The sequence below is a fragment of the Rhinatrema bivittatum genome, chromosome 6, assembly GCF_901001135.1.
Source record: "Rhinatrema bivittatum chromosome 6, aRhiBiv1.1, whole genome shotgun sequence".
In the NCBI taxonomy this organism is placed as follows: domain Eukaryota; kingdom Metazoa; phylum Chordata; class Amphibia; order Gymnophiona; family Rhinatrematidae; genus Rhinatrema; species Rhinatrema bivittatum.
Window position 1 is genome coordinate 295696597 of NC_042620.1, and position 242661 is coordinate 295939257.

The 242661-nt window shown below is 46.9% G+C and overlaps 3 protein-coding genes across 9 annotated transcripts; 2 read left to right on the forward strand and 1 right to left on the reverse strand.

The window, feature by feature from the left end:
- The first annotated feature begins 6201 nt into the window (after positions 1–6201).
- On the forward strand, positions 6202–29234 carry NOX1 (NADPH oxidase 1). Its single transcript, XM_029607389.1, has 13 exons — positions 6202–6333; positions 10389–10484; positions 16952–17062; positions 17257–17341; positions 18160–18314; positions 18459–18640; positions 19775–19907; positions 20978–21070; positions 21526–21761; positions 24484–24646; positions 25705–25851; positions 27177–27301; positions 27999–29234. The coding sequence occupies exons 1-13, from the start codon at positions 6289–6291 to the stop codon at positions 28123–28125; spliced, it is 1698 nt and encodes a 565-aa protein (XP_029463249.1). The 5' UTR covers positions 6202–6288; the 3' UTR covers positions 28126–29234.
- A 13041-nt stretch (positions 29235–42275) lies between these two features.
- Positions 42276–143691, reverse strand: CSTF2 (cleavage stimulation factor subunit 2). Of its 4 annotated transcripts, none has more exons than XM_029607391.1 (15): positions 143595–143691; positions 127444–127522; positions 126971–127140; positions 98982–99118; positions 97478–97597; positions 97258–97377; positions 79091–79199; positions 71983–72045; positions 67555–67614; positions 66829–66967; positions 66353–66654; positions 65240–65388; positions 61121–61198; positions 60711–60836; positions 42276–42539 (listed from the first exon to the last, which is right to left on the reverse strand). In XM_029607391.1, the coding sequence occupies exons 1-14, from the start codon at positions 143650–143652 to the stop codon at positions 60714–60716; spliced, it is 1707 nt and encodes a 568-aa protein (XP_029463251.1). In that variant the 5' UTR covers positions 143653–143691; the 3' UTR covers positions 42276–42539; positions 60711–60713. The 4 variants fall into 4 exon arrangements, with proteins under 4 accessions (XP_029463251.1, XP_029463250.1, XP_029463254.1 ...); XM_029607390.1 differs by having other exon boundaries at positions 66353–66657; XM_029607394.1 differs by lacking the exon at positions 67555–67614.
- Positions 143692–143745: 54 nt separating this feature from the next.
- On the forward strand, positions 143746–205097 carry TRMT12 (tRNA methyltransferase 12 homolog). Of its 4 annotated transcripts, none has more exons than XM_029607395.1 (8): positions 143746–144072; positions 159975–160080; positions 167257–167425; positions 169841–170039; positions 170123–170273; positions 187691–187800; positions 202387–202544; positions 204346–205097. In XM_029607395.1, the coding sequence occupies exons 2-8, from the start codon at positions 159989–159991 to the stop codon at positions 204793–204795; spliced, it is 1329 nt and encodes a 442-aa protein (XP_029463255.1). In that variant the 5' UTR covers positions 143746–144072; positions 159975–159988; the 3' UTR covers positions 204796–205097. The 4 variants fall into 4 exon arrangements, with proteins under 4 accessions (XP_029463255.1, XP_029463257.1, XP_029463256.1 ...); XM_029607397.1 differs by having other exon boundaries at positions 159975–160065; XM_029607396.1 differs by lacking the exon at positions 143746–144072 and adding an exon at positions 159169–159653.
- Positions 205098–242661: the final 37564 nt, after the last annotated feature.

Sequence of the window (242661 nt, forward strand, 5' to 3'; positions counted from 1 at the left end):
GGAGTGCTTCCGCAGCCAGGGTAGCCCCAAAATGACCAGATGCATGGACTTTTCCAAGATGAGGAACGAGATTTCTTCCACATGCAGGAGACCCGTGCATAGCGTGAGAGGCTTGGTACAAGTGGAGATAGTCCCTGGAAGAGGGGTCCCATGAATGGAAGACACACGGATGGGAGATCTTTGGGGTTGGACCCCAATCTGAAGTTGTTGGACTAAATCCCTGAGGATAAAATTCCCTCCGGCTCCGGAGTCAATCAAAGCCAGTGTATCAAAGTTCCCTTCGGGAAGGAGTATGGTCACTGGAACAGTACACGGGGAGGCAGAAGTGGTGTTACCTAGGATTAGCTCCCCGACTATCCCTAGGTCTGGGCGTTTCCTGGACGCTCGCCACACCGAGCAAGGAACTCGGCTGTAAGTGTCTGAAATTCTACAGCATACTCAGAAAGAGGCCGGTTACCCTGGCGTAGCTGAAGTAATTCTGAGGCAGCCGTAGGCCCACGGAAGGGCTCATCGAAGATCCGTCAGAAGGTGGTGACAAATTGCACCAGGTTAGCTAGGCGGGAGTCCTGATGCTCCCGTAGTGAAGAGGCCCATGCCAGGGGTTTCCCATCCAACAATGAAATAATGTAGCTAGTCTTGATCCGATCCATGGGAAACTGGGCTGGCAGAAGATTGAACCAAATGAAACATTGATTAAGGAATCCTAGGCATAATTTTGCATCCTCAGAGTACCGTGAGGGTGCTGGCAATTGTATGGGCGTGGTCGGTCCGACATCGGTCACAGCTACAGATACCGGGGAACTGGGTGTGGTGGCTCCGTCAATCCAGTCAGCTAATCTCTGCACAGTCGTCATCAGGGAGTCAATGCAGATTTGTTGTTGTTGCAACCTCTGTGCAATACCTGGAATGGCTTTCAAGCCCATGACATCCGCCGGGTCCATGGCCTTGCAAACTGTTAGGAATATGGACCCTTAGGCTGGCTGAGACAGATGGTGTTGCACTGTGGGGAGCCCACAGTGGATGTTGCAGCCAGGAGGCGGCACTGAAGGGGTTGTCCTGAGAAGGCTTCATCACTGGAAGCCCAAGGTCCCCCCAGGAAAAGCCCGTAGGGATCCGGGCCTCTTGGACTTAAGTGCGATCCTCTGCGACTGAGGACCAGAAGAGAAGCCCGAAGAGGTAGTCCAATGAAGCGGCCCAGCCCAGGAGGTCTGAAGAGACTTCACCCTTGGAAGCCCATGGTGCCGCTGGGACTTAGGCAAAACCTCCAGGCGAGTGAAGAACAGGATACCTGTGGAAGAGGAGAGGGCTGAAGCCGGAGTCCAGGGATGAGCAAAGGTCGGAAGCCGGGAGACAGATGCCGAAGACAAAGCCAGGGACGGAAGCTGAAGCCGGAGTCAGTGGACGAAGCAGGGTCGGAAGCCAGAAGTCAGAAGCTGAAGACGATCAGGGATCCAGATGCAGCAACTAGATATGATCTCCTGGTTCAGCCCCATCTGTGAGCTGCCATGCAGCCAAGAATGTAGGCAAGAGGCTTTGCACAGTACTCCCTTTCTTCATACACTAAAGTGTGCTAAAGCAAGAGCCAGAGCCATCACCTCAGCCTCCCCTGACTTAAGGAATAAGCTGTCACAGGAATTATTCTATGTTTAGAAATGACTTACAAACCTGTTTTGCCTGGCATGGGTTGTGTGTGGGCTCAGTGGCACCTTAAATATTGATAATACCTTTGTTTATTACATTTTCTTACTGAAGAATGGTTTAGGTTTTATCTCAATGTGGCAGATTTGTCTGATTGTAAGCTTTTTTTTTTTTAATTTATTCAATTATAACATTTACAAATAAATGATCAAGTATCTCAGCTAAAAGCAAAATGTACATTTTCTCACTCTCTAAATTGTTTCTAATAGCAACACCTGGTCTAGCCCACGTCCAGGGGACGTTGAGGTATGAAATTCAAACGTGCGTCTATACATTTTTTTTACAATCCTATCCTTGCCTTAGGCAATCTAGATTTATCCTGAAGAAAATGCTCTAAGTGCGAGGGGGTCTAGAAAAACAAATTTATTGGTTTGGTACGTTATCTGGAATTTACACGGAAATTTGAGGAAAAAAGTTCTTCCCATATCTCGAACTGCTTGCTTCATAGAAAGAAAAAGTTTTCGCCGTGCCTGCGTTGCACGGGAAACATCAGGAAAAAAACCTGTATCTTTTGGCCACAAAAGACTTAAGTTCTTAATTTGGAAATATTTAGTAAAGAATAGGTCTTTATCCTTTTTCCCTAATTATTAGCCAGCCATGAGTAAAGAACTAGGGAGGAGGAAAAGGGAGGCCATACCCAGAGCGCTGTATGCTGTGAAGGTGCTACTCCTAGAGGAATTCTGAGCCAGGGCACAACACAGAGGGCTGGATTTTTTAAGTTCGCAAAAAAATCCGGTGGTCACAGGGGGCAGGGAGGCGGTCCTGCGCTAGCCGGCAGCGATCGCACCACCACGGTGCGATCGCTGCCGGCATTGCGCCGAATAACTACACCATAAAAGGTGTAGTTATTGGGCGCAAAATTGGTAGCGAAAAGGCTCCTTACCTTTTCACTGTCTGCGCCGTCCTCGCAGAGTTAGTCCCGGTGATGCCCCGACTCCTCCTCTTCCGGGGCCAACTCCGCCCCGATGTAGGTAGTGCAGGCATGCGCTACCTTCGCTAGCGCAAGCCTGCGATAGCCTTAGAAAATAAGGCCCAGAGTTTGTGCAGAATTCCCCTCCTGCACTGAATTCTTCTATTGACCTTGCAGAATTCTTCAAGGAGACTTAACCCATTACCTCCCAAATTTTTAAAGAAGCTGTCCTCCAAATAGGACACTGGAACATAATGGGGTAGATTTTCAAAGGGTTACGCGCGTAACCCCTGGAAACCTACCCCTGTCTGCACCGAGCTTATTTTGCATAGGTTCGGCGGCACGCGCAAGCCCCGGGACGTGCGTATGTCCCGGGCCTTTCCAAAATGGGCGGTCCGGGGGCGGTCCCGAGTGCTCCGGCAGGCTTAACTCCTGAAAAAAAGGTAGTGGGGAATTTAGTTAGGGCTGGGGGGTGGGTTAGATAGGGGAAGGGAGGGAAAGGTGGGGGGGATCGAAAAAAAAAGTTCTCTCCAAGGCCGCTCCGATGGAACGGGGAAAACCATCGGGGATCCCCTTGGACTTGGCGTGCTCAGGGTTCACAAGGGTGCATTCCCTTGCACGCGCCGACCCCAGATTTTATAACATGCGTGCGGCAGCATATGCATGTTATAAAATCGGGTGTACATTTGTGCACGCTGGGTAGCGCGCAGAAATGTACCCCGCGCGCGTAAGATTTAAAATCTGCCCCAATGAGTTTGGGGGCCAGAAGAAGCTGCAGCATCTGCCCTCATGGCTAGAAGGAGGACGTGGACTGCATCGGTGTGAGCTCCGTGGCCGGAATGAAGAAACTGCAGAAGAAGGTACAGGCTTGCTTTAGGTGGCAGACAAGGGAGGCTGCAAGAGCAAGGTCAGGCCTGTGCAGCGAAATGGAGGAGGAAGCAGAGGGGGGTGAAACCTGGGAGGCAGAACTGGCAAGTAGGCTTGGAGGGGGGGGGGGGGTGGAAGAAATAGAGTGGGGATCATGCTAGATAGTGAGGACAGAAAGAGAACTGGGGTTAGGGGTGCAGAAAATTTGAACTGGAGGTCTTGCTGAAAGTTAGGGAGAGAGAGAGAGAGAGAGAAGTGCTGGGAGGGAGTCAAGCCTGGTGGGCTGCAGTGAGAGAAAGCTAGGAGGTGGAACCTGGGTGGGGCAGACAGAGAGAAAAAGCTGGGGTGAGGGAACCATCTGAACCAAGAGGAAGCAAAGGGATGGGGGAGGGGCAGAGAGAGTGAGAGAAAGCCGGGTGGGGGAGTCAAGCCTGAAGAGAAGAGAAAGAGACAGCTGGTGGTTCTAGTGATGGGGAAGAGAGAACAGGGGTGTTGGGCCTGGGGGGAGAGAGTTGAGGGAGGGGGAGACCCTGGGGAAAGGAGAGGAAGAGATCAAGGGGGAGAGGGGGAGAGAAAGAGATCAAACCTGGGAGAGGTTCAAGATGAAGTGGGGAGAGACACACACCTGGAAAGGGGGGAGCCTGGGGTGAGATAGATGGGGTGGGCAAGGCAGCCTTAGGAGGGAATGAGCAAGCTGGAGGAGGGGAGGGATGAGCCAGAGGATGGAGAAAACCAGGGACTAGGATGATGGGGGGATTTGTTTTTAAAGAAAGATGACAAATTCTGCATCTTTGATTAATCATTTTTCTGTATTGCTTTTTCATTAGTTATTACTCAGAGTGATTATATTGCCTTATTGGGACAAATAAAGCTGGAGAATTGTTCAGAAGTTTTCTTTTTGTGTGTGTACAGAATCCCCCTGGGAGTATGGAGGTGGGGAGGGAAATCACTATTTACAGGGATCTGGAAGGTTACAAGAGTTTATTATTTGCTGTGGGAGCTTGCACTTATAAGAGGGCACGATTAGCCCACTTTGCATAAGTCAGTGAGGTGGTGACACGGGATATGGGCTGATCTGCCAGCCTCTTTCAGTGTGCATGGAAGCTTAGAAAGCTAAGGCCATGGGATGGAAATGGGAGATTTGCCCCTGCATAATATGGAAGGGAAAGAGACGCTTGCCATTGCTGCTCGCTTTCTCTTTGCCTTTCCTAAGACTGAATAAAGGAGCACATTCATTATATTCCAAGAGGCCCGTGGTCTCGTGCTGTCCGAGGGATGTGCCATGTACAGCGCCGTGGAATTCGATGGGGCACCCTAGGGTGAGCAGAGGTGTGGGAGGGACAAGAAGAGGCCTGCATCTCCCAGCTGGGACGGCTGCCCGCAGCTGGAGGGCATTAATTCCTGCAGTATTCACATGGCAAGGGTTTGGCATTATCATTTCAAAACAGCTATGGGGGGGCGGAGGTGAGGAGTAAAGCTGGGACCCCTGGAGATCTTCACGCAGTCTCTGTGCCGGGGGTACAAATTGGAAAGAACAAGTAGAACAAATCACAAGAGACAAGGGTTGGTGTAGTGAGTTTATCGGTCTTCAAGAATCTCCTCCCGATAGAGCTGCAGAGTCCTGGTAAAGCAACTGGACTTGGAGCTGCTCTGCGAAGCCTGTGTCTTGCCGGACGAGAAGTCTCCTGGCCATTTTTTTTTGCACTTTATCTGCACCTACTCGTTAACTGAAGTCAAATCGGCCTTCTCCTCACGGGCAATATCTTTGTTCCCACGAACTTCCAAGCCCTCACTTCTTATGCCTGGAAAAGGAACCTTGTCAGCCTCTGTTGCCCAAAGCCAGGTCTTTGCACTAGCGCGGATGAGCACATCTCGCGATTAGCCATTGCGCAGCCCCGGGTCTGCTTGCTGCATGCACTGACAGAGGGCCCAGGTATTGCTGCACAATAGCCAATACATATTATTAAGGAAAATCTTTCCAAACATGTTTTCTTCCGAAATATGCCCAAACTGCCTCCCTATAGTTGTTCACTTACTAACTCCCAGAATGCGGCAGACTTTGGTTCACCCTATTCTGAACGTTTATGCCAAAGGAGTACAATACGGAGGAAGGGGTTTCTCTAGTAAGAAAGTATTAGCACCTTATGCTAATTTTCAAAGAAGAACTACCTGAGGTGGTTGCTGTCTTTTTGAAAGATAGCGCAAAGCGTGTCTGCTAAAAGCGCGCATCCTTCTAGAAAATATCACATACGTGTGCTATGTTCCTTTCCGACCTCAACATGCTCCCGGGAATGCCTCTTCACTATTAGCTAAAAGTCTTCCTGTGGTGGACGTCCGTGACTGCTTTTAGCTGGTCAATTTTCAGAAAAGGTCGTTCTAGGTGCGCAATCTGTTTTAACCCAGATTGCTCGGAAAATGGTCCTGGTTAGGTTTAATCTGGCTCTGGTTGAGGCTCCCCCCCATCCCCCCATCAGGCCCTGATGGGCTCAAGACGATATCCAAGGAAACTCAGTTGATAAAAAAGGAAAAAAGATGACTTGAATGTGCTGCTTACTTCCTGAAAGTCAGACTGCGGGAATTCACCTGTTCAGGCTGCAGGGTTGGGCAGGACTGCGCTGAGATCAGTACCGCACAGGTTATTTAAAGCGGGTGCAGAAAGAAAGAGAGAGAGGGAGGGCGAGGCTTCTCCAAATCCATGCAGGATATAAACCGGACGAAGTGAGAAGAAGCACAAGGAGTTACAGAGATAAAAGGCATTTATTGCAGCAAGGGACAGGCCGGCGGTAAGAGAGGAGCACGTTGCAGCTGTCCCCATGGGAAACTGGCTGGTGAATCACTGGTTCTCGGCTGTGGTGCTGGTAAGAAAGCTTGATTTACTCATCCTCATCTGCTGGGGAAATGTGAGGCGAGACAGACAGAGGCCCAGCAAATACTACTAGTACAGGACAAAACCGCTGCCAGCCACAGCCAGGGCATAGGATAGGATGCCAAACTGGTCTGACCCTGTTTGGCACTTCTGATAGTCATTACATTTGACTTTTAGAAGATTGTAGCAGTTTGGTGCAAAAAAAAAAAAAAATCCACATAGGATAAAATCCGGACACCTGAGAGATCAGTTCCAGAACAGCCACATTACAAAAAGCAAAAAAAAAAAAAAAAAAAAGCTCGTTTTAGACAAGATCAGAGAAGCATGCTTTCAAAATGATTGTGTTAACTGTAGTAATTGAGAATCATCTTGTGTTTCATCCTTGGGGTGATTAGACTATGCTAAGGCGAAGAGATGTCCAGTCTTCTTGTGTATGGTGTTTATGCTGCTTGGTTATAGATCATTGGTTTTCCTGGCTGCTTGGACTCTTGCCATTCTCTGATGGTCTTCCACCCAAGTACTAGCTGAGTTCAACCCTGATTTGACAAGTACTTACAGGCAGTGCAACCAGAGAACAGATCCAGTGCTCGCTAAATGCTCAGTAACAGGCAGGGATCCCTCCTGAAGTCAGCTTGGACAGCTCCCTGCTGGTTGCAAGCAGGAAACCTCAAGTCTTGCTGAAAGAGTGCAGCAGCTTCCTGCTTTCTCTTGAGCTGGCATCTCGGGCGCTTTGAGCACCAGAGCTGTAAAATGCAGAAACCAAGCACTGTCCCAGCGGCACTTTCAATTTGCAGCCTCAGGAGCGAGTCACTTCGTTTGTCTGCTCTTTCCTAAATCCATCTATCTAAAACCATCTGTGTACACAGCACTTCACAAGGTAATTCACTGGGAAACTCGATTCCTAAACAAAGGAATGTCCAACATAAGCCCCAGCACAGGAGAGTTAAGTGCTTTGCTCAAGGTCACACAGTGAGTGGTCAAGACAACATCAGAAGAACTGCCTGACTTACTTAGACCAAAAGTCCCGCTAGCCAAATGTTTCACAGTCCTCTCCTGGAGGCACACCTATCCAGCAGGATTTTCAGGATTGTCACAATGAAAATGCACGAGGTAGATTTGCATATAGGGAGTCTCCAAGGTATGCAAATTCTGTCTCATGCCTATTCATTAACGATATCTTGAAAACCCCGACTAGTTGGGTGTGCCTCCAGGAAACACTGCCGAGTCTAGCCCAACATCCTGTGCATAAGAAATAGGCTTATGTGTAGAGCTGGCCATCTCTCCAGTCTCTAGCCGTCATGGTTTAGAGATCCCCTAAAACCCACAGGGTCGTCCCTATGCCATACACTTATCAAATCCCTTTTTTTTGCCTCTGAGTTCCACAGGTGCACATTGTGCTCTGTCTGTGTGAAGAAGGACTCGCTTTGTGTTTGCTTTTAAACCTGCAAGCTGAGATCTCTAGGTCCTGTGCTTCCCCACCGAGGGCCCTAGCCTATTCAGTTAAGAAAAGAAACAAATTATCCCAGAATTTGAAAAGGAATTAAGACTTTTTTTTTTTTTTTACCCAAGCCTTTGATTTTTAGGGGCTGTTTTGTATGTCTTTCTACCTGTTTTCTGCTATTGTTGATTATATTTAACCTGTATTTTATAAATGTGGTTGACCCGCTGTATTGGAATGACCTCCGTAATCGAATAAATCAGTCAAATTTACTTCAGTTTAGGAAATTATTAAAACATACCTTCCCTCAATCTCTTGTTTACTGACTACACCAGTTAGGCTAGGTTTGGGTGCTTGTCACTGTGGTTTTCTTACTGTCAAGATTCCAGGTTTTGATTTTTTTTTTTTAAATCTAGGCATTACTTGGCGTACCTGCTATGGTCGGTCTTTCTATCTCATTCAAGGCATGCAGATTAGTGCCTAATGGCTGTAGTGGTTTCATGTATTTTATTGATTTACTTTTATTTGTTTTTCATTTTACTTGTTTTATTGAGAATGTTTTTATTATTTGATCTTGTCTATATTTGTTTTATATGTTAGTAACATTGTAACCCACTTAGAATTATAGATTAGCAGGCTATAACTCTTTTAAATAAATAATTGGTATTTTATAACTTTTGTTTTTATTTTTATTTTGTAGTTGTGTTAGCTTTATTGAAATTGGTTTTATTGCAATTATCATAATGATATTTATTGCATTTTTATTTAACTTGTATTAATGCTTTTTAAATTGTACACCATTTTGATATATGATTAAGGGATTGCAGCATATCAAATTAATGAACTAAACTAAATAAAACTAATAATTAGACTAATGGAATACATTAGTACAGTATGGCTTGCCAAAGCACTGGGGAATACAGTTTGCATGAAAGGAGCCACTTTGTTTAACATTATCTTCCCTCCTTTTTTGGAGTCAGACCACTGACATTTTTCCAAGTGAATTTTCAGGTTGTCAGAAAAGATGTAGCTTTGTCAGTGAGTAAATAAAGATTAGGAAAAGAAGGTTATTTCTGTTGCGATGATTACCAGCTCAGACCATGACAGATTTAGGCCTGGATTCTCTAAGGTCACAGACCTTAGAGAATCCGGCGGTAACGGGGGGGGGGGGGGGGGGGGGGGGGGGTGAAGCGAGAGGGCGGGCCTGTGAAAGCTGGCAGCGATAAGGGTCCTTACCTTTCGCCGTCAGCGATGTCTTCGCGGCATCGGCCCTGGTACCACCCCAACTCCTCCCCTACCGTTGCAGACTCCACCCTGACTTAGATATCACACGCGAAAAGTCCCTTTTTTGCATGCGATACCTTTGGAAAATTACCCCCTTTAGGTGTTTGGTGCTGCTCAGCCCCCACTCCCACCCCCCTCCATTCTAGAAGGCAGGGTATGGTCTGGAGGGGGAACCTGTGGAAGCGTCCGTGCTGATACCGCCAAGCCTTGTGCAGACTACTAAGGGCTGCGAGACTCTGCTTCCCTCAATGGGATGCATCATTGCGATGTCTACAAGGGCAAGTGATGTGGTGCTGTGACCCAGATCCACTGCAGCATTTTGCACTTTGCCCCTCTAGGCACAAACGTACCGGTAATTAGTTCTATGTGAAAATCCAGGCCCACACCGAGGATTTCATCGTGCCCAGAGCAAACATTTATAGCAACGCTTGCACGGAATGGAAATAATGTGCATACTGAATGCTTTAATGAATGTAAAATCATGAGCAATGTCTGAGAGTCTAGATCCAGAAGGACCGATCTCTGTTTTACAGTACTATCATGACCTTTTTTTTCCTAATGGGTGGGGTTTAGTTCATCTGGTTTTTTTTTTTTAACAGCTTCTTTATTAGAAAAGCAGATATGATACACGTTACCAGCTTATTGCCTTAGCAAACATTTGAATACATTTTTTAACTCTTCCCCCATACAGTCCCCTCAATGCATCAACATTAACAAAGAAACTCAGCTTATACATACCAGTATCGCACACAACATTTAGTCTTCACTGATTTTTTCGCTTATTTCATCTTTAAAAATGTATTCATCTTCCTGATACATAAACTCTTGATGGAGGGTAGAGGCGCTTTGGCAGAAAAATGAAGGGATCCTGCATCTTTAATGATAGATGTGGTTACCGAGAGTCTGGCACACAATGTAAATGCGTATTTGATCCACACGCATAAATGGAAGACTGTATGGGCAGTTCTTAAGGAGCACTTTAAGCTTGACAAAAGAGGCAAGGTTGGTTGAGCACTGATAAAATCAGGTTCTATTCATTCTTTGTTGACCACCACATAAGGAGGTTGGGGAACTGCAGGGTTAAAGCTGCTGAGTGGTTTGGATGGAACAGAAAATGAATTTGACAGATGCCAGAAACATTCCTTGGGGGGCTTACCTAGTTATATAGTGTTGTGTATTAAATGAAAGATGTGGTTTATTGAGCTTTGCTGTTATTATTGTTATTTTACATAGAAAACAATAAAGCAAATTTCACAAATGCATTATTACCGGCATTATTTTTACTGCCACTTTATCTTCCATATTCTCTATCTGTTTTTTCCCAGGCGGCCTGGTTGGGAGTGAATATCTTCCTGTTTGTCTACTTTTTCCGTCTGTATCAGGAAGGGGAGCAGTATGCCTACACCAGAGAGATGCTTGGGGTGAGTATGAGAGCACAGATCTGTCACTGTCCTTCCAAGCAAGGAAGAAAAGCTCAGAGCAGCTGGACCTCCCCAAACTCTGATGCAGCCAGCAGACTCCGCAAACAAACCCAAAAATCAACAGTTCAGCTGCTAGTTCTATTCTGTGCTTTTCCCGGAGGTTTCCTTCGATTCAGAATTGACCTTTCTTGGGCTACAGTGCCAAAAGCCTTCATTCACAAATACCAGGGGAGTTTGCTCCCATTTTATATCCACCTCGCATTGCAGTGACAATGCTCAGCTGGGGGGGGGGGGGCGGGGGCCATGCATTACAGCACCTTCCAAACCACTTAGGAGTTGTTTTCTACGATGACCGAGATTCCCTGCCTCTGCAGCATTGCCAGTCCCAGGCCCAAGCACAGTCTCAGTGAACAGAAGATCTGACCCCCAGTGATTGCTAGTAGGGGTGTGCATTCGTTTTTGATGTATTGGCAATCCGCAACGTATATGTCCCTATTCGTTGTATTCGTGGGGTCACGAAACGTATGGCAACCCCCCACGAATACAACGTATCTAACGAATAAAACCCCCCCTCCTGACCCCCCCAAGACTTACCAAAAGTCCTTGGTGGCCCAGCGGGGGTCCTGGAGCGATCTCCTGCACTCGGGCCGTTGGCTGCCAGTATTCAAAATGGCGCCGATAGCCTTTGCCCTTACTATGTCACAGGGGCCGACCAATGACACTGGTAGTCTTGGGGGGGACTCCTGACCTGTCACATGGTAGGAGCACAAGATGGCGCCGGCCGTCCATTGCTCCTACCATGTCACATGGGCCAACTAATGGCACCGGTAGCCCCTGTGACATAGTGAGGGCAAAGGCTATCGGCGCCATTTTGAATACCGGCAACTGACAGCCCGAGTGCAGGAGATCGTGCCAGGACCCCCGCTGGACCACCAGGGACTTTTGGTGAGTCTTGGGAGGGTCAGGAGGGTGGGGGGTTGTAGTTAATTAAATTTAAAGGGATGGGTTTTTTGGGGGGAAACGAATACATACGTATCTAATGAACAGATCGGGGATGCAACGGATTTGGGTCCCCACGAATATGAATACCGAATGGGATGAATCCGTCCCTGCTGCACATCCCTAATTGCTAATAAACTACCATCTACCCTACCCCTGTGGCATTCTGGGGTGATTTCGCTTTAGGAGACTGCAGGAACATTGCTGTGGGGGGCGGTGATCCTCCATACCCCATCCTTTCCCACTGTTCAGAACCAAACTGCAAAGCTGTCAAATAATTTATGGCCAGCCCTGGCTTTGCTTTTTTTTTTTCACCCACTCCTGGTGCATCCTGACACCTGGAGTGCTTATTTCAAATGGAAGATGCAAATCTACAAACGCCACAGTGCACTGGGATGTCAGGTCAAAAGCTATTTCAACAGAATGCTCTCTCGGGACTCTAAGGCAAAAAGCACAGAAGAAATGTCCTAAATATGTTTTTTTGCAATTTTATTTTTATTTGAATATATCATTTAAATAAAGCATAAACTTTGTGTGGAAATACAAACGAAAAAGCAAAGAAACCATGATCAACAAATAATATAGCATCCAGGTTTGCTAATCCATTGTATTTGTAAGGAAATGGGAGAAAATGAAAAGAAAAATATGAATGGAATTTATATTTCCAAGGAAAACCTTAAACCCAAGATACAATTAAGGTTCCAAATGCACATATTTTAAAATGGGCTGTGTTGGGGAAATATTTTTCTGTGATGGTTTTTCACTTTGCACTGTAATCACTTTACCCTTGAGCTTTTCAGGGGTCAATGAGGACTATGGTGTAGTCTGAAACTCAGAGCTAGCACTTGGATGATGACCCCCATAATTTGTTATATAGAATATGATAGGCCCTACCCTATAATTATCATGGCATAAAACTCCCCTCTATGGACCTCATTTTCCAAGCCGCTCGCACGCAATAAGGGACCTTTCGCACGCGAAAAGTCCCTTATCGCGTGCGATACCAGGATGGGGGCGGAGTCGGCCCCGGAAGAGGAGGAGTCGGGGCGTCACCGGGGCCGACCCTGCGCCGACGCCGCGGACAGCGAAAAGGTAAATGCCTTTTCGCGTCCGCTTTCGCTCCCAATAGCTCCACCTCCTATGGTGGCGCTATTGGGTGCGAAACCGGCAGCGATCGCACCGCGACGGTGCGATCGCTGCCGGCTAGCGCGGGCCCGCCCCCCGATTCGGCCCCCCCGCCCCTCATCTTCTAAAGTATCGCAGGCCTGCGATACTTTAGAAGATGAGGCCCTATGTTATGTAATCTCACAGATATTCCATGAAAAGGTGATAGAGAAGGGCACAGATAAAAGCCATTTACCCAATTAATTAATTAATTTAGATACCATCCTTGTCTCCACTGGGAGGCTGTTCCATGCCATTCTTCTGTAAAGAAATATTTCCTTAGATTACTTCTCATTCAACCCCCTTTCACCGTTATCCCATGATCCTTCATGCTAGAGCCTCCTTTCCATTGAAAGAGGCTCACCTCTTGTACATTCATGCCTTGCAGGTCTTTAAATACCTCTATCCATATGTTCCCTAACCTACCTTTCCTCTAGGGTTATCACAGATGGAACTGAGAGGCAGGGTTATCAGGATAAGGCAAAAGAAGTTTATTTCTTCTTCCCACAGATAATGTATTGTGGGTTCCTGCAGGTGAAAGTCTCTGAGAGAACTGGAGTAGGCAAACAAACTATGGGAGCCCAAAACTGTTGTGAATAATCTGGGATATATGTATTGTGAAATATATATATACAAAAAATCAGGCAATATGTGGAACTAACTAGGGCTAATCATATACACCAAAAAAATTCGAACAGGAGAAGGAAAAAAGCACATAAAAAATTATACAAAATCAAAATAGAAAATAAGCATTTAATACAATCCTTTATTCAAATATAGCCACAGCTAAATAAAATAAACACACACATCTTTTAATTTTCACATAGAATTCTTATACATATCCCTTACAAAACATTGGACACATTATTCTCCACGCATAACTATATTGCATATAGATCTAACAAAGGTAGACCCTCTGATCTAAACTGCTACTAATCTATAGCTATCATGAATCTGGACAAGCCAGTATAGAAAACATAGTATTAAATCAAATGAATACAGAATGTAAAATCACACTTAATGATAACATCCTAACAAAGCATCACTTATACTCATGAATGTGACAAAAATAATACTTAAAGAATGATGTTCCTATGGGTGTTATGCTGTGATATCCTAATTTTTGTAGTATTAAATGCTTATTTGCTATTTTGATTTTGTATAATTTTTATGTGCTTTTTTCCTTCTCCTGTTGGAGTTTTTTTGGTGTATATATATATATATATATATATATATATATATATATCTATACATATATATATATATACTGTATTAACAATCCCAAGCAAGAAATAGGATACCCTCGTGCTCATTTATGAGAATAAGCACACATAACATACACAAGACAGAGAGAAAACAGCAGTAATAATTAACACAATAGCTATAATACAGGCAAGCACTATTCGCTAGTAGTCACTTCTCTCCTTGAGAAGACCTACGTCTGGTCGTCTACTGGTTAGAGCAGCTGCTGAGAACCAGGAAAGCCAGAATTCAAATCTCACTGATGCTCCTTGTGACCTTGGACAAGTCATTTCACCCTCCATTGTCTCAGGTACAAACTTACCCTGAGATTCATCATTCCATGTGAACAAAAAGGGGGGTGAAAGTGTGCAGCCGGCCGCATTGTGGCGATGCGGTTTCGCCTATCGCTGTGCATCTGCGCCGCACACTATCACCCCCCCCCCCCTCCCAGCGCCATGGGGAAAAGGGGTTATTTCCTGCAGCGCTGCCGGCGATAGCGTGTAAAACATTATCACCCGCAGCACTGCCGGGCCATAACCCTGCCCATACTCCTCCCCTTCCCCTGCTTTAAATAGTACCGCTGCGTTGCGGCCAGTATCGCGTGCGTTAGGGCCTCATCGATAATGGCACATCACAGTTTAATAAATGACCCTGTAAGAGCTTATTTGGTAAGCATTTTTTCCTCATAAACAGAATGGGAAGAAAGCCCTTAGATTGTAAGCCCTCTAGGGACTTGGAAGTACCTACTGTACCTAAATGTTATTTGCCTTGAGCTACCAATGAGAACGTGCAAGAAAAAAATAAAATAAATCCAGGCTGCCTCAGATTTTGTAATTCACTGAATTCCAGCAGGGGCACTAACCTCTGTTCTAGCAGTGATTCCATGAAGTTACTCACCACAGAGGTCAAAACTAACCAGCCAGTAGTTCCCAGACTACTTCTTCCACTTTTGCGAGGAGAAACACAGAAACATGATGGTAGAGAAAGACCATACAGTCTATCTAATCTGCCCATCCACGTTAAGTATTCAGTTTTCCAATCCCTTCCACATTCCCTGTCTCCAGTGCTCTGGAATTACTTTCGACTCTAAAGAAGCATTGAAAAGGTCGGCCAGCAAAGCTGCTAGAACTTCTCTAGGCTCCCTTGGTATCCTCAGGACTATCTTATCTGTCTCCATCACTTTATCTACTTTTAGTTTAGTTAGCCCCTCCGGAGCACAGCCATCTGAAAATCATTTGAAGTTTACCTCAATTCCAATCCTATTTGGGTCCATTTTTAATGGTCCTACTCCTAGCCCTGGCATCAGAAAACAGAAATATTTCTTAAGCCATTCTGCTCTACTTCTGTTGGCTATCTGTAGACCTTCTCCATCATCTTCCCTGGTGAACACTGAATAAAAGTATCTGTTCAGCATACAGCATCTACATTTTCTGGTCACACTCCATTTCTCCTTTCCAGCTCTGTCTTACAATCCCACCTCTGCACATTCACTGACATTCTCAAAGAAGGTTTTTCCACCTTGACTTATGTCCTTGGCTATTTTTTCTTCTGCTCCTACCTTTGCAATCTCTCCTTCCCTGCTTCCCTCAGCTTTCTCTCTCCTCCTCCTCCGACTGAGCTACCTTCTATCTTTTTGCCTTTTCTTTTCCCATCATTAAAACCATACTGATCTCCCTTTCCTCTTACTTGTATAAAATAAGGATGTGTTGCCCTCTCACTGTAACACTTTTAATTTAGCCCACTGCTCTGTCCCACCTTTCCAGTGCCTCCTTCAGGTACTCATCAAGTCTCAGATCCGGACCTTTGTGTGACCTCTCTCTGCCTGTGCTCTTATACTTAACTAAACTGTCTGATGATCGCTTGAGCTCAAACAAGAACCTATACTGATTATTACTGAATTTTCTTTTCTGATCCCTCAGTGATCTCTGTTGCCTGCACCCCTCCCCAGATGCACTGTCCGGGTGACACTGATGACATTTGTTGGCCCCAGGGTTGCCTTCTCTGCGGCACACCCTCAGGACAGTTGGTTGGCTGCCAGGACCTGCCACTATAGTTGCAGCTGCCTTCCCTCCCTCCCCAGGCCTGTGCTTGCAACCTCCAAGTCACACTCAGACCCAACAAAACCTGTATGGGGAGGGGATCCAGACCTGGATCCCTGCACCACAGGACCAGCCCCTGATTTATTGAATTGTGTTCGCTGAATAGCTACAGGAACTATTTACAAGTGTTTTATTATTGGTGCTGCTTTTGTATTAGTTGAACATTCCTACCATCCGTTGCTGTTTTATTGACTCTTTCTGTGATGGTAATAACCCTCTTTCTTTGCTAGTTGATATGGGAATACCCCAGCCTGACATAGATCTACTTTTTGGGATCCTCTGGGTACTTGTGACCCAGACGGAGACAGGATGCTGGTTTCGATGGACCTTGGTCTAACACAGCATGGCACTTCTTATGTTCTAGGCATTACCGTGCAAAGGTTCTCAGAGAGGGTCACAAACAGGTCTGGTTTTCAGGATGCTCAATATGTATACTCATCAGATGTATCTGTATACATATGGTCTAAGAGCAAGGCTAATTTGCATAGCTTGGTCACTCAGAAAACCAGATCTGTTTGTGGCCCTCAAAAACCAAAGCTAGAAAGCCCTCGCCTTAGAGCCTTCATGTTTGTTTATTTTATTTATTTATTTGTACAATTTTTATATACCGTTGCACAGTAATATTCCATCGCTACGGTTTACATGAGATAAACATAAAATTGATACAAAAAATATTAAAAACTCAACTCATATTATTAAAATTAACTTAATACAGTTATAAAATCTTAAAATTACTCCTAAAAACACAAATTCAAAACTAACATATCAAACTAAAATATATGGATCTCAATGTCATTATTTGTTGTCAGATCTCGTCTGCCTGACAAAACAGCCATGTTTTTAATTCTTTCCTGAACCTCTTTCTGTCTTGCTGAAGCCTCAGTTTGGTGGTAACTGATTCCACTTGTATCTTCCATGTAAGCTGCTGCTAAACTCTGGGTTTTCGTCCTGTTCTTTCCTCAGTCGGCCCTGGCCTGGGCTCGCGCTTCTGCCGCCTGCCTGAATTTTAACTGCCTGCTGATCCTGTTGCCAGTTTGCCGGAATCTTCTCTCCTTCCTCCGTGGCACCTGCTCGGTGAGTTACCAGGCACACGGCAGACATCTTAAGTCCCAAGTGGGACTTCTTAGGCCTTGTTGAACCCATGGGATGAGGGAAAGTCTGTCTCTCGGAGGGCTTTGCTGACAGAGCTGAATGCAGCCTCTATGAGCCTGAGATGCATTTCTCAAAACCTGCTGGTGCCCCCTTACCATTTCCTTTTATCTCCGTAGTGCTGCCGCCGCACCATGAGGAAACAGCTGGACAGCAATCTCACCTTCCACAAACTACTGGGGTACACCATCGCTCTCCTTACAGGTACTGTCTGCGGCAGGGCTCTGCCTATCACTTCAAAGAGTGCCCCATCCCACAACTCAGCAAAAATGAGCGGGACTGGCAAGATTTCCATCATGATGGGGGCGGAAACCCTTTGCTTTCCACAATAAATATTCTCTGGCCTTAGTGGTTAATTAATGGCTTCACTCACTGGCTAGTCAGGCACAGAAACTCATTTCAAAGTTGATAGCGCATCTGTGTTCAAATTTGCCTCCAAATCAGTCACAAGTGCACATTCACTCCAAATTCATTTGTGCTTCTGTTCGGACTAGGAGGAGATTGTAGAGCTCCACATTAGTTCTGGAGTCACTAATCCAGCTGGCGAGGTAATTTCACTCCTGGATTATTTACATTAGGAGTAACTAATTCTAGAATAACTGTCTATGTATCGATTTTTGCATTAAAAATAATCACACCAGAAAACCAGTCCCTGGTTAATCCAGGAGTAAATAGAACAGGAAGTGAAACCAGGGGTAAGTAATCCGCAGCAGAAGGGTTTATTTGTGTCACCACTATGTGGCCTAGGTTCAGTACAGTTGTTGGGTCTCCCTGACCTATGAGGTCAGGGTTCAGCATGCTTCACATTTCCCACAACTGGCCTACTATGGGGGAGAATAGCTGAGTACCTGCTTTTTAACCCAAGCAATCTGGTTTGAACTGGTTAGATTAGATGGCTGCTCTTTTATTTATTTATCATTTATATTCTGCTGATCGATAATGACATCTCAGCAGAGGACAACATTATTGCATAAGATAAAGAAGTACAGCTGTTGGTTTCACTCTCTCTCTCCATTGTTTAGCTGTTCATACCATTGCGCACTTGTTTAACCTTGAACGGTATAACAACAGCCGCCTGCAGAAAGAGGACGAGAGCTTGTTGGGGAAGCTCTCCAGCATTGGCATTGAAGATGACTCCTGGTTAAACCCCATCCACTCAAACCTGGACACCTCAGTAGTAAGTCACTCACACTCAGAGCAGGAGACCAGTGAAGCTTGCTGCTCTCACGGCCTATTTGTGTTCATTTCAGGCTTTATTTTTCTCTCTGTTTGAAAATCTGAGAAGTGGTTCGTTTATTCTCTTCATGTGTTCTCACCGTAGAGTCCCACATACGTAGCCTTCACCACCATTGCTGGCATCACCGGTGTGGTCATCACTCTGGCTCTGATCCTCATGATCACCTCGTCGACAGAGTTCATTCGCAGATGCTATTTTGAGGTGTTCTGGTACACGCATCACCTTTTCATCATCTTCTTCGCAGGCCTCCTGATCCATGGAGCTGGGTAAAGTCTAATTTTCAGAGCATTCTTGTCCTTTACACTAGCCTTCTCAGGTAGATAACAGCCCTGTACATGCATCAATTCACATGCACACTCATGCCTACACACACGTTTACTATGTGCTAGCTCTCCTAAGTAGGACACTGATCAACATACCTCATGCCCATGCTTTCAAGACAGGCATCACATCTACAACACAAACAGATCAGCAGCCTGCATGCCCAGACAGGAAAGAAAGACCATACATATTTTATTTTATTTATTTATTAAAAATTTTTTATATACCGACATTCATCCAGGATATCACATCGGTTCACAGTGTAACGCAAACAGACGCCAGGCATGGCGCTTTACATTGAACAAATAAAACATGTTAACATGGGATTAAAAGAGGGTGTGAGATAACATGGGATAATTTGCATTAAGTAATAAACAGGAATTGCAATTATATAAATATGTACAAAATGGAGACACTAAGAGATATGAAATTTAGGGATGCTAGGAAGAGAGAGGGGAATGGCGAGCAGAGGGGGGAGAATGAAGGGAGGAGGGGGGAGAAAGGTAGGATAGGGGCGAGGTGAGGGGAGAGAGGGACAGTAGAGGGGGCAGTGGGGAGGAAGGGGGGGGCAGTGGAGAGGAAGGGGGGAAATTAGGTGTATGCTTTGGCAAAGAGCCAGGTCTTGAGCTTCCGCTTGAAAGATTTAAGGCATTCCTCTTGCCGTAATTCAACTGGCATTGTGTTCCAAAGGGTCGGCCCGGCGATCGATAGTGCACATATACACACGGCTTTCACAGGTTAGATGTAGAATACTCTTCCAGTCTTTTTACACTTCACTTAAGACAAGCTCTAATAGCATTACAGGCAAAGTGGCAAATTGCTATCAGATTCTATGTAAACCCTGCAGAGATAAGGGCAGATTGTGCAACTTGATTTATACTTTACCTTCCTGAGCTTAGTGGTTTTCATCTGGTCTGGGAATGAAAGGTGAGGAGGGGAAACAGAGAGGGCAGAAGCAGAGGAGGAGTGGAATGGAAGAGAAGAGAACAAGAGGAAGGAGAGGAGAGTTGGGCACGAGAAGAAAAAGGGAACTGTAATTCAAATAACCTGACAAGCTGAGTTTTTTCTCTGTGCTTCAGGCGCATAGTGCGTGGACAGACCGGAGATAGCATGAGAAGCAATGATTACCACAAATGTAAGGATTCCTTTAAGAGCTGGGATGATGACGACAGTGATTGTAAAGAGCCAGAGTTTGCCGGGAACCCACCTGCTGTAAGAATCCTTGTACTTTTAACGACTATTGCCTAGTTTGTATTTTATTTGGTTATTAGCTGTAGGAATAACATAGTCTGAGCATCTGAAATTCCACCAGCTAGGAGTTGCTGCCACAATTACGGGCCTATCGACTGTTCACAATGTTAGACACCACAAAAATGATGGGCTCTCCTCGCTTCCAAATATCAAAGGGAGAAGACTGAGACCTGCAATATACTGTATAGAGATATAGATAGATATAAGAATGAATCAAAAATCAGCAAATCAATGTTTCGGCACCTTAAGTTGGGCCACACCATTGGTCTGGTGATGTCATCATTTATTCTTTCGGTTTTAGGAGTTTTATTATTAGCTATGTGTAGACAGGTATGACGCCAATGAACAGGGCGCCGATATCTATGTTCTTAATTAAGGTATAATGCAATGATGAAGAGGGGGATTCTATAATCCCCCTTGGTTTTTCCCACCTTGACTTATGTCCTCGGCTATTTTGCCTCTGCTCCTGCCTTTGTAGTCCTACCTTCCCTCCTTCTCGCAGCTCTCTCAGATAGTCCTCTCTTTCCTCTTCCTTCTGAGATGCCTTCAGCATGTGCTGTAGCTGGCCCTGTAGTTGAACTTTTCCAGCAATGGAAAGCATTCTTGGCATGGCTTTCTCAGACTCAAGACCTCTCCGTGCATCAGGCATGCCATAGGGCATTTAGGAGATGGCACCAGTAAGAAAAAAAGCATAGTGTGCTCTGAGCTCAGGAAAAGGAGGAAGATCCCCTACAATTCTGTTTGTCTGGGTCTGAAATCCAGCCAGCTACACAAGCTGTGGAGTGTTTTCCTATCCCGCTGGCCTCCCTCCACTGGCGCATCTGTGCTGGAATAGTCAGAATCCTTGAGCATTTATTTCCGGAGACCTGCCACATCCTAACTGACCTGGAGTTACCACTTTTATGAATAGTGCCCTTCTCCAGCCCTTTGGGACCAGCACTGAACTACCTGGTATTGACTTCTCAAGGTACATTGCACCCTCAGGGGCTCTCATGACCGCATACAAATTTACTTATGCTTTTTCTCCACAGACATGGAAATGGATCTTGGCCCCCATCATTCTTTACATCTTTGAGCGACTGATTCGTTTTTTTCGCTCTCAACAGAGGGTCGTCATTACAAAAGTAAGGGCTCTACTGGTTTTGCTGTGTGGTTAAAAAGTCTCGTGTTCCGCGCATTCAGTCTTCTGCATTTCAAGGGGCAGCTCCTTCCCCCGCATTCAGTCCTAGTTCCAAGCCTCTCAGCAGGATTTCTCCCAGAGAATGCGGGGGTCGCAGACATCGTTTGCGGAGGCTCTCTCAGCTGAACACTGGTGACTTTCCGCTTCCTCCAGCAAAGAGTTCATAAAAAAGGGAGCAGTGCTGTGCAGGAGAGGTGACAGTGGAATAGCTTTCCCCTTCTCTAGATTTATACTCCAAGCCTAGAGCAGCCTAGCACTGGTAGGGTGGGAGCTCACGGTGACTCTGTTCTCTAATCTCCCAGCAGACGTCATGGCCAGGAGTCACTGAAGGGAACGGTGTCACTGCACTAACTGTTTGAAGCTCCTATCTGTATGTGTCTCTCTCTCTCTCTCCTTCAGGCTGTTATCCACCCATCAAAGGTTTTGGAGATGCAGATGCAGAAGAAGGGCTTCAGCATGGAAGTGGGACAGTACGTCTTTATCAACTGCCCCTCCATCTCCCGCCTGGAGTGGCACCCTTTCACTCTCACCTCTGCCCCAGAGGAAGACTTTTTCTCAGTCCACATCCGCTCATCAGGGGACTGGACAGAGAAACTAATCGATGCATTTCAGCAACAAAAGCCAAATACTCCCAAGTAAGTTGGGGGAATTTAGAAACTAAATAATTCTTAAAGGTCACTGGAGGTTAATTTGGAAAGGCCCTGGGTGCCCTTTACAGGGATAAAAATAGATTTAACCTCCCTACATCAGCCATATCAGGTTACGTAGAGATTTGGCCACTGGAAATGATGTGCGAACTTCTGTAGCATATATACTTGTGGCCACCTAGGAGAAAGGTGTTCTAGGGGGATGTGTAATTGGAAATTATATGCATATTTAAAAAAGAAAATGTCCCATGTAACTGGGCATGCTTTATGTCATCATCATGTGGTGTACTTTTATCCATATAATGAGCCAGCACTCAAACACCATGTCCATGGGTATCTTGTGTTGGAAAATCAGCTGGGTTTGTGCGGGCTGAAACATACACAGTATATTTACATTGTCAGTTAAGCCCCTATGAGCTTTTGATACAAAACAACAAGTAAATATGAACATGCATGTAAAACAGAGGAAAAAACATCTGCTGCCACTGAACTGACATTAGGACTGTGCCACAGCTGTCACCCACCTGGTCCCGGTTGCTTTTAGAGTAGTTTTGCACATTCAGAGTCATCTATCACCTTTAGAGAATGTTTCAAGTACAGTGCTTTGTTTTAAAAAGTGATGGATTCCTTTCTAGCTATTACAACTCTTTTTTTTTTTTTAAATTAAAACTATGAATATGGAGCTACTCGTAGTCTGGAGCTTATCTGCAGCTTTCAGTGTGCACCTCTCCTCCCTACAACAGGTGTCGTACCCTGCAGATTCTTCTGTCTGATTCAGACTAAGATGTGACATTTGAGAAATTAATGTGACATCAAAGTTCTTCTCCATAAACACAGAATGGGGATTACAGCCTTATTGAAGCAGGCCAGTACAGAACTACATGATCTAGGTGTGACTTTTAGAAAGTTCTGTAGCCAAAGCTTTCATTCTAGAAAAAAAGTAGTGTTAATTTCCATGAAAAGTCATAAAATGCTTCATTGCAAGATGAAAAAAGTGGAGGAGTGGACAAGCTATTCAAATCTTCACTTTTTCAATAAATTAGTGATTTTCTGTGCTGAAAAGTATGGCCCGTGACCTGAACATAGAGGCTAGTGGAGGGGTCAGCAACCTTGGACACCCCTGAAAACATTTGGCTCAATACCTTGTCATCTACTGCTTAGGATCAGAAAGCACTGCCTTAAGGGGGCATCAGCCTGGTCCTGACCCTGCCCTGAGTCAGTAGCACACACTGTCCCCTTCAAGGTCTTCTCCATTTCCAGCAACTGGAATACGATAAGGCTGCAGATGGGCTCCCATGCCAGGACTAGCAAGAGGTACGTTTCCAGAGCCTGTACATCAGCCTGTTTCAGTGCTGCCTTCAGTCCCACAGAAGCAGATAGGAAGGTGGACAGAAAAGAGAGAGAGAGATCCTGCTAGGAAACCCTCCCAGCCCGAGAGACACAGGTAGTGTGAGAGTGAGCACAGCGATAGATTTAGATTTTTATTACCCCTAGGCACTTTTGGTGCCCTCCTTCCTAGGAAGGTTGGACATGAGATGGGTCAAGAGCCCATGGTAATGTTTCAGCAGCCCGACCCTCCGCCAAGCAGGGAAAACTGTAGAGACGGTGGTGGGCAGGATGATACCACCATGAACCTCCGCAGTCCCGTGCAGACTGCAGAACTCTGCTTCCCTCAATGAGACCTGTACCATCTTAACAGGGCGGATAATGGGGAGCCGTGGACCAGGTTTGCCACACTTCACAATTCATGGAACTCCGCTGCTCCCCAAATGTTGCCATCCTCTGCGAGGCTAGGCCAGTGCTGAGGGAGAGAGACACAGATGGTGAGAAAGCAAAAGCTGCGAGAGACACAGGGTAAGAGAAAAAGTGTGTGTGCATGCGTGCGTGAGAGAGACCCTAAACCTCTCCCTTCTCTGCAGCCACCCTGCCCCTGTTTGTTGGTCTCGCATTCCAATATTAGATGTTATGGGGGGGGGTTTCCACTCTGCTCCAACATGTTGCTGACCTCTGCACTAGTGCTTTACTCCTGATTGCACATTCTTGGGTCCCTAATCCTGAAGTCCCAGGCATCAACAGTGCAGAGAGTGAAGGGAAGGCATTGCAAAAAAGACATGCTGCTTTCTAAAGGGAAGTAACAGCACTATTTGTCAGCCGGGAGGCCGTCTGCAAAGTGAAGAGCAACAAATTCACCAGTAACCCCGCCACTCTGTCTTTCCTTCCTGAAGATCTGACAACCTGTCTAGGCAGAAAGTAATGAGAATGAGGCTGGGCCCTGGGTGATCAGATTGCCTTCTCTTCCAGTTTTGGATGCTTCCTTGCTCACCCAAAAGCCTTTTGCTGTTTGCAGTCCCGTTTTCAACAAGGGGGGAAAGCAGTATTTCCGATTGCCACCAGCTTTGGGACCGTGGTTGGAGAATCAGAACTGACCCAATAATGAACTATTGCTGAACGTGAGAAACGTTCAGCCTCAGTAGATAACATCTGCACCAAAGCACGGCGCGCGACACCCTCCTAACGCCGCCTGTATTTCAGCTCAGGGGTGTCTGCTGACCTTTTGCCTGCAGAAGATAGAAATGCTGGACATGCTAGGCATAACACGTCTTGGGAGCTAGGGAAAAGGGCAAAAGGACTGAGTGACTAATTGAAGGAAAGAAAAGTTCAACCCGACCTACCTTTCTCTGACCCATTAATCCTTTCTTTTGCCTGGCAGGATTGCAGTGGATGGCCCCTTTGGCACGGCCAGTGAAGATGTTTTCCAGTACGAGGTCAGCATGTTAGTTGGAGCAGGGATTGGGGTTACCCCCTTTGCCTCCATCCTTAAATCCCTCTGGTATAAGTTCCAACATGCCGACCAGAGCCTCAAAACAAAAAAGGTAACAGCAATGAATTTGCTACAGATGTGAACCCCCTCTGCATCCTTTGCTGTCACGATATATAGTGCCTGCCACTTCCTCTCACGTCCCTGCCCTGGAGATAGAAATATGAAGGGCACTCTAACCCTGCGACTAACTTGGGCATAAAGCTGATTCGTTATATGTGCGATTTCTTCTGTTCTTCTGTTTATCTCTCTGTACATCATAGGATTATGCATCAGAGAGTCTTGCAATGTGTCCCGTCTTCCTTTTACTTCCAGATAACTACTTAGGTGATGGCACGGTTCTCGATCACATGCTAACTTTAAAGCGATATACCCATGCAGGCAATAGGGTCCTTTTTTGCACCATGCTTTTTAACTAGGTTAATCCACTCAGTCAGGTGGGGCCTCTAAAGGCCAGCACGCTGCTAGTACAGTGTTCAAGTTGCAAGGCAGATCAGTCACAGAAGTTTTCCTGGTATCACATCACAAAAACAGGTCAATCTGCAATGTGTATGGTGCATTTACGAACTGGCACAGAGCAAGTGCCAATTTTCAGAAAGATGGTGCTTGTCCCCCCGCTATTCTCATGCACTGGTTTTATACCTTAGCCACTGTTCACAAAGGTCATTTTTCTCATCAGTTAGAAGCCATAGCCTCTTGGTTTCCAAGTTTTCTTATTCAGAACTCCATTTTACACTATTAAAAAAAAAAAATTCAATGATTTAAAACGTCCAAATCGAAAGATGGTAGTTTTTATAGCTTTTAATGCCAAAGTGTTCAGTATAATATAGACATTTCTGCTCGCTGCCCTGCTTTACACTCTTGGTTTCTCCTGGCTGTGGCACGCTCTGCCATGACTCACAGTTTGAGAGGAGCTGCAGTTTCTCACCTTTGGATTCTCTCTAGAATTTTTATGCGCTCCAGTCCTTATTGACCATTACACAACACACTCTCTGGGCAGTGATCGCTTCCACGCAACATTTTCAGCCATCCTTTCCCTGCTTGCAGTCATTATTTTGTTTCATTGGCAGTATATCCAGCTTACTTCAGTTATGTCTCTCCTTTTTTGCACAGATTTATTTCTACTGGATCTGTAGGGAAACGGGAGCATTTGCTTGGTTTGCTGACCTGCTCGCCTCTTTAGAACAGGAGATGTCATCATCGGGAAAAGCCACTTTCCTGAACTACAGACTCTTCCTTACCAGCTGGGACAGTAACATTGTGAGTCATTGATTCTGAACCAGGATCTCTTCAACAGGATCCCATGTTACTGATGGGAATAATAAGGGAAGATTTAAACAGGAGAGAGAAGAAATAATGATGATAGGGAAGATGGGTCATGAACTTAAGGATCCTTTTTGGAAATGGGCTTTTAATCTGTTCACAGATCTGAGCACAAACCTCCAAAGATCTACTTTGGCACCTATCCTACAGGCCGATACAGTACAGTGCGCTCCGGCGGAGCGGAGCACACTGTTAACCCGCGATTGGACGCGTGTTATCGACACGCTAGCTTTACCCCTTATTCAGTAAGGGGTAATAGCATGTCGAAAACGCGTGTCCAACCCCCCTGAACCTAATAGCGCCATCAACATGCAAATGCATGTTGATGGCCCTATTAGGTATTCCTGCGCGATTCAGTAAGTAAAATGTGCAGCCAAGCCGCACATTTTACTTTAAGAAATTAGCGCCTACCCAAAGATAGGCGTTAATTTCTGCCGGCGCTGGGGAAGTGCACAGAAAAGCAATAAAAACTGCTTTTCTGTGCACCCTCCGACTTAATATCATGGCTCGCGGGTTGAAAACCGGACGCTCAATTTTGCCAGTGTCCGGTTTCCGAACTTGTGGCTGTCAGCGGGCTCGAGAACCGACACCAGCAAAATTGAGCGTCGGCTGTCAAACCCGCTGACGGCCACCACTCCTGTCCAAAAAATAGGCGCTAGGGACGCGCTAGTGTCCCTAGTGCCTCTTTTTACCGCCAGCCCTAATTTAAATAAATTAAATTACTGTATCGAGCGCACAGGAGAGTGTCCTGTGCGCGCGCTGGGAGAGCGAGCGCTCGCCCGCTCTCCCGCGATTATTACTGTATCGGCCTACTATACGTTTTCCGGGGAGGCTGATGTTCATGGAGATAGTAACGAATGGATGAAACCAGCTTCCATTGTCAGTAGCAGTCTGGTTGGCTGCTGTTGTTACTCATCCATTCACTTGAAAAAAGCTACAAGTGAATGAAAGCAATATCCAGCAAAAGGGTTTTTTTTTTAATTAGAGTCCCTTTCTTAACCTTGTTGAAAGCTCAGTGGAATTTTTTTTTTTCAGGAAAATTGGTTTGTGCAGCCTTATAATCATGTGAGAGATAGAAATTGCCCTACAATCATGGAATAGGGTTTACTGTCAATGGCATATGTCACATAGCAGCATCAAGGAAGTAATAAGTGGAAGTATTCCCGATGTCTGCAGAATACAAACTAGGTTGCCAGCCAGGGTTTGGTACATGAATGCTTTGACTATCCATGTAGTTTAACCTATTATCTCCCTCATTCTAGGCGGGCCATGCAGTAATTAACTTTGACAATGCTATGGATGCAGTCACTGGTCTGAAACAGAAAACCTGCTATGGAAGACCCATCTGGAACAATGAGTTCTCTAAGGTGGCAGAAGAAAATCCTAGGTGAGTCTGAAGATCATCACTGTTCTAAAAAGAAAATGTAAGATGGTCATTGCACTGGATTATGAAAGAAAATTACATATTCACTTTCTTTCCATGTGCTTATTTCTGTTCAATCTTTGGCTGAAAAAAATACTTTCTGGTTTGCTTTTGGCTGCTATGAAAGGCAGCCAGGAAATCAGGGTAAAATGAACCCTTGTAGTACAGACATTGCCAGGGAAGTGGGGACCGCACCAGTGGTGTGGGCAGGGGGGGGCCCCCGGCATTTTCCTCTTGTTTCTTTGGCCTTCCAGCTCAAGTGGAACCAGCCTCTAGTCTAGCGCAGTCATTCACAAATATCTGGGGATTCGTTTCCTCTCTGACACCCTACTCCACCATCAGAACAGTCCTTGGCCAGGGACCACAAACCTCAGCTCCCGCCAAAATCTGGCTAATGTGGACCTTAGTGTGGTCACTAGGTGTCGCTGTTGAGCAACAGGTGAGGCACCCTTTCCCCACCCCAAGGTCATGTGAATTGCTGTGTCTAAGGCATCCCCAGCTTTGGCCAGGCTGAGGAGCAGAGTATTGACTTGGGATTGAAACCAGATCCTCTGTAAGGCAGTGTGCAGCATTTCCGACTGGGGCCAGCCCTGTCCTAGTATAGAGTAGGCAAGTTTGTAATGGTTTCTTTAGCAGTAATTAATGTTTGTGGTTTTAACAGGTCAGTGGTGGGTGTTTTCCTCTGTGGTCCACAAGCATTGGCTGAAACCCTGCAGAAGTGCTGTCAGCAATACTCCAGTATTGACCCAAGGAAAGTCCAGTTCTACTTCAACAAGGAAAACTTTTGAGCAAGGAGAATGGCAGGCAGCCAGAATCCAAGGCAGTGCTGCTTTGCATTGTTTTCTTTTTACATTTCCAGTGCAAGCAGCGCATGAATGGATTTCACATGAATTGCCTACAGTCAGTAGGAATTTGATGTAGTTCCCTAGGCACCACAGAGAGCACTTTCAGCAGACTAGGGAGTTTCCCCCCAGGGAAGGAGATTCCACTTGGCATTGTGATTACTATTGCCAAGCTGACACTCATTACTTGAAATTCACCCCAGAATCAGAAACAGGCTCCGTTTTGGATGGACTGGCTACGTTATCTGCCATGTTTGTCTCTGGAGACTGCAAAAGGATCCCTCCCTCTTCTAAGCAACAGATGATAGTGAAAAGGAAGTTCTTCTGGATTTCACAGTTTTGCTAAGGGCCAAAGCATATGTTGCACAAACAGCCACTGCTCTTTTTTCTCTCATTGTTCTTGCTGAAGCCCGGCAGAACCATGGGGAGATGACGCCAGGCATAAACAGATAACGCTGCCACCTGACTTTCCTCCATCCGTCAGAACCAGGGAAGCACAAACTGAATTGCAAAGCATTTTCCAGGCACTGGCCGACCTACCCTGATCCAAATTTTCCAGACTGCCTGGCACAGAAGCACCATCTGAAGAGCATAACGGGAATGCTCTGGTTTGCTCCAGCCCGAACAGTACCCGGACGTACTGTGCTGCAGTTTCCAGAGGAAAGAGCCTGAAGCTAACCAGAAGGACATTTTTATGACTGTTCTGACCAAAAGTAGACCAAGGCAGGCTGGCAACGTTATGGGGCACCGTTTAGGAACTGACAATGGCTAGTTGTCTTGGCCCAAATTGGACCTGGTATTCTTTAGTGTTTACTTCCCACCACATTTCTTGTGTTAAACCTCATGGTTGCCCAGATTTGAAGAGATAATCACTGTTTCAAATCAGAGTTAGTTCATTTGCTATCGCTGCCATGCAGTGACTGTACTGACCTGACAGACACATGCACATTGCTCTTCAATGCTATTTAAAAATGGAATTTATGTTGTAAATACCGTGTAACAAGAATACATTTAAAAGTCTTTATGTTATCTATTATTAAAATTAAGCTTTTTATTTTTCACTTCTTTTAAGCAGAGCTTGCAATTTTTTCTGTTCCTACATACTTTGGGAACTGTCTAAAACGGATCCATGTTTTGTCCCCATTTTAAACAGGACCCATTACCAGAGCTTCTGATATTAGATGTTTACAAAACATAACCTTGTGTTTATTTTCCAACAAATAAGTTTTGGGTTTGTTTTTTTTAGAATGCTAAAAATTGTTTATTGGTGTTTTTTGCATTGTGAGTACATTTATTGGATAATTTTCCCTGTTATTTCAAAATACTCTGCTTACAATGTTTTTTATATGGGATGTTTTCTGCTCCTCCATGTCCAGGGTGCTTGGGGCCCTGTGCTCAGTTGCTCTGATGCTCCCCCTCCATCTTCCTCTCAGCTGCTTGGGCCCCCACTGTGCATTTCTGGTGCTCTGACACTCCCCCCACAAGAGCAGCCAGGAAAGGAGTACGGGAAACACACAAGCATAGCACTATCAGTAGCAGCAACCTCAAATCATTGGAAGAGCAGCTGACAGTAAAAAGGTCTAGAAAAGGAGTAGCAAGGAGGCACTGAAGAAGTGAGATTGTGGTGTTTTTCAGTTAAAAACTAAGGGCTGGATTTTCTTTCTTCGCACGCCTTCCTGAATCGCGCGGTAACAGGGAGCAGGCCTGCGAAAGCCGGCAGCGATCGCACCACCGCGGTGTTATCCCTACCGGCTTTCGCACCAAATAGCGCCATTGTAAAAGGTGGTGCTATTGGGCACACTACTGGCAGCGATAAGGGGTCTCACCTTATCGCCGCCAGAGAAGTTTCCGCAGCATCCACCCCGACGACGCCTCGACTCTTCCTCTTCCGGTGCCCATGCCGCCCCGACTCCGCCCTGACCTAGTTATCGCACGCGAAAAGTCCCCTTTCACGTGCGATAGGGTTAGAAAATAACCCCCTAAATTGGCAATTTTCATGTCAGTAGGATGGATTATCTGTTTAAACCAAGACTCAGAAGTTCTACCAATTATAGACAAAGCTTCTGCCGTCATCCAGAGGATAACTGACTGCCTTTGCTAAAGTGATAGTGCTTTAGGACGGGATCCTCAAGAGCCACACTCCAATCTAGATTGCCAAAGTGAATATGCAAGACATCGATTTGCAGGCACTGCCTCCATTGTATATTCACTTGTAGACATCTGGCCCTCCAGGACTGAGTCTGGGGACCACTAATTTAAGTATCTGCATGGTTTCAGGGCATTCTTGAAACTTTCAGCAGCACATAAGACAATCGGGCATATCTTATTAACTATCGCAGTACTCCTCAGGTTTGCAGATCGTTGCCTTTTTCAGCAGGCCCCTAGTCATCTCATTTCCGGGATGTGAACGCTTTCTTTTTTTTTTTTTTTAATCCAAAATTTTTATTATATCTATATGAGCAATACAAATTGATCACCACCACCCATTCCCATCTTCAATCATTGACTGAAAATGCAGAGATACAAAATATTTTTGGTTGATGAGTAGACAATACTTAATGACCAACAATCCAGAAAAACCATATAAAAAAATCCCCTCCCTCCCTCCTGTCCTACAAATACATTGGGTTCAAGGAAAACACAAAATCAAGTATGATATCACAGCCGCCATAGACAATCACGAGGACACAAAGTAAAATGTCTTGATAAATTAACTAAGGATAGCGCGATTTAAATATAAGGCATACATAAATACATATGTGACTGGTCATAAGCTGAGAAGGATTAAACAAAGAATCTAGATAATAAGTGGCAAGAATCAATGAATATAGAAGGGTCTCAGTTGAAGTAAATATTGTTAGGGTTAGATTTCCAGGTTGAATAACCCCCCCCATATCGATTCATATTTCTGTTTTCTATGATTCTTAATGGCTGTTAACTTGCAAACACTTCTAAAAGTTGCACTACAACTGTGATGCTTGGGGCATTCGGTCGCTTCCAACAAAATGCAATTTCACAACGTGCAACCAACCCAAGTACATTTGTTGCATTAATAACTGAGTGGTTTTAATGTAACTTTCATTAGGAATATTTAAGAGCACTTGTCTCAGGTCCAGTATCACTGATTCTTTTGTAATGTCAGTGATCAGTAAGGCAATGACCTTCTAGAAAATATTACCCCATGTTTCTACCACATGTGAAAAAGTTACCCTCTACTTTCTATACTAATACTGGTTTCAAATAATCATTTTGTTCCAGTGCCCTCTTTTCATGTGCCTGATATTGGGTTACACCTCTTCCTGCTTAGTGCACCATGATGTCACTAATTGTAACCAACTTCATGTGTAATATTTCGGAAACTAAATGGAACAGTGTGTCAGTAGCTCCCAAACCAGTCCTCGGGGGCCTTCAGCTGGTCTTTTTCTTTCCTCATAATGAATATGCATCAAATATATTTGCACGGGCTCCACTGCATGCAAATTTCTGTCAGGCATATTCCCTCTGGATATCTGGAAAAGTCCCAGATTTTGAACCCCTGCTCCCTATCATTCTCTAACTTTGGAGGCAAGTTAGATAACAGGAGGTCAACAAATGCATGAGAAACCTAAGCTGGTAAGGATTTCATTTTTTTTTTTACTTTGAAGTTTGTGAGCTCTCACATTTAAATACTTTACCATTTTGGATCATTCCATAGAACTCCACTTTTATTATGATGGATTATGATAAAGGAATTAGCTAATCCAATGTTCTTCTTTAGGTAGAAGGGTCTTGTGCACAAAGATACGACATAAAAAAGGACAACAGATTTCTCCCTCCCCCCAGCAAGATAACAAAACAATGCTGGGGGATATTTTCATTCTTTTTCTCAACAATCTATGAAGTTCAGATGATCCTGAGAACTGTTTACTCTTACGTGCATGACCTCACTGATGTTTTTCAATATCTGAAATATCAAACTTTTGTTTGTCTCTCTCACATACAAAAGAAAGATATATGATCACTCTCAACTGTAAGAGTTTCTCACATTCAGTCAAACCCCATTACCCAGCACCAACCAACCAGAAAGCTAAACTATGGCACGCAGCAGTGTTTTTTACTGCATGACTGCCTCAAGGTGGGGACTCCTATGGGGCAGTAAGCAAGCATGCACGTTCCTTTACGACCCTGCAACAGCACCCTGAGCGCTGGGGAAGGAAGATTGCTGGGACTGCTGCCAAGAAGGTTTAAACAGACAGCATGGGGGAGTGGGAGGAAGAACACGCTCACATAACCAGCCTATTTGATTAACTAGTATGGACTATTCTTCATGCCTGCCAGATAATGGGACTGTTACTGCAGTTATTAAAAAAAAAAAAAAAAGTAATCAGAAGAAATGTTCCTTCTAGGGTGTGGATCTCCACACACTGCAAACTCAGGAAGTAGATTCTGCAGCATCCTGCTGTTACCACGCACCAATCCTTGAGTGCCACAAACAGGCCAGGTTTTCTGGATATCCACAATGAATATGCATGAGATACATTTACATACAATGGAGGCAGTGCATGCAGATCTTTCTCATGCATATTCACACAATAAAGCTCTGGAATTTGTTGCCAGGGGATGTGGTTAGTGCAGTTAGTGTAGCTGGGTTCAAAAAAGGTTTGGATATGTTCTTGGAGGAGAAGTCCATTACCTTCTATTAATCAAGTTTACTTAGGGAATAGCCACCACTGCTATTAATTGCATCAGTAGATTGGGTTCTTCTTAGTGTTTGGGTAATTGCCAGGTTCTTGTGGCCTGGTTTTGGCCTCTGTTGGAAACAGGATGTTGGTCTTGATGGACCCTTGGTCTGACCCAGCATGGCAATTTCTTATGTTCTTATATCCTTAAACCTGGCCTGTTTGTGGCACTCGAGGACTGGAGTTCGCCATCACTACGGGTCTAGGATGACGTTCTACTGCTGCTGAACTATCTCTACCCTCTATGCTAGCACCACAAGCATTTTCAAACTTGCAGGCCAGCACTTCCTGACAGCTAATCTTGTGCGTGATTCAGAGTGCTTGGCACCAGCAGGACATGTGCCTGTCACTCAGGTTAGCCATGCAGTGGAAACCACCACACCGAGCTCTATCAGAATCACTGCATCGAGCAGCAGCGGTGCAGATGCTGATGTAGTGTGTCAAAGCTTAAACTCCATGTGCAAACACGCTGTGTATAGAGGGCACTGGTGCGCCATGTGCCAATAGTGCCAGAGCAGCGTGTGTCAACAGATTTGTATTTCTTCAGTGCAGATGGATCTGGTGGGTCTACGAGCTTGCAACGTAATGCCTTTATGTTGCTCCATGGTGAGATCGCACCTTGAATACTGGGTGCAATTCTGGTCACCACATCTCAAAAAGGATATAGCTGCACTGGAGAAAGTGCAGAGAAGGGCAACCAAAATGATAAGGGGCATGGAACAGCTGCCCTATGAGGAAATGCTAAGGAAGTTAGGGCTATTCATTTTGGAGAAGAGATGACTGAGGGGGGATATGACAGAAGTCTACAAAATCATGAAAGGACTTGAACAAATTAATGTAAATCGGTTATTTACTTTCTCAGATAATAGAAGGACCACGGGGCATTCCATGAAGTTAGAAAGTAGCTCATATAAAACAAATCAAAGAAAATTATTTTTCACTCAGAGCATAGTTAAGCTCTGAATTCATTGCCAGATGATGTGGTTACAGCAGTTAGTGTAATTGGGTTTAAAAAAGGTTTGGATAAGTTCCTAGAGAAATAATCCATAAACAGCTGTTACGGGAATTAATAAGCAAGAGTAGCTTCTGATTTATTTAATGTTTGGGTACTTTCCAAGTTCTTATGGCCTGGATTGGCCACTGACCCAGTATGGCATATCTTATGTTCTAATGCTCACAATAGCTACTCCCCCCCTGAAAAAAATTAAGCGGGAACATTGACCAGAAGTATCAGCAATGGCAGGTATTACTCTAGGTTTCGCAGTCCTTCTCGCGCAAAACATCTGTATCTGAAAAAAGTCTTTGATGAGCGATTTTGAATCAATGACATTATAAGCAGAAATTTAGTAAAGATGTGAGACTGATCCAAGAAACTAGACCAATGAGCTTGACATCTGTGCTGTGTAAAACTGTGCCAGATATTGTTAACAAAATTGCTAGTCATATGGATAAATATGGCTTAATGAGGAAGAGCTGCATGGATTTAGCAAAAGGAAGTTGTGCCTTACTAATCTACTAAAATTCTCTGAAGGTGTAAATACGTTTGTGGATAAAAGTCAGCTGGTCAAAGTAGTGTACCTGGATTTCAGAAGCCATTCGACCTGTCCCTCATGAGAAAGAGATGGGATAGGAGGTAATGTTATTGTGAACTGGTAACTGGTTAAAGAATAGGAAACAGTTTTCCCAGAAGAAAGGGGTAAATAATGGGACCAGTGTTTAATCTATTTATTAATGATCTAGAAAAGGGAGCAATGTGTGAGGTGATCAAAATGCAAATGACACTAAATTATTCAAAGTAGTTAAAGCATGAGTTATGTGTGGTTGTCATGATATTTGATGTGCAGCGTGTTTCTGGACACACTAGTGAGGTCACAGAAGGTGCGTCACAGATCCAGCAGAAGGCTGCTCTTTCCTCATCAATCTGGACAAGAGTTGACTGATTTCTCCTTTATTGGGTGGGCAGCGGGTTTCATAATTGCCCTGGAATTCACTCCAGAATCATTAATCTCCTGAGAGAGCAGCAGACAAGAGCGAGCCACCAGAATGCAACAGGAAGCTATTTGTAAGGTTATTGCCACCACTTCAAAGGCTTGCTTAAGGATGGCCTCAATTCTCCTATCATGAACGTCCTTCAAGGCCGCTCCTCCCTCCACGGAAATAGTCATCCACTTAGAGAAGGCATAGACAATGGCATCCAATTTCAGAAAACGCAAATGCTTTCTCACCATCAGATCCAGGGGGTATAGGCCTTCCAATGTTTGATCCCCTTTGAAATTTGCCTGTGGAGTGCCCCTTTCAAGATCAATCAATTCTTGAATGACTTCCATAACAGGGAAAAAGCAAGAGGCTTTACACAAGGAAAACAAAATGGGATTCTTCTTTGGCTCAGCCATGGAATCTGCTCCAGGTACATTCAGCATCTTCAATGCTTGGGAAAATCAGGATCTGCCTCATCATCAGTGCCATCTGGTTTCCTGTCGGGAAAACCCGCTAACCAAGGCAAGCTTTGGTGCTTAAACATAGGAGTGGAAGAGGGAGGGGCCACCAGCTGAGGGTCCAACCTGACAGGGAGAGTTAAAGCCAAGGATTGTGCCTGCAGAAAGGATTGCAATCCTTGAAAAAACTCTACCCAAGAAAAGGCAGAAGAATCCAGGCCAAAACCAGAAGGCACTGGAGCGAGGTCCACTGAACTGCCATCTCCTGCGGAGGAACCAGTCAAGGGAATACCAAGGTCTGGTGAACCTCCAGATAAATCCTAAGCTAGACCATCATCAGGCTAGGAAGACCCAGGCGTAGCAAAATCAGAGGAAGACAATTCTCCCTGAGCCTCTAAGCAGCGCTGATAGGGTAGAGGTCATTCCCAGCTGCGATGCCTGAATATGTTAGGGAAAGGCGCTTAGGTTTCTTGTTCAGTGGCACCACTGGTCACAGACAACAAAGAAAGTGTGTCCAGCTGGCTCGCGTTGGAAAATTTAAAGCGCACAAATTTCATGCGCACAAAAATGAGGTGCTCCCAAGCGCCGTAAAACAAACACACACACAAATTGTGCTCCAACATCTGGGTGCATTAAAAATGTGCACACAAAAGATGCACCCAACTCGAATGCAGAGCTGGACGCATTGCGCACGCCGACGTTCTGATAGAGGGCACTTGAACATGCACAGAAGCACGTGAAAACGCTGCCGCAGCCTACCACAATGCACATGGGAAACGTCTAACAGTGGGGCCTAGCCCACCTGGGCTGCTCAACTCACCAGGTTGCCCACTTCCCCTAACCCCCACGGGAGCGGGAACGAACATCACACCAAGCACAGAGACCAGAGGAAGTCCTGCAAAACCCCTTTACACTGTCTCTGCCTCACTGGAGCTCAGCTTTATAGAAACATAGAAATGACGGCAGAAGAAGACCAAGCGGCCCATCCAGTCTGCCCAGCAAGTTTTGCACTTTTTTTTTCTCATACTTATCTGTTACTCTTGGCTCTTAGTAACCTTTTGATTCTATTTCCCTTCCACCCCCACCATTAATGTAGAGAGCAGTGTTGGAGCTATATCTAAGTGAAATATCTAGCTTAATTAGTTAGGGGTAGTAACCGCCACAATAAGCAAGCTATACCAATGCTTATTTGTTTTTACCCAGACTAAATAATTCAGACCTGTTGGTTGTTGTCTGTATATAGATCCACTTTTCTTCATTCCCACTGCTGTTGAAGCAGAGAGTTATGCTGAATATGCATTGAAAGTGACGTATCAGACTTTCTCCCCTGCCGTTGAATCAGAGAGCTATGCTGGATATGCATTGAAAGTTAACTATGAAACTTTCTCCCCTGCCGTTGACACTCCACTGTCCAGCCCTTCCATCAGAAAAAGAATGAGCTGAATTAGCACTTCCCTTTGCAACCACTGAGAACACGCGGGCCATCCCCCTTTAGGGGAGGGCCTGGTAGCAAAAACAGAGGCTGGATCAGGGTACAGCTAGAGGGGGTGGTGGGGGTGGTGGTGGTCCGGGGCTCCCGGAACCACTCTGAGTCCAACGGGAGCCTGGCCACCCGGAATAGCAGGGAGCTGTGTAGCAGATACCCGAGGGAGTATAATCATCCTGAAGGCTAGCTAAATAGGAAGTGTATTAAAGTCTCAATATTGCACTGGGAAAACGAAATATAGACGTCCCGAGGAGGGAGGGAGGGAGGAGGGGAAGGTTAGAGCACCCCTCCAGAGAAAGAACGGCTTAGAGTCAGTGGGAAAACTTCAAAGATGGACTCACTGTATTCGTCCTGCCCGAGTGTGAAGAGAAAAAAACCTCCCCCAAAGAAAAAAATGGCCGCCACTTCCGCGGTCTTTCGGACAGGGAATGGCCTAGCCACGCGCTGGAAAAAAAACCCGACCCAGGCCTTATGACTCGGTGCTCCCGCGGAGGGAGCTGTCCCAAGTGGCCAGGGACCGAAGCAGAGCCCATCGCGGAAGAGCCACAAACAGGTTCCCTGAGCAGCCAGAAAACAGCACGGCACATCAAGGGGAGCCACTGCGGAGGGGTTAGCTGGGCCGGCCTGCAGGAGGAAGCGCATGCAGGGGAAGGACCCTGATGTAACCCCGAAGAAACAAAGCAGGGAAGAAAGATCCACTTCGGTGTGCAAAGTAAATGTTGCCTTTTTTTTTTTTGAACAGTTGCAGGGGGATTAGTCTTCCCTGCAGAGGGCGCTGAGATTGCTCAGGGTCAGAAAGACGGCTGGTAGTTTGAGAGCAATCGCAGGGGAAAGAATCTTCCCTGCTGTGAGACCCAAAACACCAGCTGCTCCGGGTCAGATTAATGGCTGCTAGTCTTTGAGCATTTGCAGGGGAATGAATAGTCCCTGCTAGGGAGATATCGGCTGCTCAAGGTTAGAGTACTGTTATATTTTTGAGCAGGTGCAGAAAGTCTGGCTCCTCTCCCTCCAGCAGCCCCGAAACGGGAGCTGCACTATTTCTCAAAATGTCTGCCATTCCCGCAGGTTACAGAGTCGGGAACGGCCTGGCCATATGTAAAAAAAAAAATCCGCCCCGGGTCGCCGACTTGAACGCTGCTGTGGAGGGGCCCTCCCCACCCGGCAGGCACCCGGGGCAAAGCCCATCGCGGGAGGGCTGTGTGACAGGCTCCCCGCTGGCTGAATATAGATTGCAACACGGCAGAATGAAGCAGAGGCCAGTTGAGCTGCTTTTCCCCGGGGAGCAAATGCAGGCGATCGAACCCTGCATGTCCCCTTCACTTTACCCAAGAGCCAAGGTAAAGATGCTGCTGCCTTTTGACAAATATTTAATCTAGCTCTTTTATCATTTTATATATATATATATATATATTTTATTTTTTTTTGTAAAAGCAGGGGAATGAACGTCCCTGACAGCGCACCCGGGGAATTAACACATCCCGGGGCCAAGGCAGCTATGCAGGGGGAGTGACTGGACCACCAGTATCGCCCCCAACACATAGGTCACCGGGAAGGGAGCCTAGGCTGAGTGAAATCAAGGGGCAAGCCCCCCTAGGCCCTCCAAGAGCGAAGGAGACAGAGCTGTCTCCTTAAAAACAGATTTCTGAACATTTTTTTTTTTTTGAAAGACAAAAGAAAGATAATACTTGCTTGATCTTGCCAAGAAAGAAAGAAAAAGGACCCCACAGGGTAATGGCAAGCTAAGAAGGAAAGAGAACCGCAGGGTGAGCTGCCTGCATCTGCTGGAGACAGACAAATACTGAAGGGCTGCAGGGTAGGCTCTGTCCTGCTATAGGATACCCTTTCAGTTTTGGTCTGTCTCCATCTGCTGGACAGGAGGCTCATAAGAACATGCCATACTGGGTTAGACCAAGGGTCCATCAAGCCCAGCATCCTGTTTCCAACAGTGGCCAATCCAGGCCATAAGAATCTGGCAAGTACCCAAAAACTAAGTCTATTCCCGAGGAGGGAGGGAGGGAGGTCTGGACTGATCCGGGTACGTACAGGGAACTGGGATTTTTTAATTCCTTTTCTAAAATTCTCATAGGGAGATGCACATCCACATCTGCTGGAGAAAGATGGCTGCAGTCACTGCAGGAGTATATATACTGTGACGTCAGCTTGCTCCGTCCCCATCTACTGGCAAAGGGAGCATAACCCAGTGGTCCCGAGTCCATCTATCTACACCAGGGGTCAGGAACCTTTTTGGCTGAGAGAGCCATAAACGCCACATATTTTAAAATGTAATTCCATGAGAGCCATACAATATGTTTAAAACTAAATACAAGTAAATGTGTGCATTTTATGTAAGATCCCACTTTTAATGTACAATAAGTCTCTGAAAATATTACACCAGGCCTTAAGATACCAATACATCTCCTATTAGGAAAACGGACCAAGTCAGGCTGCTATAGAGTCCTACACAGAAACAACACGCCAGCAGAAAACCTCACCTGAATCACGTGCTGTCCCTCACCTAACATAGAATAAAGAGACCAAAACGCATAACAAGAAGCATGCAGAAAAAACTGAATTGGAAACTGCAACAAGCCAGAGTCTCTGTATGCAGTGTAACAAAGGAAAAAAGAAACATCACCCATCCTTATAAAACAAATCAAGAAATATAAAATCATCAGCAGTAAAACTGTACTAACAAAAAGAACATATTTCGAAACAGCTGATGAGAGGAATATCCAATAATTAAAACTCATATAAAACATTTCCAGATACCAACAAAATATTTCAAAATAGCAGACACAAATATCCAGTAATGAAAAATAATGATACAAAAATTTTTTTGCTCTGCATACCTGGGAACGTTTGATATCCAGGTATCCTGAGATTGTTCTGAATTAGCAGGAGGTGGGGTGGTTTGCTTGGAACTTTCTCCTCTCTCAGTCACATACCAGCGCTCTCTCTCACACTGGCTCTCAATGACACACCTATACACACATGCTCTCAGTACTCACATATACACATGTTTTTTCTCACTCACTTATATAGGCTCTTAATTACACATTTACACACATGCTGTCTATCTTTTCACGCTTACACACACACACACAGGCTTTCAATCACATAAATACATGCTGTCTTTTTCTCTCACACACAGACTCTCATTCACATGCTTACAAACATGTCCTCTCTTTCTCTCATTTACACACAGGCTCTCAATCACATACTCACATGCTCCCTCACCTAAATCAGCTCTCAATCACACACAGACACACATGGTCTCTCTCTCTCATTTAAACACAGGCTCTCAATCACATACTCACATGCTCCATCACCTAAACCAGCTGTCAATCAGACACAGACACACATACACACAGGCTCTTAATCATACATACACATGATCTCTCTCACACACAAAGGATCTCAATCATACACACATACTCTTTCACACAAACAGGTTTTCAATCACAAACTTACACATACAGGTTCCCAATGGTAAACTTACATTCATGCTCTCTCTCTCACAGGCAGGCTCTCAATCACAGACATACTCTCTTTCACATACACAGGCTCTCAATCATTCACATACATGCAATCTCACTCACACACACAGGATCTCAAACACATACGCTTGCTCGCTCATTCACTCTCTCTCTCCCCCCCACCCGCACCCCAGGAACTCGCGGCAGCAGCAGCCTCCTCCCAACACTAACCTCCTTCATTTTCAGCCCTCGCGGAGGCGGAGTCCCATCGGCCGCGGTTGAAACTCTTCATTTTCCTCCGAGCCGCGCTGCAGTCTTCTTCCCACAAGCGTGGCCTCTTCTTCTCGCGCAGGCACCCGATGCTCACCACTTCCTCTTCCGGGCCGCGGGAAGAAGAGAGCACGCCGGTGCCGCTCAGCACCGGCGTGCTCTCTTCTTCCCGCGGCCCGGAAGAGGAAGTGGTGAGCATCGGGTGCCTGTGCGGGAAGACTCCCGCGCAGGCACCCGATGACTCCAGCGCTGGCACCCGGCTGACTCCAGTCGTGCCGCTGCCGGCGTGCTCTCTTCTCCTCCTCCCCCCCCCCCCCCCGCGGCCCGGAAGAGGAAGTGGAGAGCATCGGGTGCCTGCGCGGGAAGAAGAGACCACACTAGCGTGGTCTCTTCTTCCGCGCAGGCACCCGATGCTCACCACTTCCTCTTCCGGGCCGCGGGGGGGGGGAGGAGGAGAAGAGAGCACGCCGGTGCCACTGACTCCAGCTGTCCCGCCGCGTTCCGCCCGGGCTGACAGCATTTTAAGCCCGGGCGGCGGAGGACCGGGGAGCAGCTGGGTCAGCGGGGAACCGCGAAGTGTGGCGACACTTGTCTGCGAGCCAGATGCAGCCCTCAAAAGAGCCATATCTGGCTCGCGAGCCATGGGTTCCCGACCCCTGATCTACACGCTAGGAAACTTTTCTTTTTTTTATAGCATTGAAAAATGCTGTTCGGGGAGTTGATGAAGCAGCGAGGCATCTAAATAATTGAAAAATTAAGTACTGAAAATATTAATGAGGAAAAATGTAAAGAGAGATAGGATACACATCTGTGCTGATGCTCAGATGAAAAAAGACTGTGGGGGCTTAGAAGCAATGCCTGTGCAAGAATTCCTGCACATGCTCAATTGAACAAATGCTTTATCAGCTTAGACAGAAGGGTCCTTTGAGCCCTGTCAGATGATGTTACCCATCCGTCATAGCTAAGAGAAAGTTAATTACCCTGCTTTACTAGTTCCAACATATTGCTTACTGGCCCTTCTTATAGTCTTCTCCACCTAATGTCTGCTGTCTCTCCTCTTTGTTGTATATTTTTTTCAGCTGAATATTACTACAGCTGGGATGTTCTGTTCAGCTACAGAACAGAACAAACAATGAACGCACAGGCCTGATTTATGGAAGGATTTATCTTACTTTATGCCTTTTATAGATCAAGGCTAGAAAACATAAAAATCTTTATTAAAAAACCCCATTAATATTCTTGCCAGATCAAAGCAGGATGCACTGAAAAGTAGGAAGATTTATTTTAAAGTACCACCACTGGTAAATTTTTTTAATTCAGTTAGTAGTTAAACAAAATCTACTATTTTTGTTCTGAATTCTATTTCATTTCTGTGGAGAAACAACGTTAACTTTTTTTGAAGGCTTTTCCTACTTAGTCATTCCCAAGACTGTGAATCTAGGTAAATCTGGGGCAACATAGAACTTCCCACAGACATCACACCAATACCCAGAAAGCATGGATACAACATAAGCAGTAAAAAAGAGGCTTATTGAAGGAGAGGGTTTTGAAAGCAGAGCATATGATGGACATCATATCTTTTATTAAAGAAAAAAATAGTGAAAAAAATAAATATTAGGATAAAAATCAAAGAGAGCTCAGAATACCAGCAAGAGAAATCAAAGTTATGAAACAAAGAAGTTGATATTCTGATGTCACAAAATACAAGAACTAAAAAAAAGTTTGAAATTTTATTCCTAACCACTATGAAAACATCAACCAAATCTGAGAAACAAGGGACACAAACACTGAATGACAAGTATTTGCACAGTGTGAGAAATGGTGGGCCCTGGTGAGTGGAGAAGGGACTGAACTGATGGCAGAGCCAAGAAAGATGATCACAAGTCTTCTCTACTGGCAGGTTGGCTCCGGCTGGATTTCAGTGGGAAGAGCTTCTTTATCTTCCCCCTCAAGCTTCCACAATTATTCTATGTACCTGCAATAACGAAAATAGCCAGGGAAAATCAGAATTGGAGAAAACATTTTCCAAAACAAAGTAAAAAAAAAAAGAAATAGCAATTTTTTTTGTTTAATGGGAAAGCATCCAGAACCTCTTCTCTAAATAAGAGTCCGCGTGAATAACAGTCCTTGAATGGTATGACAATTAAGAGGTGGAATCACCTAAACAAATTTGTGGTAAATGCTCCAAGTGATTAAGAGCAAATGGCTAGAAGCAACCTTCGAGGCTCATGCACATGATCTCAGTGAGGCTGTAGCACAGCTGGAAGACTGGATAAGAACGGAGACAGATGCAATATGCTTTGATAGAGTATTCCCCAAAGTCTGAGGAGCATCACTGCAGCTTCTAAGACTGATACTAATTTTTTCTTCTGTTAACCAAATTACTAATAACCCAAGAAAACTTGAGCTGGCTGTTGATACCCTATAAAAAATCCCTAGAACTAACTAACCCCTAGATGCAATCAAAAAGCAGAACTGCAGCAAAATCAGTAAGCATGCGCAAAGAAGTGGGAACTGTGGAGAACAATGGAGAACAAAAAGCTGGAAAACATAAGAAGAGTACTCAAGGCAATTTCTCCAAATTTGAAAAGGAGACCTGCAGACCAGAGAGACAAAGGAGAAATTTGTTCTTACCTGATAATTTCATTTCCTTGAGTCTAGCCAGACCAGTCCAGATGCAAAGGTTATGCTCACCAACCAGCAGATGGAGACAGAGGCTGGCTGATGTCACTCCCTACAGACTTCTGTGCGGACCTCAGCTTACCAGCATCCTGTAACAAGCTAAGAAACAAATTCATGAGCTCCATTCTCCCCCCACCAAGGAGGCTTCCAGGAGAATTTAGAAAAAAGAAGAACTGTGGAACAGAGATTTCATATACAAAGTGAAAATCTGAAACTTAGCACTAAACAATATGCTACTAAAATTTCTTCTTTCTGAAATACACATTAGCAGATAATCTTATCTGGCTGAACAGGGAGGGTCATGTACTGGTCTGGCTGGACTTAAGGAAAATAAATTATCAGGTAATAACAAATTTCTCCTTTTTAATCCAGCCAGACCAGTCCAGATGCATGGGATGTACCAAGACTACTTAAGTGGGCAGGATACTGCCAGACCTGTACTCAAGAAGCCTCTTTTTTGGCCCGAACATCCAGCCGATAATACTTTGAAAAGGACTGTAAGAAAAACCAGGTTGCTGCTTTACAAATTTCCACCAGAAAACTACCTACGAAGCCACTTGCGCTCTAGGAGAGTGTGCCCTCATTATCCCAGGACAAGCAGGATGATAGTCCTCACATATGGGTGTCATCATCAGATGGAGCCCCGATACGGAAAACTTCTGTCAAAAGTTTCTAGAAACCTTTGGCTGGCACACTGAGCATGACCAATATGCCATGATATTCTCAGCCACAGGGGTCGCCCTTCAGTCTCTTTTTTTCCACCTTGCTGTAAGCATAGCAGATTAGGAGCTCTGGGAAGTTTTCCCTCACTTTTTTCCTCAGGGAAGAAAATATTTTCAGTCACAAAATAATTGTCATTGGGTCTCCCTTCGACATAGTATCGGTGAGTACATTTTTTGAATCATTTTTCGGTCGATTCCGGTCACCCTCACTAGTGGTATCCGCTGGTCATCGACCGTTACTCGGCCTAACTTTCTATCATGGCCTCCGGATTCAAGAAATGTCCAGATTGTAACCGGACTATGTTGATTACCGACCACCACAATGTTTGTGTTTTGTGCCTGGGATCAGGCCACGATGTCTGGGCTTGTTCAACTTGTGCCCAGATGACACCAAAGGGCAGGCGTGCCCGATTGGACAAGATGGGGGAGTTGTTTAAGAAAACCCCATCATCATCGTCGACATAGTCTCAAAGGAAAATATCTCCCTCGGTCGCAAAACATCGAGGCGAAAAGAGGACCGGTGACCATCCGTCACTGACTCCATCGGTGTCCTCCATAGCGTCTTCCTTGGCATCTAAGGAACATCAAGAAAAAAGACGCCATCGACATCGTTCCACTGACCCATCGGATGGAACGGCTCAGCCATCGACATTGAGGGACATCGAGCCAATGCCGAAGCGAGCCCAGGTCCTGGAACCAACATGCCCTACTGAACCCGAGGAACCGAGGTGCTCTCCACCGGGCTCGGTGTTAGAGACTGGGCCACCACGCTCAGTCGTGAAAGTGCCAGTAGCGCCAGTCTTACCTAACCCCGGTGACAGTGGACCCAGTCCCGGTTTCCAGGGAAGAGGTGACTACCATGGTCTAACAGGCCATTGTCGAGGCTTTTCGAAACTTCCAGCCTCCTTCCGTACCACCGGTACAGACACCGACCCCGGCATAGACATCGGATCCGTCGATATTTCAGCCTTTGCCGAACAAAATCGATGCCTTAATCGGTATGTTTCCTCCAGCGGCACAGACGCCGCCGGTACCTCCGGTGCAACCATCGACTCCATCGATGCCGGTGCATCCACTGGTGACTCCTTCCATTCCGATCCCAGGTTCATCAGAGGAAGACGACAGGGACTCGTATTCCGTCCCAGGCCCATCGGGCCTTCACAGTCATCGAATACCGGCAAAACCATCGATGCCAGTAATAGATCCCTCGATGCCAATGCATCCCGGTCCATCGGGTAATACCAGACATCGGTTCCCATCGATGCCTTCATTACCTCCTATGCTGCCAAAGCAGATTCCATCAAAATCTGCTTTTAAGACAAAGCATCATCTACAACCAGATGATCCTGAATCACCTTATCATCCTCAATATACTCCCTGGAAGGTTGTGGATACTGATACGGAGTCAGAAGAATTACAGTCTGAGCCTTCTCCACCAGAAGAGAGAAGAAAGTCCCCTCCTGAAGACTTGTCCTTTACAAACTTCGGGCGGACACAATTCCTTTCGAATTACTGACGGAGGAGGACACAAGACACAAGGCCCTAGAAGTCCTTCAATTCGTTGATGCACCAAAGGAGGTAATGGCAATACCAATCCATGAAGTCCTGTTAGAACTCCAGCAAAGGATGTGGGAACATCCATGTTCATCAGCACAAGCTGTAAATAGAAGAACAGTTGCCACATACCTGGTGCAACATGCCCCAGGTTTCCAAAAGCCCCAACTGCCTCATCACTCTGTAGTCGTTGAATCGGCTCAGAAAAAAGCCAGGAAACAGAAGCCACACTCTTCTGTCCCACCAGGAAAAGAAGAGAAGTTCTTAGATACCTTAGGAAGAAAGGTTTTTCAGGGATCCATGCTGGTATCTCGTATTGCGGCGTACCAGCTTTATATGACACAGTACCAAAGAAACTTGTGGAAGCAAGTTTAAGGTATTGCCGATGATCTCCCTCAGCAACAACTGGCTTTGAACACACTAATTGCAAAGGGCTTGAATCTGACAAACACGAGGTACGCCTATCAGCATCAGCAATTAATGCAAGGAGATGGGCTCGGCTTAAGGCCTCGGACCTCAGACAAGAAGTCCAGGAAAGACTGGCAGATCTCCCTTGAACTGGAGAGAATCTCTTCGGAGAAAAGATTCAGGTTACCGTTTCTCAGTTAAAAGATCACCATGAGACACTCCGCCAACTCTCCAAACTACCATCGGATCAGCCATCCTCCCTAAGAAGATCAACTAGAAGGTACACCAGGAGACCCTTCTATAGACCTAGAAGATATTACCCACCTGCTTCTTCAACGCGTTCATACTGCTACATACGAGACTGAAGGGAGACCCCTGTGGCTGAGAATATCATGGCATGCTGGGCATGCTCAGTGGGCTCAGTGTGCCAGCCAAAAGTTTCTAGAAACTTTTGACAGACGTTTTCCGTATCAGGGCTCCATCTGATGATGTCACCCATATGTGAGGACTATCATCCTGCTGTCCTGGGATAACACAAGGTAAGCAATTTTGCTTACTCCTGGGCAAAGAAAACCTTTTTTCTATGTAGGCCACTCCAAATCACACCCTTTATCCAATGAAGACTTGGAAGCAGTTCCACCCTTTCCTTGTTCCTCAGTATAGAACAAACAGATGACCAGAATTTATGTAACCATTTGTGACTTTCAATTAATGCAAGAGATTTTCCCTTACATCCAAATGATGAAGCTGAGCTTATTCCTCACTGTAAGAATCTACAGAAGGAAAGAAGACACCCCATCTGGCTTAGGTGAAAAGGCAAAACTACTTTCAGAAGAAAGGAAGAGATTGTGTGAATCTTTACCACTTTGTTTGTAAACACCAAAAAGGGTTCTCTGCATGAAAGAGCCTGCAATTCAGAAATCCACCTAGTAGAACATATGGCTACAAATAAAAACAGTCTTATGCATGAGATTAACTGAAACCTCCTTCAAAGGCTCAGAGGTCCTGCCAGATAGGTTGAAATCAAATTCAAATTCGAAGAAGGAACTGGATCCCTTACAGGAGTCTTATGTGCTTTATTCCCCTGAGAAAAAGTGACATCGGAATGAGAGAACAGAGGTGTACCCAACAAATATCCCCTAAAATATGCTACTGCAACTACCTGTACCTGCAAAGGAGTTCAGAGCCAAACATTTATCTAAACCTTCCTGCAAGAAGAAGCAGTTTGCTTACCGTAAACGGTGTTTGCTGTAGATAGGATGAATTAGCCATGCTGTTTGGGTGACGTCATCTTGGTGGCGCCCGGTGAACATTCAAGTCTCCAAGTTAAATTTTTTGATCTGCTGCTCCTGCGCAGCACTTCCCGTGTGAAGCACAAGCCCAGTCTCCTCAGTTTGTTAGAAAGCTAGATAGAAAAAGATAGATGGAATCTGGAGAAGGAGACGTGTCCAGGGAGGAGGGAGGGTACCGCATGGCTAATTCATCCTGCTATCTACAGAAAACACCGTTTACAGTAAGCAAACTGCTTCTTTTCTGTCCATAAGCAGGCTGAATTAGCTGTTTGGGAGTCCCAAGCTTAAAGAAAGAATACCTTTATAGTGAGGATGGCTTTTTTTTTTTTTTTTTACCTCTTCGTGGACATGTTTTTTTCGGTAAGTACATTTGATAATACTGATTTCCCTAGAACGCTGTCTGAAGCTGACAGTTGGTTGAGACAGTAATGTGCAGTAGAAGTGTATATTGATGACCAAGTAGCTGCTTTACAGATGTCTTCTATGGAGACATTACTCAGATGTGCCACAGAGGATGCTGTAGCTCGCACCTGGTGAGCAGTGACTGGAGTAGATGTTTGATTTGCTGAGGAATGACAGAATTGGATATAATTTGTGATCCAGTTGGAGATTGTTCTTTTTGAAACTGCTACTCCTTACGAGTTGGGGTTGAATGAGATCAACAGTTGTGAAGCTTGGCGGTGAGGTTGAGCTCTTTGTTTGTAGTAAGCTAAAGCTCTTTTACAGTCCAAAGTATGGAGGATAGATTCCCTCTTGTTTTTATGAGGTTTAGGGAAGAAGATAGGTAAGGAGATGTCTTGATTAATGTGAAAGGCTGAAACTACCTTAGGTAGAAACTTGGGATGAGTGCTCAGAATTACTTTGTTGTGGTCAAATGGTAGGTAGAGGAAAAAAGTTAACTAATCCTTGCAGTTCACTGACTCTTCAGGTCGAGGTGATTGCTATCAGAAAAACCACCTTTCAAGTGAGATATTTGAGATGGACAGAATTTAGTGTTCGAAAGGGGCTCTCATTAGAGCTGATAAAACCACATTCAAATTCCAAGGTACTGGAGGTTTGCGATTTGGAGAATGTAGATTTAGAAGTCCCTTCATAAAGCATGAGACCAACGGGTGGGAAGCTATTGAGAAACTTTTGATTCTTTTGTGATAAGCAGCAATAGCACTTAGATGAACCCTAATTGATGATGATGTTAATCCTGTTTTAGGTCGATGTAGTAAGTTGGAAAGGATTTCTGAGGGTTCAGAGGAGAAAGGGCTGTTTTGAATTTGGCACCAGTTAAGCATATCTTCTCCATTTAAAAGGGTAATTACATCTGGTTGATGGTTTTCTAGCTGCTATTATAATTTCTTTGATATTTGGAGGAAGTATTAATGATTGTAAAGCTTCCCGTTCAACATCCAAGCTGTGAGATGGAGGAAGAGTGTAGAAGAGATCCTTCTTCCTGAATCAGGAGATCTGGGTTTTGACCTAGATCTAACAGTTTAGTCTCTGACTACTGAACTAGATAAGCAAACCAAGGTTGACTCGGCCATGCTAGAACTATGAGAATCATATGGGCTCCATCTCTTATTTTCTGTACTATATTTGAGATGAGTGGAATTGGAGGAAACGCATAAAGTAGACCTGTCAACCATGACATTAGGAAGGCATCCTGTGTTGTCCTGAGATGGCTTGGGTGTATGGAACAAAATTAAGGAACTTTCCGGTTTTGTTCTGTGGCAAAGAGATCTATCCATGGTTGACTCCAATGAAGAAAGATTTTGTTTGTTACAGATGGGTTGAGAGACCATTCATTAGAGTGAAACAGTCTGCTGAGAAGGTCGGCTAAGGTGTTTGCTATGCCTGTAAGTATATGGCTCTCACGGTTATTGAGTTGTTGAGGGCCCATTCCCAGATTCACACTGCTTCCCTGCAAAGAATCCAGGAACCTGGCCCTCCTTCCTTGTTTTATATAAACATGGCCACTTGATTGTCCATGTGAATCATGACAGTATGTCCTTGCAGAAGATGTGTAAAGGTCATTAGGGCATATCTCATGGCTCTGGGTTCCAAAATATATATTTGGTAAAGAAGTTCATTTTTCGACCATTGACCCTGAGTTTTATAATGGAGTAAATGAGCTCCCCAACCTTGTGTTGAAGCATCTGTGGTTAATATGAAATTGTGGGTTGGATCCTGAAGAGGTGATCCCCATGGTTAGCACTTCCGGATTCAGCCACCAAAGAATGTTTTTATTCATGGAGTTGATATGGTTATCTGAGAAGACATTGGTTGAAGATATTGTGACCATTGAAGACGGTGCATGTGAAGATGAGTGTGAGGTACTACATGGATAGCTGCTGCCATGTGACAGAGTAATACTAACAGTTGATGAGCCGTGATCCTTGAATTGAGGAGCAAGTCCTTGCAGAAGTGGTGAAGACGATAGATCCTTTCTTGGGGCAAGAAGGCTCAAGATAGGATCGAGTTTATTTTGGCTCCTATAAATTGTAAGACTTGAGTCGGTTTGAGTACCGATTTTTCATAGTTTATGAGGAAACCCAAGGACTCCAGGCAGGAGACTGTGGATTCTAGATGCTGACAGAAAGACATCGGGTTGGGAGATACTATCAGCCAATTGTCGAGGTAGGGGAAAAAGTGAATCCCCTGATGCCTTAGGTGAGCTACAGCCACTGCTAGACACTTGGTGAAGACTCTGGGAGCCGAGGGTAGACCAAAGGATAGAACTTTGTATTGGTAGTGTATGGAGTTGACCTGGAAGCAGAGGAATCGCCAACAGGAGGGGTTTATTGGGATGTGTGTGTGTAAGCATCCTTGAAATCTAAAGAGCACATCCAATCATTCTTCTGTATGAAAGGGAGTACCAAGCTTAAGGGATGTCATCTTGAATTTCTCTTTCTGAATACACTTGCTTAGGGAGTGTAGATTCAGGATTGGACGGGGAACCCCTGAGCATCTGGGAATGAGGAAGTATTGTGAAGAAGAGATTGTATTTATTGTTTCAGTAGAGATGACTGAAGAATTCTTGAACCGGGTTACATGATGTGGAAGAGACAGGTGGAAAAGGAAATTCAGTTGGTAACCCTCATGAACAATGTGAAGGACCCACTGGTCTGTGGTGATGTGATTCCATTGTGTGGCAAAGGATATTATTTTGCCTCCTACTGGAAGAGGCTGTGGCTCGGCCTTTTTCAAAAAGACAATGGGGTTTTCTGAACCGAGGGTTGGGATGGTTTTTGTTGTTTCCTCTCTCTCTAACAGTTTCTGGACAGAGCTGGTTGAGCCTGAGTACGAGCTTGTTGGAAAGATTGATACTGTTGCTGCCTGTAAGGTAGAAATTATTTGAACGGTTTCCTTTGGTTATAATATGATTTCCTGTATTGTTGATAATGGCACCTAGACATGTTAGTGGCGTAAATCACTGAAAGTGACTGAATAGCCACATTCTGTTCTTTTAATTGTGCTACAGAATCTTTGAGGTTTTCACCATACAAATTGTCTGGGAGACATGGAAGGTTGGCCAGTTTTTCGTGTACATCTTCTCTTATCGAACTAGAGCGAAACCAGGCCATTTGACACGCTGCTGTAGCAGTAGCAGATGTTCATGAGGATGTTTCGAAAGATTCATATACTGCTCTAAGGAGATGTCTTAGGCCCTCTAATAGGTCGTAGAATAGTTGAGGTTGACCTGCTTCAGACAGTAAAAATGGTTTTAGAAGCTGTAAGGTCTTATAAAAGTATTTCACTATAAAATTGGTGCTATTGAATGCTTGAAGTTAGCATAGCACTTTGAAAGGTTTTCTTGGCATAGTCATCCAGGATTTCATGTTCTTTAACTGGAGGACTAGAAGTGTGTAGTTTTGATTTTTTGGCCCTTTTCATGGCAGATTCTACTACAACTGATTGGTGAGGAAGTTGGACAACACCATATGTAGCTATCTTCTGAAGTCTGAATTTTAAGTCTAATTTTCTGGATACTGGAAGAATTGATGTTATGGACGTGGACCCTTGGACCGGCTAGAGTACTGGATGGATCCGCTGAAGGAAGGCCTACAGCGGGACTCGTAGCCGGAAGGTGAAACAGGACCAGGAGACTGGACAGGACATTTACCTATACCAGCTCTCGTTCCCCGTAGGTTGAGCCCTTGGGTACCGGGGCCAGCAGGTCTTAGGCGAGGGTTTCCTGGCAACGAAGAATCCAAAGAACAGTCCGGGTTGAGGCAGGCAGAAGCGTGGGAGAGACAGAGACAGTCCAGAGGTCATAGCAAGCGACAGTGTTGCGAGACGGAGAACCAGGCCAGATGTCGGGGCAGGCTGAAGACAAGCGAAGCCGGAGAACGAGCCAGGGGTCAGGACAGGCAGCAGACAGAGAGAGTACCAGAAGCCAAGCCGAAGTCAAAACCAGGGAATCAAGCCGAAACAGGAGCTGGACCAGGAGCGGAGCAGAGGCAGGAAAACGGAGACAGGAACGGAACTGGAACAGGAACACAGAGTCAGGAACGGAGCTGGAACACAGGAACTGGAGAACGCAGGGACAGCAACTAGTTACTCAGAGAATCGACATGTTGCCAAGGCAGAGAACACAGATCCAAGCTGGGCTTAAATAGCCCGGGCGTCTGACATCTTCGGAGGCCGAGCCGAGGTTTCCCGCCACGGCCCCTTTAAATTCCGGCCTGATGCGAGCACGCCTACGGGGCAGAGCCAGGAGCAGGAAGTTGGCGGCGGCTCCCTCATGGGGAGAACGCCATGGGAAGGCCCTACCGCGGCCCGGGGCCGCATGGAGAAGGCCACGGTGAGAAGCGAAGAGGGGACCCTGTCGTTCCTGAGACAGGAAAATTGGGCATCGGAATGGCAGATCAAATTTAATGTGGATAAGTGCAAGGTGATGCATATAGGGAAAAATAACCCATGCTATAGTTACACAATGTTAGGTTCCATATTAGGTGCTACCACCCAAGAAAGATATCTAGGCGTCATAGTGGATAACACATTGAAATCGTCGGTTCAGTGTGCTGCGGCAGTCAAAAAAGCAAACAAAATGTTGGGAATTATTAGAAAGGGAATGCTGAATAAAACGGAAAATGTCATAATGCCTTTGTATCGCTCCATGGTGAGACCGCACCTTGAATATTGTGCACAATTCTGGTCGCCGTATCTCAAAAAAGATATAGTTGCGATAGAGAAGGTACAGAGAAGGGCGACCAAAATGATAAGGGGAATGGAACAGCTCCCCTAAAAGAAAAGACTAAAGAGGTTAGGACTTTTTAGCTTGGAAAAGAGATGGCTGAGGGGGGATATGATAGTGGTGTTTAAAATCATGAGAGGTCTAGAACAGGTAGATGTGAATCGGTTATTTACTCTTTCAGATAATAGAAAGACTAAAGGGCACTCCATGAAGTTAGCATGTGGCACATTTAAAACTAATCGGAGAAAGTTCTTTTTCACTCAATGCACAATTAAACTGGAATTTGTTGCCAGAGGATGTGGTTAGTGCAGTTAGTGTAACTTGTTTAAAAAAGGATGGGATAAGTTCTTGGAGGAGAAGTCCATTACCTGCTATTAATTAAGTTGACTTAGAAAATAGCCACTGCTATTACTAGCAACAGTAACATGGAATAGACTTAGTTTTTGGGTACTTGCCAGGTTCTTATGGCCTGGATTAGCCACTGTTGGAAACAGGATGCTGGGCTTGATGGACCCTTGGTCTGACCCAGTATGGCATGGTCTTATGTTCTTATTGATTGAGGAGTTTCCCACATTTTGGATAGGACTGAGTCTAGTAGTTTATGAGATGGGAGAGCTGATGGCTCTGTTGGAATATCTAGTATTTTTAGTAAGTCAAACACCTCCTGACATGGGTCAGGAATTTATGAATCTCTACTCCCAGAAGATTGCCCATCTTTTCCACAAATTTTGAATGTGAGATCGTCCGGAGGAGATGAGTGGTCCGGAGGTTCCTCTGGGAGGATCAGAGGGGATTCCTGTTGTCTGAGGAATGGTCTTTTGGGGTTAATCTCATAGAGAACCTTGTTGATTGGTCTGTGGAGAGCAAGGGATTGAATGTGGATGGGATTCCATGGTTGGCAATTTTTGCTCCTCAGGGGAAGAAACCGCAGACTGTGGATCTGTATCACCCTGTGAACCAGGACATGGAGGTGAATCCCGAGGCTGTGACATAGAGAATAAATCTTTAATATTGAAGGAGATCTTGTCTATCGCTTTTTGAGATCTAGTGGCCTGTGTGTCAGGTTTCTTATGGTGATGTTTTTTGTGAGGTATCATAAGGTGTTTTCCAGATTCTTGTTCTTGGTCAGGTACAACCTTTGAGTGTGAATGAGTTGATGTTCCAGACCTTACAGACTGGGTGTCCATTGATGACGCTGATCTTGAGCTAATCTGTATAGGAGGTGGTGACACCCAAGGAGGCTGAGAAAAGATATCCTGAAAGGGTTGGACGAGAGTATTGGAGATTTGTGTGATCCGTTATCCCCTTTAAGAATTTACTCGAGTAGTATGATGTTTTTTGGAGAGAACAGCAGGTTTAAATGTACTAGTTTGCGTTGAAACACCTGACTTGGACGGTTTCGGCTTTGTAGATGTGTCATGCATCGATGGATGCATTGATGCAGAGTGGCACTCCCATGTGTCATGCAGCAATGAACACCTCGTTGCATTATGCGCCAATGAGCGAGTTGTAGCATCCTGCATTGATGAACACTTTGGTGCATCGTGCGCAGATGAGTGCATCAGCGCTTCATACGTGGATGAGTGTGAATCGGCGCGTTTTGTGACGCATTCCGATGTTTTGCGTGGTGCGATGATGATGCACTCGATGGACTTTTTTCGGTTCTGGGTCTTTTAGGTGCTGAAGCAACCTGTATCAATTGAGGGGTCTGGTATTTCTTGCCCCTTGGTTCCTCAGATGAAGCTCGTCTGGACAATTCTTTAATTTTTGATTTAGATCCTGGGGAGAATTGAACCAAGCGTCTTGGAGAAGGTGCACAACTCCCAGACGAGGAGGCACCTTCTCTTTCACAAAGTGCAACAATCTTTGCCACTCTGTCTCCTAGCTCAAGGAGACATGCGGTCACAGTCCTTACATTTGGCCTGGTCATGGTCTGGACCTAGGCAAATTTAACAATAATTGTGGTAGTCCGTGACGGACATTATGTGTCCACACTGACAATATCTGAACCCCAGTTTCTTTGGGGTGGACATTGTAGCACTGAAAAGTGCTGTTTGGGGTATTGCAGACGCGGTTAAAAAGAGACGCAGGACAGTTAGAGACTGTCCGTGCCTGAGTGTGGAAAAAAATGAACTGAAGAGACCGGGCTCACGCTTTGCATGGGAAGTGCCACACAAGCGCAGCAGATCAAAAACTTTGATTTGGAGACTCGAATGTCTGTTGAGTGCCGCCGAGATGACGTCACCCAAACAGCATGGCTAATTCAGCCTGCTTATCGACGAAAAACTGTAAGACACACAGCACCAAAGTCTTTTCTGCCAGAACCTCCTTATCAGCACACAAATTTTAAAAGATGCACCAGACTCACATATGCCAAAGTAGTAGAGCTTTTCCTAGAATGCAAGAGAGTTTGAACCACTTTTTGAGAACAACCTTTCTTAATCAACTGAGACCTCTCAAGACAAAATTGAGCAGGATCTTTGTGTACCATTGGACCCTGGACCTGCAAGCCCATGTTCTAAGGCAAAAATAATGAATTCCTGTCTACCAACCTGACTAGATTAACATACCAAGGACGCTGAAGCCAGTTGGGAGTCACCAGATCCCGACGACTGAAAATCTTCTGAATGACCCTGTTCACCAGAGGCCATGGGAAAAACACATAAAGCAGACCCTCCTAGGGCTAGGTTTGAACTAGGACATCCAATCCTGATGACTCCCTTCTTTCTTCTTCTTGAAAAGTTTTCAACCTTGCATTTTTGTTATAAACCATCAAATCCATCACTGCCTCTCCCCATCAGGTTACCATCTGTGAAAAAGGAAAATTGGTTCTTACCTGCTAATTTTCGTTCCTAAAATACCACGGGATCAGTCCAGATGAGTGCATTTATGCATCCCTACCAGCAGATGGAGGCAGAGAACAAAGCTTTGAGGCACTGCTACATAACTGAGAGTGCCACCTGCAGTCCCTCAGTATTTCTGTCTCCAGAAGATAGTAGATGGTATAGTTAGGAAGAAGATTCGGCTCCCTGAGATGTTAGGTTCCTTCGTAGGCCATCCCTTGGGTGGAGCAGGGTAAGCGGGGTGTTGGTAACCCTTGGCTTGACTTGGCCCTTCTTGGTAGGGGAGGGGGGGGGCGAGTTGACAGCCAGGAGTCCTGGTTCCCTCACCCCCTCTGGGCCCTTCACTCCCTCAGTCTCCTCAGTTTGTGGCCTCCAGAAGCAGGGAAGTTCTTCTGTTCTCTTCCTTTTTCTTTCCTGACAGATCAGGTATGTCTCTTTAAAAAAAAAAAAAAAAAAAAAAAGATTCAAAAGCAAGGGAAGAGGAAAGGCAAGGCTGAGGCAGCGCTAAGTGCTGTGTTTCTCTGCCGGGAGACAGGCAGGAGGGAATGGGCTGAAGTGCCTTTGCTTGTCGGGGCCAGGTGCTGAGTCCATCAGCACCAGGACAGTATTGGGGGAACGCTCTGCATCAGCAGCTGCTATTTTTAGGCCCGACAGTGTGTGCAGGTCTGACTGAGCTAGCATGCCAGCTCCTGCACAGCGCAACAAAGTTTGTCACGGCTGTGGTTTGAGGCGGATTTGCCTCGATTCAGCCTTGTTTTGTCGCAGTTCTACCTTGGGGGGGGGGGGGGTCCGGGACCTGCCCTGACTTGCCGGTTTGGAGGCTTTTTGATTGGGCACTACCTGGACACCTTGCCCGTTGGAGGACCATGAGAACTAGAACTCGCGGTGCCCTGCTGTGAGGGGAACCTTGGAACTTTACCACCTGCCCTGACTTGCCGGTTTGGAGGCTTCTTGATCAGGCACTACCTAGACACTTCTCCGTTTCTCTTCGGTATGAGGAAATACCTTGAATAGAACCCTCGGCCTTGCTGAGGGTGAGGAATGAACTCTACAGCTCCTGCTGTGAAAAGGGTGGAGAGTTCTGTCCAAAGTATGACCTGCTGGGTGGACAAACCCCAAGACTGACATGGGGGAGAGTTCTCTGGAAGCAGTCTGAAATTGAGCCAGTACTCCTGGCGGACAATGGTAAGGACCCATTGGTCTGACCGGTCCTCCAGGGTGGGCCAAGTCGATAAGACTGTCTCCTACTGGGGGTATGTTTTGCTGACTTGCGCTCCCTCACCGCCAGTCAAAAGCCTGTGGCCAAGGCTTGCTGGGGTGCTGGCTGAGGCCTAGGTGCCTGTTGCTGATGCGAGCGGCCCTTGGAGCTAGTATGCAGTGTGCGAGCTCGAGAAGCTGGGAGATAATATTTCCTCTGCCTGTAAAAGGAATTCCTGGAGCTTGGCCGGGAAGATTTCCTGACAGAGGAAGGAGCATCTGAAGCACTAGCGGACAGCTGTTGAAGGGTCTCATGGTGGACCTTCAACTGAGCCACCACATCTCTAACCTTATCCCCAAAGAGGTTGTCACCTGTGCATGGGAGGTCAGCCAGCTTTTCCTGCACCTCTGGGAGGTCAGAAACCTGGAGCCAGGCCATTCTGTGGGCACTGATGCCCATGGTGGCTACTCAGGCTGTGGTCAAATATGTCGTAGGTGGACCTCACCTCATGTTTGCCAGCCTCTAACCCTTGCAGAACAATAGCCGAGAGCGACTCCTGCTGCGGCAAGCTCTCCATGATGTCCTGGACCTGTTTCCAGAGGTTCTGGTTATATTGGGTCATATACAGCTGTTAGGTGGCTATACTGGCGATGAGCCTAGTGCCCTGAAAAATCTTTCTGCCCAGAGCATCCAGCTCCCTATGTTCTCTCCCAGGAGTGGCAGAGGCATGAGTGTGGGAGCGTTTAGCCTTTTTGAGGGTGGACACTACAACCACCAACTGGTGGGGGAGGTGCCGCCTTTCAAATCCAAGGCCTGCTGTACCAGATAGCTGGCATCCACCTTCCTATTGACTGGAGAGATGGAGATCGGGTATTCCCACATCCGAAGAAGGTGGTCCTTAAAGATGTCGTGGATGGGAACTGCCACAATTTCCTTGAGAGTGTCAACAAACTGGAGCACTTCCAGCATCTTATGCCACGCATCTTCCTCTGAAAGAAGTTGGAAGGGGATAGCCTTGGCCATGGCCCTGACAAACCCTGCAAAAGCAAGATAATCTGGGTGGGACCGACACCTTTCCTCCGGCGGGGAAGGCTCAGAGAGGTCATCCGAAAATTTGGAGGAAGACTCTGAGGAATCGCCCCCCCCCACGGGTCATAAGGGCCTTGCTCCTCACTGAGGCCATCACGGGGTTGTTGCGGGTGATGCTCATGGAGGATCCTATCCCTTGGGTCCCAACAGCTTTGGAGGCACCGAGGGCCCTGTGGGAATCGATGATTCTCCTGGTAATGGGGGAACCAAGGGTCACGGGAGGCCAAAGGGCCCGGGCAAAGGTTCAGGGAATGGAGGCCTCGGGAATGCGACACTGGCCGAATCTTCCTCCTCGGAAAAATCCAATGATAGGGATCGCTCCCAAGGGAGTTATCATTGGCCACTGGGAAACTGAAGATCTCTCAGGTACTGGTTGCATTGGAGGGCGCTGAGGAGGACATCCAGACGCTCAAGCAGAGGTGCTAGAATATATGGTGGAGGCTCCAGCACAGGGGCCGGTGGTAGGGGAGGCTCGACGCTCCGCAGAGCTCTGAGAACTGCAGACTGCACCCTGCGGTCCAACTCCTCCTAAAAGTCCAGTGAGGCAGGACTGAGGGAGTGGGGACGAGGTGTCACCGGCTCTTCCTCAGTTCTCCAAGGTGGCTCAGTGCCGGGTACTACCGGATATATCAGAGGATTGGGCCTCTGAGGGACGGAGTTGCTTCGGTGGTGGTATGGCAGCCGCCAGTACCACACTGGAACAGGAGCCGCATGCCAACGGCAACCAGTGTCGATGCTTGCGGGATCTCCCATGGTGCTCGGCCCCATCTTTCCCTGGCGCCAAGGAGGCAGAGGATCCCAATGTCCTGGAAATTGGTGAGATCATGGAGGACCGATCACCGTTCCCTCAATCTTTCAAAGAAGAGGATAGAGGAGTGGTGAGAGGGAGCGTATCAAGGGGCTCCCCTTAACCCCCCAGTGTCGATGACTCCGCGGGTGTCAAAGTTTTCCGTGCCGGGCTCCATCGGATGATGTCACCCACATGTGAGGACTACCATCCTGCTTGACCTAGGAAAACAGTAGAAACTGCTCCAGGGTTATGCTTAACCGAGGGAGTATGCAACTTTAGATGTGGAGCTGCCCACCCACGTCTAAAATATTTCTTCTTCACCTGGCCTTAGCTCACAGTACAGATGCTCACCTACCATCAGCTGAAGAGAGAGAATACTGGCAGGCTCAGGCCTACAGGGATACCAGTAAACCTGGTAGTCTCTGTTTCCACTTGCTGGTTGGTGAGCATAACCCATGCATCTGGACTGGTCTAGCTGGTTTACAGAAAGATGTCAATTCTAACCTTGGGACAGTGCTATGGACAGTAAGAAAGTAGGAGCTTTAAGACTATTGCTTGAGTTAACTACTGGGTCTCCAGAGCATTTCTTTTCCCTCCCTTTTTCCTGCTACTTCAGGAAAATTTGTTCTACTGGATGGAAAAGATCTTGAAAATAACTAGACACTAGGCATGCTAACAAAATAAGGAAGTAATTAAGGGGCTGGAAGGAAGAAGTCCCAGATTTTATCAGGTATATCTCAACCACCCAGGCATGATTATGGCTTTTCCCCTAGATAGATAGATATCTATTTTGGGAGAGAGTACATAATAAATATATTGCGTTGGCTGTTGTTTCACTCAGGAAGTGAGACAATGGTCAACCCACGGGTTTCTTGGATCATTAACTAGATTGCTAACACTTCCAGCATAAGGAAGTTAATAAGGGTGTAGCTGGGAAACAAGGCACAAAATTAATGGTGCTCCTCCATTTTTAGCAACATTTTTAAACTAATATTATTCCTGTTTAATTATTGGTCTCTATTGGGACTTTCCAATTTCTGCTAAGGTGGGCAAACTATACATCCAATACTGGATTTCAAGTGTTTGTTTCCTACCACTAAGAATACTGTAATTAAAGAAACAAAAATCTCTCAAAGATGTGGCATAACGTTCCTCCAACACTGGCTACAGGAAAGGAAGGCAAGTATAAAGGTGAGGGTACTTGGTTATGAAGGCAAGTGAATGAGGTAAGGCTATGTGATGACGATAGTACACAGGAATTATTAAAAGGTGAGGATACCAGGGAGGGGGAAAAAATGCATAAATGTGAGATTATGGGGGACAGAGACAAAATAAGTTTATGGGAGCTGGGAAGCGATGAATAAAAGCAAACTTAAAGGGGAGGGGGATACAGAAAAATGTAGTTACAGGAAAAAGGAAGGTGCCTAAAGGCGAGGTTACAGGATGGCGATACATTTGGGTGAGGTTACAAGGTGGATGGGGTCATACTGATGTATGAAAGTAAGGTCATAAGGTGTAGAAAGATGAGGCTAATCACATGAATTAGCCAAAATAATTAAATTAAAAAAAAAAAAGAAACTTGAAACCTGGCATCTGATGCCACAGCTATTACAGAAACCTGCTTACATGCCCTTCCATCTGTAGCCAAGCCCACAAAGTAGTTATTAATTTAAACAGTAAGCCAGCTCCCCACAATCTCTGCATTCTCCCAACAATGACTCACTCGAGTTCAGTTTATAAAGCTCTCTGGGAACAGGGCCACAAAGGCTAATGGCATGTTCGACCGGACTTTTCTGTACCTGGGAAGCTGCCATACTCTGGCTCAGAGGCATTCACTCCCAGCCCAGGTTTTCAGGAAATCCCTAATGAATATGATGCATACTGCTCCCATTTTATCCAAATCTCTCATGCATATTCATTAAGGATATTATGAAACCCCAACCTGTTTTCGGCCCTCAAGGACAGGGAGTGAATACCTCTGGGTTCTAGCTGCTACATAATTCAATAGGCAGATTCCCAGTGCCCCGGCACAGAGGAAACTCTGACCTGTCAACATCACGAAGAAGAGTTTCAAGATGCTGGATTACTGTATTGCCTCAAACAAGAAAAGCATGATTTGTGACTTACAGAAATGTTCTTCTTCATACCCAAACTGCACTGCCACCAGCTTTCAGCCACAGTAGGTCTCCTTACCTGGGACTTCAGCTGCAAGTTCCAGCTGGCTTTGGTCACATGCGGCTCCCAGCTGACTGGCTAAGACAAACGTTTCATTTTTTCAAAAGAATACAGCACCTCTGCACTCCCAACAGATGTACCACAGCTTTGTACAAGGCCAGTCAAATTGTCTCCGCTCTCATTTTATTCCTTCTCGGACTCTCACCTGTCACGGTGCACCTGTAGATTTCTGTATTTGTTCCTTCAGGATAAGGATGCTCTGCCTTTGCTCAGGAGGCAGCATGGCAATCTGATCCGGAGTAAGTTGCAAGACCTGCATGATTAGGGCAGCCTGCAGGCACAGACAAAGACAGCGAAAATGCAATTAGAAAAACACTTCTGTGGAAGGTCTGGGCTGGCTCAGCCACCCAAAATATCTACCCTAAACACAGAGGAGCTCTCAAATATTAAAGTGTTGTCATAGTGATATGGTGTCTGCCAAACCTTAGCAATCATACACTTAAGAGTGTGTGTCAAGGGTACACTGCATACCCAGACGTGAAATCCTTTGCACAGGTGCCACAAAGGCAGGCCCTTTTATAGAAGGAGGAATCTCTTCCTCTCCCCCCCATTCACCTTCTCATGGTCCTGAGGGGTGACTTGGTTCTGTCCAGGACTGAAGCCCCCTTGACCTCCCCCTTGCATCCCAGGAACCTGCAAACAGACAGAAAAGTGAGGCAACCCTTTGATTCTCCTCTCAAAAACACAATACAGCTAACTTGGCATCTCCATTCAGAATCTGTGCGGACATAAAAACTTCATTCTTTCCCATACATGTCCTCTGTAAATTCCACACAAACCAACAAACTTGGGATTTTCAATGTCACGAAATTATGCTGCAACACAATTTGCATCCATACCTAACCAAGCTAGATGGGAATACTCTGCACCAACAAGTCAACAAACTTGGATTTTAAATGTCACAAAATTACGCTGGAACACAATTTGCATCCATACCTAACCAAGCTAGATGGGAATTCTCTGCACCAGTAGAAAACTTAATGAAACATAGAAACAAATGATGATGTCAGAGTTGCCTTTGTTACTAAAGCAAAGTTGCTTAACAGTAAAGGTGATTTCTGAAGAGAGCAGTTCACCACACAAGTAGGTCACATGACTGCATTTGGTGCCAAACAGAATCTTCTAGAGAATTTTAACATGTGTTGAGTTCTTTTTGTTGATGGATTTTACTGCTTGTATGGGTTGTTTTGTTTTTTTTAAATTATTATATATGTAAGTTTGTGGTTCATTTATACAATTTTAATTTACAAAAAATTAAAAGAAATAATGAAAATGTGACTGAAAATTTATTTTAATCACATACTGGTTTGCAATAAACATACTATCTTGAACAATCTGTGTGTCATTTATAATCCACACAAATTTGCTGACTTTTTAGGGGATCGAATACTTTTGCAAGCCATTGTATATGGAAAAATTAGTGAAAATAGTAAAAAGACAAAAAAAAAAAAAAAGAAAAAATGTTGGATAGGATTGGATGGAGTTTTTCTCAATTCCTTAAAATGTTTAGGTAGGACAACTTTCTGAAAGATTTTCAGCCATTATCATTGTGGTCTGTGTTTGTCCGGTGTGCGTGGTTTATGAGATATGAGATGTGGTCTGTTTGCCTATGCCTGAGTGTGATGGGTCTAAACTTCTTTGTGTGACTGTACATCTGTTTTTCTGTCTGGGGTGTTTTTTTGTCCAGGTGTGGTATGGCTATGTCTCTGTGCCTCTCTGTTGGGTTTCTGTATCTCTGTGGAGAATCTGTGTCTGGGTATGGGGTGTCTCTATCTGTATGAGGTAAATGTTTTTCTCTCTCTGTCTGGGTACCGGATATCTGCCTCTCTGTGTCCATGTGTGTATACTGTATGTGTGAGTTTCTTCCTTTCAGTAATTTGAAGAGAAACAAAATGGGGCTTTGAGCCACTGGCTGGCAGTGTGACTGCCTGGTGAAAATTACATACATACATACATATATATATATATATATACATATACACGCATGCATACATACATATATATACACACACATACAAACACACATCTTGGGGGAGTCACAACCAATTGCATGAATGCAAGGGGAGCTGTGGCTCAAAATTGTGCTCACTCTTGCTCTAAGAGATTGAAACATCTGACATAAATTTGGAATAAAATGTTGATGAATGAAGGAGCCGAGGGAGAGAATTAAAAAAAAAAAAAAGCCTAATAAACAGACTAACTGAAAGAGATCAAGGCATCTCAAGTTGGTCATAGTATTATTCTATGGTGATCAAAACGAACCGCAGCACGGACGTATCTTAAAGAACAAGTGGCTCATAAACTCTTGATGGCTCCATGCACTTAATGGTGCCTCATACGTTTATGCCGCAGGTCAGCGTGTGCCGTCTCCGCTCAAGACAAACAGTAAGCAAACGTCCGTGCTGCGGTTCGCTTTGATCACCCATAGAATAATTACAAATTTGCTTCAAATTTAACAAGTTATTTGCAAGCCCCTGAGGCAGCCACTAGGATGTGGCGAAACTCGGCCTGAGTCGGGCGATTTTGTTTTCATACGTCTCCAGCCATTAAAGATATTGAAAAAGACATCCTTTGGCATCTACTTTCCTACGTTTGCTCACTGCGATGATGTTTTGTGGGACAGTTGGAGGAGCCCTCAGTACAACCGGCACAGATCCCACCCGTTAAGCCGCAATCGAGCAGAGCGGCACCATGGGCCATCACTGAGGGGAGAAGTTTCCCCATGCAGGGAGATCCAGAAACTACCTTAAACTCTTTAAAAAAAAAAAAAAAAAAAGCAGCCCCCCTCACAATACCAGCCCCTCTTACCACCAATTGGGAGGAGGAAGTCGCCCGCACAGCCGTGCTGTGTCCCGCTGCCTTACTGAATCAATCACCTTTTTTTTTTCCCCAATAAAACTTTACCTCACTGAGACACAGAGCCTGTTAAAAAAAAAAAAAAAAAAAGGACAAGTCTCATGAACAGGTGAACAAAACCCTGTTGGAGCCTGCAGCCGCCTCGTGAAGGGGAGGGATCTGGACAACAAGATTTACACCCCACGGGCGCACAGACGAGCACACCACAAGGGCACCAACCCCTGGCTCGTCCGCCTCAACCGGACAGGGTAGAACCTACTAGGAAGAAACCACCGGGAGGAAGGCTCAAAAGAAAAAAATTATTCAAAACTGCAGAACTGCAGGTTTTGCACCCTCTGCCATTTGCTGGAGACAGAGAAATATTGAGGAACTACAGGTAGCACAGAGGTTTATGAAGCAGTATCAGTGAAACTTTCTCTGTCTCCATCTGCTGGCAGGGATGCATAAACCCAGGAGTCTGGACTGATCCGGGCACGTACATTCTGTTTGCAGTTGGGAAAGAACTTAAAACTGGTCTGTTTCATGGAAACAATGAGGAAAACTGACAAAGGGAAATCACACAAAAATATTATCTAAAGATAGCTGCAGAGAGAAAATAAATTCAGCCGCATGGACTACTGGCAAAGCCACAACAAAAAAAATAAATAAATAAAAGTATCAACTTAGATGGATGATGAAGAAAAAGCAAACGAAATGGCAAAAAGCCCATGAGAAACTACAGAGAATTTTAGGAAGAGCCTGAAGAAAAACAGGCTAGAGAAAATAGAAACCATGTCTGACAGTCGTACATGTGATGACAAAGATCAAATGGTCCATCCAGTCTGCCCAGCAAGTAGCTAATGGTAGTAACTGCTGTATTCCATAGGTTACCCCAATGCCTTCTATTAAGGGTAGTAGCTGCAGAAAAAGTATACCTAAAGTTGACATAGCTTACCTGTTTTCTTCATTTACCAACCTTAAGCCTTTAGGGATCTGCAATGTTTATCCCATGTCCTTTTAAATTAATTTACTGTTCTTTTCCTCATCATTTCTTTTGGGAGGGCATTCCATTCACCCTCTCTGTGAAGAAATATTGCCTGGTGTTGGTTATGAGTCCTTTCCTCCCTCCCCTCCCCCCCAGAGTTTCATATCGTGACCCTAAGTTGTATAGTTTCCTTTCCAATGAAAAGTTCCTGGGAGAGAAATCCATAAACTGCTATTAATCATGTTGACTTAGGGAATAGCCACTGCTTATTACGGACAACAGTAGCATGGGATCTATTTAATGTTTGGCTACTTGCCAAGTACCTGTAATCCTGATTGGCCACTGTTGGAAACGGGATGCTGGGCTTGATGGACCCTCGGTCTGACCCAGTAAGGCAACTTTTTACGTTCTTACCTTTCAGGTATCTGAAGGTCTGTATCATATCTCCCCTGCACCTTCTCTCTGCCAGGGTGTACATATTTAGAACCTTCAGCCTCTCCTCGTGGGTCTTTTGAAACAGACCCCATACCATTTTGGTCACTTTCCTCTGGACCTTTTTCATCCTGTCTCTATTCTTTTGGAGATATGATCTCCAGAACTGAACACAGTACTTCAGGTGAGGCCTGGCAGACAAAAAGGCAGTGAAGGTAGCTACAGGACCTGCCATATTTGAAAAGTAAAAGGCCACTGCAGAAAGCTCTTGAAGAATCTGTCTGATTGGCACCAAGTGCAGTCAAATGACCCACTTGTGTGACTTGGAGAACTGCTCATTGCAAGCAGAGAAACCATGGAGCACATAAGTCTCCAATAAATAGCTTGGCATAGAGTTTTGCTGCTTTGCTTCTAAAAGTTACCTGTCTGGGAACCTGAGGACCAGTAGTCCCCATGTTAAGGGGCCCAGGACCTTGAATTCCAACAGGCATTGGGCCCCTAGGAGCTGGGCCTGGACCTGGGACCCTATTTTCTAATACTCTGGGTTCCATGGCTCTAGGATCTCTTCCAGCTGTAGACAAAAAACAAATAAACTATTTTAAAGACAGCAATTAGGAATAAATTTAAGTCACATAGCATCACTATGTCCTGCAGACATTATGGGATTCTACCACACCTAAGGAACAGCTCCCCTTGTGTTATACTGTATCAAAAGCCTTGTGCTGTAATTTCTGGGTGCATCAGTGTTGTCACTATAACTAGAATGAATAATTTCCTGACTTTTGAAGTATTTCCAGGTAGGGCTCCCTTTCCAATCCTGTTCTATGTCCCATTCAGAGAGCCCTAAGCACAGAAATGGGAATGCACATGGGTTAAAAACACAGGCTGCTACTTGAATGTAATCCGCTTTGAAGTAGCTGAAAGGCAGAATATAAAAACCCCCCCAACAAACTAAACTATAAAACTAAGAAAAAACGAGCCCTCTGCATTTAGCTTCATTTCAGGTTTCAGACACAATATTCTTTAGCAGTCTTAATAAGGGCAGTAGTCAGCATATGATATGAAGGGAGCAGATGCAGATGTCCTGTCTGAAGTTTCAGAGTACCACAGAAACAAGCCCATTCCTGTCACTGCATTCCCTAGGGCTTATGAGTAGCCTTGGAGTAATCTTTCTGCTTTCCCAATTAGAAAACTCTCACTGTGGATGAGGGGGAGGGGAAGTGGAGAAACGTAACCCCTGGGGTTCAAAACTCTTGATTCTACATACACCAGTGCAGTCCTGGTGGTGGGATCTAGCCATGTGATTGGACAACACAAAGGATAGAGGTGGGCTGGAACCAGGAGAGAGGAGGAAAGCTCACATTCTTCAAAAATGGATCACTTTTTAAAACGAGAAAGTTTACATCTTTGTACCAGTTTAAAACAGATGATTATGCCTATCCAGGTAGGACCAGGTTAAGCTAGGCACATGTTGGAGAGATGTTTCTTGAAATTTACGAAGACCCTTCTAAGTCTATTGAAGTGTCCCGTCTTACCTCTGTTATCCATGGGTGGTCCTCTCTGGTCCATCATGGGCCCCCTAGGCTCGCCTATCATTGTTCTGGGCTCTCCTATCATTGTTCTGGGCTCTCCTATCATTGGCCTGGGCTCTCCTATCATTGGCCTGGGTTCTCCTATCATTGGCCTGGGCTCTCCTATCATTGGTCTGGGCTCTCCTATCATCGGCCTGGGTTCTCCCATTGGCCCGCCTCTCATTTCATGCTGTGGTGGTCCACGGTTCTCGTGAGTGGGGACATGGTGCATAGGAGGCCCCTGATGTGGAGGCCCAAGGTAGCCCCTACTGGAAGATAGAAAACAAGAAAGAAAAGAGAGAAAGATTAAAAGTGATAGTGAACAGCTGACAGGGCTGTTAAACTCTGTCTCTAGCATGAATGGAAAAGTCTTATAAGATAAAGTATCAATTCGCTTTGATACTACTTTCATATATCATACCCTGGCCATGCAAGCTTACCTGGGCTCTCCTTCTCCTGTGACTGAGAGCAGAGTACCTCCTCGTGGGTCATTCGGACCATCTCCCAGGAGCCCTCGGGGCGGCACACTAGAGGTTGGGGGACCACGCTGCATGGGAGCTCTGGGATCAGGCATGGGAACTAACAGGACACAAACAGGAAGGTAAACTATTCACAGCTTCCACTGCTGGAGAACCTCTCCAAATCACTATCATTAAACCAACCAAGTGTTCATTCCTTTAAATTCATGCACAAACGTTTGTTGCACCATACAGTCAGGATGCTCACATCTTTCTAACTCCCCCCTCATCCCCCATCATTATCCCAAACAACTCTTGCCTGTACCCAGCTGCTAGCTCCTTCCTTCACTGTACCATATAGGCATGCTGACAGGATATCCTCTCCCTGAACCCTGCAATGTGCCACATTGCCTGATACCCCCCCTCCCTGAACCAATGCTGCCAGATGCTTCCTTGCTGCACCTTGGAGGCCTGCTGCCAATTACCTCCGGACACGTCAACATGACTCTCCACCCTTGACAGTGATGAAAGGACAGAAAGCTTTGCAGCATCAGCAGGCTGAATGTCCGCAACCAGACAGAGCAAGCAGTTTCAAGGACTGCCCAGAAAGTCCACACTGTCACATTAGTGGCCGAGTTAGAATGCTTGCCATCATGCAGCACACACTAAAGTGTTAAAAGCAGAGTGTGCCAGTGGTGCCAAGGATACCTGGAACACGTTCAATTGGTGCAGGGCCAGTGGGTCCCACAGGCGAATGCTGCAGGGTCCCTTGGTAAGCAGCAGAAAGAGAGCAGAGATAAGTGGTTAACAGTCAGTCCCACCCAAACACATCCATCTCTTACAGTCAAAAGCAAACCCAAGGAGACTGCCAGTCATGCTATACAACAGCCCACCCAGGTTATCAGAAGTAAACATCAGTTCAGGCTCCACACCATTGTAAGTGTGGCACAGGGTTTGAACCCCTATGTTTAACAAGACCATTAGATCAAACAGTGCCCCCTCAGAGCTTCAATTTCATAACACAGAAACAGAGAAATGACTGCAGAAAAGGACCAAATGGTCCATCCAGTCTGCCCAGCAAGCTTAAGATAGTAACTGCCACTCAGTGCAGGTTACTCCCATATTTCTTTTAAGGGTAGAAACTGCCGCTCCAAGCAGTTATCCCCAAGCCCATAAAAATTGCAGCTAACAACATTTTTTACTGGGTGATGGGCTTTCTTGAAAATTCAGACAGTGCTGCTTGATGTGCTTTGCTTATGGACTTGGTCATAAAAGCAGACCTGTGCTTTTTCCCTTATGTATGCTTATCAGTATGCCAGACCATATATGTTGGCGCCCTCTTGGTTGTTGTCTGAATCCAATTCCACTTTTTCCCCTGCCGTCTAAACAGGGAGCAATATTGCAGCTGCATTAAAAGCATCAAAGCATATTGGTTAAGAATAGTAATCTCCATGTTTTCTGCTAAGGGTAGTAACCGTCAAACCAGCAAGTTACCCCCTGTACGCTTATCTCGTTTCTGTCTTCTAGCCTTTAAGGATCCACAGTGTTTATCCCATGCCCCTTCCAATTCTTTCACTGTTTTTGTCTTCACCACCTCCTCCGAAAGGGCATTCCAGGTCTCCACCACCCTCTCCATTAACAGATATTTCCTGATGGTTCTGAGTCGTCTGGCCTAGAGTTTCATTTTGTGATCCCTAGTTCTATTGTTTTCTTTCCCATGGAAAAGGTTCAAAATTTGTGCTTCATTACAACATTTTAGGTATCTGAAGGTTTGTGACATTTTCCCTGCACCTCATCTCTTCCAAGTTATACATATTCAGATCCTTCAGCCTCTCCTCATAGGTCTTCCAATACAGACCCCACACCATTTTGGTTGCCCTTCTCTGGACCGTCTCCATTCTATCTCTATCCTTTTTTGAGATACAGTCTCCAGAACTGAACACAGAACTCCAGGTGAGGCCTCACTAAGGTCCTGTACAAGGGCATTATCACCTCCTTTTTCCTGCTGGTTATTCCTCTCTTTGCAGCCGAGCAGTCTTCTGGCTTTAGCTATCATCTTGTCACATTGCTTCACCATCTTAGATCACCAGATGGTATTACTCCAAGATCTCTCTCTTGGTCTGTGCACATCAGTCTTTCACCCCCTATCACATACAGCTCTTTTGATTACCGCATTCCAGATGCATGACTCTGCACTTCTTGGCATTGAATTTCAGCTGTCAAATCTTTGACCACTCTTCAAATGATTCCTTAAATTACTTTTTATTCTTTCTACTCCTTCAGTTGTGTCCATTCTGTTGCAGATCTTAGTATCATCTGCAAATAGACATATTTAACTTCTATCCCTTTTGTAAAGTCACTCACAAAGATATTGAACAGAAGCTGTCCCAACACTGATCCCCATGGTACTCCGCTTAACACAGTTCTCTCTTCAGAGTAGATTCCATTTTCCATTACATGCTGTCTCCTATTGGTCAACCAGTTTGTAATCCACGCCACCACCTTGGCGCTCACTCCCAAGCTTCTCATTTTATTAACAAACCTCCTATGCGGGACCGTATCAAATGCATTGCTGAAATCCAAGTAGATCACATTCAGCGCTCTTCCTCGATCCAGTTCTCTAGTCACCCAATCAAAAAAATCAATCAGATTTGTCTGAAAGGACTCTAGTGAGTCCACGCTGTCTTGGGTTCAGCAACCCGACTGTAGATAGTTCACTATACTTTCCTTCAGCATCTCCATTAATTTTCCCACCACCGAGGTGAGGCTAACTGGCCTGGAGTTTCCAGCCCCCTCTCTTATGAAATGGGACCACCATCGCTCTTCTCCAATCCCATGGCACCACTCCCGTTTCCAGGGATCTACTGAAAAGGTCCTTCAGCGAACCCACCAGCACATCTCTTTGCTCCCTCAGTATCCTGGGGTGTATTTCATCAGGCCCCATGGCTTTGTCCACTTTCAGTTTGCCGAGCTCTTCCCATATATTCTGTTCATGAAGTTTCATCTATCCCACACCCATCTACAGTCTTCTCAACTAGCAACAGTCCTTCTCCACTGTCTTCTTTAATGAACACCAAACTGAAGTATTTGTTTAATATTTCTGCCATTTCTTCATCTCTCTCCACACATTGATCCTCGTCACCTTTCAATTTCAGTATTCCACTTCAGGCCTCTGATATATCTGAACAATATTTTGTCATTTTGATTTACCTCTTGGGCAATCCTTTCTTCCACTTGACTTTTTACTTTCCTGATTTGTCTCCCTTAGTTTCATCAGATATTCTTTCCTGTGTTCCTCTTTTTGGTTCCTTTATACTTCTTGAAATCTGTTCCTTTTGCCTTTATTTTTTCAGCCACTTCCTTTCAGAACCAGATTGGTTTCTTTTAACTCTCACTTTTGTTTACTTTTCTAACATAGATTCCTTACCTTTGTAATAACTTTTTAGTTTGGCCCACTGTTGGTTGTGAGCCAAATTAAAAGAAGCTATATACATAGGTGCGCACACACACACATAAATGCATGCATGAACAGCCTGCATAGTGAAGATATGTGGGAACAGACTGCAGCACCCTCTGCTGGACATACGAGGTGTCACTTTTTGCACTGGGGTTTCAATCCTAGCACCTATGGGATTTATGAACCAAAAGCCCTGACTATGGCAAAATCATTGCTGTTCCCCGCATATGCAAGTGCTTTAAAACATAATGCTCCTGCATATGCCAAAATAGCTAAACTGCATTGTAATGGCCTCATTAGTCATTACCATGCTATTTACTAAGACTATGCTAGCAGAACTTTATTTTGTGCACTCTCTTAGTCTGTGAAATTTAACTTGTGCTCAAGGGTTAAAGCATGAAGCAGTGCCAAAAGCTGCCATTCAACTGGTGGAACATCAGGCAGGAGATAGAAGCCATTCCCCCTGCCCATGGGATGAGGGGGTTTGTTGAGCCATGACATGGATGTAGATGGGGAGGATGGAAGGAAAGGAACATGTTGTGCCACAGATTGGGGAAAAAAAGAGAGTTACTCTAGCTAACTGGTCCACTGACTCTGGCACAGGGGACCAAGTGTGATATACAGACTGTACAAGCTGAATAGGTCATGCTACCTTCTGATTCAGCCCTTTGAATTTGCTCATATTCTGCATATCATAAACTGAGTACATCAGGTGCCAAAACCTGACTGGACTGTACTGTGCTGGAAAAGCATGCTAACATTGGACACAGTGTGCATTTTAGAACACAAAACCCCTATATGATTGTAAAGTACGGTGTATCTTGTCAATACAATTCAAATTACTGTTTTGAAATGTTCCGTTTATTTACAGGGGAACATGCTGATCCTGGGACTCCAAGGCCTGATTAGTAACTTCTTAGCATTGCAACTTAGGAGGGAGGAACAGAAAGTCAGTCTATGGGATTCCAGACTTTCCAAGTCTTCAATAGTGCTGTTCCATGTGTTTCTGAAGCTTCCGGCACTGGCAGCACTTGAGAGGCCACCTAATTTATCCAAATCTGCTGCAAAATCAACCCATTTGCAGTACAAATCTGAGAACCCTTAGAAGGCAGGTGGATTTCTCTCATGAACAGCAATATCTAGACATTCACTCTATTGACACAACTTACAGTTTTCCATCTTAGGGCCTGATTCATGAAGCTTTTTTTTTCACAACAGAATAGGAAGAAAGCCATAATAAATTAGGCCATTGTGTGTTACAGAACAGCTCTTTAAAGCAAAATGTGTTTCAAAGTACAGGTTTTGATTTACTGTAACTATTATTACGCTGTTTACCTAAAGACAAAACCAACTAAAAATTTGATTTTAAACAAGTAGTAATGCAAGCCAAACAGCATGAATTGTCATACAGGAGACCTGAGTTTGATTTCCGAGCCTGGCTGCTGCTTCTCAAGTCGGGCAGGGCTGAGGAGGCATCACTCATAGCACCATAACGCTGGAGGGGGATGGAGAGAGCTCCATCCAATGCACATCACCAACACTCACTGGCCAAACTCATGGCGCTACATCCCTAAGAGAAACCAGTTTAGACTGAGCTGGAAGCCCAAATAAACAGTTGAAAACTGCAAGGTTATAAAAAAGGAACCAATGACCGCATATTTAGAATTTTTTGTTTTTACCTTGTCCCCTATCCAGAGGTACTGGTCCCCCCGCTGGAATCCCAACCTGGGGCTGCAGACCCCCTGTGAAAGAAAAAGCAGTGAAATCAGAAGTCTTCTATACAAATCAGAAAGAGAATGTATTTTCGTCCCCAAGCACGCAGACCCATGGGGAGGGACAGTTTCCCCCGTCAGATTTTACACCCAGTCAGCCTGTCCCGATGCATCCTGCCTGTGTGTACAAATGGGGAGGAGGAGGTGATGAGAGGGCAAGGGCATATAGGGCAGTCACAGCCATACCAGTATGGTTTTAGTTTATTTAGATTTATATTCTGTCTTTCAAGCACTTCAAAGCAGATTACAATCAGGTACCATAAGCATTTCCCTTACAATTTAACTGGGAGATTCGTCAAGCCATGACAGTGCTCTAACACGTGCTGAAAACAGAGTATTATCACTGCGATATCACATGAAATACACAATATTTTTCATCTCCCTGCACTTCTACCCTCTCCTATTAAAATAACCTTCTTTGTATGAGATTTCCATGCATGAATAATGCAAATGCATGCAAAGAAGATCATGCATCGGCAATCCTATGTAAATATTTTATTGTGGCATCCGAGAAAGTGGTCAGCCACGATAAAATAACACCACCTATTTGAAAAGCATTAAACATGAGGCGGGAGGCCTGGGACCCTGCCTCACATTTAAAAAACTGGCAAAAAAAAAAGTCGCAGCTACCCAGGGCTGCCACTTGTGGTGGCACAGACTCCCCCCTGAGCTGCCCCCTGCAGTCCGTCAGTATTGAACTGTACCCAAGCCAGATGAATAAATACCTTAGCCAAAAACAGTAACTATAAACAATTTAGTCCCCCACAAGAGCAGAGGGAAGTAAAACCATGCAAACTCAACAAGTCTGCCCACCCTAGGTGGGACCAGAACCTGAGCTGTACTGATTCTTCAGAGAAAACAAAAGTAATTAGTCAAACGGACTCTCCAATTACCCGTTCCAAAACTGGGTGGGACTCTGGACTGATCTGTGGTACTACAGGAACGAATATTAGCAGGTAAGAACCAATTTTACTTTCCCTGTACGTACCCAGACTCCTGGGATGTACCAAAGCTTCCCTACTCTGGGTGGGACCCAGAGAGTCCAGCTCGTTGTACCCTCTCGCCAAAGCCCCCTGTTTCTGGGGCCTGAATATACAGGCGGTAGTGGCCTGGCAAACGTGTGCAAAGACTTCCAAGTAGTCACCCTACAGATCTTTTGTGGCGAAAACTGCTGACACTCAGCCCAAGAGGCCGCCTGCAATCAGGTAGAATGAGCACGAAGCCCATCCGGCACCGATCGACCTTTAGCAATGAAAGCAGAGCTCATAGCCTCCTTCAACCACCAAGCAATAGTGGCCCTAGAAGCCTTATGTCCTCTCCGGGGGCCACTCCATTAGCACAAAAAGATGATCCGACAGACGGAAAACTGTTGGTAATCTCCAAGGAACATAATAGGGCCCGCCTCACGTCCAATCTGTGCAAATCCCTGGACTGAGGAGTGGAAGAATCCGAACCCTGGAAAGAAGGGAGCCCCACAAACTGATTCAGATGAAAGAATGACGCCACCTTTGGCAGAAAGGAGGGAACCATTCTCAAGGACACTCAAGAAAGGTTCCCTAGATAAGGCCTGAAGCTCTGATACTCGCCAAGCTGAGGCTATAGCCACTAGAAAAATCACTTTCCAAATAAGACCCTTTAGCGTCGCATGCTTCAAAGACCCAAAAGGAAACACATGCATGGCCTTCAAATCCAGGTTGAAGCTCCAAGAAGGACAAGGAATCCAGATGGGAGGATGCAAATGCTTTGCCCCCCAAAGGAAGTGTATGACATCTGGATGCGCAGCTAAACTCCTCGCACTCTATCACAAAGGCAACCTGGAGCCGCCACTTGAACTCACAGGGAATTAAACGATGAACCTTTAACCAGACCATCCTGTAAAAAGGCCAAGACATCAGCGACGGAAGTCCAGGTGGGATCCACACTGTGGTCCACACATCAAGATCTATGCCAGGGAAGTAGAGGTTTTCCTGGACTGCAAGAGAGTAGCAATCACTGCCTCCGAATAACCCTTAATTCTTAGTCACGCCCTCTCAAAAACCAGGCCGCTAGACAAAAGCGATCTGCCCCTTCCAAACAAACGGGACCTTGACGAAGGAGATTTGGCAGAAACTGAAATCGCAAGAGGCCTTCCATCGTTAGGTTCAGCAGGTCCGCAAACCATGGCCGCCTCGGTCATTCCGGCACTACGAGAATTATATCCCCTCGACGGACCTCTATGTGGCGGACCACCCTTCTGATGAGTGGCCACGGTGGAAATACATACAGCAGAATGTCCGACAGCCATAGGAGGACTAGAGCGTCCAACCCCTCCGCTCCTGTGCCCCAACGCCGACTGAAGAACCTTGGGGCCTTGGCATTATGGAAAGTCACCAATAAGTCCATGCTGGGCTGGCTTGACCTGTGACAAATAAAGCGAAAAGCTTCTTCCAAAAGCTCCCACTCCCCAAGTTCCAGCTGGTGAGAGCTGAGGAAACCTGCTTGAACACTGTCCGTGCCTGCAGAGGCTGGGATCCTCTCCAGATGCCATTCCACCCAGCTGATCAATTCCCGGGCTTCCAAGGCTACCACCCAGTTCTTGGTATCTCCCTGGGTGATTTATGTAGGCCACTGCTGTCGCATTGTCCAACAGGACAATCAGAGGGAGGAAAGCCTGCAGAGCCATCCGAGCCTGCGGGGCCAGCCGCACCACTCTAGTCACCAACCTGTTGATTGACTACGATGCTTCCTCCACCAACCACCGTCCTGGTACCGAATGGTCCTGACAGACTGCACCCCCTGGAAAGGCTGGCATCTGTAGTTACGGGGACTGACTGTTTCTCCGGACGGATCCTGTGGACTCTGCTCAGGATCAGTGGCTGAGGTGCCAACTTTTGGCGGCACTTCCCCTCAGACACATCGGAAGAAGCCCCCTCCAAATTTCTAGGTTTTGGAGACCCCTGGACCCAACGAATCCTTGGGGCCCCAGGGTCCCGGAGAACTTAGACCTCTTCACCTTCAGAGGATTGGTGGCCTGATACTCACGACAAGGCTGCCCTGCGGCCTCAAGGGAATGGAAGCTTTGTGCCTTAAGAGAACAAACTCAGACGAAAAGGGGGGAAAGGAATCAGTATCCTCCTCCAGAGGATCAAACTCCTCCTCAGATTGTTCCCTGCGGGCCCCCCAGGACCTCATCGGGGCTTAATTTGGCTGGGGAAGGCACGGGGGGGGGGGGGGGGGGGGGGAACATAAGAAAATGCCATACTGGGTCAGACCAAGGGTCCATCAAGTCCAGCATCCTGTTTCCAACAGTTTATTTATGGTTTTTATATACCGGAGTTCATGTATACAATACAGATCACTCCGGTTCACAGTAAACAGTTATAACTACTGCCAATCCAGGCCATAAGAACCTGGCAAGTACCCAAAAACCAAGTCTATTTCATGTCACCATTGCTAGTAATAGTAGTGGCTATTTTCCAACTCAACTTAATTGATAGCAGGTAATGGACTTCTCCTCCAAGAACTTATCCAATCCTTTTTTAAACACCGCTATACTAACTGCACTAACCACATCCTCTGGCAACAAATTCCAGAGCTGTTCCATTCCCCTTATCATTTTGGTCGCCCTTCTCTGTACCTTCTCCATCGCAATTATATCTTTTTTGAGATGCGGCGACCAGAATTGTACACAATATTCAAGGTGCGGTCTCACCATGGAGCGATAGAGAGGCATTATGACATTTTCTGTTTTATTCACCATTCCCTTTCTAATAATGCCCAACATTCTGTTTGCTTTTTTGACTGCCGCAGCACACTGAACTGATGATTTCAATGTGTTATCCACTATGACACTTAGATCTCTTTCTTGGGTGGTAGCTCCTATTACGGAACCTAACATTGTGTAACTATAGCATGGGTTATTTTTCCCTATATGCATCACCTTGCACTTATCCACATCTGCCATTTGGATGCCCAATTTTCCAGTCTCACAAGGTCTTCCTGCAATTTATCACAATCTGCTTGTGATTTAACTACTCTGAACAATTTTGTGTCATCTGCAAATTTGATTATCTCACTCGTCGTATTTCTTTCCAGATCATTTATAAATATATTGAAAAGTAAGGGTCCCAATACAGATCCCTGAGGCACTCCACTGTCCACTCCCTTCCACTGAGAAAATTGTCCATTTAACCCTACTCTGTTTTCGGTCTTTTAGCCAGTTTGCAATCCACGAAAGGACATCGCCACCTATCCCATGACTTTTTACTTTTCCTAGAAGCCTCTCATAAGCAACTTTGTCAAACGCCTTCTGAAAATCCAAGTATACTACATCTACCGGATCACCTTTATCCACATGTTTATTAACTCCTTCAAAAAAGTGAAGCAGATTTGTGAGGCAAGACTTGCACTGGGTAAAGCCATGCTGACTTTGTTCCATTAAACCATGTCTTTCTATATGTTCTGTGATTTTGATGTTTAGAACACTTTCCACTATTTTTCCTGGCACGGAAGTCAGGCTAACCGGTCTGTAGTTTCCCTGATCGCCCGTGGAGCCCTTTTTAAATATTGGGGTTACATTTGCTATCCTCCAGTCTCAGGTACAATGGATGATTTTAATGATAGGTTACAAATTTTTACTAATAGGTCTGAAATTTCATTTTTTAGTTCCTTCAGAACTCTGGGGTGTATACCATCCGGTCCAGGTGATTTACTACTCTTCAGTTTGTCAATCAGGCCTACCACATCTTCTAGGTTCACAGTGATTTGATTCAGTCCATCTGAATCATTACCCATGAAAACCTTCTCCATTATGGGTACCTCCCCAACATTTAATCTTTCCACGATGGCCTTATCTTCTCTAAGTGCCCCTTTAACCCCTCGATCATCTAACGGTCCAACTGACTCCCTCACAGGCTTTCGGCTTCGGATATATTTAAAAAAGTTTTTACTGTGAGTTTTTGCCTCTACAGCCAATTTCTTTTCAAATTCTCTCTTAGCCTGTCTTATCAATGTCTTACATTTAACTTGCCAACGTTTATGCTTTATCCTATTTTCTTCTGTTGGATCCTTCTTCCAATTTTTGAATGAAGATCTTTTGGCTAAAATAGCTTCTTTCACCTCCCCTTTTAAACATGCCGGTAATAGTTTTGCCTTCTTTCCACCTTTCTTAATGTGTGGAATACATCTGGACTGTGCTTCTAGAATGGTATTTTTTAAGAATGACCACGCCTCTTGGACATTATTTTTACTTTTGTAGCTGCTCCTTTCAGTTTTCTTCTAACAATTTTTGTCATTTTATCAAAGTTTCCCTTTTGAAAGTTTAGCATGAGAGCCTTGGATTTGCACACTGTTCCTCTTCCAGTCATTAAATCAAATTTGATCATATTATGATCACTATTGCCAAGCGGCCCCACCACTGTTACTTCTCTCACCAAGTCCTGTGCTCCACTGAGAATTAGATCTAAAATTGCTCCCTCTCTCGTCGGTTCCTGAACCAATTGCTCCATAAAGCTATCATTTATTCCATCCAGAAACGCTATCTCTCTAGCGTGTCCCGATGATACATTTACCCAGTCAATATTGGGGTAATTGAAGTCTCCCATTATTACTGCACTACCAATTTGGTTAGCTTCCCTAATTTCTCTTAGCATTTCACTGTCCGTCTCATCATCTTGACCAGGTGGATGGTAGTATACCCCCTATCACTATAGTCTTCCCCGACACACAAGGGATTTCTACCCATAAAGATTCAATTTTGTATTTAGTCTCATGCAGGATGTTTATCCTGTTGGACTCTATGCCATCCTGGACATAAAGCGCCACACCTCCTCCCGGGTGCTCCTCTCTGTCATTGCTATATAATTTGTACCCCGGTATAGCACTGTCCCATTGGTTATCCTCTTTTCACCATGTCTCTGAGATGCCATTTAAGTCTATGTCATCATTCACTGCTATACATTCTAATTCTCCCATCTTACTTCTTAGACTTCTGACATTAGCATGCAAACATTTCAAAGTTTGTTTTTTGTTTGTATTTTCATTTTGCTTTTTAATTGATAGGGATAAGTTAGAATTTTTTAGCTCAGGTGAGTTTTTAGTTACAGGCACTTGGACTATTTTTCTAATTATTGGAACCTCACTGTCGGGATGCCCTAATTCTAATGCATCATTAGTATCCTTTGAAGATACCTCTCTCCAAATCATGCGCTGCTGAGCGACTGTCGGCTTTCCCCTTTGTTCTAGTTTAAAAGCTGCTCTATCTCCTTTTTAAAGGTTAGCACCAGCAGTCTGGTTCCACCCTGGTTAAGGTGGAGCCCATCCCTTTGGAAGAGACTCCCCCTTCCCCAAAAGGGTTCCCCAGTTCCTAACAAAACTGAATCCCTCTTCCTTGCACCATCGTCTCATCCACACATTGAGACTCCGGAGCTCTGCCTGCCTCTGAGGCCTTGTGCGTGGAACAGGGAGCATTTCAGAGAATGCTACCCTGGAGGTTCTGGATTTAATCTTTCTACCTAAGAGCCTAAATTTGGCTTCCAGAACCTCCCTCCCACATTTTCCTATGTCAATTTGGCTTCCAGAACCTCCCTCCCACATTTTTTTGTCATCATTGTACAAAGAGCCCAAGAAAGGCTGCAAGCCCTGCCACAAAAAGGATTATCCTGTGGAAATAAACCTGATTTCTTTAGATTCCCAAATGGTCGCATGTATATAAAGGCCAAATCTGTGTTACATGGGGTAAGACACACAGCACCACGCATCTCCATCATCCGCCTGTCAGAGGCGGCATTGCTACCTCTATGGTACTCCAAGGCTTCTGCTGCCTCACAGAGGGAACTTGTCAAAGTCAAAAAGCATTTACAATTGGACAGACTAGACAGGCATTATGGTCCTTATCTGCTATCATATGTAGTGTTTCTATGAGGGCTTTGTGCTACCATGAGCCTACAAGGCCAGAATTTTCTGTCACCTGCCTCACCAAGGTCCCTTTGAAGTCCCCAATTCATAAAACAATAAAAAAAAGTCAAATGGAACTGACCTCCAGGAGCCACAGGCCCAGAAGCAGACATCGGTCCTGGTGCTGGTACCCCACCTTGCATGGGAGGGGCCTGCATCATGGGAGGGGCTCCATTTACATGCATCCCACCCTGCATAAGGAAGATACTATTAACACAAAATAAACAACTGCCACAGTCTCACCATTTATTTAATTAAAACTCATATTCTGCTTACTGTAAAACATCTTATTCTGTGGATTAGAGCAACTCATCATGCAATCTTATCATCAATATTAGAAATACAAAGAAGATGCAAAATACTTAAAATAAAACAAATTACTTTTAACAACCATTCCCCCTACCTTCTCAATCCAATTATTTAGGCCATAGGCCTCTAGAAAATAAAAAGCCTTAGGATTTTTCTGAAAGAGTTTATAATCAGTCAGACCAAGACCCTCGGGAAGATGGTTCCAAAGGATTGGCCCCACGACTGGGAACATCTGCTTGCATATTTCTTGCAAACATCCTTAACTGATGGAACTGTTAAAAGATCTTTTTTATATTTGTCCAGATTATTGCTATACTCCACTAGATGGCTCATTGACAGGGGAGGACTCAGCTATAGGCAGGTCTGCTTCTGTACCAGGTGATTGGGACTCAAATTGTTTCAAGTGTTCTATTTGGTAAAAAATATAAGAATTTACCCCCTTCTTTATCTCACATCTGCAAGGATCTCCGGCCATCTAGTCCATCTGACTAAAATTTTTGAAAACAATAGGAAAATTAGTTCTTATCTGCTAATTTTCGTTCCTGTAGTACCAAGGATCAGTCCAGACCGCTGGGTTGTGTGTCTCCCTTCCAGCAGATGGAATCAGAGAAAAAAGCTGAAGGCACCCTCTGATAACCCAGTGTGTCACATGCTGTCCCCTCAGTATAATCAATATCAAAGCAGAAGAGGTAAGTTGAACCACCAATGACTAGATCACTATAGTGCAACTGCACCAAAAAAACTGTGTCGAAACTATATACATAAAGAAGAGCACGGATATAAAACCGTATCCAAAGTCTTTGGATACGGTTTTATATCCGTATCATTCTTCATACTCTCCGAAACACTGCAAAGAGAAAACAGAAACAATTGAGCGGACTCTCCAGAACACTATACCCCTGGGCGGGCATCTGGACTGATCCTTGGTACTACAGGAATGAAAATTAGCAGGTAAGAACCAATTTTCCTTTCCCTGTACGTACCAGGATCAGTCCAGACCGCTGGGATGTACCCAAGCTGTCCTAAATGGGGTGGGACCCAGAGAGTCCTGCTCGAAGCACACTGCTGCCAAAGGAATCAACATCCGGAGCCTGGACGTCCAAACGGTAATGCTTAGCAAATGTGTGCAAGGATTTCCAAGTGGCTGCTCTGCAAATCTCTTGGAGGTGACACACATTGACTCTCTGCCCAAGACGCCGCTTGCGATCTGATGGAATGAGCCTTAAGACCATCTGGCACCGGACACCCGTGACATATGTATGCCGAAGCAATAGTGTCCTTTAACCATTGGGCGATGGTAGCCTTGGAAGCCTGACATCCCTTCTTAGGACCGCTCCACAGCACAAAAAGATGGTCTGATAGACGAAAAGTATTAGTCACCTCCAAATATCATAGAAATACCCGGCGGACATCTAGTCTCCTCAATTCCTGAGCTTGAGAAGTCCGATCCAAATCCGGAAAAGCAGATAACTCCACTGATTGGTTCACGTGAAATGCCAAGACCACCTTAGGTAGAAAGAAGGGTACAGTTCTCAGCGAAACCCCCGAATCCAAGATCCGCAAGTACGGTTCTCTGCAGGACAACGCTTGAATCTCCGATATATGCCTAGCCGAGCAGATCGCCACGAGGAACACCGCTTTGAGTGTTAGATCCTTCAACGTTGCACGCTTGAGTGGTTCAAATGGAGGGCCGCAGAGTCCACGGAGAACCAAATTTAAACTCCACAACGGACAGACGGCCCGCACCGGCGGATGTAAATGTTTGGCTCCTTTCAAAAAACGAGCCACATCAGGATGGCCTGCAAGAGATGTACCATCGACTTTATCCCGCAATCAGCCCAATGCTGCTACCTGAATACGAGGCAAGCTGAACGCCAGACCCTTTTTTTAAGCCTTCCTGCAAGAACGCTAGAATGTGCACCATAGTGGCCCGGCGCAGGGACACCTTCAACTCGCTGCACCAGGAATCAAAAACCTTCCATACTCAAACATAAGTAAGAGAGGTAGATGTTTTCCGGGCACGCATCCGGATATCCTTTCTTTCTCAGCTGCCGCCTCTCATAAGCCAAGCCGCTAGACAAAAGCGAGCTGCCTGCTCGAAAAATACTGGACCCTGCCGTAGCTGGTTCGGAAGGGGCCTTCGACCACTAAGTTGATCAGGTCTGCGAACCATGGTCTCCATGGCCATCCTGGAGCTACGAGAATCACTGGACCCCGGTGGGACTCTATTCTTCTCAAGACCTTTCTCACCAGCGGCCAAGGAGGAAACACGTAGAGCAGTATGTCGCGGGACCACGGAAGGACCAAGGCATCCACCCCTTCCGCCCCATGTTACCTCTTGCGGCTGAAGAAACGAGCCGCCTCTGTGTTCAGTCGAGTAGCCATCAGATTTAGTCGGGGTACCCCCCCAACCGAACCAGATGGCGTTCCGCCCAGGCCATCAACCTGTCCACCTCTGCAGCGACTGGACGACTCTTTGTTCCGCCTTGTCTGTTGATATACGCCACTGTTGTCGCATTGTCAAAGAGAACTCTCATCAAGCAATGCCGAACAAGCAGAAGAAAGGTGCGTAATGCTAGGTGAACCGCTCTTGTCTCCAAGCGATTGATGGACCATTTGGATTGCTGAAGTGTCCATTGCCCCTGAGCCAACCGCGACTGACAGACTGCTCCCCAACCGGACAGGCTGGCATCCATCGTTACAATCACCCACTCGGGATTCTCTAGGTCCATCCCCTTCAGTAAGTGATCGGGAACCAACCACCATGACAGACTGTTCCTGGCGGGATCCAGGAGGGGCAAAGGCAAATGGAATTCCTCTGACTTGGGATCCCAGCAGGAAAGCAATGCCCTCTGTAACGGTCTCATATGAGCAAAAGCCCAGGGAACTACCTCCAGAGTAGACGCCATAGATCTGAGAACTTGTAAATAGTCCCGCACTGTGGGCAAAGGGAGAGCCAAAAGACGGCACCTGAGACATCAGCTTGAGCATTCTGTCCTGAGTGAGAAAAACCTTGCCCACCGCAGTGTTGAAATGGGCTCCCAGGAACTGTAAGTCCTGGGAAGGCACCAATTGGCTCTTTGCGAAATTGACTACCCATCCAAGAGAGCGAAGACGATGCAAGACCGTCTGAATTGCCACCTTGCAAAGATCCTCCGACTTTGCCCGAATGAGCCAGTCGTCCAAGTATGGGTGAACTAGTATTCCCTCCCGCCAGAGGGCTGCTGCCACTACCACCATTACCTTGGTAAAAACGCGAGGAGCCGTCGCTAACCCGAATGGGAGTGCGCAAAACTGGTAATGCTCGCCCAATATCATAAACCGCAGAAATCTCCTGATGACTTTCTTGGATTCCGATGTGTAGGTAAGCTTCCGTCAGATCTAAAGAAGCCAAAAATTTGCCTTTGTGGACGGCCGCAATGACGGATCTCAACGTCTCCATGCGAAAATGAGGAACCCGAAGTGCTCTGTTGACCTTCTTTAAATCCAATATTGGACGGAAGGAGCCCTCCTTCTTGGGTACCACGAAGTAAATGGAATATTGTCCGGTTCGCCGTTCGCTCAGCGGGACCATCGCTCCCAGATCCTTCAAGTGAACCAAGGCCTGGAGTACCAGCTGTTGGCTGTCTGGGACCCGCAAGGAGAACCAAGAACAGATCTCATAGTGGGCGGGCAAAATCCAAAGCGTAACCGCATTCTATGATGTTTAGAACCCACTGATCCGACGTGATCTTGACCCATTCCTCGCGAAACAGAGAGAGACGTCCGCCGATCTCCGGAAATGATGAATGGGCCAGCGCACCTTCATTGGGCAGCCTTGCTTGTAGCAAAACCTTTGGAGTTTCCATCACACAGAGTTCTTCTGCCGTGAAAGGAATGTGCCCAAGCCTGGGACCGCGTGGACACCTGCCTCGGAGCAAAAGACGGAACCCTACCCATCCGAAAATGACGTTGACCCCGAAAACACCCTCTAAACGACCCAAAGGGACGAGAAGAGCGGGGCTTGTTCTCCGGGAGCTTGTATACCTTATTATCTCCCAAGTCTTTGATAAGTTGCTCCAGTTCACACCGAATAACAACTTTCCTTTAAATGGGAAGGAACCCAGCTGCGACTTTGACGAGACGTCAGCTGACCAGTTGTGAAGCCAAAGAAGCCTCCTAGCAGAAACCGTCGAGGCTATCGTGCGCAAGGAGGTACAAAGGAGATCATATAAGGCATCAGCTGTATAAACCATGGCCGACTCCAGACGATTCGCCTGATCAGCATCCTCAGGGGGGGAGCTCCTGAGTTGTGAGCAACTGTTGCATCCACATAAGAGTAGCCCTCTGCATTAGACTACTACAGATGGCCGCCCTGATGCCGAGCGCTGAAACCTCAAAAATTCTTTTGAGAAGAACCACCAGCTTCCTATCCTGGAGGTCCTTGAGAGCTGCGCCTCCTGTCACGGGAATGGTCGTGCGCTTTGTGATCGCCATGACAGCCACATCCACTTTAAGAACCTTAAGCAAATCCAAGGACTCTATTGGAAGCGGATAAAGTTTTTCCATGGTTCTACTAACTTTCAGGCTAGCCTCCGGCGCCTCCCATTCCCGAGTCAGTAGTTGCAGGAGCTTTGGATGAAAGGGGAAGGTTGTAGGTGGGTCTCTCAAACCTGACAGAACAGGGACCCCAGAGGAAGGTTCCGCTACCGGCTGCGGAGCCTGAATATCAAGCTCTTGTAGAACATGAGGAATTAGAGGATTCAGCTCCTCCCTACGAAATAACTGGAGCACCTGTGGGTCATCCCCTTCAACTGGAGTGGACTCGTCATCATTATCGCCCGTGCCCGCGTCTGCCGTGGAAGGGTCTAGAGGCGCGGGGACTAGGGGAACAGCTGCCGGTACCACTGTGACCAGAGCCGGCGGAGGTATAGGAGCTGTAGGAATTTGCCCGTCCGCAAGTCTATAGACCTTAGCCGGTGGAAATGGCTGCAAATCCATATCTGCCTCTGCTTCCATAAAGGCTTTATGCAGCAGCAAAACAAATTGTGAGGAAAAAGGATGCTGGCTCTTTAAGACCCTGGTCGGAGGCACGGCAGGGGGAGGCGGAATAGGAGGTACTTCAAAATCTACATCCAGGGGTCTTACGGGGCTTAAATCGGGAGGAGATAGGGGCCGTGGAAGATCCCCTCCCCCAGAGCCCAGCACTGCATCGAAGCCCGAAGCACCTAAAATGGCCACCGTTCCAACGCTTATCGGGGACGGGGCAGGTTGCTGGAGAGGAGCTGGCTGCCTTCTACCAGAGCTGCACGAACGTAGTAAAGACATTCTTTTGCCTGAAACAGGCAATTGTGAAGGCCCTTCTCCACAGACAGCACAGCCTCTCTTAAAATGAGTTTTCATTTAACTTCTCTTTTAATTTTCTACTGGTCCACCTCTTTTGCACCTCTGACATTTTTTACATTGAATAAAAAGTATCTATAAGATGCATGGACTCTTGCTGATGTGGTGAGGTTGGCTCATTTCTACGGGGTAGGCCCCATAGGCACTCACTGACAGCTGTCGGAGCTACATAGGAAAGAGACTGGAGACTGGACTGGAGCTTCACCTATATCAACCCTTTTTCCCTTGGGTTGATCCTTTGGGTTCCAGGGGCCAGCAGTCTCTGTGGATATGGCGTAGGTGTTTATTCAGGGCCAGGCTAGGATTAGAGGCAGATGCAAACAAGAATGGTCAGCGTCCAGACAAGGGTCAGAGGCAGGTGGCAAACAGGAAGGGTTAATGTCCAGGCAAAGGTCAGGGCCAGAAGTCAGCCCGAGGGGAGGTCGCGAGCAGGACTGACAACAGAGCAGGCAGAAGGAACTGGATGAGACGAAAGCAGGACAGATGGAGAGACGAGGCAGGAAACAGGAAGGGAGGAAGCAGAAACACACTACACACAACAATGCAGGAGACTCGTTGCTGAGGCGAAGAAGGGATGTCTAAAGGACCCTTTTATAGGGCAGCAGCTGGTGATGTCATCTAAGGGTGCCTTGGCCTTTCCACACTGCGGGTCCTTTAAATCAGCAGACGTTGTGCGTACACATGCCTAAGGGGAAAGGCAGAGGCAGCAGTCCCAGCAGCATCCTGCTGTGCACAAGAGCTCCAGCAGGGTCCCACTGCAGAGGGGAGGCACGGCAGTTCGCAGCATTATGAATGAGTGCGGCGGCCTCAAATGTAATAATATCAAGTAAGAAATACTTGTGTTTGCAACAGGGTTTATGATGATTTTGAATCCCGTAGAAATCAGCATCATCCAAGCTGCAGTAATCAGATGTGCTGTTAAAACAGTGTTCAGCTTCACCACAAGTTCAGGGTCCCCAGGGAACAGGAAATGATGGCACGTTAAAACCACAGCTTACATCATATTTAAAAATAGCCTTAATAAAGATGCAACCATGCTACTATTTGCAATCAGCATAGTTTATCACGGTAGTTCAAACTCATAAGCAGCTCACTGCTTCCTGCTGCATATCAGCCAGAATAGCAACCAGGAAGAAGACCTATGCTATAGTGGCACAAGCATGATGAAAGTCCCAGGTTAAAGCAGATCAAGATGTCTCTGTCTTAAGATGTGGCCAGACATGACATGAAGTCACAGCTGTGATTCTCACCAGTATCCCAGCCAAGAAAATGGGAGCCAGAGCAGAAGTGTTCATGTAACAGACCCTGGCAGACCTCTATAAATCTGAAAATTCTGTTGCACATCCTGCCACTGTCTGTAGTGTCACAACCATGGGCTCTATTCCAGGCTGGCAAGTACAGTCAATAATAACATGAGAAAAGCAGCATAATCTGAGAAAATTACTGCTGTAAAAAAGACTGTCTGCCAATGTCAGCTTCATGGCTACTTTATTTAAAATAGATAGCCAAACATCAAAGGTGCTATGCTCATCACAGCATAACAGTTTGATAGCCAAATCCAGTAGGGGATTGAATCACAGGACTTCTGGTTCCAGGTAATTACATGAACCTCTGCTCGGAGATAGAACAAAAATTGCAGAAAAGGATCTGGATATGTTTATAAAGACAGAACAAAAAACAAAGAGAGGGGTATTTTTCTATCTCCATCTTCTGGCAGGAAGACAAATCCCCAAAGTCTGGGCTAGGAAATGGGTTATTGGATAGGAAATGTATGACCTTTAATCACTAGCTGGCAGACACAGGTGCTAAAAGAGCATTTTTCACAGAATGGAGAAATTACTTACCTGATAATTTTGTTTTCCTTAGTATAAACGGATGAACTCAGGACCAGTGGGTTATGTGCTCTTCTGCTAGCAGATGGGAGACAGTCAGGTTTCAAAGCTGACATCACCCTAGATATACCCCTGTAGTGACCTCAGCTCCTCAGTAAGCTCTTCGAAAAGCCATTGTGGACAAATATATAATATATAATGGCTAACTACAACCAAATTGATTAAAAACTTGATTCAAAGTGGAGACCACCAGTGCACTTAACCAGCATAACACCGACACCAGTCGTATTGCAGATGCCCTGGTCTAGGAGTAGGCCTTAGCTTACCCGCATTTGTATAGCATCGAGGTTTGTTTCTCAGGTTCTTCCTTGGTGCTTCTTCTGGGCAGCCATGGGCGGGATGCTGAGTCCATCTGTCTACACTAAGGAAAACGAAATTATCAGGTAAGTAATTTCTCCATTTCCTAGCGTGTAGCCAGATGGACTCAGGACCAGTGGGATGTACAAAAACTACTCCTGGACAGGGTGGGAGGCTACCCGTGGCCCACTTAGTACTGCCCTTGAGAAGGCTGCATCTTCTTGGGCCTGGACATCCAGGCGGTAGAACCTGGAGAAGGTGTGCAGGGAGGACCACGTTGCTGCTCGACAGATCTTGGCAGGTGACAGCAGTTTGGCTTCTGCCCGGGCCCTGGTAGAATGAGCCTTAACCTGCAGAGGAAGCGCTTTCCTGCCTCTATGTAGGCTGCCTTGTTTACTTCCTTGATCCAGCGAGCTATGGCCGCTCGCGAGGGCGTTTCGCCTTGATTCTTCCCGCTGTGGAGAACAAACAAGCGATCAGTTTTGCACACCAGTTCTGAATGTTCCAGGTATCATACCAGGAGTCTGCCGACATTTAGATGGCGAAGAAGGCAGGAGTCTTCAGAGTCCTTATGTTCATCCAGAGATGGTAGGGAGATGGCTTATTTCAAATGAAACTCGGAGACCACTTTCGGTAGGAAGGAGGTGACGGTGCGAAGCTGTATCGTTCCTGGAGTGAACCTAAGGAACGGGTCCAGACAGGAAAGTGCCTGTAGCTTGGAGATGTGACGGGCTTAACATATTGCCACCAGGAATACCGTTTTCAATGTTAAGAGGGTAGTGACAGACTGCGCATTGGTCTGAAGGAAGCCCCCGCTAGAAAGTTCAATACCAGATTGAGGTTTCATAGGGGAACAGGCCACTTTAAGGGTGGTCGAAGTTGCTTAACCCCTTTTAGGAAATGGGCCAAGTCCGAATGAGCTGATAGACGGATTCCGTTCATTTCGGTTCTGAAGCAGGAGAGAGCTGCTACTTGAACCTTGAGGGAGTTGAGCGACAACCCTTTCTTCATACCATCCTGTAGAAATTCCAGAATCATGGGAATCTTGGCCATTCGTGGGGATACCCCGCGGTCCTCGCACCAGGCTTCGAATATTCTCCAGATCCATTTGTATGCCAGAGACGTTGAGAACTTCTGGGCGCGGAGCAAAGTGTCAATCACGGCCTTCGAGTAACTGCGCTTCTTCAGGCGAGTCCTCTCAAGGGCCAGACTGTAAGGGAGAGAATAGAGATGGATCTTCATGAAGAATCGGGCCCTGCTGGAGAAGGTCCCTGTGTGGAGGTAGGCACAGAGGGCTCCCTGCAAGGAGTCTTTGCATGTCTGCGTACCATGGCTTCTTGGCCAATCCGGGGCCACTAGTAGAACTAGTCCCCTGTGGTGTTCTATCTTGCGGATGATCTTGCCCAATAGAGGCCATGGGGGGGGGGGGGGGAAGGCATACAAGTCACTCCTCCTCTGGCCAGGTCTGGACGAGGGAGTCGATTCCTTGGAAGTGCGGCTCTCGTCTGCGGCTGAAGAACCTGGAGACTTGGGCATTGAGAGGCGAGGCCAGTAGGTCCATGGCTGGGGGGCCCCAGCGATTTACTATCAGTTGGAAGGCTCTGATCGACTTGCCCATTCCCCCGAGTCCAGGCTTTCTCTGCTGAGGAAGTACGCTGAGACATTGTCTTTTTCCTGCGATGTGGGAGGCCGAGATCCCCTGTAAGTTTACCTCCGCCCATGCCATGAGGGGGTCCATCTCCAGAGACACCTGCTGGCTCCTGGCGGTTGATGTAGGCAACCGTTGTAGCGTTGTCCGACATCACTTGAATCGCTTGCCCTTGGAGCCTGTGGCTGAATCGCAGGCACGCTAGTCTGACTGCTCAAGCTTCCAGGCAGTTTATGTTCCATCCCAACTCTTCCTTGTTCCATTGTCCCTGGGCCATCAGTTCCTGACAGTGGGCTCCCCACCCTCGGAGGCTCGCGTCTGTGGTGAGCACGATCCAGTTCATAAGAAAAGAACATAAGAAAATGCCATACTGGGTCAGACCCAAGGGTCCATCAAGCCCAGCATCCTGTCTCCAACAGTGGCCAATCCAGGCCATAAGAACCTGGCAAGTACCCAAAAACTAAGTCTATTCCATGTTAACATTGCTAATGGCAGTGGCTATTCTCAAAGTGAACTTAATAGCAGGTAATGGACTTCTCCTCCAAGAAGTTATCCAATCCTTTTTTAAACACAGCTATACTAACTGCACTAACCACATCCTCTGGCAACAAATTCCAGAGTTTAATTGTGCGTTGAGTAAAAAAGAACTTTCTCCGAATAGTTTTAAATGTGCCCCATGCTAACTTCATGGAGTGCCCCCTAGTCTTTCTACTATCCGAAAGAGTAAATAACCGATTCGCATCTACCCGTTCTAGACCTTTCATGATTTTAAACACCTCTATCATATCCCCCCTCAGTCGTCTCTTCTCCAAGCTGAAAAGTCCTAACCTCTTTAGTCTTTCCTCATAGGGGAGTTGTTCCATTCCCCTTATCATTTTGGTAGCCCTTCTCTGTACCTTCTCCATCACAATTATATCCTTTTTGAGATGTGGCGACCAGAATTGTACACAGTATTCAAGGTGCGGTCTCACCATGCAGCGATACAGAGGCATTATGACATTTTCCGTTTTATTCACCATTCCCTTTCTAAGAATTCCCAACATTCTGTTTGCTTTTTTGACTGCCGCAGCACACTGTACCGACGATTTCAATATGTTATCCACTATGACACCTAGATCTCTTTCTTGGGTTGTAGCACCTAATATGGAACCCAACATTGTGTAATTATAGCATGGGTTATTTTTCCCTATAAGCATCACCTTGCACTTTTCCACATTAAATTTCATCTGCCATTTGGATGCCCAATTTTCCAGTCTCACAAGGTCTTCCTGCAATTTATCACAATCTGCTTGTGATTTAACTACTCTGAACAATTTTGTGTCATCTGCAAATTTGATTATCTCACTCGTCGTATTTCTTTCCAGATCATTTATAAATATATTGAAAAGTAAGGGTCCCAATACAGATCCCTGAGGCACTCCACTGTCCACTCCCTTCCACTGAGAAAATTGCCCATTTAATCCTACTCTCTTGTTTCCTGTCTTTTAGCCAGTTTGCAATCCACAAAAGGACATCGCCACCTATCCCATGACTTTCTACTTTTCCTAGAAGCCTCTCATGAGGAACTTTGTCAAACGCCTTCTGAAAATCCAAGTATACTATATCTACCGGTTCACCTTTATCCACATGTTTATTAACTCCTTCAAAAAAGTGAAGCAGATTTATTTGTGAGGCAAGACTTGCCCTGGGTAAAGCCATGCTGACTTTGTTCCATTAAACCATGTCTTTCTATATGTTCTGTGATTTTGATGTTTAGAACACTTTCCACTATTTTTCCTGGCACTGAAGTCAGGCTAACCGGTCTGTAGTTTCCCGGATCGCCCCTGGAGCCCTTTTTAAATATCGGGGTTACATTTGCTATCCTCCAGTCTTCAGGTACAATGGATGATTTTAATGATAAGTTACAAATTTTTACTAATAGGTCTGAAATTTCATTTTTTAGTTCCTTCAGAACTCTGGGGTGTATACCATCCGGTCCAGGTGATTTACTACTCTTCAGTTTGTCAATCAGGCCTACCACATCTTCTAGGTTCACCGTGATTTGATTCAGTCCATCTGAATCATTACCCATGAAAACCTTCTCCATTACGGGTACCTCCCCAACATCCTCTTCAGTAAACACCGAAGCAAAGAAATCATTTAATCTTTCCGCGATGGCTTTATCTTCTCTAAGTGCCCCTTTAACCCCTCGATCATCTAACGGTCCAACTGACTCCCTCACAGGCTTTCTGCTTCGGATATATTTAAAAAAGTTTTTACTGTGAGTTTTTGCCTCTACAGCCAACTTCTTTTCAAATTCTCTCTTAGCCTGTCTTATCACTGTCTTACATTTAACTTGCCAATGTTTATGCTTTATCCTATTTTCTTCTGTTGGATCCTTCTTCCAATTTTTGAATGAAGATCTTTTGGCTAAAATAGCTTCTTTCACCTCCCCTTTTAACCATGCCAGTAATCGTTTTGCCTTCTTTCCACCTTTCTTAATGTGTGGAATACATCTGGACTGTGCTTTTAGAATGGTATTTTTTAACAATGACCACGCCTCTTGAACATTTTTTACTTTTGTAGCTGCTCCTTTCAGTTTTTTTCTAACAATTTTTCTCATTTTATCAAAGTTTCCCTTTTGAAAGTTTAGCACGAGAGCCTTGGATTTGCACACTGTTCCTTTTCCAGTCATTAAATCAAATTTGATCATATTATGATCACTATTGCCAAGCGGCCCCACCACCGTTACCTCTCTCACCAAGTCCTGTGCTCCACTGAGAATTAGATCTAAAATTGCTCCCTTTCTCGTCAGTTCCTGAACCAATTGCTCCATAAAGCTATCATTTATTCCATCCAGGAACGTTATCTCTCTAGCGTGACCCGATGATACATTTACCCAGTCTATATTGGGGTAATTGAAGTCTCCCATTATTACTACACTACCAATTTGGTTAGCTTCCCTAATTTCTCTTAGCATTTCACTGTCCGTCTCACCATCCTGACCAGGTGGACGGTAGTATACCCCTATCACTATAGTCTTCCCCGACACACAAGGGATTTCTACCCATAAAGATTCAATTTTGTATTTAGTCTCATGCAGGATGTTTATCCTGTTGGACTCTATGCCATCCCGGACATAAAGCGCCACACCTCCTCCGGAGTGCTCCTCTCTGTCATTGCGATATAATTTGTACCCCGGTATAGCACTGTCCCATTGGTTATCCTCTTTCCACCATGTCTCTGAGATGCCAATTAAGTCTATGTCATCATTTACTGCTATACATTCTAATTCTCCCATCTTACTTCTTAGTTCGGTGGGGATAGGCTTACTCCTCTGCTTAGGTGTCTTCCTGTAGCCACCACTGAAGCTGAGAATGTATCTCTGCTGGTAGGTGGAGGCAAACTGAGTAGTCTTGGACAGTGGGTTCCGGTGTGACAGTAAGGAGCATTGGAGTGGTCGCATGTGAGCCCTTGCCCACGGTACGACCTCCAGGGCTGATGCTATGAGCCCGAGGACTTGAAGATAGTCCCATACCTTGGGGCATGTACTGGTCACTAATCGTCGTAATTGCTCCATCAGCTTTCTCCTCCTCGGGGGAGGAAGGAAGACCTTGTTCTGTTTGGTGTCGAAACAGGCCCCCAGGTACTCTAAAGACTGAGAGGGCTGCAAACTGCTCTTGACCGTATTCAAGACCCAAGTTCCTGCAGTAGTTTCTTGAATCTGGTCATCTGCAGGCTCTCTTCCGAAGACTTCGCCCTGATGAGCCAGTCGTCCAAGTAAGGGTGTACCAATATCTCTTCCTTCCTCAGTGTTGCCGCCACGACCACCATAATTTTGGAGAATGTTCTGGGGGCGGTTGCCAGGATGAAGGGTAGCGCTCTGAACTGATAATGGTGTCCCAGTACCGCAAAGCGTAGAAAACGCTGGTGGTCTTGATGGACTGAGATGTGGAGGTAGGCTTCGGAGAGGTCCAGGAAGGTTAGGAATTCTGCCGGTTGTACTGCCATTATTACAGAGCGGAGAGTCTCCATGCGGAAGTGTAGTATCCGCAGATGACGGTTGACGTTCTTGAGGTCCAAGATGGGTCGGAATGATCCATCTTTCTTGGTAACAATAAAATAGATGGAATAAAGCCCCGTATTTTGCTGGGGTGTAGGTACCGGAGTTATAGCCTTCAGGCTGAGTAGTCTTGTCAGAGTGGATTCCACTGCCAGTTTCTTGATGTGGGAGTGGCAGGGTGATATCTTAAATTTGTCCCGAGGGATGCTGCGAAACTCCAGAGAGTAAGCTTCTCGAATGATGTTTAATACCCATTTATCCAATATGATTTCGACCCATCATTGGTAGAAGAGGGAACGTTTACCCCCTATTTTCTCTTCCTGTGGATGGGTAGGCCCGTTCTCATTGGGGAGCTCGGTTCGAGCCTGCCCCCAGACCTGTTCCTCTCTTGGTTTGTTGGTTCCGAAAGGACTGGGACCTCCCGGAGGGACGAGGTACCTGGAACGACGAATTCCTGTAGGGTCGAAAGCGTTGGGAGCCTCTGCCCCTAGTTATTCTGGGAGAAGGATGCTGGGATCTTTTTCCTCTGTTTTCCGGTAGCTGGGGCACTGGAGATTCGCCCCACTTGCTAGCTAATTTCTCTAATTTGCTTCCGAACAGGAGAGATTCCTTAAAGGGCATTCTTGTGAGATTCGCCTTAGAAGTTGCATCTGCAGACCAGTTCCGCAACCATAACTGCCTTCTGGCCGCCACTACCGAGGCTATTCCTCTTGCTGAGGTACACACTAGGTCTGAGCTTGTGTCCGTCAGGAAGGCTGCGGCAGGTTCAATCACTTCTCCGGCATACGTTCCGGAATTATCTGCCTCCCTCGAGAGAAGCAAGCAGGAGCGTGCCACCAGCATGCAGCAGGAAGTGATCTGGAGTGTCATTGCTGTTGCGTCGAAGGCTTGCTTAAGAATGGATTCTAATAGTCTATCTTGAGTATCCTTCAATGCTGCCCCTCCCTCAATGGGAATGGTTGTTTGCTTTGAGACTGCACACTCTATGACGTCCACTTTCGGGAAACGCAGGCGTTCCTTGGCCGCTGGTTCCAGAGGGACAAGGCTTCCAAGGCCCGACCTCCTTTAAAGTTTGCCTCCGAGGCATCCCACTCCAGGTCAATCAGTTCATGGATGGCTTCCATCATTGGGAAATAGCATGAGGCCTTACGAAGGGACACCAAGATGGGGTTCTTCTTCGGTGCCGCCATAGGGTCCGTGGCTGGAATCCCCAGAGTCTTCAGAGTCTGGGAAACAAGGGCTGGCAATTCATCCCTGTGGAAGAAGCGAAGCATGGTTCTGTATGGTTCCAGGCCTGGAGGGATTTCCCCTTCCTCCAGTGAGCCACCATCATCTGAGGTATCTGGGTCCCTGTCAGGGAAATTCTTGGTGAGGCGAGGCATGTCTCGAGGCACTCGAGCAGGGCTGGGAGGGTCAGGTGCTCCCGGCTGGGGTTCCACCCGGGCCGCAGCCGGGGCTGACTGTGCCTGAACGAAGCCTTGCAATCCCTGGAAAAATTCCAACCAGGAGAAGACCCCTGGGTCCATATTAGCCCCAAGGGGATTTGGAGTAGGGGGCCACTGAAATGCCCTCTTGTAGAGAAGACGCCATTTCGGAGTTGCATAGGTCTGGGGTGCTGTCGTATGGAGTAGTTCACGACCCATCCTCCGACTGTGAAGGATCAGGCTTTGGTCCCCCCTGGGCTTCTTCGCAATGACGACACAAGACAGGGCTCCAGTTCAGGCTGTGCGGCTTTGATGTGGCAGGCTGTGCAAAGGGAGTGCCTTCTGAGCTTCTTTGCAGCCGGTGCCATTGCCTCTGTGTATAGACGCACAGGTAATGTGCCTCGATATGCACACTGTTATGCGCATTTATACTTATGCAAGCTGCTGTGCACTCAGTTGTGCATGTGGCTATGTTAGCAACGTGCAAGTTGGGCGCATTGACCGTCCGGCCTGCCCCGCACGTACTGACGGCCAAGGAGGGAAGATGGCGCCACTGAGGGTTTCCACGTGTCTGGATTCAGATTGGTGCTCCCCTTTACCCTTTACCTCGCTGGATGAAAAACGGAGTCGGTACGGCACTCCGAGCCCGGAGCCCTTAAGTTAAAGTTTCCTGCTTACCTGGTCTCGGCACTTACCGGCCGCGTGCATGGACGGTCTCCAGCTGCGGGGGGAGAGGGCTTAACCTTCAACGCCGTGCTCGGTTATGCACCTGCTGCCTTTCAGTCGGACTGAGACTTTCCCGAGGACCTCTGAAACGTCGAGTTCCTATAGGGCCAAAAGCACTGGGAGCCCCTGGCCCGACCCCTCATAGGCGAGGGACGCTGCAACCTCTTTCTCTTACCTTCCAGTAGCTAAGGCACTGGAGATTCACCCCACTCAATGGCCAGCTTTTCCAATTCACTCCCGAATAGGAGGGATCCTTTAAAGGGCATCTTTGTGAGGTTTGCCTTAGAGGTCGTGTCCGCTGACCAATTTCGCAGCCACAGCTGTCTTCTGGCCACCACCACCGAGGCCACTCCTCTGGCCGAGGTACGGACTAGGTCAGAGCTCGCATCTGCTAAAAAGGCAGCAGTGGGCTCCATAGCCTCTCTAGAATGCGTCCCTAAGTTATCTGCCTCTTGAGAGAAGCAGGCACGAGCGAGCCACCAGGGCACAACAAGAAGCAATTTGTAGTGTCACTGCTGTCTCATCAAAGGCTTGTTTAAGAATGGCTTCCAACCACCTATCATGTGCATCCTTTAAGGCCGCTCCTCCCTCGACTGGGATAGTTGTTCACTTCAAAACGGTGCAGACCAGGGCATCCACTATGGGGAAACGCAGGCGTTCTCTGACCACTGGATCCAGTGGGTACAGAGCTTCCAATGCTCAGGCACCTTTAAAATTAGCTTCCAGGGTGTCCCGTTCCAGGTCAATCAACTCCTGGATGGCTTCCAGCATCGGAAAATAGCAAGAGGCCTTCCGTAAAGACACCAAAATGGGATTCTTCTTTGGTTCCATCATAGGGTCTGCGCCAGGAACTCCCAGCTTCTTCAGGGTCTGGGAAATCAGGGCCGGCAATTTTCTATGAAAAAAAGTAACACAGTCCGATATGGATCCAAGCCTGGAGAGATTTCCCCATCCTCCAATGAATCTGTATCCCCTTCATCATCCGAGGTGTCTGGGTTCCTGTCAGGGATACCCTTGGTGAGACGAGGCATGTCTCGAGGTCTGCTGATAGGGCTGGGAGAGCGAGGCCTTCCTGGCTGGAGTTCGGTCCAGACAGGGGCAGGAGAGACAGATTGCGCCTGTATGAAGGCATCGAAAAAATTCCACCCAAAAAAAGCCCGCCAGTTCCATGCCTGGCACAGGGGGAAATGGGGTAGGTGCAGTTGAATTTCCCTTTCCCGTGGTAGATCCAGCCCCGGGATTACTCAGATCCAGGGCACTACCGGATAAGATCGTGGCTGACTCATCTAAATGGGAAGAGCCGAGCTTAGAAGAATTCTGGGAGTCCAACTTTCTCTGGGCCTCCTCAAAGTGCTGACATAGGTAAGAATCACAATCAAACTGTGTAGCCATAATATGGCAGGCAGCACAAAGAGAGTGTCACTTATGCTTCTTTGCTTCTGGAACCATTACAAATAGTAACTGTGTACTCAGCCAGCTAGCCCTTGAAACAAGTGTGCACAGAGCCTGTACTAATGCGAGTAAGCTGAAGTGCACTTATGTGTGACATTACGCGCACCGTGCGTACTGACGCTCTATGGAGGGCAATGGAGGCCCACAAAACCGTGCGCAAGATGGTGCCACCGCAGCCTACTACGTGGTGTGCCCACCGAGCCTGAAGCGGGGCCTAGCCCATCAGGGGGCCACTCAACCCACTCAGAAGCCCCTTTCCCCAATGGGATTGAGAATGTCGTCAATATGGCTTGCCAAGCAAGGAGACCAGAGGAAAGACTTACCAAAGCCCTTCCACATCTCTGAATCGGGAAGAATCCTCTTCTCTCTTTACTTACCTGGGTTCAGCGCTTACTGGCTGAGTACAGACACGGTCTCCAGCTGCTGGGGGAGAGGGCTTTGGCCATTGCTGCTGCTCTCGGCTTCCTGCACCCGCTGCCTTTTAGCTGCTTCAGCAACAAAGTCCACGCCGGGAACTGGCTACCAGCCAAGACACACATCTGAGAGATCTCGGAAATCGCCTCAGGAATTCTCGACTGGGGAGGAGGCAGGGGGATCTTTAGGTATCATCACAGGAGTGGGGCTCAATCTTTCTCTAATTTAAAGGTAAAATTTCCTCTTCTAAGGAGTACTGCAATCCCAAAGGCAAAGCACTTCCACATAGACTACCGTAGGAGATGGAGAGATACTGAAGGGCTGAGGTCACTGCAGGGGTATATCTAAGGTGACGTCAGCTTTGAAACCTGACTCCATCTCCATCTTCTAGCAGGGGAGCATATAACCCATTGGTCCTGAGTCCATCTGGCTACACCTAGGAAAGTGAACTGAAAACACCTGTACCGATACCTCACACCACACATTACATCCTGAAGAGTAAATACAATGATTGCACCTTCACATAACAGCATGTAATGAAGATCTAATTTTTCCAAGCAAAGCGAAGATAATACATTCATCAGCAGTTCTCACACAAGTCCAGATCACTGCACCTACTCTGATATGCAACAGACAGAGATGGGCTTTAAATATGACTCTCACCATTGACTGTGGATGGGCTACTGAAGGATTTGGCTGGCTGAGAGGTGGATTTGGTGGGACTGGCTGCTGCTGGTTTGCACCAGCTAGAGATGGGACACAAGCTGGGCGATGCAGAATTTTCTGAGGAAAAATGAGGAAATTATCAGTTTACAATTGGAATGCAGATATTCGAGGAGCCACTTGACTCCACTACCAGAGAGAAGGGAAGGGGAACACCTACCACAGCTATTTCTGGATCAACGATCCTCATTACCACTTGGGCCTGCAGCAGCGCATATGCCAACTGAGGGTTCTGGAGCAGCATATTCCGTGCCTCCTGAGGACTGTTCTGCACACATAGCTGAGAAAAAAAAACAAAACACAGCCCTTCCGTCAGTGTAAGAGAAACACCACCACAGACCTGGATGGTCTGACTGCGTCCCCAGGAGATGAAAGGAGGACAACTGTTGCTATTACCAATTGCATTTAGGGGCACAAAGACACAGGGAGACAGTGACTTGCTCAAGGTCACACAGTGAGTTACAGGTTTATTTAGAGCACACCTAAAATAAAAATCTCTAAGTGTGGTACAAAAATAAATTAAAATATACAAATTACAGATGCAATAGTTCTAAAACAATAAAATCTAAATGTTGACATTAATTAGTGATAGAATGAATCTAAACTGCATCTTAGGAGCATGCAGCTACCTGCATTCCTAGAGGATAATATTGAGTCGGACAGTTATCTGAGCAACTCTACCTGGATATTCAGTGGAATATATTCGGATAAACGTATGTGGGTAAATTTAGCCAGTTAATGCTGAATATCGATGCTTAGTGGCTAAAGTTTAGACCTGCCTCTGGAACTCTCCCATTGCTTCTTCTTTTAATTGGCTTAGTTTGTCTACCTGGACAAAATTTAGCCAGGTAGTTGGGGGGGGGGGGGAGTGGAGGCGGGGAATTGGGCTAACTCAAAAGATTACCCCCAACTAATCCTTTGCTTATCGATCAAGAATATCAATTGATTTCTCTAAGTTTGTCTCTCTAGGAAAACCCTTGAGAAATCAGGTCTATGACTTGAGCATGCAATTCTGAGGAGGATGTATACTAGTGCTGGGTTATAGTGCAATAGGTTGGAGCATTGGTGAGGTTGTGTATTAGTATATGGCCTTTTACCTGTAGCCCTGCAGTGCTGACTAAATTATGGCATGATTACCACCTAAATCTTTGCAGTGTAGTATGGTGCAGTACTGGTGAAGGTGCACACTAGCGCTGGGATTCACGCTTGCAGCCTTGCAGTACAATAGGCCACGGTGCTAGTGGAGATGTGCGCTACAGTGTGTAGCAGGAATAAACAGTATAACAGCACTGCTCCCTATTACACTACATGGCTACAAAAATGAATAGCTTGGAAAAAAAACCCATCAGAAGTAAAACATGTTGTTGACTTGATTAGTGTCTTCACTGCTTTGACCACTCTGCTAAATACAGAAATTCTGTATTTTTGCTCTAAGTGGTTTTAGATTTTCCATTTTATACACATACAATGAAAGTGTGTGCAGGCTGGGTTTCTTTTTTTAATCTAGAGCTGCAAGATTTTCTACAAGGTTGGTCCTTGGGACCTTGGATATTCTAACAGACTTCTATTGAGAGCTGCAATTTTGTTTAACATATATTATCTTGCTTGGATGGAAGGACTAACAAATCTAAATTACTATTATTTTGAATTCCTTTCTTGCTCACCTTCATTTGCTTCATCAGTTCAAACATCTGCTCAGGGGGTAGGCTAGCCACGGCCCGGCTGATAGATTCCGGGGCATCCTCAGGGGACACAGGATCACCATATGGAGACTCAATAATGGGAGCACCTGTGCCCAAATCTGCCAAGGAAAGAGGAGTCAAGCCAACACAACATTCTCAGCCCTTCCACATATCACAGGAATCTTAAGTTGCTAGCATCAGCTCTCTCAAACTTTCACTCTACTTTCTCTAGCCCTGTGCAAACTCCTTGCTGTTATCCTGTATGCTTTGCTAGGCTGTAATCTTTTCCCACTATTAGTTCTGAAGTAAGCACAGATATTGAAATGTATTAACTGACTCTGATCAAGTGCTATTGAATTCATTACCAGAATTTTATATATCCTTTTGTTCTGAAAGATATATAAAAACCTTCTAGAAAAGGGTAATGGGATTTTTATTCCAGCTGGCATTTGAGGGTTAATTGTACAAGACATGATTGGATCAGTAGCAAACTGGCAATGTTTGCTACTCTGCATCCTTATCTGCAGCAGGCACAGCACCCACTGGTGCATCAGCAAAATCAGCCACCAGATCATCTATCAGATCCTCTCTAGGGCCATCTCCCAAATCTTCCCTGAAGATCGCCTGCACCCTCTGAATCTTCCAAGGACCCATCTGCATCAATGGACATCCCAGCCCCAAGAGACAACACAGACCCCCTGGTCTAATATGCACAGATCTAGCTTCTTTGCCGGGCACAGAGACTTCTGGATGGACAAATTATGTCCTACTCCCCGTTTTGCCAGATAGGCCTTATGGAGCGGCAGGACGAAATGTGCAGAAAAATATTCACTCACTAGACTCCTTATCAACAGCCTCCTTACGTGGCTCTCCTGCCCCCTTCTCAGTCCTCTACAGGCTTCTGACACACCGGAAACAGAGTTGGCAGGGGGTCCCTGGGCTTCCTAGGCACTGCTTGCCTTGTACCACGAGAAGGTATAGCTGTTGTCCCCTCCAGCCCCCCCCCCCAAAGGCCTCTGGAACAGGTCCTGCTGAGCGGGTATACAGTTTGCTACCTGCCGCCTCCATGGAGGTTCCCTGACCTCTGGAGACACAAGCCACACACAATGCGGCTGTATTTAGGCACGATCGGCACGAACCACAAGCCCTGCACACTTTCCCACACACCACGGGAGGCAGCATTACTGCACGGCTAGTTGCAGTCGGCCCACTAAAAAAAAAAGGTGTGTCGCGTTCCCTGTACGTACCTGGATCAGTCCAGACCGTGGGTTATGTCCCCAATCCAGCAGATGGAGTCAGCCCAAAACTTCGAGGGGGCGTCACCATAAGTACTACTACCCCCTCTGCAGGAGTTCAGTATCTTCTGACTCCAGCAGATGCGAGTAGGGGAATCTGGGCTTGCTCCCGATTTCCTGTAACCTATTCTCTTTTTTCCCTTAGTTGGAATTTTTCTTCTCTGTCTCTGTCTTGTCTTGGATCAAGTTGTGCTTTATTAAAAAAAAAAAAAAAAAAAGCTAACTAATTGATTAATTGGGGAGGCGGGGCTCCTTCCTTGTGCTGGCTCTCTGTCTCCTTTGTTTTCTCAGCACGGCCTGTGTTCTTGCCGGGGTAAGTTGTTTTTCTTGCTTTGCTGGGCTGTAGTTTTTATTTTCAGCGGGCTGAATTACGACTGCCGGTGTGACCGGCCTACCAGCAATTTTCCTCGCTCCCGCGGCCATCTTGTGCGCTCCTCATGGGCTGCAGGGAGCAGGGTGCTCGTCTTCAGCGGGTTGCGAGGCCAGGACAGGCCCCCCCCGCGGCGCCGCTTGTTTTCTCCGCGGGTTGTGCAGGCCGTCCGGGCCCCCCCGCAGCGGCGCACCGTCTCGCGGCCCCCCCCCCCCCCCCCCCCCCGCCCTGAGACTCACCGAGGGACTTTAGTAGCCGGGGGTGGTTCCTCTGAACGCCGGATATGCCGCGGCCGTCGCGTTGCTCGGCCTGCGGCGAGCCCGGCTCGCGCATCTCCAGGGAGGGCATCTGTGCCAGGTGCCTCCCAGGGGGGGAAGGCACGTCCGGGCCCCGCACTCGGTTTCCATTGTCAGCTTTGCCCGGGCGCCGTGGGCCGGCCCCTCCCCCATTCTTGGCGGGAACGGCGGCCATTTTGCACGCGCTGCGACGCGAGGAAGATTGGACAGCGCTGGGGGATGGGGAGGCTCCAGGGGATTCTCCCCCGAACCTGCTTCCGGAGGAAGATCCGGAGCTGGACTCACAGGAGCAGGGCCCCCCGGGTTTTTCCCCCACGGAGATTCCCCCGAGTAGGCCGGGGTTCTCCCCAGAGTTTATTCGTTTGATGCACACAGCATACCTGCAGGAGCTGGCAGCTCCCACGGGGCCTCCGCCCCCCAAACTACCGCGCCCTTCGTCCCTCTCCTCGGCCCCCCCCCCCTCCGGGGGGCGTGGGGGCCCCACAGCTCCCCACAAACGTCCGGCTTCCTGTGGGCTCGGGGGGGGCTGGCTCGGACCCAGTCTCCCCAGGATCGGACCCTGCCGGTTCGGGACAAGGGGAGTCGACCTCGGAGGGAGAGGATCCACGCACGCTGCGACTATTCCAGCGGGAAGAGCTGGATGACCTAATCCCACAAATCATTCAGGGGTTGGACCTCGATCCCCCGCCGGACCCGCCAGCTCCAGTCGCGCCCTCGGTCGTCACTTCTTCGAAGAAGGGGGACCCGGTCCTGGCGGCTCTTCGTCCGCGGGCGCGGACTTTTCCCATCCACGAGTCGTTCCTGCAACTTCTCACTCGGGAATGGGATGCCCCGGAAGCTGCGCTAAAGGGCAGCAGAGCCATGGAGAGGCTGTACCCGCTGCCGGAAGATTTTCTGGATCTCATCAAGGTACCCAGGGTGGACTCCGCGGTGACGGCGGTCACGAAAAGGACGACCATTCCGGTGACGGGTGGAGCGGCGCTGCGGGATATGCAGGATCGCAAGTTGGAAGTATTCCTCAAGCGGGTCTTCGAGGTCTCCGCAGTGGGACTGCGGGCAGCGATGTGTAGCTCTCTTGCCCAGCGAGCCAGCCTTCTCTGGGTACAGCTACTGCTCACTTCCCAGGTGCTGCCTCCCGGGGAGGCCGCCCAGGCGGATCGGCTCGAAGCCGCAGTGGCATACGGGGCCGATGCCTCCTACGATCTATTCAGGATCCTTGCACGCTCCATGGCCTCGGTAGTGGCGGCGCGCCGACTCCTCTGGCTCCGCAACTGGGCAGCGGACACGTCCTCCAAGTCGAGCCTGGGTTCCCTGCCCTTCAGGGGTAAGTTCCTGTTCGGAGAGGAGCTGGACCAGATCATCAAGTCGCTGGGAGAAAACGCGGTCCATCGCCTGCCGGAAGACAGATATCGCTCTACCAGGTCGTTCCCGTCCTCCCGGACCAGAGCGAGGGCGCAAAGACGCTACAGGAGTTACAGGCCGGCGGTCTCCCGGCCCCCTCCCTCCAGGGCTCAGCCATGGTCCCGTTCCTTTCGCGGGCGCCGCCCAGCGCGGGCCGCGCCCACGGCGGGACAGCCCTTGCCCAAATCCTCTCAATGATGTTCAGCTCGCCCACTCCGCCGTTCCCAAGATCGGGGGACGGCTGGCATTCTTTTACGAGGAGTGGGCACGGATCACCTCGGATCAGTGGGTTCTGGACACCATAGGACACGGCTACGCGTTGGAATTTGCCCGCCCTCCGAAGGGACGGTTCATCTTTTCTCCCTGCGGGTCGGCCATCAAGCGACGGGCGGTGCAGCTGACCCTGGACAGATTGTGGGAGATAGGTGCCATTACGCCCGTACCCTCCGGAGAGGTGGGCTCGGGCCATTATTCCATCTACTTCGTCGTACCGAAGAAAGACGGTTCCTTCCGCCCCATCCTGGACCTGAAGGAAGTCAACAGATCCCTTCGGGTGGCCCGGTTCCGCATGGAAACGCTACGTTCGGTGATCGCGGCGGTTCATCGAGGGGAGTTTCTGGCCTCCTTGGACCTGACGGAGGCCTACCTTCACATTCCCATTCGCCAGGAGCATCATTGCCTACTACGGTTCAAGATCCTGGATCAGCATTTCCAGTTTGTGGCTCTTCCGTTCGGATTGGCAACGGCCCCGCGCACCTTTACCAAGATCATGATAGTGGTGGCGGCTGCCCTCCGGAAGGAGGGGATTCTAGTTCATCCTTATCTGGACGATTGGCTCATTCGAGCGAAGTCCTTTCGACATGGACAGGCGGCGGTGGCCAGGGTGATAGAGTTTCTGCAGTCCCTAGGATGGGTGGTGAACTTCTCCAAGAGTTCCCTCGTGCCCTCGCAGCGCTTGGATTTCTTGGGGGCGACCTTCGACACCCGACTGGGAGCGGTTTTCCTACGGCAGGACAAGGCGCACGCCCTACGGGAACATATACAGCGATTCTCTGCATTACCAGCTCCCACCTCCTGGGACTATCTTCAGCTCCTGGGGGTGATGGGCTCCACCATCGACATGGTTCCTTGGGCTTTTGCGCACCTCCGTCCTCTACAAAGAGCTCTTCTGTCCCGTTGGAAACCGCTCTCGCAGGACTACCAGGTGATTCTTCCGCTGCCCCAGTTCGCCAGGAACAGCCTGAACTGGTGGATGGTACCGGGGAATCTGGCTCGCGGCGTGTCCCTCGACCTACCAAATTGGGTGGTGGTGACCACCGACGCCAGTCTCGTCGGCTGGGGAGCCGTCTGCGACCGAAGCGCCACACAGGGGACGTGGTCCGCGGAGGAATCGAAGTGGTCCATCAATCGCCTGGAGACCAGAGCGGTCAGATTGGCGCTCCTCCATTTCCTGCCACTCCTTCGGAATCAGGAAGTCAGAATCTTATCGGACAACGCGACCACGGTGGCTTACATCAACCGTCAGGGCGGCACTCGCAGTCCGCAGGTCGCGCTGGAGGCAGCGATGCTGATGCAGTGGGCGGAACGGAATCTGCGCCGCCTCGCGGCCTCACACATCGCGGGCGTGGACAACGTCCAGGCCGACTTCCTCAGTCGCCAGCTCCTGGACCCCGGAGAGTGGTCGCTCTCCGACACGGCCATGCAACTACTCGTCCGGCGGTGGGGCTCCCCCCACCTGGATCTCATGGCATCCGCACAGAACACCAAGGCGCCTCGCTTCTTCAGTCGCCGGAGAGAAAGGGGAGCGGAGGGCGTAGATGCTCTCGCGCTCCCGTGGCCGGCCGATCTGCTCCTATATGCGTTCCCACCGTGGCCGCTGGTGGGAAGAGTACTCCGACGAATAGAAGTTCATCCGGGGACGGTGATCTTCGTCGCACCAGAGTGGCCAAGACGACCTTGGTTTGCGGATCTCCTCCACCTGGTAATCGATGGACCCATCCGGCTGGGACATCTTCCCCGCCTCCTACACCAGGGACCGGTATTTTTCGACCAGGCAGAACTCTTCTGTCTTGCGGCCTGGCTTTTGAGAGGCGCCGCCTCCGCCGACGAGGGTACCCAGAGGCGGTGGTAGGTAGTGTCAACTCTGCTGCGGTCTCGGAAGACTTCGACGTCGGTGGCCTACGTGCGGGTCTGGAAGGTGTTCGAACTGTGGTGTACCGACCGGAACACAAGACCCACGGAGGCGTCTGTCCCGCAGATCCTCCAGTTCCTACAGGCGGGAGTGGAAAAGGGGCTCGCTTACAACTCCCTTAGGGTTCAAGTGGCCGCCCTTGGCTCCCTCCTGCGGGGAGGGGGATCTTTGTTACACCATCCGGACATCCTCCGTTTTCTCAAGGGCGTCAAGCACTTGCGGCCTCCATTGCGGGATCCTTGTCCCTCTTGGAGCCTCAATTTGGTCCTACGTTCCCTGTCAGGACCTCCGTTCGAACCACTGAGGAGTGCGACGATCAAGGACCTCACTCTCAAGACGGTGTTCCTGGTGGCCATATGTTCCGCTCGGCGTATTTCGGAGCTGCAGGCTCTGTCCTGTCGAGAGCCTTATCTACGGTTCACCGATTCGGGCGTTTCACTTCGGACTGTGCCCTCCTTCCTCCCGAAGGTGGTGTCCGCCTTCCATGTGAATCAGACGGTGGAATTGCCCTCCTTCTCCTCGTCTGAGCCACGGACTCTTCGTCTCCTCGACGTCAAGCGCACTCTGCGGATCTACCTGGAGGCCACGAATGACTTTCGGACTTCTGACCATCTCTTCGTCCTTTGGTCTGGTCCCCGGAAGGGATCCCAGGCCTCGAAGACTACGATTGCCAGATGGCTGAAGGCCGGCATTGCCGCCTCCTACATCGGGACGGGGCGGACTCCTCCACCCGGTATTGTGGCGCATTCTACACGCTCTCAGGCGGCCTCCTGGGCGGAGAGCCGATCGGTGTCTTCGCAGGAAATCTGTAGAGCGGCCACCTGGAAATCGTTACACACGTTCTCGAGACACTACAGACTACACCTCGCCTCGTCTGTCCATGGACACTTTGGCGAACAGGTTCTACGAGCAGGCCTCGCAGAATCCCACCCGGGTTAGGGAAGCTTGGGTACATCCCACGGTCTGGACTGATCCAGGTACGTACAGGGAAAAGAAAATTATTACTTACCTGCTAATTTTCGTTCCTGTAGTACCATGGATCAGTCCAGACGCCCACCGCTTTTGGGTTCTACTCCTGCTCGGCTGTCTTGGGGTCTGACTTGTCTCAGCTGTTATACAGTAGTGTCTTCTTGTCTTCTCTTACTATGTTTTCTCACGTGTTCCCCGTTTCACTATTTGTGATTGTTCTTCCCTTGGGGATCGACACGAGTTGTGACCTCCCATCCGTTGGTGGGATGGTACAGTTTCTCTGTTTTAAATTCAGCGGCTCATTATTGCCGTCTTGTTTTAACTTGATCCAATTCAGGGGGTTTCTGATTACTCGGGCTTTGATATTCTCGATACTGAACTCCTGCAGAGGGGGTAGTAGTACTTATGGTGACGCCCCCTCGAAGTTTTGGGCTGACTCCATCTGCTGGATTGGGGACATAACCCACGGTCTGGACTGATCCATGGTACTACAGGAACGAAAATTAGCAGGTAAGTAATAATTTTCTTATTCCAGTCGCTTTCTGACAACACCAACAAATGGCCCCCTCCACCAACAAGCAGTCCCAAAGTACTACTGTGGAGCTGCGGGCTCCCTCTCTTACCCCGACCCTCTCAAAGGACTCAGCTGCTCGCACAGCTCTGCACTTTTTTTTTTTTTTTTTTAAATCGGTAGTGCCCCCAAAAGCAGAGAAGAAATTAAACAAATACTTTCCTGCTTCTGGCTGCCAACTGGGATAGAGAAAACATCCGAGAGGGTGAGAAAACCAGGACCTCTGGCTGTCACCCACCTCCAAAAGATGAGGGTCGAGCCAATTCAGGGATCACCAACCCCCTGCTCGCCCTACTCGACCTGAGGGATGGCCCATGAAGGAATCTAAGACCTCAGGGAGCTTCCACAAATCCTCATGCAACACTTTTTTCCTCACTTTTCTGTTTGTTCCCTATTTCTTTTTTTTTTTTGTCAAACTCCAAACTGCAGATTTGCCCGTCTACCATCTGTTGGAGACAGACATACTGAGGGACGGCAGGCGGCACTCATTTATACAGCAGTACTTGAAATGTTTTTATAAGAACAGGCCATACTGGGTCAGACCAAGGGTCCATCAAGCCCAGCATCCTGTTAAGAGGAAAGATTAATAATAGATGGGTAGCTTTCCCGCAATAAAAAAAAGAGGTACACCCCTCCCAGCCTAGGAGTGATACCTTATAAGCCAATGTAGTGCCCCTTCCAGTGTGTTTACCCCTGACATGCAATGTAATATTCGCCCCAGCAACAGCAATGTACCTATCCAAACCAACCTCAGCGCTGAGCGTTTCCCCCACCCTCACCCTACTTCCCCCCCTCATACCCAATAGAACCACTAAACTCCTCCATAGAAAGGAGGTTGGAGTCCACCTAAGGTACCTGTCCGACTCCCCCGCTAGTAGGTAAAGTGAGTGCATTAATTAGTAAACCAGATAACCAACCATATACTAATTGATAAAATTGGGAAACATGGAAATACAGAGATCAATCTTTTCAGGAGGCGTCTATGATGTGTCCATGATGAAATCAGTGGGTGTCCACATTTTCTGTAATAAACTGTTTAGCCGCTTCCACTGACTCAAAGCTTCGCCAGGTCCCTTTATATTCCAGCCTGAGCCTGGCAGAATACTGGAGAGTGAATTTGACTTTTCTATTGAAAAGGTCGGCACATATGGGAAAGAATTCTCGACGCTTAGTGGACACTGCTGCAGAATAACCTTGAAAAATCATTATTTTGTGGCCTTCATAATGCAAGCTGGCCTGTAAGCCTGCAATATGTCTGTTTTGTGACAGAAATTTAGGAATCTTGCTACTTTCACACTTGGCTTCAGAGCCTCCGGTTTCTTGATCCCCAATCTGTGTACTCTTTCCACAACAACTTTGCCTGCTAAGTCTGACAATCCTAGCTCTTGAAGCAGCAAGATCCCTATCTGTCACCCGCAGAGATCTGTCGGGCGGCAACGTGGTCCTCCATCCACACCTTCTCGAGATTCTTTCGCCTGGATGTTCAGGCCAAGGAGGACACAGCATTCGCAAGGGCAGTACTAAATGGGCCATGGGCAGCCTCCCACCCAGTTCGGGAGTAGCTTTTGTACATCCCACAGGTCTGAGTCCATCTGGCTATGATAGGAAATGTAGAAATTACTTACATGATAATTTCATTTTCCTTAGTATAGACAGATGGACTCAGCACCCCGCCCGTGGCTGCCTCGTAATCAAGAATTGTCGGGGGAACCTCCCCCCGAGAGCAACACAAGCACGGGTAAGCCAACCCTTATCTTTAGTTCAGACACCCATATTACCAGATGTCGGCGCTTCTCGGTTGAGTGCCCTGGCGGTCTCCAGCTAGAAACCACATCAACCAAGGTTATTGCACTGTATGTATATTGTACAGCTTATATACATGTATTGATGTACTGTTGCAAAATTTCAATAATAATAAAAATTTTAAATTAAAAAAAAAAAATAAAGAAACCTCATCAACCAATCCGAGTAATCAAGTATCAAGTTAATCAAGATAAGCAAGTTAATCAAAAATTATCCACACACACACATATCCATAATTGCTTTTCGAGGAGAAAACTGTAGAACAGAGCCTCGTGCTGGGTATATGTAGTGCTGACGTCAGATTGAAATCTGACTCCATTTCCAACTGCTATAAGGACACACTACACCCATTGGTCCTGAGTCCATCTGTCTACACTAAGGAAAATGAAATTATCAGGTAAGTAATTTCTACATTGTAGCAATGATCGCTTTATAGGAAAACCTTTTCCAAGCACCCTAACACCTGCCCCCCCCCCCATCCCCTCCCCGATCTGAGTGCTGTTCTTGTTGCTCTAAGTTCAGTCTTTACTGTATTGATACTCCTCAACTGTTAAGAAAAAAGGCTGGGTTGAGACCTTGGTTTGTACCAGCACGTTGATAAAGTTAAAAAAAAAAAAAGCAAGCTGCAGCTTCTTTTTTCTCAGGGCAGGATCACTAGGGAGCTTTTTGGGGGTGGTTACCCATATTTGTTTGCCCTTCTTTCTGCTGCAGTAGCAGGTGAAAGGCAGCATGTCACCTTCTGCAAAGCGAATGAAAAAAGCCTGTGTTCTGCAGTGAATGTGGGACCAAGAAGCCTTACCCTGCAAACTCACCAAAGCTTTGCAGAGGTGGACGGTACAGCGGGGGTTGAAAGGAGATGACATTTTCAACTTTTAAGGGGTGTTCTGCTCAGCAGGTCCATTTTTTAATTTGCTCTCGCTGAAGGGCCTATAACCACTGGTGCCACGATGTCCATTTTGTGATTGCAGGTAAGTGAGACTGTCATATTTGTATGCAATAACTGGGCATAAAGGGCCAGGATCTGCTCCCTTTTCTTGAATTCCTTTTCTGTATTCTGGACATTGGTTTCTAAAAGTTTTATAAGATTCCATTAGCTGACCTTCTTAATGGATTAGAGTTCGGTCATGAGTCTGCTCCAGGTTTTCTTCCTTCTGCCTTGGCATCAACGGCTGGGAATAATGGAGTTAAAAAAAAAAAAAAAAAAAAATTAGAAGAGGAGCAGGATTGAGCAGGACCCGGCTAGACCCCAGAGCAAACCCTGGGAAAAAAAAATTCAGAAGCATCTCTGACAAGTTCTGTTAGAATTCCAGGAGTGGGATAGAACATCAGACAGTTCTTGATTTCTTGGTCACTGTGTACTGTGATTAGTGCAGAGAATAGAAAGCGGAACTTGCCATTTCAACAGAAGATCCAATTAAGTCTCGGACGAATATGATTGTTCTGGACTGAACCTCCTTTTAAAGGGAGGTCACTTACTAGCCAAGTTCTCCCCCTTGGCCCTTGGAGAGAGCAGGTTTTCATGCCCAAAGGGAAATGTGCTAGTCCATTTAGGGAATAAATGGACAGCTATTCCTGTTGAAGGGGGGTCCTGCGATGCAGGTTCCTTTTCATACCCTAGATCAATCCAGACAGCTGGGTTTTGCATCTCTACCAGCAGATGGAGGCGGAGATTACAAACTGGCTAAAAGACAGGAAAAAAGAGAGTAGGATTAAATGGACAATTTTCTCAGTGGAAGGGAGTGGACAGTGGAGTGCCTCAGGGATCAGTATTGGGATCCTTACTTTTCAATATATTTATAAATGATCTGGAAAGAAATACGACGAGTGAGGTAATCAAATTTGCAGAGGATACAAAATTGTTCAGAGAAGTTAAATCACAAGCAGATTGTGATAAATTGCAGGAAGACCTTGTGAGACTGGAAAATTGGGTATCGAAATGGCAGATGAAATTGAATGTGGATAAGTGCAAGGTGATGCATACAGAGAAAAATAACCCATGCTATAATTACACAATGTTGGGTTCCATATTAGGTACTACCACCCAAGAAAGAGATCTAAGCGTCATAGTGGATAACACATTGAAATTGTCGGTTCAATGTGCTGCGGCAGTCAAAAAAGCAAACAGAATGTTGGGAATTATTAGAAAGGGAATGGTGAATAAAACGGAAAATATCATAATGCCTCTGTATCGCTCCATGGTGAGACCCCACCTTGAATACTGTGTACAATTCTGGTCGCCGTATCTCAAAAAAGATATAATTGTGATGGAGAAGGTAAAGAGAAGGGCGACCAAAATGATAAGGGGAATGGAACAGCTCCCCTATGAGGAAAGACTAAAGAGGTTAGGAATTTTTAGCTTGGAGAAGAGACAGCTGAGGGGGATATGATAGAGGTGTTTAAAATCATGAGAGGTCTAGAACGGGTAGATGTGAATCAGTTATTTACTCTTTCAGATAATAGGACTAGGGGGCATGCCATAAAGTTAGCATGTGGCACATTTAAAACTAATCAGAGAAAGTTCTTTTTCACTCAATGCACAATTAAAACTCTGGAATTTGTTGCCAGAGGATGTGATTAGTGCAGTTAGTATACCTGTGTTTAAAAAAGGATTGGATAGGTGACCTGATGAGCGGGTAGGCTGCAGGCAGACCGCGCTCCCTGTTCCCCCGCCGACCATCCGCTATTCCTGCGCTTCTACAACACAACGTGGTGACTCCAACATCTCCGGGGCCATCCCAAAAAATGATCGAATCATTTTTTCTCGGCGGCGATCAAAGAATAGCGGCGAAGCCGCAGAGAAAAGAGAAAATCTCTGGCTGGCAACCCGAAAACAAAATGGCTGCCGGCCCGCCGAGTCCCAGCGCACCCAGCCCCAACACACCGGCGAACAAATCTGACCTGGTGGGGGAAGTCTCTCAGGCTGTGGTACAGGCGCTGGAACCCAGGTTCTGCGACCTGGTACAGAAAATTAACACCTGGGCCCTTGAGGAATGGGCCTTGACTTGTAGAGGTGGAGGCTTGCCTGCCTCTACGCAGGCCACCTTGATTACTTCTTTGATCCAGCGGGCTATGGTTGCCCACGAGGCCGCTTTCCCTTGCTTCTAACGGCTGTGAAGAACGAATAGATGGTCTGTCTTTTGTACAGGTTCTAATCTTTCCAGGTATCGGACTAGGAGTCTGCCGACATTCAGGTGGCAAAGAAGGTGTGAGTCTTCAGAGTCCTTATGCTCGTCTGGAGATGGCAGTGAGATGGTCTGGTTTAGATGGAAGTGAGAAACCACCTTTGGCAGGAAGGAGGGTACAATGCGCAGCTGTATGGATCCCAGCGTGAATCTGAGGAACGGCTCCCGGCATGATAGAGCTTGAAGTTCGGAGATTCAACGGGCTGAGCAGATTGCCACAAGGAACGCTGTTGTCAAGGTCAGGAGCCGTAGGGATAGACCACAAGTTGTTCTGAACGAGGCTCCCGCTAGGAAGTCTAACATTAGATTGAGATTCCATAGGGGTATCGGCCACTTTAGAGGTGGCCGAATGTGCTTGACCCCTTTTAAGAAGCGGGAGATGTCTGGGTGGGCCGCTAAGCTTCAGACCCAGGGTGCCGTCCACCCTGGGTCTGAAGCTGGCCAGGGCGGCCAGTTGCACCTTGATGGAGTTGAGGGACAACCCTTTGTTCACGCCGTCCTGCAGAAATTCCAAGATCATAGGAATTTTGACTGTCCGTGGAAGGATGTCACGGTCCTCACACCAGGCTTTGAATATTCTCCATACTCGTATATATGTTAAGGAGGTGGAGATCTTGCGCACTCGGAGCAGTGTATCAATCACTGGTCCTGAGTATCCCCTCTTTTTCAGGTGAGACCTCTCAATGGCCTTCGTGGAGGATTGGTCCTTGCTGGAGCAGATCCCTGTATGCAGGTAGGCGTAGAGGATTTCCCGCCAGGAGTCTTCGCATGTCCGCGTACCACGGTCTTCTTGGCCAGTCTGGGGCTACTAGAAGTACCAGCCCTCTGTGGTGTTCTGTCTTGCAGATGATTCCGCCCAGTAGTGGCCATGGAGGGAAGGCATATAGTAGGTCCTCCTGTGGCCAGGTCTGGATGAGGGTGTCGATTCCCTGGGACAGCAGTTCCCATCTTCGGCTGAAAAACTTGGGGACCCGGTTGCCAGAAGATCCATGGCTGGGGTTCCCCAGTGGTTTACTATCTGCTTGAAGGCTGCTGTAGACAGTGTCCATTCCCCTGGATCCAGACCCTCTCTGCTGAGGTAGTCCACAGTGACGTTGTCTTTTCCCGCAATGTGGGCAGCTGATATCCCTTGTAGGTTTGATTCTGCCCACGTCATTAGGGGCTCTATTTCCAGAGACACCTGCTGGCTTCTGGTTCCTCCCTGGCGGTTGATGTAGGCCACTGTTGTGGCGTTGTCTGACATGACTGACTGGTTTATGTTCCATGCCGACTCGTCTTTGTCCATTGCCCTTGAGCCGTTAGCTCTTGGCAGTGGGCTCCCCATCCTCGCAAGCTTGCATTCGTGGTGATCAAGGTCCATTCCTTTTTTTTTTTTTCCAATTCTTTATTTATTAATTTTCATATGATATACAGAAACAAATTCATATTTAAATTATCAATACTCCTAGGGCAATCGTTAAGAATAGAAAAGAAAACATTTAGGAAACAAATTATACAATCATTTGTTCCTATCTTAATATCTCTATCATATCTAAATATTAAGCGGAATAGTGGGAGATCCAAGATTAATATTACGGGACATAACAAGCAATATTTAGAATATAAGTAATTAAGGAGACTTTATATTACTACACTAGCTCGAGATGTTTTCAGACGGCACTCCCTCCGTCTTATGACTGTCGAGAAACACACGCATTGGATCTGGTTCAAAAAAGACATAGCGAACATTATTCCATATTAGAATGCATTTGCAAGGATATCTAATCATAACTCTAGCCCCCATCGACCTTGCTTCCTGGCGCATCTCTAACATTTTTTTCCTCCTGATTTGCGTCGCCTTGGTAATGTCCGGGAAGATCCAAATCCTTTGTCCATAGAACTCTTTCTCCCTGTTTCTCAGAAATAGCTTTAATACCATTTCTCTATCTGTTGGGAAAACAAATGTTGCAGAAACCGTTCCACGGTACTCGACTTGCTCCTCTGAGGATGTTTCAAGAAATGCTGTGAGATTGTCGCCATCATTCAAGGAACGATTATTCGGGTTGTTGTTACCAACAAAGAAAATATTTGCAATGGGGGGAGCAGCTTCAACAGGCACTAGTAAAGTCTCTATAAGATACTTTTTGAATTGATCCCTCAAGGAGATCAATCTTACTTGAGGAAAGTTTAAAATTCTTAAATTTAAGTATCTTTGGGTATTTTCCATATTTTCTATCTTTCGAGTCGTCATTAAATCAGATTTAACCAAATTTATCTGAGTTTCTTGAAGAACAGAAATTTTTTTATCCATTTCTTTTATTTTAACTTCATGCTGAATTACATATGGTTCTATCTTTTTAATAGCTTCTTGGTTGTTTACTAATGCCTGTGTTAACGTTGCAATTGATTTTTCCAAAGTTATTAAAGCGCTCCAAACCGTTTCCAATGTTATCTCTCCAGGTTTAATCAGTTTTTGAACGGGGATTGTGCCTACCTTATCCCCTCGGCAAACTTCTGAAACCCGAAGGGTTTCGCTTGTCGAGTCCTCTTCCTCCATTAGATCTTTTCGGGCAGCAGGCAGTCCCAAGTCGACAATCGACTCCATTTTAGCCCCTCGATCTTGACGGCTCCTTACCACCATGCTGCTGCTGTCCGTCAATGCACACGCAGCCGCCATTCCTCTCTCCTCCTCTGTGGCTGGCTCACTCTCTGCTCCCCGCTGAGGGTTAACCCAACCCGAATCGGGATTGTGGCTGTGGGCTGGGCGAAGAGGCTTCTCGGGCGCTCCGGGGCTCAGAGATGTTTGTAAGTCCTGAGGTGAGTCAGCGCGTCCCTCGCCCATCACCTCCGCGGACCTCTCTCCCGGAGTCGAAACAATATTCGGAGTGAAGAAGCTCGGTATTTTAGACTGAGAGGGGGTCATTACCTCAGGCACAGAGGTTTCCTGACGTATTCGCCCCTTTCTTTTAGTATGGGGCATAGTAAACGCTGTAAAGTTTCTGTTTGTACGGAGCTCACTTCACTGCGACCTCTCCCTAAGACGCCATCTTGGATCTCCCGATCAAGGTCCATTCCGATGGGGATAGGCTTGTTCCCTCGCTCAGATGGTCATCTTGTAGCCACCACTGTAGCTGGTTCTGAACCTTCACTGGTAGCAGGAGGGGGGCGGAATAGTTTTGAGACATCGGGTTCCACCGTGACAGTAGGGAATGTTTTAGGGGCCGCATGTGGGCCCTTGCCCACGGGATGACTTCTATGGTTGATGCCATGAGTCCGAGGACTTGGAGATAGTCCCATGCCGTGGGAAGGGTGGAGTTCAACAATGCTCGTAGTTGATCCATCAATCTCCTTCTCCTTGTAGAGGTGTCAAACTGGACTCCCGGATGCTCTGGGGATTGGGAGGGCTGCAGGTGGCTCTTGGGTGTGTTGACTCAATCGAGGCTCTGCAGTAGTTCCTTGACTCTGGTGGCTGCTTGATGGCTTTCCTCTGGCGATTTCGCTCTGATCAGCCAATCGTCCAGGTATGGGTGCACGAGGATTCCTTCTTTCCTCAGTGTCGCCGCTACTACTACCATGATCTTGGTGAACGTTCGGGGAGCCGTAGCTAGCCCAAACAGTAGGGCCTGGAAATGGTAGTCATGGCCCAATATTGCAAAGCGTAGGAAACACTGATGGATGCTATGGATCGGTATGTGGAGATAGGCTTCTGACAGATCCAGGGAGGTCAGGAATTCTCCCAGTTGTACCACCTTTATGAGCGGGGTACCTTCAGGTAACGATTGACGGTCTTGAGGTCCAGTATGGGCCGGAATGTTCCCTCTTTCTTGGGCACGATGAAGTAGATGAAATAGTGCCCAGAATTTTGTTGGTGCGTGGGCATTGGTGTTATTGCCTTTAGGGTGAGGAGTTTTGATAGTGTGGTTTCCACTGCCTTCCTCTTGGAGGGGTCGTGGCACGGAGAAATCACAAACTTGTCCGGGGGGATGCTGTGGAAGTTCAGGTAGTATCCCTCTCGGATGGATAGGACCCAATTGTCCGACGTTATTTCGACCCATCTTTGGTAGAATAGGGCGAGTCTGCCCCCTATTATCTCTTCCTGTAGATGGGTCTGCTGATTTTCATTGCGTGTTGCGGCTGGGGCCTGGTCCCGAGCCGGCTCCTCTTTTGTTGTGTCTGTTCCGAAAGGACTGTCCCCTGCCGGCGGGGCGAGGGGCTTGGTAAGTGGTTTTGTATGGTCTAAAACGCTGGGATCCTCTGCCCTTGGGTGCCCGGGGAGAGAGGGATGTTGGTTCCTCTTGTTTCTGTCCTCCGGTAGACGGGGTACTGGGGACTCGCCTCATTTGTCGGCTAATTTGTCCAGTTCGCTTCTGAACAGGAGTGTTCCTCTAAAGGGCATTCTTGTGAGCTTCGTCTTAGAGGTCGCGTCGGCTGACCAGCTTCGAAGCCAGAGCTGTCTTCTGGCTGCCACTATGGACAAGAGGCTCCTGGCTGAGGTGCGTACCAGGTCTGAGGTCGCATCCATGAGGAATGATATTGCCGGGTCTAATGCCTCGATTGGCGTAGTTGCGTCCCTGGCCATAGCCAGACAGGTGCGTGATACCACGGCGCAGCAGGCAGCGATCTATAAGGTCATAGCTGATACATCGTAAGACTGCTTGAGGATGGATTCCTGCTGTCCTGTCATTGGCATCCTTGAGTGAAGCTCCTCCCTTGACTGCTTTGTGGTGGCGCAGACCAGGGCATTGACCTTGGGAAACCTCAGGAGTTCCTTCGTTGCGGGGTCCAAGAGGTAGAGCACTTCTAGGGCTCGCCCTCCCTTAAAGGTGGCCTCTGGGGCATCCCATTCCAGGTCGATCAGTTGTTGTATGGTCTGTAGTGTAGGAAAATGGCGTGAGGTCTGGTGGAGCCCGGCCAGGAAGGGGCTTGCCTTGGACTCTGCCATGTTGCATGTGTCCGGGATGGCCAATGCCTTCAGATTCGTGGCTACAAGATCTGATAATTCGTCTTTTAGAAAGAAGTGCATCATGGTTCGATACGGTTCCGTTCCTGGAGGGATTTCCCCCTCTTCCAGGGGTTCTGATTCCTCCTCAGAGTCATCTGTGTCCCCTAAAGGGAGGCATTTGTCCAGGGGTGGCTCATCTGGTGGAGGCCGGGAGGGGCCTGGGAGGTTCTGGGCCACTGGTGGGGGTTGTGGCTGTGCCGCTGGTGGCCCTGTCTGTGCGTGGATGTAGGATTGCAGCTCAGCGAAGAATCCCGCCCAGGAGAAGTTGCCTGAGACCGCATTGGGACCAATGGCGCTCCACGAGGGCCCCCACTGTGGAGGGGCCGAGTCACGAATAGAGAGGTCCGGGGTAGTCTTGCTGGTGGATCCGGAGTCCTCTACAGGCTGCGAGGGACCCTGTCTCAGCTCCCCCCGAGCTTCTTCGCATAGCAGGCACAGGGCCAGGGTCACCTCAGACTACGCCGCTCTCAGGTGGCATGCTGGACAGAGGGCTTGACTTTTAGCTGGCTTGGATGGTGGTGCCATGATTTGCGCGTGTATCCTGTACAGGTGCGCGTGCCGGGAGGCCTGGTTATGCGCTCCGGGTGTGCCTACGTTGTGCACGTAGGAGCAGGGGATGCGCGCGTGGCTGTACGCACGGGCCTAGTTGTGAGCTCGGCACCTTGAGCGTGCTGCTGTGTGCCCGGCCCCGTTGTGCACACCGCTGTGCGCACGGCCCAGATGCACGCCCCACTATGTGCACAAGTACTTTGAGCGCCCAGCTGGCTCGGTTGTGTGGACGATGCGGCGACCAAGGGGGGGAAGGCGCTGGCGACCACGCGGTAAGATGATGGCCCCCTCGGGGGGGGGGGGGGGTCTCCATGTGGGAGGACCCTCTTGCCAGATCGGGGTCTAGCCCGGACGGGGCTGCTCAACCCAAATGTACAGACACTGGAGGGACGATTTGTGTGGCTGTCCGAGCCTTGGAGACCGGAGACTTAGAGAAAGTTTTCTACCTTACCTTGTCTCGGCGCTTCCCGGTCCTCTGCCGGGCAGTCTCCAGCTGCAGGGAGAGAGGGAATTACCTTCACCGCCACGCTCGGTTGTGCTCCCATTGCCTCTCAGCCACTCCCTTTTCAGGGGGCTAAGTCCAAGCTGGGTCGGCTACCGGACAGAGGCTGCCTCCCAGCCGCTCCCTTTCCCGGGGGCTAAGTCAACGTCAGGACCGAGGCTTACTTCTGAAGAATCTTGGAAATCACCTCAGGAAATCTCAACTGGGGGAGGGACCCTTAGGTATCACCGCAGGAGAGCGGGGCTCGTTTTGGAGGTAAGTTTTTCTTTGTTTCTTCTTTAAATTTGGAGTTTGGTTTTCTAACGCTGTGCAAGCATGTGTGAAGTCCCGAATTGCTATGGAGACGGAAAAAACTGAAGAAAAGAGCTTCGTGCATGGGTATATGTAGTGTTGACGTCAGATTGAAATCTGACTCCATCTCCAACTGCTATCTGGAGCACACTATACCCATTGGTCCTGAGTCCATCTGCTACACGCTAGGAAATGTAAAATTACACTGATCAGACTTATAAAAACTATTCAAGGTTGCTGCTGAATTGCTAGAATGAATGCTAGAAGTTAAAAGGTATGTCAAAGTTCAGCCTTAAATTTTGTTCCTGCCTTCTGTGCTCAATTTATAGGAATCCTAGTCCCACTAACATATATGAGATAAAATTATACTACCACCCTATTAAGAGGATGTTGTGTTAATGTCGCCCAAATAAGAAAATGGTATGCAAACAAACTAGCTCACTGGTGTGTAAACGGGAGGTGGTAATTATTTAATCTATTGTGTTAACATTGCTCTCTGAGATCTGAATTGCCTTGCTGGTAATCTTGTAGTCTCTGGAATATTCTTTATCTAAATAAAGATCTTTCTGTAAGTTACCGGTATTAAGTGTGGGGGAAAGAGCAAAATAATTGTACAAGATCCTACCAGCAATGCTAGAATTCCATGGATTCTGACACCTTTTCACTGGAGGAGAGATAATTTTTCATTGCAGGAGTCGCTAATTAAAAAAAACCCAAAAGGACCAGGATCACACTCAACTGAGGGAGGGAATGCTAGATTTTCACCTCAGTAGCACCCCAAGCAGTTTTCACTACTTTTCCAATCTTCAGTTGCAGCACAGGAGGCATTCGTGGACCACGGTGGTGGCGCTGGGATCACAGGAGGGAGTGACTATGGCCGTAGAAGCGGAGCCAGATAGGGGGCTTCTCCCCGGGTCCGGGGGGTCCCCGCCGCTCCTGTCTCCCATGGTTCGACCTAGGGAAAAAGGTCCGGATGTTTCGGGCCCCAACAGCCCCAAGTGCCCTTTGGGAGCCCCGGGGTTTTTTTCGCCCGAATTTGTTCTTTTACTGCACGAGGCCTTCTTGGCTAGGCAGACAGGTAAGTGCGGTGTCACAGAAGGCCCAACGGGTTCGGCAAAGCGGGGGAATGTCCCCCCTAAAGGTTCCATGGTCCTGCACAGCCTGCTACCTGCTCCTTTGGCGCCGGCGCGCGCCTCTCCTCATTATTTAAAGGGCCAGGCACAGGAAGTGTGCTGGCCCCACCTAGGGAGTGGACTTCCTGCTTGAGCCCTATAAAAGGGCTGTCTTCTCAGCCTGTCGTGGCCTTGCATCTGAGTGACATCCCCTCTGGAGGCTCCTGCCTGCCAGAGCCTTGTAAGGTCTTCTGTTCTTCGTGGAGCTCCTCGTCTTGTCTGCCTTCTACCACGTCTTGGTGTCTTGCCTGAGGTCCCGGTCCATGTTCTGATGTCTCGTCATGATCTTCCACATCCTGATGTGCCTGCCTTTCTGGATGTTCTTCCCTGCGTCTTCATCTGGTGCTCCTGAGCCTTCTGTTCCTGTAGAGCTGTGGTTCTCGGATGGTGTGTGCCCGAGAATAGAGCGGTCTGCAGGTGGGATTGGTCCCTGTGCTCTGGAGCCTCTGTTCCCGCCAGCCATGGATGGAGCTTCGGGTGACATCGATTCCGTCATTGGGGTTCCTCCGTGCCTGGGTCTTCCGTGCGCTTGTCCCGCTCTCCTTGTGGTCCGTGACCAGCCTCCAAGGGTTGTGTAGGGCGCGCAGTGGGACAGGGTGGTCCGCGACTCAGTCCCGCGGGTGGCCTGAGTAGGGCGCCCTGAGAGACAGTGCAAATGTCCTTCCTCCCAGCTGTTGTCATGTTCCAAGTGTCTTCGTCTGCGATGCCGTCGCATCAACCCAAGTGTCTTCGTCTGCAATGCCGTCGCATCGACCATAGTCCTGTCTACGTGTCAATGCCCGTCTGCCCTCAACCTCAGGCCAGGCCTGCTGCTCCATGCCGTCCCTCGCAGCAGGTCCGAAAGGGCTCGGAATGGTCGGAGGACCATTCAACTTCCAACATCCTTGGATGTTGGACTTGAGAGCTTGCAGGCCTGGCAGAGGGTCAGACAGTCAGCCACGCTGGGACACGCCGTCAACCCTCGGCCCCGCCCAGAAGGTCTGGGCTCGGTTCGAGGCCCAAGGGCACAAGAAAACACCAGAGTGTAACACAAAGGGTACAAATGGAAGAAGTAAAAAATAGCGAATAAAGTAAGAGAGGACAGAAATACCTTTTCTTTAGATATTAGCGACACAAAGTTGTGCAAAAATATGAACTTAAGACTCAAAAGGTGACAAGCAGAAAGCAGAACTACTTAACATATTTCTGTTCAGTGTTCACTGTAGGGGGGCTTGGAGTTGGACCATAGAAAACTGCTGCAAACAGGAATTAAGGTAGACCTCAATCAATTTTCAGAAGACTGTGTTCATGAGGAGATAACAAAAACTAAGAGAGGATAAAGCAATGACACTGGATAGGATGCATCCGAGAACTTTAAGGGAACTTCTGGCAGTTCTGCTGTCTGACTTTTCAACACTTCTTTAGAGTCAAGAATGGTTCCATAGGATTGGAGATAGGCAGAGGTGGTTCCTCTTCACAAATAAGGAGGCATCTGAGAATTAAAGGTTAGTTAACCTGACCTCAATGCTGAGTAAATTAATGGAATCGCTGCTAAAACAGAGGGTAGTGCAGTTTCTGGAATTCGATGAATTACATGATCCGAGGCAGTATGGTTTACCAGAGATATGTTGTCAGATGAATCTAATCAATTTCTTTGACAGGGGGACTAGAGTTAGATCAGCAGAGAGCACCAGATGAAGTGTCATTGGATTTCAGCAAGGCCTCTGACACAGTTCCACACAGGCAACTTATAAACAAACTAAGTGCCCTAGGTATGACCCATAAATGACTGACTGGGTTAGAAACCGATTGAGTGGGAAGCAACAAATGATAGTAGTAAAACGCAGTTCACTTTGAGGAAATGTGACACAGGAAAGGAAAATTAGTTTCTTACCTGATAATTTTCGTTCCTGTAGTACCAAGGATCAGTCCAGGACACCTGGGTTGTGACTCCGCACCAGTAGATGGAGACAGACTAAAACTTGTGGGCGGAGCCATATATGCCCCTGTGCCAGTCACAGCCCCTCAGTCATACGTAATGTCAAAGTAGCAATGCAACCAAGCAACAAAACTGGCTAGAAAATACACTTCTAGCCCAAACTGAGCAGCAAACTCCTAACCGGACTCCCCAACCGGGAGAGCTAAACAAGCGATCAGCAGGACTAAGAACAATTATGAGCGGACTCTCCGTTACTGTAGCAAAGCCCTGCGGGCGGGATCCTGGACTGATCCTTGGTACTACAGGAACGAAAATTATCAGGTAAGAAACTAATTTTCCTTTCCCTGTACGTACCAGGATCAGTCCAGGACACCTGGGATGTACCAGAGCAAAACTTACCTAGGGTGGGAAGCAGAGAGTCCCGCTCGGAGTACCCTCTCTCCCAATCCCCCGGAATCGGGAGCCCGGACATCCAACCGGTAGTGCCCGATAAGGGTATGCATCGGGAGCCCGGACATCCAACCGGTAGCGCCCGATAAGGGTATGCATCGACTTCCAGGGAGCCGCCCTGCCAATCTCTTGAGGCGATACCTGAGAAGCTTTCGCCCAGGATGCGGCCTGGGAATGAGTCGAAGGAGCCCGCAGACCCACCGGAAGCGGCTTACCCTGTACCAAGTACGCGGAGCCAATGGCGTCCTGAAGCCAACGCACGATCGTCGGGCGGGACGCAGCAGCCCCATTCTTTGGCCCCGAGAACAAAACGAACAGATGGTCGGCTACCCGGAACGGATTAGCAACCTCCAAGTAATGACAAGACCTCTGCACATCTAGCTTCCGCAGTTTCCTGAACTGGGGGATCAGCGGACTCCCCGACCCGAAAACGCCGGGACTCCATTGACTGATGCACGAGAAAAGATGACACCACCTCAGGAAGGAAGGAAGGGATCGTCCAAAAGGAGACTCCGGAATCGGACCTCCGCAAGAACGGTTCCCTACAGGACAGCGCCCGCAACTCCGAGACACGCCGAGCCGAGACAATCGCCACCAAAAACACCGTCTTCAAATGAAGGACCTTATAAGTTGCACGCTGCCAAGGCTCAAAGAGCCGAGCCTAGGGAGGAAGAACCCAGTAGAGGTTCCAAGAAGGCCAAGGGGAACGCAATGGAGGACGGAGACGTTTGGCCCCCCGAAGAAAACGGGAGATATCCGGAAGAAGAGCCAGGGAGGTTCCCCGGACCTTACCCCGCAACATCCAAGCGCCGCCACCTGGACCCGTAGCGAACCGCACGCCAAGCCGGTGGCCAGAACGGCTTGAAGAAACGGTAGAATATCTGCAACCGAAGCGGAAAGGAATCCACCCCTCGCTGCACGCACCAATCCTCAGAACCGCCCCGACCCGGACATAAGCCAGAGAAGTAGACCGCTTCCTGTACCTCAGCAACAAGGCTATCACTGCATCTGAGTAACCTCTTCCCCGCAAGCGATCCCTCTCAAAAGCCATGCCGCGAGACAGAAGTGATCCGCATCTTCCAGACAGACGGGGTCCTGATGTAGGAGCCCCGCGAACTCCTGGAGACGAATGGGAGACGTCACCAACAACCGGCTGAAAACAGCGAACCACGGACGACGTGGCCACTCCTGTGCCCCCATGATCACAAGGAACAGGTGCAATATATGCGCCGCAGAATCTCGCCGACCACACGGGGAAAACACGTAGGGGAGCACATCCGTTAGCCAAGGAAGGACCAGCGCATCGACGCCTAATGCTCCCCGTTCATGACGCCGACTGTAGAAACGCGGAGCCTTCGCGTTGTGCCAAGTGGCCATCCGATCCATGTGGGGCAGCCCCCCACCTTTCGGAAACGAGGCGGAAAAGCATCGTCCGCCAACTCCCATGTCCCCGGGGTCTAGATGGTGTCGGCTGAGGAAGTCCGGTTGAACATTGTCGACCCCGGCAATGTAGGACGCGGTGATGGAGCCTCGATGGCGCTCTGCCCAGCTCATCAGCAGCTGCGCCTCCTCCGCCACTAGTGGACTCCTTGTCCCCCCTTGGCGATTGATGTACGATACCGCTGTTGCACTGACCGACAACACGCGGACCACCTTCCCCCGGGCCACAGGAAGGGAGGCCTGCAGAGCCAGGTGTACCACTCAGGTTTCTGGACGGTTAATGGACCACTGCGACTGGCCGAAGGAACACCGGCCCTGCACTGACTTGCTTAGGCAGACCGCTGCCCAACCGGAGAGGCTGGTATCCGTCGTCACCACTGTCCAGTGGGGAACCAGCAGGGATATACCGCAAGTGAGATGGTCCAAATCGAGCCACCCGTGAAGACTGGCCCTCGCCTGGGCAGTGAGCGGACGCGGTAGGTGAAACCTTCTGGGCGTAGATGAGCAAAGCCCAAGGAACCAACGCCAGGGTGGACACCATCGACCCCCGAACTGTCAGATAATCGCAACCAGCGGCAGCTGAGGACTCAATAATCGACGCACTTTAGACTGAAGCTTGCGTGCGTGATGCCTGCGCGTTACAGCCTTCAAGATGGAAGGAATCGGTCAGTGAGTGCCTCGGTGCGGCCAGGCGAAATCCTGGCCTCCTGGGGGCTCACAGAGGCGTTCCTTCATGTCGGCATCCCACCGTTCTTCCAGCTGCTCCTCAGATTGTGCATCTTAGGCAGGCACTACCAATGCAGAGTGCTCCCCTTCGGACTTGCCAGGGCTCCTTGCACGTTTACGAAGGTAATGGTAGTCGTGGTGGCACAACCGCGACTGGAGGGGTTCCTGGTACACCCCTACTTGGACGATCGGCTGATTCGGGCCAAGTCTGAGGGTCGGTGCCATTTGTTTACCCCTGTGAGAACCAAAATAGGCCGGGACGTGCCGTCCTTCTTCGGGGCGATGAAGTAAATGGAATAACGGCCTGTGCCCCGCTGGAGGGTGCGGTGCACCGCCCCCGTGTTCCGTGGACCTTTGCAGGGTGCCACCAGGAATTTGTCTGGCGGAGGTCGTGCAAAACCGAACTCGTAACTGTTCTCTAAGACGTTGAGGACCCACAGGTCGGACGTTATGTTGGCCCATTCCTCGAAAATCAACCTCGCCCCGACGATTGGAACGAAGGGTGGTGGCTGCCTTAAGGAATGGCCCAGCAGTATCTCAGTGCGAGGCCTTGGGCCCCGTGCCGGACGGGGTTCTTCCCTGTCTGCCGTGACGCTTCCCCCCGGAAGGACTGTGGCCACGAGGAGGCCAGTGAAGACGTCGAGCGATCTGGAGGCCCAGAGGACCACTGGGGACGAGATCTCTTTCAACCGTGGAAGCGGGACCTAGCAGAATAGGAGGACTGAGTTAAGGACCTGTCTTCTGGGAGCTTGAAAAACCAGTTCTCACCCAGGGAAACCTCAATCATCCAACTCTTAACCGAATAACAGCTTTCCCCTGAAGGGCCGTGCCCCGAGGAGAGCCTTGGAGGATTCATCCGCTGCCCCGTTGCGAAGCCAAAGCAACTCGATGATCCGAAACAGCAGCGACCATGGAACTAGCCGAAGTACGCAGTAGATCATAGAGGGCATCCGTACTATAAGCGATGGCAGCCTCCGGACGATCCGCCTGCGTGGCGTCTTGAGCCGAAAAACCTGCAGTCGCCTGTAGAACTTGGGCCCAGCGCAACTAGCCCGCATGGCGTAGTTACTACAGATGGCAGCTCGGACCCCTCCACGCTGAAACTTCGAAGATTGAACTCTTTGTTACTGCCGACACCGCCGAATCTAGCTTCGGAAGCCATAGAAACTCCAATGCGTCCTCTGGCAGCGGATAAAGCTTGTCCCTTGCCTTGGTCCCCGTTAGACCCAGCTCTGGAGTATCCCATTCCTTCTGACGCCGAGAACGGAATGTGAAGCCACCGCTGGACCAGTGAGCCCCAGCAGGACTGGGTCCAAGTTCGCTCCAGGGCGCGAAACTGTCGGTGGGGGATCCACCCCATGGTCGTTGAGGATAGCCGGGATAAGCGGGGACAGTTCATCTCTGCGTAACCCCGAACCAGCTTAGGGCCATCCACATAACTGGTTTGATGGTTTGCCCGGACCACTCAGGGCAGAACTGTCCCCGGACGCTCCATCGGCCCCCCCCAGGGGCTCCCCGGGCGTATCCACCGCATCCTGTGTGGTGGACGCAGAGTCCGTATCCTGCGGGACCCTTCTCGGTGGTCGCATTCCCTTTGCTGGAGCCGGGGAGAGACCTGGGCCCTCCCGGGATTTCTTCTTCTGTGGGCCATCCCCCTTAGGGAGGCCATGCTTCTCCTTGCGCCTGCGGTCCTTGTACTTGAGTAACGTGCGCAGCAGGAGCGCGAAAACGGCCGAAAACGAGGACCCGGATTTCTTCTGCCGTGGGCCATCCCCCTTAGGGTGGCCATGCTGTTCCTGGTGCCTGCGGGCCCTGCCCTTGAGTACCTTGCGCAGTGGGAGCGCGAAAACGGCCAAAACCGAGAACCCTGAAAACGAGGAGGTCCCCTCCGCGCCAGCCTCACCCGGGGAGACAGCCCCCCCCGGAGGACCCCCCCTTCGAAGGCCTGTGCCGAGGCGGCAACGCGGGAGGCATGCTGGGATTCCCTGCCGATTCGCGCCCAATTTCGCGGGCTGACCCCAAGATGGCCGCCGCTCCCGCGCTGAGCGGGAAGGGGTCAGCCGGTATGACAGAAACTGCCAAATCGCGTGAGGGCGACCGTGCCGACCGGAATCGACCCCCCCCCTGTCTGTCCCGGACGTTCCCTCCCGCCCGGAACACAGGCGGGGCAAATCCCCTCTCGTGAGAGCCACGCGCCGAGCCGCAAGCGCGGCAACCGAACCCCTCGGCATCCACGCGGTCGCGGCGGGACGGGCGGCGAACTAACAAATCAGAAATTCCAAAAACAAAATCCTACCGCCAAAAACACTCCCAGTCCCTCGCCGAGCCGAGAAAACACCCCCACCGGCGAAGAAAACAGAGAGCTGCACAAGAAAAATAAAAGTACAATTTTTTTTTTTTTTTGTACGCAAACCTGCCGCTGTCCAGGGTCCTGGGTCTTCTGCTTCTGTTGGGGGTGAGTGAACCGGGCTCCCCGGTGTCACCCCCTACGCTGCTGCCTGTGGTAGGCCAGGTCCTCGACCCTCAGCAGCGGCCTCAACCAGGGGGGGATGGTCCCCTCAGAACCTTCCCACCCCCCTGGGAGGCAGGACGGACAGCTTCCTCTTGACTCTTCTCACTTGTAAATTTGCTTTTTTTTTTTTTTTTTAAATAACCAAAGCCAAAAGACCGAAACCAATAAAACCAGAATGACCCTGACTAAACTACCTATCAGTCCTCAGGCTGTGACTAGACCTGCACCACCTACTGGAGACAGAGTAAGACTGAGGGGCTGTGACTGGCACAGGGGCATATATGGCTCTGCCCACAAGTTTTAGTCTGTCTCCATCTACTGGTGCGGAGTCACAACCCAGGTGTCCTGGACTGATCCTGGTACGTACAGGGAACTGGTCCTTGGTCTGTTTCTTTTCAACATTTTTGTAAACAATAATGTGGAAGGACTACCAGGAAATGCTTGCTTTTGGTGGATGATACGAAATCTGCAAGAGGGTAGGTATCTTGGAGGATGTGGAACACTTGAAGAAGGATCTAATGAATCTTGAAAAATGGTCTAGAGCTTAGCAGCTAAGATTTACTGCAAAATCCCAAGGAAGCAGTACAGTATAGGAGGTGAAATTCTGTGCACAAAACAAGAGTGGGATCTGGGGGTGATTATATCTGATTATCTTATGGTGGCCAAATGGGTAGATAAGGTGATGGCAAAAGCCTGAAGGATGCTTGGGTACACAGGGAGAGGAAAGCAAGCAGGAAAAAGGAAATTATATTGTCTCTGTCTCCTGGTGAGACCTCAAGTGGAGTACTGAATACAATTTTGAAGAATGCTTCTTAAAAAGGATATGGACCAAACAGAGTCTGTCCCCAATGAGCACATGGAATACACAAAGATCTAAACATGCATATTCTGGGGGAAAGGGACATTTAAATACCTCCAAGGAATAAATGCACAAGAGATATGCCTCTTTCAGTGGAAAAGAAGCTCTGCAATAAGTGGTCATGGGATGAGGGTCAAAGCTGGGGACAGACTCAAGAGTAATTCTAAGGAAATATTTCTTTACAAAAAGGGTGGAGGATGCATGGAACAGCCTCCCTGTGAAGATGGTGGAGACAAGGACCGTAACAGAATTCAATAAAACATGGAGCAAGCAAAGAGAATCTCTGAAAGAGAGGAAGGGATTATAAAGTTGGGTAGTAGATGTGTGTTGGGTAGACTGGATGGGCCATATGATCTTTATCCGCCATCATGGTCTATATAGTTTCTAGGTTTCACTCATCTGCTGCAGAGGAATGGGACATGCCACATCACTGCACATCATTTTCTCACCTGAAGCAGGGAGGAATAATAGGGCAATCTTCTCTCATACTCACTCTTCAGTTCCTCTTTGTTCTTCTCACTGGCTGCGTTGTCCACCCGTAGAGCTCTCCCACTGAATTCACGCCCATTCAGGTTCCGCATGGCACTAAGAGCTGTCTCCTGGTCTTGGTATTCACAGAATCCATAACCTTTGGGTTTCCCAGTCTCCCTGTCATATACTAACCTTTAAGATACAGAAGAAAGGTCTACATTACCATACTGTAGGTATCCTGCATCTTTATGCTCTTTTGATATCCACTAATATACATAATTAGATTTTCCACTGCAATCTACAACTCCAAAATTCCCCATGTATAAAACAGCAGGTCAAGTATGGAAAATATACTGTATTCTATACACCAAAGCCTATCCCTGTAAAAACAAAACTCTAGAGTTACTATGCACTGGAGCATACTAAAAAATAAATATATGTATGTGCCAATATACAGATATGTCCTTCACTTAGTGTAGATAATGAAATTCTCACCGGAAACTGACAACAGGACCAACTTCAGAGAAAATGTCCTTCAGTTGCTCTTCTGTGGCTTCGTATGGAATGTTTCCAACTGTAGATTAACAAAACAAAACAAAAAAAGGATGAATTTAGGGGTCAAATTTAGTGACGGTCTGAGGCCAACATTTTTCTGACTGGATCATCACATTCACCACCAATTTTTCAGACTGGATCACTTCATGGCCCAGCTGGCTCACAATACTTTTCATTTTGATTTGAACTAGCTTTGCACATCAAGCTAAGAATGATTGCAATTAACTGTCTGTCCAAGTACATCTCTTTGTCCCAAATAAGATGAAGCGAGCAGGGCGGTTCACGGTACAGAAAGGTCACAGCAAACTGCTGCTGTCCCAAGAGATCCCCCCCATCACCATCACTGCTGTTTATGCTTGGAGTGCTGGCTCATACTCTAGACCCATCAGAAAATCTGCCACTGATGTCCCCAGGCCAACCCCAGAAGATCTACTCCCACCATCCATCCATATCCAGAATTGGATCCAAATTTATTAGGCATGATTCCCAAAATACAAAAAAACTTGCCTGATGTATTATTATTCTGTCCTGAAATAACTTCCTCCACACAATGGTTCACAACATAAATATATTGAACAGTCATTGCTTTACTGCTTACCACAGTAGAAGATTGTTGCAGCAGGACAAAACAAAGAAACAGACCTTGTTTATGATGTGGAAATAAAATAGGTAATAGTTAAGGAAGCAGATGTGAGGAATGAGGGGCTGAATATAAATCCAAACTATCAGGCCTAAAAAATGAGAAAGATGGTGGAGTTCAACACTGTAGTGGGAAATGAATGAAGATCAGGTGCTTGGTTCTGAGAACACAAATTTGAGAAGGCAGAAAAACATTCAAGAAAATATGGAAAAAGTACACCCGGGACAGTCCATGGACAGGAAAAATGGTTCTTACCTGCTAATTTTCGTTCCTGTAATACCACAGATCAGTCCAGACAAGCGGGTTTTATTCATCCCTACCAGATGGAGATAGAGAACAAAGCTTTGGGCACTGCCACATATACGAGAGTGCCACCTGCAGTCCCTCAGTATTAATTGATACCCAAGCCAAGATAAGAAAAATAAAGAGCGAACGAGGCTCCCAACATGGATACCCCTGACCAACTAGATAACCATGCAGAAACGCTAAACCTAGAAATTGAAGCCAGAAAATGGCAAATCTGATTTGCAAATAAATGCATTATACCATAATTAGTGACATATATTGATTAGAAATTGTTTATTGTATACAAAAATGTTATCTAAATACTTCAATACATTTTACAATATTTATTCTTCATCGGATACATCAAGTGAATATCAACTTTTCAAAAAACACAATCATAAAAAAGTACCAGTCATACACACATCCATACAATTTTAAAAAATCTATATGACAATTTTGCACTCCCTTTTTTTTTATACCATCATTTCCCCACAGATTGATGCCCGTATCAGCCAATCGTCCAAGTATGGGTGCACCAGCAATCCCCTCCTGTCGCAGCGCCTCTGCCACTACCACCATCACACCTTTGTAAAGGTCCGCGGGATGGTGGCCAGCCCGAAAGGCAGCGCTTGAAACTGATAGTGCTGTCCCAGAACCATGAATCTGAGAAACGTCTGGTGCTCCTGATGGATGGGGATAAGCAGATAAGCCTTGGTGAGATCCAGAGTCGCCAAAAACTCTCCTCCCCGTACCACCGCAATTACGGTGCACAATGTCTCCATCCAAAAATGTTGTACCTTCAAACTCTGGTTGACTTTCTTCAGGTCTAGGATAGGTCGGAATGTGTCTTCCTTCTTGGGCACCACGAAATAGATGGAATATCTGCCTTGTCCCTGTTCAGTCACTGGCACCGGTACAACCGCCTCCAGACTTAACAACCGCTGAAGCGTTTACTGGACCGCTGCCCGCTTGCTTCGGGAAAGACAACGCAACTCCAGAAAGCCCGACCGCAGTGGGCGAGAAAATTCTAAGGCGTAGCCGTTTCTCACCACGCTCAACACCCACCAGTCAGAAGTGATCTTGGTCCACTCCCCCGTAGAACCGGGCCAGCCTGCCCCCGATTACCAGAGACAAGGAGTGGACCTGCCGGATCTCATTGGGAGGACTTATTGTCACCCGCACCCTGGGTGGATCTGCCTCTGGATGACCTTCCAGCCCCTCAAAAAGACTGTTGCCTATGCGAGGACTGTCTTGGAGCCGAGGCCCCCCGAGGGCCTCGTCTGACGAAAACGTCTGGACTCTCGAAAGCGAGGCCGAGAAGAGAAAGGTTTCCGGCCAGACTTTCGATCCTCTGGCAGCCTACTGCCCTTTGTCTCTCCCAGCGACTTCATCAGACGATCGAGGTCCTCACCAAACAGCAGTTTCCCCTGAAAGGGCAGATAACAGAGCTGCGATTTTGATTACAGATCCTCTGACCAGTTGCATAGCCACAAGTGGTGTCTGGACGCCACCACCGACACTATAGCGCGGGCCGAGGTTCTCACCAGGTCATACAAGGTATCCGCGCCATAGGTAACCCCTGCCTCCAGGCAGGCCACCTGGACTGGGGAAAGAGTCCCAGAGGCAGACTGCTCATGCAGCTTCTGGATCCAACACAAACAGGCCCGCTGATTCAGACTTGCACATACCGCCGCCCACAGGCCATGCCCCAGGACCTCAAAAGCTCGCTTGAGATGCACTTCCAACTTCCGATCCTGAACATCCTTCAGAGCGGAAGCTCCAGCCACCAGAATAGTGGTCTTCTTAGTGACTGCCAAAACTGCCGCATCCACCTTTGGGACCTTGAGAACTTCCAGATGGTCCTGCAGAAGCAGATAAAGCTCGAGTCGGGGGAAACCCACTCTCAGTTGATCAATTTCTGAATTTTCTTCGGAATTGGGAAAGCGCTGGGGGGTCTCCGAGGGTCATCCAGAACCGGATTAACCCCTTCAGCATCTGAATCTTCCAGGGTGAGCTTAATCCCCAGCTCCTCCAACACCTGAGGTATAAGCAGGCGAAGCTCCTCTCTCTTGGAAAGCCAGTTCACCCTCGGTGATCTCTCTGAGCTGCTTGTCTGTTTGCCTTCAGCCTTTGGACCCTCCAAGGTCCCCTGTTCAGTTTTAGAGTCCCCTAGGTCCAGAGGGGGACCCCTGATCGGCCTCCGAGGAAACCTCATCCTCCGGCTTAGACTCGTCAGAATCTTCCGAGTCTGATTCCAATTGCACTAGCCGTCCCTCGGGAAGCAGAGTTTGCAGGTTCGCGGAACCTTTAGGGGGGACATTCCCCCGCTTTGACGAACCCGTCGGGCCTTCTGTGACACCGCACTTACCTGCCTGCCTAGCCAGGAAGGCCTCGTGCAGTTAAAGAACAAATTCGGGCGAAAAAAACCCCGGGGCCCCCAAAGGGCACTTGGGGCTGTTGGGGCCCGAAACATCTGGACCTTTTTCCCTAGGTCGAACCATGGGAGACAGGAGCGGTGGGGACCCCCCCGGACCCGGGGAGAAGCCCCCTATCTGGCTCCGCTTCTACGGCCATAGCCACTCCCTCCTGTGATCCCAGCGCCACCGCCGTGGCCCACGAATGCCTCCTTGGCTTTGCTTGCCTTTCAGACCCCCCCCTCCTCCCCTCCAGCACGCTCATTCAGGCCGACCAACGGGCTACCACAAGCCCTACAGGTCTCTCTGAGCTGCTTGTCTGTCATAACAAGCACCAAGAAATAAAGCAAGGCAAAATAAAAATCCAAACGTGCAATCCTATGCTTGTGCACTTTCCCGCTGCCCAGATCGCGAGGGGGAGGGACACACCACGCGGCAGCTGTCAAACCCTGAAGAGGGCGCACTGCCCCAAGAATTTCCCGCAGTGAAGAGGCCGCTGCCGCGACTGAAAACCGTACGGCTCGTTCGGGAATACAGCCAGCCCCCACCGGAGTGAATCTGCCCCAACAGGGACCACCCTCCTCTGAATGATCCCCCGATCTGCCCACTTACTGCCCGGCCTGCACCCGATCTTGCCGAGGATTTCAGCCTGCTAGGCCGCACAGCCTGCCATATGCTTCTGCTGTTGCAAAAGCAGACAGCTGCCGGTGACTTTTTTTTTTTACAACAAAGATTTAAAGGCACACAGGAAAGCCCAAAAATAAAAGTAAGGATACTTCCCTGTCCTGGGCAGGCGGAGGGGCTTCGGGCCCACCAAGGGAACCAAGACCACTGGCTGTCAGTGCTCCTGGGGTCCCGGGCTGAAGCTGGCCAGGGGCATCCAACCCCCCCCCGTTTGCCCAGCTCAACCCGAAAGACGACCCTTCTGCAGGAGCCTGTCACCTCAGGGAGCAATTTTCCTTAAAATATCCAGTTAGCACCTCTACCATCTGCTGGAGGTAGAGAAATACTGAGGGACTGCAGGTGGCACTCTCGAATATGTGGCAGTGCCCAAAGTTTTGTTCTCTACCTCCATCTGCTGGTAGGGATGAATCTGGGTATGTTCAGGAACTTCGTTTTTAGTTTTTATTTTATTTTCCCTGGGAATGTAAATGTTGTTTAAAAAAAAAAAAAAAATCAGTGGAAAAATGACTGTTATAATGAATAGGAGAAAATCAGAGGAAAAGTTATTTTCCTACTGATTTGTTTTTGTCATAGCATTGAAATTCGCATGAAAACTAAAATAAAAACTGAAAACCATGGTACTGGTAGGCAAACAAAGGTGACTAGCATAATGATGGACCTGCATGTCGACAAAAGACAGAGGCTGATTTTCAAAGCATGTAAGTGCCTAGCCTCAGGAGTTAGGCTTCTAAATGGGACCTTCTGAAAAGCTACTAGGACTGAGTGCTTAAATTTAGGCTCCAAGTTTCATTGCTCCCTCTCCATCGGCTCAGTCCCTGACACCTTAAAGGAAGCAGTTGTCAAACCCCCTTCTCAAAAAACCCTCTCTGGACCCCAAGGACCCAGCTAACTATCGCCCCATTTCAAACCTTCCTTTCATCGCTAAAATCATGGAAAAGGTGGTCAACTCCCAGCTTATGGACTACCTAGAAAGCAACAATATCCTTCATCCCTCTCAATTTGGTTTTCGCAAAAACTTGAGTACCGAAACACTCTTACTCTCCCTCATTGACGCCCTCCTCATTGGCCTAGATCAAGGTCACTGTTACATCCTTGCCCTCCTTGACATATCCTCAGCATTTGACATGATAAGCCACAACTTCCTCCTTTCCCACCTATCTGACATTGGCATCTCTGGCGCTGCCCTACTTTGGTTCAAATCCTACCTGGCCAACAGACAATTCTCTGTAAAATTAGGCATTTAGTGAGCACTAAATCGAGTATAGCTCCCTCCCTTGTGGGTTCCATTACCATTTGTTTGAACAGAGCTCCTTGCAGGGCATCCACTATCTCTATTCTGCAGAAGGGATTCTCCAGTCTACATCCGACAGATTAAAATCTCCAACAATCACCACTTCTCCCTTCTTTCCCATCTTTTGGATATCTTGAACCAGTTCTTCCATTTGATTTAAAGGCCTGTAAACCACTCCAATAAAAATAGATGCCCCATCATCTTTTTTAAGGACAGCCCATAAAGCTTCTTCTTTACCATATCTTCTTGCAGCTCAGATGCTTGGATATTGTTTTTGACATAAAGAGCCAATTCTCCCCCTTTTCTGTCCTCTCTGTCCTTCCTTAACAAGTTATAGCCCGGTATGGCCATATCCCAATCATGAGATTCCGTGAACCACGTCTCCGTGACAGCAACAATGTCCAAGTCTGCCTCCACCATTAGGGCTTGCAGATCTGGGATTTAATTGCCCAAACTATGAGCATTTGTGCTCATAGCTTTCCAGCTTTTCTCGTTCAGGTTACTGCTTTTCTTTGACTCCTTTTGTTATCCACTTCACCCTTTTCCTTTGCATTTGTATTTGGGGGGTGACATTCTAATTTCCTTCTAATACCCCCGGCATCTAGTTTAAATGCCTTATATCATAGGATTTGAATTTATCTCTTAGGATCCTTTTTCCTGCCACAGACAGATGTAAACCATCTTTGACAAAGAGCTTTTTACTGTTCCATACATGGCCTCAGCACCCAATATACCCAAAACTTTGTTCCTTACACCAGGATTTGAGCCATACATTGAAGTTATCAATATGGCTTATCCTCTCTTTCCCCTTTCCATGAACAGGTAACACTTCTGTCGCCATGTGAATAATCTGCTTCGCTAGAGACTGGAAATCTCTCTGTACCGCTTGGATGCTGTTTCTAGCAAGGTCGTTGGTTCCCAGATGGATATCATCAATTTTAGAGTCTTTGCTTTCTTCTTTGATTGCTTTGACTATCTGAATAGCATTTCTGCCAGCCAATGATCCTGGGAGGCTTTTAACTGTAGTGTTTCCCTCGAAAAGAGTTCCCAAATTAGTGCCTCTGATGACAGAGTCACCCAGCACAATGAGCTTTTTCCTTTGGTTATTGATTGTATTATGGAATTTCTGTATGCATTGGATTTCTTCTTTCTTTTCAGATACCACTTCGATCTCTTTCACAAGAGCTTCTTCATTATCTAATACAGAGAAGGCGTTTTGTACTTGTGTCACTTGAATGAGCGTGTGTCTCCGCATCACAGATCTTACTCTACCAGAGCCCACCGTAATCCCGTTGTTTTTTTGGTTCCTTAACGCTCTGTGTGAGTCAGGGGACAGACATGTGGGATGCATAGTTGTGAAGAATGGGTGTCTGTGGGTCACATGTCTTAACCTACCTGAGCCCACTATAAACCCCTTTTTCCTTGACTTTTGGTTTTTCTGTGCTAATGGGGAATATGTTCTTACTGAAATACATTCACAGATACACAGTAAAATGAAAGCTGCGTAGAGAATACCTTGTTACTCCAGGTAACATGCAACCATCTTAAGCAGTAGTACATCCATTAGAATCTGAATGTCAGGATAGGGGAGCAATTTGCCCTATCTTGACTCCCTCCTGTGTTTTGGAAGCACACTGGAAATCTTAAAACCTATCTGCTTGCTCCTTTTATTTTTTTCATCACGTTCACCTCAATGATTCACATTCCCTGAAGGAAGCTTTCTGTGATATTTCACTCAAAAGCTGGCATATTTCCTCCTTTAAAGGGACTAATGAGAAGAATGCCAGAGAATCTTGAAGAATCAAGAACAAGAGACTTTTACTGCTGGCAGGCTAGCACAGCTCCAGTCTCTCTCTCCTCCCAGTGTTTGCTGAAACACGACTTTCATCCTACCTCGAAGCCATAAGAAAATTGGTTCTTACCTGCTAATTTTTGTTCCTGTAGTACCACGGATCAGTCCAGACTGTGGGTTATGCCTCCCTTCCAGCAGATGGAGACAGAGAAAAACTCGAAGGGCACCCTCTCATAACCTGGTGTGCCACCTGGTGTGCCACCTGCATCCCTTCAGTATAAAGATTATCCAAGCAGAACAAGAATAACAACAACGAATCAAGTAATGACCAAACCTTAAAAATAGAACTACAGAACTGATGGGAATTATTCCCCTTTGAATAAGAAAGCAACTTGTAGCCTTTTTCCTTAGACTTCTGCAATAAAACTGAATATCAGTGCGGACTCTTCATTGAACCCCCTCCCTGAGCGGGCGTCTAGACTGATCCATGGTACTACAGACATGAAAATTAGCATGTAAGAACCAATTTTCTTTTCCCTTTACGTACCCGGATCAGTCAAGACTGTGGGATGTACCAAAGCTTCCCTAGACAGGGTGGGACGTTGAGAGTCCTGCATGAAGAACTCCACTGCCAAAATTGCTGACATCTGGAGCCTGGGCGTCCAAGCAGTAGTAACGAGCAAACGTATGGAGCGGCTTCCAGGTAGCCGCTCTACAGATTTCTTGTGGCAACAACAGCTGGCATTCAGCCCAAGAAGCCTCCTGGGAGCGAATGGAATGGGCTTTTAACCCTTCAGGAACCGGTCGCCCTTTACAAATGTAAGCGGACGATATAGCCTCTTTCAACCACTGCGCAATCGTTGGCTTAGATTCTTTCTGACCTTTCTTAGGACTGCTCCATAAGACAAACAAATGATCTGAAACTCTGAAAAGATTTATGACCTCCAAATAGAATAAGAGAGACCTTCTAACATCCAAACGCCGAAGTTCCCTCGCGTGCAGGACATCGGCCGATAAATTTGTAAAGGCCGGGAGCTCTACTGATTGACTTAAATGAAAGGATGAGACCACCCTTGGCAAAAAGGAAGAGAGACTCCAGAATCAGAAATTCTCAAAAAAGGTTCCCTGCAAGAAAGGGCTTGTATTTTATTTTATTTTATTTATCGAGTTTTATATACCGTCGTTCAGTTTCGCCATCACAACGGTTTACAAAGTTTCAATGTTTAACAGTGTTCAAAAATTCATATGCTTGTTAACATAGTTATCTTAGTCGTTATAAACATAGTTTGGTTGTAAATTGTACAGGTTAAATTATGTGTTTTGGATTGGATCTGCATGTTTATATGGGCCGGGAGCTCTACTGATTGACTTAAATGAAAGGATGAGACCACCTTTGGCAAAAAGGAAGGAACCGTACGAAGAGAGATTCCAGAATCAGAAATTCTCAAAAAAGGTTCCCTGCAAGAAAGGGCTTGTATTTTATTTTATTTATCGAATTTTATATACCGTCATTCAGTTTCGCCATCACAATGGTTTACAAAGTTTCGATGTTTAACAGTGTTCAAAAATTCATACGCTTGTTAACATAGTTATCTTAGTCATTATAAACATACAGGTCTATCCAGTAACGAGCGGTAGGAAGAGCTGCGTTAGTGCCCGGCGCACCCGCGGTTGCCGCACGCACAGTGCAGCTCACCTACCGCTCGATCCTGTATGTAAATAGCTTGCAAATGCAAGCTGCGTCTAAGAAGCGTCCGTGAAGTGTTAGGCCCGCGCAACCCATTTTACTGTATAGAGCGCCTATACAGTATCCTGGGTGCGCAGGCCTAACGCTTCACGGCCACGCTGGTATCTGTCATTTCAAATGTCATTTGAAATGACAGATACCAGGAAGTCGGGATTGCCAGTCCCCTCTCCCCTCCTCCCGAAGCAAGGCGTGAAAAGCTGCCTTGCTCCGGGAGGAGGGAAGAAGGGACTGGCAGTACGAAACGGCGAAGCGACTTACTTTTTGCACTCCCCTCCGGACATCGGACGACCTCTCCTGCCTCCAGCTGCTCGCGAAGATGGACGCCTGCACGGCCGCTGAAGCCGCAACACCACGTCTTCCGCGGCCATGCAGGCGTCCATCTTCGTGAGCAGCTGGAGGCAGGAGAGGTCGCTTTACACTGCCAGTCCCTTCTTCCCTCCTCCCAAAGCAGGGTGCGAAAAGCAGCCTTGCTCCGGGAGGAGGGACGAAGGGACTGGCAGTGTAAAGCGGCGAAGCGACTTACTTTTTGCACTCCCCTCCGGACATCGGACGACCTCTCCTGCCTCCAGCTGCTCGCGAAGATGGACGCCTGCACATCCGCTGAAGATGTGACATCACATGCCGTGACGCCAAACGTCGTGACGTCACGTCTTCAGCGGCCGTGCAGGCGTCCATCTTCGCGAGCAGCTGGAGGCAGGAGAGGTCGTCCGATGTCCGGAAGGGGGTGCAAAAAGTAAGTCGCTTCGCCGCTTTACACTGCCAGTCCCTTCGTCCCTCCTCCCGGAGCAAGGCTGCTTTTCGCACCCTGCTTCGGGAGGAGGAGAGAGGGGACTGGCACGGGGGAAGCCACGATGTCCGGAGGGGGGCTGCAAAAGTAAGTCGCCGAGCGTAGGATTGCCCGTCCTCTCCCCTCTCTCTCTTGCAACTTTTTTTTTGCTTCGGGAGGAGGGGAGAGGACTGGGGCTGCCCCGGAGACCAGCATCCATGGACGCGGCCAGGGCAGGTGAGCGGGGGCTGGGGGAAAGCTTGCCGCCTACCCTTACCCCTGCCTCTAACGCAGGGGTAAGGGTAGGCGGTAAGTTAGCAGGTTAAATGAGCGGCAAAACGGCAGGGTAAAATAGCGATACTCGGGGCGCGGGTTACTGGATGCTAGGGAATAGCTAATTCGCTCGTTTACATGCAATATACATGCCGCGTGCGGAAAGGGGTTGCCCGGGGATTTTAGGACGCGGTAGGAGTAGGTTAAAGGGGGTTGTGGATCGCAGGAAGGGCTAACGCGGCCAGAAAGTGAGTAGAATGCGGGTTAGGAGCGATGTAAACGCGGCTGCACTTTACTGGATAGACCTGATAGTTTGGTTGTAAATTGTACAGGTTAAATTACGTGTTTTGGATTGGATCTGCATGTTTATATGGGCCGATAGGGAGGGAAGTTGTAGCATAGAGTCATAGGGTGTTTTGGTAGGCTTTGGTGAACATCCAAGTTTTTAGTTCTTTTTTGAAGGTTTTTAAATTTTGTTGTGTTCTCAATTCGATTGGGAGGGAGTTCCATAGTTTGGGGCTTCCTAGGGATATGGCTCTCTTCCAAGTTGAGGTAAGTTTGTGACGAGCAGGTGGAATTTTTAATAGACCTTTGTTAGCTGAACGGAGATTTTGGTTTGGTGAGTGGAGTTTTATGGATACACTTAGCCAATTTGTTTTTCATATATTATTTTGTGTATTATGGATAGTATTGTATAGTCTATCCTGTATTTTATTGGGAGCCAGTGTAGTGAAATGAGAGTTGGAGTAATGTGATCGTATTTTTTCGTTCCTGTGAGTATTCTGGCGGCTGTATTTTGAAGGATTTGGAGCAGTCGAATGGTGATGAGAGGTAAGTTGAAAAGCAGGGAGTTGCAGTAATCCAGGTTGGAGAAAATGAGTAGTTGGAGGACTGTTCTGAAGTCGTTGGGGGAAACGAAAGGTTTTAGGTATCGTAGGGTTAGGAGTTTGTGATATCCATCTTTGATTTTTGTGGAGATGTGGTTCTTGAAGGATAGTTTCTAGTCAATTATTACTCCTAAGTTGCGGGCATGGGTGACAGGGGAGATTGCTGACTTTTTATTCATTATGTTGAGTGGTGGTATGTGCGTAGGGTTATTCTTTTTTTTTTTTAACAAGAAAAATATCGAGCATTGCTGAGATTCAGAAATTTCTGAGGAGAAACCATAATTGAAATATGGTTAGACATTTACATAGCTTCACAACTATTTTTCCTGTTTCATACCCTATTCATTTAAAACCAATGGGGATGCCGTGACTGGTATTTGTGCCTCCAAAAATTGCTGAAGTTGTTCTATTTGAAGAAAAACAAACATTTGTTCACCTTTCTTTATCTCACATTTACATGGGTTATTCTTTCTATCCAGCATGATTATTTCTGTCTTATCAATGTTTAGGATAAGTCTCATGTTGGTTAGTAGTTGCTTTATTTTGGTGAGGTAGCTGGCTGTTTTTTGTAGGTGATTTATTTATTTATTATTTATTTAAAATCTTTTCTATACCATCGTTTGGTCATGTACCATCACAACGGTTTACAGAGAGGCACATATCTTTAATGTTCCGCTGAGGAAATGCTATCTTACTTAGTGCCAGGATAGTTTCGGTTACATATTTCAAAAATACAATCTATATGCAAGGTGATTTCCAGAGAGCTGTGTATTGGGATAAGTATTTGGATATCATCGGCATATTATGTAGTCAGTTTAAGGTTTGAGAGGAAGTGGCATATCGGGAGAAGATAAATGTTGAAGAGTGTTGCTGATAGTGCGGAGCCTTGGGGAACTCCAGTGTCAAGGTTTATTTTCTTTGAGAGGGTGTCGTTGATTGACACCTGGTAGGTCCTTTGTGATAGATAGGATGAGAACCCTTGTAGGGTTTTTTCTTTTACACCGATTTCGGATAGACGGTCAATCAAAATTGAATGGTTTACCGTGTCGAAGGCTGCTGCTAGGTCTAGTAGGCCTAGAAAGTAGCTTTGGCCGTTGTCAAATCCTTTGAGCACGGTGTTGTTCAATGATAGGAGTAGTGATTCGGTGTTTAGTTGTTTCCCAAAGCCGAATTGCGTGGGAAGTAGGATGTTGTTCCTTTCCAGGTGGTCACCGAGTTGGGAGTGGACAATTTTTTCAATAATTTTGGCAATGAATGGTAGGTTTGATATGGGTCGGTAATTTAGTGGGTTTTCTGGATCAAGGTTGGTCTTTTTCAGTGTGAGTTTGATAATTGCTGATTTTAGGCAGTCGGGGTAGTTTCCTTCTGTGAAGGATAGGTTCACAATGTCAGTTAATGTTTTAGTTATTGATGGCTCGATGACTTTGATTGTCTGTATGGGTATGCTATTGATAGGGTGCTTAGCTGGATTCATTTTTTTTATGATATTTTGGATTTCCAGTGATGATGCTGAATCAAATTTGGGCCAGCTTGGTGTTTGATTGATTTGTATTTTTGGGTCGTGTGTGTTGTGAGGTTGTTGCTTATGAGGTTTTTTATTTTTTCGTTAAAGAAGTCTGCAAAGTCGTTGCTTGAGAGCTTGGAGGTTGGTGATGTCTGGTCATTGGAGGATTTGATTAGGCAACGTAAGATATTGAAGAGCATTCTTGGGTTGTGTTGGTATTTGTTTATTTCTGAAATTCTGCGAGCGGAGCAGATCACCATCAAAAACACCGTTTTCAACGTGAGGTCCTTTAATGTTTCCTATCTTGAAGATCCTTGAGTGCCGCCGCTCCTGTGGTCAGTTTTGTCACAGCCGACACTGATGCGTCTACCTTAGGGGACTTCAAGAGCTCAAGAGACTCCTCGGGCAAGGGATAAAATTTATTCATTGCCCGACCCACTCTCAGACCGGCATCTGGCACGTCCCACTCCCGGGCCATCAGCTGCTGGAGCATCAGATGAAAAGGAAAGGCTTTGGCTGGGGCCCGTAGTCTTGCTAGGACCGGGTCCACGGAATCCTGTGGTAGGGTTTCTTGGGGGAGCTCAACCCCGAGTTCCGATAGGACCGAGGGAATAAGAAGTTCCAACTCTTCCCTGTGAAACAGCCGGACCACTTTCGGGTCGTCACAATCCAGAGGAGCTTGCTTTCCCAGGCCCTCCTTAGACCCCGTGCCGGGAGGGGGCAAGGAAGAAGCCAGCAGGTCTGGAGCTCCGACATCCACTCCGACTGGAAGGGCAGACCCGCCCGAAAGAGAAAAGCCACGCAATTTAGCAACACGCAGGGACGCCCGAGTGTCTAATCGTTTGGCAACTTTGTGGGGAGGCCCAACTGGACGACCCAAATGCGAAGCACCGCTTTGCTGAGTCTGAGAAGCCAAAAAGGCTTTGTGCATAAGCACAAAATCCAAGGTAAAGGCATTAGAGCCAACCCCTTCCCCCATCAGGGGATCAGGCTCACCATCAGAAACGTCCTGGTCTGGATCAGAAGGATCCTCAGGACTAGCAGAGACCAGGGATGTCAGGAGGTAGTTCCCCTCCTCCCTGTTGTCCTGGCTTGCGCTTCTTCAAATGTATTCAAAATGGCCATCGTTCCCACTCAGAGGGAACGGATCAGCCCGAGCCTCTTCAGGTGCTGATCTCTTCGCTGCACCTCGGGGCTTTGATGAACTTCTCCGCTGCCCAAATGGAGCTGCCTTCCCCACCGGAAAGGCGCAGAGAGCACAGGCCTGAATGGGAGAGTCGCGATAATGACTCTCTGCAAGCATTGCAGCGAGGGGAGGGGTGTCGAAAAGTCACGGCAGATAGGAAGCGGCAGGGACCTTGAGTAAATGTGCCCAGAGTCAACCAGACCCGTACCGCCGTGCAGCCGCCTAAGTATATAAACGGCAGAAAAAAGAACTCACAGGCTGCTTTTTTGTTTTATTTATTATAGCTATATATATATATATATATAAATCAAAAAAGAAAGGCAATATTGTCTCCACCGGTGCTATAACTATTGTATACAAAAAAAAACCCAACATAAAACTTGGGAGAAAGAAACAAGCATTCTCATTAATCAATAAATCATTCCAAAAATATAGTTTTTCTTAAAATTATTACTGTTTTATTGAAGATTTAATAAAAATATGAATTTGTCAATATTTCATGAAATCAATCCCTAATATATCATTGATTATTTTATTTGCACCTAATAACCATGTTCACTAAATCTTGTTTTAAGTCCAAATGATCGTAACCCTCAACCCTATCCTGCTTCTTACCTTATGAAGCAATACTGAGGGAGACACACGGTTACAAGATGGAGAAGTATTTGTGTAAACCGGCAATGGCAGCGGACAACCGGGATAGTTTTTGAATAAACCTAACACGTTACAAAGTTTACCCCGTGTTGTTCACCACAGCGCAATACCGAAGTGTTAGTTGAGCGTTTGATACGTGACTCCATTTTAAAGATTGGAAATTTCAACTTGGAATAAGGTGTGATTTAAGGGGTTTGGAGATCCCGAAAAAAAATATATGGTTGACACACGTGGAGGTGGGCTTCTGATTTTACAGAAAGGTGCACACTTGTATTCGGGAGATTTTGTCAAACAAAACAATAGGAGCTATTGAGCCGGAGTGAATTGAGTGTGCTTTTTCTGATCCACTCCTTTATGTTCAGAAACAAGAGGTGGAAGTGATTATTTTCTGTTGATGTTTGGTCTCATCAAGTGCATTCCCCTGAGGAAGCCAGGTTGGCGAAACGAGGTCCTTGTTGGGATAGAAGATAAAACCATCTGAATGGAATACACTACTAACAAAAGAAGATAGTAATGTGATTTGAGAAGTTTAAGATTTAAAATCATATAATCACAGTGGTGTTTCCATTATAAAAGACCAACCACAACATTAACATATTTAGGAAATGTAAAGTCCATTTAGGGCAAGATTGAGGTAAGAAGCAGGATAGGGTTGAGGGTTACGATCATTTGGACTTAAAACAAGATTCAGTGATCATGGTTATTAGGTGCAAATAAAATAATCAATGATATATTAGGGATTGATTTCATGAAATATTGACAAATTCATATTTTTATTAAATCTTCAATAAAACAGTAATAATTTTAAGAAAAACTATATTTTTGGAATGATTTATTGATTAATGAGAGTGCTTGTTTCTTTCTCCCAAGTTTTATGTTGGGGGTTTTTGTGTGTGTATATATATTTATTTTTTTTATTTATTTAAGGTTTTTATATACCGGCAATCATGAGAACATATCTTGCTGGTTTACATGAAACGGGAGTGCATTAAATACATCAAAATAGAACTCAGGTGACCGAAAGTACAGTTACAATTAACAAGGGTGGCAGAACTTGGTGAAGAGGAAGAAAAAGGAAAGAATTATATATATATATATATATATATATATAGGGTCTGGGAAGTGAAGGGAGAAGAGGTACCGACCCACCGGTAATCTTTCTCTGGCGCCTTACCTGCCAGGAGCTCCGCAGGGTAACCAACCCCAGCTCCTCCACCTGCTACCAGGGGGGATGGTCTCACCTGCCTACCCCCCTGGGAGGATTTCTTTTTTTTTTTTTTTTGCATGATTTCCTGTATTATTAAAGATTTCTTCTTCTTTTTTTTTTTAATACAGCCTTAACCCTAATATCAAGGCAAGACTGCAGGGTTTGCACCACATCCATCTGCTGGAGACAGAGAAATACTGAAGGGATGCAGGTGGCACACCAGGTTATGAGAGGGTACCCTTCGAGTTTTTCTGTTTCCATCTACTGGAAGGGAGGCATAACCCACAGTCTGGACTGATCCGGGTACGTCTTATCCTACCTGAGCCCACTTTAAACCCCTTTTTCCTTTACTTTTGGTTTTTCTGTGCTACTGGGGAACATGTTCTTACTGAAATACAGTCACAGACACACAGTAAAAGGATAGCTGCCTAGAGAATACCTTGTTGCTCCTAGTAACATGCAACCATCTTAACCATTAGAATCTGCTTGCTCCTTTTATTTTTTTCATCACGTTTAATTCAATGATTCATATCCCCTCGAAGGAAGCTTTCTGTGATATTTCACTCAAAAGCTGGCATATTTCATCCTTTAAAGGAACTAATGAGAACAACGCCGGAGAATCTTGAAGAATCAAGAACGAGAGACTTTTACTGCTAGCACAGCTCCGGTCTCTCTCTCCTCCCATTCAGTGTTTGCTGAAACACGACTCTTTCATCCTACCCCGAAGCCATTGCCTCTTTTTGCACCTGCCATACTCTTACCGAAAACGGAACGCAGAGAACGATCCACTGCGGGATCCCTCACCGCCAAGCCCGCCATCTTCCTCCAGGTCTTCTCGCCACTTCCGGTCCGGCAGGAATAACGCTTCAGCCGCTTCCGGTCCAAGTATGTCGGTCTCCATGGCAACCGTGTTCTCCTCGCCACGAGGCGCGCCGGCTATGACAGGGGCCGAACTGAGCTGAGACAACGTTACCTCTTCGTTCTCACTGCAAGCGATAAACAACTGGCTCAGAGCGAGAACGAAACGAATTGCCCGAGTCCGGGGGGCCTAATGCTGACGGCGATGCGGAACCTTTGGAGTGGGAGGAAGGGGCCGGGGCGGAATAGAATGTAACCCCCGGGAGCGGCGTCTGGTCGTCGGCGCTCCAGTGTTCTTGTGCTTTGCGGAGGGGCTGCTTTTTGTAGTCTCGGGCAGGCTCCTTGCGCAGGCGGTGGCTGAGTTTGCTGCATAGCGACAGGGTAGGCGGTTTTCTTGTAGTGATTTCTCCCCGTCAGTTTTGCGCTTCCCATTGTTAAGAATTAGTCGTACGCTTACATTAGGGGATGTTTCTCTGTGGGATGGCTTTATATTCTCTTGTCGAGCCGGCAGTAATGGCTTAGGTCGGACGGAGGCGACTCGTTGGTGTTAGAGCTCTCTGTCACTGCAGGTCGGGATTATGCAGCAAGGACGGTAGATCTTATTGTCGCTTTTTTTTCTTCTGATGGCGGGACTTTTTGTCATTGTAGGGGGGCTGCAGGCTGGAACTGTGCTACAAGGGAGCGTAGGGTGGATATCTCGCTATATGGATTGCAGGGATTATGTTTAGGGCAGGAAGATTACACTACTGATTTATCCTCCACTTTTCCTTTCTCTTTCCCAGTTATTGCATATGTAGTCAATCGGCTCTATTGGCATGGTTTCAGCTCAATTAAAATTTTAGTCAAAAATTTCAGATATCTATATTTGATGGTCTCCTGTTTTGGAAGTTGTGAATAATACGTGCTTCACTTTAATATGTATATATATTCTGTTTATTGGAATCACCAAGAATGGATACAAATAGAACCATATCCAAGTTGATAACCTCATAAAAAAATTACAAAGAGTATACGTGTTGTGGTCAAACACAACAGAAGATCAAACTCAGATTCCAAACGAAAGTGATTCCATTTTTAAACCTACAAAACTGTAGAACTTCAAATAGCACTTAAAATCCAATCCATTCTTACAATCAAGCTCTCTATTCACACACTCCCAGTTCAGTACACAACCAAAGCTTTTTGTTGCTCCTCCAAGTTCAATAACAATATTTAAAGTAGACCAAGGCTCATAGCCAAAAATATCCACCCTGATTGGCCAACCCTCTAAAAGCGTGCACATATTTTTTTGTAAATACTCTCTATGGGCCATTTGCAATATGAGCTCTCTTCAACACCTAAAAGCAGGCAACTTATCACTGTTCCAATACAATAATACCCCTTTTATGGCTAAAAGAAGTGCCACTGCAAGAAATTTAGATCCTCCCTTTGGTAATTGCATCCCCCTATCAAAAATATTGAGGAAGATCAATGAAGCAGTCCAGGGACCGATGTAATAAGACCTGCGGCAAAGCAGGAGCTAGTTATGAGTGTGGGTTTTGATCACCATGCGCGGCTGAAGATGCTGCTTCCACGGGATGTAAAAAAACATAAATTATACAAATGATTTGCATGCAGAAATCCACGCACTACCTAAGCGCGGTAAGGGCCTATGTAATAAGCGGCCACATCCACGTTCAAAACCTGAGCCGATAATCTGCGCATAAAAGCGAGCGAGTGATCAGGTCTCCCTATTAAATGAAAGTATGACCCTGGGAAGTATTTTTAATATTTCAAATAACTGCTGCAGAAAACAGGGCAAATATTTTCATTGATTATAATTCACACTGGCATAGCAGATCACAAGATAGGCACTCAGCTGGTCACAAATCTGGCCGCTTGGATGTAAAGAAAAGCGCCTAGGGAAGCACCTACTTAACAGCTCGATACAGTAAAGTTCAGTTGAAGATTTCTCGTCTGTAACGAGCTCGCTGCGCACAATTCGGACGCGTAAGGCAAACCAGCGATACAGTCTCCAGTTTTGCGCGTCCGTAGCGCTTCTTAAAACAGACGCGTAACCCTTCCCGCACCCGGCATGTAAATGAACGAATTAGCTGTATAATGAAGGAATTAGCTATTCCCCTCCGATACCGTAACGCGTGCTCAGGTTATCTCATTAGTAACGCACTGTTTTGCCGCGGCCGTAACGTGTTAGTTTACCGCCTCCCCCTAGTAGGAGTTAGGACTGTGAGTCTAGTAACAAATCCATCGACACCGCTTAAGATACTCAAAAACAATAAAACACAATTTAAAAAAAAAAAGCGATACAGAGATGATCGAGAAAATGTAATGATGTGGGACACACAAAACCTGTCAGAAGAAAAAATAAAAATTTTTAAATACCTGTCGGAGGGCCGCGTGGGTCCAGATGGCCGGCGGCGGCGGGAGCCGGGTGGTCGCGTGTTAAATCTAGGCTGCGGGTGGGTGGGTGCCTGTTCCAGGCGGCGGCAGCAGCGGCGGGGGGACACGCGTTAGTTCGAGACGGCCGGCGGGCGGCGGGTGGTCGCGTGTTAAATCTAGGCCGGGTCCGCACAAGCGCGCATTCATTCACTGCCGGTGGGGGCTGCCGGAGAGGCAGCCCCCACCGGCAGTGAATGAATTCATTCATCCAGGCGGAGGAGCCGGCTGCTTTCGCCACGGCTCCTCCGCCTGGATGAATGAATGCGCGCCTGTGCGACCCCTGCGATTCGGCGCTCAAGGCGTGACGTCACGGCATGTGACTGCCTTGAGCGCCGAATCGCAGGGGTCGCACAGGCGCACATTCATTCATTCACTGCCGGTGGGGGCTGCCGGAGAGGCAGCCCCCACCGGCAGTGAATGAATTCATTTATCCAGGCGGAGGAGCCGGTGGCGAAAGCAGCCGGCTCCTCCGCCTGGATGAATGAATGCGCGCCTGTGCGACCCCTGCGATTCGGCGCTCAAGGCAGTCACATGCCGTGACGTCACGCCTTGAGCGCCGAATCGCAGGGGTCGCACAGGCGCGCATTCATTCAATGCCGGTGGGGGCTGCCTCCGGCAGCCCCCACCGGCAGTGAATGAATGCGCGCCTGTGCGGACCCGGCCTAGATTTAACACGCGACCACCCGCCGGCCGTCTCGAACTAACGCGTGTCCCCCCGCTGCCGCCGCCGCCGCCTGGAACAGGCGCCCACCCGCCCGCGGCCTAGATTTAACACGCGACCACCCGGCGATTCAAAGTCTCTTCATCCACCCATTGATACATCCAAGCAAAAGGCCCAAGCATGAAATATAGACCTTCCCATCCCGGGTTGGAAATCATGATTATCATTAAGTCAAAAAAGGAGAAATCAGCCATTCCCATCCCATCCTCCTTCTCCAAGCAATCCACGCCTTACGTTTAGCTTGAAAACAAAAGCTAGGGCCCTCAATGTGCGGTAAATTAATCCTGAGAACATGTAATAGATTACTAGGATTATAAGGTCGGATCCATTCGAGCATCAACCCTTCAGTATCAAATTTGTGATTTTTGGAAATCCAAACCTATATATAATGTAGAAGACACGAAATGTTATATAAGTGCATATTAGGCAACAATAGACACCCTGAATGCTTATCTAAAAGCAACATATCATAACACACTCTAGCTCTCTTGCCACCCCAATGAAACCCACTCACAAAAGATCAAAATAGTCGGATATCCTTATTAATGACCCAAATAAGTAACATTTGTAAACAATAAAGACATTTAGGCAATGTTACCATTTTTATCAAGGCACATCTGGTCAGGAGAGACAATGATAACGATCTCCAGCTCTGCAATAAGGATTTATTTTATCTAGAATGGTTGTAAAATTTCGAGTGTATAACTCAGTTTTATTAGGAATCATTTGTATCCCAAAATATCTCATATGACCAGAAACCCACATTATAGGAAAGGAGCCCTTCCATCTGTCTTGCAATTGTGGATCTGTATACAACACTTCAGACTTGCTATAATTGATTTTGAAACCTGAGAAGATCCAACAATTATCTAATAGTCGCAGAACGTGTCTCAAGCTCTCCCGAGGGTTTCCATTGATTAAATAGCATCATATCATCAACGAATAGACTCATTTTCAAAATCTTGTTCCTCACACAAAAGCCTGCAAATATCGGCATTGCTCACAGCTTAATAGCTAATGGTTCCAATGAAAGGACAAACAACAAAGGTGACAGTGGACATTCTTGTCCAGTTCCCTGATTCAAGGTAAATTTTTTCAGAAAGGGAGCCATTCACATGGAGCTGTGCCTGAGGCATGTTATGCAACAAATGTACCCACTGAATAAACTGGGGTCTCAGACCAAAATTCTCCAGCTGTTACGCCCCTGTCCATGGACCCCATCTCGCGGACAGGGCCTCACCTTTCTCTCCAGCACTGCGGCCTTCTCCGCGGTCTGGACTGCCGCTCTCCTGCGCTTTCTCTGGCTTTCGCGGCCAGCTGCTGCTTCCTTCCCTGCGTGGCTTGTGCCGCGCTGCTGTCTCCACTCTCCCAAGTATCCAAGAGCCTCAACTCTTCTTCATCTTCAAGAGAATCCCCTTGTCGAAGTCTTCAAGAGTCTCCATGTCTTCGAGAGTCTCGTCCAGTCCAGGAGTCCTCTTCTCGTCCAAGTTCCAGGAGTCCTCGTCCCCTCTGTACTCTGATTCTTTGACTCTCACCGGTTAGGAATCCCCTACTCTGGTACCTTGCCCCAGAGTTTTCTACCCTCTGACATCTACAGTACGTGTTGGTTCAGCAGAGGGTTGATCCACTTCGCCCTTCTGTGTTTTTGCTCTGCCCATGCTAGTACTTGCTTACTCACTCGAGGAGTGTCTTGGGGCTCCTCCCTGAGCCACCTTGGGCCCAGGGGCTCACACTCCCTCTCAGGAGCAAGCGGTCGCGCCGCTCCGCCCTTCCTAGGGCTTTCCTAGCGCGTTCATAACACCAGCATCAAGACAAGGTATGCCCACTCCACACGGTCAAATGCCTTCTCAGCATCCAGGCTAACTAGCATTCCATCCATGATACCAGAATACAAGGCTGGTAAAGCTTCAAGTATGTTAGTTAGATATTCTTCCTTTTATAAATCCAGTTTGATCAGAAGAAACTAGGTCACTAATGTCCAAGCTTAATCAGAAAGCCAGCACAGCAGCGAGTAAATTGATATCTTGATTAAATAATGAAATAGGGCGAAAAGATTCTGGGAAGCGAGTATCTTTACCAGGCTTTGGAAGCAAAGCAACAGTTGCCAAATTGTGTCCCACTTCAAAAAAAAAAAAAAGAAAAAAAAAACATGCTCCAGCACAGCCTGCAACATATTTTTAAGGGGGGTGGCTACTTGATCACATAAGAGCTTACAGAATTCAGGACCCAAAACATCTGGACCTGCATATTTAACCAATTTCAATCTTTAATAGCACTGTTAACCTGTCATTAGACGTGCGTTTTCCCTTACCCCTTATTCAGTAAGGGGCGGAAAACGCGCGTCCAACCTGCCGAACCTAATAGCGCCCTCAACATGCAAATGCTTGTTGACGGCCCTATTAGGTATTTGTGCGCGATAAGAAAGTAAAATGTGTAGCCGAGCCGCACATTTTACTTTCAGAAATTAGCGCCTACCCAAAGGTAGGCGCTAATATCTTCGGGCACCGGGAAAGTGCACAGAAAAGCAGTAAAAACTGCTTTTCTGTACACCCCCCGACTTAATATCATGGCGATATTAAGTCGGAGGTCCCGAAGAGTAAAAAAAAGTTTAAAGAAAAGAAGAAAAAAATTTTGAAGTTGGCCGGCGGCTGTCGGGTCGAAAACCGGACGCTCAATTTTGCCGGTTTCCGAGCCCATGGCTGTCAGCGGGCTCGAGAACCGACGCCGGCAAAATTGAGCGTTGGCTGTCAAACCTGCTGACAACCGCCGCTCCTGTGAAAAAGGAGGTGCTAGGGACGCGCTAGTGTCCCTAGCGCCACTTTTTGCCCATTTCTACCACTGGGCCTCATTTGAATACTGTATCGCGCGCACAGGCGAGTGGCCTGAGCAGGCGTTCGCCTGCTCTCCCGCGGACTTTACTGAATCGGCCTGTTAGTGCAGGGCTCAACTGTGAGAGGTTTCAATTCTCAAAAAATCTTTGTTTCTCCGAATCAGAGAGCCTTTCTGAAGTATACAATTTTATGTAATAAGACCGAAAGGCTTGCAAAATGGAAGAAGTGGATTCACAAGTTTGAGGTTCCTAAACCAACTATTTAAGTCCATGATTAGATTTAACCAAGCTAACAAACAATCTCTCAGATTTATTCCCCCATTGATGTAACCTCAATTTTTAAAATAAAAGGGACTGATATGCCTTACTAATCAAAATACTATCCAACTCATTTTTAACTGCCAGTAGCTTAACCTTTGAATTTTGCATCATGTCACAAATATGGATACTTTTTAAAGCAGACATTTATTTGGTTAACTCCAACACTTTTTTTTTTTTTTTTACTTTTCTTTATGCTTAGTCGCTGAGTAAAGCTATGATATGTCCTCTTATTACAGCCTTAGCAGAATTCTAATAAATGACGGGATCAGTCTCATGGGTACAATTAAGATCCATGTATTCCTTTCATCTATCCCTCAAAAATACCAGGCTACAACTTGTTAAGGAAGGACAGAGAGGATAGAAAAGGGGGAGGTGTGGCTCTTTATGTCAGAAACAACATCCAAGCATCTGAGCTACAAGGAAGTTGGGGTAAAGAAGAAGCTCTATGGGTCACCCTAAAAAAAGATGACGGAGTGTCCATTTATATTGGAGTGGTTTACAGGCCTCCAAACCAAAAGGAAGAGCTGGACAGAGATCTGATTGAAGACATCCATAAGATAGGTAGGAAGGGAGAAGTGGTGATCGTGGGTGACTTTAATATGCCAGATGTAGACTGGAAAATCCCATCTGCAGAAACTAAAAATAGTAGAGCAATAATGGATGCCATGCAAGTATCTTTGTTCAAACAAATGGTGTTGGAACCCACGAGAGAAGGTGCTATACTCGACTTATTGCTCTCTAATGCAGATAATGTCTCAGATGTCCAGGTGGGCGCCCACCTCAGCAGCAGTGATCATCAAACAGTATGGTTTAATATCACTAATAGAATAGGGAAAAGAACCACAAAGACCCGAGTTTTACAGTTCAAAAACACAGACTTTGAGGAAATGGGGAAGTACCTGGAGGAAGAACTTAAAGGATGGGAGAACGAGAGAGATGTGGATCAGCAGTGGACAAATCTAAAAGGAGCAATCACCAAGGCAACTGCTCTATATGTTAGAAACGTAAAGAAAAGCAAAAGAAAATTGAAACCTATCTGGTTCTCAAAGGAGGTGGCTGACAAAATTAAAGCTAAAAGAACAGCATTCAAGAAATATAAAGGATCCCAAAGGGAGGAGCACAAAGAAGAATATTTGTATCAACTGAGGGAGACGAAGAAAATAATCAAGTTGGCAAAAAAATCAAGCAGAAGAGAGGATTGCCAAAGAGAAAAAATGGTGACAAAACATTTTTCAGATACATCAGCGAAAAGAGAAAGGTCCAAAGTGGTATAGTGAAATTGAAAGGTGGTAATGATCAATGTGTGGAGAGAGAGACGAAGAAATGGCAGAAATATTAAACGAATACTTCAGCTCTGTGTTCACTAAAGAAGACCCTGGAGAAGGACCATCTCTACACAACAAGAAACTGGAGGGAAGTGGAATAGATGAAAATCCTTTTACAGTAGAAAATGTGTGGGAAGAGCTAAAGAACCTGAAAGTGGACAAAGCCATGGGGCCTGATGGGATTCATCCAAGGATATTGAGGGAGCTCAGAGATGTTCTGGCGGGTCCGCTGTGTGACCTGTTCAATAGATCCCTAGAAACGGGAGTGGTGCCGAGTGATTGGAGAAGAGCGGTGGTGGTCCCGCTTCACAAGAGTGGGAACAGGGAGGAGGCTGGCAACTACAGACCGGTTAGCCTCACTTCGGTGGTGGGAAAAGTAATGGAGTCTCTGCTGAAAGAGAGAATAGTGAACTATCTGCAGTCCGGAGAATTGATGGACCAGAGGCAACATGGATTCACCAGGGGAAGATCCTGTCAGACAAATCTGATTGACTTTTTTGACTGGGTAACCAAGGAATTGGATCAAGGAAGAGCGCTCGATATCATATACTTGGATTTCAGCAAAGCTTTTGATACGGTTCCGCACAGGAGACTGTTGAATAAAACGAGAAGCTTAGGAGTGAGTGCCGAGGTGGTGACCTGGATTGCAAATTGGTTGACGGACAGAAGACAATGTGTGATGGTAAATGGAACCTTCTCTGAAGAGAGAGTGGTTTTAAGTGGTGTACCTCAAGGATCGGTGTTGGGACCGGTCCTGTTCAATATCTTTGTGAGCGACATTACGGACGGGATAGAAGGTAAGGTTTGTCTTTTTGCGGATGACACTAAGATCTGCAACAGAGTGGACACGCCGGAAGGAGTGGAGAGAATGAGACGGGATCTAAGGAAACTGGAAGAGTGGTCGAAGATATGGCAGCTGAGATTCAGTGCCAAGAAGTGCAAAGTCATGCATATGGGGAGTGGAAATCCGAATGAACTGTATTCGATGGGGGGGGGGGGGGGAAAGGCTGATGTGCACGGAGAAGGAGAGGGACCTTGGGGTGATAGTGTCTAATGATATGAAGTCTGCGAAACAATGCGACAAGGCGATAGCAAAAGCCAGAAGAATGCTGGGCTGCCTAGAGAGAGGAATATCGAGTAAGAAAAGGGAAGTGATTATTCCCTTGTACAGGTCCTTGGTGAGGCCTCACCTGGAGTACTGTGTTCAGTTCTGGAGACCGTATCTACAAAAAGACAAAGACAAGATGGAAGCGGTACAGAGAAGGGCGACCAGGAAGGTGGAGGATCTTCATCTGATGACGTACGAGGAGAGATTGAAGAATCTAAATATGTACACCCTGGAGGAAAGGAGGAGCAGAGGTGATATGATACAGACTTTCAGATACTTGAAAGGTTTTAATGATCCAAAGGCAACGTCAAACCTTTACCATAAGAAAAAAATCAGCAGAACCAGGGGTCACGATTTGAAGCTCCAGGGAGGAAGATTCAGAACCAATGTCAGGAAGTATTTCTTCACGGAGAGGGTGGTGGATGCCTGGAATGCCCTTCCGGAGGAAGTGGTGAAGACCAGAACTGTGAAGGACTTCAAAGGGGCGTGGGATAAACACTGTGGATCCATAAAGTCAAGAGGCCGCTAATGAAGAGTAGGTGACTCGCCAGAACGATGGCTACTGCCTGGAGACAATACCCTTATTCAATAAACATACACATGGTTACTGTGACGCCAACATCACTCTAAGCTTCAACAGCAAGAGGAAATGTGGAAAAAAGGATTTACACTCACAAAGACGGGAGTAGCTGGCTTGTTACGGCGGTTACTACCCCAAACCAAATAAGCCTGATACTTCACTTTCAATGCATATCCAGCATAGTTCTCTGCTTCAACTGCAGGGGAGAAGAAAAACTGTTACTTCACACATCCAGCAGAGCTCTCTGCTTCAACGGCAGGGGAGAAGAAAAAAGGGTTCGCACTCACAAAGCGGGGAGTAGCTGGCTTGTTACGGCGGTTGCTACCCCAAACCAAATGTGCCTGATAATTCACTCTCGATGCATATCCAGCATGGCTCTCTGCTTCAACGGCATGGGAGAAAGACTGATACATCACGAATTTCCAGCATAGCTCTCTGCTTCAACAGCAGGGGAAAAGAAAAACTGATACTTCACGCATATTCAGCATAGCTTCAACGGCAGGGGAGAAGAAAAAAGGATTCGCACTCACAAAGTGGGGAGTAGCTGGCTTGTTACGGCGGTTACTACCCCAAACTAAATGTGCCTGATACTTCACTTTCAATGCATATCCAGCATAGCTCTCTGCTTCAATGGCAGGGGAGAAGAAAAACTGATACTTCACGCATATCCAGCATAGCTCCCTGCTTCAACGGCAGGGGAGAAGAAAAACAACCAATAAGGGCTGTATAACATAGTCTGGGTAAAAACAAATAAGCATGGGTGTAGCTTGCTTATTGCGGCGGTTACTACCCCTGCTACCCCTAACTAATCAAGCTAGATATTTCACTTGGATGCAGCTCCATCACCGCTCTCTACATTAAGGGTGGGGGTGGAAGGGAAATAGAACTAAGAGCCAAGAGAAACAGATAAGTATGAGAGAAAAAATGTGTGAAGCTTGCTGGGCAGACTGGATGGGCCGTTTGGTCTTCTTCTGCCGTCATTTCTATGTTTCTATGTTAAAAAGGGCACAAAAGTGTTGTAGAAAAATCCAGGACCCGTTCTCTTCCCAATTCAATGTAATCATGACGACTGCATGGTCAGAAAAAGGCACATCACAAATTTAGCTAGCAGAAAGCCTGTTGAATAAGGCCTCCACTATAAAAAAAAAAAAATGAATCAGTGCGAGTACAAACCTCATGTACATGAGAAAACATGTAAAGTCCCTATTATTGATATGCATGATACACCATGCATCAATTAATTGCAATTCCTTGCTTAAATACCCCACTCCCATGCTTGATTGATTCTTTTTTGGTTCTTTGCAGGTTTGCAATCAATCAAAGGATTATCTTTTATGTTAAAGTTGCCACCCAACACAACAGATTAGCCATCCCATTGAGACACTTTCTCCAAAAGTAGTTCAAGTTAGGGTCCTGGGTATTGACCAACATAAATTTGTTTTTTTGGTTTTTTTTATCAGATTTTTAAACAAACAGCAATAACCGCTTGTCTTTAACTAGGTACAGGTAAATACATTTTTCAATTGACAAATATTGATTAATGACCAATACATATAAAGCAAGATATTATAAAGGTAATCTGTTTAACCATTATTTCTCAATCAACAGGAAACATCCCTATTATAAAGCAAAAAAAAAGAACCCAAGATAGTTAACAATTGAGCAAATTCAGGCAAAATTACAAAATATTTAGAAAAGAGTAGTGCTTTTTCATATATCACCCAGACTAAGGTTCAGTAACAGGTAATCTGGCATCAAGAAATTTGCATAGCTCGATTGGTTCTAAGAACACAAACCTCTCTTGCTGAAACTTTACTACACATTTACTCGGATAGTATATTGTACACTGAGCTCCTAAGGTCTTAACTTCCTGATTCATTTGGAGAAAACTTCTCCTACGAACCTGTGTAGTTCTAGTTATATCTGGAAAGGTCCAAATTTTTTGGCCTAAGTACAACTTATCTCTGTTCTTTAAGGACAACTTAAGTATCTTATCTCTATCTATGCCATACACAAATTTTACACATAATATTCCACGGTATTCAACTTGCTCGGACATAGTGTGTTCCAAAAAGCTGTAATATTACTTATTTCATTCTGTTGTGGTTCATTTTGTTGGTTAACCTTCATTCTTTTTTTTTTTTTCTCCCAGTGATACAAAAAAGATTTTTGCTATAGTTGGTAACTCTTCTAAAGTTAACATTAAATTCTCCATCATATATTTCTTATATTGCTCATATGGGGATTTGAGCTTCACATTGGGAAAATTAAGAATTCTTAAGTTATTATATCTCATTTGATTTTCCATAAATTCAATTTTCCTAGTATTTGCAAGTTCTCCTCGAATCAATCCCATCTGGACCTTTTCAATTTGATTAAACCGATTTTCAAATCCTAAGATTTTCTCATCATGTTGTACTATTTGCGGTTCAGCTTTTAATACCCGATTTTGTGTATCTACAGCTGTTGCATTTAAAGTCAAGATAATTGATTTTAAATCCATTAAAGTGGACCAAATACTTTCCAGTGTTATAGGCTGTGTCTGTAAAACAATCGAGTTATCAAATAAACTCACTGTTTCTTGAGGACAGGGTTCCTTCCTCATCTCTGAGGCCTCTGTCTTGCCGTCGCGGTGTTGATGTTAGTGGGAGCCCGTTTCTCCCATCTGTATTCCCTCTAACTTTAGGTCTCGCACCTTCTTTCTCCAAATTTCCCCCAATAGGGACAGCTTCCTCCAACTTCTCCGGTCAGTTGCCCCTGCCCAAAACCGGAGACTCTGCAGGACGCGGTGGCAAAGGCATCTCGGGTTCTCCGGAGCTCAGCAAGATATTCAAATCCAGCGGCGTCTGTGTTTGCTCTACACCCATGCCAACGCCTGGAAACTCACCCGGAGTTTTTGCACCACTTCGTGAAAAAAAGTTCCCAATGGTATACTGAGGAGGGATAGGAGTCGTTGGAGTCGGGGGTTCTCCTCTAACTCTTCCCTTCCTCTTGGTATGGGGCATCTTTGAAAAAGAAATCCTGATATGAGAAAACACTTTATTTCACAAACTACTAAACAGACGCCATCTTGGGATCTCTATGGCAGCTGTACTGGATCAGAGTTTTCTTCGCCACTTCTCCGTTCTAATCCGGATTAAGCCGGACCAAGCTGCGCACACCGGCGGCTGTGGCGTGCCGCTATAGCGCCGATTATATGGGCGTATGGGCCCCTCCCGATGACGTCAGGGCCAACGGAGAGAAGTCAGCTGTTGCCTCTGGAGCTCACCAGGTAGAATCTGTGTATCCGGGTACGACTGCCTGACCAGCATAAATTTGTAACCTTGCAGGGTGCCTGCCACCATAACATATTGCCTATTAATATCCATGCAATTTCCTGATCAAATTGCACATTTTTGTTTATTAAAATAGCCACACCTCTCTGGAAGTAGAAGAGGAATAAAAACATTTACCAACCCATTCCCTTTGTAGTTTCTTATGTTCAGCATCATCTAGATGGGTTTCTTGTATAAAGGCCACAACCACCTTGTGTTTGCACAAATCCGAAAGCATTTTCTTTCTCTTGATCAGAGAATAAAAGCCATCAATATTAAGGGAGCATAAAGTGATACTGGTCATGAAATATCAATCCAGTGAAAAAAAAATCCAGGTTAGCAAACACCATATCAAAGAGGATGAAATCTCCCAGCCCAGATTCACCCCCAAGGATCATAGCGGATTTGAAGATTCATATTCCATAAAACAGCAACAATCCACGAACACACGTACACATTCACATTTTTAATACAAAATATTCAGACATCCTCTACCCACCAAAAAAATAAGTAACCAGAAAATTTGAGTCCCGGGTAGACCCACTCCAAGTGCACACACTTCTTATAGATGCACAGTCCTCTTGGGAAAAAAATTGAGGGCCTTAGACCGGATCCAGAAAATAACTTTTGGGTACCAGAATTTTGAAATACTGAACAATGTGAGCAGAGATGAGATAGAGATCCCAAAACATAGCATCTTCATCAGGTAACGAGATCATCTGTTGACAGTGCGAGGCGATAATAAAGACAACGGTCCACAAACAACGAGCAGCCTGCATGTTGCACAATAAAGAGATCAGTCCAGCGCAACCCAGATTCAAAGTACGTCAATAAACAGCTTCGCCTTTTCTTTCGAGTTGAAAATACGGGTCGTTCCATTGTGAAACACTTCCAGTTTCACAGGATATTGCAGAGAAAATTTAACCCCTTTATTAAAAAGTTGGGAGCAATATGGCATCATCTCTTTCCTAGCTGCATTCACCTTTGCCGAAAAATCAGCAAACAGCAACATTTTGCAATTCTCACATGATAGATCTTTTCTCTTATGAAATGTGTCAAGAATCTTCACTTTGTCAATACAATTCAAATATTTAGCTAGCACATGTCAAGGCCTAGCAGCTGTAATCATAGTAGATCCAATGCAATGTGCTTGTTCAACCAAAATAGGCCACTCCGACCCCACCACACCCAGGGTCTCTGGCAGCCAAGAATTACACCATCACACCAAAGTCTCCCCCTGAATGGACTCCGGGACACCCAAAACACACATGTTGTTGCGTCTGCTGTGATTTTCTAGGTTATCTATCTTGTTCTCGAGAGTTTGAGTCAATTTGCGCATCTGAGTCAGATCAGCATCATTGGAATTCAGACGTTCCTTGTGCCGAGTAACGGATGATTCAGTCGCCAAGAAAGCCAGTTGACTCTCCTCAAACTTGTCATGAAGTTCAACTAGGGGCAATTTTAACTTCTGAAGTTGGTCTTTCAAAGTTGTAGAGACAATTTGAGTACCAGTGCCTCGGATACAGCCTCAGCCTCTGTCACTTCCGGTGCCAATTTTTCATCCTGAGAAGCTGTCTTATCCTCCGCTCCTTTCTTCTGCCTACTGGACATGTCAGCTGAGATTTTATTATTAGAGCAGTCCATGAGCTAAAATAGCGTTCTCCTGCAGTGATGATCAATGTTGGCTTGCACCAATAAGTAAGATTAAAGAAGGATTCTTGCCGATTCCCGAGGAGCTCCAAGCCACAACCTCTGCTCAGCCCTGCATAATCACCAGAAGTCAGTAAAACAATTTTTGGAAATCAATTATTTCCATGCCCTTATCTTAGGAAGTTTGAGTAAGTAAAAAAAAAAAACCAACCTCTCAATAGAGGTTAATCAAATCTCTGGAGGTGAGACAAATCTACAGGTCTCATCCTTGCTGTCTTCTCTTGAGTTGTTACTTTCTTACAATCAGACTTTGCTTCTGTGCCTGGCCCATTGACATATCCATTTTTTTCTGCACATTACAGTATTGATCAGTGAGCATAGAGGTTCAATTCTCATTCTTGCCCATAAAACTCACTATTGCCTCTTAGCTGTCCTGCAAGTTTCACTTGATGCATATTTTTCCCATTCCCCCTCTCTTACAAGTAACACACACATTTTAAGATGTGCCTCTTCCTTACATCATCCAGATCCATAGGCTTCAGGAGCCTTAGCCACATGACATTCAGAATTGCATCACTGTAATAGTGGAGTTTTATCTGCCTGCCCAAGAAATCACCAATATCACTGAAACAATCAGGCACTTTGACATTTTTTTCCCCCCCTGATTTCCTTGGTTTCTGTTTGCCTGGTTGTGATTCAGTAAATTCTGCATGTGTGCAAATTCTCAATTTAGAGGTAGGGCTTAAGATTACAGTACTGATTGCAGTTTTTTAGCCCATCTTTTTTTTTTTTCTTTTCAAATAATTGGATACTTTACAATCCTTTACCAAAAAGGAAAAAACATTAAGAGAAAAAAAGATAAAAGAAAAATATTGTAATTGGATAAATTAATCTAATTCATTATATAGAAATAAAAAGAGGGGGAAGAAATGCAAACAAAAAGAGATATTACAAGAAAAAATAATTATAGGAAATGGCATAAACATAGCATACCAAAATCAGCTAAATATTTATTTCACCTTCATTTGGGGAAGAGGTATTAGGTCTATGGGCTTCTGTAAAGAGAAGGTTATTTGGTTTTACTGAAGAAAATATTCCCTCAGTCAACTTTTGTCGTTTCTTGCCTAAAAGAACAGCTTCAATATCTACAAATGATGTTCAACAGTCATCTGGAAATGTAGCTAGCTTTCTTATTTAGAAGCATTGGAGAGAAATCCTTTATTAATATCCTTTATTTCTACTATTGGTTTAAATAATGTCATTTGTATTTTCTTTAGGAAATTTCCGATAGTCTTTTATGGTCAAGCTGTGAGGATCTGTCCTGCTTTAGCTCAGGTTACACATCAACAGAGAAGAGAGTTCCTTTCCCTTAGGCAGGAGATTGCCTCTTTAGGTTATTCCTTTACTTTAGCTACCCCTGTAAATGTATAATTAAAAGGGGTAGCGAATGTTTCATTTTTCACATCTAGCCCATCTTTAATAGCACTGCATATGTCATATCACTACCTGACCCTCTGATGTTACATATGATATCAGAGGGCCGTGATAACTTTTCATGAAAAGAGGAGTCAAGTGAATGGAAATGATGAAACTGTTGAGGATGTTTCCTCTACTTTGATGACCAAATGCCTTGGGTGGTTCTCATCAATTGACTTTTTTATGCAGCCTCCCCAGGTGGGTCACACATCAGGGGCAAGAAGCTTTGGAAGGCATTGCCAGCCTTCTGGCTTAGATGGCATAGTAGTGAATGCAGGTTTCAGTGTGGAAGAATCTGGGTGTCAGTCTTGCTGACGGAGGGAGGAAGGGTTTGATGGTTCAGTTAATATGTAGCATCATTATCTGTTTTGGGTGGCAGCACTCATTGGCATATTCTGTGCCTGATGTGGGCAGAGACTGAGAACTAGATCTGAAAAGTAGTGAAATAGAAAGTAAAAAAAAAAACAATGTGGTGATTTTTCCCGTCAAACTCTACTGCAATATTTGCTTCCTTTCTAGGATTTGGACTGAAGATGGAAGAAGAAGAAGAGAAAGTAGACAACAGGATTACAGCACTGGTGACTGAATCACTGTTTTCAGAGCTCTACAGGTGTGGTATGAATTGGTGAGATTTTGAGTTCAAGTACCAAACATCTATAATTATCCTCTTGGTAATTACCTTCCTACGTTGACTGGAAAGCTGGCTGCTGTTCTGCAATCACGTCTCACCAGGATCTTACTAACCTTGTACATGTTCTTCCCCAATTGCTTGTAAATCTCCAGTATACCCAGCTTTCTTATGTTTCAGCAAATCTTTTATCTATACAGCTTGTGATATACCTTTTCAAGGTAAAGAGACCAGATCGATCTAAAGAACCAGTATGTTGAACAGTACAACAGATTGCTCCTTGCAACTTCCACTTCTTAGGTTTTAGCAGAGAAAACTCGGTAGGCTTTTGAAAATGAGCAGTGCTATGATTTCAGATTCACTTCATGGGCTATTCTGGTGGCTCAATGACAGTGCTGGCCGCTGTCATGTGGAGGACCTGGGTTTGGTTCCCTGATCAGATCTTCTGCCTTCCAGGTTGACTGGGGCTGGGATGCTGTTCGGAGAGTGGCTGGACTTAGGGCCCATGATTGCAGGGTTCCAGAAGGCACCTTGATGCATTTTCCCCCTGGCCTAGGTCTACCACTGCAATGGCTGGGCTGAGTTGAGAGGTGGGATATAAAATAAAGGAAAAGTCTCTGGATAGTTGCAAATGAAAGTCTCAAGGTGCCAGAGGCAGCTTGGGTTTCAGGAGCAGACAATTAGTGGGTAAGTCACTGCTCTTTCCCTTCCTCAGCTGCAGCAGTGTGGTTGGGAGTACAGAGTAGAGTGCTCCGGGAGAAGCGGCATTTGTATGGTGGCTGCTGCAAAGCACGGGAAGAAGCCCGCACTCTGCTCGAGCTGTGGCCTGAGGAAACTGCAGTTGGGCAGAGCGGCCAAACTTTGCCACATCTGTTTTGGCTGAAAGGGAAGACCTCCAGAGCAGTAATGGCAACTCTTGCAGGGGGAGGAGGGGTAGGGCTGAGTTACTTAGGACATCTTAAAAGTCTCCTTCAGTCGGGTTCTGCCTCTGTGATTTGGGATCAGCACCATTTTTGATCCATGGAAGAGTGCAGGGCATATGTCTCCTGCTCCTCTCTCACCCAAAGGAGTCTGGGGGTGGGGGATCTTCAGGAGATTCCATTTCCTAGCAGGTAGCCAGATGGACTCAGGACCAATGGGTTATATGCTCCCCTGCTAGCAGATGGAGACAGGTTTCAAAGCTGATGTCATCTTAGATACACCCTCAGTGACCTCATCCCTTCAGTATCTCTCCGTCTCCTAGCAGATGTGGACGTGCTTTCCCTATCGGGATCACCATACTCTTTAGAAGAGGAAATTTTACCTTTAAATTGGAGAAAGATTGAGCCCTGCTCTCCTGCGGTGATACCTAAAGGTCCCTCCCCCAGTTGAGAATTCCTGAAGCGATTTCCGAGATCCCTCAGAAGTGTTCCTTGGTCCGGTAGCCGGTTCCCAGTGTGGACTTTGCTGCTGAAGCAGCTGAAAGGCAGTGGGTGCAAGAAGCCGAGTGTAGCGGTGACGGCGAAAGCCCTCTCCCCCTGCAGCCAGAGACCGTGTACTCAGCCGGTAAGAGCTGAGCCCAGGTAAGTAAAAAAAAAAAAAAAAGAAGAGGATTTGGTTAATGCAGTTAGTGTAGCTGGGTTCAAAAAAGGTTTGGATGGGTTCTTGGAGAAGAAGTCCATTAACGGCTATTAATCAAATATACTTAGGGAATAGCCAATGCTATTAATTGCATCAGTAGCATGGGATCTTCTTAATGTTTGGGTAATTGCCAGGTTCTTGTGGCCTGGTTTGGCCTCTGTTGGAAACAGGATGCTGGGCTTGATGGACCCTTGGTCTGACCCAACATGGCAATTTCTTATGTTCCCGTTCAGAGATGTTGGAGGGGTTTTGGTAAGACTTCCTCTGGTCTGCTTGCTCAGTGCACCGTACTGACGTTATTCCCATTCCATTGCTGTAAAGGGAAGTGGGCATCCAAGCGGGTTGAGTGGCACGCAGTGTGCCGACTGAGCCTGGCCCCGTATCAGGCTCAGTCGGCACACCGCGTGGTAGGCCATGTCAGCGCCATCTTGCGCGGTTTTGTGTGCCTTGCATTGCCCTCTATATACAGTGTCTGTACTTGCGGTGCGTGCTGGCTCTGTGTACTTGCTGCACGCGCAACAGCGTGCGCATACTTAAATGTGCAAAACTTTGCGCACAGTCTATGCACACAACTACTTAGGTGCAGAATTCTCGAGCACACGGGCCTGCCGTCTCTAATGGCTCCAGCAGCAAAGTAACAAAACGCCATTATCTATGCACTGCTTGCCATATTAGGGATTCTTTCTTATGTCAGCACTGTGATGAGGCCCAGGGAGAGTTACCCTCCCCAGACTTTACCAAGCTCAGTTCTTCCCATTTGAAGGATGGGTCAGCCACAACCTTAACCGGAAGCACCCCAGATCTGAATAATCCCAGGGATGGGTCTTCCATAGGAGAGGGAAACTCAGCGGCACCCACTCCAGTTCTTCCTGGGCTAGGTATGGACCCGGCGGCTTTCTCTTGGGTGGAATTTTTTCAAGGCCTTCAAACCTTTGTACAGGCGTGATCTGCTTCTCTTGCCCCTGTCCGGATGGAACCACATCTGGTAAGACCTCCCTCTCCCAGCCCTATCAGCAGGCCTTGAGACGTGCCTCGCCTCACCAAGGGTGTTCCTGGCAGGGGCACGGACAAAGAAGGGGATCCAGATTCTTTGGAAGATGGAGAAATCCATCCAGGTTTAGAAACATATCAGACCATGTTATGTTTTTTCCATACAGACGAATTGCCCGTCCTGGTTTCCCAGACTCTGAAGACATTGGGAGTTCCTGGGGTGGACTCCATGACGGAACCTAAGAAGAATCCCATTCTGGTGTCTCAATGGAAAGCCTCTTGCTATTTTCTGGTGCTGGAAACAATCCGGGAGTTGATTGACCTGGAACGGAACGCCCCTGAAGCGAGTTTTTGATTTTTTTTTCCATTAAAGATTTTTATTGAAGTTCAAAACATATAGCGCAATAAGTATCAACACAACATGTGAAAAGGACAATGAAAAGTAATGATTAACATTCAGCTTCAATTTTTCAAACAATTGTGACCCAACCCTCCCCGCCACCTGATTCAGTTTGTAACAATCACAACAGAGGCTTTTCCTAGTTATATACAAATATATAATCCAACTTGCTTTCTTTTTGCCAAAAATTAAATTGCTATACCTTACAAATGAGGAGATGACCATTTAGGTGTGAGACTGTAGATACTTAGATTGAGATAAAGAGATAGTGACATGGATACATCTTCAAGGGACATGGAAAGTATAGGTAGTCAGGACCTGACCCTACTTAAAGCTGCTTAGACCTGAATTGTCTGTATTTTACCATCTCATGTAGGGTTCCCAAGTCTTTTGAAAAGTCTTTCTACTGTCATTCCTATAGGCAGTTATAGCTGCCATCCTATAATTATAGTGAACTCTATACAAGACTACCGTTAGTGGAGGGGAATCAACACTCTTCCATCTCTGTGCTACCTCACAGTGAGCAGCAATACATATCTGTTGGCCTAGTCGCTGTTGAAATTTGTCCAACTTAGAGGAGAGCAAGTTAAGTTAAGTTAAGCCTCCCAATCTTCAGGAAAAGACTTAAGACCTGGCTGTTCAAAAAAGCATTCCCGGACACTGATTAACCCTTGCAGCCTGTTGAACTACCTCCCATTGTAAAAATGTTAATTTAATGTAAATATCTTTATCTAATGTTATCCTCTCCCTTTCTTCTCTACTCCCAGTTCTAGTACCTTGTTATTTGTAACTGCTTCCTCCTCACTAAAAGGTTACTCATTTGTTCTTTGTACACCCCTGTTCTATGTAAACCGGCATGATGTGATTGTATCATGAATGCCGGTATATAAAAATTTTAAATAAATAATAAATAAAAAAGGAAGGCAAATCCCACATCAAATAAGTCATTACTTTAAGCATATCTTGTAGCCAAGCTATCAGTTTTTTTCCACATAGGAGAGAGAACTGGGCAAGCCCACCACATATGGAGGAAAGTACCCAAGCAGGAAGCGCTAGCTAATGGATATATTCGGTGTACCCTCTCTGGTGTTACATGCCATCTCACCAAAAGCTTATAGCAATTTTCCTGCTGTTGCACCAAGATGGAACATTTACTTACAGATGTGTATATCTCAACCCACACCTCAGGGGTTATGGGTGCTCCAAGATCAGCTTCCCAGGCAGAGGTATGGGGAAAAGTAGATTTGGGGTGACTACTTAGTATGGATATAATTTAGACACCAGACCTTTTAAACATGGTGCTCCTGAGCAATAATGTTCAAATAGCATTTTACCAAGTGCTAATGAGGCGTTTGTTTTCGGGGCCATTAAGAAATGTCGTGCCTGAGCCCCTGAAGCAAGTTCTAAAGGTGGTCGAGCATTAGAATCTCTATACCCACTGGATCCAGTGACGAGGAATGCCTGTGCTTCCCTAAAGTGGATGTGCTGTTTCCAAGCAAACAACTATCCCAGTGGAGGGAAGAACGGCCTTAAAGGATGTGCTTGCTCATGCCTGCTCCTCTCTAGAGAGGTGAATGACTCGGGGTTATATTCCAGAGAAGCTATGGAGCCTGCTGCTGCCTTTTTAGCTGACATGGACTCTGACCTAGTTCATACTTCGGCCAGAGGAATGGCCTCAGTGATAGCGGCCATAAGACAGCTATGGCTGCGAAATTGGTCAGCAAATGCGATCTCTAAGGCAAACTTCACAAAGATGCCCTCTTCGGAAGCGAATTGGAAAAGCTGGCCAGTAAGTGGGGTGAATCTCCAGTCCCCCAGCTACCGGAAGATAAGAGAAAGCAGTCACAGCGCCCCTCACCTGGTCGATCCAGGGGTGCCTAGAGCTATTGGCCCTACAGAAACTCAGCATTTTAGAGGCCTTGGTCCTCAGGAAGTCTCAGTCCTTTCCGAGCCGATAGCCCAAGAGAGGGGGGCAGGTTTAGGTTCAGCCTGAACTCCCCAATGAAGTTTTTCTGACCCAACCACAGAATGAGGAGAAAGGGGGTCGACTATCCCTCTTCTACCAGCGGTGGGACGAGATCATGTCGGACAAATGGGTACTGAATGTCATACAAGAAGGATACTCACTTGAGTTTTGCAGCACTCCTCGGGACATGTCATGCTGTCTCCTTGCCACTCCCAGCACAAGAAGCAGGAGTCTACCTTGATAAGGCTCCTCTAATTGAGGGCTATAATTCCAGTACTTGCTCCCCAAGAAAATAAAGGACATTATTCCATCTATTTCATCATACCCAAGAAGGATGGTTTCTTTCGCCCTATCCTGGACCTCAAGAGTGTTAACTGACACGAACAAGTAATTCATTTCCACATGGAAACTCTGAGTTCCATGATAATGGCCATAGAAACGGGAGAGTTTCTAAACCTCCCTGGACCTCTCCGAGGCCTACCTTCATATTCCAATCCAGCAAGAACATCAGCGTTTCCTATGCTTTGTGGTATTGGGCTATCACTATCAGTTCCGGGCATTGCCCTTTGGCCTGGCCACCACCCCCTGAACATTTTCCATGATTATGGTGGTTGTAGCGTCGCCTGGATCAATATTCGAAGCCTGGTGCAAAGACAGCGGGACTCTCCCGCGGACAGCCAAATCCCCATGATCCTGGAGTTCGTACAGGATGTATGATGAAGGGGCTGTCTCTCAACTCACTCATGGTCCAAGTAGCTGCCCTCTCCTGCTTCAGAGCCGAAGTGAACGGTATCCGTCTAGCAACTCATCCAGATTTGACCCATTTCCCAAAAGGGGTTAAGCAACTTCGGCCACCCCTAAAGTGGCCGGTGCCTCTATGGAACCTCAATCTGTTATTAGACTTCCTAGCAGGGGCTTCTTTCAGACCAACACGCGGTCTGTCACTACGCCTCTTAACATTAAAGATGGTATTCCTGGTGGCAATATGTTCAGCTCGTGGTATCTCCGAACTACAGGCACTATCCTGCTGGGAACCCTTCCTTAGGTTCACTCCTGGAACCATACAGCTGCACACCGTTCCCTCCTTCCTACCGAAAGTGGTTTCCGATTTTCACCTGAACCAAGCCAAGCCATCTCCCTACCATCTCCCGATGAACATAAGGACTCTGAAGACTCCCGCCTTCTTCGCCACCTAAATGTCGGTAGAATCCTGGTGCGATACCTGGAAAGATCGGAAACGATGCGCAAAACGGATCGCTTGTTCGTCCTTCACAGCGGGAAGAAACAAGGAGAAGCAGCCTCTCAGGCAACCATAGCTTGCTGGATCAAGGAAGTAATCAAGGCAGCCTACATAGAGGCAGGGAAGCCCTTACCACTGCAGGTTAAGACTCATTCTACTAGGGCCCAAGCAATATCTTGGGCAGAGACCAAACTGCTATCACCCGCTGAGATCTGTCGGGCAGCGACGTGGTCCTCCCTACACACCTTCTCCAGGTTCTACCGCCTGGATGTTCAGGCCCGAGAAGACATAGCCTTTGCAAGAGCAGTACTAAGTGGGCCACGGGCAGCCTCCCGCCCTGTCCTGGAGTAGCCTTTTGTACATCCCACTGGTCTGAGTCCATCTGGCTACACGCTAGGAAATGGAGAAATTACTTACCTGATAATTTCGTTTTCCTTAGTGTAGACAGATGGACTCAGCATCCTGCCCATGGCTGCCTCCAGAGAAGGAGGACCTGGGAGAATGAACCTTGAGACCAAACAAATACGGTTAAGCCTTTGCCTACCCTTAGTTCAAGTCACCCAGAGTTAGTCTGGTGTTGGCATTGACTTAGTTGAGTGCACTGGCGGTCTTCAGTTTTTTAATTCAGTTGAATCATGTTTCTATGTTTCTATAATCAGTTAATCAGGTTTAATAAGTATAACCAAGTTATGCAAAATATATATCCACAATGACTTTTCGAAGAGGATGCTGAGGAAGTGAGGTCAGTGCAGGGGTATATGTACCCAGGATGACGTCAGCTGAAATCTGACTCAGCCTCCCATCTGCTAGAAGAGGAGCACATAACCCACTGGTCTGAGTCCATCTGTCTACACTAAGGAAAACGAAATTATGAGGTAAGTAATTTCTCCAATGCTTGTGGCCAAACAAACTCTCTTTCCCCTTTTTGATTCTGAAAAACATTCTTTCACACTGCAGGAAATACTTGGAAAGGAAGGGGATCCTGGCAAGTAGTTATCGAATGCAGAAGCAGGCAGATGGCACTGTGACCTTGCCGGTCCTGGAAGAGAAACTGACTGAGTCAATCCTGCAGGAACTCAGGGCAAGTGTGGCTCCTGGGAGCACCTGTTCAGTGACGCAGATGAAGGTTAGCAAGGCCTTGTTTGGGCTGATTTGACTTGTGTGAGAAAATGCTGACATCTTTGTATATAATAAATAAAGAAACTGTCTGATTTATTAAAGGTCAAGCAGGCACAGAATCAGAGCAGAATCAGGCCTACGGTCTTTTAGCCAACAGAGATGTAGGTACAGACAGTTGATAGAAGACCAACAAAAGGCTCTTAGCCTGAAAGACAGAAGCCTGTGCTGGAGTCTTAAGCATGATATAGCATGTGGGTAATGTTAGCTGTCTCCTGGCCACCAGAGTTTCTTGAGTCTTTGGATAATCCATAATGTACTGAAGGAAAAACATTTCAGGGGAAGCTGGGAGAGGGAAATCCAAGATTAAAGACTTTTAAACCAGTTTCAGAGATCTGTTCTAGTGTAAGTGACCCATGAATTAGATGTTAAGTGAGACTTACAGGATTAAAAGAAGACCATGTTCTACTGATTATCAGCCAGAATTTCCCAAATTTTCAGTCAGGATAGAATCCCAAACCTTCAGGATCCATATCTTCCAATTCACTATGAGAACAATGACTTTTATCTGGTTTGTAATTGTGTTGTGATAGTTTCATTATTTGAAAGGAGAAGCCTCTTCCAGTTCTTTTCCTATCTTTGGCTGCTGTCTTTAAGGTCTTAATGAGAATCCAAAGTCTCAACTATCCTGAGAGTATAGGGAGGTGATATGTGTGTAACTCCATTCTCTTGTGAGAGATGGGGGATACAGCTGGGTTACAGAAGAGATAGACTGTCTCCAGAAAATTGTGACAGGGCTCAGTCCTAATCAGGTACATTCTTGAATATTTTCTTCTCTAATTAGTCTACTTTCCAAAGGAAAAAAAGATTTGAGTTCGTGTACATACCCAGATCAATCCAGACTCCTGGGTTTTGCCTCCCTGCCAGCAGATGGAGACAGAGAAAGTTGCACTGACACTGTGCTCCTTTAGTTATGAGTGGAGCTTTTGTTTCTCCGAGGACAAGCAGGATGCCATTCCTCACATGTGGGTGACATCATCAGATGGAGCCCGGCATGGAACTCTGATTTCAAAGCTTCTAGAAGCTTTGAGAATGCCCTATTGGGCATGTATTGCCCTCTCAGGCAGAGCCCCTCAGACCCATTTTTTCCTCAGAACCTGCAAGTCATGATTCTTTTCTCTCTCTTTCTTGCTGAGCCCCATGGGTTTATTTTCTTCCTCTAGTACCTTGATCTTAACCAATAAGCCTTGTTGCTTGTGATGCAACTGCAGCATCACTCTCTGCTTCAGTGGAGAGGGTAGGGGGTGCTAGGAAAGAAGAATTTGGATTCAGAGACAACCAACATATGCCATGACTTTTTTACAGTCTGGGATACTGATGTGCAGAAATAAGGGAAAAAACACAGGCCTGCTTCTACAGCCAAGTCCATAAGCCAAGCACTCAATCAGCACTGACTGATACATGGGGGTAACCTCCACGGCATGGCACATACTACCATGGGAAGCTTGCTGGGCAGACTGGATGGACCATTTGGTCCTTTTCTGCCGTCATTTCTATGTTTCTGTGTTTAGGTAGATTTTTTCCTATTTGGATTTTTCTTGTTTCTTACCCTTTATTTCTATCATTCCCAGCTTTTGTCTCGTAATTTTGTCTTTAGTCTAATGCATCAAGGGGTTCACATTTTTCAGTGCCCCTGCATGGTCAGGCTAGGTCTCTTACTTCAGGATATGCCTGGATACAGATCATGTTGTCTTTGGTGGACTCCCTCTTTGAGGCTTCTGCCATTTTTAGCTAATGATCCAGGAGACTTAGTCTGACCTGCATCAATGGAGGCCTCGACATTGAGGGATCCAGGAGGGTACGACTAGTGCGTCAATGTCATTGATTTCCCCGCAGCCCATGCTCCAGATTAGGGGCCAGGTTCATGCCTGATAAAGCGTTCCTATGGAGAGGACAGCTCATCCTTCCCACAATAGTGGGAATCACATTGGTCTCCTTGGACCTAAATTAATTATCACCTCTGGTGCCCCAGATGACGTGGCTTTCCCTCCTGTCTGCCAGCCTGTCCTGGCAGGATAGTGTTTCAAGGTGGCGCTGGAGAACCTGAGCAAATCAGAAGTGCTGATAAACCGATGATGCCATATGAAGACATTGGATTGCACAGACTGTAATCACAAAACCCTCCTGCCTCCCCTTGGAATTGGTTTCTTCAAGTGTTCGCTTTATCATGGCCCTGACTGGGAGGCAGGGAAGGAGCTGGGGCTGCACATGCCCAGTAGGGCATGCTCAAAACTTATAGAAGCTTTGGCATCAAAAGTTCTTTGCCAGGCTCCATCTGATAAAGTCACCCACATGTGAGGACCGATGTTTTACTGTCTATCGGAGAGCCAATGTTATAGGTAAGCATCTTCATTTTTTCTTTCAGAATCCTGTTTTATCAAAGAGGGCTCGTGTCCAGTCCCCAGCTCAGAAGCTGCGTCAAAAACTATATTGTTTAGTGGAGCGCTATGGGATCAGTTGGAGGCGAGAGCTGGACAGAGACCTGCCCCACAGCTGGCAGCGTCATGGCGACCTTATCTTACTGAGTGAAGATTGCTTCAGTGCGCCAGTGTGGAAGGAACTGGGTAAGAGGCAGCTAGTTTATTGATCTCAGAAGTAAGCATATATAGACCAAATGCTGACCAATGTTTTGACTTCACTCTTTCAGGCACAGAACTCTGGGACACTGTTGCCTCTACTCTGGGAGTCCAGCGTATAGCCAAACATGGACGAGTGTCTGCAGGTGGCTTGCGATCCCCGACAGTGAGCCTGCTGTTGGGGAACAGCAGCTGGGTGGAACATGTGGATAATGGAATAAGGTTTGTTGTTAGGTGATAATTATAATAAGGGATATGGGCAGGGCTTATTAAGGTGAGGCATAGAAATAAGATTGCAGATAAAAAGCACAAGGCTCATAAAGTCTGTTCATATTCTGATTCACTGCAATACTATAGTGCTAATTGATCTTTAGTTTTATGCTCACTTCCCCATAATTAAGGTTCTGTGTTGACAAGCAGGGCTAAATTAGCCATGGCATGCTGGTAATGTCATTTGGCAGCACCAAATGGGACCTCTCTTAGTGGCCAATGTAATAAAACCTGTGCTAAAATCAGTTAGATTTTAGTATGGGTTAAATCCCCATAGGATATGGGAAGCTAAACTCGGGCTCTTTTTCAGTGGTGCCCTTTCTCCTCTGCGGCGACCTCATTTTCCTTGCCTGCTCACTGTCGGTGCTCGCGCGGTCGACGCTGCCTAGTCGGGGCAAGAGCCCCCCCGTTTCCACATCCTGCCGGCCTTGTCCACCCGCCCGTCCACCTGGGGAGACCGCATGGAGGACTGAAACCGCGCCCCCAGTATGTTGCCGGCCAATTGGAGGCCCGCAGCAGCCGTGACGGTAAAGACCCGCGCCCAGCAAGGCCCTTTTAAACTCAGGCTCTCTTTCAGCGGCAAATGGCATGCCCCTTAGTGCGCCCCTTCGTGCGTCCACTTCTGTGCTCCCAACTAAGTCTCTCCCCACCCAGTTCTGGTGGCTCCTATCACTGCCATCTTTGTTCTATAATAACGGTTCACACCCATAGACAGAACTACCCAAGTATTGCCCATCGGAGCACATGGCCTCTATTGCTTCACCATATCTCATGCATTGTATACTGTATTTGTATATTGTTTCACCCTACACATTACATTGTATACTGTATTGTCCTATGATACTCAGCTAAACACTGTAAGCATTTTTCCATTGAAACATTTCGCCCTAACAGACAGTACACCCCCTCCATTTCAATCCACTTTCAACCAATTTCAGCTCTCAGCCCTCAGTCCTCAGTCCTGCTCCCTCCCTTTTTTTTTATCCTCCCTCATCATGATAAATTTCCCTATCCCCTGTATTTACTGCTTACCCTGCAGACTCCCCTTTCTCCCTTACACCAATCCACCATCTCAGTGCAAATCCCTCCCTCCCCCCTGACTCAGCTATTAGGACTTACAACCCTCTCAATAGTTCTGTTTAATGCTCAATCTCTCTCCAAAAAAACTCCCATACTCAACGATCTCCTGATCGACTGCAAGCCTGATATCTGTGCAGTCACAGAAACCTGGCTCAAGGATTCTGACATCATCCTACTAAATCAGCTCCCTACGCCATACTATGATATATATTCACTATACCCAGACCCAAAAAAAGAGGTGGAGGCCTCCTCTTAGCAGTCAAAAAACATCTTAAACTCAGACCTCCAAGCATTGACACCTCTCCGAAATTTGAACTTGGCCTGTTCAAATCCTCTGAAATCCAAATTTGCCTTGTCTACACACCACCAGGCCTTCTAGAGCACAACCCCTCCCCTTTAATAGAATTTATATCCGAAAACATTAATATTGAAATCCCAGCTGTCTTACTTGGAGACTTCAATCTCCATGTCGACTCCACCCCTCTCCTCCTGTGACACCTTCCTCAACTCTCTCCAGGCCATTGGCTTTAGTCAGCTCATCTCTTTCCCCACTCATAAAGCCGGACACACTTTAGACCTTATATTCGTTAATTCATGCATTCATGCTCCTAATACCCCCTCATACACTCCAGTACCCTGGTCAGATCACATCCCTATCAATGCTCTGCTAACCATAAACACCCCAACCACCAGCAATGCCTCCCACAGTAACACCATCGTCTTCAGAAAACCCTGCCCTTCTGAGGACCTAATCTCGGCACTCTCCAACTCCCTTTCCAACCTAGACAGCACCTATCCTGAAGCCTCCCTCAACTCCTGGAACAAACTCACCCTTGACATAGCTAACGAACTATGTCCCCTCATCAGCTGAGACCTACACCCTACACAAAAAAAAAAAAATAGAAAACCATGGTACACCTCAGAATTAAAGACAATGAAAAACAACAGCGCAAGAACCCCTCCCCACAACTAGCCACCATGTACAAATCCAGCCTACACACATACAGACTCGCCACACTTAAAATGAAACGAGACTTCTATGCATCCAAAATTCATGAATACATATACAACCCCAAAGCACTTTTCTCTTATTTTTATGACCTTACTAAGTCTTCACTGCCCGCCATCTCCGACAATGAAACCACCAGCAAATGTGAAGAACTTGCCCTTTTCTTCCACAATAAAATAGCAAACATCCTCCTAAGATTCCCCGTCACCTCACTCCCCATACCAATCATCCCCACCATTGCTAATGCTAATCTAAACTTCCTTGACCTTAACTCCTCTAAAGAAATTGAATCTATTCTCAAAAAAATTAAAACAGCATCCCACCCCACTGACACCATCCCCACAAAAGCGCTCCTAACCATTCCCAACACCATCGCTAAACCTCTCGCTGACATCAACTGCTCCCTATCCCTTGGCACTGTCCCTGCCACCCTCAAGCATGCAGTCGTCAAACCTCTCATCAAAAAACCCTCATTAGACCCGAATGAACCCGCGAATTACCGTCCCATTTCCAACCTTCCATTTTTCGCAAAAATCATGGAAAAGGTGGGTCAATTCACAACTTATGGATTACCTAGACAACAACAACATACTCCACCCCGCTCAATTTGGTTTTCATAAACACCTAAACACAGAAACCCTCTTACTCACTCTCACGCCCTCCTCATAGGCCTTGATCAAGGTCACAGTTACATGCTCGCCTTCCTCGACATCTCCGCAGCATTTGACACAATAAGCCACAACCTCCTTTTATCTCGACTCACTGACATTGGCATTTCTGGTGCAGCCCTCCTTTGGTTTACATCATACCTTGCCAATAGACAATTCTCTGTCAAAATAGGCAACTCTGAATCCACTCGCCACTCCCTCACCCAAGGAGTTCCCCAAGGCTCTTCCCTCTCCTCCACCCTATTCAAATATACCTCCTGCCACTCTGCCACCTCCTAACCGACCTTGGCCTCATATTTTACATCTACGCCGATGATGTCCAAATCATTACACTGATTCAAGATTCCATCTCAGATTCACTAAAATTCTGGGAGAAATGTCTCGCATCCATAAACTCCCTACTCGCAAATCTCCACCTAGCCCTTAACTCATCCAAGACTGAACTGTTTCTTATATCCAACCAACAAAGCCCTAAGCCCTCCCTTGCAAGCGACCCTGCCTTCAATTCTATTGCCTCTCAGCCCTGCGTACAAGACCTAGGTGTCCTGATTGATCAGTCTTTAAACATGAAAAAACACATCAACAAAGGCTTCTTTAAGCTCAATGTCATGATAAAACTCAAACTGCTTCTCCACACCCATGACCTTCGCACCATCATTCAGGCGACCCTCTCATCCAAATTGAACTACTGTAATTCCCTTTTTCTTGGCCTCCCATACTCCACAATAAAACCGCTCCAAATGCTGCAGAATGCTGTAGCTAGAACCATCTCATATGACTGTAAATCTGACCACATCACCCCCATCTTCAAAGACCTTCACTGGCTTCCTATCTCCTCACGCATCCTCTACAAAAGACTTACCATTATTCATAAATCCATCTACCTACACAACTCTAATTGACTTGACGAGCCATTCCACTTCATACAATCCAGCCGTCCCATTCGAACTAGCCATAATGGCACTCTCCAAAAACCTTTCCTCAAAAAGGCACACCTCTCATCCACAAGGGATCGAGCCCTGTCCATCGCAGGACCCGCCCGCTGGAACACTCTACCTGCCAACCTCTGCCTCGAGCCCTGCACCATCAAATTCAAGAAAAAAATTAAAGACCTGGCTCTTCAAACAAGCATACCCAGATTAGGACCCTAGTCCATATCTCACCCCCTCAGTTTTGCCTCTAAACTACTAACACTCATGTTATATTATGATGTTACCATGTTAAGATGTTATCATGTTATTTTCTATTGCCTTTAGTTACCTCTCTAGTTTTTTAGCTACCTTTATCCCAACCCCCTTCCCTGTTTAATGTAATTTCTACCTGTAGTTTGGATGTAAATCGATATGATGTACCCACTAATATCAGTATAGAAAAGCTTCTAAATAAATAAATAAATATAGACCAGGAGTAAAAAAAAAAAAGCTCACTAAACTGAAAAAATGTGCTTTTGTTGCTCCTTCTCTATTTATATGCCAATCCATGCAAAAAAAAAAAAAAAATTTGCTGCCTCCAGATTGGCCCATGGCTGGAACCTCAGTGAATTTATTTTATTTATTTATTTATAATTTTTATATACCGGAATTCCTATATACAATACAAATCAGTCCGGTTTACATGAAACGAAAAGATTGCCCTGGTCTGGGAGGTCAGACTGGGTTTTTTTTACAAAGAACATTGAACAATAACATATAATACATGGAACAATAACATATAATACAATCCTTGAACATTGAACAATAACAATAAATACTTAAATATTTTCATAATTAAATTAAAATTAAGCCAGATAGCATGTTAAACTTAAATTAAACGTAAAATTAAATTTAAATTTAATTTTGGATAATATTGTTAACTGTAATACAGAATATTCCTAAGTTCAGTCATGATAAGGCGCTTAGTTAAATTCTTGAAATTGGAACGCTTGCCTGAAGAGCCAGGTTTTTAACTTTTTTTTTAACTCTGGTAGACTGGGTTCGAGGCGTATGTCTGGGGGGAGAGTGTTCCAATGGTGTGGTCCTGCAGTTGAGAGTGCTCTTTTTCTTAGTAATGATGTTGCTGGAGGGGCGAACAATGTGCCTCTGTAGGCGCTTCTGATGGGTCTGGAGGATAGGTGTGGGCGAAGTTGAGTTTGGAGAGAGATCGGTGCGATGTTGTGTATTGATTTATGAATAATGGTAAAGGTTTTAAAAAGGATTCTCTGTTTGATGGGTAGCCAGTGGAGGTTGCTCAGAATGGGGGAAATATGTTCTCTTTTATTGGTGTTTGTTAGGATTCTGGCAGCGGCGTTTTGTACCATCTGTAGAGGCTTAATACTGTTGGCAGGGAGGCCGAGTAGAATTGCGTTGCAATAGTCGAGTTTTGCAAAAATAATGGATTGTAGGACGAGGCGAAAGTCGTTGAAGTGAAGGAGTGGTTTTAACTTTTTGAGGACTTGTAGTTTATAGAAACAGTCCTTGGTGGTGGTATTTATAAATTTTTTTAAGTTAAGTTGATTGTCAAGCCATGCTCCTAGATCCCTGATGTCTGATGGGAGATGAATGTTTAATGAGGAGGGTTGCGAAAGGCTGGGTGAGTAGATACGTGGGTCTAGTGAGATAAGTAGCATCTCTGTTTTGCTGGAGTTTAAAATCAAGTTAAGGTTGGAGAGGAGTTGTTTAATTGGTTGTAAACAATCCTCCCAGAAGGAGAGGGTTTTTTGAATAGATTCTGTGAAGGGTATGAGGATCTGGATATCGTCTGCATAGAGGTAGTGCTTAAGCTTGAGGTTTGATAGCAGATGGCAGAGGGGGAGGAGGTATATGTTGAACAGGGTGGGTGAGAGAGATGAACCTTGTGGTACGCCTTGGTCTGATAGGATAGGTTCAGATTCCTTATTGTTTACTCTGACCTTGTAGAACAGTGATGGCTAACCTATGACACGCGTGTCAGAGGTGACACGCCGAGCCGTTTTGGCTGACACGCGCAGCGTTTCGAGGACTATCAGGAATTTTTTTTTTTTTTTATCGGCTGCGCCGAGCCTTTTCTTTTTCAGCTGCGCCGAGCCTTTAAATGTGTTTTTTAGTTTCCCCCTACCCTCCACCAATGCCCCCGGGCGCAGGGAGGCTCATGCGTCGCAGCGATGAGGCTCAAGACAACGCGCTGATGCTCCTCCTTCCTGCCTGTGCGGCCCCGGAAGTAAACGTTGCCGGAGCCGCGTGGGCAGGAAGGAGGAAGCGAATCAGCGCGTGCAGAAGAGGAGGAGCCGCCGCGGGTCGCTGCGAATCCCAAGTCGCAGTGGCCCAAGAAGAGGAAGAGGCCCGTTAGCAGGGCTGCCGCGGCCCGAGAAGATCAGGGCCGCTGCAGAGCCCATCCTGCGGCGACCCGCGAAGAGGAGGCCCAGAGGTGAGAGAGAGGCTGAGGGCCCGTAGAGTGCGTGTATGAGGTGAGTTGAGAGAGAGGACCTGAATGTTTGCAGAGACAGCATGTGAGAGCGTGTGTGTGTGTGTGTGAGAGAGAGAGAGAGCATGTGCCAGTGAGAGCCTGTGTATATGAATGATTGTATGAGAGAGAGCATGTGCCAGTGAGAGCCTGTGTGTATGAATGATTGTATGAGAGAGAGCATGTGCCAGTGAGAGCCTGTGTATATGAATGATTGTATGAGAGAGAGCATGTGCCAGTGAGAGCCTGTGTATATGAATGATTGTATGAGAGAGAGCATGTGCCAGTGAGAGCCTGTGTGTATGAATGATTGTATGAGAGAGAGCATGTGCCAGTGAGAGCCTGTGTATATGAATGATTGTATGAGAGAGCATGTGCCAGTGAGAACCTGTGTGTATGAATGATTGTATGAGAGAGAGCATGTGCCAGTGAGAGCCTGTGTATATGAATGATTGTATGAGAGAGAGCATGTGCCAGTGAGAGCCTGTGTGTGTGAGAAAGAGAAATGCATGTGAGAATGAGAACCTGACTGTGTGTTTGAGGGAAGAAGATGGAGAAAAAAGAAACAGAAAAAAAGACAATATAAAAGGAATTGGCAAAAAAATAAGAAAGGGAAGGTGAAAAAAAAGCCTGTGACCAACCAATTAGAAAACTAAGATCAGACAGCAAAGGCAAAAAAAAAAAAAATGTACTTTTTAGTGATTGGCACATGTACTCTTTGGGAATGTGCAAGAATAGCACTTTCTCAACGGATCTCACAATGTATGAGATCAGCATGGAGAAAGTGGAAGCCCACGGGGCCTGCACAGAGGAGGCAGCAGAATGGACTTCAGTGTCAGTAGCAGCAATCGGCACCTCCGCAATAGCCACGCGGCATCAGTGACAGTGGCAGCAGAGGAATGAGAGAGGTTCTGAGGTTGCTGGCAAAAGAAAGAGAGGGGGGGTCTACCTTTAGTGTGTGAATGTGTATGAATGGGACTCTGCCTGGGGGTGTATGTGTGTGAATGCATGGGTGCCTGCCTGGGGGTCTGTGTGTGTGAGAATGAATGTGTGCATGCCTGGGAGATGGGGAGGGAGTGTTGTGAACATGAATGGGAGCCAATAAAAGAAACCGACTGACAGATGAAGTTTGTAACGCTTGCTTGGACTTGAAGTGTACGAAATACCAACCTTCAATTGAAGATTTAGCCAATGAAATTCAGCAACAAAAAAGTCACTAAGCAGGTAAGGTAAAGAATTATTTGTTTTTGCTTTATTAATAAATACAGTATATATATTAAAATTATAACTTTGTTGATTAGAGCTACAAATATCACAAAATTATGGATTTTTCTAGAAGTGACACACCACCCGAGTTATGCTCGGTTTTTTATGAATTTTGACACACTGAGCTCAAAAGGTTGGCCATCACTGTTGTAGAACCTGTTTGATAGGAACGATTTAAACCAACTGAGAGCAGTGCCTTTAATTCCTATGTTTGATAGTTGGTCTAAGAGTAGTGAGTGGTTTACCGTGTCGAAAGCTGAGGATAAATCTAGAAGAACCAGTAGGTATGATTGTTTTTTCTCCAGATTCAGAAGCAGGGTATCCGTGAGAGAAAGCAGTAGGGACTCTGTGCTTAATGATTTCCGAAAACCATATTGTGCAGGAGAGAGAATGTTGTCCTCCTCGAGATATTCGGACAGTTGTTTATTGACAGCTTTTTCCATCAGTTTGGAAATCAATGGTAAGTTCGCAATGGGTCTGAAGTTTGCTGGGTCAGTGGGTGATGCGTTAGGTTTTTTCAGTAGTGGTTTAAGAATTGCTAGTTTTAACTGATTGGTAGTATGGCTCATGGCAAATCCTCTCTCTTTTCCGCCCTCCCAATTCAAGAATTAAAAAAAAACCCTCTCACCTTAAACAGGTTCTAGGTTGCTCCCTCCTTCTCCCTCCTTCTCCCACCTACCCCTCATCCAGAGAACCTCAACTGGAGATCTGATCACCTCTAGCTGCACTGTTCCCTTTCTGGCAGCTAATCGGTCCCTTTACTGTCACATGTTCATTGGAGATTTTAATCTGCCGGATGTGGACTGGCGTATCCCTTCTGCGGAATCTACAAAAAGTAGAGAGAGAGTGGATGCCCTGCAAGGGACTATGCTCAAACAAATGGTAATGGAACCCATGAGGGGGATGGTGTTATACTCGACCTAATGCTCACAAATAGGGATAATGTGTCTAATGTCCGGACAGGTGCCCACCTGAGCACAAGTAATCATCAGATAGTATGGTTTGATATCGCAAATAAAATACAGAGAAGTCACACAATGAGCCGAGTTTTGAATTTCAAAAATAAAGACTTCGACAAAATGGGGATGTACCTGGAGAAAGAACTAGAAGACTGGTAGAAAATGGGCAAGATGGAACAACACTGGGCCAAATTAAAAGGAGCTATTACTAAAGTAACATATCTATATGTTAGAAAAGTAAACAAAAGTACAAGGAAAAAAATAACCAATTTGGTTCTCAAAGGAAGTGGCTGCAAAAATAAAGGCAAAAAGATCAGCATTCAGGAATTATAAAAGATCCCAAAAGGAGAAAGACAGGGAAGAATACCTGGTGAAACTGAGGGAGACAAAGAAAAAAAATCAGAAAAGCAAAAGATCAAGCGGAAAAAAGGATTGCCAAAGAGACAGAGAGGTAACAAAATATTTTTCAGATATATAACAGAAAGAAGGAAAGCCCAAAGTGGTATAGTGAAATTGAAAGGTGACAAGGAGCATTGTGTAGAGACAGAGAAAAAAATGGCAGAAATATTAAACAAATACTTCCGTTCAGTGTTCACTAAAGAAGACCCTGGAGAAGGACCATCGCTGGTTGACAAGACTGTAGAAGGGAATGGGTTAGACAAAACTCCTTCTACAGAAGAGAACATATGGGAAGAGAGAGGAAAACTGAAATTGGATAAGTCCATGGTGCCAGATGAGGTACATCCCAGAATACTACTAGAACTCAGAGATGTCCTGGTGGGTCCTGTTCAATAGATCCCTGGAACGGGAGTGATGCCGCAAGATTGGATAAGAGAGGTTGTGGTCCTGCTTAATAAGATTGGTAGCAGAGAGGAGGCTGGAAACTACAGGCCAGTGGTAGGGAAATTAATGGAGACGCTGCTGAAAAAAAGGATACTGAACTATGTACAATCTGGTAAGTTGTTGGACCAGAGGCAGCATGGATTCACCAGGGGAAGGTCCTGTTAGACAAATCTGATTCCCTGTATGTACCCGGATCAGTCCAGACCGCTGAGTTATGCTTCCCTTCCAGCACATGGAGTCAGAGAAAAAAGCTGAAAGGCACCCCTCTTAGTCCGGTGTGCCACCTGCGATCCCTCAGTATTTCTCTGACTCCAGGAGATGAGGGTGGCAGAACCTGCAGTCCTGATCCTTAAAATAAATAAAAAACCAAACAAGTAAAGGAATTAGAAAAAGAGGGGTCTTCGTACCCTTAGTTGCTTCTGGCTAGATCAAATAGTTTTAAAAAAAGAGTATAAGTAGTAAAGGAGTGCAAGTCCTCCCAAGGGGTTACAGCCTATCCCCCTTGGTGGTATGCAATGCTGGGGTTTTTGCCCTGAGAGCCTTATTTGCCCGGAGCTTCTTCCCTTAACCCAGTGAGTAGGGGGATTTACCAGTGGGCCGGTCCCTCCCCCAAAGCAGCCAAGAGACGTGCTCATTCCTCTGGTGGGAGCCTCTGCTGCTCGGCTCAGACCCAGGGATGCTTCATTCCCTTGGTTGATTAAGAGCAACAAGATACAAAAAAAAAGGATTTACAGGTCTCCTGGGGCTCCGGAGGGGATATTTTTTTATATCCAGCTACTCACTTCACCGCGGCTCAGTTTTTAATGCCGCATGGATCGTGGTGCTCCGCCTGCAGGGAGCCAGCAGCATGGCTCTCCCGCGATGGCTTCTGCTCCCGATGCATTCTCAGGGGAGAGGGCCCATCGGAACTGCCTAGTGAAGGCAGGGGAGCGTCTATCACGCGGTCGCGAGGTGCAGGAAGGTCTCTGCAGACTGCCAGGCTTCGGCCTGCCCCATTCCCGATCAGCGCAGGAACGGTGGCCATTTTAGCTCCCCCAGGCTCCGATGCAGTGCAGAGCTCGGGGGGAGGGGAATTTCCTCCGCAGCTGTCGCCGCCCAGTTTGAGCCCTGTAAGGCCTCCGGATTCGGTTCCTGATTCTCCCCCTCCTTCATCCCAATTTGTGCTTCTCTTGCACAAAGCCTATATGGAGGCAGAGGCTAGTTTAAATTTACAGGAGCCTCCTCCAGCAAAGGTTCCTAGGCCTGCTGAGGACCCGGTTATTCCCAGAGTCCTAGTGGGGCGTGCGACTTCGGACGTGGCAGCAGCTCCACTCGCCAACCCCCCAGATCTCGCATCCCAGGATCCTCTGAGCACGGACTCGACTGATGATGTGGATAAATCCACTCCGGTGGAAGGGGATGATCCTCTGGTGCTCCGATTGTTTCGCAGGAAGGAGCTGGATCTCTTGATACCTCACGTGCTGTCGGAACTGGATATTCCGGCGCCACAGCCTATGGCTGAGCCTTCCTCGGGGGATCCTGTTTTGTCGGGTTTTCGGCCTCCTCCTAGGACTTTTCCTTTTCACCCGATGCTCTTGCAGCTTATGACCCGGGAGTGGGACGCACTGGAGGCTAGTCTGTGGGTCAGTAGGGCTATGGAAAAGCTTTATCCGCTACCAGAGGAGTCGTTAGAGCTTCTTAGGATTCCTACGGTGGATGTAGCCGTCTCAGCAATTGCCAAGCACACCACGATCCCAGTGACAGGAGCGGTTGCACTTAAAGATCTCCAGGATAGGAAGCTGGAGGTTCTTCTCAAGAGGATTTTTTAGGTTTCAGCGCTCGGTGTCAGAGCAGCTGTCTGCAGTAGTCTCATGCAGCGAGCGACTCTTAGATGAGTACAGCAGTTGCTCACGGCTCAGGAACTGCCCCCGGCGGAGGCAGAGCAGGCGGACCGGATGGAGGCGGCAGTGGCTTATACCACGGATGCTTTGTATGATCTCCTCTGTACCTCATCGCGCACGATGTCCTCAGCGGTGACCAGGAGGCTCCTTTGGCTCCGCAGTTGGTGCGCTGATGTCTCCTCCAAGTCTCAGTTGGGTTCTTTTCCATTCAAAGGAAAGCTTTTATTTGGCAAGGATCTGGAGCATCTTATTAAGTCCTTAGGGGCAATAAAGTGTACAAGCTTCCAGAGGACAAGCCTCGACCCTCTAGGACCTTCGGTTCCTCTCGGGGTCGTTTTTCGGAGCAGCACTGTTACCATCTGGGCAGAGCTCTGTCCTTTGCTCCCCGGCAGCCGTCGACTAGGTCCCAGGCTTGGGCTCATTCCTTTCGTGGCCATCAGCCTGCTTGAGACTGGGGTTTCCCAAGGATCCTCCAGCAACAAATCTTCCCAATGAAGGTGCGCCGACCCACTCCTCCGTTCCGGAGATAGGTCATCTCGCTCAGCAGCGCATGGTTCGGAGAGAGGTATCTTCAAAGGATACTAATGATGCATTAGAATTAGGGCACCCCGACAGTGAGGTTCCAATAATAAGAAAACATAGAAATGACGGCAGAAGAAGACCAAACGGCCCATCCAGTCTGCCAGCAAACTTTCACACTTTTTTTTTTCTTCTTATACTTATCTGTTACTCTTGGCCCTTATTAGTAACCTTTTGGTTCTGGTTACCTTCCACCCCCGTCATTGATGTAGAGAGCAGTGCTGGAGCTGCATCTAAGTGAAGTATCTAGCTTAATTGGTTAGGGGTAGTAACTGCTGTAATAAGCAAGCTACTCCCACGCTTATTTGTTTACCCAACCTGTGCCATTCAGTCCTTGTTGGTTGTTGTCTGAATATAAATCATCTTTTCTTTATTCCCCCCCTGCCGTTGAAGCAGTGAGTTGTGCTGGATATGTATTCCAAGGGAAGTATCAGGCTTAATTGATTCAGGGCATTAACTGCTGTAACAAGCAAGCTACACCCATAATTATTTGTTTACCCAGACTATGTAATTCAGTCCTTGTTGGTTGTTGCCTGAATATAAATCCTCTTTTCCTCTTTCCCCACTGCCGTTGAAGCAGAGAGCTATGCTGGATATGCATTGAAAGTGAAGTATCAGACTTATTTGGTTTGGGGTAGTAACTGCCGCAACAAGCAAGCTACTCCCTGGTTTTTTGTGAATGCAAATCCTTTTTACCACATTTCCTCTTGCCGTTGAAGCATAGAGCAATGTTGGAGTCGCATTAACCGTGTTTGTTTATTGAATTAGGATATTAATCTCCAGATAGTAGCTGTAATTCCTGCAAGCCACCCTCATGCCTCTTCTCTTCATTCATATCCTCTAGACTTTATGGATCCACAGTATTTATCCAATTCCCCTTTGAAGTCCTTCACAGTTTTGGTCTTCACCACTTCCTCCGGAAGGGCGTTCCATGCATCCACCACCCTCTCCATGAAGAAATACTTCCTGACATTGGTTCTGAGTCTTCCTCCCTGGAGTTTCAAATCATGACTCCTGGTTTTGCTGATTTTTTTCCAATGGAAAAGGTTTGTCATTGTCTTTAGATCATTAAAATCTTTCAAATATCTGAAAGTCTGTATCATATCACCTCTGCTCCTCCTTTCCTCCAGGGTGTACATATTTAGATTCTTCAATCTCTCCTCATAAGTCATTCGATGAAGACCCTCCACCTTTTTGGTCGCCCTTCTCTGGACCACCTCCAACCTGTCTCTGTCCCTTCAGAGATACGGTCTCCAGAACTGAGCACAGTACTCCAGGTGAGGCCTCACCAAGGACCTGTATAAGTGCATTATCACCTCCTTTTTCTTACTGGTTGTTCTTCTCCCTGTGCAACCCAGAATTCTTCTGGCTTTAGCTATCGCCTTGTCACATTGTTTCGCTGATTTCAGATCGTTAGACACTATCACCCCCAAGGTCTCTCTCCTGCTCCGTGCACACCAGCCCTTCCCCCCCCCCCATCAAATACAATTCTTTTGGATTTCCACACCCCATATGCATGACTCTGCACTTCTTGGCAGTGCCTGTAACTAAAAACTCACCTGAGCTAAAAAAATTCTAACTTATCCCTATCAATTATAAAGCAGAATGAAAATACAAACAAAAAACAAACTTTTAAATGTTTGTATGCTAATGCAAGAAGTCTAAGAAGTAAGATGGGAGAATTAGAATGTATAGCAGTGAATGATGACAGACTTAATTGGCAACTCAGAGACATGATGGAAGGAGGATAAGAATGGAACAGTGCTATACCGGGGTACAAATTATATCGCAATGACAGAAAGGAGCACCCGGGAGGTGGTGTGGCGCTTTATGTCCGAGATGGCATAGAGTCCAACAGGATAAACATCCTGCATGAGACTAAATGCACAATTGAATCTTTATGGGTAGAAATCACTTGGTCAAGATGGTGAGACTGACAGTGAAATGCTAAGAGAAATTAGGGAAGCTAACCAAATTGGTAGTGCGTTAATAATGGGAGACTTCAGTTAACCCAATATTGTCTGGGTAAATGTTTCATCGGTACATGCTAGAGATATAAAGTTCCTGGTTGGAATAAATGACATTTTTATGCAGCAATTGGTTCAGGAACCAACAAGAGAGGGAGCAATTTTAGATCTAAGTCTCAGTGGAGCACAGGATTTGGTGAGAGAGGTAACGGTGGTGGGGCTGCTTGGCAATAGTGATCATAATATGATCAAATTTGAATTAATGACTGGAAGGGGGACAGTAAGCAAATCCACGGCTCTCATGCTAAAGTTTCAAAAGGGAAACTTTGTTAAAATGAGAAAAATTGTTAGAAAAAAACTGAAAGGAGCAGCTACAAAGGTAAAAAGTGTGCAAGAGGTGTGGTCATTGTTAAAAAATACCATCCTAGAAGTACAGTTCAGATGTATTCCACACATTAAGAAAGGTGGAAAGAAGGCAAAACGATTACCGGCATGGTTAAAAGGGGAGGTGAAAGAAGCTATTTTAGCCAAAAGATCTTCATTCAAAAATTGGAAGAAGGATCCAACAGAAGAAAATAGGATAATGCATAAGCGTTGGCAGGTTAAATGTAAGACATTGATACGACAGGCTAAGAGAGAATTTGAAAAGAAGTTGGCTGTAGAGGCAAAACCTCACAGTAAAAACTTTTTAAAATATATCTGAAGCAGAAAGCCTGTGAGGGAGTCAGTTGGACCGTTAGATGATCAAGGGGTTAAAGGGACACTTAAAGAAGATAAGGCCATCGCGGAAAGATTAAATGATTTCTTTGCTTCAGTGTTTACTGAAGAGAATGTTGGGGAGGTACCCATAATGGAGAAGGTTTTCATGGGTAATGATTCAGATGGATTGAACCAAATCACGGTGAACCTAGAAGATGTGATAGGCCTGATTGACAAACTGAAGTGTAGTAAATCACCTGGACTGGATGGTATACACCCCAGGTTTCAGAAGGAACTAAAAAATGGAATTTCAGACCTATTACTAAAAATTTGTAACCTATCATTAAAATCATCCATTGTACCTGAAGACTGGAGGATAGCTAATGTAACCCTAATATTTAAAAAGGGCTCCAGGGGCGATCTGGGAAACTACAGACCGGTTAGCCTGACTTCAGTACCAGGAAAAATAGTGGAAAGTGTTCTAAACATCAAAATCACAGAACATATAGAAAGACATGGTTTAATGGAACAAAGTCAGCATGGCTTTACCCAAGGCAAGTCTTGCCTCACAAATCTGCTTCACTTTTTTGAAGGAGTTAATAAACATGTGGATAAAGGTGAACCGGTAGATATAGTGTACTTGGATTTTCAGACCTTTGAAAAAATCCCTCATGAGAGGCTTTTAAGAAAACTAAACATTCATGGGATAGGAGGCGATGTCCTTTTGTGGATTGCAAGCCGGTTAAAAGACAGGAAACAGAGTAGGATTAAATGGTCAGTTTTCACAGTGGAAAAAGGTAAACAGTGGAGTGCCTCAGGGATCTGTACTAGGACTGGTGCTTTTTAATATATTTATAAATGATTTGGAAAGGGGTACAATAAGTGAGGTGATCAAATTTGCGATGACACAAAATTATGCAGAGCACTTAAATCTCAAGCGGATTGTGATAATTGCAGGAGGACCTTGTGAGACTGGAAGATTTGGTATCTAAAAGGCAGATGAAATTTAATGTGGACATGTGCAAAGTGATGCATATTGAGAAAAATAACCCACGCTTTGGTTACACGATGTTAGGTTCTATCTTAAGAGCTACTGCCCAGGAAAGGGATCTAGGCGTCATAGTAGATAAAACATTGAAATTATCGGCTCAGTGTGCTGCAAGAGTCAAAAAAGCAAATAGAATGTTAGAAATTATTAGGAAAGGAATGGTTAATAAAACGGAAAATGTCATAATGCCTCTGTATCGCTCCATGGTGAGACCGCACCTTAAATACTGAGTGCAGTTTTGATTGCCACATCTCAAAAAAGATATAGTTGCACTGGAGAAAGTACAGAGAAGGGCGACCAAAATGATAAAGGGGATGGAATGGCTCCCCTAAGAGAAAGGCAAAAGAGGTTAGTGCTGTTCAGCTTGGAGAAAGAAATGGCTGAGGGGAGATATGATAGAGGTCTTTAAAATCATGAAAGGACTTGAACGGGTAAATGCGAGTCGGTTAATTACTCTTTCAGATAATACAAGGACTAGAGGGAACTCCATGAAGTTAGCAAGTAGCTCATTTAAAACCAGAGAAAATTCTTTTTCACTCAGCACATAATTAAGCTCTAGAATTCATTGCCAGTGGGTATGGTTACAGCAGTTAGTGTAACTGGGTTTAAAAAAGGTTTGAATAAGTTTCTAGAGCAGAAGTCCTTAAACTGCTATTAATCAATAAGGATTAGTAGCTTGGGATGTATTCATTTAATGTTTGGGTACTTGCCAGGTACTTCTAAAGTTAGATGGACAAACCCTTTGAATAAGATCTCAAAGAATGTGTGTATTTCGTCTCTAATTTTCAAAGAGAACCTACCTGGGTAATTTTGCTTTGACGTACCTGTCCTTTGTGCGGGTGGTGGAGGGAGGGTAGCATGGGCACTTTTGAAAATTCCATGGGTGCATGCTGTTTTTATCCCCTGACTCATCCCCTACTCTTGTGAATGCCTCTGAAAGTCTGTGCACTATCAGGCCAATTCAGTAAAGTCCACGGGAGAGCGCACAGGCCACTCGCCTGTGCGCGCGATACAGTATTCAAATGAGGCCCGGCGGTAGAAACGGGCAAAAGGAGGCACTAGGGATACTAGCGCGTCCCTAGTGCCTCCTTTTTGACAGGAGCGACGGCTGTCAGCGGGTTTGACAGCCGACGCTCAATTTTGCCGGCATTGGTTCTTGAGCCCGCTGACAGCCACGGGCTCGGAAACCGGACGCCGACAAAATTGAGCATCTGGTTTTCGACCCGACAGCCACCGGCCTACTTCAAAAATTTTTTTTCTTTTTTTTAAACTTTTTTTACTCTTCGGGACCTCCGACTTAATATCGCCATGATATTAAGTCGGAGGGTGCACAGAAAAGCAGTTTTTACTGCTTTTCTGTGCACTTTCCCAATGCCGGAAGAAATTCGCCCCTACCTTTGGGTAGGGGCGAATTTCTGAAAGTAAAATGTGCAGCTTGGCTGCACATTTTACTTCTGAATCACGCGCAAATACCTAATAGGGCCATCAACATGCATGTTGAGGGCGCTATTAGGTTCGGCGGGTTGGACGCGAGTTTTCCGCCCCTTACTCAATAAGGGGTAAGGGAAAACGCGCGTCCAATAGCTCCGATGGAGCGCACTGTACTGTATCGGCCTGTATGGAAGCTGGACAGAGGAAGGCGACTTTCAGTCAGGCCCATTTACCCAAGTAAAGAGCTTTGGAAATTGCCTTCAGTGTTCATGTAGCAGATTCTGCACCACTTTGATGGCCATCTTCTGGATTGCTTCTGTTTTGGCATGTGAGATAGTAAGAAATGAGAAGAGTAATCTTGCAGTAAAGAATTGTGAGGATGCGAATGAGAAGATCACGCACGCTGATATGTAGGCTGTTGGGTGCAAATGAGGGGCTGGCAGCAGCAAGGAGATTATCTTGCCATAGAAGTTTGTATTGATGGGGGGTGGGATTCTGACTGAAGTTGTGTTTGTTGCTACAGGTACACATTTGACGTGACCAAGTGCATGTTTTCTCCTGGAAACATCAGTGAGAGATTGCGGGTGGCAGGTTTGTCCTGCACAGATGAAGTGGTGGTGGATCTCTACGCAGGTAAGGAGAAGGCAAAAGGACCGTGTTCTTCTCTTCCCTGTTACTCTCGCCGTAGCTTTGTGTTCTCTCCCGCAGAAGCTCAGACGTGGGAGGGTAAACGGAACTTCACCTTCCTGTAAGTGGAGTTTGGCTGGATTCTGCTCTTTACTTTAAGCAGGACGGTTCCAGCTTTATGGGTTTGAACCCTTGCATTAAATGCATGCTGTGAGGAGGAGATGCAGTCTGTTTCCAGCAGAGGCATTGTTAGGTACTTAAAAGATCCAGGATACAGCCCCATAAGTCCTCCCCACAAACCCCTACCATGATTTTGATAATTAAATTGAACCTCTCAATCACTTCACCCCTCTGAGAATGAGAATCTGTGTTAAAACACACAGATATCATGCTTAAAGTTTTTGTCACATCTTTCCCTTCTCTCCCCCATTGCAACCCCTGGCATTATCACTTTCTTTCTCTCTTCTCCAGCCCCTGGCATCATCCTTTCCTGTCCTCTCGTCCCTTGCCATTATCATTCTCTCTTCCTTCTACTTCCACCCCTGGCGTCACCTCCTGCCCCCCCCCCCCCCCCCCCCCCCCGGTACAGCCTTCAGCTGGCAAGAGGAATCCAGCAAGCAGTGCTTCTTACCTGCCTTCTCCTCTGCAGGCTTCCTTCTAAACTAAGCCCAGTATCCTCTCTTCCGCCTCAGGTGTAGTTACAGTCTCCCAAGTTTTTTCACAGCTGAAAAATGGGACCTGGGAAAGGGGGCTGCCCAGCACACACCATTGCATACCACAGCTCAGGCTCAGCATCTGCACTGTCTGCCCTGGTAGGCCTCTTGGTGTTTGGGGGGCCTTGCTTTCCATGCCTGCTTCCTGCAGACAGTTGAAAGCCTAAGTCCTGTCCTATACTGGAGTCTGAAACTGATTGGGTATGTAGGCCTTCTCCTACATGTGGTGTGTGGTGGCCAAAATTCAGGGCGCCATGGAGCAGACTCAGGGCATGGGCCCTATATGCCCATAGTTAATGTCACCCCTGGTTTCCAGGGGGAAATCCTGTGTGTTTCCAGTGATTATACAGCCACACAGAGTGCTAAGTGTAGGAACTGCTGAATGCTGCTGGTAGTTTGTACACACAGTGCACTCCAGGGTGCAGGGGAGAGGCTGAATGCTCCTGGCAGTGTGTGTACACACGGGGACATTTTCTACTGCCTGCATAGCTGCAAACTCTGTGGACCCTTTTTACAGTGAAAACTGCCAAAGGAGAAGTACCTGCAGAGATTTGCACCTGCCTTTTCTATGTGTAGTTTTTCCAGTTTTTTTTTTAAAGAACATGGGTACTTTTCAGAACACATTGTTTCAGTCCCCCACCCCTGGAATACCTCCACCAAATCAGATAAAAATATGCCCTCCCTGTATGCAGCTAAAAGTATACTTTTAGCTGCATACAGGGAGGGCAATTTGGACTTTCGGGGGAGGTAATTTAAGGTTTATTTTATCTAGTTATGCTATTGTGTGTTGTGAGCATTACTATTACTGGACTGCACTGGTGTTCAGTGTTGTCTGTTAGAATTTATTGTATAAACCATATAACAAACTGCTACTGTGTCTGGTTTCTCTCTAAATACTTTTAGTCCAGCTAATATACCATATAAGACTATATAAATTTTGTAGGACCACTACTCGTAGGGCCAAGGTATTTTACCAGACTCTCTTACGGTTTCAGGTCCATTTTGCTTTATAAATATTTTTTGTGAGTTTTTTAGTAATTTTTTGCTTAATAATTTTTGCAATGTATTTTTCACTGATGAAAGCTCCCAATAAGAGTAGAAATTGCCTCATCAGCAAGTTACCCCCATACATTCATTTCTTCATTGTCATCATGTAGTCTTTAGGGATCCACAGTATTTTTTGAATTTTTTCACTGTTTTAGTCTTCACCACCTCCTCCAGAAGGGCATTCCAGGCATCCATCACCTGTCCATGAAGAAATATTTCCTGACATTTGTTCTGAGTCATCATCCCTGGAGTTTCATTTCATGATGCCTAGTTCTACTGATTTCTTTCCATGATATTGATTGTACATCATTAAAATCTTTCAGGTATCTGAAGGTCTGTATCATATCTCCCCTGCACTTCCTCTCTTCAAGTGTTATACATATTAGGATCCTTCAGCCTCTCCTCATAGGTCTTCTCATACAGAGCCCACACCATTTTAGTCACTCTTCTGTCTCCATCCTGCCTTTGTCCCTTTTGAGATACGGACGCCAGAACTGAACACAATACTCCAAGTGAGGCCTCACCAAGGGCCTGTATAAGTGCATTATCACCTCCTTTTTCTTACTGGTTATTCTTCTCCCTGTGTAACCCAGCATTCTTCTGGCTTTAGCTATTGCCTTGACACATTGCTTAGTTTCTGGAGATCTGAAGATGACTATCACCCCAAGATCCCTCTTTTGGTCCTTGCACATCATTCTTTCACCCCCATCACATACAGCTCTTTTGATTACTGCACCTCAGTTGCATGACTCTGCACTTCTTGGCATTGAATCCCAACTGCCAAGTCTTTGACCATTCTTCAGGCTTTCTTAAATCACTTTTCATTCTCTCTACTCCTTCAGGTGTGTCCACTCTGTTGCAGATCTTAGTATCATCTGCAAATAGACAAACTTTTATCTTCTATCCCTTCTGCAATATCTCTCACAAAGATATTGAACAGAACCAATCCTAAATCCAAACCCTGTGGCACGCTATTTAACACGGCTCTCTCTTCAGAGTAGGTTCCATTTTCCATTACCTGCTGTCTCCTATTGGTCAACCAGTTTGTAATCCACACCACTACCTTGGCGCTCACTCCCAAGCTTCTCATTTTATTCACAAGCCTCCTATTAGGGACTGTATCAAAAGCTTTGCTGAAATCCAAGTAGATCACATCGAGTGTTCTTCCTCAATCCAATTCTCTAGTCACTTAATCCCAAAAAAATCTATCAGATTTGACTGACAGGACCTTCCCCTGATGAATCCATGCTGCTTTGGGTCCAGCAGCCCTCCGGATTGTAGATAGTTCACTATCCTTCAGCAGAGTCTATAGTTTCCAGCCTTCTCTCTGCTACCACTTTTTACTGTTTCTATACTTTTGGCAGTTTTTTTTTTTATTATATATGTCATATATTCTTAGAGAGATTTGACCCACTACCAAAATATACAATGAATCGTGTTCTTTAATTCTTTGCATAGTACCAGTGTGATTAGTGCATGTTCAAAATGATTAGTAGTCTGCATCTCTTTGAACAAAGAACTTTGACCGTAGTAACCACAATTACTTGTAGCAGTCCTAATGGAGATCCAGTTTTAAATTTTGAACTTCAAACGTGGTATCCACAATAATATGTGTAATAATAGGGATGAGTTCCACTTTAAATACTTCAAAGGTAGGCTAGTTGTGATATGGATTCTGAAGCATAAAAACTGCTCGTACCTTGACAAAGTCCTTTGTTTTGCAAGTGGCTGGCTTCATCAGGAGCCAAGATAAAATTAGCAGGGATACTGCTCTGCGGGTCAGAAAACCAATACGTTGCCAGAATATGTATGTGTATCACTATATAGGCAAAATAAATGAGGAGTGGAGGAACCCGCATGCAAACGATCCGAAGTATCAGAAGAATAATGCATGTAAATGGTAGGTGTCCACAAGAAACAACTGAAGAATCGGCAAATAATAATGGGGTTTTATTCCAGAACTTCAAGAGTACAGTTTGAAAACAGTTCTTATAAGTTGTGAGGCCCCTCTGACATGGTCCCGTGTTTTGCCCGAAGGTGGCGACAGGAGAGACTGAAGGGCAAGCAGCTCAAAACTTCAATAAAGTGTTCAGATAACTTGACATAAACCAGCTTATATGAACTCTTTTCAAAGTGTACTCTTGAAGCTCTGGAATAAAACCATATTATTATTTGATGATTCTTTAGTAGTTTCTTGTGGACACCTATCTATTTACACGCATTATTCTTCTGATACTTGGGTATCAAAATATCACATAATTTTAATAAATGTCCACATGTATTGGTTTACTCATTTACGGGCCGATACAGTAAAGTCCGCGGGAGAGCAGGCGAACAGGCCACTCTCCCGTGCACGTGATTCACTATGCAAATTAGGCCCGGCGGTAAAAACAGGCAAAAGGAGGCGCTAGGGACACTAGCGCGTCCCTAGCGCCTCCTTTTGGACCGGAGCGGCGGCTGTCAGCGGGTTTAACAGCCGACGCTCAGTTTTGCCGGCGTCAGTTCTCAAGCCCGCTGACAGCCACGGGTTTGAAAACCGGACGCTGGCAAAATTGAGCGTCCGGTTTTCAACCCGTGAGCCATTGGCCGACTTCAAATTTATTTATTTTTTTGTTTTTTACTTTTGGTAACTTTCAGGACCTCCGACTTAATATCGCCATGATATTAAGTCGGAGGGTGCACAGAAAAGCAGTTTTTACTGCTTTTCTGTGCATGTTCCTGGTGCCCGAAGAAATTAGCGCCGACCTTTGGGTAGGCGCTAATTTCTTTTTTTTTTTTTTTTTTTTTTTTAATTTATATTTTTTGGTGTTCCACTGTAACAATAAATTATACATAACAGTAAAAGAATACAAAGGTCATATTACATGGAATACCATAACAGTACATGTTATACATAATAAATGCATATAATTGGGTTGCAAACTATCCCTCAATACATATACAAACCAAGGCATAAACTATCCTGTCCAGGTCTATGGAAACTTACAGTCCAATCAGTGGATCCTGGAAACTCAAACCAGGACAGCATAAAGATCAATAAACTTAACAATACAACCTCATACATCGTTGTGTACTTATTTATTTGAATTATTCTCTCCCTACCATCCCCCCACCCCTCCCCTTCTACAAGTTCAAAGCTCCAGCACATTCTCATACATCTGAATCAGTAGGCGCTAATTTCTGAAAGTTGAATGTGCGGCTTGGCTGCACATTTTGTTTTCTGAATCGCGCAGGAATACCTAATAGGGCCATCAACATGCATTTGCATGTTGATGGCCCTATTAGGTATTCCTATACCAGCCCCATTCCCTGCAGGGGGAGAACCTTTGGGTTCTAGGAGCCGGCAGGACTTAGACAAGGGTTCCCCACAGGGCGTATAGGGTAAGAGAGGCCGAGGCTGGGCCAAGGTCAGGATAACTGTTGTCAGAGGATAACAAGTAGCAAAGTGGAGGTCGAGGCGGGCGGCAAACAAGTCATAGGAAAGTCCAAAGCTAAGTTCAGTGACAGGCACCTAGCAGGAAATTAGTCCAGATCCATAGCAAAGGTCAATACTGAAGTCAGTCTGGAGACAGGGTACGCTGGAGGATCTGGACATGGCAATATCAGGAACAAAGGTAGGATTAGGGACGCCGGAGCAGCAAGTGCTGCAAACAGGAAAACCTGTTGCTGAGGCAAGGAAGGAAGCACGGCTGGGATCTTTATACCCAGCCGTGTGATGTCGTCAGAGCATGCCGGCCAGTCTGTTTTCTGCCGTGGGGACTACAAAGGGGGCCGCCGCATGCGTGCTTAGGGAGGCCCAAGGAGCCAGGGGTGCTGCTAGCATCATAGCGGCGTCCTTTCCACTTCAGGGGAGGTCAGAGTCCTGAGGTGAGTGCTGCTGGAAGTGCCCGGGGAGCAGGAATGTTGATGGTGGCATGGCGGCATTTTTGCCGCTTTGGAGGTGGTCTGTGTCCTGGGGCGAGTGCCACCAGTCGTGGGATGAGCCTGCGACCAGCAAACGTTACACAGTCAAGCAGTTGAGAAAACAAACCACGTGCAGCTGTGGAGCTAGAAACAGCTGCCGGTCATAGGAAAGTCTCCCAGCCAGTCATGGAATTCAGGCTTTCTGGGGCCTTGGCATGCCAGGAAAATCTGAAAAATTGTTCCTGGCATCACAGGATGCCAGGGATATTGGTTCTATGGAAAGAATTAAAGAACATGATTGTATATTTTGGTAGTAGATCAAACCTCTCTAAATCTAAACTATTTTAAGAATATCTGACACATATAAAAAGTGTAAAAAGTATAGAAATGATTGTTATAATTTTATTTAGTTGATTTCATGAGTGTTTATCCAACATATTCAACAGATATATATAGCAACACCGGTGGAATGAGGCAAAAGTTTGAATTGGACAGAGTAAGTGATATTTGGCTAATGTTTCTGCTTGTTAAATAAAAGTTTAAAAAAAAAAAGGAATATGTTTTCTGCAGTGACGGTGCACAAAAGGGTACTGTTTCCTACTAGTGGCTTCCATAATGTAGGCAGCAGGGGTGATGGTAGATGGCTCCCGTATTCAGCAGGTGGCGGTGGTGGCAGCAGCTTCAATGAATGGGTACCCTGTGTATGCGGGTTGGGGCGGGTAGCTCCCCTGATCAGGCTCCCAGCCTGCAATGCTTCTTCAGAAGCTCTTCCTGGCCGTGCCAGAGGTGCAGAGTATCTCTGTCTCCTCCATACACATCTCCCATTCATCAGGAGGCATTGTGTTCTGTGCCTGGGCAGCTGCTCTATCCTCATTGGATTGCATGTGGTTGCAACCAGAACTTGAGAAACTGCTGATGCCAAAGGGGGAGAATGCACTTGTGGGGGAGGTGGCCCCTAAGGTCCTCCTGTGGCTATGCCCCTGGCTTCTAGTAGTAAACACATGTAGTATGCTGCCTTGAAGGAAGTGCCACATGTTACAGTTGTAAATGCATGCATTGTGCAGTATGCTGCTCAGGGGGAGGTGCTAAGGGTCCCGGTGATAAAAACATGTCATCTCAATGTTGCTAGTAGTATTACTACCCGTAACATAAGATTTGGGGGTAACCCGCATGGAGTGGCATGTACTACCATAAAAAACTTTCTGGGAGGACTGTCTAGACCATTTGGTCCTTTTCTGCCGTCATTACTTTGTTACTATGAATTTTTTCAGTAATACTTCCCAGTAAGATGCAGCTAGTTTCCTTGCATAACCAAAGAGACTTTTACAAATTTGCTATTTCTTAGCATCCAGGCAGATTAATCCAGAACAAATGAGTTATGCACCTCTACCAGCAGATGGAAACGGAGCAAACTGACGCCACAGTACATATACCCCTGCAGTGACATCAGCCTGCCAGTATTCTCCATCTCCAGCAGATGATGGACGTGCATCTCCCCACTGGGGATTGCTTCATTTTAAAGAAAAGGAGAATTAAGGATATAAATTTGCCCCGCTCTCCTGCAGTGATATCAAATGGTCCCTCCCACAGTTGAGAATTCCTGAGGTGATTTTCATAGTCCCTCAGACGAGTTGCCTTAGTCCGGTAGCTGGTTTCAGCTGGCGTGAACTTAGCTGCTTGAGCAGCTGAAAGGCTGCGGGTGCAGGAAGCCTAGCACGGTGGTGACGGCACATGCCCTCTCCCCCCACATCCGGAGACCGTCTCTGTACTCAGCCAGGTAAGGCTGAGCTCCGGTAAGTTTAAAAAAAAAAAAAAAAAAAAAAGGATAATACAGAGACCTATGAGATTTTTGTTGTGTAGGGCTTCCTCCTCTCCCACTATCTGTGCTCGGCATGCCGGTCCGACATTTGTCCTGCTCCAAGGGAGGTTGAGGGACGTGGGCAGCCTAGTGGGTTGAGCAGCCTCCTTAGGCTAGGCCCCACTCCAAGGCTTTTCACTGTGTGCCGTGTAGTAGGCCGCAATGGCATTTCTTGTGCTTTCTAAGGCTGCCCCCTACAGGATTGTCTGTCCAGAGTGTGCATCTAGCTGTGCGCTCAGGTTGTGCACCTAGTTTTTGGATGCATTGTTGGGCCTTGTAGTCTGTGGACTTAGCTGCTGAAGTAGCTGAAAGGCAGCAGGTGCAGAAGCCGAGCATGGAGGTGAAGGCCAAAGCCCTCCACAGCCGGAGATTGTCTCTGTACTCAGCCGGTAAGCGCTAAGACCAGGTAAGTAGAAAAGAACTCCTCCAATCCAGAGACGACGAAGGGCTTCGGTAAGTCTTTCCTCCGGTCTTCTTGCTCGGCGCGCCGTACCGACTTCGTTCCTCATCTCCATTCGGGCAAGGGAAGGAGGTTCCAAACAGGTTGATCGGCCCCCCCGCCCCCCCAGTGGGCTAGGCCCCATTTTTGGCTCGGAGGACTCTCCACGTGGCGATCCGCGGCAGCGCCATCTTGCGCACTGTTTGCTATGGTGCCATTTTCCCCCTTTGGCCGTTAGTGCACGCGGTGCAGGCCGGCCTTCTGTGCATCTAACGTGCGCATAAATACACGCATAATTTTGTGTATAACCTTGTGCTGAACCAGCTGCTCAGACATAGACGCGCCAAGACGAGTCGCACGCCCGATAGACAAAACCGGCTAAATGCACAAACCACACAGGCTATGGCCCTGGAAGCTAAGAAGCTCAGGTGACACTTCCTCTGCGCGGCCTGCCATATTAGAGCTGCACAGTCTGACCTGGAATCCTGCCTGTGTCAGCACTGTGAGGGAGGCCCAGGGAGGGCTGGATTCTCAAATATTTTCCAAGCCTGACCATCCCAGTCTGAGGATGGGTCATACATGTCCTTATGTGGCAGTTCTCCGGACCTGAGCAATTCCGGGACGGCATCCTTCCCAGGAGAGGGCAGTTAAGTGGCCCCTACTCCAGTTCCCCCTGGGACAAATATGGATCCGGCGGCCTTCTCTTGGTTGGAATTTTTTCAGGGCCTCTAAGCCTTTGTTCAGGCGCAATCAGCCCCTGTCCCTGCCCAGGTTGATCCCCAACTGTGGGGGCCTCGCTCTCCCGGCTTTGTCTGCAGGCCTCAAGACATGCCATGCCTCACCAAGAGTATACCTGACAGGGACCCAGACACCACGGATGACGACGGGGATTCACTGGAGGATGGGAAAATCCCTCCAGGCATGGAACCATACTGGACCATGCTTTGTTTCTTCCACAGAGATTAATTACCGGCACTAGTCTTCCAGACCATGAAGACTCTGTGAGTTGCAGGCATAGACCCTATGGTGGAGCCAAAGAAGAACCCCATCCTGGGGTTCTTCTTTGTCTCTTCAGAAAGCCTTCTTTGTCTCTTCAGAAAGCCTCTTGCTATTTCCTAATGCTGGAAGCCATCCAGGAGTTGATTGACCTGGAATGGGACGCCCCGGAGGCAAGCTTTAAAGGAGGTCGGGCCTTGGAGGCCTTGTATCCTCTGGACCCAGAGGTCAAGGAACGCCCGTGCTTCCCAAAAGTGGACGCCATGGTCTACGCTGTCTCAAAGCGAACAACCATCCCTGTTGAGGAAGGGGGGCGGGTTTGAAGGATGCTCTCGATAGGCGGTTAGAATCATCCTTAAGCAAGCCTTCGACGTGACAGCAATGACACTGCAGATTGTTTCCTCCTGTGCTCCTGCTTGCTCCTCTTGAGAGAGGCAGATAGCTCTGGGGTGCATGTCGGGGAGGCAATTGAACCCGTCACAGCCTTCCTGGTGGACGCAAGCTCGGACCTAGTAGGTACCTCGGCCAGAGAAGTAGCCTTAGTGGTGGCGACCAGAAGACAGCCGTGGTTGCGGAACTGGTCAGCAGATACAACCTCTAAGGCGAACCTCACAAAGATGCCCTTTAAGGAATCCCTCCTATTAGGAAGCGAATGGAGAAGCTAGCCAGGAAGAGGGGCACATCTCCAGTGCCTCGACTACTGGAAAACAGGAAAAAAAGGTCTCAGCACCCCTCACCCATGAGGGGGTTGGGCCAGGGGCTCCCAGCGCTTCCAGCCGTACAGAAACCCATTGTTCCAGTCACCTCGACCCTCGGGGAGGTCTCAGTCCTTTCGGAACCAGCAACCCAAAAGAAGAACAGGTTCGGGAACAGGCTTGACCTTAGCTTTCCAATGAAGTTGGACCGACCCATCCACAGGAAGAGGAGATAGGGGGTTGACTTTCCCTCTTTTACCAGCGGGAGGTCAAGATCACATCCGACAAATGGGTACTGGACATCATACGAGAAGGCTATGCTCTGGAATTTCGCAGCATCCCTCGGGACAGGTTCATGATATCACCTTGCGACTCCCAGCTCAAGAAACTGACAGTGGAATCCACACTATGGGCTATAACTCCAGTACCTACACCCCAAGTAAATATGGGGTGTTATTCCATCTATTTTATCGTGCCCAAGAAATAGGGTTCATTTCAGCCCATCCTGGATCTCAAGAGCGTCAACCGTCATCTGCGGATATTGCACTTCCGCAAGGAAACTCTCCACTCCGTCATAATGGCAGTGCAACCAGGAGAGTTCTTAACCTCCCTGTACCTCTCCGAAGCCTACCTTCATATTCCAGTCATCAAGACCACCAGCGTTTTCTACGCTTTGCGATACTGTTCCGCCATTACCAGTTGCGGGCGTTACCCTTCGGTCTGGCAACTGTCCCAGAACATTCTCCCAAATTATGGTGGTCGTGGCGGCGGCACTTAGGAAAGAAGGGATCCTGGTGCACCCCTACTTGGACGACTGGCTGATCTGGACAAAGTCATTGGAAGACAGCCTCCGGGTGACCAGCAGGGTCAGATCCCTCCTACAAGAACTTGATTGGGTCGTGAACAAAGCCTCAAGCCCTCCCAGTGTTTAGAGTACCTGGGGGCCCGATTCGACATCAAGCAGAACAAGGTCTTCCTCCCTCCCCTGAGGAGGAGGAAACTGATGGACCAAGTACACTGGTTGATGACCACAATGCGCCCCAATGTTGATGCCATGAGGTCCTCGACCTCATGGCATCAACCCTGGAAGTAGTACTGTGGGCGAGGGCTCACATGTGGCTTCTCTAACGCTCCTTATTGTCACACTGGAACCCACTGTCCCAAGATTACTCAATTTGCCTCTACCTACCAACAGAGGTATGCACTCGGCTCCAGTGGTGGCTACAGGAAATCCACCTAAGCAAGGGCGTAAGCCTATCCCCACTGAGCTGGATCAACCTCACGACATACTCGAGCCTGCAAGGGTGGGGAGCTTACTGTCAGGAGCTGACAGCCCAGGGACAATGGACTAAGGAAGAGGCGAACTGGAATATAAACCACCTGGAAGCTCGAGCGGTCAGACTAGCAAGCCTGCAGTTGAGCCACAGTTTCCAAGGGCAAGCGATACAGGTGATGGACAACTCAACAACGGTTGTCTACATCAACCGCCAGGGAGGAACAAAGAGCCATCAGGTGCCTCTGGAAATAGACCCCCTTATGAAATGGGTGTAGTTAAAACTACAAGGGATCTCTGCCTCCAACATCGCAGGAAAAGACAATATCACAGTGGACGTCCTCAGCAGGGAAAGCCTGGACCCGGGGGAATGGATGCTGTCGATCAAAGGCTTCCATCTAGTAAATAGCTGGGGCCTCTCAGCCATGGACCTACTGGCCACATCTCACAATGTGAAAGTCCCCCGGTTCTTCAGTCACAGAGGAGATCAGCACTCCCAAGGGATCAATGCCCTCGTCCAGACCTGGCCAGAGGAGGACTTACTGTACGCCTTCCCCCCCATGGCCTCTTCTGGGTAAGATCATCCGCAAAATAGAACATCACAGAGGTTTAGTCCTCCTAGTGGCCCCAGATTGGCCAAGATTCCTGTAGTATGCAGACATGTGGAGGCTCCTCGTGGAGAGTCCTTTGTACCCCCCCACACACACGGACCTTCTCCAGAAGGACCCGATTATTCACGAAGATCTGTCTCAATTCTCTTACTGTCTGGCCCTTGAGAGGGCTAGCCTGAAGAAGCGCAGTTATTCAGCGGCCATGATTGCCACCTTGCTTCGTGCACGGAAGTTCTCAATGTCCCTGACATACATATGGATTGCTGTGTTTTGTAGGGTTTGGGTGGACCCTTGGACACTGTGGCAGCTGACCACGCCCATGGGGGGAAGTCCCTTGAGGGGCCACAGGTCAGGCTTATCTCTGGACACACAAACATAGATTATATCTTTTATTAGACAGTTTGTGAAGCCACCAGAGGTGGCGGTAGTGAGTAGAAGATGGAGCCAGGCTGGGCTAGTATTCCTCAGGGCGCTGGAACAGTGGCTTCTCCGGTAGCAGTGCTGTAGGAAGAACTGAGAAAATGAGTACACTGAGATATTCACAGAGTCCCCAGTATAGAGAAGCCCCGAGATAGAGAGAGCTGGCCCTCGAGGAGCAAGTACCTTGTTCCAGGAAAACAGCTCTGAGGAGTAAATGGTAGTAGAACTCACAGATGGTGTCTGTAGCGAATTCTTCCAAGTAGAAGAGGAGATGGACACAGGCAGCGAGTCAGGGAACATGGGCCCTCTGAGCGAGTACCGGTTCCTGATAGCAACCTGAAAGAAGCAGAGAGGCCCCCGAGGAGCGGGTACCTCGTTAACAGCAAAGAGTCCAAATAGAAGTTGGAGGCAGAGTAGCTGGGTAAGGAGAGCGAATCCCATCCGTAGGAATTCCCTTGCTAACTCAGATGGTAGCAATAAACAACAGGCTTAAATATCTGGGCAGCGTGATGTCATCACAGGGGGACACCCCTGAGGTTCGCACCATAGAGGAAATAAGAATGAGGACCGCGCGGCACGTGCGCCCTAAGATACCTGAGGAGCATGGCGGGAGGCAGCGCCCAGGACGGTCTGGGGACGCCGGAGAGGATGGCGGGCAGATGCCGTGGCCGCCAGACGTCCACTGGGAGCAGGAGGAGTTGCAGAAAAAGAAAGGTAGGCAGAGTGAAGCCGTCGGGCAGCTGACGGTTGCAACACGGTTCTGGAGAATATTTGAGGCCTAGTGCGAGGGCCGCAGGGTGTCCCCGCGAACGGCCAAGATTCTGGAATTTTTAGAGGACAGCCTGAAGAAAAGGTTGTCCCTCAACTCGCTCCAGGTCCAGGTAGCAGCCCTCTCCTGCTTCAGGGCCAAGGTGAACAGAAACAGTCTGTCGTCACATCCGGACTTGGCCCGTTTCCTAAAAGGTGTTAAACAACTCCGACCACCCTTAAAGTGGCCAGACCCCCTATGGAACCTTAATCTAGTCTTGGACTTCCTAGCAGGGCCTTCCTTCAGACCAATGCACAGTCTCACTTCACCTATGAACACTAAAGACTGTATTCTTGGAGGCAATATGCTCGGCACGTCACATCTCGGAACTACAGGCATTATCCTGTCGGGAACCATTCCTTCGATTTACTCCAGGAACAGTACAGCTTCGCCCTGTCCCCTCCTTACCAAAGGTGGTCTCGGAGTTTCACTTGAATCAATCCATCTCTTTATCGTCACCAGAGGGACACAAGGACATTAAAGACTCCCACCTCCTTCGCCGTCTAAATGTCGGTAGACTCTTAGTGCAATACCTGGAGCACTCGGAACCGGTGTGCAAGACAGATTGCTTGTTTATTCTTCACGGTGGGAAGAAACAGGGCGAAACAGCTTCGCGAGCTATTATAGCTCGCTGGATTAGGGAAGTAATCAAGGCAGCTTACGTAGAGGCAGGGAAGCCTTTACCCCTTCAGGTCAAAGCTCATTCTACTAGGGCCCAGGCAATATCCTGGGAGGAAGCTAAGCTACTGTTGCCTGCCGACATCTGTCAAGCAGCAACGTGGTTTTCTCTACACACCTTCTCCAGGTTCTACTACTTGAACGTCCAGGCTTGAGAGGATGCAGCCTTTGCAAGGGTGGTGCTAAATAGACCACAGGCAGCCTCCCGCCCCATTTGGGAGTAGCTTTTGTACATCCCCCTGGTCCTGAGTCCATCTGGCTTCACGCTAGGAAATGGAGGAATTACTTACCTGATAATTTCATTTTCCTTAGTGTAGGCAGATGGACTCAGCATCCCGCCCATGGATGCCCAGGAGAGCCGCCAAGGAATCACCCATGAGGTGAACATCTATTCCATATGAATACGGGTAAGCCGTTGTCCTACCCCTAGTTCAGGGCATCTACATTAGGACTGGTTTTGATGCTTATGTTGGTTGAGTACACTGGCGGTTTCCAGTTTTTATTCAAATTTTGTTAACCAAGGGTTTAATAAAGTTGTATCCATATTCTAATCAAGTTCTTCGATATATGTTTCAACAATGGCTTTTCGAAGAGAATACTGAGGAGCTGAGGTCACTGCAGGGGTATATCTAGGGTGACGTCAGCTTTGAAACCGACTCAGTCTCCCATCTGCTAGCTGGGGAACACATAACTCACTAGTCCTGAGTCCATCTGTCTACACTAAGGAAAACAGAATTATCAGGTAAGTAATTTCTCCATTAAAGTTGATTGCTAGAGCAATCTGGAAGTGAAAATCAATAGCTTTGGAAAAAGCACTATGTATAATAGTAATGTTAGAGAGAGTGTATTCGCCTTTTCAAAGGCTGTTTCTTGGTGGAGCAGCATGGAGATACCCAGTATTCAATGAATGTGAAACAATTCAGCTCTTTTGGGGATGACCGTCACCACTAGGCAAGGGTCAGATCTGTCAATGAAAACACGCAGTATTAAATGAATATGGTGGTTGAATTTCTCTGCCATCCCATACTGGTGTGGGAATGAGCGGAATAAGAGGGTAAGTTTGGAGTCCATGAAGGAGCTCACACTGTAATTGACTCCTGGGCTGTTTTTTTTTGACCATATCTATTGTTTCTCCCTCCTTCCATCTTTAGGAATTGGTTACTTTACTTTACCATACTTGCTGCATGCTGGTGCAGCCTTTGTTCACGCCTGTGAGTGGAACCCCCATGCCTTGGCAGCGCTGAGGAAGAACCTGCAGCTTAACGGCGTGTCAGATCGGTGTCAGGTCCACGAAGGGGATAACAGGCAGGTGAGCTGAGGTGCTGAGCTCGTAGCAGAGTTTCTCCATCTGTCGCCAGGACCGAGGAGGAGCCTGCGGCTAGAGAGGTGTCAGTCTCATGAAGGGGAGAAAGAGGCATGTGAGCTGCGGTGCTGAGCTTTGAGCAGCACTGTGCATTGTTACTTCACTGGACAAGGAATGCAGAGAAAATTAGAAAGAGGTTCTCACCACTGGAGGTAGTGACTCTTGTTACCAAGCCCATATGTAATCGGTTACCAGCAGGGATAGTTTCATGTGACATGAGCTGAAGCTCCTTCCTTTCCCAACCTCTCTAGCCCAGTATCTTGTGCCTCTTCCCCAAGAAAGAGAAACAGAGAACATTGTTGCTTTATCATAAATTTTTTTCCTACTGCACTCAAACCTCAGCAAGAGAGTTCTGCCCTATTCTTGTTTTCTGACTAGTGGGGGAAGGGGGAGGTGCCCTCATCCAGGGCTCACTCCAGAAATGTGCCTAAAAAGGCTATTTTGGTCAGGGATGGATTTTGGCCTTTGCCACCCTTAGGCACTGTTGGTATCATTTTGCCATGCTGCCCTCCACCCCCACCCCCAGCCCCAAACTTTGACTTCCCTCCATCCTCCAAGTGACCTCAGATTTCCAAACAATAAATACGAATGAGTTATATTATTTACATCTTGTATTCCAGTGCAGCACTTTAACTCTTGAATGTAATGAGGTTAATATTGAAAAGCCCACTCAGTGGATAAGGTAACTGAGCACATTTTCACAGGTATTCTTAGCTGCATATTCAGCAGCATTTATCTGGCTAAAAGTGTCACTGAAGATGCAGAGAAATCTAGGTGCCTAAGTGTGGTTGAAGACAACAATTTGTGCTGTTGGAGTTGTCAGCATAGATTTAGCCGGGTATTGCTGAGTATTGCACTGCCAGGCTAAATTTAAAAATCCTGTCCTGGCCACACCCTGACTCAGCCTCTTTCTTACCCAGCAAAAATGTGTGCAGGTAGCTGGGTAAATCTTTTGAATAGGAACCTCACTGTTATTACCAATGTGAAAAGACAAACACTTTTCGCATGTCCTCATATCTGGCCTTTAAGTGGAAAGGAGGAAATATCTTTCCCATCTCTTCAGGGCATCCCCCATTTCCCCTCCCAAAAAAAGGAATGGACATAGAAGACACGGCTGAGGGGGGATATGATAGAGGTGTTTAAAATCATGAGAGGTCTAGAACGGGTAGATGTGAATGGTTATTTACTCTTTCGGATAGTAGAAAGACTAGGGGGCACTCCATGAAGTTAGCATGGGGCACATTTAAAACTAATCGGAGAAAGTTCTTTTTTAGTCAACGCACAATTAAACTCTGGAATTTGTTGCCAGAGGATGTGGTTAGTGCAGTTAGTGTAGCTGTGTTTAAAAAAGGATTGGATAAGTTCTTGGAGGAGAAGTCCATTACCTGCTATTAAGTTCACTTAGAAAACAGCCACTGCCATTAGCAATGGTTACATGGAATAGACTTAGTTTTTGGGTCCTTGCCAGGTTCTTATGGCCTGGATTGGCCACTGTTGGAAACAGGATGCTGGGCTTGATGGACCCTTGGTCTGACCCAGTATGGCATTTTCTTATGTTCTTATGTTCTTATATTTCCTTTAGACCTTACCTGTTATGTGTCATACTCCACAACTAAAGGCTCAGCCCAACTTGTTTATCACTCTCGTTTTTCCTTTCTCTTCCCTCCTCTTTGTTTTCTTTCCTGGGTTTTGGGCCAGATCTATCCCAGTGTGTTGGTGCCTCCTTTATTTTCCTCTTGTCTTTCAGCTGGACCTACGAGATGTGGCTGATAGAGTGAATTTAGGGTTGATCCCCAGCTCTGAAGAGGGCTGGCCCGTTGCCTGCCAAGTGCTAAGACAAAACAAAGGGGGAATTCTGCACATCCACCAAAACATTGAGTCTTTCCAGGGAAAAGGACTCAGCTGTCCCGGCCACCATCACCAGCACCTCTCCAGTGGAAACAGGTGTGAAGGACATAGCGGTACTGACCACGGTGCTTCTGGGGACTCAGAGCGGGACAGGTGGGGGGGCACTGTGCTGAAGCCTGAGTGGCGGACATGGGCACAGGCCACAGAGACCCGATTTGAGAACCTGCTTCATGAGATACATAGGAAGCCATGGAAGGCAAAGATCCTGCATATTGAACGAGTGAAATCTTATGCTCCTCATGTAGACCACATCGTCCTGGATCTGGAATGTCGACCCACAGCTCCCTAAAATGGCATTCACATGTGTTACTTCTTCCACTGCCCACATCTTAGGTTGTAAGCACTTTGAGGATAGGGGACTACCTACTGTACCTGACCGTAATCCGCTTTGAAGTGTTGAAAAGCTGAATACAAAACAAAATCAAATAGATAAATAAGGGGGCAAGAGGTGTTGGATGAACTCAACCCCTGTTTAGGATTTAAGGTCCCCAAAGATTACTGGGTTTTTTTTGTTTGTTTGTTAGTAATGCTAATGTGTCTGTCCAGGAGTAAAGCTCAACCTGGCATTAAAGTTTAGCATTTCTTCTGCTACCTTTACTCTCATTCTAGCTCCAGCCTGAGGTGCTGAGCTACGTCTTTCACACAGTTGACTAATTTTAGGCCTTTGTTTATTTAAATCCTGGCTTCTTTGCAAGGCACTCCCACAGATACTCTGCTAAGGAAGTGTCATGCTCTGAGCAGTCAGTAGATGTCACCAGATAATACAAGTGTGTGCTTTTTTAGCAGCTGTCAGTCAGCCCAAGGTACTGGGACTAGAATTCAGTAGAAATTTACATTCATTTTTAAACAAATTGTTTTTTGTTTTTTAAACAAGTCTGTTTTTGGTTTGTTACAAATAGAACAAACTGAAAATAGATTTGCCTGAAAATACCCTAATATTTTGGGGTATTTTCAGTTCGTTTCCAATTGTCATTCAAACATTTTTAAAAACGAGTAACCTCCTGCGGCCACTTCCTGGGGCCTTCCTGATGTTGGGGCCTGCCCAGACAGGGCATCCCCCAATTCCCCCCCCCCCCCCGGCAAATGAGCCCCATCTCCCACCTATCTCTTCCATTGGTGTCTTCCATCAAGAAAGTTGGTGGCTCTGTCCCCGTCATTCTTGCCCTACTGGCATTTCTCTTTAAAAATGGCACTGGCTGGCTCTGTAACCCTGCAAGGAGCTCTGTAACCAAATGTCAGACCATTTTGGTCTGACATTTGATGCCAGTCTCCAGTCTAGCCAGCACCATTTTGATACACACTTGATGCCAGTCTCATAGCCAGAGAGACTGGCTGCTATTTTTGAAACGATGGGCTGGTAAGACAGAAGCGGCTGGAGATCACTCCTGCCCCTTTCTTAATAGAAGTCCCTCTACAGAAGGGATAAGTAGGGTCTGAGGAAATCTCCGACCTTACTTCATTTGTAGAGAGTGGAGGAGGGGAAGGCCCCGGGAGACCTGGGAAGTGGTGGCTGTGGCCTCTGAAAAAAAAACCCTTTTTTGGGGGGGGGGGGGGAAGTAATATGGGCATCCAGGACCTCACTCATTCGCATCCACCCTTTACATTCCAAAAATTACAAAAGACATTAACTTGGGTAAATCAAGGCCGCAGCTTTATTAACAACCTGGTGGCCCAGCCTTAGGCACAAGAAATAACATTACAGATTTCAGCATTCAAACCCCCTAGCCATCCGCCACTCCCCGGCAGGATAGTCAGCTCCAGCCACTCGGCTCGATGTTCCAGCACCCCACACCAGGTTCAGACCCCCGCCGCCTGCCTGCAAGGAGCCAACCCGGGTGGACCCCCGCCACTAACCTGCAAGGAGTCTGGCCAAGAGGCCCCCGCCTCTTTCCAGCAAGGAGCCATTAACCGACAACAGCCCCAGTTGTCAACCTCCATTCTCTTACCGCTGAAATCCATCATAACATAAACCAATACATATAAACTGTCATAGCTCGGGCCATCCGCCAAAGACACAGGCATCCAATGTCCTGTGACCCCCCAAAGATGCGGCCTCATCTACCGAGGAAATAAGTCCTCCAAGACCTCCTGAATAGAATTGAGGAACAGGTCCATACCCAGGAATGAAAGGTGGATTCCATCCTTACCAAACAGTCCCGTCACCTGCCCCCAGGACCACTCATACCGAATATGGTGACCTCCTAACCGTGCCAGCCATGATCCAATTTGCTGATTCGCCTTGGACCTGCTCCTCCTCTATATCACATTTTCCCATTCAGCAGGCCTTACTATTATATCTGACCAGCACAAAATGGTGGTAGGCAACAATATAGATACCGTCATTAGATCCTTGCGAACGATACTAATAAATTGCCCCAATCATTACCCCCGAGATGAACCACCAGCGCCCGCGGTGGACCAAGTCGCTCGCGTTCCCACAGCACACAAGGAATCAGATCATCCCAAAGCATTCCTCTGCGCCCCAGCCAATGCACCCCCACCCCCCTTTTCTGCAGATCCAGGTGAGGCCCGTATGGTCAACCGTAGGCATGCCTGTACGTCCAATACGTGTAGGAGTGCCCGATAATCCAAACGGCCATCCCATCAGTCGCCGCACCTGCAAGGAAACAAGGGTTAAGCACCATTCAACAACGCCCAGCCTCTGGGCGCACGTAACTCCTGAATGTGCCAGACCACCATCTACCTATCCTTTGGATCACCCACCCCGCCAATCCTGCACTAGCCACCGAAGTCGCCGCCCCAGTCAGAAATGAATGAATCCCAAAACATCGCCCGTCCAAACCGAAGGATAACAAAGCCCAGCGAAGCACCATCTCAAACTGATACTTGGTCAAGGGGCGAAGGTCCTTGTGAACCAAAAACTGAGCTGCCCCAGACGGCCGCCACTGACAGTACCGTGCCGCATTCCCCACTGGACAGGATCGGAACCCCGGAACCGCGCTAAGCACCACCGACAATCCTCGGCCCCGTTGGTCGGTCTTCGACCGAGGAATACCGATCACAACCACCCTGCTCGTCACCACCACATGCCGTGCCAGGAGCCCCGGGTAGTCCCTGCTGCCCGTGGACCGTGCCACTAGCTCTCTAACTCGAAAAGCTCCGAAGAAGGCGAAAACAAAAGCCACCCGAAACAAAACCGCTTCGTACAGAGACGAGCAAACGTCCGACAAAGCATCCCACAAATGCAAGAGAATATCATGCATGATGGGAAGCCTGCAGTCAAGTCTCTGCACCACTCCTCGGGACCAACCCGCCAGCAACCGTCGCACAATGAACCGACCTGATGGGAAGCCCCACCCGTGAGCCCGCATGAAGAAGGAGAAACCAGCCATCTGTCTCCCCACAGCCGCCCTCAAGCTACCGGCCGCCCTAGCTTGCTCAATAAAACGCACCAACGAGACGTCAGAGACAGGGCCTCCCAACCAACCCAATGAAGACAGAAATGCAGCAACCTTACGGGCACCACCCACATAACCTGACCACGTTGAGGGCGCTAATGAAGCCCGCAGCAGGTTCCAAGCCTCTGGGAACCGAATCTCCAAAGGGAAGACGGCACCGGAGCTCCATAGGGGTCCGCCTCCGGAGCCAGTTCTCGGAATAACTCCCACTTGAAACGAGAAAGAGAGTCAGCCAAACCATTAGCAACACAGGGTACGTGTCGGGCCCAAATTGTCACGTTTAATGACAAACAAATCATAATCAGTTCCCGCAATAGCTCAGATACCCTGAGGCACTGCACCGCCCTCTTGTTTATGACCTCAACCACGCCCATGTTGTCACACCAGAACACTACCCTCTTCCCCTGTAACTGCGAACCCCAAATGTGCAAGGCCACCACAATCGGAAACAATTCCAAAAACGTAGTTTTTTGTGGCCCCGGATGTCACCCACTCCTCCGGCCAGCCAGCTGTGCACCACGAACCTTGAAAATAAGCCCCGAATCCCAACAACCCCGCCGCAACCGTAAACAACTCCAGGTTGTGATTGGAAAACGGGCTCGATTGCCAGAACGCAGACCCATTAAACCCAACTAAGAAATTGTCCCAAACTCGTAAGTCCGCACGCAGCAGTGCAGACACATGAACTCAATGATGTCGCTTCCGTAGCCCAGACATCGCGTGCGACAACCTCCTCAAGAATACCCTGCCCATAGGTATTACTCGGCAAGCAAAGTTGAGGCTGCCCACCAACGATTGCAATTCCAACAGAGACAGCTTGGGCCGAAACAAAGCCTCGCGAACCAAGCCACGCAATCGCTCCACCTTGTCCACTGGCAAATGAGATACCATGGCTACCGAATCCAACTCAATTCCCAGAAAAAACAGTTGTGTACTTGGTCCCTCCGTGTTATCCGCCGCAAGGGGAATCCCGAACTCATCCGCCACCCCTTGAAAGCATTCTAACAAGCGAACACAGTCTCCCGAATCCGCCCTACCAACAAACAAAAAGTCATCCAGGTAGTGCACCATATTCAAGGACCCGGTTCTCTTCTGCACCACCCAGTGCAAGAACGAACTGAACACCTCGAAATAAGCACACGCTATGGAGCAACCCATCGGCATGCACTTGTCAAAGTAGAACTCCTGTTGAAAATGAAAACCCAATAAATGAAAACTCTCCGGGTGAACCGGCAACAATCGAAAGGGTGCCTCAATGTCAGCCTTAGCCAGCAAAGCACCGCTTAACCATATGCACCGCTGAGTCAAAGGACGCATACCGAACCGTACACTGTTCCCTCGGGATACCATCATTCACTGACTTGCCTTCCGGGAATGAGAGATTGTGAATCAACCGGAATTTCCCCGCTTCCCTCTTCGGGATCACAGCCAAAGGAGACAGCACCAAATCCTGGAAGGGAGCAACTGTGAACGGACCCGCGACGCGACCTAGCGCAATCTCGGCCTGCAACTTGTCCCTCACCACTGAAACTAACCGCTTCACCGACGGACAATTAGCCCCACCCCCCACCACATCCCGCCCCGTACATGGAATTTGGAAACCCCCAATAAAACCCTGTGTCAGCAATGCCGCTGCCTCTCTGATCGCAACCACGGAAGCATTGCGGCTATCCTGACGGGAGTAACCGCCCTCCCTGACCACTCATTTGCCCAAACCTTTTGTAACCTGGGCGGATGGGAGTCCTTCCCCTTGCCGCTTACCACATCGTAAGGCAGGGTGACCCGCGCCACAAGTGGAGCAGGTGTGCTGGAATTTGCAATCGGGGAAAATACATGTGGAGCGATTGAATCGCCAGCACACGTCGCTGCGCCCTGCACCGGCCTTAACCGCGCCACCCGCGGGAGCATCTTTCCGAAAGGACCGCACCGTACTACTACCTGAAGAAGTATCCAACCCCGAACTAACCGCGGACACCTTAGAAGCCATTTGCGTCAACCACAGCCCGACGTCTTGGGTGCCCCACGACATTAATTTGTTTTCTTCCATTCGGTCACGAAAACGCTCATCGTAATTTAACCACGACCAACCCTCGTAAGTTTTGCTCGCGGCCAAAATTGCATCCACGTAAGATAGGAAGGGCCCATATTGAGTCGGATCCCGATGCCCGACTACACTCGCTAAACGCAGAAAGGACCGCATCCAGTTATGAATGTTCCGCGCCACCTTCTGCTGAGCACCCGGGAACCGCTCACCCTTCCCACGCTTCTTCTTCCCCTTCCGCTTGCCCCGCCGCCCTTCCAAAAGTTGAAAAATGTCAATGAATTGACGGCGCTAAATCCTCTTACGAATTGATCTCGGCACCTCCTCCCATAATTCCGTAAGGGCCACTAAAGCCGGAGCCCCGCGCACCGCTACTCTCCCTCCTGCACTGCCCTTCGCAGACGCCCCCAAGTCAGAAGAAGTGGGGGACGAAGAAGAGGTAGTAGACGACGAGGAAGAATCTGAGGAACTAGATCGTTCCCGTTTCCTTTTCTTTTTGGCCTTCCCCGACTTCGTCGCCCCCACCTTAGTCCCCGCAACCCCGGCGTCCTTACCCCTCTGAATCCCTAACCCCTGGCCTGGCCCCTCGCCTCTAACTATTCCTTCCCCTCCCAGACCCACAACGCGCGCCCTCGGCATCTCCCCCCGGTCGAGCTTGGGGAAAATAACAAACTCACCTGGCGAGTCCGACTCCACTGCCACAGATCCTGATACAGTTACCCGCTCCGCCTGTCCCCTCCGATCCACTGTGGGCGCCACGTTCCGCCAATCCTCATGCCGAGACGAGCTCGGCTCCTCCCCGTCTTCCGCTGACCAGTCCGCCTGCAAAGAAACCACGGCAGGCGAGGGAGAAGGCACCACACCTGGCACAAAGCCCCACTCACCTTCCAACCCAGCACTATCCCCTGAATGGCCTCCCCCCGCAGGCCCTCCTTTGCCCACCCTCGCCAAACCTCCTCTCCCAGGACCCACAGGACCCCTCGGAAACAAAGTGTCAGGGAGGCCCCTACCCTCCACGTGAGGCACAACCGACCTGCCCACCTGCCCTACCCCACACCAAGCACGACCCTGCCCCAGAGCCCCACCTTGCTCGGGCACCGAGGTCCCCGACCCCACAACTGAGCCCTCCATCTGCCCCGAAGCTGGAGGCCAATGACTCTGACTCGCACCCTCAGCCGGCCGGCCCTCCCACATGAAGTCCCGCGATCCCAGTACGCCCCTCACAGCGGACTCCTCCGACCACCCTGGGAGCAGTCCCCTACCTCTCCTCCCTCGAGAAGGAGCCCTGGGCCCAGGCCCAGGCCCATCCGGTACCCAACCGCCCCCAAAATCCATCTCAACCGCTCCAGAAACCCCCCCTGGGCCCCCTCCTAGAACCCCCGCGGCACCCGCTGCGCTCCACCCCGCATCTCCTGCTCCACCCCTCCATGACCCGCGTCCCATTCCCGAAACAGGGATAGGTTCGTCACCAACCAGCGCCGCCCCTCTAGCCCCCCCACCACGCCCCCGCGAACGAGGCCGTGAAACCCTAGCACTCCTCCCCCTAACCAATCCCCGCATAGGGACAGCAGGCACCGGCCCGAACGGAGCGTCAAAATCCCTAACTCTGGCACTTAGAGGCACTCCCTTCTCGCCGGCCACTCCCCCCACCTCCGAGCCCGCCCCCCTCCACCTCGCTAGCGCAGCTCACCCGCTCCGGGACTGCCAGACCGCCGCACTCTCCCTCTGGCTCCGGACCTACTGCCTCTCCCATCGCCCGGCACCCAGGCTGCCGCCTCGGACTCCTGCGCGAACGGCCCTTCGCGATCCCGCTCCGCCGCTTCCGACTCCCGCCGCTTGCCAGCCATCTCGCAAAAGTAAGCCGCCGAATTGCCAAGCGAAATTGGCCGTTCAGGAGCCGATACAAGCGCCGCACGGTCCCCAGTCTGTGCTGCGCGACCCTTGCTCAACCCCCTACCTAAGCCGACAAAATTCCCCACTGGCCAATAGCGGCCCTACTACGTCACCCCAAGGCACCCACTGCCTCCAGTCCCTGCCCGCCACGAATGGAGCCCGACGCTCCTTCTACCGACCCCCTCCCCTCGCTCCCTGTCCTCGCGCTGACCTAACGGTCGCGCTCCTCTCATCCTTCCCCCCCCCCCCCCTTTAACCCCCCCTCCCCTCAGAACGGGGCCCTCATTACACCGTCCGACTGGACACTAGTTCCAGTCGGTCCTCCAGTATTAATGCTTATTTCGGTTCAGCAAAGTGCACCAAAATTAAACCTTAAAATGTACCGAAAGAAAAATAAGCCTCTGTCTCCAAAACAAGCTGAAACAAAATTTGTTTGTCTGCATATTGCCCTTGCTTGACTGTAAGGTGTAGACATCACTGGGCCACCAATTTGACCTTCATATCTCTTATGGTTTTTAATTTTTTTTTTTCAAATGGCAAAGAGTTGTGGTTGCCTTGTTCGTCCACTTGGATATGCAGAATTAAGGATCAACAAACAAGTTGTAGGTGATACCTTTTTATTGGCCCAATATAATACATCAAGGAAGGATCATTTCAAAAGGTAGTCTCAGATCTAGGTATGTTAGTCCATTAAAAAGGTATCACCTCTTAACTTGTTTATTGATCCTTAATTCTACATTTTTTAAACAGGTAAATTATTATGATGTAGGCATTTATTATTTTTCTATTTATTCATTTTAAATGTGTTGGCTATTTTGATGGCTAGAGTTGTGTGGCAAATGCAGAGAGGTGATATCCCAATGTTCCCATTGCAATACAGCTGATGTTTGCCCCTGCATGACACCTGCTCACTTCCTGGACCAACACTTGCACAAGGGCTAAAAGTGTACAGCGGAAGGGGTTGCACCCACTTCAGATGCAAAATAGGGCAGAAGTGCACCTTGGTGGGCCACCCTGCACCTTGCTTGCAGGTTTTTCTTAAATTATGAGTTGTCTTTTGCTCATTCCTTACAACATAACAGCATGTGCCAGGGGAGATCTAGTCCAGCTTTGTAAGATCATGGCTATGAGCAAGGTTTTCTCTGTTGTAGTGCCAGTATTATGGAATGAATTACTACTTGAAATTAGATCAACATCTAATTACTTTGTTCTTGGAATTTTATATTCAAATGTATAAATAAGAGAGAGTAGAATTACCTGCACTTTCAGAAGAAAGTTAAATTGTGGTTTTCCCTGAAGACAATTGACCCTTTCTGGTGGTTACATTTGTTAAGACCAATGAGCTTATGTTTGTATGTTATTTTTCTGTTTTTAATGTGTTATGCTGGTTTGAATTGAAGTGGTATTTCCTGGAATATTCTATGTTTAATTAGTTTTTTTAGTATTGTACACCATGTGCCCGGGAAAACAGTTTAGAAATCTTGTAGCTATCTTTCCTCTGAACTATTTATGTGAATTCTGTGGATTTCCAAAAACCCTTGTCCTGTGACATTTCCTGTTCATAATCCCACTCTACAACCTGCTCTGCACCTTGATAACTTTCATGTCCCCACCTCACCCTGTTCCTTCCAGGATTTCTGTTCGTTGGCAGTCCCCCACTAAAAGGGATGGGCATATAGAAGCACTTTACAGCTATGTAATATGCAGACACCTTAAAGCTGAAATACAGTAGCAATTGAGTACAGCAGCTGGGAATTATAGTGTACATTAACACGCTGCTTGTTAGTTGTAGAAGAGGTGGATTAGATTTCGCCAGGATAGTATTAGTCTTTATTTTAAAAAGAAAAGTGCCCAGTTGGAAGCACTTTCTCTAGAGCCACCTTTAGCACTGAACCAAAGAAACAGGGGTCCAAAGAGTGCTTTCAAAACCTCCAGCAATTGTGGCTTTGGTAGAAGCTTTGTGAAATAAGTTTTGCTAGCAGGTAAAGGATAGAACTAGCAAAAACAAAGTTCCACTGCTCCTGAGGTGTCTTTCAGCCTCCAGTATCCTTCCTTTACAGAGGAATGCTGAAAATGAATTCATTTCCTGTTGTCATTTAGGATCTGATTTTCCTACTCTGTCTATGAGAAAAGTCCTTTATAAATCGTGTCTCATTTTTCTGTTAATGATTTTTATTTTAATTTGTATTTTTTGAATTTTTGTTTTACTTTATTGCTGTTTATACTCTATATTATCATTGCTTTTTCATATTTGTATTTATTTTTTTTATTTAGTTGATTGCTAATTATGTTGCATGTATTGATTGTTATTACATGGTACCTTGTTTGGAGTTTTGTTTTTTTTTATTTTAGCAAGTAATACATTTAAAAAAAAACAAAACTGAAAGACTGGACAGAAGAAACTGCTTACTGTGTCTTGACATAGAGCATGTCAGTGGTACAGTTTGAACTTCAAAAATATGATCCCTGTAACTGCTACTATAGAACCCTCCCCGTATCACAGAACTGGAAACTGTTACCTTAAAGTCCTTGAACCCAGATGGTTGAATCTAGTACCTGTAACTATCGGACCCTCTGCATTGAACAGAATCAGCTAACTGGTAGTGCAAAACCCTCATTTTGTAAACCTAAATTTGTTTGCTCAGATCTGTACTTGCTTCCACATGACAGGTTTTGTATTTGGTTTTGTCTGCTCATTGGTTAAATAAAAAGTTTTTTAAAAAAATGTGTTTGTAATGGCTGAAAGTTTGATTCCCAAATATTTAACGTAGTGCAGCAGATATAGAGATGATGATCCCTTTTACAGTACAGAATCCCTGTGATGTAAAAAGTGCAGCAGTTTCAGCTGCTGCTGCTGCACAGGGGAAAAGGGAAGGAGAAACAATATTCTTACACTATGGTTTGCTAGCTCTTTTTTCAGATGTAGCAGGAGATTTCTAGATTAGTTTAGGGCTGTCCTGTTTCCTCCTCATTACCTTCTCTGAGCTTGGCACATCTGCTCCCTCCCCACTCCTTTGTTAACATGGAGGTACCTCAGCACTGATTTTCAGATGCTTTACCCAAGATTTCAGGCCAGCTTTACCTTTGAATTTACAGGCACAGATTACACTATGTCCAGGTGACTTCATTTTCAAATGCAGCTTTCCATTCATGCTTTACCCTAGGTTTCCAGATGTTCACTTTTTGGGTTGCCAGGGGTGCATTACCCTTCATTTGCAGACACTAGGGTTTGGGTTTCATGACTTTATGGAATGCTGTAATACATACACGCCCCTGCAGTGTGTCAGTAACTAGAAATTAAATGTAGCTCTTCCTAAATCAGTGCTTCTGTCAACCTTTTTTGGTTTTTTTTTAATTTTCACAGCCCAGTTTCCAGTCTGCTCAATTCTCGTGGCACACCAATCCAGATTTTTCATGATTTTCGATTCCCCGATCTGGTCTCTCTTGCTTCCCTCTTCACACTCCCATGATTCTGTACACCCATCCTCTCTCACTTAGCCCCCAGTGAGCCTTTAAACTCATCCTCTTGCTCCTTCCCTCCACCGCATGATCTTCTTTCCACAATATGATCCTCTTATGAGCCAATGCTCAAAATAAAGATTTTTTTTTTATCTTACTTTTGTTGGGGATGTTTCCCCTTTAAGGGCTGGTGGTAGCATCATGCTGTGGAAAGCTGTTTTGGCGTTGCCTTGGGCTGGGGCAGTAGTGGCTGCAGTTAAGCTGTATAAGACAGGAGGGGGGGGTCATAAGCCATGATGGCAGCAGCGGGATAGTTGGCCTCGGCATGTGTCAGAGAAATTAGGGCCAATAGTGACAAGAACCACATGTTCCAGAAGCTGAATTCGGGGGGAGGGATGTGTTGAGAATGCTCTGGGTTGAGCAGTGGTGAGACAAGAGTGAGCCATGGAGACATCGCAGTGAGTGCAGCTCTTGACGGGGGCGGACTCAATGGCAGCGGCTGCAACTGCGGTGAACAACAATGGCAGTATGGGGGTAGAAAGGCGGCGTGCTCGGATATCACGTGACCCCCTGGCAACAGACTACATTGGTAGCTGATGTGAGCGGCGGCAGTGCTGATGGGGGGATAACCGTCCTCTTACCATCACCATGCAGTCCTCAGGAGCTCTGGTTCCCCACGGTCCATTCATTCTCCCCCCCCCCCCCCCCCACTCCCCTCCTCCCCCTGGTCAGCAGAGGCAGGGCAGCTGCTACCACAGCACAGCAAAGGATTTGCCATGGCACGCCACCAGTTGAGAAGCTCTGTTCTAGACTGCACCCTGTGGAGGCCGCAGTGTGACTGAGGTCCCACCATTCTGTAAGACAGTTTGCAAGTGACAAAAACCACCCCAACTGATTTTTTTTTTTCTTGATTTGTTTCTTAATGTTTCACGTTAAGCAGTGGATTCCGGCGCTATCCCACTGACTGATGTAACTCTGCCTCACTGTCTCCAGGGGACGCCTGCGAGCCTCTGGGAATGCCTTTCATTCCTTTCAGACATTGCTTTTCAGGATGCTAACAGTACGTAGGAGCAGGGGTTGGTTGAAGCTTGAAAAAGTCCTGTTGTAGTTTTTCTGTTTTCCCCAAGGTCCATGGAGCCCGGCATCCTGTCTCTTGACAGTGGCCAATCCAGGTCACAAGTACCTGGCAGATCCCATAAGTAGATCAATTTCCTGTTACTCACGCCTGGGGATAACAATAGCTTTCCTTAAATTCACATGTAAACCTTCTATTGAGCTATATGTTGGTGGTGCTGGATGAAATGCTGGATTCAAGTCTTGTGTGAAGCGGGCCCTTTAACATGCTGAAGATTCTGCAAAGGCTGTGGCAATGCATCTTTTTAATAACTGCAGCTTTTTTATTTATTTTTTTTTAACTCTGGTTGTTGCTAAAACAATTGCTATCACATTGTTACAGCCACTAACTACAGCCAGGAAGCATGTGTGGAATGTAGATACAGTAAAGACTGACCAGTGGTTCTATAATATTTACTATAACTTTATTAGACAAAGTCCAAACTTAGAACCACACCCACAACCACCTTTCTATGCCTATCTACCAAGATAAACAGGATTTACCTCCCACCCATGCCAGTCTGTAGCCCACTTTGGCCAAAAGCGAAACTTTATTGGCACCTACTAGCTAATTTATAATCCTAACCAGACTTTATTTATGTGCCTATCTGTAAACCGTTGTGATGGTATACTACCAAACGACGGTATAGAAAAGTTTATAAATAAATTTTTTAAATAAACAGAAGGCCATTGTTCGGTCTGTGGTTGGCTGCCACTATTGCTGTATTGAGTATTGTTTATGTGTAATGCTAGCCATTTGCCACACAGGTCACATTGTGTGTGGCAGGTCAGAGGTTTTTCATATCCTTCCAATTAGCAGTAGAAATCCTCTGCTCCATGCCTGGGCTGAGTTGGTTCAGTAGCTGGGTTACCTGTTGCAGGAAATGGGAAGCATCATCTCTCTTGCTTAAGAACACGTCCTGGAGTTTGTCATGTAGCCTCTTAGCAGAGCAGTTGTTGCAGTCCCTCCCGTTTGGGCCACCAGATGTCACTGACCCTGTAATTTAACACTCTAGTAAGGAGCCATCCATAAGAGTAAAGATGTTCAAGTTTTACACTCTGAGCCTCCCAGCTTCACCCAAAATGAGTTTGTTTTTTTTAGACGTGACATCTCACCTTGCACTCCCTGCCAGAGGGAGTTTCTGCTTCTGGTTTACAGAGAGGAAGAGAGATTTGTAAGCCTGATACCCTTTAAGGGCAAAAGGGCTCTCAGAAGACCAAAGACCTGTGAGCCCACTCTAAACCCTGGGTGTACAAGCACCAGTGATGGATCCTGCTGCGAGGGACAGTGAGAGCAGAAGACGTATCCAGTTGAACTGTTAAAGCATTTTTTTGGGACTTTAGCAGAGTGGGCAGGTTTTTGGATCCCCCTTCCCCACTGAGATTGCAGAGCTAAGAATTAGCCTGATCCCATAGACTTTTCCCCAAGAGAAGTCCCGCAGAACATCAGTGAATAAAGGATGAAAAGTCTCTAAGGAAGGAAGGAAGAATAACAGCAGGAGACCCCCAACCAGATCTCCAAACACAAACACCGAGGGACCAGGACGGGCTTGGATGTCTGAGGAGAAAATGACCAAAGGTAGAATTTTTGCAATAAAGTTGGGAACCCCTTCACTAGGATTCCCTCACGGCCGCTGGGCATGCTGCATACATTAAAAGAGTGGTTCCTAACCTGTGGTCCACGGATCCCTAGGGGTCCACCAGACCATAACAAAGGGGTCTGCGAGCTGTGGCAGAAGAAAGAAAAAGCCCCCCACAAAGAAGAGACCCAACAGGCTCCCATCCCGTGGCAGCAGTGAAAGAATAGGCCGGAGAAGGCCGCCAGCGCACCCCACCTCACCAGCGGCTGAAGAGAAGACTGAAGGAGGCCGTGGGCCACCGGTGCACCCCATCTTGTCAGCAGCTGAAGAGAAGACTGAAGGAGGCTGTAGGCCACCGGTGCACCCCATCTTGTCAGCAGCTGAAGAGAAGACAAGAAGACCAAGGGCTGCCAGCGCACCCCATCTTGCCAGCGGCTGAAAATGGAAGAAGGCTGCAGACAGCTGGCACATCCCATCTCACTGGTGGCTGAAGAGTGAAGAAGGCTGCTGGGCCACCAATAGCAGAAGTGTGAAGGAGGGTGCGGAGCCGCCGGCAGCAGAAGTGTGAAGGAGGGTAGGGGCTGCCAGCAGCCTGAGTGAGGTGCAGGCCGTGGGACCCGATTTCCCCTTTAAACTCCGGAAAAAATATAAGGAGAGGTCTGGGTTAAAGAGAGGGTGAATGAGCATGTGTGGAACAGAGCCTATGTGAATGAGAGAGAGGGAGCTTGTGTGTGTGTGTGTGTGTGTGTTTGTATGAGAGAGAGAGAGAATGAGAGAACATGTGCATTTGAGAAAGAGGGAACATTTGTGTGTGAATGTGTGTATGAGAAAGAGGGAACATGTGTGTAAAAGAGGAGGAATGTATGTATGGTTATAACATGTGAATAAGAAAGACCATGTGTGTATAAGAGAGAGGAAGGGTTTATGTGTATGGGAGCATGTTTGTGTGAGAGAGAGGGAGTGAGTGTGAGTGTGAATGGGGACATGTGAAAGAGTGTGTGTGTGTATGTGTGAGAGCATGTGTGTATGAGAGAGGGAGTGTGTTTGTGTTAGCATGTGTGAAAGAGAGGGAGTGTTTGTGTGTATGTGTGTATATGAGAGAGAGGAGAAAGTTTGTGAACCCTCCTCCCACCCCTACTAATCCACAGCAATCTCATGGTGACTGGAAATCAAAAGTTCTCAGCTATGGAGAATGGGGAAATTTTAAATCCTTATCAGTTTTAAATATTGGCTGTTGTTTGGTGTGTATGATGTTTTGAAATATTTTGTTTGGTAAATTTAAAAATAATTTTTTCCTGGCGTGTAGCCAGATGGACTCAGGACAAATGGGATAGTATCCGCGTGCTAGCAGTTGGAGACGGATCTGACGTCAGCACGGGGGCGTGTATATATCCCCACAGGAAGCGCAGCTGTTCAGTAATTTCCGTCTCCAAAGCAGTTTGGAGTGCCTGCACGCTGGTTCAGCGTGCTTTCCAAGACTACTTTCATTTTTGTTTCTTCCCAGTCCATAGAATATCTGGGGGTACGGTTCGACACTCGGGCGGACACGGTCAGTCTTACGACCAAGAGACAGTTGAAACTTCGGCAGCGTATCCAGTATCTGTTGGGAACCAGTCGGCCGTTAGCTTGGGATTATCTGCAAGTTCTGGGTCTCATGGCCTCCACTCTGGACGTGGTGCCTTGGGCACGAGCCCATATGAGACCACTACAGCATTCCCTGCTCTCTCGCTGGAGCCCCCATCACCGAGCCTATTCCACGCACCTCCCTCTACCGGTCCATGTTCGGACCCAGCTGCGGTGGTGGTTGCGGTCCGACCACCTGAGCAGGGGGTCGCGGATGTCCTCGCCCACGTGGATCTTGCTCACCACGGATGCCAGCCTAAGCGGCTGGGGAGCACATTGCGAAGAACTCACCGCGCAAGGGCGCTGGAACAGGGAGGAGTCCACATGGAACATCAATCGCCTGGAAGCCCAGGCAGTCAGACTGGCCTGCCTTCGTTTCGCTCCACGGCTGCGGCACAGAGCTGTCAGAGTGATGTCCGACAACGCCACCACGGTGGCCTACATCAACCGTCAGGGCGGAACCAGAAGCCGACAGGTATCTCTAGAAATCGCCCCACTCATGGTTTGGGCAGAGGCGAATCTGCGGGACATCTCCGCCATCCACATTGCCGGGAAGGACAATACCACAGCGGACTTCCTCAGCAGAGGAAGCCTGAATCCAGGCGAGTGGCAGCTGTCCCCCACAGCTTTCCAGATGATTGTCGATCACTGGGGGATCCCGGCCATGGATTTACTGGCAGACAAGTCCAATGCTCAAGTACCCAGATACTTCAGCCGCAGACGCAACCCGTGCTCGCATGGCATCGATGCTCTGGTCCAGCCGTGGCCTCCGGGGACTCTTCTATATGCCTTTCCCCCGTGGCCTCTACTGGGTGCCCTCATCCACAGGATTCGGTCACACCAGGGCCTAGTTCTTCTGGTGGCCCCGGACTGGCCAAGAAGACCCTGGTACGCGGACCTCAGACGCCTGCTGGCAGGGGAGCCTCTCCCCCTGCCTCCTCTCCGGGACCTTCTACGTCAAGGTCCCATTCTGCACGAGGATCCGGCTCAGTTCTCTCTTACGGTCTGGCCATTGAGAGGGCTCGACTGAAGAAAAAGGGTTACTCGGGGCCTGTGATTAATACACTCCTCCGGGCTCGCAAGTTTTCCACATCCCTCACCTACGTACGGATCTGGAGAATCTTTGAAGCATGGTGCGACTCTCATGGCACCAGTCCACATGCCGCCACTATTCCTATTGTGTTGGATTTCCTGCAGGATGGGCTTCAGAAGGGTCTTTTCCTCAGCTCCATCAAGGTTCAGGTAGCGGCACTATCGTGCTATGGGCCCAGGAGAGGTGGCAAGACTATCGCCAAGCACCCTGATGTTTCTCGTTTCCTGCAAGGCGTCAAGCATATTCGTCCGCCACTAAAGTGGCCTATACCCTTATGGAACCTTAATCTGGTTCTGGATTTCCTTGCGGGATCCACCTTCCGACCCCTTCGGGGCTTGTCTCTACGGTCTCTAACCCTGAAGTTGGTATTCCTGCTGGCCGTATGCTCCGCACGCCGCGTCTCTGAACTACAAGCGCTGTCCTGCCGTGATCCCTTTCTACGTATCACTTCGGAGTCTATCCATCTTCGGACGGTTCCCTCCTTTCTCCCTAAAGTGGTTTCACAATTTCATCTTAACCAAACCATATCCTTGCCTACCACGGTAGGTTTGAAGAAATCTGAAGAAGGCCGTTTATTACGCCATCTCGACATCGGCAGATTGCTGCCCAGGTATCTGACAATGACTCAAGACCTGCGGAAGACAGACCATCTGTTCGTCCTACACAGTGGGAAGAAGCAAGGTGAAGCGGCCTCTCGGCCCACCATTGCCCACTGGATTAAAGACGTGGTCAGAGCCGCCTACGTGGCGGCTGGGAAGGCTCCGCCTCTACAGGTTAAGGCTCATTCTACCAGAGCCCAAGCGGCGTCTTGGGCTGAATCCTGGATGCTGTCACCGGCGGACATCTGTAAAGCGGTGACATGGTCCTCCCTCCATACCTTTTCTCGGTTCTACCGTCTGGATGTCCAGGCCAGGGAGGACTCGGCTTTTGCGAGGGCGGTACTGCATGGTCCTCAGGCAGCCTCCCGCCCAGGCGGGGTGTAAAGCTTTGGTACATCCCATTTGTCCTGAGTCCATCTGGCTACACGCCAGGAAATGTTGAGATTACTTACCTGGTAATCTTGTTTTCCTTAGTGTAGACAGATGGACTCAGCATCCCGCCCAGCTGCCTGTGTACATGGGTTTTCACTGATTCCAGGTAAGCCTTTGACTTTTGTTTTCCTAAGAGCGTACACTCTGCCTATATCCACGCCTTCCGGTTGGGAAGGCTGGCGGTCTCCAGCCACTGTCAATCGGTCAGGGGAGGCCTGTTTTCACTTTTTTCTTTACTTTTCATTGAGCGTCAGTACACACATCCATAACAGCTTTTGCAAGGAAGATTACTGAACAGCTGCGCTTCCTGTGGGGATATATACACGCCCCCGTGCTGACGTCAGATCCGTCTCCAACTGCTAGCACGCGGATACTATCCCATTTGTCCTGAGTCCATCTGTCTACACTAAGGAAAACAAGATTACCAGGTAAGTAATCTCAACAATGAGTTTTATATTATTGGATGTTCTATATGTTGTTTTGAAATATTTTAGTATGGTTTTACTGTTATTGATATTTTATATTTCTTGATTGTATTATTTGATGTTTTATGAGGAACAGTGATCTTTCTGGTTTTCCATTATTGCAATGCATACCAAATCTGGATTCTTGATGCAGGCGCGATCGGGGGGGGGGGGGGGGGTTGCTTCATTGGCCCTCCTCGTCGTTGGTGGGGGCAGTCGGCCGGTCGGGTCGCCCTCGGGGTACGCCCCTGTGGAGTCAGACGTCGGTGGATGGAGAGAGGCTCCCGGCAGTGCTGCAGAAGTCCCTGAGAGCTGGTAAGTGCGGGACTGTGTTTAACAGTCTCCTGGTGATAGAGGGGGGGACGCCCGGGGGGGAGTGAGTATTTGAAATACACTCACCCGGCCCCTCCTCTGACGTCAGGGGGCTGTGCAAGCCTCGGATCCACTGGTGCAGCTTTGTGACAGGCTCCTCTGAGGTCTAGACTAGGGCCCTGCTTTGCCGGATGCAGGCGTGATCGGGGGGGGGGGGGGGTCGCTTCGTTGGCCCTCCTCGTCATTGGTCTATACACACTGGCAACTTTTTAACATCATGTGGGCCACAAGCAGATACTTACCTCCATAAAAAGAGTCCCCCCCCACCCCACCCAAGGATTGAGAGTCAAGCGTAGGATGGACTTGCTACCCGGAGCAGCCCTTGCAGATATAAATTCGTTATATACCCTAAGGAGCAACAATCCTCCAAAAGAGGGGTTACACAGTGTTGGAAGAAGTATCTTTTTGCCCATGGTGGTATGCATGTACATATCCTTCACGGGAGAGACCCACTGTGTCATAACATATATTTATGCATTCAGAAATCCACCTTGCAATTGTTCTCTTGTTCACTGGTCTGTTGGGGTCAAGAGCAGGACATTTTGCAAAATTAAAAAATGGCTATCAAATTATGCTCAGGAGTAAATCTCATGGGGCAATGCTAAAGATCCTTCACTCTGGACTAATGTCTTTTTTTAAGCATGAGAAACAAATCCATAGTCTGAATATTTACAGATATCTGACCGTTTATGCAGAAATTTGCCATCAGGCCACAGTGATTTACCTTTTGGGTTTTGCAATAGCTAAATTATAGCTCTCATAAGGATATTGCTTTATTAAGATGACTTCCTGTGGTTTTCAGTTTGGGGAAGAGAGCTGCCATTCTGGGAGACGGTTTTCCTTTTCAGATTTTTATCCTGGTTACTGGATTTGTGGTACTGAGAAGTGAAAGTCCGAATCCCAGAGACCCTATTTTCTGTGTAAGAGTAGGCAACCTTTTTTTCATGGAGATGACAATCCATTGGAAACCTTGAGTCACTGTGCTTTGTACTAGAGGATAACTCTAGGAAGAATGTTAAAATGTTTCTTTTTCCATCTTAGTATGGGAAGTGAGGATGGTGCATTGCGGCTGCAGTCTAATAGGGGAGGGTAGATACAAGCAGATTTTGTGTTATTGAGGTTGTATTGATTTGTGGTTTTATTATGTATGTAAAGTTGTGAACCTCTTTTATTGTACTTGTACTGATTATGAGGTATATAAATGTTTTAATAGATAAATATCTCAGATACGTGTATGCAGTGAGCTTGGTTGCGTGATATATTGTTAAATTAAGGTGGATGGGTATAGGATATACCCAAATAGCCATCACGATGTGGAAGGCACATGACTCAAGGAGTTTGAATGCCCACAGCTTCAACCTCTTCCCTCTTTTTTTTTCTCTCCCTATGGTCTTGTAACCCTTTTGCATTCCTCCCATTTCCACATGACCTCTGGTACTACATACATCTGCTTGCCTCTCCTCCAAGACTCCACAATCATTTTTCAAACTCACAGGCTCAATTACCACTGATCTCTTTTTGCAAAGTACAAATTCAACCAGCCTGCAAGTTTTAAGCATGGATGGGGAGGTGTCAGGAACAGTAGGGAAAGGCTCATAGGTCAATAGTCTAACTACTGTGGGGCCTACGTACCAAGCATTTTTCTCATAGACTCAAAAAGAAGATACGGTAACAAATACAAAAAAATGGGTTGAATTAACACAAGTTTGACTCTTGTGAACAGTAACATCAACCATCAAGGCTTCAGTCACAAAATGGGATAAAACACAAGACCATTAGTACATCAAGCCCACTTCGCTTGCTCTAGTTCTTGGAAAGAAAAATTTTTTTATTCCTGAACCGCACTATTTAAAATATTGAAAGATGCTGCCTTCCTTCCTTCATCATGCAAATAAATGCGTGCATAGGTAGCCTTGACACACCCATTGCCACAGTGAAGAGATAGCAAACATCTAGGGATTAGCTGGGACACAATGGGTCTCTGCCTGAGTCACTGCTGACGTGCGACAGCCGCACAGCATGTGACAATTCATGGTTAATTATACCTAAACAAAAGAGAGGAAACAATCCAATTTCCCAATAACCACTAACACAAAATTATTTAACAAATAGGGACAATATCATCGGACTATTAGTGCTGCACTTTTAATCCACTGTATCGCGCCACGCAATGGGCCGCAACAATATCAGCTGCTTAAAAGCACTATATTGTAATCACTTGACGCTGCACCCCAACCATTAACCACCCATTTAACTCTATCCTAAACCCAATTTTCACATACCAACAACAATTTTTTTGTTTTTATTGAACTGACATATTTAATATTTAAAAAATACTTAGCTCCCACTGTATCGTTCCAAACACCGCCCCAACATGGACCATGTTTCGGCTGTCTCCAGCCTTCATCAGGGGACACCTCGTATCAACATGCAATCTAGATGCCTTTTTTACCCATACTCATTAACCTAAAATAAAAACACCATTAAAAACATTCCCACCAAGAACATTCACACATCTTCTATTTCATATCATGTATAACCACCCGCTATCCATTGTACTACTTACTTTAATGGCCAAAGCTGTACCCATCGAATGAACAGTCAAAACGTTCTTTTTTATGCACTATAATAGACGCCACAGCGTTCCAACTCGCTCCTTCACATATTCCTTTCCTCCATATAATGGCGCCTTAGCGTTCAAAACCTCCTTCACTTCCACCTAGCCTATATCTCCACTTTCCTCCCCGGAAGTCAAATCTGTCAATCATAATTATAATTACCGATGCAACCACATCTAAGGAACCAGACTCAAAACACAGACCTATTAGGGTTACATCAAATATTTAATAACACCCTGCGATTTGCCCTTAAAAGGGGTAAAAATATTAGAGACAGTGTAGTGCATTCAAATTTTGGCGATGAAGCTAGAATTAATACATCACAAGGAAATATATTAAGGGGACACTTTCCATGTAATACGTGTTCCTTTTGTGATCAGTCTTTCAGTGGAGAAGAGTTGCCCTTCTTCAAGGGGGGCAAATTTCGTTTAAGAATTTACACTGATTTCTCAGCGATGGGTGTAATTTATGGGATATGGTGCCCTTGCCCCCTTTTATACATTGGTAAAACGAAGCAATGTTTAAGGGTTAGGATGGTAGAACACAGAAGTTCAATAGTGAGACAACGTACTGAGGCACCTTTAGTCCAACATTGTTTGGCGAAGGGACATTCATTTGGTGACCTGATGTTTGCAGTAATTGAACAACCTAAGCCGTCTATACGAGGCGGGGATTTTGATAATGTTCTATTACAGAAAGAACAGAGGTGGATACATTATTTCAACACGGTAGCCCCTGGGGGGTTGAACAAGGAAATAGACTGGTCTGTGTTTTGAGTCTGGTTCCTTAGATGTGGTTGCATTGGTAATTATAATTGTGATTGACAGATTTGACTTCCGGGGAGGGAAGTGGAGATATAGGCTAGGAGGAGGTTTTGAACGCTAAGGTGCCATGATATGGAGGAAAGGAATATGTGAAGGAGCGAGTTGGAACGCTGTGGCGTCTATTATAGTGCATAAAAAAGAACGTTTTGACTGTTCATTCGATGGGTACAGCTTTGGCCATTAAAGTAAGTAGTACAATGGATAGCGGGTGGTTATACATGATATGAAATAGAAGATGTGTGAATGTTCTTGGTGGGAATGTTTTTAATGGTGTTTTTATTTTAGGTTAATGAGTATGGGTAAAAGAGGCATCTAGATTGCATGTTGATACGAGGTGTCCCCTGACGAAGGCTGGAGACAGCCGAAACATGGTCCATGTTGGGGCGGTGTTTGGAACGCTACAGTGGGAGCTAAGTATTTTTTAAATATTAAATATGTCAGTTCAATAAAAACAAAAAAAATTGTTGTTGGTATGTGAAAATTGGGTTTAGGATACAGTTAAATGGGTGGTTAATGGTTGGGGTGCAACGTCAAGTGATTACAATATAGTGCTTTTAAGCAGTTGATGCTGTTTGCGGGCCATTGCTTGGCGAGAGACTGGATTAAAAGTGTAACACTAATAGTCTGATGACGTTGTCCCTATTTGTTAAATAATTTTGTGTTAGTGGTTATTGGGAAATTGGATTGTTTCCTCTCTTTTGTTTGGATATTGTTAATAGTGAGGGGAGTGTGCTTCTGTTTTGTAATTATACCTAAAGACACTTCCATGCTGGCTACGAGGTCTCCAGAATTATTTGAGAGCATTTCCTTCAAATATCAACTTGCTTATCCTTTGGCTGTATTTCTCACTATTAGTCTATTTGTCGGTGCACTGACTCTTTTTTTTTTTTTTTCTTTTTGCTAATAATTCTATTTTATATCTTGTCTTATGTTACTTGTTTTGAGAAGTAAAGGAAAATGCAGTAAGCCATTCTAAAAAAAAGGAGCGGTTGTGACCATGGAGAGAAGGGGAATGAAGGTCATGCCAGGTCACCAACTCAGAACCTTTTTGAACTTGCTTCCTTTTTCCCATTAGGAAAAAATGGAAGGTGGGTGTTTGTTTTTTTTTTAAAGAAAATCATTTAGATTTAGGCACAGGCAATATAGACAACTTCATCTGCTGCCAGATTTTCATGGGTGCCGGGGTGCTGCTGCCGTGATCATGCTTCCATCTAGGCCAGGCACGGTGCCGCCCTCCTCTTCAAAGCTCCTGCAATTTAATCTTGCTGCAGGCCCCGTGGTGCCCCACTCCTCACATGGGTTTCCATGGTAACAAGACATCCAGGCAGGAGGAGGGGGTAGCCAGTGCATACAGGCCCTGTGCTGCTCCACTCTTCGCATGGGTAACTGGAAGCCCATGCAGGAAAAGGGGGGAGGGCTACCACAGTACTTATAGGTCCTGCACTGAGGTTAAGTTGCAGGAGTTTTAAAGAGGAGAGTGGGGTGGTGACGCCGAGGGAAGAGGGCAAGGCATGTTGATGACAGCAGGCTCACAGCTAGGAGAAGTCAGGAATGGTTCCCGAAAACAATCTGTAAATGCAAGAACTGTGGACACAATTCAGTTTACAGCCCTTTGTCCGTATAATTATTCAATTGAGCATGTTACTCAATCGTAGGACAAACTTGCCCTTATTGGCACAAAGATCTTGTATATAAATCCTTGCTGTAAATCTAAAACAACTTATTTGCAGACACAGAAGTTTTGATCCCACATGTCTTGTTCTTTCTGATTAGGTGTACCAGTTATCTGGATTTCTATATATTTTTTTTTAATGAATGTATATTGTGATGACTGTCAACCCCTGATGCAGGCATTATCTGCTACAATTTTTTGGAGGGCATGAATAAACATGTAGATAAAGCCAGTTGATATAGTGTACCTGGATTTCCAGAAAGCATTTGACAAAGTCTCTCATGAGAAACTTCTTAGGAAATTAAAAAGTCATGGGATAGGGGGCAGTGTCCTATTGTGGATTGGGAATTGGTTAACAAATAGAAAACAGAGAGTAGGGCTAAATGGTAAAATTTCCCAATGGAGAAAGGTGAATAATGGAGTGTCCCAGGGATCTGTTCTGGGACCACTGCTTTTTAATATACTTATAAATGATCTTGAAAGGGAACGAATGAGGTGATAAAATTTGCCAATGACACAATATTATTCAAAGTTGTTAAATCACAAGAGGATTGTGAAAAATTGTGAGCGGACCTTGTAAAACAGAGAGATTGGGCATGCAAATGATATTTAATGTGGACAAATGCAAACTGGAGCACTTAGGGAAGAGTAACCCAAATTATAGCTACACAATGCAAGGTTTCACACTAGGATTCACCATTCAAGAAAAGGATCTAGGAGAAGTCATTGATAAGATGTTGAAGTCTTCTATTCAGTGTGCAGCAGCAGCCAAGAAAGCAAATAGAATGCTAGGGATAATTAGGAAAGGAATGGAAAATAAACAGAGAATATCATAGTGCCTCTATATCACTCCATGCTGCGATCTCATCTTGAGTATTGTGTACAGTTCTGATCATCGCATCTCAAAAAAAAAAAATAGAATTAGAAAAGGTACAGAGAAGGGTGACCAAAATGATAAAGGAGATAAAACAATTCCCCTATGGAAGAAAGGCTAAAAAGGTTATAACTCTTCAACTCGGAGAAGAGAGAGCTGAGGGGAGATATGATAGAGGTTTATAAAATAATGAGTGGAATGGAATTTTTTTTTATTTTTTATTTTATTTAGCATTTGTTTATATACCGAGGTACAGCTGACATAGCCTTCACTCCGGTTTACATTATAACAAACCAGTTACATTTAAATTCATAACAGTGTGACAGAGATTGAATCAGAACATTAACTTAATAAAAGTCAATAAAAACATTGAACAATAGATATGAGTGTATGCAACACTTGAAGTTGACGGTTGAAACCGTTAATGAGAAAAAAAAAAAAGGTTTCTGCGAGACAGGACGAATGTCAGAAGGAGGGGATTGCTGGCATAAAAAGGAACGTGAAGGTGGATATGAAAAAGATTTATGTTCAGTTGTCATTGGGTTAGCAGCCATTGTAAGACTGTGAGAGTAGCCAATCTGTAAGATCTTTTTTAAAAGATTTAAAGTTTTCTTGCGAATTGAGGTGTTGAGGTAGTGAGTTCCATAATTTTGGGCCGACGATAGAGATGGCTCTATTTCTAGTGGAGGATAGTTTGGCTTGTGGTAATGAAGGGACATCCAGCTGAACTTTATATGTAGATCTTGTTGTATGTGATGATTTATGTAGGAATGAGTAAATGTTAACCAGTTGCTTACTCTTTCAAAGAATACAAAGACCAGGAGACACACAATGAAGTTACTGGGTAATATATTTAAAACTAGGTAACCCAAAAGAGATGTAGTTGGAGGGCCTGCCAAGGAAGCAGGATCCAGTACGGAACAGGATATTCCTTTATTGCCGTTATCCCCTGGAGCCCCCTGGAATGGGGTGCTGTAGTTCCCCCTTCCCCCATTGCCCCCCACTATTTATTTTGGGGCTTATTTACTGTCACTGTTTCTCAGTCTCCTCCCTCCAACCACGACAGGCTGATCTGCAATGAGACTTTCTACCTGTTCTGACTATGGAGGAGAGAGGGAGATCCCTGGAGTCCCCACCCAGTGGAATAGATGGGGAGCTGGGCAGACCTACAGCCCCCCTCCCCCAAAGAATATTATGAGGAAACCCCATAAGATGGTGACAAGATTCCTGGTTCTAGAGCTGATATGGTCTTGAATGTTGCCAAGGTGACCTGTACTCCATTTGTGAGTACTCTTAAACCCTGGTGAGGTAGGGAGGTGCCTGGAAAATACTCCAGGCAGCCCCAGGATGTATAGTGAAGACCTGTGACCTGGGTCAGAGTAGATACTTCACTGTTGCCTTGGAAGCTGAGCAGGAAGAGGGCACCTACAAAAACTTCTCGTGCCCCTCACTGAGCTGACGTTCCTCCTTGCGCCCACAGTCTTAGCAGGCTGTGGGAACTGCCCGTAATGGACTTCCAGACCGTGTCCCGGAGAGTTCTGGGCCGGCTGGTGGTGCATACCGTGCACCGCCTTGCCCTCGCTCCGAAGCCTGACACGCCCTGGCGGGAGGTGTTGGGGCCGAGAGGCGGGGACGGAGGCGGGCCCCGCTGGGGGTCATTCTATTCCGGGATGATCCCCAGCTACGAAGGGGACCGCTCCTGGAGGTTGGCACACAGGGCTGTGGCCACCAGCCAGTTCAAGGCACGGGTGTTCCAGGAAGACTCCTCCTGTCCGTTCGGCTGCGGGCAGGAGGAGGACTTCTTCTACCTGGGGCTTCAGTACCCCAGGCTCACCCTGTTCCTATCCTTTTTGAAGGGTTTGTTTTTGGGTTTTTGGTTACATTTCACCCCGCACCACCTTATTTACAGGCGCGCGCCCAGGAGGGGGCCTCTGCGCCAGAGGGACGACCTGGTCAACTATCTCCTGTCCGCCGCCAGATCCTCAGTCTGGTGGTCGCGGCAGGAGATGTTGACCGAGAGGCGGTCCCTCGAGTGCGAGGTCCTCTTCCGCTCAGTGGTGCGCGCCCGGCTCAAGGCAGAGTACTTCTGCTCGCTGTCCACTGGGTGGATGGCGTTTACCCGCCGGTGGGTGGTGGACAGGGTGCTCTGCTCCCCTCCCCTTTTTGAGTTAATCCTGTTTATTTGAGTTTTTTGCGTTGTAGTTATGTTTTACTTTGTGCACGTTTTGGGTGTCCTTTCTCCCCCTTCCCTCCCTTCCCCCCCCCCCCCCCACCCCTCGCTAAGGAACACAGCGAAGGGGGTGAGGGGTCGTCCCCGCCCCCTTCCCTGGTCCCAAAAGGGATCCCCCCTTCCCTGTTTTATGGTCGGCAATCCCCCCCCTTCCCTGCCCCATCCCCCGCTCCTGTGGCGGCATTTTGCGGGCCCCCTACACCTGAGGTTGTCGCCCATCCCCTCCCCCCCCCCCCAGCAGGTGTGAGGATTGTTTCGTCGCTGACGGCAATGGTGGCAGCAAGGTGACCGCATCCTGCTTGCCTCTCGCTGGGTGTGCAGCTGGTAGCGGAGGACGTCGGCAGTTGACACTGGCTGCTGCGGCCTGTACCCGCCTTCTGGCAGGTCAGATGACAGCACGGCATGCAGGTAAGTGGAGGTTTGAGGGTGTTTTTTTCGGCCACATAGACACCTCGTGGCCTCTTGTTAAGACTCCCACTTCCCTCCCTTTGATCTCTTTTTACTGTTGGTCTCCAGCACCCTCTCTAGGAGGTGCTGGAGGAGTGATGTTCCCCTCTTTTGTTTTTTGTTCTCCTGTTTCTTTTAGGGGGCAGGCCGGCCTTCAGCCGCCCCCGCCTCCCTTCCTGGTCTTAAAATAGACCCCAGGATTTATAGTGAAGACCTGGGACCTGTGACAGAGTAGATACTTCACTGTTATCTTGGAAGCTGAGCAGGAAGGAGGGCACCTACAAAAACTTCTCATGGAATGGGGAGATTTCTCATAGATCTAAGAACCCAAGGATCCCAATGTCCCATTTATGGGGAGGTAAGGGATGAGGGAACACTGGATAATAGAGGGTCAGCAGGCAGCAAAGAGACTATTGGCCTCATGGGACCTGTCATCCGCACAATCTAACTGGTGACACTCCAGGGAAAGGGAACCAATCGGTATAGCAGTAAGGTGGAAATGAAAGGCCAACATGGGGCTGGTGGCTCCTTGTCAGCTGCCAGATATTTGTGGCTGATCTGTTAACAGATGATGGCTCTAATGTTTGGTACCTTGAATACCAAAAGCTACAAAGAAGGTCTCTTTGGGCATTGGGTGCTCTCTGTCCTTCGGCAGGGAGAGTGGGGAGTGGTGTTACTCAATGGCATTTTATAGGAGACTAATATCACTCTGGAGGCTGAGGCATCTTGGCTTCTGGAGTGGCGCAGCAGGGTGGCCTTCAACTGTTCTGTAGGTTTAATCAGTGGAGTGGTCATCTTATTAGCAGAACCTTGCAAGCCAAGGTGCTGGATGTCCAACCCTTTGTGGCAGGCCAGGTGCCATATCTCCATGTTTGGGTTGAGGGCTGCGCAATTATACTAGTTAACGTGTATACCAGCTATAAGGCACCAGAGAGCATCATTCTTCTGTTGGGTGTCAGCCTTTTTTAATGCTCTGAACAGCATTGAGGAGCTGGCACTTGGGGACGGATTTAAACTGTACCCTTGTGCCGCTTGACCATACAGGTATGGAATATCATGCTCGCATGTTGGACCTGGGGGAGGCAGTTTACCTTCTCTCCCTGGCTGATGTCTTACAATGGACACGCCTTTATCTGGGTGGGGCAAGTTTGGGTGTCTTGCTCCTGGCTTGACCACTTTTATTTCTTTAAAATCTTAATGCCCTGGGTCCTCTCCCATGACAGTGAGGTGGCAGCCTTCCCTACCATGTGGTGACCATGAGGGTGAAGCTCAACTCTGACAAGCCTTGAGCCTCCCACTGGTAGTTTAACAAACTCCATCCTGGAGGAGAAGGGCTCATAGCTACAGTCAAGGAGCTTTAGGTGAACTGGTGTGAGCATGAGGGGGATTTCTCTTCACTTAGTCTGTGATTGGACAGGGGAAAGGCCCATCTTAAGCTTCGCTGTCAGCAGTATACCAGAGATGTTAATGGGCAGCAGGGCCTCCGACTGAGCAACTCAAGGAGGAAGCTCTTGCTGTCTATGATGGTGAGGATCAGGCTCTATGATGCCTCGAGTACACGAGAAAGGGTGCACCCTTTGCCCCTCAGGGAGCAATGAGGCCTCAGGGCTTTTGTACAGTCACGGATTTAGTTTTTTTGGGAGATGGACCACAGCTCAGACTTCTTCTCTGGGCTGGAAAAGAAGAGGGGGGAATAAGAAGTTTATAGCCCGTCTGCTCTCCGTGGAATATCATTGTCTGGTTTTGCTCCCGCCTCCCTCCTGGTGGGGGAGAAGTTATTTGCCTCTGCTGTTTGGCTTTATTTGTGTTCTGTTTGTTTGTGGGGTTTTTCGGTGAGACAGCAGGGAATTCAGCCCTATGGGGCATCTTTTCCATTACTTGGATTTTTTGTCTGTTGGGTGAGTTTTCAACCCTTGTGATGCGGGGCCCACAGTGGTCTTCTTGAGGTGAAACTTTGGCTGGTCCTATCCTGTTTTAAAATAGATGGCTACTGGAGCTCAGCCCTTGAAGAGCTACTCCTGCTGTTTTTTGTGAGGTTTTTTTGCCTTATCCATTTGTTTTAAGATTTTACAGTTAAGTTTTTCTTCCTCCCTTCTTTGGATTATCTTTTTCTGCGCAATGTTGAGTTTCCTTTTTTTCCCCCCTTTTGTTGCTGTTTGTGTTTTAGAAAAAGAGAGTTCTTTTTCAGCTGCCAGTTGGCAAGCTGCTTTGCTGCAGGGTTTTCTTTTTCTGCTGTTTAGGACTCAGGAAGTCCTATCGCTCCCTAGTACATTTGCAACCCAAGGACGGCCTTCTCTGCTCCTTCAGTTGAGGAGCTCTTGGGATCAGGGGAAGTGGCCCCATTTTCCTTTACTCCCCCCCCCCCCCTGGTGTTTTTGCATTTGATTGTGGTATTTATTTTTTATTTTAAAGTTTGTTTTGTTTGGAGCAGGGTTTTTATGTGGAGGTTGTTTTCTTTTGTGTTCTGTAGTGAGTGAGGGGGGTCACCGCACCCTCCATCCCCCTCTTTCATTTTTTAATAGCGTCCAAGGAAGAAGAGAAGCCCCTTTCCCTGACCGCACCTCCTTTCCTTTCAGTCAGACATAGACAAGCCTGTGTAACAGCTTCTGAAAAAGAAGCAAAAAAAGTTAAAGGCATGCACGCTTGCTCTGCAGAGCTTTGTGCACCCAGGGAACCCAGGGTCATCCGGAGCTATTCTCCAGCCCCTTCTCCCCCAGCACCACGAATCCCAGGGTGGGGGAGCTGGTGCTGAGGAAATATTAGATGGAGGTACTCTACAAGGGGCGTGTTTGCCCAGACCAGGTGTCTGCAAGGCCCGGGGAAACAACCCTGCACACTAGGACAACTCTGTGCATTAACCGAGGCCTTTAAACAGCCTCCCAGCAGGGGGAGCTGCACAGTCAGCGCCAAGCAGACATCTTGTGGGACTGCTGGGCCTATTTCTTTTAAGCATTACCTGAAGGAACCAACCAGAGTCGAAGGAGGCCCAAAGGAGACTCCTTTGGTCAAGTTATCCCTTATCAGATGGCCCCTGGCGAGAGAATATAAAATCCAGAGCAATTCTAGGTGATGCCTCTGCCAATGCGGAAAGCTTTGGAGGAGGGTTGAGGGGGGGACGGGACATTAAAGATACCCTAAAGGGATATACTCACTCTGTTGGAGGACCACAAGAGATGAGACAACACGGAGGAGGCCCCATAGAAACTTCTCACCACTGCAGAGGTTCAGAAGGAGCAGGATGGATCCAAAGAGAGCCCAGGAAGAGCTTCTGTCATCCAAGCCAAGACCCAGACAGGTTATGGGAAAAGAAAAATTGCAAGTTTTCCCATCTCCCCTGACCTTTTCTCCTGCTCTGAAAACCATAAGCTCAAGGTTTTTGCCCAGCCCTTGCTGTACAGGGTGAGGATCCATGCACTAAGTAGACTTGTCTTTTGATGCTTTCCCAACACAAATTCTTCTTTTTTTTTTTTGTCAAAGTTCTGCAATAATTTAGGACTTTATTATTTGCTCGTGAAGTGATATTTGATTGTAATTCAACTTTAAGGCTCAGGGGGTTATTACTATGCAAATTCCCAACCTGAAATGCACTTATATCTCTCCAATATTGGTCTGATCACCTTCACAGGAGTCACCCTTGTGACTTCCTCAGGCTGACAGCTCAGATTGACTCCCTCTTCCTGGGGCCATACAATATAATGGCGCTGGCCTCTGCTTCACCACTGGCCACTTTGCTTAAGTTGGAGAACTGAGGCTCGAGTGCCGGCAATGTCTCCTGCCCCCTGAAGCCCCCTGGAACAGCGATTTGGTAAGGGGCTGGGATGAAGTGAGGTCCGTGGAGGGGTCTCAGAGGAGGTTCTCTGAGGCAACATCTGTGGGCATGGGGGGGGGGGGGGGGCTGGACCTTGTTTTTTTGTTTGTTTACATTTTCTAATCTGGTGGGTAGTGGCTGATGGGGTGAGAGCTTGGACAGGGAGGGCCTTGGTGAAGCAGGTTTGGTGGGGAGGGGCTATTTTCATTTCATTTCCTTTTTTTTGGGGGGGGGTTAATTTTGGGTAACAGGAGGGAGGGGTCAGAGTGTGTTGGGAACAGGTGGGGGAGAATTGCAGGAGGCAGAAGGGGCTGGCTGAGGACTGGGGAAGGAAGATCAGGAATGTGCTGAGGTTGGGTTAGGGAGGGGGGATCAGGAATGTGGGGTCAGACTGGGCAGGGGAGAAGAGAGTGCTGAGAAGCTGGAGTCGGGCTGTGCAGGGTTTGGGCTGGGAGAGAGGTCAGGGTGTACTGGGGCAATGCCAGTGAGGAAGGAAGTGCTGGGATCGGGCTGGGGGGGGGGGGGGTGTCAGACTGTGCCGGAAGGACAGTGTGGTGAGGTAGAGTTGGGGGGGGGGGGGGGGCGGGACGACAAGTGTGCTGGATTCAGGAGGGGGAGGGGTTGAGGAGAGGGAGTCAAATGTACAAGGGTCGAGCTTGGGGGGGGGGTCAAGTGTGCTGGGGTCGAGCTCAGGAGGGGGTGGGGATCGAATGTGTTGGGGGTTGAGGAGGGAGGGAGGGGTCACAATGCTGGGATCTAACTGGGGATATAGGGAGGGTAGAGTGTGTTGGGGTCCAGCTGGTGGCTGGAGTCAACAATCTGTTGCAGTCAACTTAGGGAGGGGTGTTAGGCTGGGCAGGTGAGAGGCACTGCTGTCAATGGGCAGGCAGCTGAGGTCAGGCTAGGAATGGAGAAAGAAGTGCTGAGTTCTGGCTGAAGCAGGGGGTTAAAGTGTGCTGGGGTCGGGTTGGGAGAGGAGGGTCAGGGTTAGGCTGGGACATAGCGTTGAGCAGTGTGCTGAGGTCGGGTTAGGGAGGGTGGTTAGGAGTGTGCTAGGGAGAAGAGAGCGCTGGGATTGGGATGGCCAGGGAGTTAGGGTGTGCTGGGGATGGGGGTCACAGTGCGCTTGGCATGGACTGAGGACAAGCTGAGGAGAAGGGTGGAAAGGAATGCTGAAGTCAGACTAGGGAGGAGGACAGTAAATAAGGGCCTCCCTGGAAGTTCAGTGGATTTCAGCTAATCTAGAGGTACTCAACCTGTGGCATTTTTTCTCATGCTGCAAAAAATGTCCCCAAGCCAGTTTAGGGAATATTTGCTTCTGTGCTTGTGCAGAAACCCTTTGACAAAGTATTTCACACATGACAGACATGGTTTTTGATCGTAAGTCTGGGAGAGCTCCGTTCTAGTTACTGACTGGCTATGCTACTTCCTTATTAAAGATAGCAAGCTTATTTTTGTATTTATTTTTTCAGACACTTGCAGTTGTATTTTTTTGCATTGATTTGTTGGTATGAATTTCTGTAATTTTCTGTAACTGTAGCTGGTGTTTTTCTGCTTTTTCATTTTGCCCACAGACTTTGCCTGTGAATGTGAAAATTGCTGTTTGGGGAATCACATTAGTTATTTTTTAAACCATAATTTCTTTTTGTGTGTTAAATAAATATGAACAAAAAAAAGTTATTTTCACAACTCTGTGTATTTGTGTTTTGCATAGGTAAATCAGGAGCTTTTCTGAGCCACAGGCATCTCCGGAAAATCAGTTTGCAGTTACTTTAATTATGGCAGGAAAAAGAGAGCATCACACACCCGAGGGAGAGAAAATGACTATTGCCTGCAGGCTTCCATCTCATTACGGTTTAAAATTTTAGGCTTTTATTAATAACTACAAGCAGAAATAGTCAACATTCAGAGAATTATAGTTAACCAGCTGCTTTCAGCCCTCAGAGACAGGGCAGTCATTGAACAAACGGTGCCGCAAACAGGGGTTGCTTTTGGTGGCTTCCTTTCATTTTAGGCTCGTGTGCTCGCAGACTGGCTCAGAAGGATGATGTGACGTTCCTCCCCCACCCACCTGCCCCCAGCTTGGCACCCAGGGGCAGTCACCCTGCAATGGCCCTGCTTATAGACCGAGTCTCATTCCCACTGCCAGGATCCCATTAGCAGTGGGGACAATGATGAAACTTTGTTCTTCATTTGGCTCTTGGCAGAGGTTAAATGACTAACTCAGTCTCAAAAACAAATATTATGTTTAGCTAGAGCAGCTACTGTTGATTAAGTGTGCTTCTCTCTCCATAAGGGCACACCCAGCAGTGAGGTTCACAGGAGTTGCATTTGACACCCATTCTTTTGTTCCTCATTCAAAAGATCTGTCAGATATTGATTGGCCCTCGGTTAACCCTTTCCCCGTCTTAGCTACCTCCTATACTTAAACGTGGCTTGTAAAATTTTAGGGGCAAGGGCTGTTGCAATTGTGTGAATTACATACACTGTGTAGTGCACAGCAACAGTAAACATGAGCAGGGCTGACATTAAGAGGGTGTGAGGCCCCGGGGCAAATTCAACCCAAACGGGGGGGGGGGGGGGGGGGGGGGGGCCCTGGAATGCTGACCTTCATAACTTTTAGTTTTGGAGATGGGGCTACCACGACAGCGCGGGGGTCCCCAAAATTGTGGGGCCCAGGGCAGTCGCCTCTATTTGCCCTCCCATCCCCCTCTGCATGGTCCTGATTATGAAAGACGTAGTGGTAGCAAAATCATTTCACATAATTCAGTTGGTAGTTAAAATCACTACTCTATCCCATTTCTCATCTGTCTGCCATTTCTTAGCACATGCTAGTAAGTTACGTGATTTGAAAGTTTCTTCTACTCACTGTTGGTTCTGATCCTTCTCAGAGCCCCATGTAGGATTCACACTGGTACAAACATGTAAAGCGTAAATACTTTGCAAACAACCCAAGAGTGAACTCGGAAAAGGAGAGATGTTTAACAAGGGATGATACTACAAAATGTGCACAACTTTTATTCCAAAAAAAGTGTAAAAAAAAATGCATACACTAAGACAGAAGAGAGAATATCGTATGTAGGAATAAGGACCCAATCATTATCATCATCATTTATTTCACGCTTTTCCAACTGGAGAGCTCAAGTTGTGTTACAACAGGTCAATGTTTACATACTTAGGGGGTAATTTTCAAAACGTTTTATGCACAAAAATGCACTTTACACTTGTAAGTGGGCTTTTAAAATTTGCTACGATATATGCTATTGAATTGTCAATAGGTTTTACGTACAGAAGTGCACTTTAAACGCATAAATGGGCTTTTGAAAATTGCTGCAATATATGCTACTTTTATATGCAGAACTTAGGGCCGGATTTTCAAAGGCTACGCGCATAAAACCTGGGCCTTACGCGCGCCGGGCCAATTTTCAAAGAGCCTGGCCACGTGTGTAAACCCCCGGGACACGTGTAAGTCCTGGGGTTAGCGAAAGGGGCGGTCCAAGGCAGGGCTAGAGGTGCCCGGCACAGCGGCCATTTGCCACTGTGCTGGGGGATCGTGCGCCAGCAGGGTGCCGACATGCGCAACTTGCTCCTGCTCAGAAGCAGGAGCAAAAGGTAGGACAAGGAATTTGGGGGGATTTAGGATAGGGATAGGGGGAAGGGAGGTTAGGCTAGGGGGTTGGGAAGTTCCCACCCAGTCCGTTCCAATTAAGGAGCGGACTGGAAGGGAACTGGGGAAGGCCCTGATGTGTCGCCGCGTGTAATTGCATATGTGTTCCCTTGCTTGTGCGCGCCGACCTGGCATTTTATAACATGCACACGCCAACGCGCACGTTATAAAATCGCACGTCCATGTGTGTGCGCGCGCGTAACGTTTTAAAATCTACCCCTAAGTGTGACAAGTGCATAAAGGTCAGCATAAGGACAATATAGGGATACATCATATGTGCACCAAAATAAATAAGTCAGAGAGAAATACATCAGAGAAGTACGTCAGAGTAAGGTGCTGTAAATTAAGGCAACAGAGAAAGTAAAGAACTACAGATTTTTGTTATTAGGATGATTGCTCACGCATGTGCAGAAGGGTCTTAAAAAGCTATTGTACTGATCAGGGTTTGAGAATAATAAACTATGTTAGGAAGCTAACAGAGTCATGATTTTAGTAGTTTTCTGGAAACTAGCAGATTAGGAGCTAGTCTGATTCTGGGTGGCAAGCTATTCCAAAGGGTTGGGACGCCACTGACTAGAGGAAGCTATCTGGTGCTTGTGAGGCACTACACCTAAGGAGGCACTAGTAGGTAGCATTGTGCCCTGGGGAGCTTGGAGTGAGAGGGCACATGTTGGATGAATCAGTAACTGAATACAACTGTTTAGGGCTTTGAAAGGAGTTGAAGTCGGTCCAGAGGGTGACTACTAAAATTGCCATTGGTCTTCATTCTAAAGCTTAAGGGGACAGATTTAAAGATCTAAACATGTATACCCTAGACTAGAGGAAAGGTGAGATGGGGAGATATGATAGAGACATTGAAATACTTCCAAGGTTTCCATGCAGAGGAGGCAGGCCTCTTTAAAAAAAAAAAAAAAAAAAAAAGGAAGTTCTAGAAGCAGGAGTCATGCGATGAGGGTGAAAGGGGGTAGACTCAGAAGTAATCTAAGGAAATATTTCTTTACAGAGAGGGTGGTGGATGCATGGAAAAGCCTCCCTGTAGAGATAGTGGAGACAAAGTCAGTATTTTAATTCAAGAAAACATGGGATAAACACAGAGGATCTCTGAGGGAGGGGTAGGGATTGTAAAGCGGGTATGGATGGGTGGGCTAGATAGGCCGTAATGGCCTTTTTCTGCCATCACGCTTCGATGAAAGGTAGAACCAAATTTTCAAATTAGGCTCTGTAGAGTTTCAGCAGTCAGTACAAGGATTGTAGTCTAAATGTATTACATTTAGCAACAATTGGGCTGCAGTTTTCTGTATATGTTTCAGGTGTACGTTTTTGTTGTTTTGCTTTTAATTGGAATCCCAATGTAGAGAGAGTTATAGTAATCCAGGCAGGAAATCACACAGGCTTGGATGAATGACAAATAATGGAGCCAAAAAACATGCACATTTAGATTTTAATAGCGACCAAATGAAGAAGATCGGTAAACACCAAGTGAACTTTATTGAAATAAAATGCCCGACTCAGGCCGAGTTTCGCTCAATTCTGAGCTGCTTCAGGGGCTATTATAAAAAACAGAATCGGGCGAAACTCGGCCTGAGTCTGGCATTTTATTTCAATAAAGTTCACTTGGTATTTACCGATCTTCTTCGTTTGGTCACTACTAGCAATATTGGATCGGTTTCCAATTTGTTTCTTTGGACCTTCCCATTTAGATTTTAATCAGTCTAACATATAGTGCTGCTTTAAGGTCTGTGAGCCAGTGCAACAGCTACAACAGCATACAGAAACTGCCTAATAGATTAAGCTAAAAAGAGATGGGATTAGATTTAGAAGCTTCTATATTGGAGCCATATTTTAATACATATTCTATTCATTCAAAAGGCCAAAAGGTGCTAAGATGTACTATCTTTATACTATTTATTTTTTAGAAGAGAGCTTAATCCTCCTGCTTTGGCGATGTTTGATACATCATCATGTCCCCAGTAGGATCAGGTGGAAGGGTCTTAATCTTCCACATTAGACAGCATTTAGTCTCTGCCAAAAAGGGACCATCCTCTGTGAATAACTTAAAGCTCCATGTTTGTTATATACCGGTACTTGATTTTTGCCAAAAGACCAAGAAGAGCTCTATTATGAAAAGTGTTGTTGTAAATCAATAGCTGACTGGGTGAATTGCTGGCTGGATGGAGTGTATGTATCTTCTCCACTCCACTATGGAAAGCTCCGGAAAGTTAATCGAAACACCAATAAAAGCTGATTTGCCCTACTCTCCTCCCCCTCCCCACCTCCCTCTCTTAGGAGAAGGCTGCCCCGGGGCTGTTATAATTGCCCCTCAGGCAGCCTCCCTTTGGAGGGCAGCAGGACAAACCAGCTAATATTTGATTAATTTTTGCATTGCATTTCAAAGTATTTTATGGGACCTAAATGCTCATTGTGTATTTCACTTGCTTCTTATTGTATTATCATCCACATAATGTCACCTTAATGTCTGCAATCAGCCTTTATTGTATTTATTATGTGTTGGATGCTACTTTTTTGCATTATATATCGGATCAACCTTTTATTGCATTCTCTATGTAACAATGCTCCCTTAAGATTTGCAATATATTTGAACTGCTGTTTGTTGTATTTATAATGTACCAGTTTGTCAGATGTATATCTATCAATAAAGATTATTTTATAAAAAAAAAATCAATTGTCATCTACCAAGAGGCTTTAACCAATTAAACAAAAATGTTAAGTTCTTGTCTATAAGGAGGGATGGGGGCTGGTTCTCTAAGGCTAAGCCAATGTGCCTTGAAGCCTGACCTGGTGTGCCACAGAAAAGTCACCACTGCCTGATGATCCTTCTCTCATCACTTCACAACAAGAGTCACCAGCAGTTGCTCTTAAGTTCTCACAAAGGAGCTCCTTATGTAATCATGCATGCCTCTTCTTCCTAACTACAGCTCCAGCGTGTGGTAATTATTAGGCAGCATGCAGGGCCTGGAGAGCCAGGCTACACTTTTTGTTTGGTGCACACAGTGTATACAGAGGGACCTTTGTTTTCAGTTTTTATTTTATTTTTCCTGGGAATTTTGATGTAACAACAACAAAAAAAAAAATCAGTATAAAAATGACTTTTTCCATTGATTTTTCTCTTGTGTGTTATAAGTTGTTTTTCCATAGATTTTTTTTTTCTTGTTGTTATAACTTTGAAATTCCCAGGGAAATCAAAATAAAAACTTAAATCAAAGGTCCCTATACATACAGCATGCTAGGAGCAGCTGCAGTGGAGCTCTGGCAGCCACATGCTGCAGCCAAGGTAACTTTTTCAGTCAGCTTCTGGCACCCCACCAACTTCTCCCTTTTTCTGAACTTGTATATAGAAGGAACTGGCCCATTGTTATGTCTCTGCCCTCTCTCTCCATTTTAAAATTTGAAAGGACTTTCAGTGTTTCCCTGGTTCTTCTTTTTGACCATAGGAACCCATATTGCATGCCAGGTAGAGGCTGATGTGCCCACACAGCATTTTTGTTCATTTAGGTGTTTCTTGGGCTTGAAAAGGTTGGGAAACACTGGTTTAACCCACACAAAGAGTGAGCAGATGTCTGTATGTAGCACAGTGTTCATTATGGTCCTGTGCCACAGTACCACACACCTATACCAAGTGCCGTACGCTGTAGGTATTGCCGTTATATACTGAATCTTGACTAGTTATTTCCTGTATGATAGTACCCCTAACAGATCCCAGCTACTGTAACACTTTTTGATCCCTCTTGTTAGAAAAATGCGCTATAAATAAACGATGATGGCGCTCTTTCATGTTAATCAGATTCATTTTAAGAACATTATAAAATATACTCACGTGTTAATTATTTTGCTTTTGGCCATGATAAATTCTACATGAGCATAGTTGTAATTTTGTTCATTCAGAGACTTTTAAGCAATGTTCAGAAG

Coding starts and splice junctions, on each gene's coding strand:
- TRMT12 (XM_029607395.1), top strand. CDS start 159,989: ATGGAAGAAGAAGAAGAGAAAGTAGACAACAGGATTACAGCACTGGTG. Junction 170,040..170,122: donor GCCAGTGTGGAAGGAACTGG/GTAAGAGGCAGC, acceptor TCACTCTTTCAG/GCACAGAACTCTGGGACACT. Junction 202,545..204,345: donor ACGAAGGGGATAACAGGCAG/GTGAGCTGAGGT, acceptor CTTGTCTTTCAG/CTGGACCTACGAGATGTGGC.
- NOX1 (XM_029607389.1), top strand. CDS start 6,289: ATGGGAAACTGGCTGGTGAATCACTGGTTCTCGGCTGTGGTGCTG. Junction 21,071..21,525: donor AGAGGGTCGTCATTACAAAA/GTAAGGGCTCTA, acceptor TCTCTCCTTCAG/GCTGTTATCCACCCATCAAA. Junction 27,302..27,998: donor GTGGCAGAAGAAAATCCTAG/GTGAGTCTGAAG, acceptor TGGTTTTAACAG/GTCAGTGGTGGGTGTTTTCC.
- CSTF2 (XM_029607390.1), bottom strand. CDS start 143,652: ATGGCGGGCTTGGCGGTGAGGGATCCCGCAGTGGATCGTTCTCTGCGT. Junction 66,658..66,828: donor ACAGGAGAAGGAGAGCCCAG/GTAAGCTTGCAT, acceptor TCTATCTTCCAG/TAGGGGCTACCTTGGGCCTC. Junction 60,837..61,120: donor CCCCTCAGGACCATGAGAAG/GTGAATGGGGGG, acceptor CTGTGCCTGCAG/GCTGCCCTAATCATGCAGGT.